The 231,998-nt window shown below is 40.7% G+C and overlaps 7 protein-coding genes and 1 long non-coding RNA gene across 11 annotated transcripts; 1 reads left to right on the top strand and 7 right to left on the bottom strand.

The window, feature by feature from the left end:
- Positions 1-3,992: 3,992 nt before the first annotated feature.
- Positions 3,993-41,524, bottom strand: cygb2 (cytoglobin 2). Its single transcript, XM_080880383.1, has 3 exons — positions 41,033-41,524; positions 16,452-16,683; positions 3,993-5,317 (listed from the first exon to the last, which is right to left on the bottom strand). Exons 1-3 carry the CDS (start codon positions 41,224-41,226, stop codon positions 5,153-5,155), a joined length of 591 nt encoding a protein of 196 aa, XP_080736509.1. The 5' UTR covers positions 41,227-41,524; the 3' UTR covers positions 3,993-5,152.
- Positions 7,533-11,225, bottom strand: LOC308395499. Of its 2 annotated transcripts, XR_013971392.1 has the most exons (4): positions 10,807-11,225; positions 9,745-9,893; positions 8,879-9,044; positions 7,533-8,803 (listed from the first exon to the last, which is right to left on the bottom strand). It is a non-coding gene; the product is annotated as an uncharacterized lncRNA (long non-coding RNA). The 2 variants fall into 2 exon arrangements; XR_013971393.1 differs by having other exon boundaries at positions 9,745-11,225.
- A 10,787-nt stretch (positions 41,525-52,311) lies between the features above and the next one.
- myh10 (myosin, heavy chain 10, non-muscle) lies at positions 52,312-115,711 on the top strand. 2 transcript variants are annotated; one of them, XM_080881558.1, is made up of 45 exons: positions 52,312-52,511; positions 58,326-58,707; positions 65,097-65,253; positions 76,814-76,841; positions 81,468-81,570; positions 82,329-82,358; positions 82,556-82,570; positions 83,939-83,956; positions 86,459-86,551; positions 87,119-87,182; positions 87,468-87,566; positions 87,806-87,949; positions 90,305-90,400; positions 92,088-92,206; positions 92,987-93,139; positions 93,290-93,463; positions 93,938-94,111; positions 96,468-96,582; positions 99,525-99,718; positions 99,831-99,952; positions 100,412-100,481; positions 101,401-101,561; positions 102,850-102,958; positions 103,339-103,470; positions 103,629-103,835; positions 104,359-104,496; positions 106,025-106,148; positions 106,557-106,728; positions 108,802-109,014; positions 109,168-109,312; positions 109,408-109,614; positions 109,702-109,806; positions 110,351-110,503; positions 110,870-111,118; positions 111,202-111,414; positions 111,556-111,768; positions 111,883-112,044; positions 112,131-112,259; positions 112,355-112,443; positions 112,585-112,708; positions 113,038-113,127; positions 113,680-113,798; positions 113,891-113,999; positions 114,091-114,263; positions 115,212-115,711. In XM_080881558.1, exons 2-45 carry the CDS (start codon positions 58,363-58,365, stop codon positions 115,357-115,359), a joined length of 5,997 nt encoding a protein of 1,998 aa, XP_080737684.1. In that variant the 5' UTR covers positions 52,312-52,511; positions 58,326-58,362; the 3' UTR covers positions 115,360-115,711. The 2 variants fall into 2 exon arrangements, with proteins under 2 accessions (XP_080737684.1, XP_080737685.1); XM_080881559.1 differs by lacking the exon at positions 82,556-82,570.
- Positions 115,712-121,017: 5,306 nt separating this feature from the next.
- ubn2a (ubinuclein 2a) lies at positions 121,018-145,194 on the bottom strand. The gene is made up of 17 exons (XM_080879465.1): positions 142,927-145,194; positions 141,996-142,112; positions 140,356-140,457; positions 139,403-139,513; positions 137,414-137,517; positions 135,284-135,836; positions 133,682-133,752; positions 133,255-133,384; positions 132,149-132,255; positions 131,511-131,621; positions 130,816-130,959; positions 130,460-130,510; positions 130,298-130,340; positions 128,286-129,773; positions 127,999-128,206; positions 126,710-126,778; positions 121,018-125,058 (listed from the first exon to the last, which is right to left on the bottom strand). The coding sequence occupies exons 1-17, from the start codon at positions 143,227-143,229 to the stop codon at positions 125,012-125,014; spliced, it is 3,759 nt and encodes a 1,252-aa protein (XP_080735591.1). The 5' UTR covers positions 143,230-145,194; the 3' UTR covers positions 121,018-125,011.
- A 1,217-nt stretch (positions 145,195-146,411) lies between these two features.
- ift56 (intraflagellar transport 56) lies at positions 146,412-158,976 on the bottom strand. Its single transcript, XM_080879466.1, has 18 exons — positions 158,687-158,976; positions 158,363-158,506; positions 157,072-157,164; positions 156,823-156,937; positions 155,803-155,852; positions 155,032-155,177; positions 153,349-153,520; positions 152,866-152,940; positions 152,596-152,698; positions 151,292-151,347; positions 150,758-150,811; positions 150,608-150,671; positions 150,436-150,524; positions 150,059-150,142; positions 149,902-149,971; positions 148,414-148,520; positions 146,887-147,020; positions 146,412-146,735 (listed from the first exon to the last, which is right to left on the bottom strand). Exons 1-18 carry the CDS (start codon positions 158,687-158,689, stop codon positions 146,621-146,623), a joined length of 1,674 nt encoding a protein of 557 aa, XP_080735592.1. The 5' UTR covers positions 158,690-158,976; the 3' UTR covers positions 146,412-146,620.
- A 9,482-nt stretch (positions 158,977-168,458) lies between these two features.
- On the bottom strand, positions 168,459-177,571 carry LOC308395239 (mitochondrial glycine transporter B-like). The gene is made up of 8 exons (XM_080880007.1): positions 177,198-177,571; positions 176,806-176,914; positions 174,263-174,387; positions 172,556-172,640; positions 171,981-172,160; positions 171,564-171,732; positions 169,699-169,862; positions 168,459-169,599 (listed from the first exon to the last, which is right to left on the bottom strand). The coding sequence occupies exons 2-8, from the start codon at positions 176,818-176,820 to the stop codon at positions 169,477-169,479; spliced, it is 861 nt and encodes a 286-aa protein (XP_080736133.1). The 5' UTR covers positions 176,821-176,914; positions 177,198-177,571; the 3' UTR covers positions 168,459-169,476.
- A 1,553-nt stretch (positions 177,572-179,124) lies between these two features.
- LOC308396078 (myosin-9-like) lies at positions 179,125-203,501 on the bottom strand. The gene is made up of 43 exons (XM_080881139.1): positions 203,359-203,501; positions 199,485-199,675; positions 199,248-199,388; positions 198,979-199,135; positions 198,780-198,807; positions 197,397-197,490; positions 196,961-196,981; positions 195,635-195,727; positions 194,504-194,567; positions 194,010-194,108; positions 193,546-193,689; positions 192,849-192,944; positions 192,651-192,727; positions 192,375-192,569; positions 191,537-191,710; positions 191,140-191,313; positions 190,276-190,390; positions 189,927-190,117; positions 189,594-189,715; positions 188,699-188,768; positions 188,419-188,579; positions 188,173-188,281; positions 187,701-187,832; positions 187,337-187,543; positions 187,103-187,240; positions 186,848-186,971; positions 186,590-186,761; positions 186,275-186,487; positions 185,904-186,048; positions 185,600-185,806; positions 185,333-185,437; positions 184,918-185,070; positions 184,550-184,798; positions 184,020-184,232; positions 183,707-183,919; positions 183,234-183,395; positions 182,903-183,031; positions 182,546-182,634; positions 182,215-182,338; positions 180,768-180,976; positions 180,579-180,687; positions 180,289-180,461; positions 179,125-179,509 (listed from the first exon to the last, which is right to left on the bottom strand). Exons 2-43 carry the CDS (start codon positions 199,668-199,670, stop codon positions 179,404-179,406), a joined length of 5,883 nt encoding a protein of 1,960 aa, XP_080737265.1. The 5' UTR covers positions 199,671-199,675; positions 203,359-203,501; the 3' UTR covers positions 179,125-179,403.
- Positions 203,502-214,120: 10,619 nt separating this feature from the next.
- On the bottom strand, positions 214,121-229,475 carry map2k7 (mitogen-activated protein kinase kinase 7). Of its 2 annotated transcripts, XM_080880498.1 has the most exons (12): positions 229,295-229,475; positions 227,166-227,213; positions 222,953-223,097; positions 222,522-222,588; positions 220,700-220,813; positions 219,197-219,316; positions 218,907-219,014; positions 218,628-218,807; positions 217,902-217,982; positions 217,129-217,271; positions 216,742-216,787; positions 214,121-216,641 (listed from the first exon to the last, which is right to left on the bottom strand). In XM_080880498.1, the coding sequence occupies exons 1-12, from the start codon at positions 229,416-229,418 to the stop codon at positions 216,498-216,500; spliced, it is 1,320 nt and encodes a 439-aa protein (XP_080736624.1). In that variant the 5' UTR covers positions 229,419-229,475; the 3' UTR covers positions 214,121-216,497. The 2 variants fall into 2 exon arrangements, with proteins under 2 accessions (XP_080736624.1, XP_080736625.1); XM_080880499.1 differs by lacking the exon at positions 227,166-227,213.
- Between the last annotated feature and the right edge of the window lie 2,523 nt (positions 229,476-231,998).

A 231,998-nucleotide genomic window follows, 5' to 3' on the forward strand; every position in this document is an offset into this window, starting at 1 on the left:
ATATGAAAACTCATATGTAATTTTTTTCTTACTTTGTCAAATGGTTCAAACAAACAATTTGAAATTTCTGGCAATTTTGGGGGTTCAGGCTTACAGGGTTAACTGTTTGGTACAAACACAAGTAGACAAATTTAAAAACCTTTTCAGTCTTTGAATTTGAGCCAATAATAAAACTAATTTCCTCGACGCAGCGAGGCCCACTCGAGAGACAATTTTGCTCAAATTGTTCAGAAACAAATATAATTTATCAAGTAAAAGCAAGAGTTGAATCCAAATTATGAAGCAATTCTTGACCTTGTTTGACTGTCAGTGAAGCACAAGGTGGTTGATGTAGCAGCTCATAAGGTACACGATCCATCGCCATTCACAGATTACTGTCACGTCATCACGGTCTGGGTCGTTTAGTCTCACTTCTGAATTTTGAACATTTTTAATGCAATGTTTAGTTTTGTGGTTCCCTTATGTGTTCATTTCTGTGTCCCAGCTTTTGGTAATAGCTGCTCTTGGTCTGCTTCAAGTGTCGTCTCATTTGTTTACCGTTTTATTTTGAAGTCTAGCTTTCTTACATCAGTTTTGCTTCCTGCCTGTGCTTTTCTCCTGATTGTTTGCACCTCTGTTTGCCTCCTGATTGGCCTCCTGTGTGTATAAATTGCCCGATCTTCCTTCTCTTAGAGCTCAAAGTGGTTGTTAATACTCCCTTGTATTCTGCCTTCACGCGTGCCTGGAGTTTCTGTTGTTTGTCTCTTTGAAGGATTTTGTATTCCTTTGTCCTCAACCTGAATAAAGGTTAGTTTTGAATCCTACATTGATTCAGCTCTGTCTGTGAGAGAGGCATGTGCTAGTATATATTATTATTATTATTATTCTTCATTTAACTTCTTTAACAAAAGAATTTCAACCAATATGACCTCGCCCTCCGCTACCACGCCCCCTCACCCCATCGTGACCACGCCCTCCATCATGACCAAGTAGTATGCAACATGTGTGCAAAAGTAATATTTGAAGTCATCGCATCCTTTGATATTTCACAAAGTTATTATTATTATTTATTTTGTAGCGCATGCAATGTTTTATCCTTTTATGTCAATGATTTTGCTAAATGGACTGAATCGAATGCTGTTCTGTACATCAGGTGCGAGTGAGTTGTAAATATGTTAAAGTTTGTAAAGTGAAAGCGATAAAGGGCCCATAAAAGAACACATTTAACATTAACCTTGAGCATCGTTTGGGTGAAGTGATAAGTGTGCAAGCTTCACTAAAATCAGACCAGTACTGTAGGCCTACGACACCTGATGACCGAGCTTCACCAAGGCATCAGTCTTTCAGTCAGATGAGCTAAAAACAAGCACTGCGTGTTTTCTTCACTTGGGCTCTTTGGTAAAAATTCAATCACACATCAGGGGGTTGTTTTTGTAAAGGATATCATGACAGAATAATATTTAAACCCACCGGTGCAAGACAAAAACAAAACACTTAGAACTTTAGAGAACGCTTTTACCAAAAACGCTGGGACGCTGTATAACATATAAACAAAACAGAATGCAAGAATGTGCAAATCTCAAACCCATATTTTATTTGTAGAAATGATCAAGCAGAGACATTTTAGGATTTCAGGAAAAACCTCTCATTTTTAGTTCGATGGCAGCAACACGTCTTAAAAAAAGTTGGAACAGAGTCACTGACATGCAAAAAAACCATCTACAAATGGAATAACCCAGAATAATGCTGGTCAACATAAACAGGCATGATTCTGTCATGGAAATCACTGCACGGGCTTCCAGAAAACATCGTCTGAACACGGATCACAATGACAGCCACTAAAAGCTCTCTCAAGCCAAGAAGAAGCCACATGTGAACACGATCCAGACACAGTGCCTCCTTCTCTGAGCCGAAGCTCTTTTAAAATGGACTGAGTCAAAGTAGAAACTGTTCTCTACTCAAATCATTCAAGATGTGAACTGACCCGCCTGCAGTCCCGACCTTTCAACAAAATGAAAAACACAACAAAAGAAGACACGGAACCTTTAAGCAGCTAAAATCCTCAATCAGACAAAATGGCACAAAAGTCCAGCAGCTGTTCTCCTCTGTTCCCAGATGTTTACAGACTGTTGTTAAAAGAAAAAGGATGCTACAGAGCGGTTATCACTGACTTGTCCCAACTTTTGAGATGTTTTTCTGCCATCAATTCAAAATGAGTTTCTTAAAAATTGTACATTTTCTCATTTTAATGATTTGATTTGTTTTGTATGTTCTATTATAAATAAAATAAGAGTTAATGAAATTTCAACTCATTGCATTTCTGTATTTATTTACATTTTTCACAGCATCCCAGTTTTTTTTCCTTTGATTGTGTTGTGTGTTTGTAATCGAGAATCTGAATCTTCTTTCAGTCAATGAAAGACGTGTATGCACGTATATAGCGCTGTTGTGAATGACCGCGGTGGGTTTAATGCCAACTGTCCACTCGTAATTGTTTTCCTTCTCAGTGACGCGCTCCGAGCAGAGGCAATGGGAAGTTACAGTAGATGAATGGCCAAATGAGGAGGAGAGAAGACTCATTACCTCCTCATTAATGCCAGATGCTGATGCCGACGGGGGTCAGATGGGAGAAACAAGACGTCACTGCAGCAGACGCAAACTGCAGATTGGATCAAGTGTCCACCCTAAACAGATTTGCTGTGTGTGTTTGAGAAGATGGGGACTGCCAGCAGGAGCACATAAACTTCAAAGAAGGTGAGGTCAGGTAAGGTAACGAGAAGGCAGCACAGGCCACATTCTGTAATACTTGGATTTTTTTTTTTGCTTTCGACTGGTCAGAGATCTAAAGAAACCGACTGATGGCACTTCTGAAACAGATGTGTTTTCCACAGACCTCCAGAGTGGGTTTCTAAAGCCCTTAATGGAGACTTCAAAGCAGCATGACTCTCTGATCGGGTTTTAAAGATGTAAACTAAGCGACCGTCCTGTAAATATTCACATGAGAGACGTCTTACGGCATGCCTGTGCGTGAAAGTGTAAGCGTGCACCTGCTGATATTTTCCATCTCACTTTCACATTGTTAGTGTGTGTGTGTGCAATGAGATGAAATGAGGGGGGGGAAGCAAAGCCAGCCCTCTTTTACGCATCCACAGGTCGTGTCCTTGAGTTGTATACGAAGGTAGAAGAGTGTGCACATTTACTCACTGTACGCTTATACAAACAACACCTCAGTAAAGTTAAACAAGACATTAAATAGAGAGAAAAGGGGCCGCACGTCCCCTGAACATGAGGATATACTGAAGCAGGACACAAAGAGGATCTATTAACAGTCAGCAGCTCCATGGTCCCGTAGCTGGGGCTTCAACAACTAACTGCCCCCTCTAATAGCTAAAAGTCATTCTGTGTCTAAGCATTTCTTCCATCTTTCAAAGTATTGTGAAGTGTATTCATGTGCGTCGCCTTGAAACTGCAGGTTTCCACAGAAATGAACTCTGTTAAGTATAATCCGCATTTATTTTCAGAAATAAACGTCTTTTCTTGCTCCAGATGGATAAAATACATGTTCGTAAGAGCGTGCCTGTCAAGCTTTGTGTTTCTGGATGTGGTGGGGTGGGATTTTTTTCTACAGTATTCTGATAAAACACATTAGACCTTTTGCTGCGTTTGGGTAGAATTTGACACATTTTAAATGACAGTTTTCATGGATGTCTATTTTTCATTCAAGCAAGGCTTCAAATTAGCTGTGCAGTCACACAATCCCATTTTATTTAGCTTTGAGAGAGTTCCTCCTAAGGCTAACCCCTGTAACAAGTTCCAAGAGGTTCCTATTATGTACCATAAACGTCTGGGGGACAAAGACTGCGGGAACATACCAAGCAAACATTCTCGACCCTGGACCTACTTTTCTAGCAAGAGATCCACGTTCAGCAACCGATTAGATCATTAGAACAAGCATATGTATTCAAAACCTATTCAAACATAGGTGATATAATCAAATATAATACAATTAAATTTCACCTTTTACTGTTTAATATGAAAAAAATGTAAGAATAAGCTAAAATTCTCTCATTCGTTGTTGTTGTACTCTAAACTGTTTTAAGATGCAGGGATTTTGAAAAGATAAATGTCTGAAATTGTTTTATTTATTTTAAAAACAATCATCAGTAGTTTGCATAAATGGAGAAGAACTATAAATGACCATTAACAGTTTTGTAGTAAATCGATTAGCTGTCAGTCAATTATCTTTGTTTTAAAAGGAACAAGGACACATGCATTTAATTTGTCCATTTAGCTGGATCTCTGTTTTACATGGAAACAACGTCCCCATCGGCCCATCTCTAGTTATTGTTAGCTGACAAAAAGTGATCTTTTTCAGTAATTTTTGTCTGGGAAAAAAATGCTGTGTTTTGACAGGTATTAAAGACTCCATAAGATACCATCATACAAGGAAAAATAAAAAATAAAAATAAAATATGACCATCAAGTGGACCATTATGGCAAAAGCCATAATGGTCTTGCAGGCTGCAGTTGCACTTCATATTTACAACTCTAGAAATATATTAACTTGCACAGCTAATGTCGATTAGCAAATTCTGCTTTTATCCTCATCTGTCTCTAAATAAAGTGCATCTGCCACTGCTACAATTTTGAGCCCTTTGCAAGAATGCAAAGCTTGACAGGCTTACAAACAGAAGGATTGGTCACCTTTTAATTGATTTTAGAAGTTCATTAACACTTTTGAAGCAGTCTTATCTCAGCAGGTGTATAAAAAGGAAGATTTTATGCTACACAGAAAGTGACTGGTTGTGTGCCTCTGGCAGCAACAGCAGTGTGTGCGGATGTCGAACTGATAGTTAGCCTTAGCAGTGATAACACAGCAGAGCGCCACTGATGTAAGTGGAAATCTAACAGCAGTTAAATAAAAATGTTTGGCTACATTACTTGGTGTCCAACTGATCTGATCTCCGAGACGTGCAAAGCTTAGCACCAAAATGCATCCAAAAGAAGTTGAATAAAGAAACAAAATTGCACGGATTACCATGTTAATCTGATCCATGTCTGTGAAACCATCGTCGCAAAATCTCCATCAACATTTTAAACACATTATTTTGCCTCTCTTTAAACTTCATTGAGTCCACTGAAAACTTCTTTACCACCTCTTCTTCCCGACTCTTCACACTGCCGAGCTGGAGACCTGGAGCCAGCCCACCTCTGTGTAGGCCCCCGTCACATGCCAGTACACCGCCCCCATCAGTTTGGTCCACACCATCTGCACCTCTGCCGTGAAGAATTCTGGGAAATCTTCAGAAAACACCTCCAGCATCACACTGCTCAGGATCTGAGAGGAAGAGGTGACAAACAAATTTCATTAAGCGAGCCACAGAGAGACGGAGAGTGAGGGGAAATGTGGCTATTGAGATAATAAGGGCGGGGGTGCAAGTAATGCAGAAAAATTGTGTTCTGTGGGTAAAGCGGGAACAGCGTGATGGAGAAATAGGAATTCATTTCAGCGTTACAGAGAAGTGGGCGAGACAGGTGAGAATTGAAAATGATAACTGTAAAACATGAAAGCAGTGGGTGGACAGGCGAAACAAAGGAACAGAAATGACAAAGTCGAGAGAAAGAGCAGCAGAGGTGGCTAAAGCAAAAGCACAGAGAGAGAAAGCTCAGTGTAAGTGTGGCAGCCCGCCATAAAGTCAGCTGACCTGGGCAGAACTGGGGCAATAAAACCAAACTGCTGATGCTGATTTAACAAAAGCTTCTCAACACGAGGTTATGAGGGGGGGGGTTCTATCAAAGCTTTGAGTCATATTTGACATGTTATGTGACACCAAACAAAAGGATTTCTATCGGCTGAGCAGCTGCATGAATGTGATATGGATGAAAGTTACCGTGCTGGCAAAATCAAAACTATAGCCCTCTTTGTGTGGTTTTACCTGGAGACATAAAGTAATTTGTTACAGATTTGCAACAAAGAGGGGATATGCCGAACATGGTCACCTCAGACACATAGCTCCGGCTCTGAGCACAGAAGCCCCGCCTACCATCTATTCAAGCCTTCTGTTTGCAAGGAGCTACAACAGCTCGTTTTAGAACAGAGGCTGAAGCAAGGCTTAGCTTCTCATAAAACGTGGACTAAAATAGTGTGTTTAAGGTTTGTTATGAACAGGTAAAAATAATTAATTATTATTAATGTGATTTATGTAAAAGCTGTTCCAGTAGAGTCCAAGACTACATCCTATATGGAGCTGAACACATGACGTCTCCATACACTCAGAAAAATAAAGGTGCCAACTTTAACCAAAAGTGGTTCTTTAGACTGATGCCATAGAAGAACCTTTTTTGGTGCCACAAAGAACCTTTCAAACAATGGTTCTTTGAAGAACCAATTTCTTTCAGTGGTTCATTGAAGAACCTTTAAAGGTGCCCCACAGAACCATCAAGAAATGGTTCTTTGGGGCACCTTTAATGGTTTTTCAAAGAACCTTTTTAAAAATGGTTCTTTAAAGAACCATTTTTAAAAAGGTCCTTCAAATGGTTCTTTAAAAGAACCATTTTAAAGAACCTTTTTTGAGTGGTTCTTTAAAGAACCATTTTAAATCTTTCAAAATAAAATGCATCATAAATTGAATTTGAGTAGGGTAAAATAAATACGAGCACAGCATAGACATATATTAATGGTTTATTGTCATTTTGTAGTTACCAAAAGACAAAAAGGCATTTTAACCCTCAGCACAACATCACTACTAATACATGTCACATATTAGTGTTTTAAACAGTAATAATTAAATATATTTGCTATACTATAAATATATATATATAAAAATACTATAGCTACAGATAACACAACAATACATGTATTGTTTAATTAATAAAACATCAGAAAGTGATAAAACACATTAGAAATAGCAATAGCTTCATAACAGACCAATAAATCAACACATTTTCATCAGCAGATGTTTGCATGTTCAGTAACAATATTTCAACAAGTTTATGATTAAAATGATCAATGAACTTTAGCATTACGCTATGTAATGTACATTTCATGTTGTACTCATGGTCCTTTGTTAGTCCAGTTTAGGATAATGTCTCTGACGTATGTTTCATATCAAATACAGGGAGTGCAGAATTATTAGGCAAATGAGTATTTAGTCCACATCATCCTCTTCATACATGTTGTCTTACTCCAAGCTGTATAGGCTCGAAAGCCAACTACCAATTAAGCATATTAGGTCATGTGCATCTCTGTAATGAGAAGGGGTGTGGTCTAATGACATCAACACCCTATATCAGGTGTGCATAATTATTAGGCAACGTCCTTTCCTTTGGCAAAATGGGTCAAAAGAAGAACTTGACAGGCTCAGAAAAGTCAAAAATAGTGAGATATCTTGCAGAGGGATGCAGCAGTCTCAAAATTGCAAAGCTTCTGAAGCGTGATCATCGAACAATCAAGCGTTTCATTCAAAATAGTCAACAGGGTCGCAAGAAGCGTGTGGAAAAACCAAGGCGCCAAATAACTGCCCATGAACTGAGAAAAGTCAAGCATGCAGCTGCCAAGATGCCACTTGCCACCAGTTTGGCCATATTTCAGAGCTGCAACATCACTGGAGTGCCCAAAAGCACAAGGTGTGCAATACTCAGAGACATGGCCAAGGTAAGAAAGGCTGAAAGACGACCACCACTGAACAAGACACACAAGCTGAAACATCAAGACTGGGCCAAGAAATATCTCAAGACTGACTAAGGTTTTATGGACTGATGAAATGAGAGTGAGTCTTGATGGGCCAGATGGATGGGCCCGTGGCTGGATTGGTAAAGGGCAGAGAGCTCCAGTCCGACTCAGACGCCAGCAAGGTGGAGGTGGAGTACTGGTTTGGGCTGGTATCATCAAAGAGGAGCTTGTGGGGCCTTTTCGGGTTGAGGATGGAGTCAAGCTCAACTCCCAGTCCTACTGCCAGTTTCTGGAAGACACCTTCTTCAAGCAGTGGTACAGGAAGAAGTCTGCATCCTTCAAGAAAAACATGATTTTCATGCAGGACAATGCTCCATCACACGCGTCCAAGTACTCCACAGCGTGGCTGGCAAGAAAGGGTATAAAAGAAGAAAAACTAATGACATGGCCACCTTGTTCACCTGATCTGAACCCCATTGAGAACCTGTGGTCCATCATCAAATGTGAGATTTACAAGGAGGGAAAACAGTACACCTCTCTGAACAGTGTCTGGGAGGCTGTGGTTGCTGCTGCACGCAATGTTGATGGTGAACAGATCAAAACACTGACAGAATCCATGGATGGCAGGCTTTTGAGTGTCCTTGCAAAGAAAGGTGGCTATATTGGTCGCTGATTTGTTTTTGAATGTCAGAAATGTATATTTGTGAATGTGGAGATGTTATATTGGTTTCACTGGTAAAAATAAATAATTGAAATGGGTATATATTTGTTTTTTGTTAAGTTGCCTAATAATTATGCACAGTAATAGTCACCTGCACACACAGATATCCCCCTAAAACAGCTAAAACTAAAAACAAACTAAAACTACTTCCAAAAACATTCAGCTTTGATATTAATGAGTTTTTTGGGTTCATTGAGAACATGGTTGTTGTTCAATAATAAAATTATTCCTCAAAAATACAACTTGCCTAATAATTCTGCACTCCCTGTATATGTCATATCAAAACAAACCCACACCTGCAGTTGTTTCAGTTTTTCACTGGCGTTTCCTGTCAGCTGGTCAACCTCACTCAGGCGGACATCCATATCAGCCAAACAAACGACAAGTTCCTCCCTTTGTGCTTCAAATCCCTCCCACTCTGAGACAAGGAGCTGAAAGAGAGAGAAAAGAGTCAATTATAAAGAAGAGAAAAGTGAAACCCTCCTCAGAAGGTCTGACTCGCATACCTGCAGTTGACCTGTGATGGACTCCAGTTTGGCGTTCACGTCATCCCTCGCCGATGCCAACAGCCGAGTCTGCCCAGGTGCCCTGGAAGAGCTGAGTTAATGTTCCACTCCTCCTGGTCAGGCTCTCCAGCTGGATGAGCCGAGATCTCCCCTCTCGCCGCTGCCTCTGAACACAGAAACACAAATTGCATCTGAAGCAGGAGGTGCAGATTTTTTTGCTATTCTTTTCTAAATGCAGGCTAGATCAAGTGGAGGTATTTGGAAAACTTTTTTGGTCAGCGGACGACTGTTGTCTTGCAGAAAGTCAAATCAAACATATGCGATACACAATCAATTCACAAGAACACATTATAAAAAATAAGTCCAGTTCTTGCCTGATTTCAAGTGAATTCTGCATCAAAACAGGGTGACAGAAGTAAAACGAGAGCACAAAGCTTCACTTTGTACAAGCCTGCTATTACAGTTCTCCTCTATGCAGACGACTTTCCTGTTTTCAAGGCACAACTTGGATCTGCTGTACGAATCTTATGGATACACACTAAATGAAACAATAGTGTGCATGACTCCAGATTCTGATCCCTCATCCTAATATGGTCCCAACATAGCAACAGCAATAAAGAAAGTGTTGAGGCTTCAAAATACAAAGTCCATAAACCAATGGCTGACAGGGGTTTTATCATAAGGGTGATAAATATACAGATTTCAGTCTGTCTTAGAGATTTGATGTTCATTTACCTGCAGATGCCCTATACGTGCCTGTTCCATGGTTTTTCACAACGTTTTGCACATCACTATTTAATACAGGAAGTAGGTGAACTAAAACAAGTCATCTTTCTTTGTGAGAGGACCATATTAATGAAACAAACCTCAATGACATCATAGGGATCCCTAAAGATGCTCCTGCTGCTTCTCTTCCTCCTCATCCTAAGCTTCCTTCTTCTTGTCCTCGCCTTCCATCCAATTGTAATTCAACCTAATTGTGTTTCTGCCCCTCCTCTTCCTCATTTTGTTGGAGCTGTGAACACAATTAATGTGAATCTGGATTAATTTGTGCAAACAAGAAAAATCTACAGCTTTTTGGTTAGAGGTGCTCTTGTGATTTAAGCCGGGTAGAGTAGATTTATGTGTTGATGCTACCTGCTTCAGCTCTGGCTGCTGAGTGATATTTACACCCTGGCTGGATTACAAACTTTAACCATGTGCTGAACTTTGGCCCAGCGTTGATACCTCTTGTTAGTATAACGACCTCTTCTTAGCTTAATGTATGATGGTGGATAAATGAGATATACAAAAAAATTAACTATATTACAAAAGAACATCTATCTTGGAAACATCAAATGACCGGAGCATAACTTGTCAACTAGTCCGAAACTAAGTTATGCAGGAACAGTCAAAGACACACCTTCTCATGTCACATTTCTATTCATTTCTATATAATTAGATTAGACAATAAAGAGTTATCTAATCTAATTATTCATTCAAAACTCTTATGCATAGCTGTATTTTATACAGCTCATACAGAATGCAAAGTACAGGTTCATGTGAGTATTTAATGTACGGCTCAGATCTACAGAATTTCAGAGTTTCTAGAGCAGACACAGAGCTCACATCACAACAGGCTTCAGGCGCCATTTTAGTGACTTTAATAATATATTAAATTTTAATTTCGGTCTAGCTGACATTGGGTTATGTACGCAGCACGCAATTGAACCACATATTTTAGAAGCCAAAGGTTCAAATTAGCTGGGAGCAGCTTCACTTAATTATAACAGTGGTTTTGTTAGGAAAACAGTTGGATACTAAATTGCGCTGACCTCAACGGCTAACGTATCTAGCTAATCGCTACTGTTAGCACAACATTAACAGCAAGCTACAATGACGAGTAACAAAAATAAAACCGTAATAAGGTTTTAATGAAAATGTTTTACCTTTTCTAACAATCCCAGAATCCACAGCTTCAAAGTCCAGCAGGTACTGAAGACTGCTATCCGTTTCGCTGTCACCGTCCATGAGTTTTTTTTCCCGAAAGGTCAAGGCCCGCCGCTCGCACACTCCGTCTGCGCATGCGCATCTCAACGACTGACCCCCTCCGTCCGCTCCCGGGAGGTTATAGTATGACGTGTTCTGACGTCACTCTCTCTCTCCCTGTCATTTATTTGGCTCACATATTAACAAATTGCTCAGTGATGAACAACTACTCAGATCATTTACCTAAGCAGTGTGCTTTGTCAAAACGAAGTCTGTGTCCATTACACTGACATTCTGTTCTGCAATTGTTATTTACTTGTATTTTATAATTTGACTTTACATACTGCTGGGTGGTTTGTAAAGTTTACAATAACTAGTATTATCATTATGCTATATTTTCAAAAATATATAATAATCTCTAAAGTAATGCCTTGGAGTAGAAAATAGTAATGCTTTATTAAAATTTAAAACTAAAGTACAGTATTTGAATGTGTGTATTGTGTCTACTGTTTGCAAATATTTCTAACTTTTATTTGAATATTCAGTTTCCTACCATCTTCTCTTAAAGGGTAATTGCCAGGTATCCCGCCCTCCCCCTTCGCACACACATGCACACAAAGAAAACACACAGTATAATTCACAGCCTCATTATAGTGAATAAATATTTATGCCATTTACACCATCAAACTTAGATTGCTAAAGATGAAGAACCTTTTGTTCTTTAAAGAACCATTTGTTATAGCTGAAGAACCATCCACAAAATAAAAAGGTTCTTTGACGTATGATGGTTTTTTAAAGAACCATGAAGACATCTGAAGAACCATTTAAGAACCATAATTTTTCTGAGTGTAGGAGGAAGCACAAAACATGCTGGGAACGTGCTGGAGAGGTTGAAGCTTTTAGGACATAAATGTATCTTTGTTTGTTTTGTGTTGGGGTTTTTCTTTGTTTGGTTGGTTGGTTTGGGGGTTTTTTGGTTGGTTGGTGGGGGGGGGGGGGATTATTGCTAAACTGTCAAAGCATATGAGGCTTTGTTTTCTTCTAAACAATCTTCAATGGCAGTAGAGGATATCCACTTTGTCTCCCTCTTTCTAAAAAAATCCTTTACATGAACGTATGGCCTTCAGTTTACTTGGGTGAGAGAATATATTGTACAGAGTAAAAGACCTAATCTTCCCATTCGTAAGACCACAGATTAGAAATTATCTAATCAACTTGAAGGTGAGGCTAACTGTCACTCAAATGTGACGACAGTTGGAGTTAAGAATTACCAAATAACCCAACGTGTAAGTCTTTGGACTGTGGGAGGCACAGGGAGAGCATCAAGCTCCACACTGGGGTGTCTCCAGCTTGCTAGTGGACTCAAACCCAGGACCGTCTTGCTGTGAGGCAACAGTGTTAACTGCGGCACCACTATGCCACAAACCCTTTATCTTATTAAACTAAATGAATAAAGGTAGTTGATGATGATCTGGTAGGATTTATTTCTGTATCCTGCCCAGTGGCTGGCATGAAGAATGTGATCAGTGAACAGTGTGGGCTCTTGTATTTCATCCAGTTATTAGATCTAAGGACTTCTGGTTGTATCGATGTCTGTACGGAGCGTTTGGACATTCAGGAAGCAACTTGGTGCTTCCTTGAGTCACTGCGGTTTTGTTTTATATTTCTCAAACATAAATGTTGCAGTATACAGTCCTCAGAGGTGATTATCAGGTCATTGTGTTTGTTTGGTACCTAATTCGCTTGGACAAACATCTGGATGTTCTCCTTCAGTCGTTGTTGCTTGTTTCTTGTTCCCATATCTCCCCACTGTTCCTTGTACAGAGCTTCTTAGTTTTTTCTCACTTATATGTGCAGCACCTTCAGTTTTACCACCTGGCTGTCAGTTTCAGTTTTGTCTCAGCTATTAAGCCAACCTTAAAAAAAAAAAAAACACACACAAAAAAAACTTCAGGCCATAATGTGACACATTATGAAAAAAAACAGGAAGTATGAAATGTATGACTGGCCTAAAAAAAAAAAAAAAAAAAAAAAAAGTCGGGCGTTGAACACGTGAGGTTGAAAATTCAAGGAATATACAGTGGGACTAATTTTTTTAATGACCTATTCACAGAGTGATCAATGCAGGTCTAATTGGTGGTAGAGTTTTCTCTCGTTACTGTTGCGTTTATGAACCAACACAACATTCAGAAGACTTGAAGAGAAATAATCTACTTCCCCCGTCAGATGGAGCAGGAGGAACACTGAATGTAACACAAGTGTTATGTAAAAACATGAGCTGTATACAAAAATGAGTTTAAGACATTTTTAATTGGTTCTGATTCTGTCTACGCTTCTCTAAAAGCTAACTTTTTAATGTGCTCCAGGTTTGTGGAAAACTGTATTTACTTGTGAAGCACCTTACACATATAAGTTTTTACAGAAAGCTATAGGCAAAGTAAAGACTGATGTTGTTGCTGGGTTTTTTGGGGGGGTTTTTTTGGTTGTTTGTTTGTTTTTTTAAATTGTGCATAAAACTTTTTTTAATTTAAAAAGATAGCAAGAGAGAAGGTTCACATGATGGTAATGTGGACAGTGGAAATATTGGAGAAAGGATGTTGAATATTGAGCTGCTAGTCGGGAGGAAAAGATTCAGAGGAGATTCATAGATGTAGTGAAGGAGGCAATGCAGAGAGTTGGTGTGACAGAGGAGGATATTTGGGATAGTGTGAGAGAGACATTAACTCCTGCGGCATGTAGTTGTTTCTTAAGTGGCCGCTGTTATTTTACTGTTGTGGGTTTTTCTATATAATGTATTTGTTTCACTTTTTTTGTTGCAGTGGTTGATATGTTATGGGACCAAAAAGCTGCCACCTGGCATTTCTCTCACTTGTAAAGGAGATTTGATCTTAACAGGACTTATTAGTGTCACAGCTCTCCGCATATATACACGTGTCTTTTTTCAGGAATTTGGACTGTTCGTCCACATATAAATCACTGAAAACTAATTTTCTGAAAAACTCCAGGGTGTAGATTTTCAGAAGGATTGTTCCCCTGCTAAATAAAGGACTGAATCTTATATCAGATGAGGATAGGACATCCCTCTCCCAAAAGTCCAGCCGTTGGTCTTCTCATTTGTCAGATGTTTATGGACTATTGTTAAAAGATTAGGGAATGCTCAATATTCCACGATTCTTTGTTTTCTTAGTGTATAGATAGCTTCATGTATTTCCCCCTTAATTGCCTCAGTTTAATAGTGGGAGTTTAATTCTTCCCACAGTGCTCTATCCTCTTCTGTCAAGTCTCCTGTAGTAAATCCCTGTATGCATTTTCCCACTTCCTGTTTTATCTTGTGAATTAGTGTTCCTTGTGCTTTGCTTCCAGCGTGCTTCCCTTGTCTCGTCTTGTGTCTCGTCTGTGATCTAGTTCAACTGTTTCATTTTCCTCATCTCTCTCCACTTCCCCAATCCTTCCCCGATCCAGGCACTGTTGGATCCTTCTCCATGTGTTTTCAAGCTTTTGTTTCTGTATTTTTCCAGGTTCTCTTTTTGGACTTGTGTTTTACCTTTTGAATTATTTCAAACAGCTTGCTTTAAGATCAGTCTTCCTGCGTCTGTGTTCCTGCGTCTGTGTTAGGGTTAGGATTAGTAATGTAAACATCATGATCAGAATGTCTGGCAGGCAGAGAGTGGACCCAGAGTGCAGGACTCAACAGATGGAAGCAAACTTAAAATCACAGCTTTATCTATGCTAGCAAAAGCAACACAGGGTTGAAAAGGAACAAGCTTGAGGCTAAACAGATGGACAGAGGCACACACACCATGAGAGAAAAGAAGGACACACAGATAATATGTACACAAGAGGAGATTAGGGCAGAGTGGAGACACCTGGGAGCACAGCTGAACAGAATGTGGCAAAACAAAGCAAAAAGAGGAAGCACATGAGCAAGGGACTATCAAAATAAAACAGGAAGTAACATATGCTGAGACCAGGACTAAGACGTACAAGCTTGGCAGAACAAACAATGGAACGGGACACAAAAGGAGACAGAAAGGGTAACAAAATATGGAGATACAACTGATGATAAGACACAGAGATGAGACTAGGACAGAATGAACACGAAAGGCAACAAACTGCTTCTTTCACAAATTTCCCAGGTGGTGTTAGGGCAGCTTTGGATTTCATTATTATAAGATGGTTTGGATTGAGAGGTTCAGTTGCCTTTGGGTAACTGATACCATCAACAGTCAAGAGGTGACTATTTACAATAGACTTGGCTTCACAAAACAGAGTTCAAAGAGAGCCATCATCCTCCTGCACACTGAGCAGTAGTGGCGTTCAGCATGTTATGAATGGTCCAAATGTGGCGTTCCCAGACGCCACCTGCATGACTTGCAGAAGGAGCATTGAAAATGAACTCCCACTATCTGTCTACCAGGAAAGCTTCCAGTGCCTGTATGTCACATTACTTGAGAGCTTCTCTGAATTCATTTTTAGCTCCTTCGAAGTTTGTGCCCTGATTACAGTGAGTTGGCAAACAGCTCCTCTCAGGCTAATGAAGCATCTAAGTGCATTTATCGATGCATCTGTTGATAAGTCTTCTAGCGTCTCAATGATTATGGTAGGATCTCAGGTTCCAGTAAAAATTTGTTGTGACAGAATGTCTGCTGCGCAAAGACCTCTCGAGGCGTGGTCAGCTGCGACTGAGCTAAATTGAGCACATGGAAGCATGTAGCATAACTATAGAAAGAGAGAGAATTTACAGACATCTAAAAATGTAACTAATGTTGTACCAAAGACTTTTATGCAGCTTATTCTTGTTAAGCGCAAGACAAGCTGCTCTATACAGGTTACACGTCTGAATGTCTCTGTCATTCACGCTACTGCGCACAGAGCTCCAACAACTCCAGTAACGGCAATTTTATGGAACAGACAAGTGGTTTACTACATGAAGTAATAAAACAAGAAGCAAGAGCTAGAAATATAAATAACTACAAGGCTCTAAGAAATACTAAACTCAAGGCAAATATAGAGCTAGAACATAAATATTCCTTAAATCCAAAAGAACAAATCATAAATCCAAAAATAAAACTCAACACAGGGTTAAAGATCTGGGACTAAATTAATGCATTTGTTATTATTGGTTTTTATGCCCATGCATGTTTTTACATTATACAGAACAACGATTACAAGATAAACTTGATGCTCCATAAAATTCTTCCATAATTTGTTTGCATGTGTCTAAGTAAAGATTGAAGCCTCCAGCTTCACAAAAGCTTGAAGTATTTCTATTAAAAACACACACAAAGCAAAACACTGCAGCTACATTTGAGAAATAAAACAGAAAAACAAGTAAAACAGGAATTCTGTCCTGAGTAAAGTGGCAAAAGTGAAATATCCCCCATGATATTAGACTGGTAATGAGACAATTCTTTGGGCTGCTTTGATAATTGAAGGGGCTGCTGAAGCAAGAAAATACCTTTATTAAACTGCTAGTTATTCAGGATAGAGAACCCCTGACAATAATCTTTTGCTGTGCTTTGTTTCGCAGACAACATGTTTAAAAGTGTTTAAAACAAAGTCTGAAAAAAAAAAGCCCAAAAAACGGGTCATTTTCGAAAGTTACCTTAAAGTACACGGGTTCCACTTTGTGTTTGATAGCGTGGGCTTTTCCCACCAGGGCCAGCACCGACGACACCTTCTCAGGGTCGTGGAGGTTTTCCACCACACTGTTGATGGCATTCATCACCCTGCAGGCATGCTGCCGGAGTTGGCTGCTCCGTGCCATCTCCTCAGGATCCTCCAGGTGCTGAAACTGGCTAAAATACTGTTTGGCCGATGGGAAGTTGACAAAAAACCTAAAGAGGTGAATAAAATTCATCATTAAAATATGAAAGCAAAATTATTTTTTTTTACATTCCAGGTTGATGTGTGTGAATGAATACGTCAGTGTTTTTACATTTTGGACTAGTACTGTCCACAGAGGATGAAGTCTGCTGATCAATTTCTGATTTTTACTTGGGAACCACGAATAACCACATAATAATATATGCAGCACACCTTTCTAAAACTACCATTTCTAAAAGTAGCAAAAGTCAGTTATTGTTTACAGTTTTAGTTATTTTTCTACACAGACTTAAAAAATCAAATGAGGGAAAGATTCAGAATAAAATATGGCTTATCGTCCCGAACCCCTCATTCATCAAAAGCTTGTACTCAAACATATGACTGTAAGTTAAAAATAATAGTTGAGATTGAACTGTATTTCCATTTCTATCAAAATTCAGGAGCTCCATAGTTCAATTAGATTTTAATTGGTCGCCTTAAGGTGGTTTATATTGTAAGGTAAAATATTAGAAAGAAACTCAAACAACCACACAGACCCCTATAAATAAGCACTTGGTGATGGTAGGAAGGAAAAACTCGATTTGAACAAAAATGTCCTACAAAACCAGGCTCAGGGAGGCATTTGGGGAAGGGGAAAGAGTAAAGAGCAAATGAGTTCATTAAGATATGACGTGGTAGGATTATTCGAGATGTGAGGAAAAACATGTTTGTAAGCAAAATTCAATTCTGACTTTAACAGGGAGCAAAAGAAGAAAAGCTAATATGGGAAACATATGGTTCCCCTTTCCAGTTCCAGTTAGTATTTTTGCTGCAGTGTTCTGGATCTCCTGAAGGTGTTAATACAAGACAATGATGGCGTGAGTCAAATGGAACAAAAGTCCGCTCCTGTATTGATGAGGTAAACGGCTGCCAACATGCCAACACACACACACAAAGATCATGGGCAGGCAACCATCTTCTCACTCGTGGCTGCAAAGCCTATAATGTCTGATCATCCAGCAAATAGCAGAAAAGGGGCCAAAACTGCACTTGCAGCTGGCTCATTTATGATTAATGCCATGAAAAGAAAGCCCCAAAGTTTCCACTACACTTTCAAGGTGTCATCCTTTAAGACTCTGATGACTTGGGGACAAAGATTTGACATGTCCACTGTAATCATTAAGGACAATTACAGGATTCAGTATATAACATTTTAAAGCCTTGAAGATAAAAAGCTTGTTATTTAAATAACTGAAGACTCTGAGGAACATTTGATTGAATTCACACATTTTCCGTGGAGAGAAAATGTGGTTTTAAAGTCTTTGAAACAGAGAAACAAGAAAAAAATAAACTTTTACAAAGTGGAATGAAGTAATCAGTGTTCTTCTCTGCTCACCGACAGTAAGTGTACTAACAGGATTTCTTTGAAATGGAAAATATATACACTGCACTTCCAGAGGAATTTCACAAAGAATGAGGAAAAGAAGATTTAAAACCCTGAAACCATATATTACAAGGAACAAAAGAATGAGGAAAACAGGAGCAACAAATAATCTTCATGCTGTTGTTTACATTTGAATATCTGTGACAGCTAAAACATCTAGCAAGGCTTTATTGGCACAAATCCCATTAGACAACGGCAATAACAGCAGCGGCAATATATCATAATGAGAAGCACACTTGCATTTGAAGAATGTGTCGACTTTGGCTTTATCCAAATTTACACATGAAATGAATGACCCAAAGCCATTTAGCCACTAAAACTATCATCCCAATGATACCCCCAAAGCTTTTAAACTCTCTACATGCCATAAATTTTAATCAACCAGTCTCTCCCTCTCTCTCTTTCTAAGTTTTTGACAAAAAGTGCAATTCCTTTCTGTAAAGTGTTTAATTCGCCTTGGCACCATCCATGCAGCAGGAAGTTCCCAGCAGAAACCTTTACATTACAGAAGCACTGATGAGACACTGCAGTCAAGACTGATCAGGCTCTTTGAGTGTAATTGGATGCAGGTGGGCTGAAGAGTGCCGTTTAATTTTCAAGCGTGGTGTATCAGACTGTAGCACGCTGAAAGACACCTACAGAGGTTGTAATATTAGAAATACATGTTAAAGCATGTATGTTGTTTAGCTTCAGCAATATCCTAGTTATGTGTATGTGTGTGTATGTATGCTGAGATTTAACTGAAAGGTAAAAGATAATTGTTTGCCTTCTCAAATAAATATTATCAAGCAAACTGGTGACATATGCAGGTGGCATGGCCGGTTTGAATGAACTATATGCGATTGATGTTTTTTTGGGCATGTTAGGCTGATTGGGAACCAACTTAGCAATCCTCTGGACGTATTCCACAACTGGTACGAGAGTAACTGCTCAAGGTTTTTGGTTTCCCTTTAGTAAAATCTTTGGCAAACAGTGCCCTGCAACAAAAACCTCATTGTGATTGCTTTGGTTGCTAGAGTTGCCACAGTTGCATGGAAGATGCTGACTTGTCTGCAAGCACTCAAATAGCCCCAAACAGCAACGATGCTTGACACAAACAAGATCCAGTTGCCTTCTAGGTAAAAGCTGTTTTACCACTAAAAGAACAACTTTTACTTTGAAGGTGAACAGTCTGTTTCCTGTTTGTGCTACATTTGTCACAGTTTCTCAACAGTCATAGTAGCACTGTATGCTACTTGGTAACCACTGAAATTGGTCACAATGGGATCACAGGCCAATCACTGGGCCTATGTAAACGGGGCTTAGCAGTTCATTTTAGAATGAATGCCACAACCACGTGCAGCAGACTGGGAACTACTTATTTTCTAAAAATAAAATAATAATTTAAAAAATTTTAAAAAAATCCTAAAAGTGAAGCAAACTCAGAAGTGGCAGAAACTGAATTCCTCTTAAGGCCACTGATTCCAAAGCAAGTGAATCCTCAGACTGCCATGGTATAATGTCTACGTTTACAGCATTAAACAGCATTTACAGATTTGGAAAAACAGATTTGGTCTTGGATATTTTCCCTCTTCATATGAACTCTGAGATGAATGGCTATCTTCATTAAGTTGGCTCTCTTTGCTGTGTTTGTGCTGTTGAAGACTTTTGGAGTATTTTTTACAGATTTTCTGACTAATATCATGGCTGCAAGGTGCAGACCACCCAAGATGTTTATGTTTGGTGAGTACAATTATAGGGTTTGGCTTTTTTTAGACTGTTGCTTAACCTTGATTAGCTGGTATGTGGGATTGTGTATTGCACCTGTACAGTTTATAAACTCATCTTGTTGCCCTAGCTCACTTGTGTTAGCTGATAAATTACGACTCAGCCTTTTTTATTCATATCACAGAGGTAAAAACACAAAATATTAAAGATTCAAAAATACAGACAGAATTATGATGAAAATAAATGGTGATTTATTTTTAATATAAATTCTTCTAAGGCTCAAAGGTGCGTTCCCTTTGATCGTGAGCAGGTAGCTTCCTGCTTGGCTGTCAGTGTAATGCAGTTTTCTGTTGTCTAAAAAAGAATATGGCTCACTGTGCTTATTTGTTTGTCCTCCAATGTTTAATTCTAATTTTGCATTTCTAGCACTAATTTGCAAGAATTTGTCTTGATCTCGATCTGATGCAGATCTCCCTCTTTAAATGGGACTACACAACATTTTTATTATTATTCCATCCATATTTTTCCCGTGATCTTCCTCGCTCCACCCTCTTAACAAAACAAAAAACTCATGCTGAAATAAATTAAAACTTCCAATCCTGACTTCACCATCCACTGGGTGATGTCACGTTGGCTTTGTCCATCTTTTGTTTACAGTTATTTACAGCTATGTTACATCTGAAAAATGTTTAGTTTTATCACTCAATATATTGGCTCTTTGCAGTAGGGAATAATTTGAACATTCAGCAATATGATTGAACTGATTGGTAACAACTGACTTAAAATTTCAGCCTCAAAAAGATGAGCATCTTGGACCACTTTGAGCATTTTGGAGCCACATTTTGTTGTAGCATTTAAACCAGCGATCTCAATAAGGCATCTGTAAGAAACTGCTGTATCTTAAAGCCTTTAAAGTCCATTTATTTAAAACATAAATGTAACATTTTAAACATTATACCATGTTAGTAAATGGAGATATTTAGAGATGCATATTTTTTAGCACTGCTGTAGAAGATACGTTTGCCTTGACCTTGTTGAATTCATGTGAGTTGTTTGTGAAGCAGTACATAATGGCTTTTAATGCGAGAGTCCACAGAAAACATTTAAAGTACCTATAATTTGGTCACAACACATCAAAAAATATTTTGAGGAACATCCAGCTCGTACATTCAATGTTGGCGAAGCCCCATTTGTTGAAATCACAAATGTGTTTTATTTGTCCACAGCTTCCAGCATGAATGGTGTGAATGATCAGACTCAATAGGAGCGCGTTGGAAAGGTGAGACCTGCATTATTCTGCCAAACCTTCACACTGCACCCTGACATCCTCTAATGTTCACGCACAATGCCAGCTGAAACATTTTCCATTATTCAGAAATCCTGCGTTAAATGTGAGGACGGAGATAATTTCTGATCTGATGTTTTCGCTTTAAAATGAAAACAGACAAGACAGTTTTATTTTTAATGTCGTCCCTATTCCTGTTAAAACTCTAAATCTATTTCTTTCACCTGTACTTTAATTTCACTTGCTGACTCCAAATCTGAAAACAGTTTTTGTCTAGTACGTCCCTTTTTTTTTTAGTTATGATGTTCCAAGTAGTAGACAATTACAATGACTGGACATAAAGAGCAATGGCGTTCAGAAATTAAAAAATAAGTTTGATCTCCAGACAAGTGAAGCCAAAATATTAAAGAAGCCCTTTTTGCTGATCCTGTGAACCGATGCTTGACTGAATCAGCAGCACAGGGAGCATTAGTGCAGGTTGTCCAAAAATTTTCCTGGCAGTCACAGAGCACACAGTTATGCTGAGCTTTAACATGCTGAAGACATATCAGCTAATGAGTGCCAGAATTTCACTTTTTACATTCTGCACTCAGCTTTTTTTCCACCAGATCTGTCAGTTTCATGTCAGTGATGAGCATGGGAAAAGAACAAGATATAAAAGGGATGGAAAAATTATATTTAATCCAAGCATGATGGGTGACTACTGTTGAGTGTTACAAAGAGAGACAGATGCACAGTGCTAGTGCCTCAAACATTTTTAAGCATGCGGTTTTATTTTGAGCATAATATGTTATGTTTTAAAACCCTAGCTTTAGACTTAATGTTAAATGGCCTGTATTTGTATAGCGCTTTACTAGTCCCTAAGGACCCCAAAGCGCTTTACACAACCAGTCATCCACCCATTCACACACTGGTGATGGTAAGCTACATTGTAGTCACAGCCACCCTGGGGCGCACTGACAGAGGCGAGGCTGCTGGACACTGGCGCCATCGGGGCCCTCTAACCACCACCAGTAGGCAACGAGTGAAGTGTCTTGCCCAAGGACACAACGACCGAGACTGACCAAGCTGGGGCTCGAACCGGCAGCCTTCCGATTACAAGGCGAACTCCCAACTCTTGAGCCACGATCGCCCCAATGTTAGAAATGTCATAGGTTTGCGCGTAGACTCATTGCACTCTTTGTTTGGTGGTGCTAAATTTTTCCTTCAGAAGTCGCTTCATTTTTCATGGCAAGGTTTCAACAAGATGCTCTAAACGTGCTTTACAGATTTTGGTCTATGATGACATCATAGCATCACACTGTTGCTTCAGATTTGTTGGCTGCACGTCCGTGATGTGGATTTCTCGTTCTAACATATCCAAAGACCAAAGCTGCTCTGTGGGATTCAGAGCTGGTGACTGTGGAGGCCGTTGGAGTACAATTAACTCATTTTCATGTTCAAGAAACTTGTTGAGAGAATTTGAAGTCTGTGACATGAAGAGCATTATCCTGCTCGATTCAATTCAATTTTATTGATATAATGCGAAATCACAACAACAGTTGCCTCATGGCGCTTGATAATGTAAGGTAAACACCCTACAATAATACAATGAAACCCCAACAAGCAGATGATCCCCTATGAGCAAGCACTTTGGTGACGTTTTTTGTAAACAGAAGGAAACCTCTGGCAGAACTAGGCTCAGGGTCCAAAGTGTGCTGAGAAAAGATCCCTCACAGCATTACCACCCCCAGCTTGAACATTTGTTTGGCTAATTAGATATTTGCATTAACAGGCAGGTGAAGAGGAGTGCCTAATGAAGTGCCTGGTGAATGCATTTGATTACACAAAAAGGTTCTAGTTAAATTATGTCCTCATAATCATCAGTTTTACTCGTGACCATAAATACAGAGGTTCATAGCACTGGACATTTCAGTCCCGACCAAAAGTGGCAAACCAACCAACCAACCAACTGATGAATCTGACAGGGAAGCAGAACATTGTTCTCAAACAGAGAAGGAAGCAAGTATTTTCAAAGCTTTGCCTCAAAGCTCTACTACAGAACAAAATGATTTATCTCTGATGTCCCTGTAGTGGGTTTGAGTTCTGACCAGTACCTAAAATCAGAGTTATTTTAGGTGAAGTAAATTCCATTCTTCAACCACCATGGTAGACTTAAGTATGGAGATAAACAAAGAGAAACTAAAACATCTTGTGGGATTCTAGTCACAAAGATTTGTTTTGACAAAGGGTTTGACAGTTTTCATCGCAGCAGCCTGTGGCCTCGCAGCAGCTCGGTGTGCGTGTGTGAGAGCGTTTCCACAAGCCTGGCTGCAGGAGGATGGCACAGATTAAGTACTGCTGGTTTTCACAGACAATGTAAAGCGTAGCTGTTAACACAACGCTTTTGAAATTTACATACAATGAGTGCAGTGACTGAAACAGCTGGATTTAAATACGCACACACACACACACACTTCTGCTCTGGCCCAGTTTAATTCTTCTCATTGCTTGAGCTAACTAAATTCCTCGTACCGTTATTTCCCCGCTGGAGTTTTGCCCTCAGCAGCTCTGCGACAATGCATCCACATCCCCCAGATCCTGTGTCATGCTAGGCTTACAAACACTTGTGTCGCATGCAGAGCCTCTAGCTTGGCTCTACCAGCTGTCACGATACGTAAACAGTCTTTATAATTCAGATGCTCTCTACTCTGCTTAGACAAACATGAAAGTTAACTGTAGCGCTTAGAGAAAACAAGACTTCTCTCTGATGTTTTCTCTGTAGAAAAAAATTGTTTCTGTGCCAATCCTCTTGTGTTGGAATGATAAATGTTTAATTCTCTGTAGCCAAGCCATGGTTGTATAGTACATTACAAGAAACATGGCAGGAATACAAGGGGAACATCACTTTGCACAGAAAAAAACCTTGTTCTGATCTGAAATCTCAGCGCACAAAAGGCTCTGTCACAGTTTCAAAAACAGACTCTAAAGATTTGAATGATTCAACTGTTTCTTTTTTTTAATTTTATTTCAGGCACATTTGTTTTGGCCTAAGCATTATTCAGCCCTGTATCTCAGGAATTTTAATTTTTTTGAATGATTCACAAGACACAGGGGGAAAAAGTGTGACTGTTATGTAACAAGATGGAGGATAGTTAAATATATTAAACCGGCTGAACCAGATCACTATTTAATAAAAGTCTACAGAGGAAATGCTAGCTGTCCTTTAATTCACTTTATATGTAAATAATAGCTGTAAATCTTTCAGTGTGACGAGAAAAATGATCAGTTGTCAGCACACACATATTTTTACGGTTGAAGTGTCTGCTTTACCCTCCCCAGGCCTGGCTATCATGACCCTGGGTCTGACTTTAGGTTTTCTTTAACTTTTGAGGGTTTTTTTCAGATGTCCATAATTTTATTTATTGATCTTCATTTCTTCTTGAGCATTTTTGGAACTTTTAGTTTATCATATAATTTAGTCTCAACTTTACAGTTTTATTTGTTTACTGCAGTGTCTTCTGTCTCACCTCCCTGTGTCAATTTCTCTTTAACTTTATTCTTGAGTCTATTTTTCCCTGCGTATGTAATCTCACTTCCTCTTCTATTTTGGCAGTTACTTGCCTCTGTTGTCTTGTGCTTTACTTCACCTCCTGTCTTGATTGTTTGCACCTGTGTCTTGTTTTCCCCAGCAATGTCCACTTTCATTGATTTTCCCTTCTTGCTGTAGATCACTATCTTTCCCTGAGTCTCTAAATCCACATTTATTGGTAACTTGAACAAAATTCTGTTCCACATACAAATTTTGATGACCGTTAAGTTGAACATGACACATGAAACAAATGCAAACAGAGAACGTGACATCACATTTTCATCCAAAGAATTCGGATTTATAATGAACCTTTTTAGAAAACAGATCTCAATAATCGCAGTAAGTGTGACAACGTGCATGCAAAGTTTTGTTCAGATTACCCCACCTGTTAAGGCAGGGATACATTACATAGGTATACATACATATGCCACAATAATTACAATACACATTTTCTGTAATTGCAAAGCATGAAAAAAATAAATAAATTCTGAAGCCAGTATACAACCTGTCTATTAATGTTCTTATTTAGGACATGATAGTAAATACACACACACACACACACACATACACACATATATATATATATATATATATATATATATATATATATATATATATATATATATATATATAAATAAATAAAATTAGGGGTGCAACGATACTCGTATCGATATTGAACCGTTCGATACAGTGCTTTCGGTTCGGTACGCATATGTATCGAACAATACAAAATTTGTAATTTATTTTATCAACTTTCCTTCTGACGATGCTGTCTGTGTTGAGCGCTCAGTGGATCTGCGCTCGACAGTGCAGCCTAGGCGGAGTAGTCGAACGCAGATTCACTCAGCGCAGGGCAAGCTAGCAAGACAGAAGTTAGGCTCTCCTGGCAACATGGCAAATTGAACCTCCCCCACCCTCATTCAGATCTGGCGTTTGGAATTATTTTGGTTTTCATGTGACGTATGACCCTGAAGGTAAGCGAGTCATGGACTAAAGTAAAACAGTATGTCGGATGTGCCATGCAATGCTCAATTACATGGGTGGGAACTAGTGTGTTAGCGCAGTTAGCTCGTTAACGTGTTGGCCGTCTAGCCCCACGCAGGGGTAGCTCGTTAACGGAGATTTGCCGTGTTGTGGCTTTAACGTCATTTCAACGAGATTAACGCTGACAGCACTAGTGGTAACACAACGAATATGACTGCACATTTACACCGACATCATCCTAGTGCAAAGACAAGTGGAAGCAGACAAAAACAACAAGCACACCCATATGGAAAAGAAATAGTAAAAACATACATGATTTACTCATGAAAGTGGCCACTTTCTCATTACTTTCTTTTTTTTTTTTAGTATGTATACAAAACATACAAGTTTCATTATATAATTTTTCAAGGGATCTTATATGTGTTTTCACTCTTGTATGCTTTTCATACAAGTTTCACACAAGACAGATAAAAACTTTATAAGATTTATATATATCTTTTCCATATGGGCACATGCTACAAACTTTATCCGAGTCATTTAGACAGCCGTTAGCACATGATTCTCCTTATGGGGACCTATATGTTTAATATGCTGCTGAGAATATAGCCCAGAAGAAGCGGATAGTATAGCTTTTATTTTGGAAAGAGACATTTCTGTGTAATAAACTCTCTTTTCCAAAGATGAGTGATTCCTCAATCAGATACAGGGCTCGCAAAATCGCTAGCCTGACGTACCGTGGCTAGCGATTTTTCCAGTCAGGCTACCAAAATCTATCTCTGCCCTGCCCGTCGGGCTATTGTAGGAAAAATATATGTCAATGCTTTTGCATTCTTTTGGAAATGTAGCTGGGTAATGATGTCATTGGCATCGGTGAGCCACTGTCAATATGTGACATATTGAAATCGCGTTTGAATTTGCGCTTGTTTTTTTGCTTTCACTTTGCAATCGCGCGAACTGTGTATAGAGAGCGACAGCACTGATCTGTGAGTGATGATAATTTGTGCACCAATTCCTCTGATATCGTCTTATTAATCGTTAGCTTACTATGCAAACATGACAAGTGAAATCTCCCGCAGCAAGCTTAAACATGTGAGAGGTTGATCGCGCAGAGAATCGCTGAGCTTATGTGAGTGCGTGTGTAAAAGCAGCAGGATATATATTTTAGTTCTGCTGAGCCAAATAAGACAGGTCAGGGTGAAGAATCTTATCTGGTGCGCGTCTTTTATTTTGACAGCGAATGCGCACATGCGGACCACTTATGTGCACCCGTGTTAATAACATAATGTTCTGCCGGGTGTGTTGTTGGTTTTCTCTCGATTTCTGAGTCGACAAGCGCCTTTGTTACTGGGACCAGTCATTTTAAGAAAGGCCCCCATTAGAACCCATGAGAAATGCAAGAAATGCATTATTGCTCAGTCTGCAATATCTTTCCCAGAACAAACACCAATTGCAAATAACATACTAAAAATAAACCTGAAAAATCTGTTTAGAACAGCGTACTATGTTGCAAAGAGTGAACTAACACTGGCAAAATTTAGCAGTCTTTGCAAACTTCAAAAAGCAAATGGCCTCGATCTTGGTTCCACTTGCCTCTTACCCGTGACTTCAGTGGAAATTTCAAATTCAGGATCTGACACAGACTGATTCATGTTCTACACAGTTCTTACAAGTTCATAGAAATTTCTGTTCAATTAGAACCAAGTATTTGAGTTAATGTTGTAATTTGTTTTTCAACAATTTTTTGATTAATGTTTTGTTTCCTTTACAATATTATACATTAATGTATAATATTGTAAAGGAAACAAAACAAGAAACAAAACATCAATCAAAAAATTGCTCTCTTTTTTTATTCGGGCTACTTACATTTATTTTGGGCTACCAAAAACTGAAGAGTTCCTGCCCGAAGGGCTGCCAGGGATTTTGAAATTTTGCGAGCCCTGAGATATATTTCTTTTTTTTATTTTATTTTTTGTTTCAGCAACATTAAATTTAAAAACTGTACTTTTGAGTTAAAATATATATTTATAATTTTAATAAATGACAAATTAAAAAGGCATGAACATTTTTTTTTGTATCGAAAAAATATCGAACTGTGACACCAAAGTATCGAACTGAACCGTGAATTTTGTGTATCGTTGCACCCCCAATATATATATATATATATATATATATATATATATATATATATTAGGGGTGCAACGATATTCGTATCGATATTGAACCGTTCGATACAGTGCTTTCGGTTCGGTACGCATATGTATCGAACAATACAACATTTGTAATTTATTTTATCAACTTTCCTTCTGACGATGCTGTCTGTGTTGAGCGCTCAGTGAATCTGCGTTCGACTACTCCGCCTAGGCTGCACTGTCGAGCGCAGATCCACTGAGCGCTCAACACAGACAGCATAGTCAGAAGGAAGAGCGCAGGGCACCTCCCCCACCCTTATTCAGATCTGGCGTTTGGAATTATTTTGGTTTTCATGTGACGTATGACCCTGAAGGTAAGCGAGTCATGGACTAAAGTAAAACAGTATGTTGGATGTGCCATGCAATGCTCAATTACATGGGTGTGAACTAGTGTGTTAGCGCAGTTAGCTCGTTAACGTGTTGGCCGTCTAGCCCCATGCACGGGGCGATCGGCGGTAGCTCGTTAATGGAGATTTGCCGTGTTGTGGTGTTAAGGTCATTTCAACGAGATTAACCTGAAAGCACTAGTGGGAACACAACGAATATGACTGCACATTTACGCCGACATCATCCTAGTGCAAAGACAAAAACAACAAGCATGCTACTAACTTTAGCCGAGTCATTTAGACAGCTGTTAGCACATGATTCTCCTTATGCTGCTGAGAATATAGCCCAGAAGAAGCGGATAGTATAGCTTTTATTTTGGAAAGAGCCATTTCTCTGTAATAAACTCTCTTTTCCAAAGATGAGTGATTCCTCAATCAGATACAGGGCTTGCAATATCGCTAGCCTGACGTCCCGGAGCTAGCGATTTTTCCAGTCGGGCTACCAAAATCTATCTCTGCCCTGCCCGTCGGGCTATTGTAGGAAAAATATATGTCAATGCTTTTGCATTCTTTCAGAAATGTAGCTGGGTAATTATGTCATTGGCATCGGTGAGCCACTGTCAATATGTGACATATTGAAATCGCGTTTGAATTTGCGCTTGTTTTTTTGCTTTCACTTTGCAATCGTGCGAACTGTGTATAGAGAGCGACAGCACTGATCTGTGAGTGATGATAATTTGCGCACCAATTCCTCTGACATCGTCTTATTAATCGTTAGCTTACTATGCAAACATGACAAGTGAAATCTCCCGCAGCAAGCTTAAACATGTGAGAGGTTGATCGCGCAGAGAATCGCTGAGCTTATGTGAGTGCGTGTGTAAAAGCAGCAGGATTTATATTTGACTACGATGACCTGGATGACTGAGAACCTTCACAGACAGATATATATTTTAGTTCTGCTGAGCCAAATAAGACAGGTCAGGGAGAAGTTATGACAAATCAGACTATAAGGCAAAAAGAAAGTGCAGCTTCATGGTTTCATGGACAAAATAATTTCTGTGGCTGCAATATGACGAGCTAAATAACCAGGGCTGCACATAAGTGGTCCGCAGGTGCGCATTCGCTGTCAAAATAAAAAACACGCACAAGGGTTAGGGTTAAATTTAAAAACTGTACTTTTGAGTTAAAATATATATTTATAATTTTAATAAATGACAAATTAAAAATGCATGAACATTTTTTTTGTATCGAAAAAATATCGAACCGTGACACCAAAGTATCGAACCGAACCGAACCGTGAATTTTGTGTATCGTTGCACCCCTAATATATATATATATATATATATATATATATATATATATATATATATATTAGTGAAGAAATCTGTCTTGCTTCAATTGAACCTTTCATGTTTAACTGGTTGTAACATTATCTTAAACAACTGGAAGAGTTTAACTTTGTTTTTTGTTTTGTTTTTCTATCATTATACAAATGCACAAGGCATAATAAATCTTTCCTATTCTGTCACCCTCCTGAACACAGCCATTGCATTACATTTAAAATGAAGTATCTCAAAGTTTTTCCACCCAGCATAATTAAAGAGGCTTGAGGGACTTCACAGAGAGGTGTACAAACGGAGGAGAACACGATGGACCACAGTGACTATCTGATAAGTTTCGGTGCATGTTTAGCACTTTGGAGAGCTCTGAACACATTCCTGCACCTGTCTCTGCATTTAAATGAAGTCATCAAAGATAAGCAGCACCATTAGCGACGGTTGTTAATCGTACTTTGATTACACTGGAAGGGTTCGTCTAATTCTTTGAAGCACCACGAACAACCTTGAGCCTCACTGCTGGAATTTCAAGGACATCTTTTTTTCACAAGACAAACTCTTCAACAACACGCCACCGGCTTAATTACCGACTAATTAAAGGAACCCATGTAGTCCAGATTTTAGAAGCTCTACAGTCAGATAGCTGCAGGAAGTCTAAAAAAAAAAGAAAAAGGAAATGACTAATTAACTAAGTTATTATTATTTATCTGTAATATCCACAACTCCTGAACGGACTGCCATGAAACCTTATAAAGACATTAATGAGCTTCAATCTGGGACAGGAGTTAACCAAATTATTTGTGGGGTACCCCTTTTTTAAATATTGATTATATACTTTAGCCCACACTTTAACTATATATATAGTTAAAGTGTTAGTATTTTGCTCAAATGTGTCAGACATGTTTTGTATGTCACTGAAAATTATTTGGAATTCCTCAAAAGTTCTTTAAAACAAAGAAGCTCTTTGTATCATTAGGGGTTTTGGAAATCAAAAGGAAACTGACGGGGACATCAAACACAAAATATGTTACGTTAAAATTAAATTAATTCATGGAGCAAAACTTTGAGGTGTGGCTAATTATGTATTAACACAGAAAAAGGAACGACATGCTGACTATTTAAAGAAAAAACTTGCTAGTGATTCTGTTTAAAACAAGAGCCGTGCACGTATTGGATCACTCACTCATACTTTCCTAACCTTTCTTACAGTGTGGAACTGTCTTGCCTCGACCTTTAAAACAATTAATTTAATTATTTTATCACAAAAACACAGATTACTATTAATCATTCCAGCTGAGGGGTGCGCTATGAAGATTAATGAGATACTGAGCTATGTTGAGCTTGAAGAGTTTTCTGTGCCATGTCTAAATAACCGTGGTAACTTATGCCGACCCTGTGACCTAGGGCCCAGGTTGGAAGTGCCACGTTTTCACTGATTTTTTTATTTCCAGTGTGTTTTAAGTGCAATACATATTCTCTACTATATTTGTTACATGTTCAGCCAATTCACAGTAACACCAACTGTGCAATTGGCGAAAATGTATGAATGTCTTCTGCTTACTCCTAATAGTGCTAAAAGTCTCTCTTACACTACTGGAGCTGAAGCTAACAGAGCTCAGAAAAAAAATCTATTTTGAAAATCCATCAGTGGCATTTGTAAGGAATTTATTGCCAACAATATTCCAAACTAAAGTCTTATCCCCGTCTCCTTTCCTAGGCTACAGGAAACTTACGAATCCGAACATGCGGAGTAACACTGGATCTTTTAATGTGCAGCTATAATGTTAGGAATAAATAGCACTGAGTAGTAAAACATAACAGGAGATTATAGTTATTTTTCTGCTCAGCTTGCTTGTGATGATTATGAATTCACAAGATTAATGATCTTCTCTCTCGTTTTATTTGCAGCCCCAGTGTTGCATTCGTTTCTTTATCACTAGTTCCTCTGATAATGCCTCTGATTTGAGTAGATGGTGCTCAGTTGATTAATTTGTGCAGAAGAGAAGTCAAGGGATGCATCAAGCACCTCCTTTTCCTTTTTATGTGAGTGACACAGAGCCTGAAGCAGAAAGACTGGGTTAAGAAAGAAAGTTGATAACCAATAATATGACACCTACCACCCACAGCTCGTGACCATTGGTGAGGGTAGGGACATAGATCAACCGGTTTTACACTCAACTCTCTCTTCATCATTATGGACCGTCTGTCAATCGTCTGTCGATCTCCCGCTCCCGTCTCCTGTCGCTCGTGAACAAGACCCTGAGATACTTAAACACCTCTATTTGGGGCAGGAACTCATCCCTGCTCTGGAGTGGGCGCTCCACCCTTTTCCAGCTGAGGACCAGGGCCTCAGATTTGGAGGTGCTGATTCTCATTCCCACCACTTCACATTCGGCTGCGAACCATTCCAGTCCGAGCTGGAGGCCATCACCTGATGAAGCCAACAGAACTACATCATCTGCAAAAGCAGCAATGAGATTCTGAGACAATCCAAGTGGAAGCCTTCCACCACCTGGCTACACCTAGAAATTCTGTCCATTAAATGAATGATGAATGACTGATGACAATTATGAACAGTATCATGACAAAGGGCAGCCATTACCCACCAGAAACAAGTCTGACTTATTGCCAGCAATGCAGACCAAGGATGAAGAGCTGGTCCAGTGCTCCATGACCAGGACAAAAACTGCATTGTTCTGAGGTTCAACTAACAGACGGACTCTCTTTTCCAGTACCCTGGTATAGACTTTCCCAAGGAGGCTGAAGAGTGTGATCCCCCTATAGTTGGAACACACCCTCTGGTCCCCCTTTCTTAAAGATGGGAACCACCACTTTGATCTGCCAATCCAAAGGTACCACCCCTGATCTCCATGCAACGTTGTAGAGGCATGTCAACCAAGACAGCCCTACAACATCTAGAGCCTTCAGGAACTCAGAGCGAACCTCATCCACCCCAGGGGCCCTGCCACCAAGGAGTTGTTTAACTGCCTCAGTGACCTCACCCCCGCAGATAGACGAGTTGATTTAAGGAGGTCCTCGAAGTACTCCTTCCACCTTCGGCAATGGAGGTGCTGAACATGGTCCATTCTGACTTAATGTCCCTAGTCTCCCTCAGAATGCCATTGAAGCTCTGTCGGAGGTGTGAGTTGAAGATCTTGTGAACTAGGGCCTCTGCCAGGCGTTCCCAGCACACCCTCACAATATGTTTAGATGCACCAGGTCTGTCCAGCATCCTCCCCTGCCACCTGATCCAACTCACTACCAGGTGGTGATCAGTTGACAGCCCCTCTCTTCGCCCAAGTGTCCAGAATATATGGCCGCAGGTCTGATGACACAATTACAAAATCGATCATTGACCTACAGCCTAGGGTGTCCTGGCATCACGTACACTTATTGAAACCCCTATGTTCAAACATGGTGTTCATTATGGACAAACTGTGGTTTGCACAGAAGTCCAGTAACAAAACACAGCTCGGGTTCACATCCAGGAGGCCGTTCCTCCCAATCACATACATCCAGGTCTCACTGCCGTTGCCCACATCTGTTGAGTGTTGAAGTCTCCCAGTAGGACAACATGAGTCCCCAGGTGGTGCACCCTCAAGCAGCCCGCCCAGGGACTCCAAGAAGGCCAGGTACTCTGAACCGTCATTTGGTGCATAAGCACAGACGACAGTCAGGACTCGTTCCCCAACCCGAAGGCGCAGAGAACAAACCCTCTCATCCACCAGGAGAAACCACAACTTACAGGCAATAAGCTGAGGTATACTAGGGTACCCACCCCAGCACGCCGCCTCTATTAATGTTATTTACAAATCAGTAGCTATTATCTATCACCTACTCTAACATAATGTTTGTGTAATCAAAGTGAACATCTGTAATGCTACCCTTATGTGATTTTTACTGCACTACGAACTTTAAGTAATTTTAAAAGAACAAAGAAAACAAATTAAATATATACAAAACACAATACTATTCCCTTAAAAGTAAATAATGCTCAAAGCGAGCTGCTTTGGCAGAGGTGTGCTTCTGGTGTGCTTTTTGTTGATTTTCTTTTTTTTATTTACACAAATAATGTTTATATCTAAACAAAAGTTATTTCCAGACTGTGACTAAAAGTTATTTCTCAAATCCAGGAGATCAAATTACAAAGAGGTAATTTCACAGTGCAAAAAAGGTTTTAAAAAGCAAAAGAGGGGTTTTAGAAGATTTATGGCTTTATTGCTGGTCTTTTTGTTTTCCAAAAGAAAGAATATTAATATTTTAAAGTGTGAATGATTTTGGGTGTCATGGTTATTTCTTTTTGCTTTTTTTCAGGGGGGAGGGTAGATGACTTTTAATTATAGAAATTAAGGTCAGATATATACAAGAACTACTTGTAAGCCTGTTGAGTCAGATACACGGTCTGTGGACTTTATACTTTTTACTGCTTGCACAGTCTGCGTAATGTGTAAATAAATAAACTAAACCAAGAAAATGATAGCACGGCTGAGCTTTTTCCTTTTCTCTTCATTAGTTATTGTAGTTAAAAACTACAACCACTTCCTAAAATACAGCAGAGCAATCACCTACAAATTTAGTATACATACAAAAAAATTTGTGCAGTTAATCAAATGATACCATCTTCTTCTTAAGAATGAAAATGTCATTGATTCCTCCCATCAGCACCATACCTACAACAATGCTATGCGAGTCAACGCACTCGGAGTCTAATTGTATTCACAAAGCTGCCATATGCACTGCTCTGACAATGCCTGGGGCGCTCTCACTTTTTGGTGCAATTGCATTTGTACGCACTGGTGAGATCAGCTGAGGCTTTTGTCGCTGTCTGTTCACTCAATGCAGCCGGGCAGATGGATTGACATGAAAACATTAACTCTGTGTTCTCGTGGCAGATGTTGTGCACTGCTCACAACAAGAAGATTTCAACCGCCCCAAGTGTTTGACCCAAGCCGCAGACTGCATGCCAGCTATTGACGATTTCACTCTTTTCTGTCAGGGGAGTTTGAATCTTGAAAGTGTCTCTCATCTTATGGACTGCTAATAAGTCCACTCCCTTGGAAGAAGAAAGGAGCTCCTAGTGTTAAACTAAACTCAAAGAAAAAGGACATGAGCGATGCATCGGACAGATCTACTAGTCACTGAAGCTTCATCAGCAATAGTCTCAGTGGAAGAGTGGATATCAAGACGCAAAGAACAATGAGAAACAAGGAGAAAAAGGTCAGGAGCAAGTATTTAGTATTAGTATTTAGTATTTATTTATTTATTGTCATTGTCAAGAACAATGAAATTGCACTAAGAGTTTGCAGCAATCTGTGAAAAACTGTGGAGGCTCTGTCGGGGCTGGGGAGCTTGTTAAAATGGATCCAATCATGAACCCCGTAAGTGCCATCAAATTTTTATCCACCATGTAATACCATCTGGAAAGCATCGACTGACAATGGCTTCATTTTTCAACATGACACTACCAATGCAGTAAATGCATACCTGGATAGAAAAAGACGGACAATAGAGCACCATCAGTCATGGACGACTTCAACATTATTGAAGCAGTGTCGGATCATCTTGACAGAGAACGGAACAAAAGGACATCCAACATGCAAAGAAGAGCTTTGAATGTCCTTCATGAAGCCTGGAGAACTGTTACTGAAGACTACTTAAAGAAATTACAATAAAACTGAATAAGAGTTTAGGCTGTGTTGTCAAATACAGATGATCATACCAAAATGACTTTGAAGCTCATTAAAACTGTACAAACTCTGGTTTTGTCTCTTATACTGTATTTCTATGGATGTTTGTACAGTAAATTTAACTCACTTCACATGTTCCTGTTAAAGTATAAAGAAAGGTAGCTCAAGAGTTTGACACTGTATATCTGTGCAGGTCTGCTTTTTGTTTCTTCTCTCAGGTTGTTTTCACTTCTTGATTACTTTCATCTGTGTCTTGCTCTCCTGTGTCTCATCATTAACTATAGAGTTTATCCACTCCTGTCTCCTGTCTCTATTTCTTTGTGGGTGTTAGCTTGTCATGTTACATTACTTATGTAATGTGTTTATGCTGTGTTTTTTTCCTGTGGATATTTTTGGACAATATGTGGCTATTTTTGATTCTACTTCAGTCTGATTAATTAGACTGAATCTGTATCCTGCATTCGGGGTCCTCTCTACTCATTACTGTAAGTTTACATGTTAATTAGTCCTCAGGTCATTCTGTAGGTTTGTGTGGATGTGAGAGTGAAAATTTCATCTCTATGGAAGAAAAATAGAAAAATATTTGCACAAAATAATTTTTGATAAAAACTATTTTTACATGCTTCCCAAGTTGAGTATATTCTGATCCTGTTTATATGGCAGTAAATTAACACTTTATGTGGGCTCTGCTGTTTCTAAGCTACAAGAAACGCTAAATTGTCAGTATATTAAAAAAAAAAAAAAAAGAATTCGTGGACAGGTGATGTGCCTGGCAGCTTTGACTTAACGGATTAAATGGTCATCATGGTTTAGCTGAGATTTCAAAGGAATACCCATGTCACCTTTTAGAGGGGGAAAAAAGTAATAAGAAATGAAAGGAGCGACGTCAAGGAGAAGAGCTCTGCAGAAGCACAGAACGAGGCATTCAAGCGCCAAAGCCTGTTGCTGTCATCCACAGATAAGAGCACACGAAACACACACACACACACAAGATGCTCTCTGCCCCATCTGCTCCCCCTCGGGGGATTATCGTCACCTCCAACCGAAAATCAGTTTGTCGCAGTCACATCAGTCTCCTTGTCTACGACTCGCTGTTCATTTTAACAAGCCCTTAAGGTCTCAGTGACACTGAGACAGTTTAGCTGAGGATTTAAATAAATTAAGCCTCTCTTCTTTGATATATATTTTTTATTTATTTATTTTTTAAATGGAAAAAGGAGAAGCGCCGTTAGATCCTGTTGGTCTGCAGCTCTGTAGAGTGAAGCATTACAGAAGATTGTTCGATCCTGGAAAAATGTTTAATTTTCACATGACTTAAAAAGACAGCAGCAGTGAAAGAGAGAAATGTGAAATAAAATATAAACAAGGTGAGAACAGGTCAAATTTAAGGTGCCCTTTTCACAGTTTTCACTTTACTTGTGAGAAGATGTGGTGTATGGAGCCGTCTCAGCATCTTAATGAGTGAGGAACTTGATGTTCCCTCCTTTCCTGCACTTGTCACAGTTCAGTTATTGTTGAGAGGCTGAGGGATTTGGTGCAGAACATGGTGTGGGTGTGCCTGTTGTGGTGAAAAAAATCTGTTTGTGCCGTCACTTTGGGATCTGCCTTCCTTCTGGGGAAAACCAAGTTCTTATAGCATAGCTCATTACATCTGGAGAGCAGACTGCAGGCTCATAGTTAGAGTTAAGCGTCTGGGAAAGATGAATACATGTGTGCTTCTGTTACTGTCTAATACAAAAAACAACATGAAAGCATTAACACAAAGTATTAATTCAGTACTTTGTGTTAACTGAGACACAATAGGGATTAAACAGAAGTTTTTGTGCATCATATCAAAGAGACCTGAAAAAAACTGCATATCAGAGCGATACGTGGTGCGATGTCTGGTGCGATGCCTGGTGCGTCACCACGTGCATTGCAGGCTGAACAATGCTTCAAGCTAAATATTGAAGAGATGCTACAACAGGCTGCTGCCGATCATCGAAATGATGACATCCGTATCTGGTACCATACAGACGCGAGCCTATTTAGTCCGTTGTGATGGCAGGCCAACACAGTGATGGCAAGGTTTACCCCTTCTGGTCTGCTTCCAAGTTTGTTGTGCCTGGAAAAATTCCAGAAGGATTTATCCAGGAGTCATACTACTCACAAGTCTGAGAATATGGATACACTGTCTTTGCACTTATATGAATTTGAGTGTAATCCCATTCTTAATACGTAGGGTTTAATACGATTTTAACCCATCTTTGGCAGCTATAACAGCTTCACCTGTTCTGGGAAGGTTTTCTACAAGGTTTAGGAGTGCGTTTATGGGAATTTGGCTCATTTGTGAGGTCAGACAGTGATGTTGGAGAACATCACAACAACAAGAAGGTCTGGCTCACGGTCTACTTCATTTCAGAGTTGTGCTAACCCAGATTTGTCCATTGGATTGGCAGATGGAAAAGTGTTATTCATCACTCCTGAGAGTGTAGTGGTGATGTGCTTTACACTGATGTATCCGACGCTTTGCACCTCACTTCGTGATGTAAGGCTGGGATGCAGCTGCTCGGACATGGAAACTATGAAGTTCTCTACACACTTTTCTTAAGCTATTCTGAAGGCATCATGACTGACCTCACTCTGTGATTTTTACGTGGCCTACCACTTCATGGATGAGTTGCCGTCATTCCCAATCATTTCCACTTGGTTATAATGGCACTAACAGTTGACTATGGAATCTTTAGTACCAAGGAGATATTCCGACTGGACTTGATGCACAGGTGGCATCCTATCACAAGCCCACACTGGAGTTCACTGAGCTCCTGAGAGTGAATACTCCTTGAAATGTAGAACATCTCAGAATAGAATATCTATTTCTGAGTCTGAACCTGTTGAGGAAAAGGTTTTCAGCCACATTCATCTGCAACCTTATTGTTTCGGCTTCCCAGACATGCCATGAGGGAGGGAACCTACAGTGATGGTAATTCGAAGGGTTTGCTTTCCAGCTCAGCTCTCTTCAGTACAAAGTTTGGAAAAAATGCCCGCACTAGTTCACTGGTCCCATCAACAGGCTCTCAAAATACTCGATCACCCTTGCTTCACGCTAAGCCACAAAGAGCAGTGCACCATTGTACTTGAGTGTTAGCCACCTAACACTGAGGGTTACATTCCAGGGACGCCAATGGAGCCAAAACAGAGTGAATCTCATCCCTACCCGTCCTTTTTCACTGCAGAGCTTTTTGTGTACCTCAGCAACGTCTGTCAGGAGATGAGGTGAGGCCACCCCTATATCTTCAAACTGCCTTCGAGACTGAGGACGTGCTCATCCGGTTCAGGAGCACCTCAAAGAGCTCTTTCCACAATATTCCAGTAAGGCTCAGCAGTTCTCGTCTCTGACCAAAAGCTGGCCTGAGGCTGAGCCAAGTCTGCTTTTCTTATTTCCTGCTCCTGATTCACCAGACAGTTTGCTAGGAGCCATCTGAAAGTCCTTCTCACTGAACTCTTCCCAAGCTTGAGATTTTGGTTCTGCCACAGCAGACGCGACAGCCCTTCTGACCTTTTTTTGGTACCCAACGGCCCTTTAATAGTTATCTATTCCAGCTGACCATTAGGTGTTGATCAGCTGACAGCTCTGTTATCCCTACTGCGTCTTGTCTCCTTAATGGCAAATAATTGTCCTTGAACTTTCTATCATTATTATTGTTATTATTATTTTATAGTATTGTTCTGTTTATTTTTATCCTCCTGCTGCTAAACTAATTTCCCCTTGTGGGACAATAAAGAAATTGAATTGAATTGAAATTGAATTGTTCCTCTCTTCAAGAGTGAAGAGTGTCTTGGCAAATACATCACCAACACAGATCAGTGACCTTTCGGTTAAGGTTATCCTGGATCAAGTAAATTAATGCGTGACATTAATTTGTGTCTTTTCTTTTCCAGTCGACACTGTTCAGATTTCTCCAGTCTCTGGATGGGACACCCCCCAGGATCCCACCCAGAGACTGCAACAAGCACGGGTATTCTGAACTGCTGTTTGGTGGATAAGCACAGACGTGATCCTCAAGTTTGGCCAGAAGCTTGTTAGTGTTGGCTTCATGTTTCTGGTCCAAAAGGTACATCCAGCCTTTATACACAGTCAGTATTCAAACCCGTGAGAAGAGCAAAGAAAAAATTGATTAAAACTTCACATTATTAATGGAAAGCTTTTTGGTGGAAATATTTTTAGCTTATGTAATATCCTGCTGCTTGCAGTAATCGGATGATTTAGGATTGTTTCCAGCATCTCAAGATAAAAAATGTTGGTAATTCTTAAAATCTGCACCCACCTAAACAGCCAGTACTGTAACTTCTGGTTTGCTGAGACCAGAATTATTGACCTTTATACATTATATATGCATGAATGATGTTAAATCTCTGTTTGATATTTCCTTATTTAGGTGAATTTTATGGTGCAAGGCGATTAAAGATTTGTCCAGATGTTTCCACCTTTCGAAAAATATCTTTACTTTGTGTGTTTTTCATTGTGATTACAAAATAAAAGAATGACAAGAGCAGAAAACAAATGAGATCTTAGCAAGAGCATCTAAATTGTACCATGTGTTCTTTCTTTTTCTTTTCTTTTTTTTGGTCATGTCTCAGATGATTTGACAGTTAATTGGAAGAACAACAATCAGACAAACTTGCTAGCCTGCTGTGCACCCCGCTTTAGTCTCTGATCAGCTAACCTAGCGGAGCAGAGCATCTCGGGGCTTTACTCGTTTCTCTGTAAATCTGAGCCATGTTGAAGAAGACTGAAGTGGCGAACAGCTGGATTATACAAACAACGGGGAGAGGAGGGCTCATTAAACCGCAAGTCATTTGTACTTGTGGTTTTGGTTATTTAAGATGATCCAACTTTCTGCCTTTCACTGCTGCCTGCATGTGTGATTAAATTAAGGTCTAATGTCTCGTCACATTGCACCATGTTGTGATTTTAATTAAAAGTCCTCCTATTAAAGGTAAAAAAAAATGTCCTGATCACTGTTAAACTGCAGATCATCAAATACAGCAGCAGTTGGGCTATAACAAAACAATTTATGATGCTATTTTGTGAAATGTCATATTTAATTTCTCATCACTTTAAAATGAGGCTCCGAGGCGAGGGTGTCTCATTTGGTTAAACGTCTGTTGTCTCGACTCCTCTCTCCTCGTGTCCCTCCCTCACCTCCTGGTCTGGTGGGAGGGGCTAAGAAAGGGGAGGACAGGAGCTGAGGATATGTGGTGTGGGAGAACTGAGAAAGGAAAGCCTCTTTCAGGGCTGTGAGAGTGAAATCAAAATATTTAATACATCTGATAAACCATAATCACGGTTAGTTAGCTAAAACTAAACTATAACTCAGTGTGGGAAATTGTTTTAACTGAAACATACATAAGCTTGTTTTTTTTTGTTTTTTTTTTATTGAAATAATATCGTGCATAAAAAAATATACAGGAAAACATTTTTCGTTTGTCAGGCTGGTGTTGTTATGAGTTCCAGGGATGATTAGGGTTTTTCCAGTTTTCATTATTTTTGCACTGTAGTTTTGCATTGTGTATTCGTGATATTTGATTTTGTTGTTGCTTTCTGTTATTTCTTAGTGTTTACCTGTCTTGGTCTTTCCTTTAACTGATTCAAGTTCGTGTTAGGGTATTTCATGGCTTCAATTCGGTGCAGCAAAAATGTTTTCTATCAGTGGTCAGCGGGATGTTGCTCAGGGGAGCAGGAAGGTTTGCATGTTCGAGCTCAAGCAGCAGGAACACTGAGCAGTGTTACATCAAAAGACACGAATCAACCTTGGGATCTTTAAGCGTGGAGACTTTCTAAGTTCACTCGCGCTGACGGAAAACCCACCTTATGAGAACAGACACCCCCACATCCTCACAGTTCTTGTAGACGTGCCCCCACGTGTCCTGGACGATCTCCCTCTCGGTGTCGGACAGCGGCTCCGCGCGCTCCGGACGGTCCTCGCACTCCACCTCTCCTCTCTGCACTCCCAGCAGCTGCGGAGGTGGCGAGGGTGGCGGCGGAGACTCCCGGCGCGACATCCTCCTGCGGCGCAGCAGCCCGGAGGCTCCCAGCAGCGCCCGGGGGAGGTAGGGAGCGAGGGAGGGGGGGAGGGAGACGGAGAGCTGAGACCCCACGGCGGGAGCTTGGAGGAGAGACGGGATGAGAAGAGAAGTAGAGAAGAAGAGGAGGAGAGCGGGAGGAGAGAGGAGGCAGACGGCACTCAGAGCCAAGAAAAGGAAAGGGAAAATGAAGCTCCACTGCCACCCACCGAGCTCTCTCACTCCAAACTCTCACTCGCTTGTACTCCCTCTAACTAAAAACTTCTTTCTCACACTGTTCTGCTCTCTCTCCCCTCCTCCTCCTTCCCCCTTTTCCCTCCCTCTCTCTCCCTCTCCCGGTGAGGGAGATGCTTGTCGGTGATGCTGATGTTGTTTTCCCGTCACTTCTCCTTTGCTTCTCTCTGATCCACTCGCTCTGGGTGGAGGAGATGAGGCGTGCTGAGGCTGTGTTGTGAGGACCTGATGGAATGAGAGCAGGGTGGGGAGACGACAGGAGAAAGAAACAGAGGGGTGGAGAGACCAGGAGAAAGGAGGGGGATGAAAGAGGAGGCGAGAGAGAGAGGAGCACATATCTTAGTGCATATGTGGACACATGCAAAGAGTGAGGACTCATTTCTGTCTACATGGTATATTTTCTTCTACATGCCATCAAAACATGTAAATATGTGATTATTAGAGGCAGCAGTGCAACGTTAGCGCAGCAGAGAAACCTTTGCTCTGCATGAGTCTGTGTGGGACTAACAGGATCCCAGTGTCTCAGCATCTCTCAATGATTTAAAGCCAACAACTTTATTCTTTTGTCACTCTTTGCACAGTGCTGTCTTTTAGAGAATAAACGGTGCTAATGAATGAACACAATCTCCTCAGCAACAAACAGAAAAGCCCCTTTATTAGATACAACTTGCTAGTACTGGGGTGGACCCCTTTTGCCTTCAGAGCCACTGCTTCATGGCTGAAGCTGCTTCATTCATCAAAGTGCTGGAAGCATTCCTCAGACATTTTTGGTCCATGTTCACGTGATAGCGTCATAGATTTATCAGCTGCATGGTGTGAATCTTAAAACAATGTTCAGGTAGGCTGTGGTATTTTAATAATGCTGAACTGTCACCTAGTGTTGTCTTCTGCTGCTGCATCTTACCTGATTCGACGTGTTGTGTCTTTAGAGATGCTCTTTCTCGTGAATTGATTGTAAGGAGTGGTTATTTGAGTTACTTTTACCTCTGGATCTGCTCAAAGCAAATCTATCCATGCTCCTCTGACCTCTGATGTCAACAAGGTGCTTTTACCAGCTCACTGGATATTTTTTCTTTATCTGAAAGTTCTCTGTAATCCCTAGAGATGGTTGTGCAGGAATATCCCAGCAGATCTGTGAAGTACCAAGACTAGGCCAATTACATCGTGTTCAAAGTCACTCAAATCCCCTTTCTTCACCATTCTAATGCTACAGGTTAAATGCATTGAGTTGATGCAATATGATTGACTGATTACACATTTATGTAATCAACGCCTATTCAATGAGTAGTTGAATAGGTGTACCTAATAAAGTGTCCAGTGCAAGTTTTTCACTTGGGAGCTGGTGGAAAAATCAAAAGCAGAGAAAAAGAGAGCGATGTTGGGAATTCTCAATTGTTGCTAAATGTCTGATGCTTGTATATAAAACTGTTCACTGATGCTCTGTCATTTTAATGCCTGGTAATTCATCCACTTGGGGCCTTTTTAACCTGGAGCTGGTAGAAAAAATATGAGCAAAAGACATTTCCATTCTGAAACCAGTTAATTAATAACAGTCTTAAAAACCCAGACAGCCTGGCGTTCATATACATCACACCTAAATAACCAGTCTGTCAGCATGCAGGGTGGGGTTAACTTGCCAGATCTGACATTTATCTTTTACATTTTTAACATGGAGCTGTGCAAAAAGCACCATGAGTGTGCAGGGTTGTACAGTGAGCATGTGCAATCCTGCACAGCTTCCTTGTATAAAGCTTGATTTTGCCCATGTGAGAATAAGACAAATAACAGTGCTGTGTCTTTTTCCTGCCCACTCTATGCAGAAAGCCTGACCTAAACCAAGTGATGTCTTTCCAATGAGGATGCATTTGAAGCGACTTCAAAAAATGTCAGTCTGATTCTCCCAACATTATCTAGAGGTCATGTGTGAAAATGGCATTAGAGTAGTTTTACGAGCTCCAGCAAAGAGGCAGGAATTAATTTGCATACCTAGAGATCCACGCATGGAAAGAAGCTAGCAGCGTGCAAGGCCTTACATCAAGGCCATTTAAGACATTAATGGATTATAGTCATAGTCAAAAATAGTTCTATAAATGTATTTTGATAAACTGAGCTTAGCTTTTAAGGGTTCATTAGTGCCAAGTCAGGAAGTTTAAGCTGACCTTGCTAACACCGTTTTTCATAGTTTTCTTTTAGAAAACTATGTTGAACAATCTCAGTAAAATTAAACTGTGAAGTTGATAGCCATGAACGTAAAACAATAAAATATTCTGTAGAGTCACTGCTGTCGATCCAAGATTAATAAAGGAACAGAACCCTTTCACATTTAATCCGTTTTTCCAGAAATAATAACGTATCCTCGTTTACTTCAAGCTTTGAAATCAATCTTTGTTCTACTGCCTCAAAGTGGATTAGGAAAAACTGCACATTCAAGCTCCCTCAACAATCATAAAATGTTACCTGAAAATAAAAGCAAGGCTATTAAACAGATCCAGAGAGGTGGATGATGAGGTGCTTTCTACTCATGTGACCACAAATTGCTCACATCATCTAAATATGTAAGATTTAAAACAAAAAAAAGACACAGAGAGAGAGAGAGAGAGAGAGATCTGACACTTCTTCTCACTTGTTTTCGGGATTATAGAGGTAAAAATATCAAAAAGCTGCTCCCTCCACTTTCAGCCTGCCAGGTTTAATTTACCATGCTTTCATCACTGGAGATAATTACACTTACCACTGCTTTCTATACGGTAAAGCTGGTTGACCTTCCCTATCTGAAAAATCTAATAACCACCAGTACTCATACAATGGGATAGAAAATTGCCATCTTATATCTCATCTTTGCTACTGCTGGGACTGCGACACATATTTAAACCGTTTCACTGACTGGTTTAATGTATCAGGAGCCCTGAACCAGAACCGATGTAGGAAAGCCTGTCTTTGCAGTTTGAGCAGCAGTCTCATGGATAATATACCACATCATGTCCCCTCTCTGTACCTCAACAAGCCAACAACAACCTCCACCTGCCTGCGATTCCTTTACAAGCTTGTTTAGTGGAATATGTCTGCTCTTATTGCTTTTGTAAATGATGGCAATTTAATTCAATTCTGTTTTATTTATACAGCACCAAATCACAACAAACGTCACCTCAAAACACTTTACATAGTAAGGTAACGAAAGAAATCCCACAATCACATGACTTGGGAATAGTGGGAAAGAAAAGCTCAATTTTCACAGGAAGAACTCCCAGAAGAGCCTAGTTCTGCTAGAATGCTCACCTAACAACTTGTCACCTCACATAAAAACAAAACCAAAAAACACATTTTAGAAAAATTCAAAAATTCACATTTTTATACCCAAATTTGAGTATAAAAGATTACATTAAAAAATTTCTGGATAGCAACAATAATCATATTTTTATATGATTATTTACCATTTAAAAATATCATTTTAATTAAAGAGCTTGCACCTGCTGGTGGATTAACCAATACAAGGACGTAAAAAATGATTTTGGTCGTTTCCAATACTGTTAATTTAGGGTATAAATCTTAGATTAGGTGGTGGTCTACCACATTAGTTAAGCATTGGAAATGATGATAATAATGAATATGATCAAAACTGAGTCCTGTTTCAGAGCTTTGTCTTGAGCATTTTGGCTGCATCACAGGTCACTCGGCCTTAGAGAACTCCTTTCTCTATATTTATGAATTACATTTAAAACAATGACAGATATGTTGTAGTCAATAGAACTTGAAACTTGCAGCTGAGGCTATAATATCATCAGGAAAGTGTTTTAATGAAGTTATATGTGAAGATACCCAGGTACTGTTTTCCTATAGACTTCAATATATCTGACCTTTTTTTTAAAAAAAAAAAAACACCAGAAGAGTCGCCCCCTGCTGGCCTTTAAGAAGACTGCAGATTAAAGGTGCTGCACATTCAGTCTATGTCTATCATATTTATACAATCACCATGGCAGCCTGTGGCTACATAATGACAGGATATGATGTGATAGGAGTTTCCTGTATGTTCATTTTGTTATCATGGTTATTTTATTATTATTATTATTATAACACTGTGAACATTGTATCCTCAAGTAGCCAGTTAACAGTGTTATCTTTAAACTGTCAGGACTTAGTGATAGATTTAATTCGGTTATATTTAAGCAGAGGCAACTCACTCATAAAGCGCCACATTTTAAAACAAACAGTTCATAATATTCCCCAGAGCCCAGGGCGAGAGATGAAGTATTCAGATTCTGATGTTTTACACATCAAACAATCATATTTACCATTTCTACAAGAGCAAATGTCTGAAGTTTTGCTTGTAAAATTAGTGAAACTGTGACAATACTGTTTTTTAATTAAAAACAGCTACTGTTTAAAGATCTCCAGACTGACGTAAATGATCGTCTATTTTCTTATATAACCATTTTGCTTGCTCTCGTATTGAAAAAATAAATATATTCACTTTTCGTGGCAATAAACAGAGTAGGGCCAACTTATTATTGTACAGATGAGCTGCAGGGGCTATTGTCAGAGGGCACCAGCATAGAAATGAGTCATAATGTAAAGATGGCATTGAGACAAAGAAAACAGTACATGCTTTAAAACTCAAGGAGAAGGTTCTGCTTATACACAAACTCTCTCTGGACATTGCAGTAGACAGTTGAGCAGGTCCGGAGGAAGCCGAGAACAACATGGCCCTGGAAAGGAAAGAGACCAGACCAGAATGTCATTAAAGTTAATGCAGGCTCCTGCATAATCACCATTTCTTTCTCAATCCTTCAAATAATATTCGAGCTAATCCGAGTGCTGCTCCATCATGTTTAAAGCCTGTAAATGCCTGTTTTCTTAGATGTGTGCCACCTGTATTTTACCGCACAGCCTTCACTACGGGCTTTCGGTACAGTCAGGTCTTTTAAGAGGGCCTTCCAGATCATGACCTCAGCGTCCTGGAAGGTGGTTGTTTTCAGGAGAAGCTTTGTGTTCGTGAGTGGTAAGAACTGCTGCAAAAATGGGACTGAATAAAATAAAGAGACTCGACTATAAAAATATTTCAGACTCATTTGTGTGTGCTTTTTTTTAACTATTTAAAAAACTGTTTTGATCCGGTGAAGAAAATTTGATTTTCAGAACTCAGTGATAGAGAAAATTGCTTATTAAGATGTAGATTTTTGCAATGAGCAAGCGCCAAGAGAGCACATCAATCTATATTTGTGCAGAAGACTGAAGGCTGTGCCCGAGGAGGAGGTCAAACATTTATCTCAATCCAATCTGCCATGGTGGTATTGAAAACGCCACATTTGGCATTCCTTATTTAAAAAAGAAAAAAAACTACTAAACTGCTGTCTAGACAAAAGCAGCAGAGGGGTGGTGGAGGACGATGCTGCTGACAGGTCTATTATGCCACAGAGGCGACTGGAGAAGCCGACAATCGAGAGATGGAGCTGTCACAGCATTTTTCAAAATGGCAGATTTCACTGCAACACCAAAGGGTGTCACTCTGTCACTCGTCAATGCACGATGCAATAACTGCCTCAGACGTCTTGCATCTGTCACAGCTATGCTGGTGCTCACTATGTAGCATGAAATATTGAAAAAGAAGAAAACTGCTATGTGTACTGTGTTGTGAGTGCCAAAGCTGTGTGCGTTGCACGACTGGGACATTTATGAAGGAGGACAAATGGATAGAAAACACAATCAGAAGCCTGACAAACTCCCCTGAGCATGAAAATCACCATGGTCAGTCTGTCTTGTCTCTGCTAGCCAGCTAACTAGGCCTCTTAGTTAGCTAGTTTAGTGTTTTCTGTTAATTTATGTTGTAAATTTATGTTGCATGTAGCACCTTGGTTCCTGGAGGAACGTTGTTTCGCCTCACTGTGTACTGTTAAACTGTATATGGTTGAAGTGACAATAAAGCCAACTTGACTTGACTTGACTTGAAGTGTAGTTTTGACAATACATAAAGTATATAATCATGTATTTGTTAAGCACTACACAACTCAAAGAGTATGTGAGTAACAAAGGCTTTAGCCACTGACTTCAACTGGACCCATGAGGCTCAAAGTCAGCAAAGTTTTAGTTTATGCAGCTGCTGCCCTCTACTGTCTGCTGCACCCATAGTAACATGAGGCAAGTGTACCAAAGACTTTGAAAGAGAAAATAAGCTGAAACCTTTGACTTCTTTCCAAAAGACTGGAGGTCCACACTGAGCTGGTCTGGTCTCTCTTTATTTTAAAAGTCCCTTGATGAAGTTGGGAAAAAAATTAACAACACTACAAAATTTACAATATTATATTTTTAAAAATTGTAGATAAGATAGTATTTACAAACACTATGAAAATAAAACTCAAATTTAAAAAGTAGACTATATCATTTTGATCCACTGTCAAATACTTTAGTATTTTTTAATTTAGTTTTTTTACAGTAAGACGGTATAAATGTTAATAACTTCAGTAAATACCTAAAGATTTTATTTATTTTTCATTCATTTTATTTATTAGCATTGAGATTATTGTTGAGAAGTATAATTACATTTATGATATGACCTTAAAAATGGTTAGAAAAAAATATTAATAAAAGCATGAAAATTTACTCTGAATCTTCATGTAGCTAACATGTTAGCAAGATGCTACATGAATAAGATACAACTTTTACTGCTTTACTTGTATGTCAGTGCATAGCTGAGTTAGATATTAGGCTATTTTGGGCATTTCTAGTTGGTGTTCTGTTAGATAGTTTGTGTTTACTGCCGTGCTATGGAAAATAATCTGGTTTGGCGTTGTTTTATTTATTTATTTGATGCTAGGTTTAGCCTTAATAATGTTTAATCAGGAAGCACCAGCTGAGGCGTGATTAGCTTTGAATACGTCACTAAATTTCCTGCTCTACTTGGCTGACTCAAAGTCTTCATATATCACTACAAACTCTTAATTCTGTGATTTCCAGACCCGGTCTGGGAAACTTTGGGACATTTTGTAAAGTAATTTGTATCAGCATCTCTGATGAATTTCTCAGGGTAAGCACCAACTCTCTGACTCCATCTTGTGGTCAGTTGGTGTTAATGCAGAATGAATAAACCAGGCTCTTCACCAGTACTGAACAGATGCAGAGAAGCGCAGTTCCTACAAGACAAACATGCACAATCGTATAGGTCGTTTTTCTATTTTACCACTTAGTAGTTTATTATAACAAACTTTAAGAATCTGTCTGTGGAGCAAAGAGATTACAGAAGAAGTGAAGAGGCACATACAATATATTTACACTTAAGTATTTTTTTTAAAAACTAAATACCTTGTTTTTGTTTCACTGATTTATTCAAATATTTGTATGTGAAGCAAGTGTTTACTAAGACAATGTGGACTTTTTCTTAACAGACGTACTCAGTTACTTGTGATTTGTTACGTTTTTCTTTACTTTTTTCTTATGTTTTTTTAAATACTGGAAGTGTCCACAGTCAGCTCACCAACTTAAAGTTAAAATCTGCACTCTTTCAGGATTGTACCTGTGGCAAAACATCAGTTAATTCCACCTTTAGTTATTTCTATTATTAATTAATATTATGTTCAGCGGTGCTAAAGTATTACTCTTATTTAGTTTAATTTTTTTAGTTTAGTTTTTTTTTTTTTTACTTCTCCAGATACAAAAGGAACAACAGATATATTTTTTTAAACCATTTGGTTTGACAGATGTTCATGAAGGAATAGTACAGGTGTATTTGGGATAATACTGGAAAATTATACCTGAGGGAAATGCTAAATTTAAAGCAATTTTTACTAATAATATCCTCAAGAATTAGCAAAATTCTGTGTGGGTGTTGTTGCTGTTAGTGCTGTGAATAATATTGCCATATTAATTTTGCACACATGCAATGAGTTCATAGTCAGATTGTTCTGATTAGTTGTTTTGACCGAGGCGTTTCCTGAATCTTTCTAATGTATATATATAAGAATTTTGTTTGATATACCTAAAGAAGGTCTGATTGACTGTACTTTAATAAATATACCAGCAGTAACTTGGCCAGTAGGCGGGAGTTATGTTTAACTGTTTTTATGAGATTTCTCTGTGTGGGCTCATGTGTATTTGTCAGGATGGAGCTGAGCCTAAAAATAAAACATTGAGGTGAATGCCAACAGTGTAAGTTTATCCTGCTGCTAGACTACAGGAAACAGCAGGAGGAGAAATGAAAAGCAAAGTGTGAATTACGAATTTCAGCTTGTATTAGGAACATAACTGCTGTCGTGGTGGTACATATAAAAAAAAAAACAGAATAGAAACATAGCTACAAGTTTATAAAAGAAAGAAAAAGGCTATCCCACAAGGCCTGTCTATATAGGTAAGTGCATTTATTTATATTGAGTATTTCAAGATACAAATCATTGGGTGCTTCACAAATAAAATCATAGCACTTTAACAATTTTTTAGGGGTTTTGGGGTTTTGTTTTGTTTTGTTAGCTTTCCCCCCTCATTATTGTGTTATCTTATTTTCATCTATAGATTACGGTTTATTCATTATTGTGCATTTTTATTTACCTTGACTATATTTTATATTACATTTTATAGCTAGCCTTACTTTATATTATTTTACTTACATATTTTTACTTCATTTTTTATTCGTTTTCCCATTGTTTTTCATTTATGTACCCTTACTTATCGACTTTATTATTTTTTCTTATTTTATGTTGCTTATTAACATAACTGGTTTTGCTTTATTCTTTTTCTGTCTTACTATCTGCTTGTCAGTCACCTGCAAAGCTGAAAGATGGTACAGAAAGTCTGATTGATTGAAAGTTTGATTTCCGTGTAAACAGCAGCTCCAGTGGCTCTACACAAGAATCTGACTGAGGCCAGTTCAGAACTGGTTAAAACCAGCAGGTAGACACATGGACATCAAATAATATATGACTGGGACTGGGATTTATGTGATTGTTATGACCGATCACATGAATCACAGGTGGGCAGTATACAGCTGGCTATACATACAACTTTCTGTGCTATATAGATGTCTATAAAATGGCATGGTCATTTAATGGGCTTAATGTGTAATATGAAAAGCAAAATATTGTATATAGCTACATCTCAATGTAGGTGAAAGTGTGTACAAAGCATGAACTCTATGAAAAGCTGAAGCAACAAAAACTATGCAGATAATGTCATAGAGCAACTGTGTGGACGTCAAATTTAGTTCACAAATAAAGAAAACAGACACACTGCTATGAACTGCAACATGACAAAAGGCAATGGGAGAACTGAGGCTATGAATGCACTAACTACAAGAAGTGGACACACCTACGGAAAAAACATGGGTTAAAAAAAAATCAGGAAGACAGAACCAGACACAAGACACAGGAGATAAGTATTACCAAAATAAACAAATAACTTGAATACAGAGGTAGATACACCTGCACACAGCAACTTTAAGCTATGGGAAATGTGGGCGAAGACTGGGAAACCTGAACAAGAAACTCAAAGAAATTCATGCATCAGAAAAGCTCCAAGTATTCACAAACTCTTTCTTAATAATAACAAGGTGGTTACCATAATGACTGCAATTAAAACTAATAAGCAAATAATTCATGCAAGATACACTTAATTTTAAAAGTTACCCTACGTTAGAGCCAGAATAGAGCCAGTAAAAGTTAATGAGTAAAATTATGAGCCAGTAAAAGTTTGAAGTAAAAAACTAAACATTGTTGTTCTTATTTCCCTCCTAACAGTCAAAACGTTAATTATATAAATCAGGAAATATCAATTTTCTGTCTTTTGCTAGTCATCAAAAAAAGAAAAGAGCGGCGACATGAAGACAGGACAAAAAAGCATCTATGTACATAAGGTGATCAAGCGACGAATGATACACCCTGTAGTAGTAGTAGTAGTTTTTGTTTTCCTCTGACATCGTCTAAGCAATGGCACTATCTTTTTAATGCAACAGGGGGCGCAGTAAACACAGCGAATTGTTCCACCACTCTGAACAGATAAGACAGAGCACACAGAATAAATCTAACTATAGTAGAATAACAAGCTTACTCGATTTGACTTGGTTATCAGTTTAAGTGTTTGATTATTTAACAAAAAACAATAAAACATGCCATAAAAAGAAACAAGAATGACACACATGTAGCCAGAAGGTTCTGTAGATACTGGCAAGCTAAACGTTATGATATTACTAAAATTTAATGCAAACAGGATTTTAAAAGGGCAAAGTAAATATAAAACACAGGAGGAAAAAAACTCATATCCAAGAAAGATTTCCATAATTTCTGCATAATAAACACTACAATACCACTACAATACACCACTACATGGTGTATTCTATGTATGAATAAACAAAAGAAAATACCATTATACAATAAATAAAAATTGTACTTAATCAAAACCGAATATTGTTGCTTAAAACACTGCAACACTGATATAAAAGTAAATGAATATATATATATATATATATATATATATATATATATATATATATATATATATATATATATATATGAATACACATAGGAATTGCTTTGTCACAGCGATAGAGTGTAAACAGGTTAAAGGTGTTGTAGCTCGGTAAAACCAAATACATAGTGTATTTAATGAATACACATAAATGTTCCAGATTTTTTTGTCTTAATAATTTGATATGGTTCTACTACATCCCACTGGAGCAGCATCCAACGGTCTGCAGGTGTTCATTTATTGACCACAGACAAATGGCATTTGGGCGGCAGTTGTCGACTAACTAAGCTAAAGTTTCGGCATGGGGAATTGTTTTTTCACCAATCGCATAGAGGCATCAGACTTTGACAGCCAATCATATTCCTAGTAGGCGTTGCCTTAGAGGAGTGCGGCGGCGGCGGTCGTGCTGTGCATCTTCTCGGGCCCGGTAGAGTTCGGTTGAGCGGATGCTGGATGGTGGGGGAGTACCACTGATGAGAGAGAGCGGGCCGGAGAAGGGACTGTTTAGCACGTTTCGGGGGACTATTGCTATCATCTGCTGGACACTGATAAACACTCGGGTCGGGTTTCTTCGTCTATTGCGGGAGGTAAGCAGAGCAGAGAAGCCGGGGACGGGAGTTTTAGTGGGGATGTGGTGGTTAGCAACAGTAACCGTTAGCTAGCGGATTATTGTGGCATGACTTTCTAATGATGGAGGACCATCAGCTTGGCTAATGCTAGCCGCTGTCCCGGCGCCCCGGACCCAACATACTGTTTTTGTTCACATATAGATGAATGTGTTGAAGATTTTCCGTTTTCAAGTTTGATCTTCAAGGGTTTAGTCTGAAACAGCGTGGTCATTGTCCGCCTGCTTTATCCCCACCCAGACGTCTTTGAGCCACCCACACCCATGATGGGATTGTGCCTTAGGAAGCTGCACAGTTCATCCCTAAAACTCCCATTTGCGCAGACTATTTAGGAATCTCTCTTACCTCATCGTCTTAACGTTATAAGAGCAGCGGTTCAAACCAATTCAATTGTGTACAGTTGGCTAAACAGAGCAATGAGTCCTTGTAGGTATCTTTTTTTTTCCAGTGGGTGGGAGGTGAAGCACAGCACGCCAACTTTGAGCTAATGTTAGCGAGCTAATCTAGCCAATGCAGCTGTTTGGCCTGGCCCGGTACATATTTGCAGCCCTTTACGAGGGGGTTTCACGGCTACTTGCAATTTCACAGCTCTTTATCTTACCGGACATGATGAGGACAGGATATTGCCAAGCTGAATGAGAGTGACTGAGGGGATGGAGCAACAAGGCAGGCGCACTGATCCCGCTCCATCCCGTGACCTGACCCAGATTTGGCTGCAACAGCGCCTGATTTAAGCATGGGACTAGATTGTTGTGTAAATATCTTTAGGAATACATAATTTCCTCGGGGATTAATAAAGCATTCTAATTTAGCTGAGGTTGAGTTAGATTAATAAGATGCATCCAGACTTGTCTCCGCGTCAGCTGTTGAAAGCATCCAGTGCCAAGGTTTACAGTTATCCCGCTCTCTTTCATTTCTATCTTGATGTTATTTTGTGCCCACAAGATAATTGGGTGCACTTCTGAAAGATTTTTTTAAATTATAAAAATATAATGAAGTTGAGTTAAAAATGTAAAAGATATAAGATCATTATAGACTGCTGCAGGCATGTTTATGTGTTGAACTGCAGCTGATGATTATTGTAATTATCTAATTGTCAGGTGATTGTTGAGTGTATACAATTATAGTTTTTTTAGACTTGCAATGATATATCTGCCCGATATTGGTATGGACTGATATTTGCCTTGCTGACTGATATCAGTGGGCAGTAGTTTACTGGCACAGCCTACATGGTCAAAAAATGTGAAAAGAGCAAAAAATATTTTTATGTCAAGCTACTTTTATTCATATAAAACATGTAAATTAAAAACAACAGGATCTGACCCAAAGTCCTGTCCGGTTGTGTCATACGTATTAAGATCAAATCTCTAAAAACAAATCACAACACCCACATTAACAACATTGTTAAAATGTAATGAGTAATAATAAAAATGTTATAGGTCAATGTAATGTTAAGTAAAAATTTCTTTTTTCTTTTTTAATTGTAAATAGTTGAGTCTCTAGAGCTGTACTGGACAGGTCCTTATGTGGGATAGCAGACTGTTTAAGAGGCTGAAGGTAACAACGGAGAAAGCCCGGTCATCTTTGGTGTTTCAGTGAGAGGTGACCTTGAGGCAAAATGTGGAGTTAATAGATCAATAATATGTTGTGGAGCTGACCCAAAGAGGGGTTTACAAAATAAACATTTAGGGGCAGATATACTGACTTGCAGCAGCACAAACTGGGTAGAGTTGGTATTTAGAAAGAGATTGCAGTGACAAGATTGTGTGTCAGGTATGACTCAAAATGTTGCATATGCATTTCTGCGACTTCGTTTCTCGAGGCAGAAAATATAAAATGCTCAAACTGATTTAATGTGTTTGCAAAATAGCTAATTGTGCCTGTATTTAATGCCAAAAAGCATGTTTTTGAACTTGAAATTGAAATGAACTGAAAAACTAAGCATAACTATTAGCGCTATTTGGGGATTACACTCACTTGATATTTTGCACCATTTAATATATTTAACCCTTAAAATCAGTTTTATGTTTCACAGTTAGGCAGCGAAATGTAGCCAAAACAGTCTGGGTATTTTTGTTTTTGTTGACTTAAACATTGATTTCCTAACTTAGTAAATAAGATTAAACAAATGCTTTCATAAATAGTCGAAATAAAAAAAACAACATGGAAGAAAATATCAATAATCATGATAACATTTTAAATTGTGATTTAATAACCAAATATTCAATATAAATATAAATATTTATTACATTTTAAAAAAGACAACACACCTGAATCTTTTTGAGGAAAAAAAGACCTAAATCATAAAACTTTTTTCTCAGTTACCAAATCTGTTAACAGGCAAATATTTTTGCTCTGATTATATGGTAATGGTATTAAATTATTTCATTTACTTAATTTTTCTATCAGACAGAATAGTCAGGGTTTCTCGTTTGCTTTTGAAGCGGCACAGATAGTGACGTTACTCTACATGTGGGCTGGTTATACTCAGGTAGGAGGCTTGACACTCACACACAATCTGTCTGAGCCTCCTGCAAATGATTTGGAAAGCCCTAAATTCATGTGAATAAAGTAACTTAAACAAATTAAATGGCAGAATAGAGATAATTCCGCATTATAGGTTCGTATAGTTTAAAATTCTCTCATTAGAGTATTAGACACTCCCTCTCATGATTTAACTGTATCTTTTTATAGGTGTAGATGAATCACCCCTCTATATGTAAATTGCTCTGCACTAGTATTTAAAATCCATTTTGTTTTCTTTATTGTCGACAAACTGTAGAAATCTAAGTGTTTTCTGATAGGTTATACATAATAATAATAATAATAAGACTGGCAATCATAATTCACAGCAAACCTATGACAGACAAGCAGCAACATAGACATTAACAGATAATGTGTTTTTTATATTTTAATTCTCTGATTGTTTAAACTGATTGATCAGTGTTTCCAGTAGAGGTCAGTCATTTTAGCTTTTCCCGAACCAGTACACACGTAGTGATCAAGGAGACCGATATCTTGATATCAAAATTCATAATAAAACTAACCTTTGCTTAAGTTTTTAAATTTTGGGTATTAAAAAAAATGTTATGTCGGTAAATCTGTTATTCAGTGGTTATTGAATATGCTTATTCATTGTAATTATTTATAAATATCTTAATATGTGCATGCTAATATAGTTTTTTCTACTGTCCATGAACTTTCGTATGCTTAATTTATCACAGGTTTTTTTTGTTTTTTTTGGGGGGGGGGAGTTTTTTGACATATGACATATAGTTTGCATATGTTTTGTTGTTATTCTACTACTATTTGTTGATCAAGTGCTTGTGTGCATTTCCTTTTTTCCCTTTTTAACAATACATGCCTCTATTTGGGGCTATAAATTAGCCTGTATTGCTAAATCTGGCACTTGTACAGACCTGAGTGTTTGTATTACATAATGTGCACTGCCCCACCTTAAATAAAAGATAGCATCACAGTGTCACATGTTTTTTTATATATGCTCCTCTTGCGTTCTTATTCCTTGTTCCCATTCTGTCGCTTTTATTGCTCACTAAACAAAAAACATCTTAAAATATAACCCGTTAGGGTTTTTCAGCAACCTTTTACGTGTAGTGTTATTTGGCTTTTAGGCTTTCTCGTTAGTGTAGTCTTATGGCCTGTTTATTCCCGCTGTTTTCAAGCAATTGTGGCGTCACTTTTGACGTGGAGCACACTTTGGTGTAGTTTCATCGTGTGGTGCACCTCTAGATTTTTATGACCGGCCATGTACACCCAGTGTACGAGTGCATTGGTCCATACTGTCATTTCACTGTAGGAGCTCAGAAATCTCTAGTTTATAGAGTGGGAGGTGCTGCAACAGCTTGAAAAGATACAAATTGCCTTGCTTCCTGTTTCTAGCACTTGTGCTCCTATATTATGGTAAATGGTAAATGGACTGATTCTTATATAGCGCTTTTCTACTCTCCCGGAGTACTCAAAGCGCTCTATACAATATTAGCACTAATGGTATAGGATAACAGGTATCAACTTGGAGAATACTGTAGCACGTCAGACAATGGTTATGGGGCTGTGATCACATCACGGTTGGCATGTGCAACAACCAATGCAGTGACTATAAACAGAGCTTTAGTCACTGTGATCCGCTTTCCTTATTAGAGCTCATGGATTGAGCTTGTTGTCCAGTTTTTGCAAGACGGGTGTGTCTGCTACAGACCTGTAAGTCAGTTAACACAGCCTGACAACAAGCCTGTTAACAGTAGCTTTGCTCAGACTTTACTGTTTGCCACAAATTATTGTGGTATTTGAGCTAATTGATGTAACTGCACAATCATCCATATTGTCCTGACTGAAGTGTTGATTGCAAGATTGTGTGGTCAGGTAGTTATCTAGCCAAGTTCTTTCTCTAACACACCAGATTTGATAGATGTCATCAAACCACATAGGTGTTCCCTATCCTGTCCAACTTTGCCCTTAACCTATTCAGTAAATCAAAATTGACAACAAAATAATGTTGTCAATTTAAGTTAATGTTAAAAATTTAACTAACTGCTTGTTTATAGAGTATTTAGCTTCACATTGGCACAACCAATCATAACCACAAACCAAAACTGTAAAATGTATTATCCCAGTAAAAGCTACTGTTACAAATCAGAAACAATGACATAAATTATTAAGAACACGGCTTTGTTTTGAAGAAGCTGATAGCTGTTGTTTTCAAAAGGATTCCAGTCATTACCATCTGAGCTTGCTAAGAGCCAACATTTAGCAGCCATTACAAAAGCTGCATCATCCGAGAAACATTTAACCACCGCCAGCACTCAACTATCTGAGTTACATCTTGATGGAATCATGTCATAACTGAAATTGTTAAAAGTGAATGTTGATGTGACGTTATATCAACCATCTTTACCAGTTTTAGTCATGCTAAGTTAGTGTAAACTGGCTTTACTCACATACAGCCGAATTGTAAATGTTTATGATTCATATCACAAGTGAAGACCCATCATTATGCACAGCAATCCATAACACCACTGACTCTAAACCTAATAAATGCTCTCATAGCCCTCATTACAGAAACTGCTACAAATGGAAACTGTTTGCCTTACTGCCTTACTTGTTTTGTTAAATTTCATTGCTAAAGTAATAGATTACTCTGTGAATTTTATGTCATCCATAGTTATTACTCTTCTGCTAACAGGGAGTCAGCATTTATGCTGCATTTTATATCTTAACTACTACCAGGTTTTTTAGTTTTATGGCAAAATCTAATATTTGGCTTAAAATTGCAACTCGAGTCAACTTGGTAATAATCTGATTTGAGTGAAGTCCTACGATTACTACTGAAATATTGACGTAGCACAGATAGATGTTTGTTCACAGAAGCCATTATGGCTTCTCCCACGAGGAAAGGCAAAGGTGTAAACAGCGATATTGGTCAATTTCTCGTTAGCTCACCTGTAGTGTTGTGCATGTTCAATTTCAATTTCTGCCACACTGTCATGTCCTACTGAGACCTGCCTTTTGTAACATGTTTTTAATAGTTAATTGTTTCACATTCAGCTAACTAGCAAAAGGTCCCTGGTTCAACTCCAGGAGGCGGCAAGTCCTCTGAGCAGCTAAAAGTAGCTTTTCCTACTAAATTCAGTTATCTGCCTGAAAAATGGCCTTGGTGTTTGAACTTTTCACAGATCTTTAAGTAAGGGTACTAGTCACAATTGAGTGGTGAAATTGGTTACATTTTGATGAACTTCGTGCTTTGCTTGCTCTCTACAGGTGGCCTAGAGTGCTCTGCTTCTGGTTTCCAGCAGCAATGACACAGAGGAGTGGACAGGAGGACCCGGAGCGGTACCTCTTTGTGGACCGCGCTGTGGTATACAACCCGGCAGCACAGGCCGACTGGACTGCCAAAAGGTTGGTATGGATTCCATCAGAACGCCACGGCTTCGAGGCTGCAAGTATTCAACAGGAGCGTGGAGATGAGGTGGTGGTGGAGCTAGCAGAAAACGGGAAGAAGGCGGTGATCAACAAGGATGACATCCAGAAGATGAACCCGCCCAAGTTCACCAAGGTGGAGGATATGGCTGAACTGACCTGCTTGAACGAGGCATCCGTGCTTCACAACCTCAAAGACCGCTACTACTCCGGCCTTATTTATGTAAGTATTTGTATGTTATAAAGAAGTTATATTCATAAGAAATGTCTTCTTCAGCAGTTCAGTTGTCATAATTTGACATGACATGACTTACTTTACTATGACTTGTCAGTATAGGTTTGGTTAGGTTGGTTAATATTACTGTAATGTTAAAAATCCCGCAGAGATAACATTTTAAAACTGCATGTAAGTAGGAGAATAACTATAGTCAATTATTTTTTGTGATTATGATCAGGTGCTTCCCACTTTCTTAGCAAAGAGTCATATCTATTCTGTGTCGCTGACATGTGAGTCTCAGGTGATAGTTTTGCTAGCCAAAACCAGTGGCGTTTAACAGTGAGAGAGAGGGTCAACTGGAATACCTAGTTCCATTCATTTTACAAGGCTTTAAACAGAAATGGTGGATTCCTGGTAAAAACTTTCATGGAGAAACATCACTACCCCCCCCCCCCCCCCCCCCCCCCCAAAAAAAAAAAAAAAAGCTTGGTATACAATAACTTTGCTAATTTAATGTCTTAGAAGTTGTTTTACTGGGTTCGTTATATAATAAAAACAAAGATTATTAAACATGTGGTTCATTTTAACCAAAACAAAGATAAACTATACTTCCTCTATTTCACACTTGATTTTCTTAATTCATGAGTCTAAAAAACACATTTCCTTCAATGGGCAAGCCTTCGTGTCCCATATTATCTGCTGATTTCCCCTGTGATTATTACCCACTTAATGATACGCATTCCTGGAATAGCACAAATGCAGAGGTTGTGGGCCACCTGAGACCCAGGAAGGAGGTACAATTCGGCTGCCATGTTCACACTTGAATGCGTGGTTAGAAATTGGAGGTATTGTACTTAGAGCAGAATGTACGTTTGTGAAGGTTCTCAGTCATCCAGGTCATCGTAGTCAAAGGAGCTTGCAAAGAAAAGCGTCTGGGACTCTCCACCATTTGACCTTAGAACTGAAGAAGCTTCTCGGATGAGAGGTGAAACGTCTTCAAGCAACTTAAAGAAGTCCAGACGCTTTTCTTTGCAAGCTCCTTTGACAGCAGAATGTAAGGCTTGTGCAATTGTGTTTTTTTCTTTTAGTTCATAATATTTTATAATTTACCTTGAAATTATTTGGTTGAAAATTATTTCAGATTGTTTGTCTTGTTTTGAAAAGTGTAAGTGTAGCTGAGACTGCTTTCGGCTCAGCGATTTGTCCCTTGTATTTTTTGGGCTCCGATATGTTGCAGGAGTGACATCACATGGTCATGATCACTTTCTTTCTCTAAATCCGATCTGCTCTGCTACTGAAATTTGGCACCCATTAATTTAATATAAATCTGGAATTGGCAAAGCCAATTTATTTGGTCAGTAGCCCCAAGAGTACAGAGGTCTACCTAGCCCTGCTAAGCAAAAAAATCAATCAATCAATCAATCAATCAATCAATCAATCAATCAATAGTTAACTGAATTGGATATTTTTCCTTCAGCTATTTTGGTGTATTTTATTAAGTAACTTGTTGGCAATAAAATGCCTTGACATTAGTGTATGCTGGGAAGGATTTAGGATTATAAGTTTTGCCATGTGTTTGGACAGCATCAGACCTTATGAGAAAAATCAAAGGACATTTTCTAATGCAGATCATATGTAATCTCTTTGTAGGTCACTAAAAAAATGAATAATCTGTTCCAGATTTTCACTCTGTATGTGCTGTAAAAAACAACTCAGTGTAAAGTGTGACCTAAAAGGATAAAGTGTAAAAAAAAAAAAAAAGCCCAAGTGTAAAAATAAATAAATAAAAAAAGCAGAAAACTCCAAATGCTCTTCTAAAAAATGTGTTTGTATATTTTAAAGAAGGCTTATGAGATTCAAAGAAATTACCCAGGCCTCATGTCTTTGCTCAGGGATGATCAGTGCTGAGTCACACTGTATCCAAACTGCCTTAACAGAGCTCTTTCTGTTTACTGATAAGCAACATCTGTGCGTTCAAATAACTGAAATTTCTTTTACTGTGAGAAAAGTGACTTTTAATTAACAGCCAATGTGCGTAAGCTTTTTGCTGTTATTGCTTGTTCTGGAGGCCCATAGAAATGCCTTACTGTTAATCTCTGTGGTACAATTTGTGTTGCTAAGTTATCATTTATTTTTGATTTTTCCACAAGGCCAGTGTTCCCCAGTGTGAAATTAATAAACAAAGGGTTTGAAGAGATTTGAGTTGGATGCATGGGGCATTGTGTTTGTCAGCTGCTTTAGCATTCCTGACTCTGCATGTTTTCCCGTCCTGCTTTTGAGGATTGTATGACCTTTTAAGTCAGGCCAGCATAGCATAGCGCTGACATAAACCTCTTTGCAGAATGTAAATGAGATAATTCTGTGTCAAACATGCTGCCATGGGGCAATGTGGAAAGAGCTCAAGAGTGTGTGGACTGAAGGAAGGTTGCACGCTGGAGATGGCATGCTAACATCACATACGTGTTTCAGTTACTCAAATTCTGATAAACGACCCGCTCTGCCACGTGAACCACAGCCACCGCTCGACCCTAACAGATTCATATTCACATCACTACAGAAGTGTAAACTAATGGTAGCTTTGCCTGGATTCCAATTTTAGCCAGTTGTTTGGGTTTTCTCCGTTAGTTGACCCAGTGCCTTCCATAGGTCTGCATGTGGATGTTTAATGAGATATTTGTGGTTGTTGCCTCTTACCTCCTTAAGACTTATTGTCTTCTGTGTCACAAGGTGACTTCAGCTATTATTCCTCACATTTTTATTTAGGGGGGGGTCTCAGCTATCACTGTTGCTTGAATGTAAGTTAGCCCACAGATTCCTATATTTTAATCAAGCTGCTGAATGAGATTAGGAGCACCTAAAGATTTAGAGCACACTTAAATCTTCTATCCAGACACAAATGGTTATAATTAAAACATGCAAATGCATTTGCTATTTTTTGTGTGAAGTCAGCAAAGACTAGAGCCCAGTTTGCCCCGCTATGTCAGAGTGGAAAGCTGAGACGCCAGAAATCTTCTCCCTTTTCCCCACCAAGTCAGATCCTGTTGCTAAGCACTGCATAGTTCACAGAAATTCATCTGGATGTTTCTGAAGAGCCAGAAAGCCCTTCAGACTGTGTTTAAGCTTTCTCTGTTGGCCAGAGTCTCTCAGGGTACTGGGCACAGTTTATGAACACTACAATCTGAGATGCATTAGTTATGGTTACCCGATTCTATACAGGGTTGTTTAAGTGATTGAATTTTATTTTCATTTGTACTTTTAGCTTCTTTTAGCCCTTCCATAAAAGCCCAGATCCACTCTTAGCTAAGCTGTGGTGGTTTTAGTTTATTTTGATAGTTTATTTATTCAATGAAGTGTTAATTAAAGTTAAAGACAATCCACTTAATTAAAAAAACAAGTGTCTTCTTTTTATATTTTTAATAAATCCAGAATTTTTTCAAGTTTGAATTTTTTAAAACAAGTATTGATCAAAATATGACTTTTGTCACAGGAGTGCTTTGGTATCTTTCCTATGGGAAAATTTACTTCGTCAAAAGTCATTTGATACAGAAATGAACCACAGTGCTCTGGCGTGGTGTTATGGCTCATACTTGCTGGCTCGTATCTTGCTTTGCCTGGTTGTGTAGGCAGCCAACCCTTTTGCCCCTGAGCCCCACTAATCTTGCATATACCCCCTGAGGTCCACCATGAAGGACAGCCAGCTGAGTCATCCCTCTCCCCACTGCCTGTGGACCACGCTGGTCAGGATCACTGATCTGTCTGCTTGGCGCTGTGCCCACTGTAGGGGGTCTGCGAAGTGGATATAATGACTGTTTCCCTCAAATACATCCTGTAAGCTCAAGTTACCTTTTATAGTTGATGGCATTTAGCAAAGTATATAAGTGTTAGGTGGAGGATTGTCAGTGCCAATACTGTATAATAATGTTGGTGTTCAAATACTGCTAATGTTGCCAGAGAAACAAATCTCTCGTTGGCCAGATTGTAGCAGAGTTGTGTCTACAGCATCTGTGCACATAGAGTAGGTGGGGAGGATGGGTTGTTGGCCATCTGGTGATGTTACTCCACCCTCCAGACACATGGGCTTCAGTGATACTGTGTGTAAGTCTCAGGGTTGTTTGCATTTCTGGGCAGGTTTTAGTTTTGACTCTGTTTTAGCAACTTTAGCAACTCCATTACCAGCAGTGTTTGAATTTAGTGTGTGCTAAGTTGTGCCAAGATCTTAGGTTCAGTGGCTATTTGGGCAATATGGATCAGATCTTAAATCATAATAATCTTTGGTATTCATATGCATGGCTTTGGTTTATGAGCATTTCCAGTGTACTGTACAAAATAATACTTTAAAGAAATACACTTGTTTTAACTGATAATGGGCTGTTGAATCAGACTAGGGCTGATTCATTATGGCAAAAATCCTAATCAGAGTCATTCTGGCCAGTGTTGACATCATTATTATCCAACATGATCACTTACAGGCTTACTGTAAATTTATTGAATTTCAAAAATGGTAAAAATGGTAAATGGCCTGCATTTGTATAGCGCTTTTCTAGTCCATAGGACCCCAAAGCGCTTTACACTACATTCAGTCATTCACCCATTCACACACACAATCACACACAAAAACAAGAGGTGGATCTCGATTAACTCGAACTCCAATCTAACTTCAGAAAAAAATTAAGTAAATGTGAACACTGTCGGTTTTGCATTTACATGAATGTGTGGTGTGAAACTCCAGCCGAGGGGAAGGCTTTCTCTCTCTCACTGACTTGCATGTACAGTCCAGTCTGCACCCAAAACATGCTTTGCTTTCATCAGCGTTGTTCCACTTCAACAACTGGGTTAGCGGGGCCACAGGCTGCTGCAGACAACATCATTTAAAGAGTGTGGCTTCTCAGCCCAGCCAAGCGCATACATTAGAAAGGTAAAAGAGACTCAAAGTACAGAGAAAAAGGAGTAAAAGCTTAAAAAGGGTTGTGAGGAGGAGAGAAGAGAATAAAGTGTCAGGCAGGAACAAAGCCGTATTGTTACTATCTTTGCAGCTTAATTTTAGGTTTGATCAGGACTGATAGATAATTAATCTGCTTTCATGTGCTCTTCACTCTGTACCCCACACAGTTTTTAGTTAATGTTCTAGCAGCAGCAGCAGACATGTCAGGGATTAACCCTGCTCTGGCCTGTCTGCATTTTTTAGCTAAAAGGCAGATATTCTGTTGTGGATTAAAATCACCTCCCGCTGCCTCTGATTTTTGTTGTTAGTCAAAGGATTTCTGGGTAAACCTGCCACCAGTTTAATGCAGAGAAAAACATTATTTCTACGTATTAGAAAGAAAACTGGGAAATCTCCAGTTGTATACCGTTTTTAATATATGCACCACAGTGGGACTTTCAGGACATTTTGTATGTTTGTTCTTAAGTAAAATTGATTTTTAGAGGATTTGTAGTATTCACAAATTGTCTGATAGGAAACATTGGACTAGATCAGACTTGTATGTTCCCATTTACAAAAAACCTGCCTGTTAATACAGGGAAACAGTTATTTAAACAATCACATCTTTCTCTGAATAAATTGTGTGTTTTTATCTTTCTGCAAAATAAAAAATCAACATATTGAGCAATGTAGGATTATGTTAGCAAGCATTATGGCTTGACAACCTACTGCTGGTTACATTCCTATTGTAATAAAAAAAATCCCATGCAAGATAGAATTTCAGTTCTATATCTCTATATAGACCCTACAATAATTCAAAGCAGAGAAAATAAACATATCTGAATTCATTCCATGTACTGGTACTGTACAGTACTAATGGAAGTATTGCACATCACAAGAAATAGAAAAAATAGAAGTCTGTTGATCTCTATGTTAAACTGTTAATTCGAACCCTTAGCTCAAAATGAAGCTAACTTTGGTTATGCTCATCACCACAAACAAGAAAAGCACATCGCCTCATGAACAGGTGGAGCTCATGAGCGTAAAGGGAGTGAATTATGAATATGCTGTTCAGACAAACAGATTTTGCCACTCAGACTAAAGAACCAAGTTATTCATTAAAAATACGTAACTTCATTAAGGTTAGGCATTACCGTCTACTAGGTTAGGTTCAGAAAAAGATCATGGTTTGGGTAAATATGCAACTATTTCAATTTAAAGGTCTGTTCTCTTAGTTGGCATAGTGACGTGTTCCTGCTTAAGTGATGCGGACGACACATGTACTGCAGACACAAAATATACTTCCTGTTGAAGCACATTACTTACAAATTTCTCCTTACATCCAAATCCTTGCCCATTTACTGCCCACTGTAATCAATACATTTAAGGTAATATGATATATTAATCATGTCATAAATGTTGCATTAGGGCTGCTGAGGAATTAACACTCGACCATATTTTCTTTTCTTTGTAGACGTACTCTGGTCTCTTCTGCGTGGTCATAAATCCCTACAAAAACCTGCCCATCTACTCCGAAAACATCATTGAGATGTACAGGGGCAAAAAGAGGCACGAAATGCCCCCTCACATATACGCCATCTCAGAGTCTGCATACAGATGCATGCTCCAAGGTAAGTCTTCTTATCTACAATCCACAACCCTTACAGAAAATACCACTTTACTGCACTTTAAAATGTCATTGAATGTCAGAGTGTTACTTCTAAGGATGTCTGTATGGTTGGAGCTTTTTTTTTTCTTTTTTTGTTAGTGCATTGAAAGGTCACATCTCCTCACAATATGTTCAGTGTCAATCTAGAGATGGGATTATCAGTATTATCACTTGTGATTTTTAAACTTTTACCAGCCTTCACAAACACAGGAGCTTTCTATAGCCACAAAATTGCAATTAAGTTTGTATTAAATAAAATCACAACAAACACTAAGCAAAAAGCTTGAGGTTATGTCTTGAGACAAGACAATAACACTACTAGAAAGGTTTCTCCATAAACACATCTATCAGATTGTATTTTTGTCCTTGACATAGTTGACAGTTTAAATCGTAGGATCACAGAATCTTGTGAGTGACGGCTGTCCAGGCTCAACGTTGTCTGAGAAGATCCTTGTAGCTGGAAAGCGTCCAGGCTCTATGAGCAGTGACTGACTAGGATCAGACCAGCGAGAACAGAGAGGGTGACCCCATTGTGCTCGACAATAGATCCTTTGTGTGATTGCGAGGGCTGACTGGTGGGGGTGGTGACAGACTGGACAGTCCCGTCGGTCCTTTTAGGCTTTGCTGTGTCTCCATGTTGGTACACAGAAAGCGTCAACAAGCAGCTCTGCCCTCTTTGAATAAAAGAACATGGGAACATCATCATGCTGATGTGATTAGTGACAAAGACATTTTTTCTTTAAACCCCAGATGTTTTTATGTTTTTTTTTTTGGGGGGGGGGGTTAAATGACATAAAGGCTATGGGATATTTTCAGTCACTTCGGCAACAATCTGTCATTGAGCCCAGCGAGTTTCTTGTGATTGAAGCCTTTTCTTCACACCCTCTGTTTCCTAAAAACTGTGTTTCTGCTTGAGTGGGCGTGGACGCATGGTGGTATTTCCCCCTAGATTGACTGCTTTTGGAGGGGGGGTGCAGTGGGGGGGAGTAAAGGGGTGTTTATTTCACTGTGGGCTTGCATCTTGGGGGTTACAGCTGTAACATTATCAGCGCAAGAGCCGCTAGTACAGATATTTTGGGCTGACTTTGAGATGGTTGCGGTTGACTCAAGATTTTTCGACATTTATTTTCAGACAGTTTAACATTTGTTGGTTTTTGTTGTATTTAGAGAGCGAGCAGAGAAACTAGTGTGATAGTGAACTGCAGTAAAAACTGTCAATGAAGTGAAACAGGTGCACATAAATTAGATAATTAATATGAAATATATATATATATATTTATTTGTAGAAGGAGAGGGCCCAGTAACACCCTAGGGCAGTGGTTGGGGATGGGTTACAAGACAAGTCAATTAGTAAAGCTTTGATTCTGTCATATTTTTGTGGGTTAAATGAGGCAGTTGCCCCGCTAGCATTCTTGCCTGCTTTTACTGTCTGTGTCTAAAGCTCACAGATGGGGCCTGCAATTTTTAATGCTAGTCCAACCCATTTGTGTTCATATCAGAATAAACAGTTGTGATTGAAAAGGAGGTTTGTAGGTTAAAGATTAGTGAAAGCCAGCTGCTGTTCAACCTTGGCCCTGAGCATTTCGGCAGCCTGGTTAATAAAAGAGAATTTCTAGCTGTATACACTAGATTAGGATGGGTGTTTTTCTTCTTTCTCTCTTCTCCAAGCTGGCAGGAAACTGTAAAGTGGTTTATATTATCAGATTTCCTGGTAGGAGCAGGCAATATGCATGAAATTCCCAACGGGGTGTTTATACTTTTTAAAATCTGAATATAGACATATTGTGAAAAAAATATTGCTGAAAGTCTTCCTTTTTTTTCTTTTTTTTTTCTTTTTTTTAGAAAAAATATTTAATTCATCAAATAGCAGGAATGTCTGTTTTGGTTCTTTCATTGCATGATGCAAAAATCATAATCCAATATTGCTGACATTGAGTACAAAGATCATATGAGGACATTTAGAGCTTTTTCTCTTGAATTGAATCCCCAGTGGTTAATTAAGTCTGGGCACAATGAGGGAAAATGTTTTCATGTTAGTTGATATCAATATATATAACATAACATGACATGAATCAAGTGACATGCCAGGATCAGTGATCAGTTTTGGCTTAAATATTTTTCCGGTAAATGTGAATGTAAGTTGAATTTGAGAAGTGTACTATAGATTTCTGTATAACATATAACACATATACTTAATGATGATTTGTTAACTGTAAAAACACGTTTTAGACATTAAGTCTGGATTTAAAAATAGATATAAGTAATGAAACTATTCTGTGAAAGGGAACCAGTTTCTCCACTTAACTGTAATTTGTTTGAATAAAAATGTCAGGTGCTGTGGTCGGTCTAGATGCCACCAGTGGGCAAAAATGTCTTTAGAAATACAATCAGAAGAAGAGCTGACAATGTTTCAAATGACTGAAGCTATTTTATGCAGATATGAAAACAGCTGTGTCAAGAAACATATATTAGCAAATTGGTATTAGATGTCACTTCCAGCCTCTGTTATGTCAAATTGATTTATTGAAATTTCACTGATTTACACCCAACCTTTCACTTTTAATAATTATGCTTTGCAGTGGCAGAACAAGAGACAGGTGAGAAATCATTTGTTGGGTGTAATTTATGACCTTTGGAGCAGAGCTTAGTGTCATTAACGACTCACGGTTGTCTGAAGCCTGTCATTGCTCAAATGGGAGTTTAAATGAAGTGTTATCTAACAAAGTCGGTGCGTGCAAGCTGACCTCTGAAACTCACTGCACATCTGTCATTGATTACAGGTCCAGATATTTTACATAACTGTCCTCTTTTTCACTCTTGATGTTGACTCACTGATGTTCGTGAAGCTAATTTTATTATTTATTTATGTATAAATGTGTTGTGAGGAAATATTGGAAAAAAACACATTAAAGAAAGAAAAAGCTGTCTTACATTTCAACCGTCTCCATGCAACAACACCACTCTAAGTGTCCCAGGTGGGGTTACGAAACAGGAGGTCTTTGTTTCAGTGGAAATGAAGAAAGACCCCGTTCTTCAGTCCCTCCCTGGTGTTTAATCAGGGCATTAGGTCAGCTCTAGCTAGATCCATCTTGGCTTATTGAGGTTTTTCCCAAAGCGCAGCTCTTTGTTACTCTTTAACACAGGTCAGTTTTATAAAGAAAATCAGAAGTTTATAGTAAGAAGTGCTTATTATAAACCACAATGTCAAAAATGTGTGATAAAACCAGCTCAGTAAAGTTTATAGTGCCGCAACGTACAGTCTAAATGAATGTAGTTCCACCTGACATTGATCAGATCTGTAGCTGTAATGGCTTTGGTGACTTTGTGATCTGAGGCTTGATGCTGGATTCTTTCAACCTTAAACTCCTTTCTGTACATATCAGTCCATTTAAAGCAAGTGGGAAGTATTTGCTCATTATTTTTAATCAGTGGTCCAAAACATCTACTAAAGATGCTCTTTTTTAAAATCACAAAAATTGCACTTTTATCCCATTTAAAAATGCACAAGCAAATGTGTTTGTGAGCACTGAAACATCTAACTCAGGTTTTATCCTAAAGGGTTTTTTCACAACTGCATCTATAACTATCACTGCTGTTCCGTCGATGGTTGCTCTTAAATGTTCTTGTTCACCCTTTTCAGCAGAAACTAGAAAATCACTTATTGCACTTTGCTAGCTTATTGCTCTTTTGTTGCATAGTTGTAGGTCCACTGTACAATATCATTTTTGGCATTGTCAGCAATGTGAGTTACGTAATTGTCCACTATTATTATGAATCTAGTATAATGAGTTAAAAGAGAACTGATTTGTACTGGCTTTTTCCCCTCCTTTTTTCCATCCTTTAGTATGTCTTATTTTCCCTTTTACTCTCACTGATTTCTTGCTGTTTTCTTTGCTTTCTTTTATTTCTCTTTGGCTGCCACTCTAGCTGTCTCCACTGATTTATTTTGCACCTGATGTGCAGACTACCTGAATGATTTCCATTACTTTAATTTGTACGAATACTTTGAATAAAAATCTAAATCTTCTTGTCAGTTTTTCCCAAACACAGTAAATCTTCCTTTCGGATTTCATTACAAACTTCCCTTTTCAGAAATGCTCCACGAAACCAGACTCTCAAAAACTCATTCGATTTGTTTCCATGCGTAAGTCCTTGGCTGAACCATCAGCCCCAGTTCTGCCCACAACAGAGTCCTTTGCCATAATAGCCCTAAAATGGTTTGAAATGATTGATTGCTTGGATGTTTTGGGTTTAAAAAAAATTACTGTCAGATACCTCTGTGCTAAGGGATACCCTGGTGCCTTTCACCAGTAGTAAATGGTTACCTCATATTTACAGGGTGTACTCATGATGATAGACAACATTTGGTGCAGGGCACTGAAAGCAGGACTCAAACTTTTTAACGGTCTGTAAAAGTCCCTTTGGCGCCTCGTCATAATTATAACTGCTCAGAGGCATTGAACTAATAAACAATGAAAAGCCCCTTCTGTGTTACAAAATAGCTTCCCATGCCAAACGCTGCAGTGTTCTTCAGAATCAGCAATAATTCAGATGTCTATTCTGTAGTTATAGCTCAGATTCATCCCAACACATGGCACCATCCAAGTCAGTATCATCCAAAAAGCAGATCCTATAGTTTCCACACGGGATGTAACCCAACTACCTGAGTTTAACTGGAAAAGTAAATATGTGATAGTGAATATATAGTCGTCATATTGTTTTGGAAAGGTTTTTCTGTCTGGTACTGATTATTACAGACCTAAACCACTGCATTAAATGATGACAGAAACACTGCATTTCAAGGAGCTGGGTGAATTTGGAGTGGTGGTAGAAAAAAAGGTTAGAGAGGCAGAAATGTGCCTAAAAGGATGGCTGCTTTATCCATTTTCATCCTGCTGGTCTGTGCGTTTAGCAGAAGCAGTTGGATGGAGGTGTTGTAAGGTCAGACCACATATGTTATTATTACAGGTGTTACTCTTCCTGCGGTGTCAATTCTTCATAGACTGCAATTTTTCAAAGTTAGGAATTCACTGGCTGTTAAGTTCCAATACAGTCTTTCATTTTCGATAGGTAATATTTGACTTCTCTTCTGGTCCGTGTCGGTTTGAGCCAGTTGTGAGTGGCATTTTCCTGACCCTTCTGATGGTCTTGAGGTCTGTCGTCTGGTCGTCATGGGCACTGGACAGAGCCTTTTAATTGTTCTAATAACCATTTGAGGTACAACCCGGTACTAGAGAGCAGTGTAGTTCATAGAACTCAGATTTTTAAGGTCATTTTAACGCCTACTATGGAGAAAGCTCTCAGCATAGGAGAACATTTGAATGATGTAGATGGACTGTGATTGGTCCACAGATAAGTGTTGTTGATTGCCCCAGCAGTATTTTTTTTTTTTTTTAAACAAGTGTAAACAACGGTTAAATAGCCATGTAACCTAATATACCTAAACCTAAAATAATGAGAAGTGATCTGACAGTGAGGTTCAGGCTTTGTTTTGCTTAAATGCAGCGAGGAAATACAGTGAGATATTGACTTCAGCCAGTCCTGTGTAACTCACAGTTGGGTTGGAGTCTAAAGAGTTCAGCCTAAAAGACGGACCGAACAAACTGTGATGTCACCCACTGGTTAGTGAAGCCTTGAGATGAGGGTTTGTGCCATCGACATCTTGGTGTTTTATAAATGGATGTGATGAATGAGGAACAGAGGTGACTGAAACCACATGCTCAACTTTCTAGTCACAAGTCACAACCCATCTTCTGTAGCGCTTCACTGTGATGACAACCTGTAATTCGGTAACTCAAATGTATAATTAATGTGTTTAAACCTCGGTTTTCAATATTTACTTATACTGAAGATATAAGGTACATGATAGTCAGAGCTAATTTACTGAAATTTGTTTTTACTGATAGATAATGTCTACTTATCTACTCTGTTAACCTAATATATCATAACATTATAGCTTCCTTTTTCTTCACAGACAGTATAGAGACATTAAGCATGCACTTCCTCCTGCTAATGAGACAGCTTTTAGGTTTGCCTTTATTACCTTGACCATTCAGCTAATGGGTTTCCCTCCTTATACCACTGTGATTTTGTCCCACTGTGACACTTCAGTAATGGCTTGATTCCGTTTGCAGCCCTGGTCTCAGAAGTGAGTTTATTGCCGCTCCTAAATACAGGCATTAGTCCTCGGTGATGGTCGCTGGCCCAGGCCCAGCATGCCACAGCATCACAATGAGCTCACTGTCGGGAGCTAAGATCACCTCTCGTTCTTCCCGTCTCTCACTACAGAGTGAAACGCCACATGCAGAGTTTCTGTTTTTGTGTCAGTGCTACAAGACATCGCCAGATTTTTCACTGTCAACAGTTTGTAACGGAATCAATGCCGACCTTTTCAGGCGTCTAATTGTATCATCGTCAGTGTAGTTTATTGTGCTTACGTAATATCTTAAAATCTTTGGATTGAAAACACTCTGGCTTTTCTTTTTTTGTAATCTGATCATTTTCCCCTCCATAATTCTAAATCAAGCATTCAGAATTATTTTCAAACTCCTTTACTTAAGCTAATAATATTATATGTCCTGCGGGAAATCTCCACTGCCTTTCATCAGCATGGAGTCATGTGAAGTTGGCAAGGGCATCAGTAATCATGCGAAACCCACAAAACAGTTCTTATGACCAATAAGTAATGTCACCGAAATAACAGCCGCTGGTAGGGGAGGTCTCATCTGAACAGACACAAGTCCATACCGAGGCCTTCCCAAAGCAGCTGAGAGATGTAAGCACTCCAGGGTGTGCTGGGTCTGCCCTGGGGCCTCTTCATGGGAGGACATGGCTGAAACAACTCAACTGTGGAGCCTTTTGATGTGGAGAAGTAGGGAGTCTAATCTGACTCCCTACTGGATGATTGAACTTATTCTGTCACTAAGGGAGAGCCTAGACACCCTTTGGAAGAAGCTAATTTCTTCTATTTGTATCCATCGTCTTATTGTTTGGTCACTACTCAGGACAAGTGAGAGTAGGGTTCGACCAGTAAATTGAGCTTTCATGCTCAACACTCTTTTTTACCACAACATGCTGATACAATGTCTGCATGACTGCAGATGCAGCACAAATCCATCTGTCAGCCTCATGCTCCACTCTTCCTTCACTTGTAAACAGGATCCAGAGATACTTTATTCTCCACTAGTTGCCATAGAGCAAGAAGCAAGGAACACAATGGACAGGTCAGTAGTGTGTTGTTGGGCTAAAACAAAAAGACAAACCACCATTTACACCTCTGATTAACCTAACCCCACTAATTGTATGTTCTTTGGACTGTGGGGAGAAGCCAGAGTACCTGGAGAGAACCCAGGCAGCTGCAAATTCCACACTGAAAATCTGCTGCCAGATGATGGATTTGAACCCAAAGCCTTCTTGCTGTAAGGCAACAGTGCTAACCGCCATGCCACTGTTATATTTATAAAATTAGATTGCTTACATTTTTGATGTATTTCAGCTCTCCATATGTCTCTGGCAGTAATCAGCAGTTCACAGTCTGAGAAGGTTTGCAGATCACAGCCCAGCTGTTAACTCAATGAATGTAAGCAGGCAGCCTCACGGTGGATCATATCTTTCCTCTGTGTCTGCAGCCAGTCTGATAAAGGAGACACCCCTGCTTTCTGGGGGTGTTCTCTTTGTGTCTAGGTCAGATAGGGATGTGAATGTAAAGAGAGATGTGTGATAAAGGTAGGCACTAACGAGGGATTGTATCATTGCAGTTAACTTGAACACATGAGAGATCCAAAAGGATCAGTGTAGCTTTAGTCCATGTGCACATGGCCTGTTATCCTTGTTGGAGTCTATTACTGCAGGAAGTTTCTGGTCAAAGCCAGGAAACCCAGGTTGTCCTTGATGAGCCATCCAGCTGTGTCCTCAGTCAGATAACCTTCCACCATTGTACCCCAAAGGAACGCAGTCAGCACTTTAGGAAACCTTCACCTCTGGCACAACAGTCCAGCCCAGGACACAACATGGACAAAACGCGTCGGGATATTAACTTTCATGGATAGTGTAAATTAGAGTTCTAGAAGTCTTAAGCCAAAGAAAAGCATCTACAGTTCCATAATTGTGTCCCTGGATTTGGGTATACTTTTCACCTTTTTTATAATTAACTCCCCAGCCCTGGAAGGCTGATGAGGTGTTATCGTCAGCTCACCAAGCGGGCAAGCAGCGTGGACACCCAGTTTGTGAATACGATAGGTCAAGAACAAAGCGAGTTTAAAATTGATACCAAAGGTGCATCTATTAAAAATCTTTTACAAGATTGAGTGTCGGTGGCTTTGACTTTAAGGTCAGACGTCGAGTTTTCTGAACAATTTTTGAATGGCAAACCTTGAACAAAATGATGTAGGAGTTTCAAAATAATAATAATACGTGTATCTGTCTTGTAATCTCGGACAAGACAGATACACAAGGTCAAGGTCAGAGGTCAAGTTTTCTGAAAATCTTGTAAATGCGATAACTTGACAACAAGGCAACGTAGGATTTTGAAATTGATACCATAGATGTATCTACTAGGAGACTAGGGTTAACACTGGCTACCACCATTATTTATTTATGTTAATATTCTCAAAGGTTATGTACAAAATATGCAATAAAGAGCAGAGAGCCATCATATGAACCATGTGTTAATAAATTAGGCCATCATAGTGGACTGTTAAGTAAAAAATGTGCTCATTGTTGTTGCCCTCGTGTATATATGAGAGCAACACATCTCGGTCTTTTGCCATCACAAAGCATTTGTTTCCACCCACAAGGGGAGTGTGGGTGGGAGGACTGTAACATATGACTGCTGTCCTGTACACGGATGTCCACTAAAAGTCATTAGGAGGCAAAGAATTAAAGTGAACAGTCTATCTTTAAAATTTCTAAATGCTTTGTTGGAGCATGGATAGTACATTTAAAAAATGTCAAAAAGTAACACGAATCAGTGTTTTCATCTAGTTTCACAGACAGTGTTGCTAAAATAACAAATTTAGAGAGTGGGATCTATGGTGTAAATTATTCTTAGTGCATGTAGTTTCCATTTTAAAGTCATTACTGCTGATGTGCTTTGTGGTAGGGTGTGGTTTTGGTTGATTGCACAATTTCTACTTGCGTGAGCGGTCTTGCTGGCCTATGTACACAATGGACAAGCTGTAGACACTTGTCTGTGACTAGGTCGATATCCACAGGCATCTCTAAAGTATGCATAAAGATTTCCAGATGGCACGTCAAATTTCTTCAACAGTTGGAAAAGAAGGACAAAGGAAAAAACTTCTAATTTGTCTTTTGCTTTTTAAGGGGTGTAAATTGTTTCTCTTAGCAGCAACTCCTGTCCTTATGAAAATGCTACAAAAAGAACAAAAGGTTATGATTGACGTCACATTTCTCTTTTGCAGTGTTGGATTTTTCCAAACATTGGTATTGGTTTTAGTATTCAATGTATTCATGTACGAGAAATTATACTTTAATATTGTGTTTTCCTGCAATGTGCTTAGAGCAGTCACATTATGCTGCTGAATTATTTCAGAGAAAACCTTTCTTCGGATAAGCCAGGGCCAGTTCATTCAGTTAGCTGTGGTTTAACTAAAAAAAAGATTAGTCTTTCCCTGAGTTATTGATGGCTTTCTTCACCCAGCTCAATCTCCTAATGGATCAGCTGCCAATCATCAGTCAGTGTTAAGTCCTTCATTTAACAAACGTGCAGACTTTGCACTTCAGTCACAGAATTAACGACCTCAGAGATTGGACCCTTTAATGAACAAGTTATTGCTCATCAAGAGATAGAAGAACGTACCTTAGTGAGAATGAAAGAAGATAGAACAGTCTTCTTCAAACTTTCAAACCAATCAGCTGATAATGTTTTTTCTGCGCATGTTTAATAAGGTGAGATGTAGTTTGTGGCCTTATAGTTTGGTACCATGTTGTGATTACATCATTAAAACTTCTGGATTATTCTCTTGTTACATAACTTGGATTAGTCTCATTTTGTTGGGATAAGCATTCCAAGCAAAAATATTCAAAGAGTGCTCCGAAAGCCCAAATGACTGGATAGTTATGTTAGAGTTATGATGTGTGAGCATTATCTGGTGCAGTTATTGGCAATGGCAAACAGTTCGTAGGTGCATTTCAAATATAATAACACATTAAGCACTACCAGGTGCTAGGAGAAAGACCAAGGGAAGACAGTAATGGCCTTGGTGCTGGCCCCAGCATTAGCCTTATGACATATGGGTCATCTGCTTGCCTCAGGGAGCTAAACCAGAATTTCGAAATCAAATTTTTAATTGTAAATTAAAATTAGAGATAGTGTTTGTCAAATTAAATTTGTTCCAATATAATACATCTGTTTGCCAAGGTTAATAAATAATCTTTATCCTGCTATTTTCTTCATTTTTGCATAACAACCTTTGGTGATTGTGATGTCAGTGACGCAGATTTTCTGGGTTTTAGTTTAAGTTATGCAGAAACAACACACCATGTCTGAGTCTAGTGACTCAAATCTAAGCCTTGGACTTTAAGCTAATCAGACAACAGTGTAACTGGAGAGGAGACTGTTTCCCTAAGGAGGCACTGATGGGAGGACAAAGTAGTATTTCCCCATGACATCATTATCATCATTAATTTCTCTTCTTTTGCCTGAAGCTGTCTCACTCAGAGCTCATGAGACGCTATAAACTCGCACAACCCCGAAGGTGTCATTTTATTTTACTGCCACACGACCGCAAAGTACAGACTGACCTCAGCACCATGCAAATTAATGCAAGCACATTAATTGAAGCTTAGGTTTGGACTTTTCAGGTTTTCTTAATGTGATTCAAATCCAGCTGCAAGTTTAGCCACGAAGCACATTCATCTGCAAAATGTCAGTGATCTTATTGGTGTAGATTAGAAATGAGCTGCATCGGTCTGACTTTGTGTAATGGGGCTTTATGCAGTCAGTCCCAACAGGCCCTGCTTTTTCTGGTCACTTTGCTCATAAATAGCACCTTAATTGAGATTTGAGTATAAATATGACAAGTAGTTTTTCTAACCATATACACTATTTCATTATAATATGGTTTGTCTGAACGTCTTTATAACCTGTGGTTACTGGGACACAGTTGAAAAGGAGACATTTAAACTCAGTGAGGGTTGCCTGGTTGAAATGTCAGTTTCAGCTCTTGTGTTAGACTTGTGATTTTTATGATTTTCAGCTGGCACAGTTTTATAAAATAACGCAGTTACAAGTTTGCTGTTGGGTTCACCTGGTAGGTAGTCTGCTTCCAACTCCCTAAAATTTCACATTCATCTATTTTTATTGTTTAAATGTGGTCAACAGACAGTTTGTGAGGACTTTGAATTTTGGAAACTCATGTCTGTCTTAGAGTGAAATATATTGTATATTTAATGATAATAATAATAAATACTATGCAATAAATGATTTCATGATATTTTCATAATATTTTACCTAGCATTCATTTATGTGTCATGTCCCCCTTTTTCCCCCTTTGTCTCCACAGATCGAGAGGACCAGTCCATTCTCTGCACGTGAGTAAACAGACCATTTAAGACCATTTGGCTGGTCTTATTTCAACACGACACATTCTTCTGCAAGGCAAACTGAACCACCTGGACTAAATTAATGTCTCCTTTCCATTAGGAGACATGGAAACTGTCTTGCAGTGTATTTCTCTGTTGCTTCTTTTGCCTGAATTAAATGAAACGGACAATAATGCATTTACTTGCAATTACATGAGTTGAAAAGGGCAGTAAAAGTGAGTGAGTTGCTTCAGGGTCTGGACACTTTTTACGTTTCTCACAAGAAGCAATAGCCTGCTCAGTGTCACTGAGAAGCTTGCTTTAAAAGAAGTGTGGGTCTGAGAAATGCCTGACATTTCTGCTTCACAGTCCTCTGGCGTCATTTCACTGACAAGTGCCTGCTGATGACAGGAATGAAGCCAAAGAAAATGCCAGAGAAGGTATCAAGATATAAGCCACGCAACAAGGGTTTACAAAACTGAACTGAACTAAAAGAACTGTAATTTACAAAGGCTCTCTGCAACCTTAATTCCAATACAGTATCAACAAATTACACACCTCGCATGGTTTGGTGTCATAATTGTTCATTCAGCTGCTGCGCAACTTACTATTTTCTACATTTTGCGTTAGTGAAGAGAGCAATTCTATAAAAGATAAGCCAAGTCTGAAGTTGCCACCCTGTCAATCAGTTCATTTTTTATGTACAATAATTTTACTTTTGCTCTTTACTTTATAAGATAAAGAATCGAAAGTAATGCAGGGAATAACTGTGTGATCCACAGACTATAAACGGGCAACAGTGTGGAGAAAAAAGCTTCTTCTTAACAGAAGGAAACATCTGGCTGTACTGGGATTATGGAGGGCAACCGTCTGCTGCCAAAGAATAACTTGAAACAACGATATAGTCGGTGTTATATCAGCACATTCCTGAAAATAATCATCCATCTAACTGACTCCCCTCAATGAAGTCAAAGACAGTTGATCTACCTCAAGTTTTAATGAAAGGCATTTTGTATATTTGTGCAATTCAACAATGATTTTTATTTTTTGGAGTTTGCTTGGAGACAGACATTAAAATGTGCCGCAAATTGTGGACAGTGGTAAAGGTTTTGACACTTGTATGCATAATAAAAAACATGAAAATCTCATAAGCTACTGTTAGGTCAGCAGTGGGGGGTTTTATTGTGGAGGAGCTGAGAAATATCACACCCAGCGGTCCAAGGCCAACAACAAGCACACTGACGCAATCTCCCCACGATTACTGTCTGTTCACAGCAGAGGTGTGGACTCGAGTCACATGACTTGGACTCGAGTCAGACTCGAGTCATTAATTTTATGACTTTAGACTTGACTTGAAAAAATGTTCTCAGATTTGTGACTTGACTTGGACTTTTACACCAATGACTTGGGACTTGAATTGGACTTGAACCTGTTTACTTGAAAAGACTTGATATTTTACCCCAAATATAAAATTTAACATGCATATTATATAGAGATTGAAAATGTGACGTCATTCACGGGTAGAACCGCAAAGGATTCTGGGAACTCGTGGCAAGCGGTACTAGCGCACGCAGGCTTTCAATTAAAATCAGTTATACAGCAATAAAAAGAAACACAAAAATGTCAAGAAGCTGTTGTATTATTAACTGCAATAGCCGGTCGCATGACAGCCACGGGAAGCCGACGGGTAAAGAGATCGGTTGTTATCGGATTACGTCGTTGAAGAGAAATTGTTCAAGCCATGTTTCCGAAGTAACAAAGACGCGACGGATGGCCTGGATTGCAGCCATTCAAAGACCAAATATAACGTCCCAGAACACTCCAGCTCACAGGTTAGTCTGCTCCAAGCATTTACACGAAGGTCAGTGTTTTTTAGTAGTTAATACCTCATTTTCATAACATAATTAGTGATATAGGTTACAAGCAAGTCTGGCGCTGAACAGAAATGGTCGCGCTATGCTCCTTTATTTATTGTGCATAAATAGTGAATTGTCCTGACACAATATTGCGTTTCGCTTCTGTTATTATGGTACATTGACAAGAACATATACTTTTATTCACAGGATAAAACAGGTTTTTTGTATCACTAATTGCCCAGTACGATTACAGCATACAATATTATTGTCACTGCTACATTTCTGTGATGGGTACCAGAAATTATTTCCACTACTAATTAATTACCGTTGAGCTCAAAGGTCCTATTAATAAACGGTTAACGAATGTGTATTTATGATGACGATTTGTGAGACTGGTAAACTTATGATACGTACGATGGTCTTTACTTTCTACACGGTGCATTTCAAGGTCCTGCACCCATCCGTCGGTAAACTGTACCTGGGCTTGTTGCAGTGACCTGAAGTTACTAAACTTCATGAGTGTATGCACTCACTCCAAGAACCGTATGATTATAAATATGCATATAAATATGCTAAGATGAGATAGCTGACTTCATCTAACTAGCAAATGTTGTCCAGGCTACGTTGGTGATACAGTTTTTTTAATGTGTATGATATTTTTGTCATGCGATTTTAAAGCCGGTCCTACAACCGCATCCAAGAATAACATGCAGCTTATCTCAGAACTGTCGGTGAAAATTATTCTTGGAGCTAAGTTTAATTGAGCTGCATTTTAAAGAGGTGCAATTTCACAATTTGTGTATATTTTCTAAGTTCACTATTTTGTCATGTGTTGAGAAAAACACAGATTTTAAAATTACATGGTCTAATATTTACATTTAGCATAACTGCAACATTATTTTTTCGTTTTGTTTTTTTTAAAGACTCGAAAGGACTTGAAATTCAAAGTTTCAGACTTGTGACTTGACTCGGACTTTTACACCAGTGACTTGAGACTCGACTCTGACTTGCCTGACATTACTTGAGACTTGACTTGAGACTTGAGGATAAAGACTTGAGACTTACTTGAGACTTGCAAAACAATGACTTGGTCCCACCTCTGGTTCACAGTACCTAACAAGACTGACAAGACTTACCCACTGCTCTCTCCCCATCTCCCAGCCACATCGCGCTCGCCATGTCTGAAAGGAAAACTATAGTTTTGTGCATACTTGGTTTTTGCAGATTTGCACTTACTGTAAAACCTCAGGTATGCTCTAAATCTAAACTGCTCCCCAAAGTTTTTGCAGCAGCTTTTTTTCTTTCTTTTTTTCCCCTCGTTCCATGGTAGCTGTGTGATAGAGCAGTGAAAGGCCTGCCAGCAACCACAGCTGCTGAAGTGGACTGATGCTTAAAAATATAGTTTAAAGATAAACAGGAGTACTTATGTAGCAGTGTTTAGTTTAGTCCGAGATTATATTTGTGCTGTTGTAGTGAAAAAGAGTTCTTGTCTAACCTATTAACCACGAACACTCAGCTGTGCACAAAACGGTCTAAAGTGCACAATTTTTATTTTTGTAGCGCTTATCAAAAGTTTTACAAACACACAATATCCAGACAAAACTAATTAAAACAATTTTTAAAAAAAAGAATAGAAACCAAAATTTCAAACTGTTAGCATAAATTCTAAAAGTATTGAGCAATCATCTATTTTCTGCTTCTTATCTGGATTGTGAGAGCAGGAGAGATGCCCAGTCCTCCCTCCCCCAGCCACCTCCTCCAGTTCCTCTGGTGTGTCTCTCCTCCCAGTTAGACATGCCTGACACACCTCACCTAGGAGGCACCCAGAAGGCATCTTAATCAAATACTTGAACCACCTCAAATGGCTCCTTTTGATGTGGAGCACTCTTATCCCCTCCCAACTGACCGAGTTCCTCACCCAATCTCTAAGACAGAGCCCAGACAGGAAGCTCATTTCTTATTCTTTTGGTGATTACCTAGAGCTCCTGGGTATAGATAAGGCCGTGCACATAGATTAAACAGTAAAATGGCATCTTCGCATTAACACTCAGGTCGGCTTTGGCATCACTGCTGTTGCTAACCCAAACTGTTGCTGCTCCAATTATGTGCAAAAAGCAGATGATGTTATGAAAATACAAACAGAATCTGTAGCAGCTCTAGCGGAGTCCAGCACCCAACCCAACAAGTCAGATATATCGCTGGTAATGTGAACCAAGCTCTCGCTATGATTGCAGAAGGGACCGAATGGTTTGAGGGCCTGAAACATGATACCGAAGCGCGCCACACAGACACCCTGAGGAATGTGGTCAAATGCCTTGTCCAGATCCACTGACCCTTAAATACAACAATATTAACAATTCCCATGTCAATTTACATTTCAGTGAGTTCATGGAGAGTTCATGGTAGACTAAGTATTAACCCTCTGAGGTCTAAATCTTCAGTGACCCTGATAAGTGCCCCTAACCCTAACGCTAACCCTATGCAAGTAAAATATGTATTTTAAGTTATTTAAAAAGAAAGAAAGCATGTGGCCTTGACCCGATTTTAGGTAGCAAAAGATCTATAAGAAAGCCTACAATGTAAAAGTACATCTAACAGTTATTTAAAAGAAGAAGCAGACAAAGCAAGCCAGAGTTCAGCTGTCTTGCTTTGTTTGTCCTCACAAAGCAAACATTTGGTTGCCTTTTGTCTTTTATAATCATCAAATGACCGCACCGTGACAGTTTTAGTTTTTCTGGTTACTCTTTTATTTGTATCGTCTTGTTGCTTTGCTTTGCAGAGGTGAGTCGGGAGCCGGTAAGACAGAAAACACAAAAAAGGTCATTCAGTACCTGGCACATGTTGCCTCCTCGCACAAAGGAAGAAAAGATCACAACATTCCCGTGAGTATTAACAAGTCTCACCAATTTTGTAATTCTTCTCATGCTTCTTTTTAGTCCTTAATTAAATGAAATACAACTTTAAATCAGGGGTATCAAACTCATCTCAAAAAGTTATTCTCTTTTTTATTGGGCAAATGACAAACTGAGTTCACATTTTTACACCCAAATTTGAGCCGGCACACTAGACCTCTCTGAGAGCTTGCACAAACAGGTGGATTAACATAACAGATGATTTTGGTTGTTACCAGTAGTGTTCATTTAGAGAAGCTGTGGCATAAACCTTACATCAGTAATTTGTTAACCACTGAAGATTATACAGATGGCAGTTGGAAGGTGCAAAAATTTCACATGTAGTTTTGCAACTTTTTTGCAACTTTTTTGGTTCAAGCAACTTATTAAGATCCAGAAATGCTTTTAGGTTTTGACACATTTTTTCTCCTGGAATCGCAGCAAAAGTCCTTTAGTGCAGTTTTCATATAAAGCCATCTAGTGTGCCGAATGGATCACATTGGTGCATGTTTGAAACCCCTTTTTTAGATTCTGCTCATAAAGTGGATTTTGATTTTTTTTTTAAATTAACCTACAAGGGGGAGGGAGGGGTCATTCCACTGCTATCCTACTAATACAGTGCTAGAAAAATGCTGTGATTGAGGTAAAGATGTTTTTTAAAAAGTGGGGTTGTTGTTGAGGTGCTTGTGATTGTAAAGCTTTTGTGCACACAGTCTAACAGTTTACATTTGTTTATCTGTAACAAACAGCCAGAATCACCCAAACCAGTGAAACTACAGGCAAGTTTTTATGCTTTCTTACACTCCATGTTCACATGCATGCCACACTAACCTTTAAGACAGTATTCACTAATCTAATAAAATATCTGAGTTCATCCAATGGTGTCAGCGATTTTTACTTTTCACACTTATGTAAGCTGCCTGGTGTTAACACTGAAGATATCTTATTTAGCAGATATTTTGTCTCTCTCTGTCAGGCACAAAATGCAGTTGTAAGTAAACTTTAAAAGTGGCATGATCATTCAGACTTCTTTAAATGTGTTTGTTTGTTTTTTTTGTGCTTTGTTTTACTGTGATTGACACTGGTTGAAACATTGTCACGTGTATGTGGTGTTTATTTGTTGTTGTAGCCAAATAATAAGCCTTGAATGTCATCTTGTCATATTTAAACATTGTATTTCAGTTGTATTCATATGTTTACATAGTTAAAAAATATATGTCTGTGTCTGCTTTTTTAAGAAAGAGCTGGAGACCTTCCTCATTTTTAAAGGATGTCACCATAAGAGCTTATGATTAGCACATTTACCAAAATTACTTGATTCTCTGACCTGGTCATCATGACCCAGACAGCCTGCAGATTGTTCATGTCCTCGTGTCTTTTGTGACTTTGTTCCAAAATACCAGACGTTCAGGTCACAGCTGCGTCATTCCATGTAAAATTAACCAGGAAAAATGTTCTCATCTGAGCCGCTCAGAATCAGCTGATTTACTTAGTTATTGTGTGCTGTGTGTGTATTGTGTATTTATCCCAGCACTTTTTAGCTCTCCTAAATTTATGGGTAAAGGAGATGACGTTTTCAGGGCTAATAAAAGAACAAAAAACATAGTTAAGGTAAATTAAACTGAACCCACATCAATTTTACCACCACACCAAGTGGGACAGTCGAAAGCTTAAGTGTTTTTGTTTTGTTCAGCACGATTTCATCTACAGCCAAATCTGCACCAGTTTAATATCTTTGACATGGAACGACAGAAACGAGCTCTGGTTCTTTTATTTGCTTTTCTTATATTCAGTGTAGAGAAGATCATTAAGTGCATTTTGGGTAAACTTTCAGAATATGTTATAAACAGGTTATAACTTATAAACACGAGCCTCCTTTTTTATCTACATTTTGATACCAAGTTTGTCTTCTTCCTTCGTTGTCAAAACGATTTTCTAATATAGTCAAATGTAACATTCGCAATTGTGGAGCCTTCAGTGCGTTTTTTAAAAATCTTTTAAATACGACTCACTGGATTCATATAAATATCATATACTAAATATAATACTTGGCTAAAACTCAGACACTACTCCTAGGATAAAGGTACATTTGTGAATGGCTTCTTGCTATCATAATACAGTAATCAGCTGGTTCTGAGGGGGTCAGATGGTCATAAATTTACTTAAATTAAATCTTTTGAACATCAGCAGTACTCTGGGTCTCGAGAGCCAGGATAAGCTATCATGATCTGTGCTGCAGCTTTCATCCATAGACTGCAGTAGGTTGTGCATAGATGTGCCTATAACATTAATAAAATGTGTTATTTTTTTTTAAATAAATATCATTAATATAACTACTGAATTTCCCCATATCCTACAGAGTGGACCCCTGTTTTATGTGAGTAGTATGTAGTTTCTCACCTATTTTACCTCACTTACAAAATAAAAGGGGTGCTTTTCCCACTCTGTTTCCACTGGCTAGATAAACCCACTACTAACTAAATATTCCCTGAGGCTGTGCAGTAGATGCTTTCCATTAAACCTTCACTGAGCTGCTATATTTGGATACTTTTAACCTTCGCATTGCATGAGCTCAACTGTTTTGTTCTTACTAATTTAGCAGCTTCTGCTTATTGTAACACACATGCAACATTTACAGTGCTGACACTGTGAGGACATTTGAAGTGGTTCACTGGCTTTCAAGTCATCTCGTCTTATCACTGAACTAGCGGCTAGCACAGAACCTCTTCTGACCTCTTTTCAGCCTAAGAATCTGGTCCAAATAAGTTCCCCACATGTACGGTGTTCTCGTTGTTGGTGAGAACAGGAACTTGCAATATTTGTCTGGCCCTGTGACCTCCAAAGCAGATGCTGAGCTGTGGAAACATAGCCACAACTGGCCTCTGCCCCAGAAGATTTACTGGGACAGTTGCGACTGATCCTTTCTGAGTCCACTAAATCTCCAAAGTACTGAGCCAAAGCACACACAGTGAACTTTTTTTATTTTTAAAAAAGATCTCTTATTTTTTGAGTGCTGGCTGATTATGGGTGACTCATTTTATCAAAATTATGCAGTAAATGGTCATTTAAAGTGGAGGAGCCAGCTCCGTTGGCTGTCAGATATCACATGTGCTCACTTTACAACAGGAATGTGGGTCAGCTCATAATGCTGCTGCTGGACCCCCACTGATGTTTGTAATCTGCTCTTTGTTTGTGTGTGCAGACCACACAGATGTAAAGGCTGCCAGTGAACAATTTTAACTACTAAGTTGCACCACACGCTTGTGTTTATATAGAAACAAAGGCTTTCGGTTTGAACCCTGTGCCGTCTGTGGGCTGCAACGCAGCTGATGGACAGAGACCAGGTTTATCCAGTTCAGCCCTGCTTCATTCCAGCTGCTCAAAAACTCTATTAAAAGCAGCACATTTAACTCTTAGGCCAAAGATCACATTACATGTCTCACATTCTGAGCACAGTGCTGATTCCTCAATTCTCTTCAGTGGAAAATGGCCTCAGACACACTCAAACCTTCAGCGCACGCAGCTATTTCTGTCGTAATGGGAAAATATTCCTCTGAGCCACAAGAAGAGAAATAACGTTGCAGAAGAAACTGTCTTTGGCTCCTTTAGACACGACAAAGCCAACAATATGGTTTGGATGGAAACACAGTGGAAACACCTGTCTAAACATCTGCATAAGTCACTTATTTATTTATTCAGCTTCCTGAAGTGTCCAGCTTGACAAAAAAGAAGCAAACCGTGTCTGCTGTGTGTTGTGGACACATTCTTCCTGATTTGATAAAATGGCTTTCTGGCTTTCGTCAAAGCAAAAAGATAAAACGTCTCTTTCGAAAGCTACAGACACATCAGTCATCTTCAGTTCCATTATTTGAAGTTCAAACTTACTTTTTATCTGCCTAAGGCTGTGCAAAAAGTCCAAAAGCCTGAGTGTGACCTCATAACAAAGTGGTTAGGCTGCATACCACATGTCAGCAGAGACTCTGTTGTTTGTTTTAAACTATTAAAGGTTTTAAATGCGACAAAATAAAAGGACTTTAAAGGTGGAAGTATTTGAAAGTAGCTTCATTAAGACTGTATTATTTAAATCATTGTTTAATCTATAAAATATCACAGCTGATGTTTAAGCTGGTGCTTTCATCCAGAACTTCAAAAATGTGCATTTATAGAGTAATAAACCAGAAAAACTGTTTAATTAGAACTTTTTAACCAATCAAAGAATATTTAATCTAAAACATTAGAGCTGGTTTATTGACTGAGAACTGGTATGAAAGCCATAAAAATTACTAAATGGAAAAAGTGATTTAGACTTTCTGTCACGTATGATTTTATGTTTTCATGTGGTGGTCACATTGTGTCTTTGTGATAAAAAGGGATGAAATGTGACCTAAATTCACCTGCAGTTTGAAACTTTTGGAAACTTGTATGGCTCCGTGTCACCGGGCTCATTTAGTGCGGACAACAAAATAAATACAATTAAAAAACCTTTTAATTCAAAATGATAACAATTTTTTTACTTGATTCACTTTAATTTTCTTTCATTTCTTTTATTTTTAACCCACCACTACATTACTTTTATTCTTTTTAAAGTCTAAGAGGCAAAGAAATTACAAATTACCAGACACACGAATAATCATCTGTAGACATGTTTCTTTTGTCCAACCGTGACACTTGTCATCTTTTCTGTGGCTTTTGTTTGTTCAGTTTAACTCTATGGCGGTAACGTGACGTTTTTCTGTATAAACCAAGTCTTCGGACATCTTCTGCCTTTGTCTGCATGTCTATGTTTGACTTTTCATCGTCAGTGGAAAACTTCTCATAAGTTTATACGTTTTGTGTGTTGACCTTGATGTGGTGACAAAAGATTCCTTTTTTATGATAGGGTGAACTGGAACGGCAGCTTTTACAAGCCAATCCCATCCTTGAATCTTTTGGGAATGCAAAGACTGTGAAGAACGACAACTCGTCACGTTTTGTAAGTACAGAAAAATGATCAGCTAAACTGATTTTTTTCCGCCTCAGGACCACTTTTACTGATCCTGCGTTGGCACCTAGATGAGTTTTAGCAAATGTGTTTATGTCTTGTAACGGTAATTTACAAGACAAGGCCATTTATCTGGATACTGTTGCCTGCTAATCGTTTAGGAGACCTTTGTTATACCGGACCTGCTGGGACTTAAGGCAGCTCTTATTCAGTTATAGACAAAAAGGATCAGTTGTCTCATGTGTTTCTATAGCAGATTATTTTCTCAAATTGTTTTTTTTTCTATAATTAAAATATAATTATATATTATTAGAGAAATATCAATGACGGCCTGCATTGCTTTCTACTGGATAAAATGTAATAATCAGCCTCTCAGTCTAAGTATTACTCATGCTTTTGAAGGATTCACGCTGAGTCCTGGTACATTATTCTGCTACCATCAGTGCAGATTCTCACAGCCTCACTGTGCGTTATAAAAGAGCCATTATGTAATCGATTGAATGCCACTCGTGTTGTTTTGTGCACTTCCTGAAAGTTATCTTGTATTAATCTCGACAGGGGAAATTCATCCGGATCAACTTCGATGTCACTGGATACATCGTTGGGGCCAACATTGAAACCTGTATCCTGTTTTAAAACAGAAGTATTCATGTAATGGGGAATTTTAAATTCAGTTTTTTTGGAAGCAAGAATACTTTTGTTCTGTGATCTCAGCCTGGACCATAGAAAAAGAACTGTATAAAATGTTTAACTTTTTCATGTGCTATACATATTCATTTAGTTTAGCATGTGTTTATTTATCTCAGCGACTCCTTTTGTCAACCTTGGACACCAGATAATCCCAAAGCCTGATATGTGGCATGCTGACCCACCAAACAGATCTGGTTTTCTTGACTTTCTGTGCCAGACTTACTGGAAAAATCCAGAGCTATTCGTCAAGCCAAAGATGAGCGTACCTTCCACGTTTTTTATCAGCTGCTGGCTGGAGCCGGGGAGCACCTCAAATGTGAGCAGTCCGAGTTTCAATAACTCTAAACCATGGCTTGTTTTTGGATTGTATTTTTGTGTAACGCAACCATAGTTTATGCTATTTTACAGTACATACAGCATTAAAATTAGACACCTTATTACGCCTTATTGTTCCTAATGTTATCAGTAGCTCTGTCATGGCCTAATTTTGTGTGAAGTCCATGTGAATCATTTTGGGGGTAAAATTTGTTTTGTTTTCCTGTCTTGTGACCACAGCGGACCTGCTTTTGGAAGGATTCAACAACTACCGCTTCCTGTCCAATGGTAACATCCCAATCCCAGGCCAGCAGGACAAAGACAACTTCCATGAGACCATGGAGGCCATGCACATCATGAGCTTTGGCCATGAGGAGATTCTGGGTATATTTTTAATAACCCAATAAAATAAACATGCATTAAAACTCTCAAACTAGTTAGTTTGCCTTTGCTTGATTGGTAAAGCGATAATTTGGTTCAAGGTTTAAGTTACAGTGAAACCGCAGCTCTCTTCAGTTCTGCGACGTGAGGGTTCAGCAAATTAAAACAGTTAAAACCTGGGTTACTGCAGATTAAGCTGCACATGATTTTCCCCTCTCTTAGAAATAATCAGGAAAGAAAACATATTTTGGCCTAGAACCACTGGAAATGTTCATGTTTGCTAACATACAGTGGGGCAAAAAAGTATTTAGTCAGCCACCGATTGTGCAAGTTCCCCCACCTAAAATGATGACAGAGGTCAGTAATTTGCACCAGAGGTACACTTCAACTGTGAGAGACAGAATGTGAAAAAAAATCCATGAATTCACATGGTAGGATTTGTAAAGAATTTATTCATAAATTAGGGTGGAAAATAAGTATTTGGTCACCTCAAACAAGGAAAATCTCTGGCTCTCACAGACCTGTAACGTCTTTTGTAAGAAGCTTTTCTGTCCCCCACTCATTACCTGTATGAATGGCACCTGTTTGAACTCATCATCTGTATAAAAGACACTTGTCCACAGCCTCAAACAGTCAGACTCCAAACTCCGCCATGGCCAAGACCAAAGAGCTTTCGAAGGACACCAGGAAAAGTATTGTAGACCTGCACCAGACTGGGAAGAGTGAATCTACAATAGGCAAGCAGCTTGGTGTGAAAAAATCAACTGTGGGAGCAATCATCAGAAAATGGAAGACATACAAGACCACTGATAATCTCCCTCGATCTGGGGCTCCACGCAAGATCTCATCCCGTGGGGTCAAAATGATCATGAGAACGGTGAGCAAAGATCCCAGAACCACACGGGGGGACCTGGTGAATGACCTGCAGAGAGCTGGGACCAAAGTAACAAAGGTCACCATCAGTAACACACTACAACGGCAGGGAATCAAATCCCACAGTGCCAGACGTGTTCCGCTGCTGAAGCCAGTGCATGTCCAGGCCCGTCTGAAGTTTGCCAGAGAGCACATGGATGATACAGCAGAGGATTGGGAGAATGTCATGTGGTCAGATGAAACCAAAGTAGAACTTTTTGGTATAAACTCAACTCGTCGTGTTTGGAGGAAGAAGAATACTGAGTTGCATCCCAAGAACACCATACCTACTGTGAAGCATGGGGGTGGAAACATCATGCTATGGGGCTGTTTTTCTGCCAAGGGGACAGGACGACTGATCCGTGTTAAGGACAGAATGAATGGGGCCATGTATCGTGAGATTTTGAGCCAAAACCTCCTTCCATCAGTGAGAACTTTGAAGATGAAACGAGGCTGGGTCTTCCAACATGACAATGATCCAAAACACACCGCCCGGGCAACAAAGGAGTGGCTCCGTAAGAAGCATTTGAAAGTCCTGGAGTGGCCTAGCCAGTCTCCAGACCTCAACCCCATAGAAAATCTGTGGCGGGAGTTGAAAGTCCGTGTTGCTCGGCGACAGCCCCAAAACATCACTGCTCTCGAGAAGATCTGCATGGAGGAATGGGCCAAAATACCAGCTACTGTGTGTGCAAACCTGGTAAAGACCTATAGTAAACGTTTGACCTCTGTTATTGCCAACAAAGGTTATGTTACAAAGTATTGCGTTGTATTTTTGTTATTGACCAAATACTTATTTTCCACCCTGAATTACGAATAAATTATTTACAAATCCTACCATGTGGATTCATGGATTTTTTTTTTCACATTCTGTCTCTCACAGTTGAAGTGTACCTCTGGTGCAAATTACTGACCTCTGTCATCATTTTAGGTGGGGGAACTTGCACAATCGGTGGCTGACTAAATACTTTTTTGCCCCACTGTAATAAACATGTGGCTCCTTCTGTGGTATTGTACTTTTAGCTAATGGAAAAACCTTTTATTGGATTAAATGACGTATTCCTTCACATCAAATAAAAACTGACTTTAAGGTTAGTATTAATGTAATAATTCCATATAAAAAAGACAAATAAGGTATTTTTATGTTAAAAAATATTCATGCTGTATATTATAACAGATACTGTATTTAACTCAAATTTGGACAGCACAATAAATTGATGAAAGTAAGTTGCCTGGTATAACAGTGAAGTGTTGGATGTGTTCAGCCTGTATTCCACTGTTTAGGAATAACAGTCATTTTTCTGCTGTTTGGGTGTTATTCATTACTAGTTTTGTAAGTTATCTGAGTCTTCTTGCCCTTTTTTTTGTTAACTTTCTAAATATAGTTAATGAAGTAAAATGATGTCATACTCAAGTAATTTTGTTTTCTCTGGATTCTGATATTTGTAGCCATGTTGAAAGTGGTGTCCTCAGTCCTTCAGTTTGGCAACATCGTCTTTAAGAAGGAGAGGAACAGTGACCAAGCTTCTATGCCTGATAATACCGGTAAGTATCCCAGAATTGTGTACACACACACACACACACATCTGCTCTATAACCTCAGGGGTCAGGTCACCCTCATCCTCCTGCTGCTTTTCCTCTTCTCATATATATTTCAGCTCTTCTCCTTCACTGTGCACCTCCCTCACGCTGTGCCCCTCATCCACAGCTCAGAGGGGCCTGTGATTTATGTCTGTTCGCTCCCTGCGCCTTGTCAGCTTGCCATTAAACCACATCATTGAGAGGATTTACTCCTGAAGGAAATGGGGCACAGCCTTCCAGTTCCTCCACATGTGGCACTGCATATTTGGCACTTAACAGAGCGATACGGGGGGAGAGGATAAGTCTGATGCCAATGATCCAACTCAGTTAGATATTTCCAAATTCAACAGCAGAAATCAGGACTGAAGCAGATGGTTTTTTTGTTGTGTTTTTTTAAATAGTCAGTTTTGGCTATCTAGAACGGATTCTGCTTTTTCTACTTTTCCACAAGCTCCAGCCACATAAAATATAACACTGTTCCAGAAACATTTCTCATGAAAACTGTAGTAAATCTTAATATTAGTCATTAAAAGAAAACAGCAAAGCTCACCTATGTTTTTTCACAGATTATATATTCTGTTTATATATCAGTTAGATGATCTAATACTCAGACAGTGCTGCTAAAGTAGTTTTGGGGAAAAACCGTGTCTCATTCGAGTAACTCTTGAAAACCAAACTTTTTTTCCTCTACGCATTTAATAATTTCTGCTTCATGTTTGATTTCTATTAGGTACGAGCCACAGTTACACAAATTAAAATACTGTGGGAAATATAGGTTGTGTATGAAAGCCTTGCGTTGGGAATTGTGGCTGCCGACTTCATGAGAAAGAGAGCGGGGAGCATATTTGGGTGAATGGATGAATGAAGTACTCTGTTATGAACTAATGCTCTCAAGCTTGGTGAGCAAGTTGCATCCACTCAGGTGGTGCCTGCTAATTAGTAAGTAAGTAATTAGCAAATAACATAAAAAAGCAGTGCTACAGTGTCACATACTATTATAGATAGCCGCACAGCTAGCTAGATTACTTTTCATCTAATTCGAGAAAAAGGCTGTAAAAGTAACTGACACCACAAACACACAGGTTCAGCTGGTGACACAGCTTAGCAGAGTCACTCACATTAGTCATGATCCTAATGACCTGAAACTTTTAGCCTTTAATACAGTTTCACCAGGTTATCTATAAAAACAATATCATTCATTAGCAACAGAGAACAAAACTGCAGTTTTCCTGAATCGCCCAAGTCCATCCACACAGATCAGATATCCTGTCGGTGAAAATGCTCGAATTTACAGCAGAAAGAAACACGTTTAGATGGCAAACAGTCTGAGTTGCACCTTTCTACTAAGCGTGTTATCTACCATGATTCTGATTCACCCAATCACACGTTCATAAAGTGCTTTTTATCAATAGCCAAGCACTTTACTTAACATTCACACAGTTAAACTCCACTGACCTTCTGATTGGCAGATGACCCACTTTTAACACCTGAGCCACAGCAAAGAGCCTAGAGCCTGATACTATAAATGGTTCCTACACATTAAGTAATTTCTGCTTTCTGTTTTATATCGTGAACTGTTGGTGCATGCAGGTTGAAATCCACTGTAGGACTGATTTTCTTCTGATGTAAATGAAGTTGTTTTGCTCTCCAGCTGCTCAGAAGCTCTGCCATCTGCTGGGGATGAATGTAATGGAGTTTACCAGAGCCATCCTGACTCCCAGGATCAAAGTGGGGAGAGACTACGTCCAGAAAGCTCAGACTAAAGAGCAGGTCAGTTTGCTTTGTTTTGGGGGTTTTTCTATTGACTAATGTAATGTGTTTCCTCTTTTGTTCTTGAGATCTTTGGTAACAGATTAACTGTATATTGATTGTTTAACTAAAAAATGCATTTGTGTTTTTTCTGCTAGATAGCTGCATAATACAGCTATCTTACCAGATGAGTTAAGGGGGCATCCAGAGCTCATGCGGTTAAAATTCTGCTTCAGGTTGTGTGTACAAAGTGTTAGATGAACTGTACCTGGGCCTTTTCCAAATCATTGTTACAACAGCTTCCTCAGTCTGTGTGGGTCCTTGTCCTAACCCCTTGTAAAGCATAGTTTCAGGCTGCTTCTGCATACTAAACGTTGTAAAACTTGTAACTTATGTTCCTTATGTGCAACCCCAGGGCTCCCAGGCATTGGTGAAAGCACTAAGTCAGGGAAGTCAAAATAACGAAAGCTTATAGTCAAAACAGTTTAAAAAAAAATAAAAGCATAAAGAATGTTATTTTGAACTTTTCTACATTCATTTGTTAAATGAAGCATTGGAAATTTAAAGTGCAGTAGTCCTGCAGACTGATACAGATCCAGCTGTCATCCGAGCATTTCGGATAAAAAGTCTCAGAAAGAAAACGTGAGTGCAACTAGAAGTGTGTTTGTAGAATTCATTTAGTTTCAGCCCACACACACTTATGTCTTTTTTGTTGTTGTTGTTGTTCCCGTGCCACATTCAGCTCTTTTCTCTGTTTATTGTTTTGTCACGGTCTTCTTTTTTCACACTTTCTCTCTGCAGGCGGACTTTGCTGTCGAGGCCCTGGCTAAAGCTACGTATGAGCGTCTGTTCCGCTGGCTTGTCCATCGCATTAATAAAGCCCTGGACCGAACCAAACGGCAGGGTGCCTCCTTCATCGGTATCCTGGACATTGCTGGTTTTGAGATCTTCCAGGTCTGAATTTAAATCTTTTAGTTCTTTAATGACAAAGTTTATCTATTTATTTTTATTTGCCACGTGGTTAGTGGTTGTCAGGTTGTGTCATTGGTAATTATTTCCAGTGATGATGATGTTCTTGCTTATGTCGATCTTCTTCTCGTTCAGCTGAACTCGTTTGAGCAGCTCTGCATCAACTACACCAACGAGAAGCTGCAGCAGCTCTTCAATCACACCATGTTCATCCTGGAGCAGGAGGAGTACCAGAGGGAGGGCATCGAGTGGAGCTTCATCGACTTCGGCCTCGACCTGCAGCCCTGCATCGACCTCATCGAGAGACCGGTCAGTTCCATTATTAGCTTTTGTCAATTAGATTCATTCTCCTTAGAACTGAAGTTGGAGAATGTTTTAACTTTAATCTTTCTTTACTTATTTACCAACTAAATTACAATAGTTAATGTTTCCTTTTAGTCATGCACTGCTTCATTCTATTTAACAAATGTCCTTTTTATTCCTGTTAATGCCTAATAAAGAAATAAAGCTTGAAGTCTAAGTCAGAAGAATAGTAGTCTTTTTTTCTGGACAAAAAAATGGGGGGGGGGGTAATAATTCACGTAGTTGACCTGGTGTGATATCATAAAGATATCATGAAGAATATCACACCAGGAAAAAAATGGCTCATAGTTCAAGCAGTGCGAGACACGTGTTTCTGTTTTGAAAACGAAATGAGATCCGTTGTCTTTGTGTGTCGATGCTATATTCCTGTCCAGCCTCTCTGCAGTCTTAACGTCCTGTCCTGTGTTATGACTCCTCCAGGCGAACCCTCCAGGCGTGTTGGCTCTGCTGGATGAGGAGTGCTGGTTCCCTAAAGCCACAGACAAGACATTTGTAGACAAGCTGATCCAGGAGCAGGGCACGCACACCAAGTTTCAGAAGCCCCGGCAGCTCAAAGATAAGGCCGACTTCTGCATCATCCACTACGCCGGCAGGGTATGCTTGTGTTTTTTGTGGGGTTTTTGTGTTTTTTTTATCTCTATAAAAATCAGCCGGTTCCTGTTGCTGCCTCCCTGACTGTTCAGGATGTTTGATGCTTGTTTTTAGGCCATGATAAGCTAGCTCTTTTAAAAAGAATCCCTCAGTTCAGCCACACAGGTGAGAAAGTAATCAGAGTGACAGTCACAGCTGCTACAGCTGATATCATCACACTTATGCTTCAGTTTACCATAATCCTCTTTTCTGAATCCCTCTTTCATCCCTGAAAAGTCGCTGACTGTCAGAGGTCACATAAAACGCTGACACATACTTCTCCTGTGGGGGGATTTCAGGGAAACACTGAAACAGCTTGATTTATATTTCATCGTGAGGGAGTGGGTTTGGATAGTCCGTGGTGTTCCGCAACAGAGCGCAGCATTTGTCTCGTAGGGAGACCCACAGAGTAGCACATCTGCTTATCATTGTGTGGACTGTGTTGTTTCACGCCTCAATATTTCAAAAACTGAAAGATTCCAGCTGTAGGAACGTCTGCCGTGGAGAAAAATCTGTAGCACGACGAAGCCAAACGCTGCAAATGTTGTTAACACAGGTGTGCACAGAGAAAAACGATCTCACTCAGAGTGGTGTGGAAATGTTTCTTGATTTTTACACTTCTACAATCAGAAAAGATGAAAAGTCTTGTATGTGTTTGGTTTTTAGGGAACATGTGATTCAAGCAGTGACAGATGATGCACAAACTATGAAATGGAGAATTTTTTGCTAACATCAGACATGATGTTAGGTTGTGTTGCTCTTTATTGAACAGCATCTTTGTTAGCTTCAAACTGCACAGATGGGAAATTAACATTTTTATAGTTTTTGCTTTCAAGCATGAAATATTCTGACTTACAGGTCTTTAAAAGTGAATGGATCCTAAATAAATGGGGAGTTTATTATATAAATAATGACCAGCAAACATTTTCACGTTGAATTACCATCTTGACGTCTAGTCTGGGTTGTAATATATCTCCGAAATAAAAGTTGTGCCGACCTTGGAGACATAACAAAATAATATTGCTTGTTGAGCGTCACTTGGATGTTCAAGTTGGATTTTCCAGCTACAAAAAAGCTTGTGTTGGAAGAAAAACCTCTGTACCGAAGAATAGTAGTAGTTGTCTTTTATCGACTACAACAAAAAAACACAAAATATTCTCAAGAGAAGAGTAAGAAAGTGTACCATGAAAGGTAAACTTGAACTGTTCACCTCTCGCTCTGGAGTCCGATTCTCATCCAACTGTGCTAAATGATCCTGATACAGAGTTTATAAAGCTGCAGGAGGTAGAGAGGCCTGTCCCATGAGGTCCGCGCTTCTCCAGTCTAAATGTTTGGGCAAGATACTATCACTGCGTGCATGAAAGCACCTACATAGCTCTTTAAGTTGGTAAAATAAAGCACTGTGAATGTGGCGTGTACGTTTTTAGAATAAAAAACACCTTATAGGTCATAGTGACAGTTAAATTCACCATGAAGTTCACAATGATTGAGACAGAATTTACACATAGATATACGTTAATGGGCTTCCAAATGTTAAAAATGTAATAGATTACATTTTGGTTAACCATATCATTTATGTATACCTGTCAGCGATGATCATTCAGAAATGATCAAATCTTTTCTGTTAGAAAGATACAAATAAATGAGATAAAGTTAACAAAATAAACTTTATTTATCCCAAAGGTGGGGAATTAGTGTCTGAGCAGCCAAATATTTTAAACTTTGAAATAAAGTCGTTTTTTTTCTTCATTATACATTTGTTTATTTTTGGGTGGCTTTTTGTTATTTTTCAATTATAATATAAAAAAGAAATGAAGCAGAATGTCAATAAAGCAAGACAAACAGACAATATCAGAAAGATGGAACGATACTGTACGAATGAGCGCACTTACATAAACAATAGAAAAAAACTTAATTGAGTAACACCTAACAAATTTCCTGGATCTGTGACTCTGCACAGACACTCGATCAGTCCACGCTCACCTGTCTCATCCTTAATCAGCTCACTGAGCTCGTCCATATTGTGCAAACACCGGCCGTTCCCCGTGATAACCAGCTGTGAAACTCTGTCCCTTCCACCGTGGTTTCATTGGCATCAATATGTTTTGTAAAACAAAACAGCCACATCAGGATAAAGCTAGGAACATGAGAACATGAGAGCTTTTGCAACAGGTCACCACTCATCATACGGCCTGGAAAAAGTGATATTTTTATTTTATTTTTTTCCTTTCTGTTTTTAATATGAGTTAATGTTAAAAACCAAAATGTCTTATAGATAATAGTGCGTTTTTCTGAGCTATACCTCTAATTACTCTTACAGGTGGACTACAAGGCAGATGAGTGGCTAATGAAGAACATGGACCCTCTGAATGACAACGTGGCGACACTTCTCCATCAGTCAACTGACAAGTTTGTGGCTGAACTGTGGAAGGATGGTAACGTACCAGCTACTTATCTCTGAACGCTTAAGTCAGCTGTAACAACTACAACCAACTGGTTCTATTAATACTTCCTGTAGTTCATTATGTTTGTACCTGTTTGCTTTTCTACATCTACATGTCTGTCATGGAAGCCTACTAACAGCAGCAGCTGTCTGCCTCGTTTACCCTTTTCTAAGAGCGCCCCATCCTTGTCTCTCTCTCTCTGTGTTGTAGAGATTCAGACCATTCAAAGGGCCTCATTCTATGACAGTGTCACTAGTCTGGATGAGCCGGCAGGTGAATGACTGGGTCGTGCTGGGCCAGAATCATAGTTGAAAGTGACCTGTTGGTACATTTCCGCCCAGATCTGGCTCTGTGCTTCATGCTTCAGCCAATGTCCGTCATAGCTGCAGTGGCTCCCATCTGCTTCCAGGCTGCATGGCTCCCTTGTCTCAGCCAAAAGCAGTAGTGCCCAGTTCCTAAATAAGCTAGAGTAGAATATAGTCATTGTCTCTCTTTAGTCGAACCAATGTGCTTTAATTTGTTTCGGTGTGTTAGTGGGCTGACATGGGGTCTTGTGATCTTTGTATGTCCAGCTGCCCTGAAGCAAGCAACAGGAATCTAGTGCAGCTGTGTCTGAGTCTGATTGCTGTTTATTCTTCCCTTTGTCCCCCATCAGTGATGTGAAACATCCACAAGCAAATGAAGGATTTGAAACTCTACTGAAGAATATTTAATAACATTATTTTCCTGCCTTCCTCCTGTCCCTAGACACAGTGGCAGAGAATTAAAACCAGATGTGGAATTTTGCTTTGGCTCTGAGCTCACATATCACTGTGGAGGGTCCAGAAAGCAGGTCGTGTATCACCTCGGTTAAACTCAGGAGTCTGTGATTGTAATTATGATTTAACTGCGGGGGCATTAATAAATAGTGATGGGGGGAAAATATCAATCACAGCATATTGCATCCCTCCCTCTTGCAGTGTGATTATTAAAACTTACAGGCACTCTAAACTCGTTCACCCTCCAGCCTGACTTATTTACTGAATAAACTGAAATGACACATTACTGAATAATATTACTGAATAATAATGAGAGACAAAGGTATCTGTATAGAATAAGTAATACTTGCTTTTTGTTACTTTTCCAGTTTTTAAGATATAAGTTATTATAAATGTGTTTTTTCTTGTTACATTTTGTAATGTAGTATGGTGAGCTACTTATGACACACCCCTTTTTATAAGTGACATATGGGTCAGTCCACTTGCTCCCACCCCCTGATAGACTTTTCCAGTACTGTTCCAAACAAATCAGCTGACTCTAAGGAGGTCACCTGTTATATGAGATGACCCAAAGTCTGTGTTTAATCAGGTGTTAAGACTTACAGGTTTTAGGTTTTGTCAGTGAAGCTTGTGTAAAGTTGTCTGTTGGAATTACTGTTGATCACATCCTGAGGTCCATCGTAACAGGCAGAGGCAGGGATGTCTCACTGCTAACATGAGTCTGAGTCTGTTTAACAGCTGGTTTCAGGTTTAGTTCAAATCAGTATTTCCTGTTATACTGGAAGTTTTTTAAGCACAGCAGGCCGTTAAATGATAATATACAAGAGGATAGTGATGATGAAGGGTTTAGTTTGTTTTTGTTTGTTTGTTTTGTTGAGGTCATTCAAAAGCAGAACGTGATGGTCAAAATACATCATGTTCGAGTTGTGGGTCTTAAATGAAGTTCAGACTCACAATAACGTGTCATAGAGTTACCTCAGCTGCTCAAACCCACAAGCAAGTAGATCTCACAAGTACAGGTCGTCCCACTGCCGTGGCCCTAACCTCCGAAAAGTTATTGTTTTTTCTTCAAAACCTTGATTTTTTTTTTCCACAATCAAAAGCGCTTCATCTTAAGAAAAAATCACTCAAAAGTGCTCATGTTTATACTTAGGTATGTTCCTTCACAAGAGCAACTCACACTGTAGTTTATTTTAAGAACGCATACACCATCCTGCTCTCAGAAATATCTGGTAGAGCACCAAATCCACCACAAAATCCACAGAAAACTGAAAACTATATTAATCCAGCTGTTTTGGATCTAGCTGTTCCCTCTGTTTCCCACACATATATTTTACTGAGGCAGGCCACTCTAATATATTTTCCCATCCCACTATAAAAAGAGACAAATTTTAGCATTTTTTGTTTCTATTTTTTCATCATCTAAGAAAATAATACCATCCATGATCAGTTTACTGACTGACAACCCCCTCGCTCTTATTTAGAAGGTTAAGTCACTGCTAACCAGCTACCCGTGGCGTTTCCCATCTCGTGTTTCCCATAACGACTCGCTTGTTGGCAAAGTTGTTGTTGTTTATGTTGTTGTTGGTGTCTTCAAAATCATTTGGCAAGAGGATCTCTTAAAGAGGCGGCTGATTATTACCGTTCAGTTATTTATTAATGTAACAGGTGTAGTTCTCTCTTATTTTGCTAGTCATGGTTAACCCTGAGTTAACACTGAGTGATGCTTTTTAAAAGAAGTTATCAAAAAGTATATGCACTGTTTGCTGTCTTATAGTTACGAAACTTTCTTATTATAACTTTAATGTTATTATCTTAGCAGTATGAAAGTGCAGTTGTTGTTTTTTTTATCAAAGGCACTGAAATATTGAAAAGCATGAATTTAGCCGCCATCGAACACCCACAGAAAGGTTCCTCTCACCACGGAGTCGTGTGTGTACAGTGTTTAAACTAAGAAACAGTTTGGCTAAATGTTTCATCTCCACCTGCAGAAACAAGCGATACTTTTAGACTCTTGACTGCTGCTTTGGTAGACTGCCTTCATTTGATAGTTTTCATTCATCTGCACTCGGTCATGTAGCCACATTATGCCACCGTGCTGCTACCACTTGTTCCTGCGGTGACCATCTCAGAAATACACAGACTCACAATAATATGTTCCCGTCACCCCTCCAGTCGACCGCATCGTGGGACTGGACCAGGTGGCAGGAATGAACGAGACGGCGTTTGGTGCCACCTACAAAACGAAAAAGGGCATGTTTCGTACGGTGGGACAGCTCTACAAAGAGTCACTCACTAAGCTTATGGCCACACTGAGGAACACCAACCCCAACTTTGTCCGCTGCATCATCCCCAACCACGAAAAAAGAGTAAATACTTTTACTATCTAACTTAAGTGGGAAGTCTGGGACTCCTTTAAAAAAATAAAATATGGTAAAGTTTCTGTTTCTGTATTTAAGAGTGTATCATTTCCTCCTTCAGGCTGGGAAACTTGAGCCTCACCTGGTTCTGGACCAGCTCAGGTGTAACGGAGTCTTGGAGGGGATTCGTATCTGCAGACAGGGCTTCCCCAACCGCATTGTCTTCCAGGAGTTTAGACAGCGGTGAGAAACATCACCACTTTTTTTTAACTCCCAAAAGGTTGATTCTGTTCATCTGGACGTAGCGTTTTCATTTGGAGAAACGTTTCATCACTCATCCAAGTGACTTTTTCAGCCTCAGCTAACTGCAGGTTTCCCCAGTCTGCACAATGACTGAAACTAGTCCACTGAATGAACAATGGGCTGTGAGGTCAGTTCCTTGATCATTATTATGCAAATTGTCATGAACATTGATCAACAACCATTGATCAACAACCAATGGCCCTGAGAACCATTCACAGAGAGGTGGGGAACGGCTGCAATCACAGCACGGAAAGTGCTACGTCCAGATGAACAGTATCAACCTTTTGTGATTTACTTACCTGGATGATTGAGCATCCAAGTAAATAAATTTTTAACTCTTTATTTTTTCTTTTCAAGAAGAAAACTCACTTATTCACACTTTGTTCTCTTTGCACACAGATATGAAATCCTTACACCCAACGCTATCCCCAAGGGTTTCATGGATGGGAAACAAGCGTGTGAGAGAATGGTAATGCTATCTTTCCTGATCCTGTGATGGTTGTTGGATATATACACCACTGCTGATAGGAGAACACTTCTGACACATCCAAAAACAAAGTGAAACAGACTTCAAGGCTCAATCCACACTGATTGAAGGAAACTTTACATTTAACCCATAAACAGAAGCAAAAACATTTACAGGTTTGAATATGCCCAGGACGAGCACTGACTGGACAGTCAACCTGGAGGGGCTGTCAAAATGTTAATTTGTCTTTTTAAATGTCTGTGAAGGTTCTCAGTCATCCAGGTCATCCAGTCAAAGCTCCTTTGACTGTCTTTTTAAATGTTTTCTAAACTTGACTAGACAAGAGTTCTCATTAATACAACAGCTTTCAGTCTTAAACAAAAGAAATCAGGCCACATACCTCAAACCAAGAGTGGAAATTCCCTCCACACCACATATGAATAGAGTTCCTGGGTCCAGAACGATTTCTGGATCTGAAAATTTGTGACATTTTCTTGGAAGCCATCAAACTACCAGTTTTCATTTTACCCCATTTTACCCCTCAGCCATAGAAGGCTGATGGGGTATTGGGTGACATGGACAGTTTGTGAATGCAATAACTCAAGAAGGACGTCATCTAGGATCTCCAACCTGATACCATATGTGCGTCTACCAAAATGCTGAGGGGTAGCACAGTATTTTGTTTATTTTTATATGCATTTGTGTAGATGTCGCCTGAAATGTCCAGCCTGACCTCATCTTGCAATGGTAAAGAATCCTTCCAAAAAATTCCTTCATCTAGATCTGGATTGACACTAAGAGTTAGTCAGGCCTGACCTACGCTAAAAGTTTGTAACTTGAATAAATCTATTAATCTCTGTGGTAGAGGTTGTTTAAGCCCGTGCAGTTTATTCATCTACAACTTACTGTGTTCCTTTTATAGATCCAAGCCCTGGAGCTGGACCCCAACCTGTTCCGGATTGGTCAAAGTAAGATCTTCTTCAGAACTGGTGTTCTGGCTCATCTGGAGGAGGAGCGAGACCTAAAGATCACTGACATAATCATCTACTTCCAGTCCGTGTGCCGTGGATACTTAGCCCGCAAGTGAGTCTTTATATCGCTGTATGTGCTGCTACATATGGGTTATTCCCATATAATAGTTTACATCCTACAGTCTACAATACTCGGTCGTTTGCGCCCCCTTCCTTTCCTGTACTCTCTGGCTGACCTTCTTGTAGTATTGCTAGTAAGTCACCTGTCACATGCTTAATCAATCAGAGCCTCTAGCGGATTCTTGTACCCCAGTGTATTAGTTTTTACGACTCCCTGGAGAGCCTATATTTTTGAGTTTCTATGGTGAGAACAAATGTAAAGGTTTGAAACCCAGAGTGCACTTTGGGATGGAGATCCAGCTGCTCAAACCAGCCCCCGTGGTGGTCTGAGGCAACTGGTTCAGCAAGTGTAAATGTATCTGTGGTGTTTGTTTGCATGTTTATCTTAATGCTTCAAAATATTCTGCCATGTTTTATTAAGCCCGGGGTATTCAACATATTAAGAAAATCAAATAGAAGTGATGTGCAGGTCATCGTTTTTATTGCTGCGCAAAAGAAGAAGCATCACTATTATTATTCTGTTATCATTCATGTCTAAAATACAATGATGAAATGCGCAGCTGGAAAATGAGACCATTTTAATTCGGTAACTGTTGGTAATAGATCTGGAAAGCTTTTCCGCTTTAGGGAGCGTTAGAGCGAGTTTGAGCTCTGCGTCAATTTTACCTTTCCTGTTTGATTCACTCACTCTGGATGCGGACGACCTCTGCATCTGCCAAATGGTGATTGTTTGAAAAATGCTCCGAAATAAGGAAGGGAGAATGGAAGCTCACCGGGAATGGAAGAACTGTGAAAAAATCAAAAACTTCAGAGATCGGAAGATACAACATGAGAGGCACAACAGTGGCTGCAGTGGACACTGTTCACTGTTCTTAACATTTCGCTCTTCTCCGCGGCTGGCTGACGGCCCAACAACAGCACAAACAAGAGTGGCCCACAGGCCGGTTGTAACACATACTTTGTACACTCCCTCTCCGCAGATGGGACATCCCCGAAGTGCCAGTGGAGAGCAAACATGCCACCATTGCTGAAACATAAAATTCTGCTTTAGGCTGCAGGAGGCTCCAAAAACGCATCATGCACTGCTCAGCACAAAGTTGCACTCTTAACCACATACGTGCACTTACGGTCTTGTTTTTTTAACCGGAAAGGTGGTGATATGTCAGTGCACCCTAACATACAAATTATTATTTTAAAAAAGTGGTCAATTGATGTCGCTCGGCTATAGTGCAACAAAAACAAAAAAGCTCAGATATTGATCTCTCATTTTGTTCTCTTAGAGCCTTCGCTAAGAAGCAGCAGCAGCTGAGTGCCCTGAAGGTCCTGCAGAGGAACTGTGCTGCTTATTTGAAGCTGCGACACTGGCAGTGGTGGAGACTCTTCACCAAGGTGAGAACCACGACACCAACCTCTGACAGCAAAAGATGGCTCTTATATCGCTCGTATCAGCCCTCCAACTCTGCTAAAGCCCTAAGGCCCTACTTTTTCAGAAATCAGTGTTCAGATTTCTCTGGCAGAATTTCTTAATCCAAACAGTCTGTCAGTCTGTTTGATATAACTCGGCTTGGTCCTAATCATGTTAATCCATTAATTACATTAGAGGGAATAATTACATATGGCAGGAAAGTGCTGATAATAAGAAAAATGCTACTTGCTGTAGTAAAACTACTGGCTTTCTACCATTAACCGGCCAGTATGACCGTGAAAAAAAAATTGTATTCATTCTGTTTAGTATTTAAAATGTCTAATTTTGTTCCTCTCTCACTCAGGTGAAGCCGCTGCTGCAGGTCACCAGGCAGGAGGAGGAGCTGCAAGCCAAAGACGAGGAGCTGGTAAAAGTGAAGGAGAGGCAACTTAAGGTGGAAAATGAGCTGGTGGAGATGGAGAGGAAACACCAGCAGGTAAAAATATCTCAACTTATAAGTAAATCTTTCTCCTGAATTATAATTTATTAAAATCTATTGATGACGGCTTCAGGGAAATTGCACGTTCATAGTTTTTGGAAGGACTTGTAGCCGTGAAGGTGGTACACATTTTCTGAATTGTTTCTTCTCTCCAGCTCCTCGAGGAGAAGAATATTTTAGCAGAGCAGCTCCACGCGGAGACGGAGCTGTTCGCCGAGGCTGAAGAGATGAGAGTTCGTCTCCTCTCCAGGAAGCAAGAGCTGGAGGAGATCCTTCACGACCTGGAGTCCAGGGTGGAGGAGGAGGAGGAGAGGAACCAGAGCCTGCAGAATGAGAAGAAGAAGATGCAGTCGCACATCCAGGTTTACGTCATCTCCTCTTTATATAGTTTGAAACACAACCTTCTCTTATTTTTCTATTTGATGCTTCAACATCCAGCTAAGTGTTTACACTGTAACAATGACGGATGCTCATTAAGTTTCAAATACTGAGGTCGGCATACCCATCATCTGTTTGTGAAAGATGATTTTTTTCATTTGAATATTAAATGATCCTAAAGACACTTTTCCTTGCTTTATTTTTTAACCTTTGATTATTTTAAATGAGATATCTCTTTTGTTTGTGTTATTCAGTTTGTATATTGGATGAAACCCAGAGAAGCTGATGAATCAGATTAACTCTAAAGTGACTTGAAGCATTAAAAATGAGGATGTTTTTTTCCTATTTTGCTTCGAGATCACTTGGTCATAAATATTTAATCTGTACAGACGTGGTTGTGATTTTGGGCTTTAAAGAAATGAGTGTGTTAAACTTCCATCTGTATGGAAACTGCAGATTTTGCCATCTTCATGTTACAAATGTTTGTGTGCCGTGTTCTTCCTACAGGACCTGGAGGAGCAGCTGGATGAGGAGGAAGCTGCAAGACAAAAACTGCAGCTGGACAAAGTGACCGCTGAGTCGAAGATCAAGAAAATGGAGGAGGACATTTTGCTGCTGGAGGACCAAAACTCCAAGTTTCTCAAGGTGAGGCAATTTTAGCTGAAAATGAAGGTTCAAACAAAACCCAGAAAGTAGAGGAAGCTCTTTAAGGTGGAATCATTAAAGGCTTATCGGCGCTGGATGTTCTAGCCTGCATGCTAAAGCATGCTTGGGCAAGATGTTGAACCCTGAGTTGCTCCTGAAGCGTTCATCAGAGTGTGAGTGTTAGATAGAAAGATAGATAGAATGCTGCTAGTGTGAACGAGTGAACAAGACATGTTGTATAAAACTTCATGTTAACTCAGTGAACATCAGAGACAGCAGTAAATTACACTGTATGCTGTTCTTTAAACATCTGAGCAAAACATTTAGAAACTGAAATCTGTTATTACAGACTTCTTAATAAGTGAACAGGGGCCTGATGCTGGACAGAAACAAGTACAAACTCAGACTGAGGAAGGCCTTAAAACTGATTAGCGTCGGCTGCAGCTCTTCCTCTGCATGACGGTGACGCGTCGCCTGCTAGCTTCAATAGCAGCCTGTGCAATGAAGGGTGCTGCTGTCTACCATCTGCTTTCTAATCTCATCACAAAGCTAAATAGAGGAAATGGTTAGCTGTATGGCACAGTTAATAGATGGTGCTGGTTATAGTCCCACCAGTTAATAAGACTTTGAAGCTCATGACTGTTCCTCCTCATTGATCTGTCTGTTCTCTGTAAAGTGTAATGATGCAACTCAGATAAAGTAGAAGATCCTGCAATTTTTCAGTCAGTGATTACAGTTTATTATACTAGATTCAGGTAACTGGAATGTTATTCTGCAGTTTATAAATGTGTGTGGAGAGCTGTTTACTTACGTTTCAATCAATTTGGTCTGTAACCAAACTTGTAAATGTGTGCAGAGAGAGAAGTCTGTAACTCAAAGGTTTAGTTTTCAGTGTCAGGCCTCTAAATACCACCACAGGGAACCTTTATAGTGGTGGATGCTCATGTTAAACACGGCCAAAGGTTCAAAGAATGAGCTGAAAGATAAAAACACTCAGTTTCAGATATTTGTTTCTACTTTTGGGTTTGAATTATGTCACTGAGAGAGAGCCGCTACCATCTCATCATTATCTCAGCCACACAGCTGCAGGCATCACTCGCCTGCCTCTTAATCCTTTCTCTGTTTTTTTGAGAGGAGCAGACAATCAGAAGAAAGTTTGTTTGAAACATCGGGTTAGCTAAGAGGGCAGAACCTGAGGCAGAGTAAAAGATTAAAAATAATGATGGGAAAGCAGCCTGCAAAATGGTATTAAGGTAAAACTAATGAGTTTTTCCTTCCCACTGTCGCCAAATTCTTGCTCACAGGGGGTCGCCTGATTGTTGTTTTTCCTCTGTATTATTGTAGAGACCTTGAGGCAACTGCTGTATTATTTGATTGACTTAATTGTGGGGATTTGTTTGGAGGCTCTCAGTATTTCAGTAGTATCCATGGACTGACCCCCTGGCAATAAAGTACTGAGACCTTTTCGCGTTTATACAGCAGTTGCAGGTCTTGAGTCTTGATTTTTTTGGTTTTTTCAACCCAACAGGAGAAGAAGCTGCTGGAGGACAGGATCGCCGAGATGACCTCCCAGCTGACTGAGGAGGAGGAAAAAGCAAAGAATCTCAGCAAGGTCAAGAACAAGCAGGAGATGATGATGGTTGACCTGGAGGGTAAGACGCTACCAGTAGGCTGTTACCAGCTCTATGTGGGGTCCAAAAAAAGGACAGGCACAAAACAGGGGCTGTGTGTAAAGGGTAGACGGGGGTGGTGTTGGAGTTTAAATAAGCCAGCAAGTTCAAAACTTCATAAAAATAGAACAGCACAGAGGTCATTTGGGACATGCAGTATGACTGTTAATCATTTAGTGTTCACAACTGTACAGCGAGTTAATTAGCAGCTAATATGATTACATGTTTGTGTTTTCACACCTTCTAAATGGCCTTTTTCTTGTATGGCTGCTGCACAACTTGTGAGCTTACTCAGTGATGGAAAAAAAAAGTTTAACTCCAAACAGAAAAGTTTGTTATGATCAGTGACCACCTTTGTATTTGTGTTTCTGTGGTTGTGCTTCCCTTTAGAGCGTTTAAAGAAAGAAGAGAAAACACGTCAGGAGCTGGAGAAAGCCAAACGCAAGCTGGACGCCGAGACGACCGACCTGCAGGACCAGATTGCGGAGCTTCAGGCACAGATAGAGGAGCTGAAGATCCAGCTGGCCAAAAAGGAGGAGGAGCTGCAGGCTGCTCTGGCCAGGTCAGTGGTAAAAAACATTAAAATGAGTGTGTCACACAACCTCCACGAAACGTAAACACTGTCCCAGCACAAAACCGCCTCTTAAAAAATATTTTTAAAAAGCCAATATGAAGATTTACTGAGAGGTGCAGCTCAGCAGCAGTGAGTCAGATTGTGAACAAAGCTCGCAATTTAGTTTTTTCGCCACATTAAAAAAACAAAAAAAAAAAGCAACTTTTTTGCTGAAGTATTTTTATAGCTGCTCTCTGCAAACCTACGCTTGTGTGGTAATGTGTAACTGCTAGTGTTGCTCATTTCAGGAACATAAATCCTCACGCGCAACTATACTGCACTGCTTCCCGTTTCCATGACAACAGCACTCCATCGTTAGTCTGAAATAGCCATTCAATAACAGAAACACGTGCAACTGCGAAATTAAAGCGGCGAACGTGCTTCAGCACTCAGGCACTCTGTGGCGTTTCCTCAAGCGACGGCGGCTCGGACCTTTCGTCTCGGGGCAGCCGCGTCTGATTACAGGCACACTGATGTTGATTGATGCGCTGCGTGCACAAGGAGTCAAGAGCGAAAACGGGCTGTCATCATGTTTTAACAGCTCTTAAAGCACATGATACCACACAAGACGTATATCACACAGGCAGATGGATATATTCTGTTAATATTACTTCTTCTCTTAAGATGGATCACGAGTCGTATGGAGTGAATATTAGCTTCTCATACTTTAGATGTTGCATCTCCTCCACCTGGTACTGTTTGCATCTAACCTCCAGCTAAATATTTTCTTTATGTATTTATTTTCCACAGCGGTTAAATGTCCACATTTGCTTTTATGTTTGATTTGTTTTCCATATTTATCCTTCATAAAACTGCTAATGAGGTAAACAGCTGTGGAGGTGTTTTCCTCTGAAGGTCAGCTCTGATCACTTTAATGGGACTTCTCAGTGCTCCCCTCCGTTCAGCAGACACGGGGTTTGATGGTAAACATCTGCCCGACCAATTTCACACACAGAAATCATCGGTTTAGTCACAGCCGCACGTAATTAGGCTTTCATTAAAGCTGATGTGCTTCATTTTGAGTTCAGCAGCTATTCTGAGAACAATCCTGTCATCTTTGACAGATTGGAAAACGGAGCATTGCAATTATATGGGAGTCATTAGTGCTTTTAATCAAAGCGGTCTCACTTTGTTAATTATAAAACTGAATCATTTTGACGTTTGGTGTGTTTAATCAGCAGATTTCTACATTAGTGAGGAATGTCGCAGGAACGCTGCAGCCAGCACGAGGTTTACTTGGACGCACATCCAGCTGCAAACAAATCAGCAGTCCCATCACATTTTCCTCTTCTGATGAGGAACACATACACTCACACACAGCTTCAGCTGTAAACAGTTCGCCACACTGCCACCATGTGTGCACAGGTGGCTATCTCATCCTTGAAAGGACAGCAGGGACTTACCTTTCATTGAATTCACTTCATTTTTTTTTTCCTTAATCAAACTCTGCACACAGTCATATTTGGTCATATTTGTTGTTCTCAGTGGACTTTCCAGCTCATCAGTTGGTGCGAAACAGCAAACCACTGACAAGAAAAATGATTGCTTTCACTCAGTACTTCACACATTACATTAACCAGTGAATTTTGCTGCGATGAGCTTCTGCGTCACTGTCGTTGTTTGACGTCTGCATACATGTCGGTTCATTGTAGTGTTGTGTCTGCACCAACAGGAAAAATAACATCCACCTGGACCCTCAAGCTCATCCTGTGATGATGAAATTTACTGAACTCAAACCCAAAAAGGGGCCTTGCACACTTACGAGCATGAAAACATTAAATGCTAAGGATCTAAATTGTGTGAAGTGTAAAGAGCAGTGAAGGATGTTCGAGTGAGGAAGTCTGTTTAATGTCTTCTGAATGACGTCTGAATTGAAGATACAAATGTGATATAGAGAGAAAAAAGGAAATGTAGAAATGCAGATCATCAGTTGAAGGTTTGAGAAAATGTTTGAATTTTATTTAATTCTCTGATTAAGACCTGCTTGGAAAAACTGACATGTGTTTGTGGGTCTCCAACTAGGTGTGATGAGGAGTCGGTGCAAAAGAACAACGCTTTGAAGCAGATTCGGGAGCTGCAGGCGCAAATAGCGGAGCTTCAGGAGGATCTGGAGTCTGAGAAGATGTGTCGAAGTAAAGCTGAGAAACTCAAGAGAGACCTGAGTGAGGAGCTGGAAGCTCTGAAGACTGAGCTGGAGGACACACTAGATACCACGGCCGCCCAGCAGGAACTCAGGTGCTCATTAATGCTCATTTATCAGTGATGAGAAAGTGAACCTCACAGTTGTTATACGTCAGGTAGCACTCTCTGTTCTATAGACTTCAGTCTGCGTCCATCTTTATATGCAGTCCTGTGTTTTTAACTGTTTCCCACGTGGATGATCTCCAGGAGCAAGCGAGAGCTGGAGGTGGCAGAGCTGAAGAAGGCCATTGACGAGGAGACCAAAAACCACGAGGCTCAGATCCAGGACATGAGGCAGAGGCACGCCACAACGCTCGAGGAACTGTCCGAACAGTTGGAGCAGGCCAAGAGGGTGAGCTGCTCAAACCTTTCTAACCTTTAAGGTCTTCAGTTTACCTTCATACATGTCACTAAAAGCTTTTTTTTATTTTTATTTGATCTGTGCAGTTCAAGGCCAACCTGGAGAAGAACAAGCAGTGCCTGGAGAATGACAACAAAGAGCTGGTCTGTGAAGTGAAGGCTCTGCAGCAGGCAAAGACTGAGTCGGAGCACAAGAGGAAGAAGCTGGAGGCTCAGCTGCAGGAGTCATTGGCCAGGGCCACCGAGGTGGAGAGAGCCAAGGGAGAGCTGGCCGAGCGCTCCCACAAGCTCCAGGTAAATGCCAACTCATTGTTGGGACTGATTTTCCTTTTTCGTTTTTAAGGGAAAGTTTTGTTTAATGTGTTTCCATTTGTTTGTCAGACGGAGCTGGACAACGTGTCTACTTTGCTGGAGGAGGCAGAGAAGAAGGGCGTTAAGCTGGCTAAAGAAGTTGAAAACCTGAACAGCAAACTGCAAGACTCTGAGGTACGAAAGACCATCAGCATCAACGTTTCTGCCTGATGATTTCAGAGCTGCAGGAGACGTGTTCAGAAATCATCATTTTACCTGATAAATCCTCTGTGGAGCAAGATTATTATGGTTAATAAAAAATAAGCAGAAATAAAACCACAAAAACATTTAAGACAAGTAAATTGTTTATATACCTGTTATCAAAAAATGACAAATACGTCCATATTACAGTTTTGAAAAGTAAAACAGATACTGAAGCTAAATAAACCTGAACTGACTTGAGAAATAAATAAAAACTAATTTTAAAAAAAACTTTAAAGTATAATAATAGTTTAATACTTTTGGGTGCTGGTGATGTGTTTGTGCTTTTTAGACAGACCTCAGGTTAATCAACATTAAGCTTTCTAGTGAAGCCAATCAGCTTTCGCCTCTGTATTTCTCACACACATCCAACGAGGACAGCCTCTGCTAAAGTATCAGCGTATTAAGACTAAAACTGGTGTAACTGCTTTTCGTTTGTCTTTTGACCATCGTTTCTGATCGTGGTTTTTGCGCGTAGGAGTTGCGGCAGGAGGAGACGCGTCAGAAGCTGAACCTGAGCGGCCAAATCCGCCAGCTGGAGGCGGATAAGAACAACTTGCTGGAGCAGCAGGAAGAGGATGAGGAGGCACGACGCAGCCTTGAGAAACAGCTGCAGACCGTGCAGGCTCAGGTACATATTCACAGTAGGGCACATCTGACGCACACAAACCAGTCAGGCAGAAACACCTTCGAGGTACCGCTGAAGCCGAGTGCCAGGAGAAGGGCCCGGCAACCGTTTCCAGCTGTTTACCTGCTGTGAGCACCTGTAGCAGCAGGTGCAGCACAGCGTGCAGACAACTGTAACTCAGTGAGGCTTCACAGATAAATGAAGAGAAAATCTGAGTCACTTCAAAACATGTGGTTTGGATTAATAATTAATAAAACTATTATTAGCATCTTCAGCATCTGCAGGTAAACCTCAGCTGATTATCTCTCCAGCACACACTGATGGGCCAGCAAAGGTCACGTCACAAATATTTTTAAAATGTCTTTGTAGCTGTTTGAGACAAAGAAGAAGTTGGAGGAGGATGTGGGAGCAATGGAGGGTCTGGAGGAGGTGAAGAGGAAACTCCAGAAGGACATGGAGCTCACCAACCAGCGTCTGGAGGAGAAGACAATGTCTTTGGACAAGATGGAGAAAACTAAAAACCGACTGCAGCAGGAGCTGGATGACCAGATGGTGGAACTGGACCTCCAGAGACAGATCGTGTCCAATCTGGAAAAGAAGCAAAAGAAGTTTGACCAGGTACCGGAGATCAAACAGAGATGAGATATTGAAGGTCTCTTACGGTTTGTTCAGTGTAATGAAGGCTCTGTTATCTATGTTAGATGTTGGCTGAGGAGAAGACCATCTCTGCTCGTTACGCTGAGGAGCGCGATCGCGCTGAGGCAGAGGCCAGAGAGAAGGAGACCAAGGCTCTGTCGATGGCCAGAGCTCTGGAGGAGGCCTTGGAGGCCAAAGAAGAACTGGAGCGGTTTAACAAACAACTTCGTGCTGAAATGGAGGACTTGATGAGCTCCAAGGATGATGTGGGGAAGAATGTGAGTGACCTTTTGACCTCTCCAGTGACACTGCTGATTAAGATATGTTCACAGAAATACCTGAGGACCTGAAATCTCAGGATTTCATAAGTTTATTGTGCAGCTGTGTCACATTTTTGCCACTCCTCTGGCTGCTCACAGGTCCATGAGCTGGAGAAGTCCAAGCGTACGTTGGAGCAGCAGGTGGAGGAGATGAGAACACAGCTGGAGGAGCTGGAGGATGAGCTGCAGGCCACAGAAGATGCCAAACTCCGCCTGGAAGTCAACATGCAAGCCATGAAGGCTCAGTTTGACCGAGACCTGCAGGCCAGAGACGAGCAGGGCGAGGAGAAGAAAAGAGCGCTGGTCAAACAGGTACAAAGTGGCCGATGATCTTGAAGGACTGACGCCACATTTTTAATGTGCAGTTTATCTTCATTTACATCATCAGAATGACAGTGTTTGCATTAAGTTGTTTTTTTCTTGCAGGTACGTGAGATGGAGGCGGAGCTGGAGGACGAGCGGAAGCAGAGATCTGTGGCTGTGGCAGCCAAGAAGAAGCTGGAGATGGACCTGAACGAGCTGGAGGGTCAGATCGAAGCTGCCAACAAAGGCAGGGACGAGGCCATCAAACAGCTCCGGAAACTACAGGTACGCAAATGTTTGCTTAGTGTCTGTCCTGATTTTCAATTATCTCAGTCTCTAAGCTTGTCCGTATCACGTTGCTGCTCCTGCAGGCTCAGATGAAAGACTACCAGAGGGAGCTGGAGGAGGCCCGAGCCTCCCGGGATGAGATCTTCGCGCAGTCCAAGGAGAACGAGAAGAAACTCAAGAGTCTGGAAGCTGAAATCTTGCAGCTTCAGGAGGTGAAGTTCTGACTTTTGCCTTTTGTGGTGATAATCAGAGTTATTTGTGTGTAACGTCTGAAATGCTAAATGATCTCGTGTGTGTGTCTGCGCAGGACCACGCAGCTTCAGAGAGGGCCCGTCGACATGCTGAACAGGAGAGGGATGAGCTGGCTGACGAGATCTCCAGCAGTGCTTCTGGAAAGTCAGTATGAACATGTAGTTTTTCCAAACTTCATATTAATAATTAGCCAGGTTTTATGTGCCCCTCAGGGATCAAATGATTTGTTTTATAGTCTTACAATCGCTGTAAATCAGTAGAAATTTAATAGAAACTCTGCGTCAGGTCGTCGCTGCTGGAGGAGAAGCGGAGGCTGGAGGCTCGCATCACCCAGCTGGAGGAGGAGCTGGAGGAGGAGCAGGGCAACATGGAGCTGCTCAACGACCGCTTCAGAAAGGCCAACCTGCAGGTAGGCACACTAAATAATCAGCAGTGTCACAAACTTTATCTGGATGTGATTCAGCTACTGGTTGCTAGGGAAAAAATTTTATTTCCTAACTGGCTGTCAAGTGTTTCCTGGAGGTTGGTGGGTGAAGCGAGTGACACAGAGAGTGATGTACCAAAAACCTCTTGATTGATGAGAAAGGATAAGACAAACTTGTGGCGTGCAAATGTTTCTTTTAAACACTAAACACAGTAAAATTAAAACACCCATCAACGTGTTTGTCTGCTCTCTCCTTTTCCCACAATCCCTCTCACCTGCCTGCCGCGCTCTCTCTCTCTCTCTCTCTCTCTCAGGTCGACACCCTGAATACTGAATTGGCAGCAGAGCGCAACACTGCGCAGAAGAGTGAGAACGCCCGCCAGCAGCTGGAGCGACAAAACAAGGTCTCGTAGACTTGAAGTGTTACAGTGTTTATCTTTCTCATTTCCCTTCTGTTTACACCCTCCTGTACTACAAGCTGTTCTCTTTTTCATTCCCACACCTCATCTCATGTTTTTGTTTCTTTGTTTTTAAGCATTTCACCTCTCTTTAGTACATGTGAGCCCAGCCCGGGAGCTGCCACCAGTCTCCTCCGAGGTCTAAACCACAGCTCTATTCTTCCACCATCTGCCATTATCTACTACAAATCCTGTCAAATCCTGCCAGGCCGATTCTGGCCCCCGGACCTTATGTTTGACACCCCTGATCTATACTAGAGGCAGCAGATCAGGACACAAGCATTTCGTATTTGGGGGTTCAGTAGCACAATGTGATCCCCAGATTCAGTTTCTCTGACCCGCAGCTCTACTGTAACTCTGCTGCAGATGCACGTTACAGATGCACCAGTGGGATCAGGAGATACGCGAGAACATGATCCTTCAGGTGCATGAACAGGACCTCCTGATCACAACTCTAAACTAACAAACTGAATATTTGCTCTGTTACCATGAACACAGGAGCTGAAGGCCAAGCTGGCAGAGCTGGAGGGGGCTGTCAAGTCAAAGTTTAAGGCGTCCATCACTGCTCTGGAAGCCAAAATCCTGCAGCTGGAAGAGCAGCTGGAGCAGGAAGCCAAGTAATCCAGATGTTTAAGAGCAGATTTTAGATCCTTTTGAGTAGACTACGATAATTTGGTCATGTTTACGTTTTCTGCTATTAAACCTCCAGGGAGAGAGCGGCAGCCAACAAAATCGTCCGACGTACAGAGAAGAAACTGAAGGAGGTGATGATGCAGGTGGAGGACGAGCGTCGTCATGCCGACCAGTACAAGGAGCAGGTACAGACACACAGGAAATGATTAGGCTTTGCTCCGTCTGCATTCACACTGCCGGTTCTCTACAACTTCTCACCCTCCATCTGTGCGTCAGATGGAGAAGGCGAACTCTCGCATGAAGCAGCTGAAGCGTCAATTGGAGGAGGCGGAGGAGGAGGCCACCAGAGCAAATGCCGCTCGCAGGAAGCTGCAGAGGGAGCTGGACGATGCCACCGAGGCCAGCGAGGGTCTCACCCGAGAGGTCACCTCACTGAAGAACCGCCTCAGGTACAAAGAGGACGGCGATTAACCGGTTTTAAAAATAACCCAGAACCTGAACTAGATACCGAAACAGTGCAGAGATAAAAAACACAGAGTGGAAACAGCCTGACCCAGTAATAATCGTGATCATTATTACTGGGTCAGGCTGTTTGCCAAAGTTTTGATCATTTAACTTATTATTCATTTTAAGAATCTGCTAAACTCACTTCACCAATCCTCCCACTACACCCTCTACACCCTCATCATGTTGACAGCTCTCATTCCTGCATGTCATTCCTCCAATATGGTGATGGAGCCGGGAGGCGATTGAGTAAATGGATTGGTACTTATAGATCACCTTTCTACTCTATTTTAGCACTCTCTGCCACAAGTCTAATTCAACCTTCTTCCAACCATCCACACTGATGGACGCTTCGGGGGAAACTCGGGTCCAGGGTCTTGCCCAAGGATACCTCATCACACAGACTGGAGGAGCCAGGGAGGCTCCTGTCTGACTAAACTGTAGTCAGACAACTATGTGATCTCATTTAGTTAATATTACTGCAGCTCTTTCACTTTGTTCAGGTACACAGCGCCAGTGATTACACTGGTACTATTACCAGACTGGTCAGTCTTAAGGTTTTGAAGCTGTGGCTGTCATTGCAGTGTGTTTACAGTCTGCTCCATCCTCCATCATAATGAATGAAAATGCAGTTACCGGTAAATGTGATGTTATGTTATGTTAGCATGTATTTGTGTCAGCAGCGGTCACAGTTTCACTTTTATAGTTGATCTTAGCGCCCGCTGGAGCTCCTGAGAACCGCATACGTCTTTCAAAATAACAGTTTTCCTGCGTTTAAGCCAATCACATCACCTCCCGGCTCTTCTTCCACCACAGTGGTATCTCGTCATCCCACAATCTATGTTTTCTGAAATGTTGGAGGTTTAAAGCTTTCTTCTGTTTGTTCTGCCCAGGCGTGGCGGTCCAGTCAGCAGCTTCTCCTCTGGCCGCTCAGGCCGGCGCAACCTCAACTTGGACGGCGCCTCCGTCGACATGTCAGACGACGACGCAGACAGCCGCTCCGGCGACTTTAACGAGACGCCAAACACCAACGTCGAGTAACCGCAGCAGCGACCGCCTCTTTCCTCACCCCACCCTTTTCCCCAACTGTGTCTCCCCCACCCCCAAAGTCCACATGGACTCATCTCAATCCACTCAGAAGATCAGAGCGATGAGAGGTTTCTATTCAAGCTGGGCGGAGCATGCCTGACAGCCCTTTTTTTTTTTCATCCGTCACATCTGCAGGGAAAATCCACCACCCTCCTCAAGGAACGCCTCCGATCTGGAGTGCCACAGGACAAACGGACACTTCTGCCTTACTCCGTTCTCCTCTGACAAGCTGCTAGTCCTGGCTCGTCCGTCAGCATCATCTCAGCATCATAACCCTTACACCTGCCCCGTCCCACCCGTCCCATCAGAAATCATCTGCTCTGCTTTTTAGGTACAAAGTGCTTTTTATACAAACAAAACTCTGCGTGTAGGCAAAGGTTGTGAGGTGTGCGCACATCACGTCCGTCATGTGGCCGCAACTCATACTGGAAATGCAGGACTACAAGGAAAAGTGTCTGACTCTGGTGTTTTAAGTGTTCTGCTCACTCGTCATGCAAAAGCCATCTCTCACCTGACACGCTCCCTCCATCCAGTGTTCTGAATGACTAAAACCTAAAAGCCCACACAAACCAAGGTCACTGTGGCCTCCGGACGGCAGCGCCGGCTGCTTTTGTTGCATGAGTCTCTTTCTGACGATGTTTCTTTTTCGGCTTTTACACTGCAGCACTTATGGGAACAACTAACATCTCGGGACATGCAATAGAAAAACACAGACTCTCAAGTGAAAGTATATTACTGTGAAAACAAACAAAAAAAGAGGTATTATATTTTCTCTGTGGCTTCATCTCAACATGTAATAAAAGAATGTCTCGCTGGGTTTTAACTGGTTATCTAAAGCTAACGACCTGTCCTGTGGATTGGCCCGAGCCGCGAATGATGCACCAATGCTGGAACATGCACAGAGAATTCAAACTTAAAGCCAACAAAGAGGAAAGAAGCTCAAACCGGAAGCACTAAAGCTGCACTCAGTACGACACTAAATGGTTGTAATCACGTGCTCCGATTAGACGCGAAGATTAAAACTAGTCACCTTATCACCACATTTACAGTGTTTGTGCTCAGCCTTGCTTTGTATTACCTTTAAATTGACTTTATGCTATGATTTGGTAAAACATATACTGTAAATAAAACTGAAAAATTCAAGATCGCAGACGTCAACATTCAGCAAGCATTAGCTTTTCTCTGATCTTTAAGAAGCAAAGGTGTGATTTAACAACACTCGACTGCTGTTACTGAAACACTCACTGTCAGCTGGATGGAGAAATATTAACATTTTTAAGCCAGCACGGACAAAAAGTTTCAAGTGCCTGAGACAGATGTTCGTCTGCCTGGGCCAACCCAAAAACCTCATCTCTCTAGAGCGTCACGGGTCAGCCCTGGGGTCTCCTCCAGGAGGACACGCCCAGAACACCTCAGCTGGCTTCTTTATACGTGGAGGAGGAGGAGAGAGCTCATCTGAGAATCTAATACAGGCCAAATGTGGGCAAAAGTCCCATAAGGATGGCAGCAGGAAGCTTGGTTGACATGTAACCCTGAGTATTAATGTCGCCTATATTAAATATGTGAATGAAACAGGCATTACAGGCTGCTTTCAGCGCAAGACAAGTTTAAAAGTGTAGATGGAGTTGGAACAGAGTCTGACTCTGTAGTCTACACTCCTCTCTGTATTGCAATGGTTAAGTTGCATTGTGGGTAATGTAGGCACCATGAGGAGTAATGGTGGTTTTAGTGCATCAGTTTGGGTCCATTTATTTTAAAGACATCAGTCGAGTTCCCCTTAAATACTTCTTGTCTGCACCGGTTTGCAATTCCAAATAAAAACAGATCTCAAAAGTTTAAAGAAAATATTTTTCTTTCTTCAGCAAAATGATTAACAGAGTGTGCTGGAAAAACCCCTCAGAACAGCAGTGAAACACAAATCAGCAGATACAAACTATATTTTGCGACTTTAATCCCAAATCTTCAGACCTCTGACAGATCCGATCAAGCACTTGTTCTTCGTTCATTACAGGTTGTCTGAATTCAAGAGGGTTTTTTTTTTCTTAGTTCTGCTTTATCTCCAGCAGCCTCCACAGTGTGAAAACCACACGCCAGGGCTCCCATATCCACCACCTGTGCCCATTAATGGCAGACTCCTGTGCCCCCCTCCCTCCTCAAACGTCAACACTAAACAGTATGTTTCTTTAAAAGTGCCTTAGACACTAAATAAGAACATAAGCGGGCAAAGCTTCCTCACAGAGGTGTAACAGGTACATCAAGAAGAAGATACTCAACACTTCAGTTTGCTTTCTTTTCTTTTGTATTGTCGCCGTGCTTCGTATCATCATATCCACCGTGTACCTCTGCGTTTGTAATATCATCCTAGCTAGAGCGTGTGGGTCAAAGTCAGTATTACAGTATTATGATTAAACTAACACGAGAAGCGGAGCCCTCTGCGGCCTCATTTCCCCACGTTACTCTCATGCTAAGCTCGTTTCTCCCCCTCAGGCGAAGGCTTAGCACATTACTGTGGGAACTGATGCGCTGCACAGGATGCAATTTGGTTGGAAGCTTTAACATTCACTAGTAGTCAACTCTGTTTTCTTTTATTATTATTATAATTATTATTACTATTATTATCACCCAGCTGGCTGTTGACAACCAGGCGTTCAACTGCAAATACTCTCATCATTGTTATTTCTTGTATACCTGTATTTCTAGACGGTGATTTTTTTCTGTTTTTGTAAAAGGAAAATAAAGCATATTCATTGTAACTGTTACTCTGCTCTCGTATTTTCTGTCTCCTTTTTAACAAACTGGTTATTTTTAGGCTTGTGTCATTAACCCTTTAGCGTTCTGGTCAACCAATTGGTAGAGCACATTTTCAGGCCCTATATCTAACTGAGGCTTTCACTGAAATTGACCTATCTTGTTGAGTCTTTTCTACCAATTGGTTTTTCATCTGTAATGCCAAAGAAATCCACCAGAAGGCACTGTGAACGGAAACTGTTGGCTCTCCCAACCAGGAAGTCAGAAACAAAAAACCATCCAACATATTGTGAATGTTTTTGATGAAACTAAGGTAGGAAGATATAATTTTTTGATATATGATAGTGTTAGAGGACTTACTAAACAGATAATTTCACTTTTTTAATGCTGTCAAGTGACATATAAGTGTTTAATTTATTTTTTTTTTAAGTGGTCAACCAAACGGTTGATTTGGCCCTTTATGGTGCTAATGCTAACATAATCAATTTTAATAACATTTAGGTTATTAAACTTGATTATTTGCCATAAAATCAGACCATTAGACCCATTTTGTTTATCCATTGCTATTTATAAATCACATTAAGTGTTAGCACAGCAAGAATATGCTGAAATAGTAGTAAGTCATTTTTGTAACATTCTGAGTTAATATTAGTAAATATTGTAAAAAAAAAATCAAGAATAACGTAGGAATCACAAATATCACAACTGATTACCGTTTAATCAAATTACAGTAGCTGGTAAATTAATATTAAGTTTTCAAAATTATAATTTCATGTTGAACAAGTACTATATGGACGCTAAACAATTATATGGCTAAAAATCACATGGTCCTGTGGCATGATACTCATGATACCATCCACCTTCAACCACAGTGTGTTTGAGGTCATGGTTTCGTATGAAGCCACAAGGGCTGGCACTCTCCACCAGTATATTGCCAACAAACCAGATGAGTGAGGCTTTAAATTGTTCTGCCAAGCAAGTTCATCTGGCATCATCCACAAATTGCTGCTGTATCAAGGGGGGTCTACATTCTTCAATGCTCCCCTGAGTGAAAAGGAACAGAAGCTACCTCTCAGGGGCCAAAGTTGTAAAAAACAGTATGCAAACCCATAAAAGAACCTCAGCGCTTCACAAGTTGCAGCTTGGTCCAGAACTTGCACACCTCATTGGGTGTCAGGTGCATTGGTACTGTATGACCAAACTGCACTGGTGGAGCTCCCCTGATGGCAGACAAAGACCTGATAAAGAAGGGCCATGGAGCCTGGTATTACAGGTCTGATGAAGGTCTGATTGCAATGAAATAGTTTGACAAGAAATGTGTCAACCTCCTACACAATGCCTGTGGGTTCATGCCTCTTTCATCGGTCAAACGGGGAAGCAAAGAGTCCAATGCAAAGATCACCATTCCATGCCCATCACTCATCCCTGTATATAATTAGCATATGGGAGAAATTAAACTTTCTGATATGCTATTACACCTGTAGAGTTGGACAACCATGATTCAGCTCTCCAAGACCACAAACTAAATGCTACGCCCTAAGACCCCAACGACCAAAACAGCAATGTTCACTGGCATGCTACTAGAAATAAACTGTATCCAATGCCCTGGATAGTTTTTGTTAATAATTTAATTATAATTTCAACCGTTTGGTAGAGATCAATATTTTAAAAACTACGGGGTCTATTGAAAATAAAATTATTGATTGCATTTCTTATTGATTTGGGTGAGTAATAACCACAAACAAAAAAAAATTCCATTGCTTTTTTCTTGGGTTAAAAGCATTACATTGTTTGCTTGTAATTTTAGTAATGATACAAAAGCAACTCTAAAGGGTTCCTGTCTCTGTGTTTTTATATTTTTGATTTAAACAGTTAAAACTGATTGCACTCTACTTAGAATTAGTGATAATCTGCGAGCCTGACATCATAAATACTATCAAAAACACAGGTTTTTAATATTGAACCTTATATCATCCTTATTCATCTTAATCTTGGCTTTGTCCAGCCCCTCAGTTTATCCCTTTTTATGCTCATCTCCGTTTTGATTAGCTGCCCAACACAAGCAAAAAGTTTCAACAGCAGGTGGGAGAGGTCTGACATTGGACAGAGATCACTTTTCTATGACATGACAAAATAAAATTTAACACCTTTACAGGGCTGCTCTCTGATCCGCAGGTATCAAGCGTACCTGCTGTTCCTGAAAAGTACATGAATTAAGGTGTAGAGGTACTCAATGTTGCTCTAGAACAAAGGTGTCAAACATAAGGCCCGGGGTCCAGAATTGGCCCAGCAAAGGCTCCTATCCAGGCCATTGGACGGCTTTGAAATTTCCAAAGGTCAGCATGAATGTTGTTTTGGAATTTTTCCTACTGTTAAAGGCCTCACTCGCAGCCACTAGCAATGACAGAAAAGTCGTTTTGTTCACGATCAAAATTTGTTTCCTACAATGAGTCAATATTTGACAACTAAAACTGTAATTTTACAAATTTTCTCACAATTTAATCTGAAAGAGTTGGGCCAGGTCTTTTTCTTTGCTCCAGCAGCATTTATGATGTAGAAAAACTGAGCCACTGTTGAAATGTACTTTTTCTCATATTAAGATACTGCAAGATATTAAATGTGTAGTTATTCCTCCTTACTCTGACAGAAAGGAAAGTTTCACTGGTTCATCAAAGTGGTACAGCCCATGAAATAAAAACTGTTTGACAGCGCTGACACAGCAAAAACCTTGGAGGAAGACAGGAAGTGGGTGGGGGGGGGGAAAAAAAAAAAAAAAAAAAAAATCTGGACACAACATTAAAACCACCTGTTTTAATTTCATAATGGACACAAAAATAATCTACAAAAATACCAACTCAGATAACCACGAAATGTCATTTTTACCCCCCTCATTTAAAATTAAATAAATGTCACCCACTGCTCCAGTCACATGACTTCACAATGACACGCATGGGTTTACATGTCGGGGAAATAACCTCACACATACACACACAGACCAGCAGCACCCCATCAGGAGGAGCTACACAACAATCTTTGGCGTCGTTCTCGGTGCAGCCGGTCAGCCAGACACAAGTGGAGGAGGGCAGGGAGCCGGTGGGTGGAGGAGAGACTCAGGAAGAACGGTTTCGTTAACGGAGGTATTCAGCTGAGGGGAGGTTTCACTAGCAGCGTTCAGACAGGGCAAAGCTCGTTTTAGTCTCAGGGTGTCAGCCAACTTTTCACCGTTAGCCTGCTGCCAGTTAGCCTGCTGCTAGTTAGCTGGTTAGGACTGGAAGCAATTTGTGTTCAGCAGCACATCAAAACAGTTCAAAAACAGTGGTATTTGTTTGCTATTTGCATCTATTGAGCTTTTACATTTTCACCTATGTACTTTAGTTAAATTAGAGTTGTCAGCCACAGCGCTTATAAAAGCTTTATCATCCATACTGCTGCATTCACATAATGGCAGCAGAGTCATTGCAGACTGATGGATTTAAGCAGGTTTTAGCTAGCAGCTACTGAAAACCTTATTAAAAGGTCATAAATCAGCTGTAGTAGTTTTAGTATTTTAATTTAGATCAAATATAAAACAATCTTGATGCTTAATCTAAATTTTAATGATGTACGCAGCTGTGTGCAATAATATTGTACATTTAGCTTTTTTCTTTATTTTAAAGAGCCTTACTAATGATTTATTTAAGTGTGGAGCATCCAAGAAAGAGTCTTTATATGCACACATACGGTAGTTATTATTAATAATATTTTTTTAAACCTGCATACAAAACGGTTAGTGACCCCACAAACAGTTATTGGGCTTCCTCCAGGGGCGGGGTTGAAACACTGGTAATGATAATTAAAAATACACAACTCACCATTTTTTACTAAACCATAAAACACATTTGTTTATCAAATGTACAGAAATAACAGACTTCTGTTAAAGTAACAGAGTCATTGCCATAACTATACACGCACACCGAGGACAAACCCTGAGATACTGTAAAGGGGAAATGCCATTGTAGTATTTCATAAACTGTTGTCCAGCTTATTTTAATGACACCACCTGACCAATGCTACTCTGCTACATGTGCTGCAGACAGTGCTGCGTGTATTGCAAATAGTGGACAAAACTGTATGATGATAACATTTTAAAATATATAAATATATCTATGAGAGGCCAACACTGGTCTGTGTATTGCTTGGCTGTGTAAAAATAAACTGCGGCTAATTCAGACTGGAGTGTTTGCTCTGGAGGGGGTTGTAGTACAGCAGTATTGTTGCCAGATGTGATATTTAAAAAAAAAAAAAAAAAGTGATATCATGTTAATATAACACACATTTGCTAATATTTTCAAGAATTACCACCAGTAACTGTCTGGTTAACCTTCCAGTAGCATTGCACTTTAATGTTGGTTGCTAACAGTCATAAATCAGAAAACGAGCAATAATAACTAGCCAGCTACAAGAAAAAAAAAAAGTGTATAATGGAGACTTTATGTACCTTTTCATTAGTACATTTATAATTTATATCATAAATCTGACATTAGCAAAAATATAAATAAATGTATTGGAGTAAATGTTGTGCCCTTGTTAAGATTGCATACTGCAGTTCATCCACATGCAGACAGCTTTCATTTTAGCTTCTTGTTAAATCGGCTTTTAAATCAGTTGTCACTGTAAAACAACCCCGTGGTGAACAGGAGCAGCTAAAAGGTTCTTTTGTTAATTCTTCAACTATGTGTACAGGTGATTTAATGAAGGGGGAGTTCAATTAGAATTTCATGTGAAAACGCTGACTGAAGGGAAAACAAAAACAAAACACTCTTTAGACCAGGGGTGTCAAACATAAGGCCCAGGAGCCAGAATTGGCCTGGCAAACACTCTGATCTGGCTCAATGGACACATTTAGAAAATGTGGAGAAGGAAGGAAATCTTGGATTTTTAACAAGTTTTACAGCTTTTCCTACCAATAAAGACCTCACCCACGGCCATTCATAACATCCCAAAGTAATTAAGTGATAATTTTGTTTGTTTGTTTGAGTTGTTTACAATTACAGAAATATTTCTGTAAAATTTAAAAAAAAAATCTACAGAAAGTTCTGTAAAATTACATTTATTTATTTTATTTTTTTTTAAACAGAAAATATTTCTGTAAAATTAAGGAAAAACTACAGATTTTTTTTCTGTTTATAGAAAGAAAAAGAGAAAAAAACCTTACAATTTGAGCCCAAGAGTTGCACCGAGAGATTTCTCTCTGCTATAGCAGCATTTCTTAATCACATAGAAAAACTGAGGCATATTGTTCAAATTGCCCTTCTTTTTCTTATATTAAGATATCTTAGGCATTAAACGTATAGTTAAGCTACTTTGCATTGACAGAGAGGTGAGTTTAAGTGGTCCGGCTCATTTAAGATCAAAGCAGGCTGTGTGTAAAATGAGTTTGACACGCTTGCTTTAGACTTTTTAGAAGTGTCACAGTCACTGGGGCTCTGCTTGCCCCAGGACTGGGTACTCGTTTTGTGTACCATCTTTCACGTTTTCCCCACATTCTTCTGATTGTGCGCATGCATGCTGTCTTTGCGTTTGTGTATTATCGCCCTGCACCTAAAACTCGCTTTGCTTTCTGTCTGAACGCACACATTGGGGAGGAAAACAAATATGGAGTCTCAAGTGACATAAAGAGCATCTACAAACATTCAAACTCCAGAAATGCACTGACAAAGTTGAGTAGAGGTTGAAAGCCAAGCGACGACTTGCACTTTTGCATTGAGCGTTTACAGTCCTGCATAGATCTTTTTCATATATTTTTTTTCAATACAAACTAAGGCGTCTTGTTATATTAAGTTGGTTTGAGTCAATAAGCAGATAAAGGAAATCAAAAATCTTAACATTTAAAAAAAAAAAAAAAAATTCAAGTAGACTACAATCTTGTTTCTCCCCCTCTCTCACAGGCAATTCCTCTGTCCGCAAGAGGAGGCCAAAACTTTTTCAATTTAAGTCTTTTTTTTTTTCCAAGGAAAGGTCCAGTGTGATCGTTAACAGCACCAAAAACACACCGAGCAAGAGAGGGGCGTCACACTTAACGCTTGCTCGTTATTGTGAGAGGGGAATACACGTCTTTACCCAGTCATACAGAATAATCTGGAAAGAAATTAACAGTATATTGTGTTTCTTATGTACATACACACATTTAAAATTAACCACATCACAGTCTCTCTTCCTCTCTCTCACACACACACACACAGACACACACACACACACACACCTTTGTCCCTGTGTAAATTACAAATAATTTATCAATATTAATTTAAGCTACTACTTAACAGTCATTTGTGGGAGCAGAGGTGACCGACGATAAACTTCTACAGACGATTCCCACGAAAGACAGAAAAACAAAAGTTCATTAGTCAGTCTGTTTCTTCTTTTTTCCTTTTCTGTACTGCAACAACGAGTCCTGTTACTCCACATGAGCTTAAATACAAATTATATTATGTAGTGTACTACTACTCTCATCTGTACCATCACCTCGCTCACACTCATTCCACAGTGATCAAGGTCAGTCATATGTAAACATGTTGACAAAGAGGAGAAAAGAAAAAAGGCAGAACAAAAACAAGTGTCCTCATCATTCACGCCGTCTTGTTCTCATACCCGGTTTGTTAGAAAATACAGTTAAATTAAATCCTTGCCACTCGTAGCGGAGATAAACTCTTTTATGTCCTCTTTTTGTTTGTTTGTTTTTTTAAAAGGAGGCGAGGGAGCAACACCCCCTCCCCCCTTCATACCGCATCACGTCAGTCAATCAAGCCGAAGAGTCTGTTGGTGGTTGTGGCCAGGAGGCGAGGATGTGACGTCTGTCTGTCTCCTGTGCTGTTATTGTTCAGTGGGATTTCCTCTTCATGTCTCCACCCTGGCTTTGGTTCGCATCTGCGTGGAGAGGGCACATTTTTAAACAGCTGGACGATGAAACAGATCCAGCAACCTGTGGCACCAGATCACTGAAGGGCACCTAATGCACTGTTTCTCATATTCTGTCATACGTGCACTGTTAAACCGAGGGCAGTGCGTCTACATGCATCCCAAAAGGTTCTAAACACTTAATTTCAGATGGTTTTTCTTGGAGTCGCCCCCTGCTGGTTATTAAAAAGAATGTTGGTTTCAGGCACTTTGTTTCACTTTAGGATCGAGAAAGATGTGAACAGACAATCAGGTGGAAAACAAAGATTTTTGATTTATTTAAACAAAATCCAATGTGGCTGCTGTCAGTGACTGATAAAAGCTATGGAAGTAGTCAGGATAAGTCTGTCTCAGTAAGAGGCAGACACAGCTTTCAACACTCAGAAGGGTTGAAGACTGTTTCTTGGTCTTTACTTTTTAAATGTTTATTTATTTGTCTTTACAAATGGAAATACAGAGATTGGCAGATAGCCAGTAAAAGACGATAATATTAGCCTGCTAATAATAATCAGGTTCTCTGTTACTGGCTAGACACAAGCAGAACATCTGTTACAATGTTTAGTTTGTCCTTTTCCTTACAGAAAGATTATATATTACTAAAATGTCAGAAAGGACCATCCTCCTTAGGGTCAATCTGAGGTCCTTAGAATACTTGCTAGAAAGCCCGAGTTGAACTGGTGCAACAGGCTGCAGCAGAACGATGAAAAACATTGTCTTATGAAACATGAAGGGCCGAGTGTGTGGGTGGTTCTTTGGCTGAAAATGTAAATTACTAAGCATCTTTAATTCTGGCAAACTGAGGTACACAGACGACTGGCAAATTCTGAAATTTTGGGTCAATATGAGGTTTAAAATGAAAATCTGGCTGAAAGGTGACATCTTGACGTTATTTATATAATTGTGTTGTCTTTTGAGTTTACTATAAAACTGATGGCAACTGAACTGAAGTTGCCACAGGAAGTGGCGACAGAGACAAGCTACGCAGGCCTGGTCCCTGCGATTAATTAACAGGAGTTACAGTAAATCCAAAGTGTGGATTTGCTTGGAAATGATACAGGACGACCCAGGAACAACCAACCTTAGTAGGAAAAGACATTTCATTCATCCACCTTAAACTCAGCTTATCATTTAAAACGTGCCAGTAGCTGAATGCTTGGTTTTTCCTGCTTTTACAGAACACCTGTTAAATTATTTGAATCTTTTTTTTTCCCCTAAAAATAAAAAATGACTGCTGCTGACCTGAGTAAACTTTGACCTATCAGTGTTCGACCCTTTTATCACTGCATCCATATGTGAAAGCACCAGATAAAACGCAAATTAAACTTTTGATTAAAAAGGATCAAAAACTTCTAATATGAAAAAGGTTTAATTGTTCATAAGTCAACCAGTAGGTTCCAGTTTTTGTTTTTTTTAAACAGACTTTGCTCAAAAAACGACATATCTTCGTGTTTCTACTATGCTACGATCAAACCAGAGGCATGCTGAACACCAGATACACTACAGCAAACAGAAAGTTGGAGAACTAACAAGTAACAGAGCAGCTGAGCCGACTGCAACAAGTCAGCCTGACACAGACAGATGGAGAGGAAGGATGAAGAGGAGGTGGAGGGATGCAGATTACCTGAAAAAGCAAGCTGCAAGTGAGGAGGTAGGGCAGCCTGTGACCCTGACTGGAGACTCTTATACAGATCTGAGGAGAGATGGAGGGTAGGGTGGACAAATGAGAGGAAAGACAGCAACAACCAGGGAGAACTGGGAAAAGATGACACCATTAAAATGTGAGACCAGCAATAAAAGATAGTCGAGGATCAAAGCTGTCAGCGAGGCGAACGAGTACAAAGGGCAGAAACGACAGAGACTGGTGCAAAAATAAAAAAATAAAAAAAAATGGTGAGAACAAAGGAGGGAGACTGGTTTGTAAAAGAGAGGGTCATGGCAGGGGAAGCACTGCTGGTTTACAGAAATACACAGTGAACCAGTAATATTTAAGGAGTCCCATTTAGTCTCTTACAAAGCAAGATTATTGTAGTCAACTAAAACTACATGTGAAAAACATTTTAATTAACCAAAATAAAAATAAGTATTTCAGAATAAAAATAGAATATCCTTAGTTTTAGTTCTTGTTAGTTTGGTAAAGATGTTATTAAAGCTTCATGGACGCGTTTATTGAGATTCTGGATGTCTACAAGACTGAGTCAACTGCATTCAAAGAGTTATGCGTCTTTATTGTTACAGCTGTACTGATTTTTCTAAATCTTGGCTCTGACATCTGCTCTCCATACAGTAATAATTAAACAGACTACAATTGGCACTGAACATTTAAGTCCTAGGTGACTTGCTTCTTCAGTTATTGCACTGAAATTCAAACTCATCTGATATTTTTAGCAGATGCACCTTTGGTAAGTTTTTCAAAATCCTACATCGCTTCGTTCTCAAGTTATTGCATTCACAAACTTGGGAGTCCACCCTCCCAACCACACACCTGGTGGTGTCAGGACAATATCAGATTAGCCTTTTACGACTGAGGGGTAAAAACTAAACTGAAACAAGAAAATCTATAATCAAATCAACAAAAACTACAACAATTCTGCTACAGTTAGTAGTAAGTATTAAAATACTTTTAAAGATGCTACTAGTTAAATTCCTATATCTGTGAAAAGGTTACCAGAGTAACTCATTTTCTTAACAGAAACCGCCAGTATAAATCCTGTACCATCTTATTTTTTGTGTTTTACCGCAACCCCCACTTAATATAACGTAGTTGCAAGTTGTAATAAAAGGCAAAATAACTTCCTAAAGTCTAACGTGTTATTGATATAGGATATCAAAGGCCTTTTATTTTAAAAAGCACAGTAAAGTCTGTCTGTTGGCGATAAAAGATGCAGGTCCCTTAATTAAGAGCCCACTCACCCATTAGGTCGCTCTGTGCTAACGGGTATCCTGAGTTGGAGCTGGGTGCTGTGCCCATTCCAGCCGCCCCGGAAGCTCCAGGAGGGCTGAAATTGAGCAACGACGGAAACTGGAAGGGTAGCGAGACAGGCACCAGACCTCCCAACATCCCGAAGCCCAGGGGCAAAGCAGAGGGGTTGCCCAGGAGGGGAGTGCCTGCAGTCGATACCTGCAAAGGAAACACAAAATATATACAAATATATTCAAAATAAAACTCTAAGAGTGACTTCCCGTTGGTGGAAACTAACCTGTGAGAGGTGTGACGTTGTGGAGGATGTGGCCAAAGTTCCTGAAGCCACCCAACCATTTCCAGCCTTTGAGCCGTGGCTGGCCCCACCCACTACCCTCTGCCTCTGCCCGTGACTGGCTGAGACTGAAGGTGATTGGGGGGTTTTGTCCGGATGACTGCAGACTGTCGAGACCACTCCCTTGTTGTTAGAGTTGTTGTTGATGCTACTGTTGCTAGTGGTGGACTGAGGTTTCTGGGCTCCAGTGAAGCTGCAGCCGCCCTGTGTTTGTTTCACCTGCCCGCCACCTGATACACTGAAGGGGGGCCGGAAAGTTTTGGGGTTTTTGGGAGAGAACTGGTGTTGCTGCTGTTGGGTGGAGATTATTTGATGGGAAAGCGGATTTGACGGTGAGGATGATGGCGAGGGGGAGGATGAGGGTGGCGGGGTGGGGGCGGGAGGCCGAGGGGTTAGCTTGATGATGGGAGAAGAGTTGCTGCTGTGCGAGGACTTGGTGAGGGTGGCCTGCATGGGTGTGATGAAGTTGGGCTGGTGGTGGAGGTGTGTGTGGGATTTACCTTGAGCGGAGTGTGCGGTATGGGAGGTTGGCGAGGGTGAGGAGGTGGCCGGTGACGGGGGGCAAAAGGACTGCAAGCCATGGTGGGAGGTAGAGTTGGAGCGGGACTGAGGGGAAGGGGAGGAGGAAGCTGTGACGTTGCTGTTGACAGCGCTGCCATTGCTGCTGGATTTGGCGCTGCTCTTTCCCAGTGCGTGACTTGCTCCCATTGTTCCCAGTATCCCCACCGGGCTAGCAAAGCCTTTCTGATGGGGGGGCAGCAGAGGGGAAGCTGTCGGAGGAGGCCGATGCTTTGGAGGAGAAGGGGAGGGGTGCGGATGCATCTTCCCCATCACTGTGCTTGGCCGGTGATTGGGTGACGCCATGGTAACATGTCTCTGAGTCTGGGTTTGGCCCATGACACCAGATCCTTTGATCGGGCCATAGTGACCGTCTGCAGTCCTGGAGGCTAACGCTAGGCCTGCTGCCTGCACGTGAGCAAGGGAGGAGACAGCCGGGGACGAGGAAGAGGAGGTAGAAGAGGAGGTTGGTAGCGTTGTTGTTGGCAAGTTCACAACAGATGCAGCTGTCAGCGGAGCACTCTCCACTTTAGACAGGGAATGGTGCTGCGTTGTCTGTGCTAACGAGGCAGAAAGCTGAGAGCCTGAGGGGTAGTGAGGGGCGACGGGTGGAGGAGAAGAGGTTGGTATTTGCAGCGGTGGGGGAGACAAAGGGCTGTCTGTGGGACCCTTGGATGCATTGCTGAGGAGGGCCAGAGCGTGGGAGATGGAGTCCAGAGAGGGAACGGTCAGATCTTCATCCAGAGAGTCTGACAAACAGATGGGCTCCGAGGAGGAGAGGGGCTGGCGGTTGGAGGTCAGAACAGATGTGGAGGTGGGCTGAGATGGGGTGGAGGTCATGCCGAGCGATGGTTTGTGGAGCCAAAGGCCCTCCTAAAGAACAGGAGAACACAGTCAGTATCACCCAAGCTCCACAAAGAAACCAGAACTTATTTCTAACCGCTTGTCTTCATAAAGTACAGCTCCAACATTTTACCCACAAAACACTTTTTAAACCCTGAACGAAACTCATAGGTTCCTTCACACAACTCCTCCTTAACATTTGAGCTTTTACTGTGAAAAACGTCAGGAAGCGTTTTTGTTTTGTTTTTTTTTTAAGCAGTTTAACAGTGGCTTTATGATTCTGTGTCATACCTGTCAGACCCTTCTGAGACCTCGCCCCGTGGCCTGACTGCACCGCCTATAAATGTTACTACACCTGGCTGTATAAATCCTACAAATCACTTGTTTTTTGAGAGATACACAAATATGATACAGCTACAGTTGTATTAATGCACAAAAGAACTTCAGCCAGTGGGCTCAAATTGAACGATTCATAAAACTGCTGTAAAATAAAAATACACACACCCTTTTTTCTTTTTGATATTTTGCAGTAAATAGTCTGAGCTGTCACTCACCTTGGGTTTAGCCTTGGGTCCAGGCACCATTCTCTTTTTCACTCTGTGTGGAAAAATACCAGCAATTATTCACCCTCTTCAGCTGACATTTTACATTGACGCTCAGTCCCAGTAAAATTCCTGCATGCTCAGAGTTACGGGAGAAACAAAGGACACACTTACAGGTTTCCAGTGAGGTGATTGTGAACAACAAGGCTCTCCTTGAACAAGATCCTGAGAAACAGGCAATAAACAACAAAGTCAGCCAAAAATCAGGGTCACTGACATTAAGAACGACATCACCGAGAAAAACGGAAAACACATTAAAGTTGGATACAGTCGGTTCCAAAGGTTCCTAATGCGGATGGATTACTATTGTTGAGGGTTTACACATATCAAATAGACTTAACTGCTCTCATGGCAGCAACAAATTTATAGTACTTTGACAACATTTAAAACACAGTTTGCATACGTTGCACTTTTCCGCGGATAAGTGCCTCCTGCTTGTAACGAGCTGAACACACAAAAGCAGCACAGACCTGGTCTGCATCCAGCCCTTGGGCCACAGTGGTTTGACCTCATTCTCTAAGAAAGCCTTGAGGTAGTCCTCCACAGACAGAGAGCACTGGTTCTCCATCTCATAGCAGCTCAGCTTCACTCGCACTAAGCTGCACAGCAGGTTCCTGCACAAACACACACACACTCCACTCAATATTAAGGTGAAAAACAGGCTGCAGTCTCCGAGCACAAAATGACAGAAGACACTGATATGCTTCAAAGAGGCAGAGGTATTCATTTATTTTGAATTAAATGAATAAATAAATGTCTTTGTAGTACGATGGAGAAAATTAATGAGCACTTATCAGCAGTTTTATTCAGACACCATTTCTGACCTGTGGGTTTCCTCGTTATTCCTCACCATGCAGGAATAAAACTTTAACTTCGGTTTTAGTGAAATATAAGTAGGAAAAAAAAAAAAAAAAATGGAGAATGGTGAAAAGTAAAAGCTCTTTCTCCAGGATGTGAAGTGTTAATCCTGCAAGCTCTGAACGAACATAAATTGTTTACAGCCTGTATGAGCTCGGTTTACTAGATTAAACACCAGCGGTGGAGAACAAAGGGGAAGATGAAAACAAAAAGAGACGAAGAGAAAACAAATCACTCCACACAGCAGCACAAAGACGCTGAACGGTATCCGGCCGGCTCTTCCAGCAGGACAGACTCGGATCATTACCTGAGCTTGTCGTCCCAGACAAACTTCTTCCGAGGTCCCACGATTCTCTTCCCAGGTTTCTCCTCATCGTCCTCCTCTGAGCCGTTCTTATCGCCCTCCTCTGACTGCTGTCTGCAATAAAACACAGATATAAAAGTGAACATAAACGGCTTGAATAAACCATTTTTTCCTCAAGAAATTAAAGTCAACAAGATGCTTTTATGCATTTTCCATCCAAGTTTTTATATGCGTTATGCTTTGAACGTCGTACGGTAGCAGTATTCGGGTATGTATCCACAGGCAGCATTTTTAAGACTTCTTTTACATCAGTGTAAATAAATGGATGTTTCTCCCCTGCTATTATTAATAGTTTTGATATTATAAGTCTCCCTCCATCTCAACTTAACTGACAAACACAGCAAGGGAAAAAAAGCTGCTTTGCACTGACTGGACTTTGAGCACCGTTAACTCTGATCTTCATACGATTTGCATAGAAGACAAATGCTGCCAGTGTGAAAACGGCATCGGGAACTCCGATGACATGGGTGGATGGAAAAAAGATTATCAGGAGAGTTCACATATCACTTCTTTTAAAAGAGCTGTCCTCAAACTGCTTTCAGAGGACTGCTCACCTTCTGGAACAAAAAGGACTGACTTACTTTGCAACCTTAGCCATGCACTCCATGTTATATTTCGCTATCTGCTCAGGCATCACACTGCACACTGCTAGCTTCAGCTTCAAAAGTGGCGTCCGCAGTCGATCGTCCTGAAAGAAAAAGCAGAAATGGATGTAATGACAAAGGGAATGAGAGGTAGAGAAAAGAAAGAAATTAGGAGGAGGGAAGAAATTAAGGTCGGAGTGAGGGGAGTGGGGAAAGAGAGGCAGCAGAAGTGAATGAAGACTCAGAAATGAAAAAGTTAAGAGACACAAAAAAAGGCGAGAAAGGGGAATAATAAAAAAATATGATGGAGAGTTAAAGAGCGAGACAGAGGGTCGGGGTATGTAGATTTATTTTGTCAACAATCCAACATTAATGGCGCATGACAAAGAAGACCTTTGGAAGCCTGTTTTCAGCTGCAAACCTCTCTGCGCTAGTCTGCCCACGCTGAGATCCCTGCACGTTATTAACGGAAGCACCGAATACAGCTAGGGATTAACCGCTGCGTGAAAAAGGCAAACGTGACAGGGACGAACAAGGGGGGAGTTCTGGCGATGGGTAGGAGCTCAGAAATATCTCGAAAGAGCTCAAAAGAAACAAATAGAGTTAAATTTCAGCATCTCCCTGATGTGTTGGCTGTGAAAGAAAAAGCTAAAAGCTCAGAAAAAGGAGCATGAAGCTGTTAAAGGATCAAAAGATATTCATTTATCACAGAAGAGTAAAAAAAAATTAAAGGTCAAAACCGTGTCATCTTTGACCAATCCAGTCCTTTGCTTTATGTCTCTACACTAAACATCTAACAGTAATTTTTGATCATTGCACTCTTTATGGGTCGTCTGTTTTAGGGGCAATTTTTGACTTTCAGGAAAAGAAAAAACTGGACACCCACCCAAATCACACACTGACCTGCAGGATGTGTTAAAGAAGGCCAGATTTGAGCCATGCTGCGTGGTGAGATTTTCAAAGCCCCTCCTGAATCTTTTAGTGGCCACAGAGCAATAATAAAGGCTGAAGAAGGACACCCCCCTCCTCCTGCACTCAATCACTTTTTAGATCAGAGTGAGGATTCACAGCTTCCTCTCCTCCACAGTAAAGCTTTAACTCACCTGGATGTTCAGGCTGAGCTTCTTCAGGCGTTTGAGGAGCGCCTCTTTGTTGCACGGCACAAACGCCTCCATGTGGGAGTAGATTTCTGAGCGCACCTCGGGAGGCTGCTCTTGGACCTGCAGCTCAATACTGAGAGAAGGGAGAGAGAGTCCAGATTGTCAGAAAAGCGGTAAAAAGAAACAAAAGAGACGAGACAAGAGAAAAGACGGAAGTGCCAGAGGAATGAAAGCAGGGTGATTGAAATGAGAAGCATGTCATTACTGAAGAAAATGAGAGACGGACAGAAAACAAAACACTTAAAGATGGCAGCAGCAGAGGTGACGAGGGAAATCTGCTTCCAAAAAAGAAAAAAAAGAAAGAAAAAGGGAAATGGAGAAGAGTGTGCTGGGATTTGGCTGACGGTGATTTAAAAGCTGTCCTACTCACTCCAGGAGAATGTTATTCATGTCCAGGGTGAAAAATTTCTTCCTGCCCTCCTGATCAAACTGCCGCGAAGCCTGTGGGAGAAAGGTTGAGTCAGCATAGAGCACTGTGCCATACGCTGTAAATACATATACAACACTGCAGTGTGCAAACACTCCTCTACCTCCACACAGCTATACATGACTCTAAATATAACAATAAACCTGTAAGCAATTATGGTTAAAGTGGAATTTGAGCTCAGCTGAAAAGTGTCGGTGTAACTTTAGCACAGACCAAACGACTAAAAGAACAACATGAAGAAGAGTTACACTTCCCAAACAACAGCATGATTTGGTGTCATTTTTGGCCTGTATTCCTTGTGTTTAGAAAGTGTACAATTTACTCGATCAATTAAAAAACCAAAAAACCTCACTCTTGCTGTGATGTTACTGCAGAAAACCTCTCTTCACTGCCCTGCTTCTTACTTTTCAGTATTAGTTATGACACCAGATTCAGCTGCAGTCTACACTAATAATGCTCATAGTCTGTTACTTCTCTGCAAGCCTGTGTGGCCACCAGCAAAGGAAAAATAAAATATGTGGGTTCTTACAGCGCCGAACACCAAACCTGTCCGTGACCTGAAGTCAATAGGAACCTTACTGTATCAAAGTCACCATATTTTTTTAATTGTTGATTCAATTCAGTTTTAATTATTAAGCACCAAATCACAACAGCAGTTGCCTCAAGGTACTGCATATTAATAATACAGAGAAGATGACAACAATCAGATGAGCCCCTTTTAACAGGAAGAAGCCTCCAGCAGCACTGGGCTCTGCGAGGGGCAACCATTGGTAAGAGCTGACTTCACTATAGCAGCTTTACACTGGGTGGCTTGCTCCTTAAGCAAACTTTCTTCTGATTGGCTGCCCCTCACAAACAGGTCTAAATAGCAGGTAAGTGAAGCTTGTGTGCCATATAAGGGATATCTGCTCTTTCTGACATCAAAAAGAGCCAAGAGCAGAAAAAAATATTGAAAACAGTGTTTGGAGCAGTGTTACAGGGATTACTTGGACATACTGATCTCATTATTTGAATCTTTGGCTATGTTTTTAAGTGCTGTCTGTGGTAACCGTGTGTATAGAAAATTTAAAAGGAAAGCATAATAGGTCCACATTTAAAGAAAATACTCCCCTCATGTTATCTTTGAATCAACAACAAAAACAAATATATTTTACCACTATTTTTATTTTTATTTCTCCCCTCTGGCTCAGTCTGCTCTTCTCCACCTCTGAATCCATCAATCCTCTCCATTGTTTTCCTACCTCTCCTTACATGTTTACCAACATCTATAAAAAGATGGGCGGCTCTCAGATATAAGAGCAACGAGAACATAAGTATATGTTGAAGAGGTAGTGGTGAGAGGTCTGCTGCTGTTTTAGTTACATAAAACCCCCTCAGGGCTCAGCCACATTTCTCCAACGCTTTAGAGACTTTTCTCTCCGGACTAAACAGAAACAATAAACATCCTCTGCCACTTCCTCAACTGAATGGCATTTGTGTTTAACTTCAGTGAAGAGGTTTCACAGGTAATTGCAGTCGCCCACTAACAGCCTACAGCTGACTCACCACCCGCAGGTCCTCGATGCGTTTAATAAGAGGAGCAGGCAGTCCATTGGGAAGCGGAGGCGGCGAAAACAGTCTGCTGGAGGGCCCCGGGCCACGCCCTTGGCCACCTCCTCCTACCGCTTTATGAGTTGGCACACCGACTCCCAGTATGCCATTCTCTCTGGCCGTCGCCATGGCGTGCTGCTGGTCGGTGTCCAACAAGCTGAAGTCCAGGTCGCCCAGGAGGTCCTGTAGCTCCTTCTCGTTGGCTGAGCCCAGCAGTGACATCACAGCGGGGTCCGAGGTGAGGTCTGCCAGTGAGAGGTCGTTGGCGGCTGTGTTGTCCTGCAGGTGGGTGGAGTTAGAAGATAACAGGTGGTTCGTTGTATTGCCAGAGTGGGGCTTGTTAGCCACGCTTCCTGCCAGGCCAGAGTGAGCCATGTTGGGGTTTCTTTTCCTCATCTCTTCCTTCTCGCGGGTGAAGCGGCGGAGCATGGTCGCTAGATACAGAGAGTCCTTTATCAGCTTCTTTCTCTTCTTCTTCTCCGGTCGGTGGAGGCTGAGAGCTGTGACTCTGTTGAGGGAAACGAAAACATGATGACTGCAGTGCTTCTTAAAATTTTCTTTCATTCAGAGCCCAAACAGGTCACACCTACAATTTTCAGTCAATCATTAAAAATAAAGATGGACCCAAGCTGAATTTATTGAAGTGAAGGTCAGCGACGTTCATCTTTTTTCTTCTTGATGAATCATTGACCAGTTTCACTCCATTTCCCCCTGATTGTCTATGCTCCCTCTGCCGTGACTCTGTGCCCCACATCACTGTTTCAGAGCCACTGGATTACATCCACATTTGTATCCAAGACAAAGAAGAACTCAAAGAACTATCAAAATCAGAAAACTCAATAAAATATCCATGCTGGTGTCATTTGCAGTGGCAAAGGCAGCTTGCTCAGGTTTCTCAAACCTTGAATACAGCCTCATCTGGCTGATTTACATTCACAAACATATCAGGGACAAAGTTAATCAATATCACTTTAATTCAAAAGTTCAACATTCACAGAAAATACCTACAAGTTCAAAGAGACAGTCAAAAAAAAAAAAACTTTCCAAAGCCCAATTCCTTATTCTCAAATCTTTCTCACCTTTACGCTGCTTTAACAAAAGGTCATGAAAGTTGAACAAAAGTCATTTTAAATTAAACTTAACCATTTTCTTGTAACTAGTTTTCATTAATGTAGCTTTGCAGGAAGATGATGCCCGTGCTCTTAATCCCACCTTCTAAGCTCTGATTAGCCAACTGCCTCTCCAGCTGCTGCAAACAACCATAAAGGGGTTGCAGTAAACCCATCTGAATGCTTAAGCAAATCTGAAATGTGGGCGGCTGTTTTGAGGTCTGAAACCAGGCGAGTCCACTCCATTTTGAAAAATCTTAAACTCACCGGCCCACGTAGGACAAGGCACCAATAACGATCTTTTCACAGACAAACTGAGGCATCGACACGTGCTGACAAAGACAGATATGAGGCAAAAGTGTGGGGATTCAATGGGATTAACCTGCAGTCTGCTCTCAAAGGTCTGACACACATACACTCCCATATATAACATCATCCATTTAGCAATGGCACAATGGCAATAGCTGTGGCTATTTTTAGACGTAGTATTCAGGATGGAGGGGTGTTGGAGTATTCGGCATATACGAGCATAGATAATGGAGCATTTCCTAGAAGGTGGCTTGCTTGTCACAGCAGCTGCGAGCAAGTCTCAATAAGCACCCCTGCCTCGTGATAGACGTACGAGAGCGTCCACAGAAAGGCAGAGGGGCGTAATGTCACACAGCGTGGCGGTTTGTTAGAGGGGTTAAGAGCACACAGATGCCTCGTTGCATATTTGTGGTGGCCCACAAATCACTGGGTGTCTAAAAAGGTCAGGAGAAACAGCCTGTCCATATATACAGGAAGAGACACATCTTCAGAATAAATCACCTGATTAGGAATATTTTCTGAGAGCTGCATGCAAAGCGATGTCCTTCAATTCAAGAGTTTTGGCTTGCTCAGCTTTTCATAAGCCTCACATTGAGCTTAATAATAAAAACCACACAAGCCCCGACACAACGGACAGGGAGTAATATTACACAGCCACGGTTCTCACCCCTGTTTGGGTACTTTATTCTTCTTCGTGCTCTTCTCCTCCAGAGCGTTTCCTTCTTTCTTCTTCCTCCTCTTGATCACCTGCTCGCTGTTGTCATTCAGCTTCTGAAAAAGCCACAACAACATACGCTCATTAATTCAGATAAACAGCAGACAATGACTGATAACGAATTTGGTGTGAGCAGCGCTCCGTGCGGATCAGTATGCTCTTATTGATGTGTTGAGTGATGCTGTCAACACTGTATCTTGCTAACCCAGATGAAAAACGGGCTCTTGCTGGATGTTAGGACTGCAGCGTCACATGGTCTGATAAGTAGAGTTCAGTTAACGGGGTTTAGCTCAAAGTTTGAGCACCTTGCAGTCGCCCTGGGTCATTAAACTTGGTACAGGCAGATTTGTTTTGTGTTTGGGAAATAAAAAAATAAAAAAAACATTAAAAGCTACATTCTAACATCATCACACCAACATGCTGACGCGAACCAGGTATGTTTGTTTACCCTTTAAATTTCATGGCAAGAACAACCTGGGAACCAGACAAAGCTGACGTTTCATTTCCTCTGCCCCGCCGCCCGCCCGCCATGTTTTTATGGTGACTGACATCTTGGTGTGCTGTAGTACATTTGCATTTTTCCATCACTCTGAGTTACGTCATGCATTTCGTTGCCGTCCTGATAACATGAGACTCGTGTCTTTGTCCATATTAATTGGTTACGGTACGGATTTTAAATCAGCCAATCAGAATGTGACTTAAGTGCAGACTTTCAGTTTTAATTGAAGGGCGTTTACGACATGTTTAAGTGTTTATTAATTAGAGAATTTTTTTGGTTTATACAAAATCCCCATTATTATTATTATTATTATTATTACTACTATTACTTTATAGCTTTTCACTTTAAGAGATGTGAGTATAAGTAAGAGAGGCCATCATTAAGTGGAAAAAAACAAATAAACCTGTCAGACTGGTTTAAAAAATAAAATAAAAATTTAAGAGCAGCCAATCTACAATACAGTACAAAGGATGAGTGCACTAACCAGCCCAGCGACACCAGAAGTCCTGAAAGGCCACAGAATTATTTCCATGGTCAAGAAAAAGAACTTTGCAACTTCTAACCAAAGTCAAGAAAAACTTTCAAGCTGGTGTTTGAATCATTGCTAAGATCTACAATCAAGAGATGCCTTCATGAACAGAAGATGCAGGAAGACCAATTTTGACTTTGAAAGGAAAATCTCTGCACTGCCTGCACACTTCTGAAAAAGAAGAATTATTAAATACAAAACTGAATGCCAAACGACCCACAAACAGCAGTAAGTGAAGGGGACTGCAGGAAAGGCCTAGCAGAGCATCTCAAGAGACAAAACGGGATTTGGTGATCTCCATGGATGTTAGTTTGTTCAGTTACTTTTGACTTTGAAAAAAAAATCAGAAACACTTTAAAAAAGTGTCTGTTGATCCTTAACAGTAAATGCTAAATTTGTGTTAATCCTCTTAAATCAAACTTAAGTCACATCCTGATTGTTTGGTTTAAAATCCATTGTGGTGGTGCACAGAGGCAAAACCCAAAGACTGTCCAGCAGGTTGTGGACCTAACGCTATGTTGCAACTGAGTTTCTTTCTTTGATGCTTCATGTTTTGATTTTATTTGAATTGATTATCTGCACATTGTTCTTTTTTTTTTTTTTTTGCTATCAGCCTGTCAGTCACCAGTAAAGCACTCTGAACTGCACGAAACACGCTACAGACAAAGTTTACCAGCGGAGTGATCCAGCCAACTTTGAGGCGTAAAGTTAGTCTTTCTCTTTTAGGTTTTAGTATTTATTTAACAGTTTATTGTTGCATCTGGATTTTAATGGTGAGGGTGTATTTATTGTGCTGGCTTTCTTATCTTTAAATTAAGAACCACTGAAGGTCTTAATTTATCACCCTTTGGAGTCGAATTCCATTTAACTGACTCAAACACCGAAATATTGAAATATGCTCAGGTAGTCTCACCTTGTCCTCCTCTCCCTCCGATTCAGAGGCCGCTCTGAACTGCAGCGTGCCAGTGTTGATGTAAAATCCCCCCAGCTTTGTGGTGAGCGAGGCGGGCACCAGCTCGTCATACTGAGGAAAACATTAACAAAGGAAGACAAGCCTCAGTGTGAATTTACACGACTCTGGTAAAGAATAATGCCACTTGCACCGCAGCTGTCTGCAGCTTTAAAAACATTTTGAGTAACTGGTAATGTGTCACCAAGCAGCTGCTGGTCAGTGAAACTGAGGGTGTTAACTGTGAGCCAGAAATAAATAAATCAGTAAAAGAATCCCAATCCCCTCCGGGCCACAGATGAAAACAATTTTCCCATCATGGCACATATCAAAACAAAAAGGGGGAAAGAAATAAGTCAAACAGTGTGCAGCCAATTTGTGAGCAGAGAGGATAGCTATTTAAAAACACCAAGACAAATATCATATAATGGCAGGGAATCCATAAAAGAGCATAATTCTAGCTATTACAGCCAGACAGAGAGTGACATCCTCCGAATACTGAGTTATAAACACTGAGACAACAACAACAACGTATTCCTGTTTGGACACAAGGAGCACGGACGTCTTCATGAGTCATGAGGACTGTTTTAGACTGCAGTCTCAGGTTGGTTTAATAAAGGACAACTGTCTATCTTTAGAAGTGCCACTGAACGTACAGTTTGGAAACATCAAGGCAGGAAATAAATATTTAACCACAGAGGGATAATGTCTACCTCCACACATCGAGACCAAACAGCAGCAGTTCAGGAGCGTAACGAGGACATCAAATAAATCAGCAGATAATAAGGGAGCGAGGAGACTAGCATGCCACATTATTATAGAGACAAACTCAGACACTCCACTACATGAAAGTCTTAGAAAACAGACACACGAGAGGGAAAAAACACCTCGTTAGTCATGAAGAAAGGAATACTCACAGCCTCAGAGTTGTCTATAAAGGGGTCTGTCTCATCGTAGCCAAACCCAATATCGATCAGATCTTGCATTCGATCCTTCCTCTTCTTCTTCCCCACGTTCCCCTAAAACGTTTTTCATAGAATTTAATTTTCATTTACAAGCAGAACACAACAGTTTTCTTCTCTGTAATCCTCACATAACCCAAAACCATAAAACATTAGCACAGTGAGAACTGAGGAAATATTTGTAATACTTTTGTTTTTGGGACGTTTGGCGCTCTGATGAGTGCAAACAAACACACTTGGACCCCCACAGAAACAAATCCAGTCTGATGGATAAATCACTTCACCTAATTATTTTAAAAATTAAAAATAACAAAATCAACGGATAATTTGTCTTTTAAGTTACTTAAAGATATATGGCACAAACAGTAATAAGCATGAATATTTCTGTACAGTTTATTGCTTAAATATGAAATATCTGCCACAAAGACCCTGTAGTGCTGAAACCTTAGATAGAAGCAATAATTCACTTGAGGTTTGACAGTTTTTTCATTACAAAACAAGAGTCTGGAAATACCAAGCATCCCATAAAACTTTTGGAAATAAGTGTAGCTTAACTTAAACTTAAAAACCATAAGTTATTAAAACTAACACTAATATGTTTAACTAATAAAAATTAGTGACCATCAGCTTATTGGCACACACATATCTGTGCGTGAGCCGTTGAGCTACAGAGCAAGAAAAACATTATTAAAGTGGACTTATGCACGAAAACTTATTTACACTACTGAAAGAACACTTTGCTATCCATAAGTCATAAATTTAATGTTAATACCTCAAAACTTCAACTCTGCAATTCAAAATGTCATTAATTTCTTCTAAGTTTAGAAAACCCACCTGGACATTTTAGGTAACAACCTGAAATTTTGATTTATACATGTTAAACGTTTATTTCAGTGGCTTGAACAAGCTTTGATTTCCAGAAAACTAATTTTCAGATCCATATTTTTAGCGCTAGAGTGTAGAGTAGCTTAGCATGATTCGCAGCTCAAAATAATCTTTGCTTATCCTTCCCACTTCCCTTAACCCAGTGGTTCTCAAACATATTCTGACATTCAGCAGCCAGACAGTTTGTGCTCCACACCACAATTTTTATTAATCAGTAATATTTAAAAAAAATCCAAGATTTTTTGTTAAATTAAAGGTCAATGGAGTAGGATCAGCAAGCTCTTTGGTTTTTCTTAATAAATAAATAAATAAATAATTAATAATCACAATCATTCACTTCATATTTGTCACTTGGTTACCAGCTATACAGCCCATTGTTCAAGAACCACTGCTTTAAGTCGGCTTTCTTCTGATTGGCTGTCATTGACAATCAAAAGGTTTGAACCTCAGGTGGGTGGAGCTTCTGTCCCCACAGAGTTGTGTGGCTAAGGTGACCACAGTAGTTTACAGACACGTGATTTTATGAAACCTGTCCACATTTAATATCAATGTCCATGACTGTACAAGCAGACAGTATAATGAGGCCCTTTAACATTATTTAGAAACCACCACTAATTTAAAGATTTACTTTTCAGCTGTGAAATTTGATCCTCATTGAAAAATCCTACAACAAACATGGAATTTTAAAAAAAATTAATCAAACCACTCACATATTTATTTTCAAACTTCTTAGCCAGGGCTTCAACCTGGAGCCGCTCTCTCTCCTCATCATTGAAGGGGTCATCGGGATTGCGGGCTGAAGTCAAACTTGGAGCATTATTCTTTGCCTGGAAGAAAATTTGAACAACAAAACAGTGAACAGGAATGATCGGACCCCTGGGGCAAAGTCAAACAGTTGCAGTGACTCAGTCCAATCAGAAATGTATCAACATATTATCACAGCAGCCTTAAATAAGTGAACAGCTGCAAGTGAGTGCTGGTACAAATGCTCAAAATATTCCCAACACGGTGCTGGCAGGACTACTGTTTGGCCCCGAGTAAGAAATATTTAATTAACTTTTGGTTTATAAGAAGAAACCAGATGATCCAGATGTGCACAGATTGACAATGTGGCGAGCTTGTCTTTGATCTCACTGCTGACATTTGCCTCACTCCCATGTTACATCCTGGTACTTCCATCAGCAATGCTCTCTCATCTATCTATCAGCCGCTGCCAGAGGGCCAAACTGCATGTGGCATTTCCAAGTGCTGTAATGGCTGTGTGACTGGGCTGTTGCTGGGCAAGCCTGAGTGGAAAGGACACAGGTAGCAAAGCAGCACAAGACCAGCTTCATCCCTCTCTACATGTGGAAGAGAGGCGGGGGAGGAGGTCTCCCAGCCCTCTGATTTAAAAAGCTAGAATCTGTGAGAGCTCAGCAGAAGTTGGACGTGTTGGATTAAAAAAAGAAGATGAAGAAATGCTGCTCTCTTTTGTGCTGGTCAGTTTCAACCACGCTATGCCATCGAAACACAAGGTGCACCCCCCTCTCCAGCTAACTTAGCAAACAAGTCCACACAAACACTTCCAAGAGCGATAAATTAACTCCGGCTCCACTCTCTCTCCCCCGGCCTCGTAATGCTGCTTAAACTCGGAGATCCTACCTGGAGGTTCTGGATGAGTTCCCCGTAATTAAACTCGGCGGACGAGCGGTCGTCAGGCTCGGACAGGGGCAGGTTTAGCCTCACGGTCGCCCTCTTTTCGGCTGCAGCCTTGTCCCTGTCGCCGGTTTTAACGAGGCGACCGTTGCTGGCGGCACCTCCTGCCCCGGTCGCTGCCTCGACCTCCCCGGCTCTGTCGAAGTTGAAGTCGGCCTCATCCTCCAGCCGCCGTTTCCTGGACTCCGCGGCGGCTCCAGCTGTGAAGGCCGAGAGGGTGACAAACTGCACTTTTCTCGGTTCGGCCATTTGGATGAGCTGCCTGCCTGAACCTCGCTCCGGACAGACAGCGACAGCGAGGAGAAGAGCTACTTCGCGAAACTACTCCAAATTGGTGGATTGAAGGCGGTTTCGCGGAGCTCCGACGGCTGCTCGGTGCCTACGCGGACGTTACAGCCTCCTCCGCGGCATACGGATTAAACTCCAGGGGATGCGACGCTCGGGGAAAAGTTGTTTTTTCGGCAGCTACTCGCATCCTCGATTTGCTATGGGACTGAAACATTCACAGGAGCCATCTTGGGTTTCGGGAGTAAATAAAAATCAGAAGAGAGAGGGGTCGCTGCGCCTGCGCGTACGCACTAAACGGAAGCACAGTGCCACAGGGGGGTCATCGTGTCCAATCAGCGCGTGGCCCGATCCTAAACCCGCCTCTGTCACAACAGGCTATAATCACAACACCATCAGTACAATAATGACCTTTATAAAGTGTGTGAGTGAAGGACAGGCTGTGTGGGGACTCTGACCGCGTGCCGTGTTTGAATCCACAGCTCTCACCTGGACCTTTTCATTTAGTCTATTCAGGGGAAAAAAACGCTGAATCGTGCATTCTTGCACGCGCTCACTCTCAAACATCAAATCGTAAAAGGGAAGAAGGCGAGCCAGATGATTGGCTGCTTCAGATAACCATCCTAAACCAGCTGATTTATCCACCTGTTGATGCACACTGTAAGCAGAATCCCAATAAAACGCGTGTTCACATATACTCTAAGAAAAGTATTTTCCCCCTTCCTGTCAAAGATAAGAGTAAATCTAAAATGCAGTTTTTAAATTATGATTTAATTTATCAAGGGGCCCTGTGTGGAAAAAGTAACTCCCCCCTAGTCAAAGGCCACTCCAAAACTAAAACTAAAATAATGTGGGCCATGATTCCTCCACAATGATGAGAAGCATTTATTGCCAGAAACACTAGACTGCAGTTCTTGCTGCCAAGGGTGGCACGAACAGGTATTAGGTTTAGGGCAGGGATACTTTGTCACACATGCCAGGTAGGTTTAGCTTTTAAAATATGTTTGATGAGCTGAAACACGTAAGTGTGACAAATATGGGGGGAAAGTAGATAAAGTAGATAAACTGTTTCAGGCCTAAAGAATCCAGGTGAAAAGAAAAAGTTCAATCATATACATATTTATTTTGTAGGTTTGGCTTCAGCCAAATTCCTCATAAGGAGTCACTGTGAGATGAAGTCAGAGTTTGAAAAATATTCTTTGCCTAAATAATAAAACTGTAAATAAATGAACACCTTTTAAATCAAGGCTTTGTGTCTTCAACCTCTTAACCCTGTAATCCTGTATGCTTTTCCTGCATGTTTTAATCTTTTCGTTAATTTTTAGCATGACTATAATATTTATAGTTTTATATTTCTCTGCCTGTGAAGCACACTGAATTGTCTTTTGTCCTATACAAATATATTCGACTTGAATTGTCTTTCACATCAACACAATCAGCCTCTGCAGGTTAAAGGTGTGGTATGGCTTATGCAAATGGAAAACTTTTTATTTGAATGCAATCTTTCAAAGTCTCACTAAGTAAATGCAGTAAAGAGTAAAGTTTTTGTTCTTATACAGCAGTGTTTGTACTCTTCTGTAATCTCTGATAGCTGTTAAAGCTGTTAATTCAGCTGCTTTTCTGTCTGCTAGTCATCTCTGGCTTTCCACAGGGATGCCCCCGTAGATGTGCACATTAGTTTGTGATCAACACCTCTCACATCTATCTTAATAAGTTTTTTGACTTGACTTGACATGTGGTCACATTTGTAAACTACAGCCAATCAAAATCTATGACAAAGTCTACCTACGACAGGGGGGTTAGGGATAAAAATGCACACGGTTACTGCATGGAAACCACGTCTCAATTAGCCTGCTGCAAACCCCCCGGGTAAAAGTTTGTTCCCAGGTCCCTGTCAGCCCCTCCCCACTTTTCTCACTCTGTATTGGAGGGGGTTGGGTGGTGGTCCTGATAGATTGCTTTGTAAAATTTGCAACTGAAATGGCACCTCGCTGGTTTTCACAGAGACCAGTTCAATGGTCACTGGTTTCATTTTGTGCTCTGTTTAGAGGGAGTAGCCCTGATTTTGTCATTCTGGTCGAGATGGATCTGAAAATCATCACAGGCACAGAATAAAAGAAGAGTATGTTTAACCAACTGAAAGTAGCTTAGCAGCCCGACAACAGGCGAGGACTCGAACCTTAAAAGTTAAAAACTTTTTGATGCGTCTTATCAAGAACTTTCTTTTTTTTTGTGCATTTCCTGATTTCAAAGGCCTTAGTGAGCAATCAGCAAAAGCCCCAAATCCCATATTGTGAAAGTAAAGTGGTAGAGATTAGGGTTAGGATCTGTGTTATTATCATTGAAGAAGACTCTGCAGAGGCAGGTTAAGGTTTAACTACTGACATTTCCACACGCTTACTGCATGTCAAAGATTTGATGTCACTCAGAAAACTGATTTTCCTTTTAAATAAAACCAGAAAAACAAAACCGTGCTGCAAATGACTGATGAACAGAATAATTAATGATTTTAATAAAAATGTCTATTCTGGTCCAATACTGTAATCTATTACACGTTTATCATGTTAACAGAAGATGTTAATGAGGAAACTGGCCAAAAAATGGGCACCACTCTTTTTCCTATTTTAACAGGAAAAATGAGTGAAGGAGGTGATGTCAGACAGACTGGTGTGAGTCACAGAGACCTATCAGGCCCTTACTGCAGCTTCATTAATAGCACATGAAAAGCACGTATTTTACCCATTTCAATATTTTCCTTTTAAAGACAGGTCTCAGACGAAGGCCAGGGTCATAACAGCCGTATAAAAGTGGAATACTGCCTGAAGTGAGTGCTCCTTTAACTGTTTATATGTGAGCCCATGCACACCATAGTGCAATGTGGAAATACTAGTTGTGCAGGTAAAGTGTACTTCAAATGGTGGACCTTTATGTAACTTTAAAAATTAAATTGTAGAAAACCTAAAGTATTTTTTCAGAGTTAATACTAAGACTGGAATCCTTCCTTCACTGGTACAGAGCACAGCTTAGCAGCTATGCTCAATAAACTCTTAGGAAATGTGCAACGTTTAGAAATAGCCACTGATGTTTATAGATGTTGACAGTATGAAGTGTTTAGTGTGTAATTTATGGTCTGAAAATGTTTACACACTGACATTTGTTTTAAAAAAGTTTAATCCAGTTAAATTATGTGTTAAATTTAAATACATGTACACAGAACAGCACAAAGAACTAGAGTATAGTAGAAAAATACAAATCCTTCTTGATGTGGGATAAATCATCAGTGCTGCTGTCTGCATCCCGGCAGCTCTTATCGTGGGCTTGGAGTCTTCAGTTCAGCACTGAAGGCTCAAGGCTGTCACGAGAGGAGGACTCTGTTGTCTTTGGCCCACTTCCTCATAATTCGGATGATGTACTCAACCTGGGGGTTTCCTGAATTTCGCAAGAGGGTCAGCACCTCTTTAAGAGTCTCCCTAGGGTGAAAACAGGATATGTGAGGATACAAGATTACGTAAAGAATGCACAATCTCTCATGTTTACTTTGCTTAAACCTCACACCCATTCCTGCAGACGGCACGATGATCAAAACTAAAACCACCCCACAGGAAAGAGAGACAAACATACTTGGGCTCCTTGTTTGCCAGTATGAGCTGAAAGACGCCGACACACGCCCCTCTTTTCCCCTCCCAGTAGTTGGAGGCTGGGTCCAGCTTCTCCAGTGCATCAAAGGCCTTCGCTGCGTAGTAGAACTGACCCATCTGAAACGACAGGCTGCAGTCATGAGCATCGTCACGCAAAGCCTGTTTACTAACTTCTTTAACTTCAGGTGGACTATTTATGCTCATTCCCAGCTCCATATTGTTGTTTTTGGACTTTAGAGTAGTTTTGTGTGATTCACGGCTTTTTTATTTCATGCCGGCCCCTTGTGCTGCCCCTCAGTTAATCCACTGTCTAAAACAAGCAGTTTGTGTCTCTTTGAGGCCCTGTGTCTTCTGATTGGCTGCCCCTCACAAACAGCAAGTGGATTCCTGTGCTCACAGTCAGAGCTGTGTCCCTGAGATGACCTTATTACAGATATCTCCTCTCTTTGACAGCAAGATGTTTAGAGGTAAGAGTCTGAAGTCTGTGAAGCTAAAAGTGAGTTTTTGACTCAGTGATGACCTCATTTATATGTAAGCATCCAGCACTCTGACAGTTACACACAGAAAATAAAGAAAAACACAGTAAGTCCACTTTAAAAAGATATCAAAATATTTTCGGTAAAGACTGCAGCTGCACAGCCTGTGAAAAATACCACAAAATCCAGCAGGCGGAGCATAAAAGGTGCCGTTTCTCCATTTAAGGTGACATTTGGGACTTCTAAAATACATCTGACATTTCTGAATTCAGGATGCAGGCATTCCTCAGAAATGTTACACAACTGAACTGAAGGACTCCTGCCTTCAGCAATAAATGAAGGCGTTTTAACAAGCGAGCTGCCACGTGTAGTCATGCAGCAGCCAGAATCAATGATTTACTCTCAGACAAACAAAAACATAAAAGTACTGTTGTTGTTATGAGGCTGAGTATTTGCTGCTTTTATTGATCTGATACCGTGACAGGTTTTTGTCTTGTCTCCATCTATGGAAAATAAATAATCAGCAAGTTACTCAATAAAGTATCAAATCATTAGCTGTGGCACTTTGTGTAAATTCATCACAAAAGGCAAATAAATATTCAAAGCAGGGCTGCGACTAAATAATAGTTTTCATTTCTTATCATTAATCTTTCCTTCAGTGTTTGGAAAGGAAACCACTAACTAACCACTAATTAATCAATCAATATAATTGATTCGTTTTCCCTGTCTACTTAATCTCTTATTCGGGGCTATGGTGGAGGGGCAGGAACATATCCCAGCTGACTAACTCATTTTCTCCAAAATCTTAAAATGAACCCTGTGAAGTCGCAGTTATGAGCATAACCCTCCAGTTTGTTCTGAAGATGAGCAAAAAAGTATTTTTGGAGCAATGTAAACACTTTTTTTGTCCCCTGATTGCTGAGACTTCGTGTTCTGATAGGATTGGGGTCATCGCTGCTGATGAGTAAGATCTCACCGGGTTAAAACAGCCACCACATACAGTACAAGAGGAAGAGGAGGGAGGAGGATGTCACCTTGTAGCAGTCATTGGCAATGAGCTGGAGCAGATGGAAGGAATCTGAGGAGGTTCCCATCTTCAGGTAGAGCTCCCAGGCAAGCTGACCCTTCTGGTTCATTATGTCTGATGAGACCGAGATCAGTGTTCAATAACCCAACACTCACATGCAGTTTCAGCTCTTTTACATTCAAATATGGAACATTTTAAAGGCTGCGGGCAGGTTTTATTGATGTAGATTAAAGCTGAGAATGGAAGAAATTTCTTCCATCAGAGGTTTCTCAGAGCTGCTGAGAGAAACTCCAGCTGAGTGATGAGAGACCTTAAATTCTTTAAAGGCCTCAGGCTGGAAATGTTTGATTCGGGCCTCAGCCTCGGTGAACGAGTAAAAAGGGGCGCTCATTTCTATTTTCACTGTGTAAAGGTGTCTAAGAGCTTTTATGTGATCAGATGAAGATTACTGTATCCTTTTCATGTCTACCTAAAAAGGTTTCACAGATGTTTGTGCAGCTGGCAGCAGCAACTAAGAAACGGGATCATTTATGCTCCTCGTTTGGTTGTTACACACTTAGTTATAATATATGCAAAACTCCTCATCTTCATACTGAACAAACACCTTATCAGCAGAGTGAAATTAACAGATGGCGTTCTTGTGTTGGCAGCCGGCTGCAGTGAGGATTACTCTTACAGTTTTACTGATTATTTTTGACAGAATCAGCCAAGCCTCAGAAGCGAGGCTGCCATATCGTGTCATCGGCCCCTCTGGCCATCACCAGTAGGCGGTAGGTGAAGTGTCTTGCCCAAGGACACAACGACCGAGACTGTCGGAGCCGGGGCTCGAACCAGCAACCTTCCGATTACAAGACGAACTGCCAACTCTTGAGCCACAATCGCCCACGATAGCACCTTTTAATCCTTCTGTGTCAAAGTCTAGCTCAGAGTTGAGCTGCCCAGGACAGATTTTCTTCTGTTATGTTTTTGTGTGAATCCCTGTTGTGACAGATGCACTTTTTGTTTTATTGTTTAACTGGACTTTACCATTTACCATTTTACAAATACTGAACAAGCAGAGTAGGAGTTTGCTTTCTCAGGGTTTTCTGGGATGACCGCACACACACATGCATGACAAGTCTGCATATAGTATGGCAATGAGTCTATGCTGCTGACAAATCAGCAGCAAGTGTTTGATTGAAATTGGGAAATTTAATTTGGCTCTGACTGAAATCTCATTGGAGGGAGGCAACACAAATTCCCCTAAGCAGGAAAAAACCCCAACTAGTGATACTTCACTGCACTCTGCAACAACTGTGTGATGCTGTCATGTCAATATGGATGGAAATCTCTGAGGAAATTCCAGCTTCTCACTGAATCTATGCCACAAAGATTTAAACCAGGGCTGAATAATGAAAGACCCCCTTATTATTGTAGTAGCAAAGTGTACCTAATAATGTGGCTTGTGACTGTAAATACACTGTATTACCGTTAGTATAACATCGACTATACATACAGCATCGTGCCAGCCAGCTGAGGTAAACGTAGTCATTCTTGATCTTTTCACTCTGAATGAGCAGAAAAACCTGTGAACCAAAAATTAAAATCAGTAAAAAGAAAAAGGCCAACAATTTATTCACAGACACATATAAATGGCTGCTCAGTTAGCGCACCTCTTCTGCCTCTCTGTAGTTGCCAATCGCTGCTTTTGCCTGAGCATAGTTGAAGTTGAATGTGTCATCGTTGTAGAAGTAACCCTGAAAAAGAAAAGCACAAAAAGGACGAGTGCCTACGTGTCCAGAAATAAAACGAGTGTCAGCCTTGTCTTGGTAGCACGAATCACGGAGGAGAAAACACACACACACACACACACACACACACACACACACACACACACACACACACACACACACACACACACATAAATGTAAAGCACCACTTGTCATCTGAAGTGGCACTTCTCACCCAGCGTGTGGGCGAGTGTCTTTTTTTTTACCTGAATAAAAAAATAAATAACACTGACTCTCCACTGCAAGCGAGCAACACCAACCTTGACCGAGTTGAGATAAATGAGAACGTCTTCAAACTGTTTCAAGAGAAAGAAGCAGGAGGCCATGCACTGTCTGCCAGGAATAGTATCTGAAAGGATAGAAAATGTAATACACACATGCTAACACACTTTCCTCAAATAATAAAACAGGTCAGATTTCTGTGGGGCGTACCGCACTCGCTCGCCGAGCCTCCGACCAGCTGAAAGAACTGCTGAGCAATTTTTAAGTGATCCCTCTGAAACACGAAAGCACAATTGCACATTTGTCTCACACACGGAGCCATCATTTTTGTTTGCATGTAACTCTTACAGAAATACTCACTGATCCGATTTTTTGTCCTAAAGCAGCGTTTACCACTCCTTTCAAAATGTACTCCTATTAAAAAAAAAGAAGATCAGAGTGAATCATTTGATCCATTGTTTCATCGCAGCTTCAAAGTCCGTCAAAATCCATTCCAACAAGTAAGGGAAAAAAACAAAACATAAAAGGAATACAAAAGCCAAACACATCATGAGTTTCAGATTGTTCAGATCCAGGAGACATTAAAGTGCTTTTGAAGATAAAAAAATAAACTGATCAGAGGAAAGAAAAATCTCCTCGAGAGCTCTTAAGTGGGAAGAAAGAAGAAGAGTTTTTGTTAGCAGGATTTATTTAATCTGCCGGGGTTGTTTTTGTTTTATTGGGCATTTTCTTTCCTGTAACAAGACCATACAGTGACTTTAAAAATACAAGCACTGACTCTAAACTTAACATCAAACTTTAACAAATATCATATTAAAGTGAAACTGGAGAGACTTTTGGAGTGAAACACTACGACCAAACGTTTAAAAAGACAAAATTAAAACTTAACCTCACCTGAGGCGTGGTGGGGACCAAATCCTGGATGAGGTTATAAGCTTCCTCGACATCGTCTGTGAGCAGAAATGCGAGTATGTGAATGCGTCAACTCGATCAAAATCTGGTGATTAATACAGCTTTACATGAAATTAACATCTATTATCACTGAATAGTGATGCTGCACGATAAATTTGATGCTGCGAAAGAAAGAGTGCATCACGTTATGTTTGCCCATAATTTTTAGCTCCTCCAAAGGACCAATGAGCTTTTGCAAAGCCAAGGTGTACGTCACCCATTTATCCCCATTTCACAAGAATCGCTGATCCTCTCACAGTACTGTTCACTTGCACACAATTGTCTCCTAATCTTCACCCAAATTATGCTCATGGTCAGATTTGTCGCTTTATGGGCATTAACTTGTAAATTGCAATAGATTGTGAGTCAGAGAAGCTATTGTATCACTAATGTTTTGGTTTGTTATTAGATGAATGGCATAATAAGTTAGTATTACATAGTGTGCCAATAGGACTGTGTTTCAACATACTCATGACACATGTTGTTCATCTAGACCAAGAAGATTTCTGAAGCATAAATGCAGTTGTGGTTGTAGCTGCATTATAACATGGGCTGGATTGGTCGGACAGGGGTGAAGGACATTGTGTCTCGCAATCTTGTCTCTGATTTTTGTAGTTGACAATTGCCCTCTAAGTGTGAGGACATTGTTCTCAGTAAAAAAAAAAGGATGGGGTGCCCACTCCAGGTTGGGGAGCAGTTGCTGCCACAAGCGAAGGAGTTGAAGCATCTCAGGGTGTTGTTCACAAATGCAGAGAGGGTGGAGACTTTATCTGTCAGGAAAGACAGGTTGATGCAGTGTCTGCAGAATAATAAGGAGTACAGGGCTATGCTGCTGATTTACTGATCGATCTGCGTTTCTACTTTCACTTGGCCATGAGCCCTGAGTAATGACCCCCACGGCTTCCATAACAGAAGAAGGACTAACAGATTCCCAGGCTTGAGGCCTCATCAAATCAAATCAAATCACTTTTATTGTCACATCACATGTGCAGGTACATTGGTACAGCACATGTGAGTGAAATTCTTGTGTGCGAGCTTCACAAGCAACAGAGTTGTGCAAAATACAATAATGTAAACAAGCAAAATACAAGAATGGCTACATCTGAAACTAATAAATATATTTACAATATATAATAGTATATGCATTTGTGTTGCACTCTGTACTAGTATACCCTGTCTAATCCCTTGTTTTGCCTGTATTAAAAAAAACAAAACAACAACAACGTTGCTGTGACGTGGCTACACACCTTGCCTGAGATAGTAGATGACCAGGTTGAGTCTGGCTTCAGGGATCACATCAATCAGAGGAGGCAGTACCTGCAATGCACCCTCCCCACCACGAAACACCACCTGCAGTACACAGGGATTCAGAGTGTTGAAGTGTAGCAGTCACTAGTGTGTACACACACACACACACACACACACACACACACACACACACACACACACACACACACACACACACACACACACACACACACCTGCTCACTTACAGCTGAAGCTTGTGGAGAGCTTACCAGGTTGTGTCGGATAAGCTCCTTAGCAAACTCAAAGGAGCAGGAAGAGATGTCGATTAGGTTCTTCAACTCAGCCTAAGGGGACCAGAGCACATGCACACACGCACACACACACACACGCACACACACACACGCACACACACACACACACACACACGCACACACACACACGTCAAACCTACTAGCTAAAATCATCTAAGAAATAAAAAGGGCAACCACTCAAGTGTAACAGAGCAAGTAATTTAAAAAAAAACATGAGAACAAGCAGCTCAGCCTCACACAAATGTTAGAAACTGTTGGACTTTTCATGCTACTGTAATAGCACATGGTGACATGTAAAATGGGTAAAGCTAAAAAAGATTAATTTAGACTTTTTATCATTACCCCTTAAACCTTCTTAATAATAACTCATTACACAGTTACATTCACAACAATAAAGATGAAGAACCACCAAAGTATCGACCAGGACATGCAGCTCGGTACCTCTGCTGCTTTGCCGTTATAAAGTCTGTAGTGGTTGCAAGCCTTGAGGTTGAGAGCAATAGTGGAGTCGGAGATACTCTGCAGGTACACGGCCAGCACCTCTTGGGAGACATCATAGTAGTCCAGCTTGTAGTAACACAGAGCCACGTACACTTTCAGAGCCAGAAAATCTCTGAAAAGACGAGATTTAAGATAAAAATGACTTTCTGGCTAATTTTGTCTTCTTTTTTTAACAAATATCTTAATAAATAAAGTTCTCACGATAATCATTATTATTAATTATTTTAAGCCTTCAAACACCAAGGCATGCAGACTGTTTCTACAAACATTTGTGAAAGAATGGGATGCCACCCGTGCAACAAGTCCACTTGGAAGATTTTAAAGGTTCTGTGATCAAACTTGCCAGCCGGTTGGAGTTTGCAGGTCCTCTCTGTTGTGGGGTTCCTCCCACAGTCCACAGACATGCTTGTTAGATTAATTAGTGTTTCTCAATTGGCTTTAGGTGAGTGTGTATAATTGTCTCTTTACGTGTCAGCTGTTTGGGATGTACCCAGCCTTTCACCCAGACATCACATCTATCCATCTGCACATGATCACAAAACAGCCCATCTTGGCAAGATAAAATAGTGCTCACATTACATATAGAAGTCTACACTGAGAGACAGCTATGCATTTCAAAACAACACATTTTCTCACACCTAGCAAATGACAGAAACTTGTTTTCTTGTGTCACGACTGTAGATATACATTCTCATTTTTAAATGAGAAAGTTGAAAAGGATATTTTAAGTTAACTGTAAATCTGAAAAGACTAAGATTTGAAGGTCTGTGGAGTGAAGTCTGTATCAAAGGGGTCACTCTCCCTTTGCACTGTACCCACGAACTATGTGGACAATATCCAACGGTAACATCTAAAAATGTTTAAATCAGTGAGATCAGACATTAAATGGACTTTACTCTGCCAGCTCCAGTACAAAATCCTGCAAAACAGCTTTTATCTTCCACATGTAAGAAAGAGAAACCCCCTGACAACAAATATTTTTTACAAATCTCTATTTTTCAATAATATATTTTTAGTGAAGTCAGATGGAGCTAAAAAGTCATTACAGGAACCAAACAAGCACAATCAAGGAAACACTTAAGACATGAGGACTGGATAAATGCAGTCCAGCTAAGCCAAATGAGGCACATCGAGTGTTTCAGAAAAGTCGATTCACGAATCTTCTCAGCACTAGTTTAAAATCTTTGCATTTCAGTGTCAGCAGTCAAAGGAAGTAGCGGTCCTCAGAGCTGCTGGCAGCTGGCAGATCTTTAACTGTCAACACAGTGAAACAAACAAACAAGCAAAAAAAAACCCCCACCTCAGCTGCTCACATGTTCCAAAGCCATAAATACATAATAACTCTGCAAGAAGAGGCAGGAGATGCCTACTGAAATCAAAGTATTTTCTTTTTCGCATCTGGATGCTCCAAATACAGCACAGTGGTTGGAGAAAGAAGGCTCACCAGGTCTACTGCACCGTCAATGGCACTATCTGTGTGTCTGCACGAAGTGTCAAAGTCATAAAATCTAATACCCCTCCATTAAAAGACTCTCACCTTTTAAGGGGTTCCTAAGATGCGCTGAAGTACAGCAGGAGTGTGAAACAAATGTCAAAGATTGAAAGGGAAGGAAAGGCACAGACCTGTTCTGCAGCAGAAGGCGTTTATAGATGTCTATGGCCTCCTGATAGTGCGAGCGCATGTAGTGGATGGATGCCAGGCTCAGCTGGTCTTCTGTCACATCCTCCAGGTTCTGGTGGAAACTCATCAGCCTCTTCTCATCATTGAACTGAGACGATGATATGAAGACAACGGACACGAAGGGAACAGCAATCAGAGGTGTGATCGCTTCTGGCAGGTGTAAACCTTCATGTGCTGAGCAGATCGTTTTCAGACACGCATTTTCTTTTTACATCATCTCTATTTTTGGGGGGTAATTATTCCTGTGTTGTGATTGACCAGGGATTAAAGTGGGATCTGGCAGATCTGGAGTAGTAGTGCAGTTTTAGTCAAAGAATTGCTTAGAAATAACACTTGTAATTATTTATATTGTAACACTATTAATCACTGTTTTCTTTATATAGTTCATTTCATTACACATAAACTCATAAACTGACACTTTCTTTCTGACACTTCATTACTGCCAGAGCCAAGCACACTTTCAGCTGTTTTTGAAGCTTCAATATATTGCAAAGGTGTGCTGACTGAGTAAAAACTGAGTAAGTGAGTGCCACTGATGACTGTGGTTGTAAAGACAAGGGAGAGGGCAAGAAAACATGAATCAAACTCACAAACAAATCAGATGTAGATGAAAAAAACTTCGAAATCAGTGTTGCGTAAAAGAATTAACATGGTAGTCAGACAAAGCACAGAAAATACATAAAAGTGTGATAATAAAGGGATAATTTTCAAACCTTGTGAGCCAAGTGAAAAAGGAGCCTGTTTTGGAGGGGGGACATAGGTGCTAGGGAGAACAAGAGACACCAAATTCAGTTAGACAGCAAACCACACCAGAACAAGGAAACCAGTCATTACAACATTACCTAGCTCTCAGTGGTTATATAACAACATCAGGACACAGAACTCACACAAAGAATGGGCCGTGGCTTAAATGCGAGGTAGTCTTCAATCACACAGGATAACTTATTAAATCTTATCAGTAATCTCTGTGTACATCAAGTTTACACTCTTCAAAATAAAAGCCCTTTTAAAAAAATCCTGTAAGCTTTTTTTTCAATGAAAGGCTTAAAATAAACACTAAAACACACAAATACCAAATCTTACACAAGAGGAGCATCTTTTGAGAACAAACTGGTGTGCGACACATTAAAATTAACTTGGTAAGAAACAAACAAAATAAAATGCAAATCATATTTATTGTCTATTGGATCATTATTCATTATTCACAGCTTTCTGATTGGCTGTCTGATGCTGCACAACGAGGTTCTCACACCAGACACTGATGTGTTTATTTAAAATAAAGTAAATACAGTAATCCTGAGTTTCCTTAAATGTGATGAAGCAAAGAAAAAAAACAAACAGATCAATGATTAGTCGTTGCAGTCTTTTTTTATAAAGCAATAAACTGCATCACCACTAAATCCTCACACGCTGATAACCCTTCTTGCTGCTGCAGGACAGTCTAGCTGAAGTATATTGATTTGGACACACAGGAAGGGTTTCAACATGTTAGATGTCACTAAACGTGGTCAAATTAACCTTGACTCTGTAATGTTCGATCTATATGCAATACCTTTGCTTTCAAAAGCTTGCCATCAACTGCTGAACCAAGTAAGTACACATTTTTATATTAAAGCAGTTGCTGCTCTTGGTAAACCAAACATGTCCCAGTCTGGGACTCTACTTGTAACAGTTCCACAGAATACTAGTGCACGTCTGCCCTTCAGTAACATTGTACACAAATATCTGCCTACCCTTGGATGCAGCCTCCTCTGCTTCTTTATAGAGCCCCAGAAAAAACAGGGCACAGGCCAAGTAGACCCAGACCTCAGCAGGACACTCAGGTTTGTTGGTCATCGACTTGTACTCCTATCAGGAAATGGAAAGAGTATAATGGATAATCAAACATTACCCTACAAAAGCGTTTTGATATGTGAATAAAGTATTTGGGGGCTGTATCAAGGAAAACACGCGCATTCACACTCATGTACAACAAAAACTACCTCCATAGCTTTCTTGTAATCCCCCAAGTGAAAGGCGCAGTACCCAATCCAGAGGTCTGCATCCTCCTCTCTCTCGCCAATATTTTTCTGAAACTAGACATGACACAGCAAGACATGAGCAGGTGCAGCAACACCGTTTGACGTTTCACAAATCAACAGTCTGAACAGCAGCACTACTTAGCCTCTCATCATGGAGTTGTAAGAAACTAAGAATATACTGTATACTATATTCTAGTTTGATCTGCTCACACAGTCGTGACAATCTAATAATACTCTAACTTATCTCCCCATAGTCAGGGTTTGCCATGGGGGGGAAATGAGCCTTTGGAGAATAGCTATACACGCAGGTGCAACTGGTCAGCATACACTCACCAACATTTCATTACGTATATCTGTTCAACTGATTCTTAATGCAAATAATCAGCCAAATCACATGGCAGAAAATCAATGCATTTAGACATATTTAGACAGGCAGACATAGTCAACAGTTTCTGAATTTCAAACTGAGCATCTGAATGGTGAAGAAAAGTGATTTAAGTGACAATGAATGTGGAATGGTTGTTGGTGCCAGATTGGGTGCTCAGAGGATTTCAGGAATTGTTGAACCTTGAAGCAGAGGTAGTGGTCTGCTGATTCTGATTCTCACGTAAGACCACACTGCACACACAGTGCAGGTCAGGATTCAGCTACTTTTGATTTAGGAATGCATAAAATCTCATAACTGTTCCATCTAGGGAAGGGTAGCCCTTGTGAAAAGCATTAAATATGCTGTTGATCCCACATGTGCAAGAGTTCGAATGGGAAATAATCGAAAATGAATCTACTCACATATAAAGTCCTGAATTATCAGGCCTTTGGGAGACAATGGATAGATATGCAAATCTTTGTGTGCCCATCTTCAATTTTAAAGGCACATTGTACTTACATTTGTCAATAAACTGACACAAATCAATAGTGCTAAAAAAAAGAGCTGGAGATGCAGAGAATGACAGCTGAATGGAGGGAATTTTTTTGTGTCTATCTAAATTAAAAAAAAAAAAAAATGCGAAAAAGTTACACTGCAGGAGGTTAAAAAGTGGAGAGCCTCATCCAGAAACACATTCTTTGTGTATCTTATTTGTTTGTTTTTTCCTGCAAATGGGGAGTCCTTCCTCCCCACTGTTGTCAAGCGGATGTATATAGAGGCTCTTCTAAAGGTGGGGGTTCTCCCTCTATAACTGCAGGGTCTTTACCTTACGATATGCTGAGCAGAGGATACCAAAAGATGTGTACTGAGTTTTTCCTTAAGTACCTCTAACAACGTCAAGGCTCCCAGGTAGTCTCTCTGCTGCAGGTATTCCTCCAATCGGGGGAGCTTGCTTTTATTTCTTTTGTTTTTCTCACCAATGCTCGTTGATGTCTCTCCTCCCACGGCTGGTTTGACCCGAGAGAGAATCTACCGAGGAAAACAAATTTACTATATCGAGTTATAGCACAGCTTCTACCTAAATGGTGGGGTTAGGGTTAATCGGACCACCAAAGGAACGGTTAAGCAAGGCAAAAACAAGCAGAAATATATAATATTATAAGATATCAGAACATCCCTGGCGTTAAGTTTCCAAAAACATCAGCTCACCATTTCGATAAGTCTCTCCTTAGCTGAGGCTTGATTATCACTAACCCAGGTAACGTTTGGTGTTAGCTACGTTATTGCGTCCGTAACCTTTTACCATTTAATGGTCACTGTTGGTTTAATTAGTCATTAAAACCTCACAACGGGGTAAACGACAACTAAATTCTCTTACGGCTCTGCCGTGATTTAAAAAACAAAGAGAGAGAGAGAAGAAAATAACAAGTTTTACGCTGTGGCGTGGTGTATTTTCTACTTAGATGTCGATAGCATTAGCTAGTTTGTCGTTAACAACGACATGGTTAAAAGTTTCCGCTCGACGACTTTCAAAATAAAAATTACGACCACTAGACTTCACAATTTAACGAGACTGTTTAACATCTATTCAACGTAAACTGTTTAACGGAGGCAGATTGTTTTCTCCTGTGAATAAGCCGAATACAAAGCTTGTAATATCGGGAAAAGGAACATAATACCATTTTGTATTCAATCCGAGTTTGCTGTTAAACAGGAAGCAGCACGGTTTTTCTACGTCTAGCTTGACACAATGGTTTGGTCTTAGTTGCTTAGTAACCGAGTAGCGAGCAATGGCTGCGCCGTTTCATTGAGTTGGATTTATTCAGTACGTTTATTAAAAATAAAAATAGAAACATAGATATGGATTCCAAACCAAACAGAAAAAAATCAACCACTAACTTATTTTTTTACTGCCTTTTAGTATGGTTTGTCACTTATCCTCAATTAATATTAGTGTAATTTTCTCGAGACGACTCGTACGCGCCCCAGTGGCCTAATGGATAAGGCACTGGCCTCCTAAGCCAGGGATTGTGGGTTCGAGTCCCATCTGGGGTGGAACATTTTCTTGGTATTTGTAGGTTTATCGTTCTTTAAGATACGTTTTCACTTTACACAGTCATCATTGAAGCTGAGTGCAAACATCACAATAAAGATGAGTCATTCTCACTGCTTGATTTTTCTTTCTTTCAAAGACGTACATACCCTTTATACAAAAGTATAAAACATTATAGTATATGTCATGAAATTAAGTTAAATGGATATCACTTTGGACCAATGAATCTTTAGGTTAAGTATATGAAGTCCAGTTCACCGTACAACAATCAGCATTATTCTCTCTTCAGCTCAGCAATGTTTATATAATGACAAATCAAAGAAATAATCCTCTGAAAGCAGTTTATCTTTCAAGGTAAGGACATAACAACATTTTAGAAAGGAAGCTAACAACCCAGGAATCCCATAGTCAAACTTACGCACAATAAGGAAACATAAAGAACATTAAAAAAATAAAGAAATTACCTTTTAACAGTAAGAAACCTGCAGCAGAACAAAACTCAGGGAGGGGCAGCCATCTGTGACTGTTTGTGTGGGGATACAATAAGGATGTTAACTGTAAGACACAGCCGCATTTGTCCATGTGAAGCTGGGAAATACTGAGAAAAGAAAAAGTTATATACATCATAGAACATTGACTGGCAAACTCAATGAAAAGCAAACTCCAAAGCAACAAAAACACAATTATAAATGCATGGCTTGAAAGGCAAATAAGTTATTTTGTTTAAATCAGTCTCTGAAGGCTACCTAGGTAGGCAGGCAGGTAGGATTTGTTTGTCCTCCACAGTAAAAACAGCAGTTCAGACACTGAAATTCACCATAAAACTATTTTGCATGTCCCTCTTGATATTTGTTTTGCAGAAACAAATATCAAGATGGACATGCAAAATTGTTTTATCATTGTGTTAATGATCCATGATCCACATCATGTTGTAGACGGATTGTACATAGATATGTTAATTATTCATGTCATTAACTGTGTCTCCTCCTTTATCAACTCGATCCAAGTGACAGAGCTCAAAAAAGACAGTCTCATTCCTCCCGTGAGAAGAAGCAGGACGGAGAAGATCGTCATTGGAGCGCTCATTCTTACCAGTGCCTGCAGGTTGGCTGCGATCCAGATTGATACCTCAGAAGACACGACCTTGTTAGAGGCAGAGAAAATGTGCATCAGTAAGGGTCAGATTCCTCGTATCAGCTTAATGTGGTGAAGAAGAAAATGACCTGGGAGGGGGCCATGAGGCACTGCAGACAGAGTAAGAGTATCCTCATCAGCCTGCTGATGTAGACTATTATAGAAATGAATTATAGTTTTTTTTTTTTATTAGCAGTAGATCAGCTAATCTAGAATCTGACATCCAACTATCAGACTCATTGAAAAATGTGCAGATGTCTTAAAAATAAAGAAATACATAAAAATGTGTACAATTTTTATGCTGAGGGAACAAAATTTGTAGAAACAGTGGTGAAAAAAATATCTCAAACATATTTTCAGCAATATGACTTTTTCAATAATGATTTAGCTGCTTGTATTTACATGAATCTTTGTGTGTGATATCTGTAGTTGAAGCAGTCTCTTGTCACCAATTTTGCATTTGAAACCTTTCATAAATCTTAAATGGGCACCTCTTATTCAAAGATATAATCAAAGCAAATATTTGGTTCTGTGCATTTTCAAAAATATTAAATAGTCTATATATATATATTAGGGGTGCAACGATATTCGTATCGATATTGAACCGTTCGATACAGTGCTTTCGGTTCGGTACGCATATGTATCGAACAATACAACATTTGTAATTTATTTTATCAACTTTCCTTCTGACGATGCTGTCTGTGTTGAGCGCTCAGTGAATCTGCGTTCGACTACTCCGCCTAGGCTGCACTGACGAGTGCAGATCCACTGAGTGCTCAACACAGACAGCATAGTCAGAAGGAAGAGCGCAGGGCAAGCTAGCAAGACAGAAGTTAAGCTCTCCAGATCTGGCGTTTGGAATTATTTTGGTTTTCATGTGACGTATGACCCTGAAGGTAAGCGAGTCATGGACTAAAGTAAAACAGTATGTTGGATGTGCCATGCAATGCTCAATTACATGGGTGTGAACTAGTGTGTTAGCGCAGTTAGCTCGTTAACGTGTTGGCCGTCTAGCCCCATGCACGGGGCGATCGGCGGTAGCTCGTTAATGGAGATTTGCCGTGTTGTGGTGTTAAGGTCATTTCAACGAGATTAACCTGAAAGCACTAGTGGGAACACAACGAATATGACTGCACATTTGACATCATCCTAGTGCAAAGACAAAAACAACAAGCATGCTACTAACTTTAGCCGAGTCATTTAGACAGCTGTTAGCACATGATTCTCCTTATGCTGCTGAGAATATAGCCCAGAAGAAGCGGATAGTATAGCTTTTATTTTGGAAAGAGCCATTTCTCTGTAATAAACTCTCTTTTCCAAAGATGAGTGATTCCTCAATCAGATACAGGGCTTGCAATATCGCTAGCCTGACGTCCCGGAGCTAGAGATTTTTTTCAGTCGGGCTACCAAAATCTTTCTCTTCCCTGCCCGTCGGGCTATTGTAGGAAGAAAAATATATGTCAATGCTTTTGCATTCTTTCAGAAATGTAGCTGGGTAATTATGTCATTGGCATCGGTGAGCCACTGTCAATATGTGACATATTGAAATCGCGTTTGAATTTGCGCTTGTTTTTTTGCTTTCACTTTGCAATCGCGCGAACTGTGTATAGAGAGCGACAGCACTGATCTGTGAGTGATGAAAATTTGTGCACCAATTCCTCTGACATCGTCTTATTAATCGTTAGCTTACTATGCAAACATGACGCAGCAAGCTTAAACATGTGAGAGGTTGATCGCGCAGAGAATCGCTGAGCTTATGTGAGTGAGCGTGTAAAAGCATTTCAGTTCTGCTGAGCCAAATAAGACAGGTCAGGGTGAAGAAGTGACAGCCAAAGAAAAGCTTACCACAAAACGGAGAAGTTATGACAAATCAGACTATAAGGCAAAAAGAAAGTGCAGCTTCATGGTTTCACGGACAAAAGAATTTCTGTGGCTGCAATATGACGAGCTAAATAACCAGGGCTGCACATAAGTGGTCCGCAGGTGCGCATTCGCTGTCAAAATAAAAAACGCGCACAAGGGTTAGGGTTAAATTTAAAAACTGTACTTTTGAGTTTAAATATATATTTATAATTTTAATAAATGACAAATTAAAAAGGCATGAACATTTTTTTTGTATCGAAAAAATATCGAACCGTGACACCAAAGTATCGAACCGAACCGAACCGTGAATTTTGTGTATCGTTGCACCCCTAATATATATATATTTGCCTCATTTTATGCACTTCATTCTCCTGTCCAGCATATTGTATGACTTTGCAGACTCTTTAATGTTTTCTACTTCAACAAATTGTTCATTTATATTTCAACCAGTGATCCTGATCTTGAATTCAGTGTACAATAAACATCTGGCTTATTAACAACCAAATAATGGCTACCTGATATTTTATAACACAGTACATGTGACTGGGTCTCCCCTGGGGCCTCCTCCCGGTGGGACATGCCTGCAACACCTCACCCAGGATGCATCCTAGTCATTTGCCCGAACCACCTCAATTGGCTCCTTTCAGTGTGGAAGAGAGCGGCAATACCCTGAGCTCCTGAGCTACGAGCTCCTCACCTTCTCTCTAAGGGAGAGGCCGTCACCCTTCGGACAACAACATGACATAAAAACTTTATTTATAAACACTGAGCTCTAATACTGCTGCTGTGGTTGGATCAGTGAAAACGCAGCAATCACAGCACACATAAAAATATTTAGCTTATAGTTTTAAATATGCAGCGAGCTCAAACTTTCTATGTTTCTACATTGAAGCATCACACACACACACACACACACACACACACACACACACACACACACACACACACACACACACACACACACACACACACACACACACACACAGATGACAAGCTACAACTATGTAAAGCAGGCTCTTAGTGTATTGGCTCCTGGCTGGTTCTAGTTCTGATTGGCTCTTATTTTTTAACTTTTAGCTCCACCTCTTTTTGATCCTTTGTCTCACTCCTTCACTTTTCTGATGGCCTGCCTCTCCCAGAGAGCGAGAGAGAGACTCTGCACGTGCATTTTTGTGACGCACACATAAAGACTCTTCTGAGAGAGCACACAGTTCGTGGTGGCGAGTCATCCCTGATGGGTGGACTCTGCGCCGTTAGTCAGGTCTTTGTTGTTCACAGCAGGCAACAATGACCAGTACATGTTGTAAACACAGCAGCCTGCTACACCAATCACACCACAGACTGTACCACACCATCCACATCAAGTCTCAATAAAAATGTCCTTTTAACACCTCATCAGGCAAGTTGTAATCAAATTTTTACCAAACCAACAATCAGTTGACACTGATTAAATCAAACCTGAGAACCAGAGTTATATAAATAAATTTTGTAGCTAAATTCCTCTATTTTATGTATAATTAAGAGAGCGCTACAGCCCTTTTCAGCCAGCTATAAAGACATGAATGGGGTCCTCTGATCAAATATAATTGTCGTTATTTTTAGTCTCCTATTTCATCCTAGTTTATGTTTATGGTTGCACCAGCCTGACATTTGACAACAGGCTGTTTTACAAAATTGTACAACCTGCGTCCACAGACACGTTTTAATGCACAGATCAATCCATCTGGGTTTATTTGGGGCCACCAACAACATATAATTAAAGCTTTATAGTATCACATCTGGTCATTTCTGAGCCTGCTTTGTGTTCATTGCACATTAGAAAATGGTCTGACTGCTTATTTTTCTAACATGGCTGCATAACACACATTCAGTAGACCCTTTCACACCCCTTCAGTATATTTTCCTTGCCACTGTTCTTTTAGAGGCTGTTGGCAGGTTGTGATGCACACTGAGGCTTCAGTTTTGCCACAGAAAACATGAGGGAAGCGTGTAGAAAGAGAAAATGACATGTGAGCTCAAACAGAACATTTTGTTTCTCAATGTGAAATGGAAATAAATTTACTAAACAAAATTATTCGGGAAAGTTTGTGCCGACTTCCATGACACAAGTTCATCCCTGCAATTTTGCAAGCAAAATGAACCCAGTGCTTATTTCAATTTTACTTTTGGCTTTGAAGCCTGACTACATTAACCACGTGCTTTAATGTTATGTCACCAACATGTCCTTTTAGTGTGAGATAAATCTATCAGCAGCTTGTGTTATAACTCTTGGTTAGTTTTAATATAGCCATTTATTTACCTTTATCTATACCCACATTAAGTGAACTTACCTGGGTGGTTTACTCTCCATTACAGACCACATTACATCAGCATAATCAGCTTCAGTATCACAGAGAGATAATGTGTACTTAACATGTATGAACTGTGAAGGCAACAGTAGTTTTTAATATTTCATGTGGTCTTTGCTGATGCTCTCAAAACTCACGTGAAACATGGAGGTGTGGGGGTTGGAGTGCATTAAAGATGATGGGCGGAGTAAAAATCCAGGGTGTGGTAATCAAATTGTATTTACATGATGTCATTTGCATGAGATGCAGTGACAGAAGAATGAGGGAGTCAGCAGGAGGTGTTCCTCGATTTATTTCAAGCAATAACTGAGGAGGAAGCACAGGCTAAGGCTCATCACACCAGTCGGCTGAACCAGCATGAAGACCCTACTTTGGAAAATGCTCTTTATTGTAAATGCCTCGCCATACCTGACAGGGCAGAAATTTGGTAAACATGTGTACGTGCAAAACAGGTTGAACTGGAATGCTGCTCAACAGTACTGCCAAACCAATTACGCTGATCTTTCCCCTCTAAGTACAAGTTGGGAAAAGAAGCAACTGAGAAAAGCAACCCTGGGAAAAGTTTCTGGTGAGTTCTGGATCGGTCTCTACAAAACAGGCACATACTGGAAATGGTCAGGAGGAGGATATGAAACCAGCATAGTTTGGGATGAGTCCCAACCATCTACATATTATGATCTTTTTGTTCGTGTGTGCTGGGACGGCTGTACCATGGGGACGGGATGGTTTGCTTCCTCACCATTGAGAGAACTGCCCTTTTTCTGCTTCAGCACAACAGTGATGGAGGAGAAGATGGCTTGGGAGGAAGCATTGGAGTACTGTAAAGAGACACACGCTACGCTCACAAGTCTGACCTCTGAGACCGAGAACCTTTTGACCCTGAAAGAGATCCAGCAGGGCACCGTCACCGATCGGGTGTGGATCGGGCTGTGCTTCCTGGCTGATCGCTGGCTGTGGGTGGACGGCAGCCCTCTGATATACGAGGCCTGGTCAGTAGGGGATCGGGAGCACCAGTGTCCAGGTCGAAATTACTGTGGAGCTATAAACAAAAACGGAGTGTGGGAGAATCTGGACTGCAAAGAGAAACTCAGTTTCATTTGCGTGTAAATCCCAATTGCATTTGAGCTGTTAAAGCAAAGGTTTCTTTCTCAGTTTTTGTTTCTCTAGTTTTTGTGCTGAGATTTAGAGTCATCCGGTTTTTCTTTCATCCTATGTAGCGCAGAATGACAAACATACAACACGAATGTCTGTCAGCTTTATTTTTCTAAAGACAAATGTAGAAAAAGTGTGAGAATGTTTATTAGAATTTAACTTTGATGTAAAAATTCATTTAGAAACTTTTGCATGTGTAAAAGACTTAAAAATGGATTCTCATAGGTTTGCCAACCGTTTTGGTTTTTAATCTTTAGTGAAGTGGCATTACTTAACGTCATCTTTTAATGTTAGGCTGGTTCAAGAGAAAGGCTTCCTACATGCTGTGCTGCTGTATAAATGTTTCCCACAAAGAGCCAGAGAAGATCTGTTCTTTCTTAACCATATTCATCAATAACCAGCTGCTGATCCAGTGTGTTCCTCAGTCTGTGGAGGTACTCCAGTTCCACAGTCTTGGCCTGCAGCTGGTGACAGCGTTCATCATTCTACTCTGCAGCATTTCAGTTTAATCCAGGCTTATTTACATGGCAACAATTTTAACAACCTATAGTGGAAAGCCCCAACAATCAAGCGACCCCCTATGAGCAAGTACTTTGTGGCGTTAGACAGAAAAAACTCCCTCTTAGCAGGAAGAAACCTCCAGCCGAACAGGCTCAGGCAGGAGAGGTCATCTGCCATGACTAGTTAGGAGGAGTGAGGGGAGGGGAAAAGAAAAAGCGAGCAGCCCAGAGCTTCCAGCTGCGAGTGCTGATTAGAGTGGCCATCCAGTTCACAGGGGATCTTCAGAGCACAAAAAGGCTTCTGATGCAGTCCAGCTGCAGTGGATTGAAGTGCGCCTGATATCGGAGGAGAGACCTGAGACAACTGATTGATGCTGAGGACCGTTTTCAGCAAGGGATTCAGCAGGAGGCTAGCAGACTGAAGACTGACTGAACATTCAAAATAAAAGTTTGGAGTGTAGTAGATAATAAATTTGTCTTTGATGGTCTTAGCATGAGAACAGATTGCACAATACATTAGTTATAAATATAATGTTATGGCTTTGGGTGCCAAAATGAATTAAATAAAACATCAATAAATAATTAAATTAATGTCATTAGTTAATTAAATGTCTCATTAATTAACACTGAATATTAAATATATAAACAAATTCATTTCATTTAAAATATTAAATACATTTAAAATTTTAATTGATAACACATTTAATTATTTAATGATGCCCTCCATACATTCTGTGGGAAACTGTATATGATAACATGCAGATGCCTCATCATTGTTCTCACAGGCTAGCCCTAGATAATATCTATTGAATGTGACTGTGTTTAATAGCAACATGCATGTTCTGTCAGTAACGTGGATCACATTGTAGTCGGTATGGTTTAGGAGAGATGTTCTGGATACAAAACTGCAAATAAAATGATCAAACATCAAACTCCCCTTCATTTATAACACAAAGTCAAAATCATTTTTGGAAACAACAAAAACAGAAACAGGAGATTTTTATTCAACTTAAAAATCAGACAGGCACAGCATCTGTCTGAGCAAACACACGCACAGACAGAGTGTCTACCATAACACTGAATGCAGGACAGTCACAACAATGGAGGTGAGGTGGTGGGAATTATGGCACAGCTCAAGTTAAGACAGCAAACATGGAGGCTTTTAAATGAACTCCTACTTCACTACCTTTTTCCTTTAAACAGCCTGTAGGTCTGAAGAGACGCTCAGCGCCTCACTTTCATTAAACTGGGCTTATCTGCTGACTCACAGGAAGCCATTATTATAAACTCCTATCACGTAAAACACACAATTACTTCTTGGTGGCAACCATCGCTGTTCTAAGATGGCATCGAGTGGTCTTTCAGTTTGCATTTTATGTACAGACACAAAGACATTATTCTCTATTATACCACCTCTTCGTTTATATTAATAATAAATAACATCTATGCAAACACTCTACAGGAATTCATTAGTGTGACCCTTTTTTTTGTTAAATCAGCAACTCTGTATTAAGTCACATATTTACAATTCCAGAATGAGGCTGTACAAAGACAAGATCCACAGCTCCATCACCGGTATGGACTCTTTATAAACATGTCAGCGCAATGATTAAGCAATGCTTCACTTGGAAGCTTAATATTCTGGAAATACTGTTTGATCAGAGGAGGTACCTGACTTCAGCAAAACCTGAAATACTTAAATGACTTCAACTTCGCCTGGTAACCTAAATATATATATGTGTACTAAGAAAATAAATTTGTGAAAGTGCTCATTTAAATGCAGGGTGAAGGGCAACCTGCAGCGCCTTTAAAGGTGGAGTTTTCTTTTAAACGCAGAAATCTGTGTTTACATTCAGTGTTTCCTACAAAAATCAAATCCCTCATCATAAAATAAAGTCAAAGTTGCCTTTTTTTAAATTTATATATATATATATATATATATATATATATATATATATATATATATATATATAATGCTACTCCTGTGTGCAGAAAACAAGCAAAACTACCGAGAATCAAAACCACAGTGCTACTGAGAAGCTCCACAGGTTGTCTCAAAATGAAAAATCCTACAAATAATCAAACAATTTATTTATAAAATTCATTTAAAATAAAAAAAAAAAATCCATAAAATCCTGACTTTTTTGTTGGGTTTTTCTCGTGAGATGAAATCACTGCTATTCATTGATTTAGCTACAGATGTGGCTATCATTACGCCGAGTCGAAAACGCACCATAGTTTTATATAAACGTAGCTAGCAAAGTTTTAAGCAATACAGCAACAAAGGCTTTAACACAGTTATTAGCATTGGCCTCCATTTTCCCATAATGCAGCTGTGTGAGTACTGATTGTCTGAGCCTGAAACAAATAAACTTCTCTGCTTCTTAAAAAAAAAAAAGAGATCAGTCAGCAAGTACGAAACATTGCTCAATCTTGTCAGAACAAATATGGCAGAACCTGCAGTGCTTTGCTTCTTCATCGGATGTAAGTGACACCAGCTTATTGAGTGTCTCGTTCGTTTCTACGGTATTTTAAAACATCGTCAAAGGCAACTCTGTTAGCCAGAAGAGCCACTGGCCCCGTTTTCTGATCGCTAGTAGCCATACCTCAGGAACATAAATATTAGGAGGGACGAGTTCACTTCACAGCAGGGAGTGTCACTACAGTCCGAGACGGACATAAGAGTGCTTCAGGTGTAACATCACAGTCCCAAACAGTTTCACACACACACAGCAAACACACAAACAGAGCACTCTTACTCATGTGTTTCAGGCATTTATCCACCTGCTTCCTTTGCTTATTATCTTGTTACTGCTGGCTCACTGACCCTGTAAGCTCCTCAGCTCCATTTACTTCTTAGATGATAATAATAATAATAATAATAATAATAATACAGAAGTATCCTCTTATAGCTCTTTCCCTTCTCTTGCAGCTAAAAACTTTTGCTCTTCAGGATTTGAGGCCCATTCGAGCCATCAGCTGTTCATACACAGTCCAAGCCATGGCAGCCATGAGAGTGCGTCGAAGAGACCTGGGCACAGCTCCACGAAAAAACCCAGCCATGCCGTGCTCCTGAAGGAAAGGCCAGAGCAGCAATCCTCAGTTAGATGTTATATAATAGTGAAAGTGTTGCTTCTTACTGAAAAACACAACAAGAACGTGAGTACACACCATGTAGATGCAGCGAACTGCACCTGCTGTGTTACAGTGGGAGGGTCTGACTTGAATGTGAGTCTTCACTACATCTGCAGGCTGCGTTACTACTGATGCCATGACACCCGCAATCACCCCACAGCTGAAGTTCACCAGCGGGGCGTAGGGCGCCGAGGTCACCTCTGAGAGAAGAGAACCCGAGGATGTCAGATGATTTAAATAAAAACAATCAGTCAAACCACAGAAAGAGAAAAATACGTGGAAAACATTAAACATCACAGTTTCACAAAGAGCTGCGATGATTCATTGAGTAACTCGATTATAAAGCATATTCGACACAAATTTCTTGCTGTGATGTTTTAATGTTTAAAACTCTGTAGCGAGCATTTCACCCACATTTTTATTGGCATGTAAATACAGTGAGAGGGTTTTTGACAGATGTTGTTTTTGGGTAAAATACTAAAAATATTGCAGTTTCTAAAAATGTTACACCATGAAGCAGTGGATTGTTAAAGACCTGTGCTTTTCTCTTTTGAATATTTATTATGGCTCATTAATAAGACAAAAGTATTTATCAGTATTTAAAGTGTGAAAGGGTATTTTGAGAACGGCTGCCTTATCCCATTACTCTATTAATCGATACTCAATTAATTAAATGTTTGATAGCGGCAGCCCTAATGTACATCACCAATTCACTTGGCCACACCCCTAACAGTAGCTTGCAATTACAAGGCAAGAACCCATTTTTAGACAGTAATTACAAGTTACTATTAGGAGAAATGGGATGCTCTGTAACACAGGCCTGCCATCATCTTAATAATACTGTTTAATTACAGAGTAAGAAGGGGAAACAGGATATTCTATATTAAAGCCTTCACTCCTAATAGTAACTTGCAATTACCATGTAAGAACCCCTTTTGCACATTGCAATTAAAAGCCCTCACATCCCCTCAATGATACTGTGCACCTACAACAAGAGACAGAAGTAAGGTTACACAATAATAAAACATGAACCTCTAATATTACTAGATAATTAGAATTTACAAAAGGAAAACAACCTTCTTTCTTACAATATACTCACAGTATAATTATTGTTACTCAGTTTTTTTCTCTCTACCTACATTTTAAGCATTTGCCATAAACCATTTAATTTGTTTACACGGTAAAAGTTGGGAAACTACATCAGAGTCGTATTATGAAGCGCTACCAAGACATCAGTGCTCACAGTGAGGGTTTTCCACAACATGTTGCTTCATATGTTTTACATCAAGTGCTTTTAGCACAAAAAAGGTGTGAAATGGAAAGAAATTGTGAAAATGGGAATGCATCAAGTTCAGGATTTTTGCTCATAATTAAATAAAAGTTCTCTTATTCACAAGGGGCCGTCACAGCGGGCATCTCCGCATATCTTGACTGGGTAGATTTTTACCCTGGCTGGTCTTTCTGACACAACCACAAAGGGATTTGTGTCTGCTCCCAAGACTGAATCCAGGATCTTTCGTGTGTTATGTGAATGCAGAAACTGCTACACGATGGAGGGACTTGTCAAAGAAAATAAAGGACTTTCTCTAATGGTTCATATAAGCTGGGCTACCTTCTGTGGTGGACGTGAATAAATGTGATTGTGATTGTGCAGCATACAGCTGCTTGCAGAATTTTTAGCCACCCAATTTACTTCTTCAGTCATTCATTATCAGTCTGTGCGCAGCTTTACTGATTTTGCTCACAGAACGAACTGTACAAGCACTAAATCCACCCGATTGATTTTCTGCACAAGCGTTAAAACACTAATGCAAATTTCTGCATTATGTTCCTGGCAAAACATAACTCTTCACATTTTTCTTAACCTCCATTTTGATCTGCTGACTGAGTGTGACTCTCACCTTGAGGCAGCGCTCTCTTGGCCTGGCTGTAAAACATGACGTAGATGCCGGAGAAAGGAGCATCGCGGAGCAGCGTGGCAGTCAGCCCAGAAAACAGAGCCCTGATTCCCTCCGTCTCATACATACTCCTCAGAGCACCGGGCACACTCACATAACTGTAAAAGCCACTCTGAAAAACACAGAAAAATTGAAATGAAATGTCTTTAATCATGCGGTTGATTGAGTGACAATAGATGTAAATGACTGCCTTTGTATCCACACTACGTGTCTCCACAGAAAAGAGGGTCATAATAAAATAGAGCAAAAACCTCTGACTAAAAGCAGTTCCACAACTTTATTTTAAAAACAGATGTGAGAAGATTAGTAGATATTTCATCTCTGACCATCTGGCGTCAGAGTCTGTTAGCTGGTAGATACCTCGAAGCGCGTCTTGATGACTGTGAATGGTAACATGCAGACTCCGGCCACAGCTCTGGCACCCGCTCCGAGCAGAACTGCCTCGCCAGCGTTGGGAGCTCGGTCCAGGAAGAAGTGCTGCTTCAGGGAGTAGAAGGTGCTGAAGTAGATACCCACCCCAGGGATGCAGCGCACAAATGACTGCAGAGGGAGAACAGTTTTTGTTGTCTTGGTTAAAAACAAAGGCATAATTTACATGGGTTTCTTAGAGGGGAGCATGCGCTATGAGTTTGAGTGTTGGTGGGAGAATAAAATTTCAATTCAGTTTATTTATATAGCGTCAAAATACAACAACAGTCGCCCAAAAGTTCTATTTATTCTAAGGTAAAGACCGTACAATAATCAAAAGAAAACCCCAAGAATCAGACGACTCCTTATGAGCAACCACTTGGTGACAGTGGGAAGGAAAAACTCCCTTTTAAAAGGAAGAAACCTCTGGTAGAACCAGGCTCAGGGGAAGGGCAGCCATCTGCGTACAAACATGCAACAAACAGGATTTGTTGTAAATAATGAAAACGGTGCATTCAGTTGCTCACCGGTGAAACACCTTTCCACAGACTGAAGAACTTCTCTGTCCTAATAACATTGATGAAAACGCTAAACATTCCCACCTTGGGTGCGCTGCAAGACAAAATTTTGAAATCAATACAAACAAATTAAATTGTGCAAACAAATAAAACAAAACAAAAAAAAACATTACACTCTACTGTGCAAAAAAACTTAAGCCTCCTCTAATTTATAGTTTGCTTCCAAGGAGCCAGGCTTTCTGAAGGTCTTCCAAAGTTTTTTTATTTGGAAATTGGCTGCTTTTCCACCAATTTTCAGTCCAGTCCTTGTACCCGACCACTTTCAGGAACTTATTTATTTTTTGGTTTGTTAAGCCACTTAACACTGACCTGAGTCATTAGAGCATAAAATAAGACACGTAACTCAAAGGATGAACCAGTGTTGTGTCTACAAACAAACAACTTAACAAAAATTTAATTCTAAATTGTATCTTTAGGCACGGCGGTTAGCACTGTTGGTCATGAGTTCGACTCCATCTTTCTGTGTGGAGTTTGCATGGGTCCTCTTCCTCCCACAGTCCTAAGAACTGTAGTTAGTGGGGCTAGATTCATTGGTGATTCTAAATTGCCCCCAAGCATGAACGTGAGTGCAAATGGTTGTCTGTCTCTCTGTGTTAGCAGATTGGCGACTTTTCCTGGGTGTACCCCGCCTCTTGCCTCTAACTGGTATAGGCTCCGGCCCATACCAGATAAGGATAAGCTAAGTGGATGGATGGATCTTTAGGGACTTTTTTAAGAGCAGCCTGTCATAAAAACACATCATTTGTTCCCATTTTCTTTACTTAAATCTAGAGACCACAGTTTGACAGGCATGAAACACTATTTTTGCACCAAGAAGGTGATTGCCAAAGAGCTATTAGCTGAAAATTCAACATGTTCAGCGTGATGTGTTCTTAGGAAAATGGATTGGCCTCCCCAGAGCCCAGACCTCAGCAGTGACCTCAACCTTAACAGAGAACAGAACAAAGGGCAGCCAACATCCAAAGGAGAGCCTTGAACGTCCTTGAAGCCTGGAGAACTATCCCTGAAGACTACTGAAAGAAATGACAAGAAAATTTGCCCAGCAGAGTTCAGACTGTCTTGACGGATTAAAGCAGCTACACCAAATATTGTACAGTTCTAATGACTTGAAAGTCAAACTATTTCCATACACTGCTCCACTAGTTTTCAATTTTCAAAGCAAAACATAAATAAATGAGGGGTGGCCCAAGACTTTTGCACAGTACTGTAAACACTCAAAGACATGCTGACAATAAATGGTTACAGCTGTGGTGAATCACTACTGTGAAATCAATTACCACAGAAATGATCCTTCTGGAGCTCTGTGCTAAAGAAAGGCCTCCACATGTGAAATAAATAAAACTCCACTTTTAAATGTTTACATTTGCTGTTCTCAGTGGCTGTAATTGCAACCCAGCAGCCTGACAGCATAATTACATCCTGCTGGTGTGACTAATTGCCCCATATAGGTCATACCAAGAGATTGAGGTTGGCACTGCCAGAAGATTTTGTCCTCTTATGCTTTTTATGTGTATGTGAGTGGGTTAAAGTCAGAAAAAGAGAGGGGGAGAGAAAAAAGTATAAAATCAGAGGCATGGTGATGTACACGTGTCTGATGTACATGCAGGTGAAATGTTCTCACTGTGTATCTGTGTGAATGTGTGTGTGCACACACACCCGGGCTTGGCATTGTTCTGCAGGGTCTGCAGTCGTGTCTTCACCAGATCCAAAGGCTGGAAGAGGAGTGTAGAGCAGGTGCCACTGAGGGAGCCACACATAAAGGCTTTGAGAGCTGGGTGAGCCTGAGGACAACGACAGACATAAAGAAGGATGATGGAGACCGACAGAGAGACGAGGAAAAGGAAGGATGGGAGAAAACCAACGAGAGGACAAGCGAGGAAGTGACATAAGAAAGAAATGGCGGACCAGAAAAGAGGACAGAGACAGAAAACAGACAAGAAGGGAGATAAAGCAGAAAGAAATGTAAAGGATTAGTCACAGAGTAAAGAGGATAACGAGAAAAATATGCCGTTCAGCATCTTCTTCGCCACTGGTCACCTCTTGCTGAATGGCAGAGAAATCTGTATATATTCATTCTCAAACAACTATGCATAAAAACAGCTTGACAAAGCAAAGAAAATATCATATCATAAATATACATGAATTGGACTTGGGATTAAAATCTAAATATGTTTGTGTGACATTTCCACTGCAATAAAACACCCTGTAGCACAGAGCAGAGGCCAGGTTCCTACACAGTGGAGATGATGGAGATGTGTAGAGACAGTTCACTCACTCACTCACTCACAGACACACACACACTGTCTGTTGCATAGAATTAAAGTGAGACTGAACATTATCAGTGGGTACATGCCTTGTAGACAAAAAGGCAGGCAGAATGTGACACGCAGACAGGGGCTAAATTTAGCTACACCTGAAGGTAAACTGTTAAACAGAAATTATATCAATTGGCAAAAATAAATAAATATTCCAACAACAATAACAAACCACAAATAATCATAATCAGCCTTCTATACGTTGCCTTTACAGACACAGACACACACACACACACACACACACACACGAGACACTTTAAATCATACGTTAAGCACAAAGATGCTGTCCTACCTTCCCCGGGATGCCCGGGGCTCGGCTCTGAGAATCCTGTTTTTCCTGCATTTTTCCCACTTTCACCTCCCTCTATCTGTGATGCTGCTCTTACAAATAACATATTATAAAATAAACCTCCATCTCTTACAAACCTTCCCCTCGCTCACTCGCTCTCGCCAACCTACAGTGGCTTTTCTCCTGCTTCCCGTCCTCCCTCCCCCATTTCAGCAGCCAAAGCAGAAGCTTAATCTAGCCCACGTTTTTCTACGGGCTTCTATCTTTATCTTTCAAACACACACACTCGCGCGTCTGTATTTGGTGCTCGCCTCTCTGTATAGCTCAGTGCTAAAATGCATCTTTTTCAAATAGCATGAGTCATGGAGCAGTTCACGTGGACATTACATTCAGGTCAATCATAAGAATGCTAGTTTTAGTTTTAACAGGAGAAAATATGAAGCTATACACTCAGTCACTTTATTAAGAATAGCTGTTCAACTACTTGTTAATGCAAATATCTAATCTAATTAATGTAAACATGGCCAAGACGACCTGCTGAAGTTCAAACAGAGCATCAGGATAGAGAAGAAATTTAATTTAAGTGACTTTCAACATGACACTGCTGTTGGTGCCAAACAGGCTGGTCTGAGGATTTCAGAAAATGCTGATCTTCTGGGATTTTTCCTACACAGTCATCTCCAGGGTTTATAGAGAACGGTCCAAAACAAAGGAAAACAAATTCAGTGTGTGACAGCAAAAATGCCTTCCTGGTGTCAGAGGTCAGAGAAGGATGAATACACTGCTTTAAGCTTTAACTAAAGCAACAGTAACTCAGATAACTACTCGTTACAACGCAAGTATGCAGAAGAGCATCTCTGACCAAACAACAGGTCAAACCTTGACGCAGATGGGCTAGAGCAGCAGAAGATCACAATGTAGCCAGTCCATAGATAAGGAAATAGGAAAAAGAGGCTATAATTCACATGGGCGTCGATTTGCACCAATACTGGACAATACACGATTGAAGAAATTCAATTCAATCTTATTCTAAGAGTTTTAAGGTGCTTTACATTGTAAGGTAAAGACCCTACAATAATACTGAGAAAATAGACAAAACCCCAACAATCAAGTCGAGACCCTATGAGCAAGCGGATGAGTCTGGTTGGATGAGTCTCAATTTCTGCTGTCAGATTTGGACAGTAGGGTTAAAAATTGGTGTAAACCACATGATAGCATGCTCTTTTTGGTGTAATGTGTGTTATATTTTGTGTGTGTGATGACTTTGGGCCTCATAGTACCAACATAATAGAGCATTGTTTAAATGTTACTGCCTATCTGAGTATTGTTGCTAAAACAATTCATCACTTTAGGATTACAGTGTACAAGCCTGTACCTAATGAAGTCGCCTGTGGGTCTATACTGTCATACAAGGTGTGCATTTCCCTAGAAATACTGAGAGCTACAATTGAAATGGCATTTCTATAAGTAAGCGACAGACATCACTCATGTTTCCCTGCGCTAAAAATCCCAACTGTTATACGAGGGAAACGTGTCGCATCAGGTAATTGACCATTTGTCTGCATGCTGTCAATGACAAACATGGCAGCACTCACCGCTGCCAACTCCATCTTTGAGCTGGATGCTGAGCCGGACGGGTCCAGTTTCTCCTGTGCTGCCGCCGCCGTTTTGAAACCGGTTAGGTTAGGCCACAGTGGATTCAAACTGGAGAAATCAGATGGCAGCCATGAGTCACATTTCAAAACATTGAGGTTGCCGGTGTAGCGGCTAATTTAGCTGGCTAGCTAGCTGTCACCAGTGTGGTAAGGTGAAGTTAGGACATCGGCCAACATTCACAAGCCAGCTGTTCTTAAGTCATATAACTGCCTTAAAGCGACCAAAGATGTGAGCTCCAACAGGCAGATTAGTTTCAGATATTCAGAAAAAGTCACTCAAACACATCTAGCGACTAGCTAGCCTGGTAACGTAGCATGCTAGCTCCTCTTACCTGATGTTGCAGTGTTTCAGGGATCGCTGGAGGTGACAGCCACCGCTGTTAGCTGAAGAAAGTCCATTATTTTATATTTACTGCGATAGTCTGAAAACATTTCCTTTAACCCAGCGTTACCTTTAACACGTTAACGCCGCCTGACAGGGCTAGCTCAACGACGTTAGTGTTAGCTAGCCAACTTCGTGAGTTGTGCGAAATAAAATGTAACGCTAACACCTCTGAGTGTGAGTTCCAAATAAACCGGGTGTGTCTTCAGTCAGACCACGATCACTAAACACGGGAGTGGTGAAACATCACATGTACCTGCTGCGGCTGTTAGTGAGCGGGCGGTAAAGTTCACCTGCAGGGCAAAGCCGACACACACAACTAGGGTATGTGTGTGCGTGTATTGTCAAACATGTTATGTATCGAGGTTAGTGTGGCAGATATCCATCTTTTTTTTTTTTTCTTATTGAGATCCTTTATTTGACTTTTTCTACATAATTGAGTTTATCTGCTTACAGTGATTTATCATTTATTTATCTATTTCTGTCACAGTCACTTTTATTTGGCTATAATTGTATTTCGGCCGTTTTGCTATAGCAGAACGTATCCTTTACGTATAAAAACAGTTTGCCGATTTTAAACTTAAATGTTTAAATATTAGAATTATTTAAACATAGATAATTTGAATATCTCCAAGTTTTTATTTTAGAGCACAAACCAGGACATGCATGCACTGTAAAATGTAAGTTTCTGTATTTCTGACAATAGCCTCAAGATGGCGCTGCTGTTCCACAGAAGATGAACATTGCAACATCAACAAGGTTTATTTGATATTTTCTTTCATTATTATAGGTTTAGAATAATCACCACTTGCTGAGTATACCAGAGGGACAGCTCTGATTGAGCTGTTTAGAGAAAAAGGTAGTGACGTGTTGAGACGAGCCATGGTCGAGATATATTTGACAAAGGATTTCCAATAGCATAACATGTATTACCAAGAAGCATTATTACAAAATTATAATTGATCAAACCACTTGTGGCAAGTTTAAATGAAAGTAAACTACTTTTGGCAGCCTCCGTTTTCACAAGGGGTCACCACAGCAACATAGCTGTGCACGTCTGATTTTGTGCTGAAGGCCACAACAGTGAAACGTGAGCATGGTTGGCCAAAATAACGTCTTCCCTGAAGCTTTGCAACTGCTCCTTTGGGTACTTTGAGTACCCAACATGAAGTTGCACAACATTTTGCCCAGAAAAAACAAAACAAAACCACAACACACACACACACACACACACACACCATAACAGAGGGAACAATTTGGAAACCCCAAGATTTCAAGTTTTATAATCTGCAGCTTGTCCCACAGAACCTTTCAGTCATTATAAAGTGGACACATGATTACAGAAAGCAGCCCAAAGGCCAACTCTGAATCAACTACAGCTCAAAGTGAATAATCTCACAAGACACAAGATTCAGATGCATTTATTCTCCATTTATTTCATTTAAGGCATTTTATAAAATGTAGAACAGCCTTACAATATTGGCATCGGTGTCCTGTAATTTCTTGATTAATACAGTGGCAGGTATTTACCTAAAATAGGGCAAGTTCAGCAGGTAGAAACTAATGTGCCAATAGAAACCATTTCAGCTGCAAAGCATAGCACAAAACAGGAGACAGATCCAATACATGATGACCCAACACCAGTAAAGTATAAAGCCAGTGCGTGGGGGCTAACCACCTATATTACTGCATTCCACTTAAAGATCTGAACATTTCAGTCGTGTTTGAGTTGGGATTGTGCAATCTGGCTGAGGTATTAACAGAGTGAGGAAGGGCATACAGTACCAACGTTATACTGACACCAGCACAGTGTGAAGCACAAAAACTCCCAGAGTGTCCAAAACTAGCACAAAGTGACAACGTTTTTTTCTCCCCCCCCCCCCATTTAAATCAACACATCAACCTCCATCTCAGATAAACTGGAAGGTTTGTTTAAACAGTGATATGTGTCATGACATACACGTTAAGTAGAAAAATATACTAAGAAAGTTTATGTAAAGCTTTCATAGAAAACATTTGCTGACATGAGTAAGATTTGGCCAAATAGAAATGCATTACACTTAAAGCAGGATGAGGGGAGGGAGGGGATGCAAGGTTACATTTATATGCATTATTTTTGTGGTCCGAATTTCCCTCCTGGCTTCTCGTCCTGCTTTTCACTCAGCTGCACGTTCAGATGATTCACTCGGGAGTCCGCTATCATCGTCGCTGTCCCCAATACGATTCAGGTTATGTCGCAGAGTGTGAGACACATCTCCACGCCTTAAGAAAAAGGAAAAACCATTAAAACACAAGTGTAGCACTTTTGGATTTTGGGCATCCTTCACTTTGTACTTTAGTCCTGATTGCCTCAAGCTTTAAGAAAATCCTCAATTGTACACTTTCCCATAATGCATAACGTAGCAGGCTTCCTTTAAATGACATTCTGTAAATTCAGCTGCTTTTGACGGCTTTTAATTCTTTACCCCTTAAAGAACTGAGCGGTCTGTGTCATATTTCAGGACTTGCAGAACACAACTGGGTTTGCATCAGAAGTTAGTGAGGGTGGTCTCTGCCTATTCAGCTACCCTTGTAAAACCTAGGAAACTATTCTAATGGGCCTTTTTACTAATCTATACTGAGGTGTCAAAACTCATCATTAAGTGTTCAGCAAGGTCGTCAAATGTCGCCTCAATGGGGCGAGCGCTGCTCAGCTGTTAACCCGAACACACTGTCATTACTAACCATTTGTTTTAAACAGTCCAGGAGAATTGTGTTTTACACATCTCATATCCTGGACTTGTTCTGACACTCTGCATATTGCAAGTTTAAAGTTTCAAGGTTCTTAATAGCAGCCTACAGGATGGTGGACATCGAGTTAGTGCAGCAGCCATGCCTACAATCAATGTAGATTTTGTGCTTTGAATGCACGTGGTCATTATAATGTCTGTACTGTCGGCAACATGGAATATAAAACAAATTTCCTTTTTGGAAACAAAAGAATTTTCATGTAAAAAACAAAACAAAACAAAAAACATGAGTTCCCCGACAAATGCCACTACCTAAGCTTGCTCTTCAGAGAGGAGACCTCACGGTTCATCGAGTCTGCTGACTCAGTTGCATCATCCAGCTCCCTCTGCAGCTTCCTGCGGTAGGCATTGGCTCTTGTCAACTCCTCCTCCGATTCCTCTAGCTGACGTTTCAGCTGACGCATTCGGCTATTTGCCTTTTCAGCCTGCGGAGAACAGTCAGTGTGGGAACAAGCACATTAGCAAGGAATCAGGCTTAAATATCAGGATGTCTTAGTCCTTGAATAACTTTGAAATTACAAGTAAAGCGTGATTGGGTTAACCTGATCTTTGTACTGATCCATGTTGCGCCTCTCGTCTTCAATCTGTACCAGCACCTCTTTCAGCTTCTTCTCTGTGCGTCTCGTCAGCCTGGAGGCCTGCTGACGCTCCCTGCAGTAAACGAGAGATATGTTGCAGTAGGAAAGCCAATGCAGTATATAAAACAAACGGTCCATTTCATCGCCCCTCACTTTGACTCTGTGTCGAGCTGTTCTTCCAACTGGGCAATCTTGGCCTCTAGGCTGGTGATGGTGAACTTGTACTTGGACTTGATGGTTCCTTCAAGCTCCTGCAGCTTCAGTTTCAGCTCCTTGTTCTGGCGATCCAGCTGTGAGCGAGCGCCCTCCAGCTGCTGGGAGTTGCTGCGCTCTGTGCTCACGTCTGAGGTCAGCTGATCGACCTTGTGTCAGACACACAGGAGAGTTACCGTACTGCTGATAACCACATGCCATATTCTGTAACCAATCCAGTGCCTTCATAGTTAAAGTTAGATGCAATTCAACAATTCAAACTCAGTTTTTCTAAACACTTTACAGATGAATAAACTTGCATAACAACCAACTTTTCACAACAACTGCAAAATTACCAACCAGGTTAGGCAGGTTTTAAAATGTTGAGGTAAACGCTGGAGTTTCGTGAATGTTGTGGAGTCTTTCATAAACTGTTCATGTTGGGTCTCAGTCTGTGGACATTGTGGAGAACTAAAAATACCTTTGAGTATACATAGACAATAAACTGGACTGGGTTAAAAACACCACTGCACTTTACAGGAAAGGCCAGCATCTTTATTTTTTGGGGCGGCTGAGGTCCTTCAACATCTGTTGGAAATGCTCCGGATTTTTTACGAGTCAGCTGTGGTCAATGCTGTTGCATGCTGGGGGAGCAGGTTGAGGGTCACAGATGCCAACAGACTCAATAAAGTGACCAAAAAGGCCAGTAATATTATAGGGATGGAGCTGGACTCCCTCGGGGTGGTGTCTGAGAGGCGGATGTTGTCCAAGATAAGACAATGCTGAATACCTCCCACCCACTCTATGACGCGCTGGCTAATCACAGGAGCACGTTCAGCGAGAGACTGAGATTACAAAAAGCCCCACTGAACGACACAGGAAATCATTCCTGCCTGTAGCCATCTCCCTGTAAGACTCCTCCATCTAACACACTGCAATAGTTACACCCTTTTGGCACACACTCTACAGTAAAGTAGCAAATGACAAAGTTCACAGGTTAGAGTCAAATGTCATACATTCTGCCTATAATATTCTTGATATTTATTTATAATCACCTCTGTAAATTCTTGATGTTTATAATTAAGTGATTTGTATATATTAGTGCTGTTCTTAACATATTGAATTGTTTAAATAGTTTAGTCTGTCACTGTTACCATCTTGGAGCAACTGTAACCCACATAATTTTCTTCGGGATTAATAAAGTATTCTGATGATTGATATTGTGGCAGACTCATGAAAGGCAACCCCCCCTTTTTTTTTTTTTTTAAACCGGTTTTATGTATTCTTAAACCTACTCAACTAAAGTGTTCACTTTATTTCTGTGATAACTGATGACCATTAGAAACACTTAACATTAAATATTTGCCCTACTTATAAAATAAGATGTTAACAATCAACAGGTGTCTACCTGCTGTGTGCTTCTCCTCAGGCGATCATTGACCATTTCAGTGTTGAGCTGTTCCTCCTCGAGTTCCCCTTCGAGCTCGGCTATACGAGCCTCCAGCCTTCGCTTCTCATCAGTCAGCTGAGAACTGCAAACAAATGAGGAAGAGAGAAGGTGACGCTTAATGTGATAGTGTCCCGAGAGAAACTTGTAGCCTGTGCAGGCATAAGTAAGATTCAAAGTTGTTCCTGAAATCTGATTTTCCATATTTAATTTTACCATTCGTGATCACACACACACACACACACACACACACACACACACACACACACACACGCCAGGATTTCATTCATACATCTTGGTGTTGTTGCCGTTCAGCTCATCCTGGAGCTCATCCCTCTCGGTCTGAGCCTGTCTCTTGAGTTTTTCTGCAGCGGACAGTTCCTGGAGGAAATATTAGGCACAAGTGAAACATACTACAGAGTTACATGTAAACAGTAAGATTGCAACACATTGAAAATGTTCTCAGAGTCATCATTTGCATTAAATGAAGACCCATTCTAGAGTTCTGACTCCAGAAAAGCAGACTGGGATACATAAAGTCATCACTGAGGAAGCTTTGCAAGAAGCGTCTAGCTCTTAAATATCAGTTATGTTGGCTAATTTTCTCACACAGTTACATCACTCTGTAATCGCCATTTCATCTCCATACCTCCTGGGAGTGCAGCATAGACGCCTCCAAGGTCTTGAGCTTCTTCTCACTCTCTTTGGCTTCATTGACAGCTTCATCTCTGGACAAACGAAGCTCATCCAGCTCTCTCATTATATCTTTCATTTGGGCCTGGAGTGTGGACATGAAATGTATTTAAGGTGAACCTTTAAATACAGGCTGTCAGCTCATTTTACAAAAAATTAAAAACTATGACAATGGGTGGTAATTGGTTTTATGGCATCTGTAAGTGTATAATAGTCTAATTTTAGAGTGACAAGTCTCTGTATTACATTCTGTGTTGTGTTTATGGATGCATGCTTGCATATTTTACCTGGAGTTTTTTCAGCTGTTTGAGGGCGTCATCGCGTCCCTTGTTGGCAGCATCGATCTGGGCTTCGAGGTCGGCCAGGTCCGTCTCCAGTTTCTTCTTAGATGAGAGGGCTAGAGCGCGCTGCCTGCGCTCATCCTCCAGCTCAACCTCCATCTCTCGCACCTTCGAGGTTAAAACGGGTAAGAAAGAAATCATGGCACAGCCAAATATTATATATCTGGAAAGTAATTATTTTGTGACGTGTTGGGGGAGCTAAGAGAGTTCTCCCATCATGCCTTGGGACATGTGCTGCTGTTTAGATGCAGTACCATAAGTGAGTTCGGTTAAGCTGTTTTGTGTAGCACAAGCAAGTGTTTAATAAGGAGCTCCCCCTACCAGCTTGGGGGTCAAACAGCGAGCTCAATCCCTGTGTGGTGCTTTCTTGTAAAGATTCCTCTGCTTGCCATAATATGTTTGTAAATTCTCTGTGGAACCTGTTTAACAAGCTGCTTCCTCCTCTCTTCTCCCTGCTCGTCTCTGGCCTGCAGGTCTCGCTCAAACTGGGTCTTCATGGCCTGCAGGTTGACCTCCAGACGTAGCTTGGCATCTTCTGTGAGCTGCAGCTCATCCTCGAGCTCCTCCAGCTGGATTTTCATCTCCTCCAGCTGCTGCTCCATGGCACGCTTGGATTTCTCCAGGTCATGAACCTGAAGGTGAGCAGTTTGCATTGATAAACAGATTTTGAGTAAAGTGTTGCTCATGACCAACTTCTGCTGGGACAAGTAAAGGACGCCGGCACAGTCTTACATTCTTGCCGACGTCGTCTTTGGACGAGACCAAGTCTTCCATCTCAGCTTTGAACTGTTTGTTGGTTCGGTCCAACTCGTCCTTCAGGGTCGTCATGGTCTCCAGCTCACGAGCCAGATTCAGTGCTCGTGTCTCCTTCTCTCTGGCTTCAGCCTCAGCCTTGTCGCGTTCCTCAGCGTACCGAGTAGAAATACTTTTTTCCTCTGCCAGCATCTAACAGGAGAAGAACAGCAGAAATAAAATGCTTCATTTGTGAAGCAAAAGATCCACTTTCTTCTCCAACTCAAGTGGCTGAGAAATCAGGTTACTCTACCACACCCGTAATATTTTAAAATCGATTATGTGTGAGAGGTACATGACTTTTTGTCAACGTCTCGGTTCTTTACTTTCTCCGTTACTGTGTTGAGCAAACAATCCTTCATACACAACAACAATCCGACTTTATATGCATATTAAAGAAAGAAATATAACCACTAATCACATCTCACTAGGACAGTAGGAAACAGTCTGCTCTTATGGCCCTTTGATACCTGATCAAACTTTTTCTGCTTTTTCTCCAGGTTGGACACGATCTGCCTCAGATGGTCCTGGTCCACCATGAGGTCATCCAGCTCCTGCTGTAAACGGGTTTTTGTCTTGTCCAGTTTGTCATATGCTGCCGTCTTTTCCTCCAGCTGCAGTGTCATGCTCTCCAACTCCCGCTGGATTTTCTTGCGGTTCTCCTCGGCCCCCTCGAACGACGAGGCCTCGTGTTCCAGCTTCTTCTTCATGTCCGCCAACTGAGGCAGGGGAAAAAGAAACATTTGTAGACGTTCTTGATCTGTGGTAACTGAATCAAGGTTACAGCAGAGGAGAAGATCTCTATTGGCTGCTGTGTTGTATTGCATTGTGGACCGACCTGGGTCTGCAGAGTGGAAACCTGCTTCTCCACGTTCTTCTTGTTTTCCTCCCCCTCCTCCAGCATCTCCCGCAGGCTGTTCTGCTCCTCCTCCAGCTGCCTCAGGCGTGTGGAGAGGGAGAGCTTCTGACGAGTCTCCTCTTGAAGCAGCTCCTGTTCAGTGAAGGAAATAGAACAATATAATCCAAAAAGTACAATAACTTATTACTGGTTTGCTCAGGACTTCGACCAGTGATGTCCACCCTGAATTACTTTTATTAAAAATCTTTTTCTTTATACAAAAAAGTAACATGAAATTATTATTTCTGCATTTTCTGTCCTTGAATATAATATGTGTAGCCAAGTTTTATAGCATATAAACTAAAAAAAATAAACCCTTTTCATTAGAAGTAATAATGAATTTTGGCATTTTCACCTGTGCATCCTGCAGCTGAGACTCCACTGAAGAAAGGTCCTTGCTGGATTTGATGTTCTTGCCCTCTGCTGCACTCAAAAGGCTGTTTGCATTGTCCAACTCTGACTAGATATGATGAAAGAAGGAGGAAAAAAAAAAAAAAAAAAAAAAAAAAAAAAAAGAAGTCCATTAAATAACAATTCACTTGCAGCTACATCCTCCCCCTGTACAAGCAGTTAAATCAACCTTCTACCCCTTAAATCACCCCTGCCAGATGACTAGTCATACCTGCATCTTTGTTATCTTGTCGGCGAGCTCCTTCCGCTGGCGCTCACTTTCTCCATGTTTGACCTGCAGTTCTTGAACCTGGGTTTCAGCCTTCTTGCGACGGTTTTCCGAGTCCCCCTTACCTTGAGTCAGAGTCTTCAGCTCGATCTGCAGCTCATTCAACTCGCTCTCCAGGGCATGCTTTGTTTTCTCCACTGATGCTTTGTTCTGCAGGAGCAACAAACATCATTTTTATTTTTTATTTTTTTATTTTTTTTTAAGATGACTGCTGACACCTCCATCTTCTGACCAGTTTTTAAATAACCTTTTTGGCCTGCTCCAGCTGTTCGTTGAGCTCATCGAATGCCTGACTGTGTTTTTGCCTCATATCGGCCATCTGCTGCTCATGAGCCTTGGCCTCATCCTCGAGTGTCTTCTTCAGCTGGGCAACCTCACTTTCACGCTTGCTCCTGCATGGACAGGAGGAGGAAATAAATGACCAGGAGCACAAATCTCAAACAGTTCGTTTACATTCAGTAACTGATGAAGGGCTATCTTAGTCTTGAATCTCCTAACATACAGACTTGTATTGTTCAAGTAAACATAAACAGACTTAAGGTCCAGAACTTGAAAGGAATCGGTCATCTCATTTTCCAATAAATTGTTGGGTCACATCTATGCAAGCCTGACTGTCACCTCAGCTCCTGCTGTGCTGCAGTGGTATCCAAAGTGTCCTCCAGCTCAGTCTTGAGTGCCTCCAGCTCCTCTCCGAGGTCTCGCCGTTGTTTCTCAGACTTGGACCGTGCCTGCCTCTCCATCTCCAGGTCCTCCTGGAGCTCTGAGATCTGGGCCTCAAGCTCTCTTATCTTCTTCTGGGCCGTGTTCTTGGCTGCAGATTCTTCCTCAATCCTGGCGGTTAGGCAGAAAGAGTTAATAAAACAAAGCCAGTCTTCCTTTTGTTAGTTAGGGTTAGGGTAACCCTACCCTAAATGAAGTAAGTATTGGACTAACCTAGCAAGTGCAGCCAGGAGTTCCTCCTCTTTTTTGGCCAGCTGAGCTCTGAGTTCAGCAATCTGGGCCTGCAGGTCTGCAATCTGGTCATGGAGCTCAGTCGAGTCTCCCTCAAGTTTACGTCGGTTCTTCTCCAACTCCTGGCGCACCTTCTCCTCTTTTCTCAGACGTTCTGCATTAAGAAGAAAAAAATAAAGTAGGAAAAACTGCAATCGACTCACAGTAGATTCAAAAACAACCTCAATGATAAACACTTGCCCTCCAAATCTGTGATCATGGCTTCATGTTTATTCTTGAGTTTCTGCAAGCTTTTGGACTTCTCTTCCTCCTCAGCAAGGTTTGTGGTGAACTCGGAAACCCTCTCCTCCAGCAGTTTTTTCTCCTGAGGTAAAAATGTATAAAACATATGAACATTTAAATTGTTGTTATTCTGCTGGAATATTTCAGGGTTAAAGAAATATTCTTTGTATTGTGAAATCATCAGTATGGGGATGTTAGCATGATGTACAACACCTTGTTAAGCTTGTTGTTCTGGTCATCCAGCACCATCATGCCCTCCTCGAGTTTCTTCAGCTTGGCATCTGTAGTCACTTTCTCCATCTGGAGCTTCTGCCTGGCTGCTTCCTCCTCATCCAGCTGCTGTTCAAGCTCCTGTATGAACCAATAAATACAAATAAATGATATTAATAACCTTTCCAAAAGAACATTTTGATTTCTCTTAAAGCCCGTCGCCAGGACGTTACAGACCGTGATGTTCTGCTGCATCTTTTTTCTCTCATTTTGCATCTGAACGACCCTCTCCTCCTCTTCCTCCAGGCGAGACTCCATGTCGTGGAGGATTTCCTCCAGCTCCTGCTTCTTGATGGTCAGACGGGATCGCACCTCCTCAGCCTCGGCACAGAGGTCCGTCTCAGCCTGAAGCTGCTCTTGAAGAGCCGATTTCTCTGCATTCAGCTACCAGAGGAGAACAAAGGTTAAATCTCCAAGCTTCAGAAGACTTCTCATTGTGACATGTGTGTTATGAATTTTTTTTATGTTCTCAGTTTAAACTTTGTCACATTCACACAAGAGAAAATTTAACTGATCAAAAAGGTTAATATGTGATTCTTACCTGTTGCTGCTTGGCCTCATATTCTTTGATCAGCTCCTCAGCCTTCTCTTGTTTCTCCTTCACCTTAATCAGCTCCTCTTCCTTGGCCAGCATCTCCTCCTCCTGCCGACTCACCTGCAGCAGAGGCTTCACCTGGAGGAGGGGAGAAGGGGGAAAAAAAAAAAAAAAAAAAAAAGTGGTTAAATGGCACTCAAGAGAAACTGAAAGCAAAAAGAGTGAACATACCAACACTAAAATAACAAAACCTGATTGGAGACAGTTTGGCAAGTTCAGGTAAACTCTTAAAACTAATTAACTAATTTAATTAATTAAACTTTAAGTTTTCTAAAATAATTAATGTCATTTGTCACACAAGGAGTGGCCTTGAAACCAATCAATCTGGTCTGCTTACATTTGTCCCAAGTCATATCTCTAACCCCACCCATGAAAAAAAAAAAAACAAAAAAAACAAAACCCAATATTCGTCTGTTACCTTGGTGAAAAGTCTCCACCACTGCCAGTTCCTTAGTTTGAGATAGGCGGCACAGTTTCGCTGGATAACCCTCATGGCTGTCAGCTGCTGCTGCCTCTTGGTGAACGCTCTATAATTAGAATAACAAATAAAGATTACCCTGCAGACCAGATTATGAGAACTGAGTAAGAAATCACAGCATGCTCCAATGTTGCCCATGTGCAAAGGTGCTAGCTGAAATAAAATAAAATAGCTGATGTCTCATACTTGCGGGCCACATATCCTCTGCACCAGGCCTGGAAGCTGATGATCACATCAGTGATCTTTATGTCCCTCTCCTCCTCCAGGTGGGCCAGGACTCCAGCCCTGAAGAACACTTTGCTCTGACCGATGCGGAACAGGTTTGAGTCGAGCTCCAGGGCTTTGATCTGACAAGCAGAACAGGGAAGTGTTTCAGTGAAACAAAACAAGACTTGTGATGAGTCCTCTTGCTCTTATGATAAATTGAAAGCTTCTACAGCTGATCTATTGATTGTGTTGTTCTTACCATGAGCACACAGGCTTGCTTGCCGTCCATAAATCCCTTTGGAATAGCGGTAGGAGTGAGGATTTCATACCTGGGAGAGAAGATCACCATTAAATCAATTAGCAGATAAAAAGGCTGACACTTTCAGGGTCAAAACTAATCTGTAAAATCAAATCCATGTAATGGAACAAATAGGCTGTTTTTTCTGTCCTTTCCTGTTTGGAAACCCCCCCCCAAAATAAAGTGTACACAACAAAGTGTTGTGTACTTGACGTGTTGAGTGTGCAGAACTAAATGGGACATCCTGAACACTTCTGATTAAAATCGAATGTAGATCATTTATTTTCAAGTTTGTGACCTACGTATGTTGTGAGACTGGTTCAGTTTGTTTATTTGCAAGAAAACTAAGAATAAGGATTTGTATGTAGATTTGACCAGATGTGTGGTTTGCTCTAGTTTACATTTTTAGTTTTTGCACTGCAAGATAAATTAATATAACCATTTCCTAAAGGGGAGATATTTTCCCCAATTGCACATTAAATAAATAAAAATCAAGTTGTTGCCTCAAGTTAATGAGAAAATAATTTGGAGATTATTTAGCATTCGGACTGCTGTTGTTCTACTTAGACACTGAGGTGGTTTAATTAGGATATCAACATTTACAGCATTTAAAGAATGAATACAATTTAAATAACAGCCCATCATTCTTGTATGAAATGCCCTCATGGGAGAGTTTATTTAGCAGTGGGAAAAAATGAGCCTAAACCTCTTATATAAATGTATAAAAAAAAAAATTAAAAAAAGATGACAGAAAAAAAAAAAAACAACAAAAAAAAAAAAAAAAAAAAAAAACACAATCTGCTGTTTTGGGTTTGTTTTTTTTGTAAAAAACAAAAAAAACAAACAAAAAACCTACCTCTGTCTGAACTCCTGGAAGACGATGCGGTTGGGGAAGCCCTGTCTGCAGATCCGAATCCCCTCCAAGACTCCGTTACACCTGAGCTGGTCCAGAACCAGGTGAGCTTCCAGTTTCCCAGCCTGGAGGAAGAAACGATTGAAAAGATGGATTCATGTGTTCCGTCTATTAATCCTAGAAATGCTGTCAGTTTCACGGTTCAGATAAACAGGCTCAAGTTGGCAGATGCACATGATCAGTTTTAATCACGACACGTGACTGATGCAACAGTCTATCTGCACCTGCAGTGCTGAGAAATTCATCGAGTGTGGCATCAGTTTGTTTATTCAGTACCTTCTTCTCGTGGTTCGGGATGATGCAGCGGACAAAATTGGGGTTGGTGTTTCTAAGGGTGGTCATGAGGTTAGTCAGCTGCTCCTTGTAAAGCTGACCCACGGTGCGGAACATACCCTTTCGAGTTTTGAACGCACCCTGCGCAGAGTCCGACATTCCTGCCACCTTATCCAGGCCGACGATACGATCCACTGTTAAGATGCACAGAGCACAACTGAGTTCAGCTGTGTTGATCATTGTGTGACTTGGCTCTTAATGGTGCTGACACTAGTGAATCTAAATTTTTATGCCTCACACTCAAAGAACTGGGCCTCTTGGATACACAGATAAAGTCAGTCACATGACCTACCATCTCTCCACAAGTCAGAGGTAAACTTGTCTGTAGACTGGTTGAGCAAAGTGGCCACACACTCATTCAGAGGATCCATGTTCTTCATCAGCCATGCGTTTGCCTTGTAGTCCACCTGCAGGAGACGGATGTAAAACACAGGATGATCAGCAACCTCGGCCTTATTTTTAAGTTTGTGCTTCAAATGCCCCATTTTATATAGAACCTGATGCTTTGCTGCAATGAATAAATCATGCACCTGGTAAACGTGTTTTTGTATTCCACGACCCTGAACTGGATAAGCGGTTCAGAAAATACACTGATGGATGAATGCTGTGTGGGCTGTCATTTTGCTGCCATCTAGTGGCACGTAGAAAGTACATTACTCAAGTTGTGACCTTAATATTTTTCCGTTTTATTTATAAATCCCCAAGTTACAGTTGCCTAAAGGTGCTTTGTGTTGCAACAGGGGAAAAAAAAAAAAAAAAAGAAAAAAAGCCAAATAATCAGATGATCTACGAGAAAACACTCTGCGACGGTGGGAAGGAAAAACTCCCTTTCAAAAACTGGAAGAAACATCAAAGTGACCGTCATCTGACTCAAATACAGCGTTAGAGTATCTGAAAATTACACTCATCATTTAAGAATAGCAAAGTAGTAAGGAGCCGGAAATACATGGACAAAGTAAACTTATAATACATCACTCCCAAAGTAGTTTGTATACTTGTGAGATAATACAGCAACAGTGATTTCAAGGCTTATTTACAGGTTCAGGAACAGAATTTATAAGATTTCAGTTACTACTACTAAAAATGTTGTTGTGTATCATTTATTTATTAAAATTAATACTAATTAAGACTAAATTAAAATGATTTCACATCTGACCTTTCCAGCATAGTGAATGATGCAGAAATCTGCATCATCCTTGAGTTTTTTGGGTTTCTGGAACTTGGGGTGTGAGCCCTGCTCCTGAGACACCTTCTCCACAAACGACTTGTCAGTGGCTTTGGGGAACCAGCACTCTTCATCCAGCAGGGCCAGGATACCAGGAGGACTGGCCTGTAACACACACACACACACACACACACACAAACACACACACACCTCAGAGGAATCCACTTAATCATGAAGTTTGGTTTCCATGCCACAATTATTGCACAACTGTTTGCTGTGAAGAACGTAAGCGGAAATTTCTGCAGAACACACGTAATTAATCAGAGGCGTCGCTCCAGGTTAAGACAGTTACTGCCGGAGGAGGAATGACAACTATAAGCTAACATACAGGTTTTTCAATGAGGTCGATGCAGGGCTGCAGGTCGAGGCCAAAGTCTATGAAGCTCCACTCGATGCCCTCCCTCTGGTACTCCTCCTGCTCCAGGATGAACATGGTGTGGTTGAAGAGCTGCTGCAGCTTCTCGTTGGTGTAGTTGATGCAGAGCTGCTCAAACGAGTTCAGCTGCAGGGGGAAAAAGGAAAAAAAGAAAAAAAACCCCCACAAAGGACAGAGTCGTTTCAGTAAATGGAAAATAAAACATTTTTCCCTTGTAGAAATAAACTGATTATTTTTTAAATAATTTACATTTATAATATTTATGCTGAAAAATCATGAGGTTACACAGTTTGAATTGCTAAACCTGGTGTAGTATAGAAGTATATACACAAGTTAAATCTTTCGGCTGCTCCCTTTAAGGCTCACCACTGCAGATCCTCTCCTACTCCCAACCCTCTGCATGTCCCTCCCTACATCCATGAAGCTTTTGTGTGGTCCTCCTCCTTTTCTCCTACCTGGCTGCTCCATCTTTAACATCCTTTTGTCCAGTATATTCACCATCCCTCATCTCTGTGTCCAAACCACTCAGCCTGGGCTCTCCCTCTCTGACGAACTCATTTGTAATCTTGACTGTTCTGCTCACCCCCGATGAAAATCTGAGCATCTTCAACTTGTAAACCTTCCCTTTCACTCTCACTGCTATCATGTTACAGAAGTTGATTGTCCCTTGTTTCGGCTGGTGGATCCCTGGTATTTAAACTCATGTGCTTGTATTATTTTAATTGAACTGTCCCTCTCCTCTCTCTGCAGGATGCAAAATCAAACAGACAATATTTAAGTCTAAATGTACCTCAAAGATCTCAAACCCAGCGATATCCAAGATACCAATGAAAGAGGCTCCCTGCCTCTTGGTCTTATCCAAGGCCTTATTGATTCTCATGACCAGCCAGCGGAACATCCTCTCGTAGGAGGCTTTGGCCAGAGCCTCGACTGCAAACTCGGCCTGCTCCTGAGTCTGGGCCTTCTGCACATAGTCCCTACCAACCTGGAGAAAGGAACAGGACACATGTGGATGAAATGTGTTCCTAAAATGACATGACACGACAACAATCACAGATTTTCAGACCTTGATTCTTGGAGACAAGATGGCTCGTGTGAAGTCGGTCACATTGATGCCGAGTAGGTGGCACACTTTCTGAGCAGCTGGGGGTGAAACATGGGTATCATATTGGAGCATGCAAAGGTTGATGCGTGAATGAAATGGCATGCAGCTGAAGGCACGCATAGAGGACAAGACGATGATGGTGTGTGTAAATGCGTATACCGGTGTCATCGGGCAAGGAGGCCTGGTCAGAGTTGCGCTCCTTTTTGAAAGTCATGTTCCCCAACTGCAGCACGGCAGACACCAGCTTCAACAGGCCTGACCAAGAAACAAAAGTCAATGTCAGCATGTCTGGTCACCTCGCAAATTAAAAACACCCAAAAGATATTCGGACTTATCTGGGAAATCAAAGGCATAACTAGAACGCAATTTTTAAACCCTGCGCTGTAACCTTACACATAACCTGACGTCCACCTCCCGAGACACATCAGGTCGACCCAGCCCGCAACAACTGAATGGTGTAGGAGTCCACGGTGTAAGGTTGTTCAGACTAAAATTAACCTTGAGTTGTATAAGTAGTATGTCTACTCTATACACGACTTAACCCAACTTCCCAAAGCTTTTCTAGCCTTTCCCAAGTTTGTGCAACAGCATCATGGTGATGTCACACCAAATCACATGCATTAAAGTCTTTTCTTGAACTTGTCACCCATCTTATTTAAACATAAAATAGCATTTCTTTGGAATTTAAAATAAATGCCTAAAAATGTGAGATTTGAGAAACAAAACAAAAAAACCCACAACACCACCACCAGGTAAGACGTGTGTGGAAAACCTTAAAAAGCATTATTAAAATCAATTAGTCACAAAATTAACTTGCAGACTAACCGATAGTTAAAATAAACAAAATTATAAGTACCAGTTATTTCTTCATCTGGGATGCTCATGATGTTAAAGGCCTCCATGGTTTCGGCGTACAGGTCTTTGTCCTGCTGTCCAGGAATGGTCACATGTCCGTTGGACAGGAAACGGTACTTGCTGTAATCCTCCAAACACAACTCCGCTGGATAATAACGAGAAGGAGAGACAGATTTATTCACCAAGTACTCTTCATTTTATTTCTGTAAAGCTGAAGATTTGGGCCTTGCATTGGCTCAACCGCAAACAGAGCTCTGCAGTCGCAGTGGCTGTAACGACGGAGTGAAGAAAAAGTGAAGCTCCATCATCGCGGCCCAAGTCGGCCATTTCTGATGCATTACTATGAGTTCTTCATAGATTGCAGTGATTAAAAATTTAAAGCACATGCAGCTGGCAGGGCTGGCACAGTGACTTGGCTCTGTGCAGCCTCTCATTACATTCAGAGAAAAGGGTTTCAGTGCTCACAGCGCAGCTTCTCCCCGGCTCCCGTCAGCATGTAGTAGAAGATGTGGAAGCCCCTCTCGTCTTTAGCTTGTCTCACAGCTCGAGACTTCTCCAAAAGATCTGACAATTCAATCAAGGACAAAACATCAAAAGGAAGAGCAGCAGCACAGCGTCATCTATAAGAAAAAAAAACAGTTCATGGTAAAGTGATTAATTTAATCTGTTTGGCACCTTTGAAGCCCTCAGATTTTATTCATCACTTTATCTGAACTTCAGTCCTTTTCTTACAGGAAGGCCAAATGTCCAGACTACTTTTGATGCATAAATCAGAACTTAACAGGTGCAAGGTTTGGCAAAGAGCAGAGACGCCTCCAGAATTTTTACATTTGTGAGGGTGGTCAGTGCCCCGCTTGGCTCACCGTCAATGCCGCCCCTGGGAAAGAGGTGTAAGAGTTCACGGGAACATTAGCTCTTTTTCAGATTAGGCCAGAAGAAATCAAGTTTTAAAAGGATACAAGTTTCAATGTTGGCTCCAACGATGTAACCATTGACATCAAAGTTGATCCTGATGAATTTTCCCTGAAAAAGATTTTTTTATAAATCCACCACAAAAAGACATTAAGTCAATTTTCACCAAACTTTTATAGACTTTGTCTGAAAATAATCAACACATTTGGACCAAACAGCAGGAACTTCTACTCAGGCAGCATCTTTCACCAGTGTGAGATCCAAGGTGGACCATTTCCTGGTAGTTGTATAAACATGTAGATAACCTTTTGTAGCTCAGATTCTTTCAAAGTTGATATTTCTATTGTAAGTACTATTTAAGAAATACAACTACAAAAAACAAAACAAAAAGAAAACTACACTATTGGAGGGTTTTTTTTAATTATTTGTTTTGGTTATGCATGTTTATTTGGGGATTTGGTGTTTTGGAGGGAATAATTTTATCGGACAGAAATAAGTGTCTTTACTGCCCATGTGACAATAAAACTTTAAAAAAAAAAACTGATGTGCACCACATTTAAAAAAAAAAACAAAAAAAACAAAACGTGACTCTTAAATGTCAATGTGATTCTCCCAAAATGTGTCCTGAGTTTATGACTGAAAAGATTTAAAAACCCTGGTTGTGTCTACCGATTTCCCGGTCATCCGGGTTGCAGTAGTTTAAGTGCTTGAAATGAACGACGTTCACACATTACACTGTTTCAAAGGAGTGAATGAGGCCATCTAGGTCCACTGTGAATGAGCATCACTGAACAGCAGCTCTCAGATCTACGACGGAGTCTTGAAATCTCTTCCCCACTCACACCTTGGCTCATGTGACCCTTAATGACTTGAATGTTTACAGGGTGGGTGGATCGGCAACTCTCAGGACTTGGTATCTAACTTGCGTTAATTATCTGTGACTCTCCATCAGTTTTTAAAAACTGAAAAGACCTCCTGGATCAGAGGAGAAACATCTTTAAGAACTACAGACAGAAGTCCAGATGCCTTCATTTCAAGCACTTTTGCATTCATCCTAAGTGTCAAGTGTTGTTGCGTCACACATGCTAGGCAGAAAAAGTTGGTAGCTTTTGCTGTTTGAACCCTTTTCAAAGCTTGTTTTGAAAATTTAAAGAAAATAGAAAAAGAGCAGCTCTTACAAATCTTGAGGAGTTGTCATTCTTTACAGTCTTTGCGTTGCCAAAGGCCTCCAGGATCGGGTTTGCTTGCAGCAGCTGCTTCTCCAGTTCCCCCTGACAGAGAGAAGTCGGAGCCACAACACAGTTGGATTTAGTGGTTTAATGTGACACTCAGATGGACGCTGGTTAAGCAAGCGCAAGTTTAGACCACTTTTCCTGCAGCTCTGTGGCTAGCGAGTGGAAAACAAGTGTGCAGCAACTTATTTACTTTATTATAAACAATTGTGTCTGCACAATTAAAACAACACCCTCAGGAAAAGGCATTATTACACACACTCCTGCACATTCCAGCACACATTCCCACTGCACAGCAAGCCCGCTCAAGCACAAAATCCCTGTAAGATTTTCTGTCCATGCATGCACAAACAAGGGATCACAAGCAGCACACATGCAGGTTAGTCAAAAACCCCAAAAGGAAATGCAGGTAGATTCCAACAATCTGTATACAGTCACACAACAATGACAAATCGCAACAACTGAGCAAACAGAGAGAGAGTTTTTAAAAAAAAAAAAAAAAAAAAAAAAAAAAAAAAAAAAACTGCTGCTGGGTGGAGTGGGAAATGTTTGTCTCGTTTCCCTTTATTTCCTCAAACCACAGATTCTTTAATGTGAATGAAATTTTTATTTTTGCAGTGTAGCAGTCTTTATCATTAGGCAAAAACTGAACCCAAATATAACGAGAATCAGTGAGAAAGTGCAGCACTGGAAGGAGCGAAAAGAAAAAGTTATTGGCCTTTGTGGATTAGGTTTTTTAAAATTTGCTTTAAGTTTTTGGAACAAATTGCTGAGTTGTTGATCATAAACATCTGGTTAATTAAAAATGTAATCAATAAAACTCAAATTTGTAAAATAATATTCAGTTGAAACCATCAGAGTGGCCTCGATTGGAAGTTACTAATCTTAATCTTATCATTTTACACCCTGTACACAGCCAACTATAAATACAAAATATGGAAAGTGCTGTTTTTAAATGGGAAGTTTTGTGCATTCCTGCTTGGTAAAATTGTGTTGTCATACAGCTGAAACTAAGATGAAATAACATGTTTTGTGGGTTTGCAGTTTCCACATGCTTTAAGTCTTTTTCCAAAGCTAACTGCTTGATCTTAATGAAGATACAAATGGTCTTTCCTCAGCCAGAAAGCACATTTCCCCAAGCTGCTCCTTTGAAGCCATTATAATGGTTAGTTTTGTGTAATCTTGAATGCATTTTCTTCAATGTGAAGAAAACAAAATTGGTTAGTAGAGAAAACTTAAGTGGACATTTATGGAGGTCATAAATGAACTCACATGTGACAACACAGCAGAGCCCTGGAGAAAAAGTAGAAAAAAAAAAGAAAAGAAAGTTGAACATATTTGATGCCATCTTCAGTGCAAGTATTACATGACTGCAGAGGAAACCTGCTGTCACCTGGTGACTCAAGAAATGATTAATTAAGCAGCTCGTGTCCGGTCCTGCTGAATAACCTACATTTAACATGAATAGTACATGAACACACACGTGCACAAACACATCTGCGTTCTGCTTCAGCTGGAGCCGCCGCAGAGGTGAGGCGGGCACGTCGAGGCCTGAAATAGGAATGCGGTCGCACACAGCTTCCTCGAGTAAATCACGTTAAACAGATGGACTAACAAGGAAATCTACTGATACTTGATGTCAGAAGAGGGGAGGGAGGACCAGGTAATTCAACGTTTGTGCAAAAGGAAGCGACGATGATTTACTAACCTGGTCTTTTTTGGACTTGAAGGATGAGGCGACATGAGCAAGATACTGAATGACTTTCTTGGTGTTTTCTGTTTTTCCTGCTCCTGACTCCCCACTGCAGCAGAGAGATTTACACACATGCATTATGATTAATTTAGAACTGATAACTGACGTAAAAGCAACAACAAGACAGAAAAATATCAATTTGCAGAAATTTAAGTAAATACTGATGCAGTTTGAGGTTAAAGTGATATATGATGGAAGTCTATGGATTTATATCAGCATAACCTTAAGGCATAAGACATTTATTTAATAAAAACTAAGCCAAAATGCAGAAGCAGTGTGTGAAAAACTAAAGCACACCTTTGCTGCTTGTACAGGAATTAAGATTGTAAGTAGCAGCCAGGTGCCGCTATTTAAATGCACTTTATTGACCGATCATCAGCGAGTGTTGATCGCCTCTGTAAAAGCAGAAGTTTCGAGGGTTTGCAGGTCTGACGCATTCAGATACGAGTCATTGTGGTGACGACGAGGAAAGACATCAGCAGCGATTTTAGAGAATCAGATGCTGCTGCCTGTCAGCGTGGGGTTATACGGTCATTTCCAAACAAAGCATTCAAAACTGACAATCTTCCCAGGAGAGCCACTCCAAAGTCAGACCGCGCACCACTTGAAATATTAAAGTTCACAACAGTATAGTTAGAAAAAGACTGAACAAATACGGCTGTGTGGAAGGTCTGCCAGGAGAAAATAACATCTGTTGCAAAGTTACATCTGAACATGCAGTGTTCTTTGTCTTGTCAGCATCACATTGATGAAGACTCCAACATGACATACCACTACACACCTCATACAGATACCAAACCCGGTGTGGTGGTGTTTGCTTCAGACTTTAAGACAGCTGTGAATAAACTAATGCCCACAAACCCCAGTGACTGTGGGGTGGACTTTTCCACGCTCTGCTTCTGTGTGTCATGTGCTTTGTTTTATTTCACGAAGTCTTGACAGGTGCACCATCAACTGAGGTAATGACAGTGTTTTTATGGCCTTTGGAGTCTAGAACAATCAAATAATTTAGTCAAGTGTCTAATGGAAGACCTCCTTAAGCTTTACTACAGTGTTAGCATGAAGGAGGACACACTTCTAAAAACTGAGACATCAAATTTAAAAAAAAAAAAAGAAAAAAAAAAGCTTAAAGTTTTGCTCTGAAAATGAAACTCCTAGACTAAATATTAGGCACTGGATATAATGCATGATGTCAAACTTTCCGCTACAAGGAAGAAAAAAAAGAAAAAGAAAAAAAAAGTAGCGCAAACAAGGGGGGGGGGGGGGGGGATGATGCAATGATTGTAATTTGTTTTTGCAAAAACAAAAAAAAATGAACAAAAAAAGAGAAAGACTTGCGTGCAGAGGATGGACTGATCTTCACGATCTGTAAAAGAGAAAGATGAGACTCCAGATCAGAAACTAAGGTGAAGTGTGTGACATTTTAAACATTTTTTCCTTAAGCATGCCAATAAATTTCTAATTACATCTTTGTACGGTACATCATTGACCTGATGGAGTATGGACGCGTTTAAAACTAATTTTACAGCTGCCTTACCCTGCATCATGCTCCTGTAGGCCGTGTCTGTGATGGCGTAGATGTGAGGGGGCATCTCGTGCCTCTTCTTGCCCTTGTACATGTTCACGATCTCCTCGCTGTAGATGGGCAGGTGTTTGTACGGGTTGATCACAACGCAGAAAAGGCCGGAGTACGTCTGCGCGAGAGACAACACGAGACCAATCAGTCGACGAGGAGCAGCAGCAACATCGATTTCAGGAAGATCGGCGACATTAAAATGCAACAAAAACAGATCCCTGCCCACTCACATAGATGAGCCCGGAGTAGTATCTCTCCTTGAGGTTGTGCAGCACAGAGGCCTCGTTCAGGCAGGTGAGCTCCGCCATGTCCTCCACCTTGTTGAATTTGGGTGGGTTCATCTTCTGAATGTCATCCTTGTTGAATTTCACCTGAGATTAACAGAAGCAGAGTCAGGCTTGCTGAACAAGGCTGGGACAGTAAAAAGTACACACTGCAACACAGGCTTGTTGATTCTTCAGTTTCACCTTCTTGCCAGAGTCCGTCAGCTCCACCATGCACTCGTCTCCCTTCTCCTCTTTGATGGAGCCGGCCTCAAAACCCATCTTCTCACTGGGGACCCACACCAGCTTCTTGGTGGCCCAGTCGGCCTGAGCCAGAGGGTCGGTCAGCGCACTGCGGTCCCCATACAGGAACTTGTCTGCATCAGTCATGGTAGCTTTTAAAAAACAAAACAAACAGAACAAGAGGATTTTAACAAATATCAAAACACTGTGACAGTCTGATCTTTCACATTTTACAGACAAGAGCACTGAAATTATTGGGGCAAAAAATAAATTAAAAAAATAACTTTCTGTGAGAATTAAAAATACCTCCTTACAGAGGGGTACGCACATTACTTTACAGCAGCCGTTTCTGTGAGATTAAGGGCTAGAGATATGATGCGCTGGATTATTTTGACAGAATTTCTTGCAGGTACAGCGAACAAACTCTTGAGTCTCGAATCACAAGCTCCCAGAGACTCTGCAGAGTTTACCAACCTCAAAACCACAGTCGAGGCAAAAATACAATTTAAAATGCAGATGACTCATGAGTCCAAGTCATCTACACAGCCTGTACAAAAAACTCCATTTATTGTTGTGCAAGATTTAAGACCATCGAAGTGACTGTGCACGTTTGATTCATTGAAAGATTTCTACATAAAGGCAGGCTTACGACACTGAACGCAGTGTGTTCACAGTGGCAGCTTTGTTGCACGTCATCCTTCCTGTTGTCTCTTTTGTGTTGTAACTGAATTAAAGACACAAATGAGATAACTCTGAGTAAATAAAAATATTCAGATTAATGATTCAGATCAGACCACCAATACTGAGGACTGTGCTACCTCATCTTATGTGTGTGCGTTTGTGTTCTTTTTGAAGATGATGAGAACTGCACCACAGGTTTGGACATCTGCTCTGCAGCTGTTCCCCGCAGTGTCATTATGACCATGTAGCCTCTTTTCCTGCAACCACCTTTAACTTTAAACCAGAGCTGGGACAGCCAATCAACCCAGATACTAATGTCAGGATCACATTATTGACCTGAGGCTCATCGCAGTCAGACAAAATGATTAATCTCTTTTCAGCTGTGCTCTGTTCTACGACTGCTTTTATTTTTCTACCTGTCCATCTTTTGTTCCCCATCAGGCCCGCATTCCTTCCTCACCAACTCATTACACAGAATTCCACAAATTCCCGACTCCTGCTCATCATCCGTGACCCTCTGTTCCAGCACAGGTGATAAATGTGCAGCTATGCTGCTCTGTGTAGAGCCTATATGTAAAAAGCCTGACGGAGGTCTGTGGACGGACGCTTTTGCACTCAGAGTGGTAGAAAGGAATGTCAGAGCAAGTCTGGACAGGTGGAGAAATGTGATTATTCCCCAGCCACACCCTGGAGAAGTACTCGGGGCTGCAGAAAGAAAAAGAAATGCCCTGAAAGACATTAAAAACCTAAATAAATAATCAACTGGATGTGACCTTGCCAAGAAAATTTGCACATGGTGAATGCAAATTAAAGTTATTGACAGCCAGTTTTTCCCCCCATTAAAAGAGTTTGTTCAGATGAACATATAATCTTTTACTTACAGCTTAGAGCTTTGAGTCGTGCCCACTAAACAACCGTTTCATTTTCTGTCAAGAAAAAGGCACGTCTGTGACTGAAGCGTGCAACAACTCCACTTTGTTGCACAAAAGAGACAAACCAGCACTGATAAAAGGAGATGATAAGCTTCTCATAGATCAAACTATTTGGAACCAGTTCTCACCCCTGATGTTCAAAGCCTTTAGATGACTTAAGCTAGTGGAACATTTCCCCTTCCTGAAGTCATATTAGAAAAATCAAACATTAGAAAACCAATGTTTCAGCTGCATCACGCAGGCCAGAAATGACTGAACTCCAAGCAGAGAGGTCGGGAAAGAACTCAAAACATCAGACTCAGTGTAGATACTGTAGGTAGAAGATAAAGTTTTCCACACATCAACACCATCCTTCACCGATTAAGGATATAAATGCAGGTCGGTTTTATCGAATGATCCTGAAATGATAAGTTGGGCTGTAAGAGCGTTCATCATGAGCGCAGCCTGCACACCCTCGATGCTGAGACTCATTCAGAGGAGCCGACGTCTCTTGGATCAGAGGGTGGATGATGCAAAAAACAGCAGAGCGGTGTGTGTGTTTGTTTTTGTGCAGAGATAAAGGCACAGATAGAGTGTGCGAGTGCGCTTAGACTGAGGGATAAAAGGGATCAGTGGACAAGGTGTCATCTGTGTCTCTCCTAAGTTCATTATGTGCTCAAAGTCTTGAAGATAAGTGGGGGAGGAAGAGGAACACACTGACATTTCCTCTGCTTTAATTCAGGACTGAAATCCTGCAGAGCGTCGTGTGCGTGAAGCTAAGCTATGACGGCTAAAGTCTTTTATTCTAAACTTTTTAGATTCACATGCATGCGGCTTTTTTGATGAAGCCACCAACAGGCCAACTTCCTCAGGAAGTTGCACACAGTGCCTTTGCACATTTTGACACGGTGGAACAAAATAACAAAATGAGCTACTTCAGTATTCTCTGTTCCTTTTATAATTAAAATCCAAACATTAGCTATCGTAAGCCGTGTCCTGGTGAACCTCCGCTGAGGTCGGGATGAAGCTTGACCACATCTGGAAACAGATCCACCCTCAAACACAGCACATGCTCTCCTATTGTCTGCAAGGGCCCGTTTAATCCACCTCTCTAGTGTTCTTCATCACGTTTTCAGCATCTCCTCCACTCGCCTGCTCTCTTTTGTTCTTGGCCGCAAGTCAATCCCGGCTTTATCCGGGCTTCTGTGGCTCTTACCTAACACAGAACACGAGTCCTGTCGTCTGAAGCCTGGCTGGTGATACGAGGCCGGTGGGGTGACAGACTGAGGAGGAGATGTTGTTGAGAATTGTTTAAAATGTGACTGCAGTCACAAGATGTTTGATATGTGAAACGATCGTGGCTGGAAGATGTAGATGGACGAGTGAAAAACAGGTCAAAACAGAAAAGTCAACTTTAAGCCGAAGATGTTTTGCATTTCACTTTGTGTAACAGGCAGAGAGCTGACTGACACTGAGGGTGAGATGGCATTTTTTTCTGCAGGACCTTGGCTGATTTTGTGGTCACAGTGAAGTTTAATTACAAAAGAGGAAGAATTGATTATGATCAGCAACCGGTTTTTGCAAGATATGCCCTTCATACAATTTTTAAAAAAAAATTTCATGTGCTGCTGCACTGCTCTTTGTCCTCTTTGGTGTCTGCTCTCCAATTTTGTGCCCTGCAGACAGACATAGCAGCTGGGTGTGTGCAGTTTGTTACATGAAGGAAGTCAAACAACTCATCTTGTGCAACAATGACAAAAACTGCATTAAACTCTGTAAAAAAGGCAAACATGAGCTCTCGGTACCTCAAATTACTTCAAATTTTGTTTGTGCCATATTGTCATCGTCATCACTTCATGCAGCCTTCCACTCAGTTCATACAGGCCACCAAAATAAAACTTAACCCACATGAAGTTTATTCAGCTGTTTGAGGCTAAAGTTCTGAATTATTGTGAAGGTTTAAAGCCCGTCGAAGTAAAGCTCTCTGATTGTTGGTTTCACAGGTGTGAGAACACAAACACGTCTGCAAGCTCGCGTCTCAGCCAACAAATACAAAAAAGTCACTTTAAATTGTTGTAGAAATAATTCCGCAGTCAATGAGACGATAATGGAGCACGCGCTTCACCTGACGAGAGAACCTGCCCAGGTGTGAGCCATTACATATCTTATCTCTTAATTTCTTACTTTGAAGTCTTCGCTACAGCATTTCTATCTCTCTACCTGCAGGAAACGAGGTGACACACCTGATTTTCAGCTACAGGCACTGCAGGAGTGATGAGTCGCCTTCCTGCGTTCGTGTTTGCAGCAGTCCTCCTCCACCACCTCCTTCTCGACACCTTCACAAAACAAGCAGCTGCTCAGGAGGGGCCACAAGAACACCACCTCTTCGTCGCGTCTTCAGCCGGCTGTCCGCTCCGTCAAGCGCTCCTGCTGCTCAGGCGTGGATCAGCGAGGATGCGTCGACTCCACCTGGGATCGGCCCAGTTTTATTTTTCGCAGGTAAGCCAACGGCCCCGCCCCCTCCTCGCGCGGTGTTCAAGTGCTCCACGTAAAAACGCGGACTTGCGAGTCGCTCTGAATCAAAAAGAAAGAAATTTGCTATTTTACAACCCGGATGGAATTTTTTTTATAAAACAAACAAAGTGCATAAATCATAAATGTTGATAATGAAACAGAAAATGGAAAATACAGTTTGACTGACCATACTCACTAACATCCTCCACTTATTATGAAGAGCTGTCTAATGAAATGACTAATTTTAAATTATGACTCACTTAAGTTCCTTGTCATTTTTTTTTCCTGACATGATATGATTGTCTATCAATAATGAATGCACAGCTTAAATAAATACCTGTTGTCTTCCACAGCAGTACTGGAAAAACAACCAAAGGCTTTCAGGGACTAAACCTCATTGAACATCACACATGTGGAAGTGCACAAATGTTCAAAAAGGTTCAACAACTGTAAGTTAGACTCTGAGGAGGAATGTAATGTCGAAATGTTCACTGGTGCAAGATCACTGCCCCCTATAGTGTGTGTCTGTGTGTACGTGTGTGTATGTGGGGGGGTCTGTACCTGCAACGGGACCAGAGGTGTGGCACCTCTCATGTGTCATTAATGACTGCAGCATGTAAACTAACATGTAAGTCTCGTGCACAAAGTGTGTTCCTGTTTTTATCATTTCATTTTTTTAAGTGGAAGCTGATTGGCCCCACTATCACTGCAGACGTGTCAGCCACAGTGGGCCTTTGCACCGTGTTTCTGACAGGGTGTTTTTATCTGCAACAACAAATTACATTCTAAGGTAAACTGAAGTAATAGAAACAAGAGCTGTTCTCACAAACATCCGAGCACATCCCAAACAAGGCCAAACGTTTACCTGTACCTTGTCTCCCGTCCACCAATGAGGTTCTGGTTTAATTTCCTACCTTATAAGGTCAGAGATTTCCAGAAAGAGAGAAGGCGCAGCGCTCAGGGGCGGAAGGAGGCGGGGTGTTTTGTTGCGAGGTCTCGCTGTGGTGTAACTTTCGTTTCGAGCCCTGTCTTTACCCCCAAGCCCCAGTCCCGCTGCTGTTAAAGACCTGACACACATCAAAGATGAGCAGAAATGTAGGAGCAGCAGGTCGCAGCATGAACGGAACAGACGGCACGCTGTGTGTATTCATATCTTTGTGGGGACCAAAAGTTGGAAGTCTACTTTACTTGTGGGGACCAAAATCCTGGTCCCCACAAGTTAAAGGCATTTTGAGACTTTAGGGAAATGGTTAAATTGGGTGTTTGTTAAATTTAGGGTTATTGTTAGGCATTCATTTTTCATAGTTATGGTTAGGGAAACCATTATGTCAATTAGATGTTCCCACAAGATATGAATACTTGACTGGTGTGTGTGTGTGTGTCTTTAACTGGTTTAACCTGTAGGCAATAAAATTAAGCATACACACTTAAAGTCAGGATTACTGTGAATAGATTTGTCCCACCTGGTGGATGAAAGTAATCCTTAAATGTTTTACACATAACCCTTCACTGTAAATGCCTTCATTAAAATACCTCTGAAAAAAACCTCTTTAAGATCCCCACATCTAATTAAACTACATCTGACTCAGCACACAACATATTACAGAGAACTGTGAAATTCATTATTAACACTTTATTTTTCTGTTTTCTTTTTTTAGACTTTTAGACTTTGATCTGGTAACAAATCTGAAATCTTCTTGAACAAGAAACAATGTCAATAAATTCATTTTTACTGTGAAAAAGTCCTGAGCCATCCTTCATATCTTCATATTTTGCTTCCAAACAGACACATTTTCTTGTAATTTCTTGCAGGTTCTCCTGGCTTTCTGAAGATCATCCAACTTTGTCTTTGGACATTGCTTCCTTTTTTCACTTGTTTTTAGTCCAGTCATTTATTAGGACCCCTTAACACTGATCTGTGAATCCTTCAAGCATAAAATGTCACCTAACCCAAGGGATGAACCAGTGCTGTATCTGCACATAACAGAAAACTAAACAAAAAAATTCAATTGTGTCTTTAGGCTCTTTGTTGCTATAGCACCCTGCTGCAAAAACACACAATTTGTTCAAATTTCTTTGGCTGAATTTACAGAAAATGTTAACAGAGTCTGACAAAATGATGAAATAGTATTTTTGGACAACTAGGTCAATCCCAAACAGCTGTTAACCCAAAATTTGGCATATCTTGGCACAGTGTAAAGTGTGTCCTTAAAATTGCACAAATGGAGAACAGAAGAAGTGAAGGGTCTAAAAACAATCTACAGCAAATGATCAGCATCTCAAAGTCTTGTTGTTAAGAGATATGGGGAAAGAAACAACAAAGAGCTGACACAGGACCTGTGAGGTGCCTCCGCTCCTTCAGCTGATCCATTTACTCCTCAATGGAGCCTCATCGGAAATGGTCTCAGTGGAAGAAAAATGGGGAGCAAAGGTTGAGGTGTGCCTAATTACACAAGACCTGGACTGAAAATCAGACCTGATGGAGAGATGAATCTAATTATGAACCCAGAAAAGTACCGTGAGATTTTAATCCACCATCCAATACCATCTGGAAAGCATCTGATTGGCAATGGCTTCATTCTTCAGCATCACATTGATCCCAAAGACACAATAAAAACATATTTTAAAAAAACACAGGCACACAATGGAGCACTATCAGTCATGGATTGGCCTCCTCCAGAGCCTGGACCTCAACATTATTGAGGCAGTGTGGCAATCACATTGACAGAGAACAGAACAAAAGGCAGCCAACATCCAAAGAAGAGCTCTGAATGTCCTTCAAGAAGCCTGGAGAACATTTCCCGAAGACTACTTAAAGAAGTTGTCTTACATCCTTTATTTCCATGTATGTCTTTACACGTTTCACTAGCTTTCCCTCACATTTTTCTACCAACGGATAAAGAAATGAAGAGCACCTCAAGCCACACGGTGCTGTGATTAATTACAAGTCATAAAACAATATCTTTAGAAAGATTCTGTTTTATGTTGCGACACAGATGTCTTGACTTTGAGGGTTTCTGTGTCTTTTCTTCTCTATAAAAATACAGAATATTCACGTTCACGAGGCTTCAACCTCCACTTTAGAAAGTTCAATGCTGACTGCTACCACTCTGATTTTTCTTTCACATAATTATCACACATCATCATGTGAAACTTGGGGAAACTTTCCACCTCCAGCACGTTTTAACCCTTTTGCACAAGCCTGCAGAGTTTCCAGAGCTGTCAGCTCGCTCAGTCGTTATGCTGGTGGTTTATTTTTGCTTCCTTGGGGCAAAGTCTGTAGTTACATCACCTCACATATAATGCAGCTTCTTCTACTTCTGAAATCAAGACAAAGAACGTATTGGTCACACAGCAGTGACTGATAGGTGATCTTACTCTGTTTATTCCTGCGTAGTACTCGGCATGATCTGCTCAGTGTGAGCTTTTAATCATATGAGCAGAAGCAGAGTCATGCCAAGTCCTGTTCTGTCTTGTCATGCATGCAATTGTGGTAAATTTCCCTGTGAGGGGAATGTGCAGACGCCACAGGAAGAAGAAGAGGATAAGTGTGTCTGCCTTCACTTTTACCTTCACTTTAGATGGATGGAGTCATGAATTAGAAACGTTTTTTGGGGGGGAAAGCCGAGTTCAACGTTACTACACTAACCAAAAAAAATCACTTAAACAGAATCTGTCCGACAAAGTGAAGTAGACTAAAATAATCTCAAGAAACACCTAAGTGACAAAGTTCACTGACATCTAAAAACGGAGAGAACAACTACGCTGAACCTTCCCAGGAGTGATCAGCCTTTTAAAATTACTCCAAGAGCTCATACACAACTCTTGGATGGCTCTGAATGGCTCAAAGTCAAAACTTAAATCAAATCGCGATGCTTTGGCATGAAAAAAACTCCAGTGGTGGAATTAAAACAATTCTGTGATTAAAAGTGGGCCTAAATTCCTCCACAGTGAGACACTCATTATCAGGCACTGCAAATACTTGGTAGCAGTTCTTGCTGCCTGTTGTGTGTGGTCTATTTCTTTCTGTGCATGATTGCTACCGTTTTCTTTATTAAATTTTAACACACTCATGTGCTACATTTTCTTACCAGAAATCTCCAGAAGTAAATCCGCTTTGTGTGGAACCAATAAAGTCTTAATCTTCTGTTTGAGATGTGGCGGAACAGCAGATTCACATCACAGATGTGCAGCCAATAAATCTGCAGACACTGTGCGATGCTATCATCCCAGTGGACCAAAGTCTCAGAGGAATGTTTCCGGCGCCTTGTTAAATCTATGACACGAAGAGTTAAGGCGGGTAGGAAGGTTAGATGGTTCAGTCCTAGCAAGGTGAACGTAAACTCAGAACAATTATCCTCTCCATGAAAATTATTATTTCCCAAATGCTGATTTGATGGCTTTCTGCAGGCCGGTTGGTAACGTTCACTTTAGTGTTCTGGAGGTAGTAATGGCCCAGAAACACGTTTTCTGCTCATTGGTTGATGATTTCTTTGCAAAATCTTGAGGGGACTCCCAGTTCCAGATTTACTTAAACATCCCCGCAACATAATACTCCCACCACCGTATTTCACTGTGCAGATGGTGTCCTTGGTGTACTTCAGTCTGGGTTGAAGGTGTCTCTTCTGCAGAAGTGGAGTTATTTTCTTGGTCTGCAACCTCGCGGTCCATTCTTGTGCAGAGCTCTGGTGACTGTCTTCTTTGAGACTACAAGTCCTGACTTGGCAGTTCTGGGGTCTTTAGGGACATCTCTTACTACTTTACCTTCCGGAGTCTTTGAGATGTTTCACTTCCTACCCATGTTTTGACACTTGAAAATGCTGTGAGCATCAATGATTATTTTTCCTCAAGTCTTTACGGATTTCTTGTTTTTGGTATGATGCTTTCTCGGGCGGAAGCTCAAACCCTTGCTGATGTTTTTGAGCTTTGTATAAATCAGAAAAGAATTTTGTCTTTGCCGGTATTTTACACTCAACCAAACCCTAACACTCTGACTACCTTGCATTGTGGGAATTGTAGGATGCAAGAGCTGTCCGTGACTCTCACACAGGTGAGGATATTTCGAAGAAGAGAAAAATACCACAAGACAAACTTTTTTTTATGAGTTTTTATTTATTTATTTGATTTTTATGTCTTTTATTATGTTTTTTTTTTTTTACTCCAAAGAGATCCTGAGGTATTCACAATATAATGGCATTTATTTTATTTGAAATGACACTGGGGAGGGGGATGAAATACAGCTAAAAACAAAAAAATAAAACAAAACAAAACAAAAACCCCCCCAAAAAAAGACAAAGGAAATGGGCAGTAAAGCTGTGTTGACTGATACAACGGTCAAGACAATAAATCGGTGCGTGTGTGTGTACATAAATGAAGCCTTTGAAGTCAGTCCTCTTACCCCCCTCACCACGCTCACAAGCAAAGTCATGCAGTCTACACTGACAATTCAGAAGGAACAGGCAAAAAAACCCTTGTCAAAGCAGGCATGTCCCAACCTCGCTGTCATAACAACAAGCCAATCAGTCCACTATTAAAGTAGCTATAACCAGCTATACATTTTTAAAGAAAGTCAGCGCTGAGGGTGGCATCCACTGATTAAAACCATCCAAATTCAAACAACTGTGAATAATTAGCGAAGCACTTGAATCAAACACACCATGCAGTTGCTCCAAACCATGAGGAGTCTGATGGGGTCTTCTGAGAGGGTAAACAGCAAACAAAATCATCTGGGAGTCACATTAAAACCAGAAAGAGTGATTTTTACTGTGCTGCACCTTTCATCTTCTTCGAAAATAAACTTTTAATCTACCGAGCAGACTGTACATTAGTGTGGTGATCGAGCACGACATTTAGCTTTCTGTACACGACGGTAAAAATGCCAATAGAGAGTCTACTCCTCTGCCTTGTATCCTGTTTGCCCTCCACAAAACAATAAAAATTACATATTAAAAAGAACCATAAAAAAAACCAAAGACAAATAACATACAAAGGACTAATAAATAAATACCAGTGAGAAAAATACACTGTTGAATCATCTTCTTGCTCTGTCTCACAGATTTATATGATTGATAAAATAACTGCTGTGACTCTTAGAAAATAAGGAAAACACCCAATATTCTCCTCCTGTCTGCACAACAATCTGCAACACAAAACAAAAATAAAACCATCACAAGTGCAACATCAGTCACAACAGTCTCAGCAATTAAAAAAGAAAAAGAAAGCTCTGGTGTTTTACCATCAGCTCACTACTAGAGCAAACCAGAAAGAATAATAAAAAAAAAATAAAATAAAATAAAAAGGGACAAAAAACCCCAAACCAAAACACACACAAAAAAAAAAAAAAAAAAAAAAAGCACACAATTTATGACCCAAACTGGGGTAACAAGAAATAAACTGATCATGATATCTGATCAAAAGGAAAACAATATATAATAACAATCAAAATAATAAAAAAAATAAAAATACTATCAGACTTTGAGTTCAGAGGTCATCTTTTATGTGGCGGTTTGACAAAGGTGGACAGACCAACTACAGCGTAACGGGAAAAACCAACTGCTCCACCTCGCCTATAAAAAGGAAACCTTTAGAAAGACGGACCGCCCCGCTCTCTATCACCCACTTATTTCCTTGTTCAATTTGGTGTCATCTTTGCCCTGAATAATAATAATATTAACAACAATGATAAAAACAGTAATAATAGTAATTGTGATGATAATAAAAAATAAAAAATAAAAGCTAATAATAATAATCACCATCAATAAAAGACTTTTGGTAGACGATTAACCATCACGCACACTCTCCACGCGGCTAACTGAAAAGAGAAACTGTGCACACGAACGAGGCGAAAACAGGACAAACACTGTCTGCTAATAAAGATCCAGCTCCTCCTCATCCTCCTCAACACATAGTGACGGGTCTGAAGTGAAAAAGCATGTTGGGGAAAAAAAAACCAAACAAATTCTCTTTTCCTAATTACACAAAAATTCAACTTTTTTGTTGCAAAAGCAAAAATACAGAGTACACGTGTAAAAATCATAAATAAGAATAAAGTTTTGTGCATCCCCGTCCCAACCGACCATTGTCTTGGAAGAAAACAAAGAAACAATAAAAACAAAACAATGGCAGTTACAGCGGTGACAATAACATGCAATCGATATACTTTACAGCATTGATCTGTTACCTCCCCCTTCGCCAAAACCCCCCAAAAACAAACCAACAACAAAAGACAAAAAAAAAAATACAAACCCCAGTCTGACCCCCCCTCGTCCCTCCCCGACCCCAATACATTCCTTAAATATTTGTCAGCTCATTCAAAACATCTCTTTTGCTTTCTCGCTGAAGCCGGTGATATTAATCACACAGGGGGGGAGGGAGGGAAGGAAGGAGGGAGGTGGAGCTCGAGAAGGGGGGGGGGGGGGATTTTTTTTTTTTAAAAATGCATCGATGCCAACTCTGTATGTACACGAAGCATCTCCCCCCCACCTCACCAGATGAAAGCAAATTTTAAAAACAAACAAATCTGAAGCAAGCTGACATGGTTTGAATGACTGCATAGTGAAAATGATATTTGGTTTACTTACAGATGGGGTTACAACACGCACACGCGCACACACAGACTCCCTCACAAGCTAATATACACATAAAGCCACTATCGGCAGTAGCCAGCATTGCTGTGTAGAATGGGATAACTTTATACATTTGGTGTGTGTGTGTGTGTGTGTGTGTGTCTAGTTTAGTAATCAGATGTTTAATCCCCCCCGACTCTCACACAAACACACATACAAGCAATTACATGTGACAGGATTTAAAGGTGGTGTGTGGCACCGTCAGCCAACCAAGTGAAAATGCACACCAACGGCACGGTCGGCAAGTGTGTGCGCGTGTTTGTGAAATACATGTCAGCTTAATAACAGAGAACCTCGACAGCGGGAGACTGGGTCCAGCTTTATCACGAGTTAGCCGAGGCACACGCATGCACGCACAGTTTGAACACTGAGCGCTGAATAGGAAGTGCGGCGTGTACTGCCGAGCTTGTATTTGAAACTGCACCGATGAGAAGAGCTCAGGCTGCTGTGATGGCAGAGCACCAGAACCAGGGCTGTATATAATAGTTTTGAGGGGGGGGGGGGGGGGGTGTTCACCCGTCGTATGGAAGTGTGCACCACTTTAAATCGGTTCCAGCTCACATCCGGTGTCCGTATGACAACCAGAGAACGGCTGAACTAACGGAGTCAGGCCAACTCCACCTCACATCTGCTCAGAGGCCTGGGTCAGTGAGTCAGGATCAAGCCGGGTTTTTCTGCATCACAAAGCTGGCCCACCTTTAACTGGGACTAATTAACATGATCGGGTCACTCCGCAGTCATCATTCAGAAACATTTAACAACTTGGAGCGAGCTTACCAAGCCAGCAACCTAATCAATCAGCATCTACAGATAAAAACCACAGAAAGACTCTAATTGGGTCTGAATTATCAATGAGTGTATTTTAAAGACGCAGCATCATCTGTACACGACATTAAAGGTCCGTGTGTGAGAATATTGGTTATAAATCAAACATTAATTTCAGTTTGTGTTGATGAGTCTTCTTAAATTATCAGGATTATTTTAGCCAAGTAAGGAAATATGTGCTTCCAATTCCCATTATGCTTTATTTTCTGCATTATACAGATACTGTAACACTGGATAATCACTTTCCTACATATTTCCTTATATGGTTATAAGGAGGTGGGGCTTAGAAGCTGAATCTATGCTGGGGCTGAATCGTGCAAAGCTACTCCAGTTGATTCTCTTACTAAAAATATGGAGTTAGAAATGAGCACAATGTCACTTTTAATGTTTTACATTAACGGTATACCTCTTAACCTTTAACACCTTTTTTGCGGCTTCAATAACTTGACTGAAGAGGACACACTCAGATCGGTAAGCCCAGAGCTAACAGAGCCAGTTGTGTAGCAGCGGTGTGACACCGCTTATCCCGAACGGCTAACATTCAGGTGCTCAGTGATGCCAAGAGTCAGGTGAGCTCAGTTCCTGACTCAGGCCTGCGGTGAGTTTGAGCCAGCTGGTCATGTATTATTGCACCAGTCTCCCTCTGTACTGTATATGACACATACATGGGACATACTCCCCCCACACACATACACACACATCCTCTCCCACTAGCTAGAGAGATTTCATATATAATCATAGCTAAGAGTAATCAATTATAATGTCAATAACAAGACTCATAATGATAACAACAACGCTCTTTCGTCTTTTTGTTAAGTTGTGGTCACCTTTGGTGTGAACTATCAAGGTTGTCAAGCTTGCAGGGGACCTGCAGACAGATGGAGGAGTGGATGGACAGAGTGTTGGATGGATGTGGCACAAAGCATCTGGACAGACAGACAGACCCGCCCAACCCCCAAATCATATCTACACTGTACAGAGTAGTAGTGTGTAGTGTGGCATCAGGATATGACAATTAACTGCTTTCAAAACACACAAGAGGTACATTTGAGGTGAGGCGTGAGTTAGTACTTGCGTGAAGCCAACCTTTCTGCACGTCCTTCTCTAATCTATCCAAGCTTCTCTCACTTGCTTTTGCTCTCTTCAGACTTGCTTATTTTGGTAACACGTGTATGGACATTGCATTATTTCACTTATTTGGCTTAAAAGAACAAGAATAAAATATTCGTCCTTTGGGGAAAAGAAGTGACAGCAGCGTCTAACGCAATAAAAAAAAAAACAAAAACAAAAAAAAAAAAACAGTAGCAGCAGCAATGCAAATAAATAACAGTCCGAACAGAACAGTAAACGTCACAAACGCAACAAGCTAAATCGCTAAAATCAGAATTGGTAGGTTGGCGTAACACCATGAAAGCTCTTTACAAACCCCCCCCCCGAAACAAACAAAAACAAACAGCTAGCCTCAGAGCTCAGCACTCCTGTGTGAAACTGCTTCCTCTCTTACACTTACTTCCTGTCACTCAGCTTGTCTCTGACTTTCCTTGAACTTGCCACCACGCTTTCTTTATCCTCCTCGTCACCTCACGTTGCCCCACCCCACACTCATTTCTACCATCTTGACAACATTCCCGGACCCCTCTCCGTCTCTCTGACTTCGCGTTTCCCCCTCTCAGTCATCGCCTCTCCTCTGTTCTGTCTAACAGCGATTTGGTGTTTGTGGGATGTAGTCTGAACATCTAGCATGCTTTGGCTGTGGTCCCGCAAGAAGGGAGATATTAGCGCTCTGCTCAGTCGGCCTATGTAGACTTGCACTCACGTTTACACAGTATATGTACACACATCCTTTAAGCTGGGTTCTCAAACTGTAACTCATGTGCCAGTGGTCAGCCTGTTTTCTTTTGTAGAAATAAACAGGGAGTGAAAAAGAAAAAAAAAAGAGCTTTGAATGGGGATTTTTTTACCTAATCAATTAAAGTAATTCTGCAAAAGGTAACAACTCCTCTTTTTTCCACCTCCTAGTCATCTTTTACATCTTGACTGTAACAATTCTTGGTCTCAGTATATAATAATGAAACCAAATCAGTCCAGTAATCCACTGTGCAGCTGAAGAATAAAAGGAGAATTGGGGGAAAAGAAATGACTCCGATAAATCAGCAGAAATTAATGGCATATCATTGATATTCATCCAAAAGCTCGGTAAAAACAGGATAATGATCCAATACAAGCAAAATGGAATTACAGGCCCCAGCCTGACAGTTTTAGCCTCCTAAAAAACACACCAGCACTGCTCAGACTCTCCTCCGTGGATTCTTAATATCTGAAGGTTTGCAGGAGCAAATCTAAGTCTCTCGGCCTCCGCCAACAACCCACGTGCAGCCTTTGGTCTAAGAACACTGTGGAGCACTACGGAGGCAGAGAGGTGGACAAAAAGGAAGAGGTAGATGAACAGAGAGTGAAGTAAAGAAATGCTCCACAGGTCATAAGATCTACACCTTTTAAATTCTCTGTACAAAACCCCCAAAAACGCTCCCATTTTTTAAAATCACCCAGCTGCTCTCTCTCTTGTAACATTTGTTAAATCTTTCAACTTTCAATCTTCCAGAAGAAGTTCAAGCTACATCCACACTAATACGTTTCATTTTAAAACGGCGTTTTTCATTAAAAATCTCCGTCTACACTAAACACGCCTGTAACACTATATCACGCTGATATATTGCATACAACGTGAACAAGTGTGCCAGTGTAAACAGGAAGCAGAGGGCCGGTAGCTTCAGGAAAATACTCCAGAGCAACAAAGCCAACTGCAAGAAGCTTTTCTGCTTGGACAAATGAGGCGAGACGGCTTCTGAACGTAACACAAGAGACTGTCGCAGTTTCCAAGCTTCTCCCTGTACTGTTCACATTCATGCACAGGGTCTACTACAACCTAGCTTGATTGGAAGTGGGCTCTCCATTACAAACCACACTCTTTGTGTCTTTCCAAACTTTGTGCATGTTTGGATTTTTAAAATTGGCTCATAATTAAGTTACATTACTGCTTTTGTTGAAAGTACAAATAACAGAATGACACGTGGCTGCTTTTTGTAGTGTTTTAAATGCCTAAATAAACTGAACTCTGATTAGTTCCTGATTAGTATTGCAAGTTCCAGCTTATGTCTGACCAATCAGAAGGTACCTCATCATACCCTGCTGCCTAATTTACAGACCCGTTAACAGCCAAATGTGTGTGTGAACCTGGGCTATAGACTGGAGGTCGTTGAATGACGGAGCATGACCCACTACAGCCTTGCTGTGTGGATGTTCATCGCACATGTAGTAAAAACTACACTTTTTAAAACAAAAACGTCAGTGTGGATGTACTCGCGGCACGCATCGATCACCAAAAAAACCCCAAAAAAAACAAACCCGTCTTCAAAACAATACACGACTTATTTTCTATAAAGCTAAAATGCAACGCTAATTTTTTTGTGAGTGTTTTTCATTGTTTCTCCCAAACACAAAAAATTATGCTATTTAAAACAAACAAACAAACAAAACAAAAAAAACAAAAGCCTTTCAAATTAAAAGCACAGCCAACAGATTAATCTGTTCTCGTTTGTGTGTTAGAGCTGTAGTGTGAAGGTGAATTAACGAGGAAATACAACCTCACTATTAAAAGCCGGTGAGTGAGTCGTTATAGTTATCCATACATAGAAATGCTCACACTGACATATACACACGCACACAGACACACTACATATAGATACAGCCTGAGAATGTGTGATGGTAGAAACACCTGAAGAATCAGAATTGCACCAGACTTTGTTCTGTCCTCTAAATCGTTTATGTACAAGAGCGGCTTGTTTTTGCTGAAGTAGCAGATGCTTTGTTCCAGTGTGTAGTGACTACTCTGTTTACGAATCCAATTGCTTGGATCAATGTCGGCGACAGACAGACGTGTGTGTAAAACTACTGAAAAGAGGAGAAAATGTAAAAGCATATACAAGCTACACACACAGTTTGTATGTGAGTGTCTGGCTGCAACACACACTGTGATGTGATGATAGCGTGGTGAGCGCTAACAGTGTCTAAACCAAATGAAGCTCACTACAGCGTGCATCCCCCCCCAACCCCGTGTCTGTCTGTCCAGATTCAGCACCCTAATAACCAGAACCACCTGCGTCAGCCATCCATCCCTCTGTCGCTCCATTGCTTAATCTGTCCATCCAGAGTCCTCCACTGAGTCTTCGTGCCTCCCTCCTCTGTGGGATCTTCAGGTCTCTTCTTCCCCAGGGGACAGATGGACAGACGGGATGGGTGTAGCGCTTGGCGTAGCTGCGGACGGCTAGACTAGAATAGACTGAGTCTGGGCTTGGCAAAGCTAAAGCTAGGCTAGTCTAGCGTACGGCTAAGCTGACGCCAGGCTGGTCGAGGCTAGGCTACCTACTAAAGAGCGAGTGGAGTTGATGCTGATGGCTGTAACACTGGCTGCTGCGAGGCGACTCGGTGCGATCCATCACCACCTGAAACCAACCAGCCACGTCTACGTCGAGCACCTCGTAACGCCGAATGAAACTATGCTCCTAAAATGGAGGAGAAAAGATAAATATTGCATTTACCTACAGTTGTGCTGTGAGTAATTTAAAAGATCTGGGTCGACCATTAGAAAAAAAGGCGACTCACCAGCAGCTGATGGTATTTTGGCCTTTTTCTGTGATCCTTTGTGAGGCTATAGAGAGATAAATGCATTTTACGCAAATTTTTAATGAACTTAGCATCAATGTTATTTCTATTGCACATTTTGTTACAGGAAAATTAGGCATGTGTTTTACAGAAGTACACAAGAGATCAGAAAGACTGAAATACAAGACAAATAACAACAAAACACCCATTTAAATATACACAAACTGCACACACATTCGTGCACACAGATGAATTATAAGCCTGAGAGAACAGAAACATTTACTTTTAATGTGGACACAGCTGTCCAGTCATCACCCTGATCACATGATGGCTCTAGAGTGGACTGCTGTCAGTGAGCACCAGCTTTACAGTGGAATTTTCACTCACCAGTCTTTGACAAAGGACTGGAAGTCGAGGGAGAAACCCATGCCGAGAGGCAGAAGAGGAGGGTCCTCCTGCAGCACTTTGGTCAGAACCTCAAAGTCTGTCTTGCAGTTCTTGTAGGGAAACTGTCCTGTAGCCAACTCCACCTGGAAGAACCACAAGCAACCTGTTAATGCCCTCAAGTGATCTACAAATAGAAACAAAAACATTTCTGTCACTTTGTACTTTGGTTTTTGAGCCCAAGAGTGAACTTTTAGATTACAGTTTGTGTCAACGAATACGCAACTCCAACCGTTCCTATCTGGTTATAACAAACTATACTCAATTTAAAAAAAAAAAAAAAAAACATGATAAGTAATAAGACAGAGAATCTATAAATTTTAAACATCACAGGTCAAATTTATGCACTCGTGTTGTGTTGCAACGTATTTGCTAATCTAAATGGTTGGACATGAACAATTTTAGTTTGCGCGCACACACAAAATGCTACACACTGGTCTACACTACTTGTAATCTGACCTACTTAACTCCCAGTATTCGCAGCCACTAGAAACCGATGCAGTTATGACCACACTCGTTAAAAATGTTAGTCGATTTGCGACATGCCGTTATTACCACATCTTATCGCTGCATCACCTCATGCATCACAGCTGCACATTCAAACAGCTGTTTTAATGTGAATGGATCTGCCGTTCGGTTCTTATTTTGCAACTGTCTTTCAGTGTCATCGATGTAAATATTACGACCAAGGGCACAGACTGAAATGACAGACTTACCAGAGAGATGCCGAGGCTCCACACGTCTGCCCGGATGTCATAGTCAGGTTTGGTGGGATCTGGAGGGTCTATTCTTTCAGGCTGCAAGAACGAGAAAAAAAAAAAGAAAACAACAAAAAAAAAGAAAAAGAAAGAAAAGAACAGGCAACACTAAGGTTAGCTGTCCCGAGAGTGTGCATTGTGTGGAGTGGGATTTCTGCAAGCACAGCCTCATAAACACTCAAAGTTTGAACACGTTCAAGTCTTGTGCTTTATCTTACACCATCGTGACAGTCACCACTAAACCTGCTCTGTGGTTCCCTCACTTAGTTTGTAGTCAGTTCGTTTATACTTGATTTATTAAAATCTTCTACTCTCACCAAGTTATCCTGCATAGCACTGTCCACAACAAAGCAGCAATAACAGGTTATCAGGGTTGAATTCTAAGACACCCGAAAATTAAAGTAAACTAATGAGACTACCCTCGTTTGGGGATCTCCTCCCAGATCTGGTTCAGGGCATCACTCAGCTCCAGGACAGCCTGAGGTGAAGCCTGGTGGCATCAGACTCAAATGTAACATAACTAATTAACTGAAACTAATTAACAACCGTCTCGGCTACTTAACTGACCAGATCAATATCACAGAAGCTTAACCGACTCGATGCTAAAGTGTGTCTACAAGTTTTTAAGCAGTGTACACACATCCCCTTAACGGCTAGACTGTGTGTATGTGTGTTTTCACTTACTGCCATGTAGGCAGCACAGCCGGCGCTGCGGGTCTTGGCCTTGGAGTCGACGAGGCGTCCGCTGATGCCGAAGTCGCACAGTTTAATCTGACCTTTAGCGTCTAACAGGATGTTAGAGGGTTTGACGTCCCGGTGGATAACGCCGTGTTTCTCTTTCAGGTACAGCAACGCTTTCACTATCTACATAGGACACACACACACACACACACACACACACACACACTAAGAACAAAAACGAACATAGGAGCAGAGTGGTTTGTGTGTGTTCCTGCCACTTACTGCCACCGTCATCTTTCCGAGGATTCGCTCTGGGATGGGACCCTGGATTCTCTTCTTTAGCTTCTCAGCACAAGTTCCCATCAGCTCCATGGCGATGAATACATCCGTCTGCACACATACACACAAACACACAGTTAGTAGCTAAGGTCTGGGAGCTTGGGAGTTCACTAAAATAAGAGTCAAAAACACCCTGGGTGCAGATATATAAAATAAACCTGGGGCTGCACTGTTACAGTACTATAATTTTATTGCTGTGATTACAAACAGTTAAGTATTTTGGGAACACCCACGTTGGTCACTATGGCGCCGTAGCACTGGATGATGTAAGGGCAGTCATGACTCTTCAGCACCACGTCCAGGTCCATCAAGATCCGCTTGTTCTCGTCTTTGTTTCCTGTGCGACGCATTTGCTGGTGACACACAGACAACGTAAATGAACACAGGCACTACTCCGAGTGTAGGCTTTAATAAAACAAAGGCTCCCCTGGTGCTTTGACTGACTGCCTTATTATTAAACATCCCAGAAGGGCTACAATTAAATGATCTCATTAATAGCGGGTTTGTTATATGGGGCTGTAACTGCTCCTCTGTTGGTAAACTATTCACAATTAAAGTACAAAGGAAAATTAAAACAGTGAGACTACACTGAGCAGAGCCTTGAGTGCCTTCAATCTCTGGCTCTCTGTTTGGATTTAGTCCCAGTATTTTGATTATGGTACCTGAAGTTAGAGAATGTGTGTTCCCATCATCTACTATGAGCAGACAAACACGTCTGGACTACAGTTAGTCCAAAAAATACTCACATTAAGAAGCGCAGTTTTATTCAAATTGCAAAAACCAAGATTAATAAAATATAGGCGTTCATACAATAAAGGACAAAGTAACTGAGCTGGGATCCACATTTCAGCCGGCCAGCCATCCAAGAAAAGGAAATACAAATAAACGTGTCCATGTGAGTGTTCACAGCATCTAAGCTAAGTCGCCATAACGCTGTGGTTTCAATCTAGTCCAAAAACTTCTGAGAAGCAGGGGTATCTGCGCTGCAGCAGAACCATGTACGATTGTGTTTAGCGTGCAGATATTTTCCACGGTTTACAAGCACAAACACGACTGCAGCTGAGGAGTCGCCACAGCGGGTAGCGCCACGTTATTTAACTTGGCTGATTTTTATGCCGGATGTCTCCTCCTGGGGGTCGAAGCAGGGATCTTTCACGAATCACTACATTTCCTGCCTCTGTCATTAACATTTTAGAAATGTCACCATTATAAATTTCACACAGTTTGATAATGTCATGAAAAATCTATTTTTATCTGCAGCTGCAAACACTTTAAAGACGGCTGATATTTGAGAGCCAGTATCAGTAATTTCCTGCGCCTCTAACTTTCTGACAATGGGGAACAAAACGAATGAGTACAACTACATTATGAAGTGATGTGATGAACCAGGCGTGTCCATCCATCTATCCTGATCCGGGGCTGGGTCCCAGCTTCACTCTTCACCCGAACCCCTTTAGGAGTAAAAACCTTGACGTTGAGGTGAAAGTCACCAGGATTCAAACTTGTCTGAGATTTTACACATACATACATACATACATACATACATACATACAGGTAAGAATTTCAAAATCCTACATCGCCTCGTTCTCCATTTATTGCATTATTATCAAGTCTTGCAAAGACAAATGCAATATTTGTGTGTATAGTGTTTAATTTTGATCAGTTTTGAATTTTTTTGGCTTGTTTTTTCTTTTTTGCCCATTTTAAAAAACAAACAAACAAAACAACTATCTTACTTTGACCGCAATGACATGGCCCGTCTTCTTGAATCGCACTTTGAAGACTTGTCCACAAGTCCCGCTGCCAATCTCCCCCTCGCTGAACAGGTCTGTTACCTCTGCTGGATACCGCTGAAACAACATTTCAGACTCTGTGTTTCAAGTATTTTAGTGATTCAAATGTTAAAACAATACAAATACAAACTCTTTAACAACCTGAAGACTTTCTGCATCATGCAGCAACAGTGAACTGCTCTGTGATACTTAAGAACAAACGCTTGGATCTGTGGATCAGCCAAGGCTAAAGAATAGCAGCACACAGTGAGAAGATGCGTAATTGCCTTGCTTTGTTAAAAATAAGTCACTGTTGACTGTGCTGCAGTGAGTGACAGCTCACTGAGTGCATTATGTAGCAGAGCCTTTGGGCTAATGAGAAGAAGAACAAACAATCTGGAGAGCAGTAATGAGTCACATAATTTTCTCAAGCATCTTCAAACTCCGACTGGCACTCGGTATGAAACTAGACCTGAAGGCTGGAAGAGGGAGAAAAAACACACAAACTAAACAAGGCCAGACATTGTTCAGCAAACAGCAGACATGCCAAGGTTGTTGCTGGTGTGCATGATGCTCTGTTTGCTGTCTGTGCACTGCCCAAGAACATGCTGGACGTGGACCCGATTTAACACTGTTCTCTGTGCTTATTTATTTATTTATTAGGTGGACCTCTTCAACTGCTCCTTCATGACATTTCTAATCAGCCAATCACATGGCAGCACTTAGGAATGTAAACATGCTCAAGACAACCTGCCGAAGTTCAAACTGAGCATCAGAATGGAGAATTAGGTGGATTTTGAACATGGCATGGTTTTGGATGCCAGACAGGCCCTGTGACATTACAGACCACATCAAATCATCTCAAATTGGTTTCTTTCAGTGTACTCAAACGACCTCCAGAGTCACAAGGTCTCAATAGAGGACCTCTGGGATATTGTGGAGATTTACATCACAGACCTGCAGCTGACAAATCTGCAGCAAATGTGTGACGCTGTCACGTCAACATGGACCAAAATCTTGAAGGTTTCCAGCACCTTGTTGACTAAGAGCACGTCTTTGGACTGTGGGAGGAAGCCGGAGAACCCGGAGAGAGCGTGCGTACAAACACACACCATGTAACCTGTAAGTATACCGCACCGCAACTAACAAATACGTCTGGCTTAATTTCTGTATATTATTAGCCAGTTATACCACCCTGACCTCACCTGATCTCAGAGGCTAAACGGGTTTGGGCTTGGTTCCTACTGGAAGTGGGAATACCAGGTGCTGGAAGCTGTCGTAGAGCAAATTATCTACTACTTGGAAGGTTTGCAGTTTGATCCCTGCCTATTCCAGTCTGCATGACAAAGCATCTTTGGTAAACACGTTGGGAGTAAGTGTGTGTAGACTCAGATGTAGAAAAATGTGCTTACGTGAATGAGACACACCGATTAAAGTGCTATGAGCACTCAAGTAGAGTACTTGAGTGCTATATAAAAACCAGTCCATTTACTATTTATTATTTTCCTACTTTCTTTGTAGTACAACTAACCAGGCCCGTTAACAGGATATAAATCTTTGGGGGGAAAAGAGGTCACAATTATAGCTTGATTCACGCCTGAGTGCCAGACGCTATTTTTAAAAACATTTTTTTTTTTATTGTTTTGGAAGAAGATTGAGCGTTGAGGTTTGGTTGCACAGACAGCGTTTGCTAAAAAGCGTCAGCTCACAGAGACACAAAGCAAAAGCCACATCACGTCTGCGTCCTCATTCTTAGTTTCACTTCTGTAACTACAACGTCTCTCACCTGCCCGTCGATCTTCAAATAACCCGTCTGTTTCATGATCTCCTGCAATTTCTGGTCAATCTCTGCACTGCAGGGGAGGCGGAGGACAAAAAGGAAAAGAAATCAGTGTCAGGAAATGCAACAGGAAGTGCGTACAACCTACGCTGCCAGATGAGAGACCTGACTCATAAATGGAGTGGATTACTGAGCGTCTCTTTCACCCACACTCTGCATGTAGATCCATAACACACAACACAGAGTGTGCATCTACTCTCTGTGTTCCTTCTTTGTCTTACAAATTAATGGGAGTACTGGGATACTCCCAGAAAGGTTACTGATTTTTTTAATCAAAACCATTACCATTTATTATAGGACCACGAGGACACAGTAAAACCTGTAAATGCTTTTTTTCCTTGTAATCAGAACAGAACATGCTTAAAATGTGAACGCACTTCTCTAGGCTCTTCTGTAGGCCATACGGAGGCGTGGGCAGGGTTAGCATGTGTCGTGGGCGGCTGGGGTACGGGTGGTGCTGGGGCGAGCTCTCTGAAGATGACGAACGGCTGCCTCCATCGTTAGCCAGGGGCAGCTGGAGCGCTGGGGGAGAGGGGATATGAAAAATTAGACCCTGAAAGGAGAAGATGGATGATGATGGTACTGTTGCTTAAAGGGATGGTAGCTACTTAAAGCTGCTGACCACCAGTAAAGAAGGCGATAATGTGGCGTTTTTAATGGTATTCTGACTGTTCTCTGCACAATAAAAGAAAGATATGATGCTTGCTGAGGTCAAAGAGTTTGCTCATTACATCGCTATGACCTAGATCCTGCACATTATTTAGCCATTACTGGAACTTGTTTTTTTTCTTTCCCCTCCTCTTTGAGCGTTACAGCTTTGTTTTGGTTCCGCTGATGTCCTGACCAAACGTTAAAACAAACAGGACGGTTATCTCAGAGCACTATTCTCAGACAGAGAGAAACTGCACAGATTTAATGCACAGTTTGGGAGTCACAGTTTGTTTTTAAGAGGAAAACTACAAGTTCATTACAACACGGGTTTCATTTTTACTGCTTCAGGCCGCGATTTTGAATATGAAAGTATTTTACTCATTACAGATCTTAGAACGAAGCGATCTAGCGGGAAACAGTACAAGCACAAACCCCTGCACCAAAAGAGGCTGTTAATTAGCCTGTGCTGCAAAGGAAAACCTGAACCAGGGGTTAACCCTGTAATGAGGAAGCACATATTTAATGTGTCCTTAGATTGCCAGCAATTTCAGATTTTATCAAGTACTGACTTATCTTAATTAGTGGTGCAACGGCTCACGGTTGATCCATAATCCAAACCGATCCCACTCCACGGTTCGGCACGCACGTGATCCGAAGATTCGAAAAAGAAGGAGAAAAAAAAAAAAAAAAAAAAAGTATGTGTATGGTGTGCGTGGTGGGTCTGTCAAGCGATAGTTATGGCCAGTGCTAGCGGTCCAAGTGGAGGAGCAGAGAAGTTTTCGGTATTTAAGTAGCCCTTTGCTGCCCAATCCGACCGGGCTAAAGCTATTACAAAAGCTATTGGGGTGTTTAGCTGCAGACGGGAGGCCGTATTCCGTTGTGCAAAACAAGGGGTTTAAACTATGATGAACGTGCTTGAGCCACACTATGATGTCCTGTTCCAAGCATGTATGAGCAGGAAAAGTTTAAAGTTATGGCTGAACTGTCTCAGGCATCTTCTGTTGCCCTAACTACTACAACTGGGTGGACCTCCAGGGCAACGTAAGCTACGTGACCGTGACAGCTCATTATATCACAGCGAAGTGCGATATAATGAGCGGTGTGTATTATTGTAGGGTCTACCTTACAATATAAAGCGCCTTGAGGTAACTGTTGTTGTGATTTGGCGCTTTATAAATAAAATAAAATTGAATTGAGTGGTAGATACAAAGCCCTGTACTGCCCTATACTGTACCATAATTTTTTTTAAATAATTGCGTGGAATGAGACTAGAGTTGAATGTTTTTAAACAGGAAAAAAAAAATACTTCAATAAGTAAATAATTAAATGTTCAATTTTTGTCTTTTTTCACTGATCCGAAAATTGATCCGATCCGTGACTTAAAACTGTGATCCGATCCGAACAGTGAGATTTTTGATCCGTTGCACCACTAATCTTAACCATAAAACCAACTGCAGGAAAGAAAACCTAAAACATGACCAAAAAAAAAAAAAAAAAATATAAGGCGACAGACTGTAGTATCAAATAAAAGAATTATTATTTAAATAAAGTCAGGCAGCATTATTTAGCTTTTCCTGGCTTGAAAGGGGGACTAAACACATGAATGATTAGTGAGAGCAAATACAAGTGAGAAGTCACATTTCATCTTATTTTTCTTTTGATAAATTTAAAAAACTGCAGACGATTTTACAATATTTTGGTTAAACTGTTAAAGCGCTGTAGGTGTGGTTTGGCTGCAAAGGAAATCAAGACGGTGAATACCAGATGCTTCTAGCCCTTTATAAAGATAAGTCCAAATCATGCATTCGAAGACATGTTAAAACGCCACCAGCCGTGTAATATCAGGTTCATATGCAAAACAAGCACAAACTCATCCTCAATAATAGACGTATTAAAGAATTTCAGGAAGAAACGATCTGCAGTAGTATTAGTACCGGTCATGCACCAAATTCTCAGACAGAAAGTCAGCAGCTGCAGTGACCACCCTGAACGTAAATATTATTACAGACAGGTTAACAGCAATCTCCCATCATCGTCTTAAAGGTTTGCAACGTATCTCAAGGACCATGCAGTGTTGTTGTTAATACGATTTGGAGCTTTTTTGTAGAGAGCCAGCGGGCGTTTGGATCCGTGAGTCACCTGTATGAATGAAGCCTGTAAGGGGAGAACCAGTTAGTGAAGGAGAGGAGGGGGTTAGTGTAACAAGAAAGGAGGATTCAGGCGGTCTTTGGCACAAATTGCATCTCCACAGTTCGACTGGCTCCAGATGGACGGATGGGAGGATTGATGAGCAGACAGAGCGAGGGAAGGGAGAGACGCACAAACACAGATACTCGCAGGCACTGCTGCACCGCCTCCTGCTCACACAGTGCCGCTGTAAAAGGAAGGGGAGGGTGCCAGAAGATGAGAAAACACACAACAGCAAACGATCCGATGTGAGAGAGACAGAAGAGATTCGGCCAAAACTGCATAGCACAGACTGAGGCTGGAAGTCAGACAGACAGTCACTCTTGGACAGGAAGGCAAGTCTTCAGTCGACACACAAAGAAAACAGCGAAGAGGGAGAGGGAGGCCGGAGTGCTCGCAGCACTCCTGCAGGCCGACCAGTGGGGATGCTGGATTAGAGACTGTGTCAAACAAAACACAACCCCCAAAAAACAAAACAAAAAAAACTCATCGTGCCGTGCAAAAAAGCCACATGCACCGTGATTCTCTGCCTCCAGCGAAACACAGGTTAATCATCCGACACATGTCCACACACACACACAGTGAACATTAACAAATACCAACACTTCCCTGCCACTGACACGCATTCACACAGAGGGAGGAGCAGAGATGGAAAGATGGAGGGATGATGTGAGTGTAGAGGAGGTGTAAATGACTGCTGGGATAAAATAACAGCGCTGGATTCATAAACAGGGATTAAACTGATTCAGCTGTAGGATGACCACACGAAGCAGGGACGCACCGATCCAGCTTTTCCAATTTATCTGCGCTAGCTCACTGTAAGAATCACAGGCTACTGTGCATAGCTCTCATTTACAGTTGTCCTTTCCTTCTCTCAGTCCAAACGCACCTCCTTTCACCGCTCCTCACAAACCCGTGTTGGATGCGGAGCTGTCAGGATACAAGTGAAGTGAAATGACAGTATGGAGTCGATCCCTGCTTTGAACTCACGTCAGGAAGAGTAATCCAGAGTAAAAGTCAACCCAATCAAATATGTGGAGCTACCCACCACCCCGTGTGAATAAGAGAGCTGCTGAAAGTTGCTTCAACAGAGACGACAGAAAACACGTTTCTTTGTATGAAGTCCAGGAAAAGCTTCCACACAAGTGTGAGACTAAACAATGATAACAATGGTTAGAGAGAAAAAAAAAGCATTGTCTTGTTGGATCACAGTATTATCACCATTATCCAATATTTAGATTGTATGATCGGCGCATCCTTATTGAGTAGGAAATAAAACTGGATGCTTATATGCTGGCCTGCTGATGGTAATCCATATCTTTCACATAAGTTACTTTTATGAGTTATTCAAAGTCTATTCTAGTCTGCCTAGACGATATAACCCCATATTAGGTGGTGGTCAGATTTAACACTAGCCATTTGTAAACACAGTATCATATTTCTCACCATAGCCCTATCCATTCAACCTCTAAATTAAACTGGATGTTAAGAGAAACGTGGAGAACGTCGTGGTATCGAGGTGTTTTTTAAGCTTTACTTGCAGGGCCAGAACGAAGAAAACTATTGAGAATGTGAGAAGCAGCCAAAGTTATTCTTGTCTTATAGGTCTAAAGAAGTGTGCATTTATACTAAAAACAAAAAGCAAGAAAGAGAGAAGATGAAGGAAGAGGGAGTGGATGATGCAATGGAGGACAAAGGTGTTGGTAAGGTGGGGGGGTGCAGTGGCAGAGAGAGCGATGGACTGAATGATACCTGCACGCTGGGAAGGGGCTGGAGCAGGACTGAGCTGGATCACGATGACTAGACGGAGGAAAGAAAATACACACACACGCACATTAGTGCAGTGTTCTACGGAGACAATCGCACATCTTTTGCACACACAAATCATAAAAATCCCTCAAAAACAAACAAAAAAACCTCACCACACACACACACATCACTCGCTCATTTCTTCACAACATAACTTGAGTGGTTTAAACTTAAATTGAACTTTTTCTTATTGTCTATTAATCTCATGAAGACTAAAATCAATTACATTGCACATTAATGAATCATAGTGTTTCTTATATTTTCTTTGGCACTCTTTTCCCAGGATTTAAAATAAGGCCACGTATTGAAGGTTCAAGAAAAAGTGGGTCAGTAGCTTACTGTGTCACTTCATATGAAACCAGTCAAATCTGAAAAAAGCTCCATCAATCAGCTGTTTTTTGTCCTTATACAGTAACTTTAGTGTATTTACTGAAACCATGCAAAATTTGACCGTCATTCAGTAAATACTCTGAGGTACGGGCCCTTAAGTACACATTGGTGGGTGATTTCACAATTTTCGCCTAAACCGGAAAACTGCAGTATTTAAACACTGGAGGAATCATATTTCGATATTTTGTCCAGATATTAGACTGGTGCATCCTAATTCTGTAGAAAAGAACATTTTATCTCCAGTCAGTACAGAGTGGGGATAACACTTATCTTGTTGTAGTTTTTAAACAGTTATTGTTGTTATTCAGTCAATTTTTATGTGACCATTGCCTGCATTTGTGACGCTATCAAGAAAATAAGGTGGATCAAAAAGCACAGAGGGCCTGTCGTGTTGGAAAAGTGTCATGATGGGTTTTGCATGGCTTCATTAGACATTAATGACGCCAAAGTTAAAAACAAGTGATTCTAATGGAGTCAATCAGACTTTTCATGTAATAACACAAGGTGGAAAAAAAGCCAATTTTGCACCTTTGTTGGCAATAAATCAAGCTCTAATCTCGCAGAAATGACCTTTATCACCAGGATTTGAATCCAAGGGAGCAGATTTTTAGGAGGTTGTAGACTTCAAATGAGATTTCAACAATAAGAAAAAACTTCGGATTTAACCCATTCACTCTCTTTGTGACAACATAATCAGCTTCATAACAAACAATTCAAATAACAGGAGGAAAAAGGTTTGTGGTCTCGAACCTAATGAACGGACAACAAGATCTGCAGGAAAAAAATGGGGTTCAGATTGCTAACACTTTGAAAGTCTGCTGGTAAGAATGTAAAGATAATGAAGAGCTTTGGTGTGTAAATCACAGCAGAGGCAGGCTGCAGACCTCCCTGCTGCTTGACTTTTCGCCCGAAAGGGCCCCAACATCACTGCTAACACCAGCTCCTGTGACACAGAGTGTTTGTCCACTAACACCCGTGGAACGCTTCATTCAATATATGTGCGACAAATCTCAATTTTCACAAGATTTGTTACGTCGCACCAGTGTTTGCCACAACAGCCAAGCCGTAACCTACGTTAAGTTAACGCATCCAGAGCTAGCGTTATTTAGCCTGCTCAAATTAGCATGTTTCGTCAAGATCAAAATGGCAACTAAAACAAAGTCTATGGCAAAAATCACGATCAAATGTACCGCTTGCAGGTTTTCAGAGTGTATAGATGCTCTGCGGCTGACTGGCAGGACCACAGCTTTTCATGCGCAAACTGAAACTGCATTACATTTTCTGACGCTGGGCCCCGCCACAGACTATCAGAGCGTCTGCTAGCCTGCTAGCTTAGCATGTTTGACAGGACAATCAAAACAGATTCAGGGACACGTCTACCGGCAAGATGTTTCGTAACATCGCTTCGGTTTGTATACTTTTCCTTTACGTTACTCACTACAGAAAATGTCCCACTTATTTAATTATTAATTTGGCAATAAAATAAGCGGGCCAGCCTGAGTCTGTGTTTGTTTATGTAGCTAGCCTGTTAGCATGAAGGTAGCAGCAGCATAACAGCCCCGACTCCTTCACTCCGCTCCTCTCCTCTCCTCTCCCCCCGCTCTCCGGCCCCGCAGCTCCGATCTTTCCCCCTGCTATTCTGGCCGTTACCGACACCCCGGTCCTCCCCAGTGGACACTCACTCGGCCTCGGTCGTGACCGCTGTGGACTCATGTCGATGTTGAGGTCGATTCTCCGGCGAGCTTCTTCATTCTCCTGCTTTAGTTTCTCTTCGATTCGCGACAGCCTCTGTTCCAGCGACGACATCTTGAAAAATTGAGCACCATGTAGTTCCCAGCAGAGCTCTCGACTCCCCTCTCTGGCAGGCAGGCCAGCAGCACACTGACTGACTGACTGAATGACACACACATATACACACAACACACGCGCGCGCACACACACGCTGCAGTAACACGTGTGTCCTAAAGACCCACTGCCACACTCATTCTTTTTCCCCCATAGATTTTTGGTGCCCACCTAAAGAAAATCATAATTTATACCCTAATACTGCTAAAAACAAATATTCTTGGTAGCAATTACCAATTAATTACCCATTTTCAGGATTGGAAAAAAAACAGTTACTGGGCAGCAAGCAGAAATCAGAGTTTGTTTGCATTTTAGGACGTGCACAAAATGCACGTTTAGGTGTTAATTTCAGTATAATTTGTAGCAGCAAGACTGAGAGGGGAGGTTTAAAACTGGTAGTGAGACTAGACCGGGTTCGAGTCGAATGCTGCTGAACAGGTAGATTACACTAGGAGTTTATAGTATGTACAACATCCTCATTGTTACAGCAGTTGTTTTCAGTACTTCCACCCCTCTATGCATGAAATGAACATCAATCCAATCTAATATAAAGTGTTCAGAGTATCTTAGATATAAAAATCACACAATAAGGTTGTCTGTGAAGGTTCTCAGTCATCCAGGTCATCGTAGTCAAAGGAGCTTGCGAAGAAAAGCGTCTGGACTTCTTTAAGTTACTTGAAGACGTTTCACCTCTCATCCGAGAAGCTTCTTCAGTTCTAAGGTCAAATGGTGGAGAGTCCCAGATATAAACCTAGTGGGAGTATCCCCCCACAGAGGGACAAAAGGACCCCCTGATGATCCTCTAATCCCCTGAGCCAAGGTGCGAAACTGGGTGTGGGTCCCAATCAGCCAGAGTTTCGGGTGTGTTCATTGTGAAACCACCTTATCATGCGAATTCCTGAGGTCAGATGGCCCAGGATGTGAGTGGGCGTTAAGGCGTCTGGGAAGGGATCTCAAAACTGGATTATAGATGGCAGAGAGTTGGTGTCGTAAACCACCGCCTCTGTTCAAAGATGGTCGCTCACAGTGGACATAGATGGTTCTTTAACTCCTCTTTCAAACCATCTGTCCCCTCTGTCCAAAATGTGAACATTGGCATCCTCGAAAGAGTGTCCTTTATCCTTAAGATGCAGATGGACTGCTGAGTCTTGTCCTGTGGAGGTGGCTCTTCTGTGTTGTGCCATGCGCTTGTGAAGTGGCTGTTTGGTCTCTCCAATGTAGAAGTCTGGGCATTCCTCGCTGCACTGTACAGCATACACCACATTGTTAAGTTTGTGTTTTGGCGTTTTGTCTTTCGGGTGAACCAGTTTCTGTCTGAGCGTGTTGCTGGGTCTGAAATACACTGGGATGTCATGCTTGGAGAAAACTCTCCTGAGCTTCTCTGATACACCGGCTACATAGGGGATGACAGTGTTGTTGCGTCTGTCCTTCTTATCCTCCCTCGCTGGTGTCTGGTCTTCTTTTCTGTGCCTCTTTGCTGACTTTAAGAACGCCCATTTAGGATAGCCGCAGGTTTTGAGTGCTTCCTTTACATGTGTGTGTTCCTTCTTTTTTCCTTCAGGCTTAGAGGGAACATGTTCTGCCCGGTGGTGTAGGGTCCTAATTACTCCAAGTTTGTGTTCCAGAGGGTGATGGGAGTCAAAGAGGAGGTACTGGTCCGTGTGTGTGGGCTTCCGGTAAACTTCGATGTTGAGTTTGCCGTTCTGTTCAATGTGCACGGCGCAGTCCAGGAAAGGCAACACAATAAGGTTGCACACATGTTAAAATAACTCTATCTGGTAAATTTCCCTGCAGGTAGTGGACATTTACTGAGATAATTTGAAGTGAAATGATTTATTTATTATTACTGGAATTTACTGTTTACATGGTGCTGAGAGTACATGAGGATAAGATGCAGATCAGCACTTATCATTGCGGATCCAGGCACTCGTGTTTCCACGAAAGGTCGACCATTAAGGACCAGTTCTGATGTTTTTCCATTGGTGATGCTTTCTTCTTTAGCAGCCGGTCAAAAGTCAGGGAGACTCCAGGAGTTGGTGCAAATACAGTGAATCCAGTTAAAGTGATTTGCTCACTAGTCTTGTTTGAAGTCCTGTGATATGGTTAAAACTGCCACGAGGAGTCTTTTTTCTTCTAAAATTCTGACTCACATATTAAAACAGATGCTCACTACAGTCACATTTTTGATGCATTTTTCTCTGATGTAATATCACGAGAAGAAGAAATGACATAATTTGACTTTGTCCATCAGGAGAATAAACTATTTATCCTCTAATTTCATTTTAGTCCTGCTCTGGCAGGTTTGAATGAATGTACTGAAAAATGTTGATACAGAATCTGTGATAATGGGCTGTATACGCTCACCAGCCATTTTATTGGGTACACCTTGCTAATACCATTTGAGAACTGTCTTAAAATGTAATCCACAGCATTACACAGCAGTAGCCTGAACCACTGATAACAGTCAGGATGGACCCATGCTTTCATGCTGACTTCAGCTCGTATAGCCATAGTGGTCTTCTGCTGCTGTAGCCCATCTGC

This window comes from Rhamphochromis sp. 'chilingali', assembly GCF_963969265.1.
Source record: "Rhamphochromis sp. 'chilingali' genome assembly, chromosome: 4".
NCBI classification, from domain to species: Eukaryota; Metazoa; Chordata; class Actinopteri; order Cichliformes; family Cichlidae; genus Rhamphochromis; species Rhamphochromis sp. 'chilingali'.

Excerpts from the sequence above, each read along its gene's own strand:
- ubn2a (XM_080879465.1), bottom strand. The coding sequence starts at position 143,229 with ATGGCCGAACCGAGAAAAGTGCAGTTTGTCACCCTCTCGGCCTTCACA. Across the intron at positions 140,458-141,995 it reads AGAAGTTTGAAAATAAATAT|GGGAACGTGGGGAAGAAGAA; the intron begins GTGAGTGGTTTG and ends AAAACGTTTTAG. Across the intron at positions 125,059-126,709 it reads CTTGCAGCTTGCTTTTTCAG|ATGCGAACCAAAGCCAGGGT; the intron begins GTAATCTGCATC and ends CTCTCCACGCAG.
- LOC308396078 (XM_080881139.1), bottom strand. The coding sequence starts at position 199,670 with ATGACTGATGCAGACAAGTTCCTGTATGGGGACCGCAGTGCGCTGACC. Across the intron at positions 194,109-194,503 it reads TGGAGCCAACATTGAAACTT|ATCTTTTGGAGAAGTCTCGA; the intron begins GTATCCTTTTAA and ends TTGAATTGTCAG. Across the intron at positions 183,920-184,019 it reads AAGACGACGTCGGCAAGAAT|GTTCATGACCTGGAGAAATC; the intron begins GTAAGACTGTGC and ends GCTCACCTTCAG.
- ift56 (XM_080879466.1), bottom strand. Across the intron at positions 155,853-156,822 it reads AGAGGAGGCTGCATCCAAGG|CACCTATGTCCCCCCTCCAA; the intron begins GTAGGCAGATAT and ends TGTTCTCCCTAG. Across the intron at positions 152,699-152,865 it reads AGCTTATCCGACACAACCTG|GTGGTGTTTCGTGGTGGGGA; the intron begins GTAAGCTCTCCA and ends TGTGTACTGCAG.
- LOC308395239 (XM_080880007.1), bottom strand. Across the intron at positions 172,641-174,262 it reads CAGAACAATGCCAAGCCCGG|CGCACCCAAGGTGGGAATGT; the intron begins GTGTGTGTGCAC and ends TTTGTCTTGCAG. Across the intron at positions 169,600-169,698 it reads CAGTTCGCTGCATCTACATG|GAGCACGGCATGGCTGGGTT; the intron begins GTGTGTACTCAC and ends CCTTTCCTTCAG.
- map2k7 (XM_080880498.1), bottom strand. The coding sequence starts at position 229,418 with ATGTCGTCGCTGGAACAGAGGCTGTCGCGAATCGAAGAGAAACTAAAG. Across the intron at positions 219,015-219,196 it reads ACGGCGCCATAGTGACCAAC|ACGGATGTATTCATCGCCAT; the intron begins GTGGGTGTTCCC and ends GTATGTGTGCAG. Across the intron at positions 217,983-218,627 it reads GCTGTGCTGCCTACATGGCA|CCTGAAAGAATAGACCCTCC; the intron begins GTAAGTGAAAAC and ends TCGTTCTTGCAG.
- cygb2 (XM_080880383.1), bottom strand. The coding sequence starts at position 41,226 with ATGTCGCGCCGGGAGTCTCCGCCGCCACCCTCGCCACCTCCGCAGCTG. Across the intron at positions 16,684-41,032 it reads GGGGTGTCTGTTCTCATAAG|GTTTTTTGTCAACTTCCCAT; the intron begins GTGGGTTTTCCG and ends TCACCTCTTTAG. Across the intron at positions 5,318-16,451 it reads TGGAACCCGTGTACTTTAAG|ATCCTGAGCAGTGTGATGCT; the intron begins GTAACTTTCGAA and ends TCTTCCTCTCAG.
- myh10 (XM_080881558.1), top strand. The coding sequence starts at position 58,363 with ATGACACAGAGGAGTGGACAGGAGGACCCGGAGCGGTACCTCTTTGTG. Across the intron at positions 94,112-96,467 it reads TCATCCACTACGCCGGCAGG|GTGGACTACAAGGCAGATGA; the intron begins GTATGCTTGTGT and ends TTACTCTTACAG. Across the intron at positions 103,471-103,628 it reads TGGAGAGGAAACACCAGCAG|CTCCTCGAGGAGAAGAATAT; the intron begins GTAAAAATATCT and ends TCTTCTCTCCAG.